The sequence below is a fragment of the Triplophysa rosa genome, linkage group LG17, assembly GCF_024868665.1.
Source record: "Triplophysa rosa linkage group LG17, Trosa_1v2, whole genome shotgun sequence".
Classification (NCBI taxonomy): domain Eukaryota; kingdom Metazoa; phylum Chordata; class Actinopteri; order Cypriniformes; family Nemacheilidae; genus Triplophysa; species Triplophysa rosa.
Window position 1 is genome coordinate 9,627,037 of NC_079906.1, and position 288,358 is coordinate 9,915,394.

Here is a 288,358-nt window from a genome sequence, read left to right on the forward strand (position 1 = left end):
GTTAAAGCGAGGGTTTACGGAGAAATTATTTCAGAAATGACGCGGAGAAATTATTCTCCCTAATGTGAATTCGAACCCACGATACACTTTTCCCGAACAGAATGCAGCAGAATGTTTGGAAAACAGCAGCCAAAACAATGTAGGAGGACGGAGAACAGCGACAGTCATGAACACAATTCACTTTCATGGTATAAAAATAAGGAAGTTTGGTAGCCTGATAACTCCTCTTTCTTTGCAGGAAAGAAAGTCCTAAAAAAATTTTAAGGAGGGGTAACTTAAACCGGTTGTTAAGTTAGTTATATAACATATAAAAAACCTGTTTACAACGTTCAAATGCCAGGAACAGGCAATTTGATTTAATATTTTTATGTAAATATGTCGTCATATAAAAAGACATATCTTTAAATAACATTTTTGTGAAATATTTAACTGTACCTGTCAAAACGATTTACCATCCGGGTTAGGGCTGTCGCGATAAACCGACGATAAATATCACGTGATTTATGCACAGCTTTTGAGTGAAGTACGGGAAAATGCTGCTGCATCCGAAAGCCAGAGGGCGCTCTCGTGCGGAAACTCCAAATACGCACTGCAGAAGAAGACCATAACCAGTAGGGGTGGGCGATACTGTAAAATGATACTGTAAAATTTAGTATCGATCCGATACCAAGTAAATGCAGGGCCAGTATTGCCGATTTCGATACCGATACTTTTTACTTTTAAAAAGCATTCACTTGAACTTACATTTACTTTCCTGTAAATGAAATGTCATGATTTATCAGATGAATGCATCATTAATATGCTAAATCTGAATACATTTTCATGACCACTAAAATATTTTGTGATTTGTGCTCTTAATGTGCCTGTAAGCTAATTAATCATGTAGATGTTAAAACACTGGACATCATTTAAACCAAATAAATCTATTTATTTAGTTATTTATTCCTGTAATCGAATTTGCAAACATGAACTTTGCACCAAACTATTACTGGAAAATAGTAACAATAACAGATTAACAGAACAGAAAAACGATATATAACAAAACAATTTCTCGTTATCCCAGTACTACTTCTCTAGCTTTAAAAAAAACCAAAGTGCACAAAATTATTACTCAAGAACAAAGATTTTAAAACTGCTTTTCCATATTTGTTCAGTGTTATGTTTAGACAAAATAATAGAACAAATTAACATGTTTCCCTTTCATTACACTTTTTTAAGTGAATTTATAAACAAAGTGCACACTATTATTTAAGCACTTTATTTACTTTGTGTCTCAAACAATAAAGTACTTTCAATCTTTGGCTTTTTACCCCCAAAGGCCCACTGCCATACATCGCAGTTCGCAGTGTTTTTATTCACCGAGGTGAAAAAACTCCACACGATGCTCCTCTTCTTTTCGCTGGCTGCAGACGCAGCTGCATCTGCGCGCTTGGCGCTGCTGAGTCACGTGATAGCGGACTACAAAACACAGCAGGGCAGGGAGGAGCAACGTGTGCAAAACTAGGTGTATGGGAAATAGTTTTTCTTCATTATACAATTATTAGCTACATTAGTAAATAAATAAAATCAGTAGTAAAAACTAAAAACACATTAGTATTGATATTTTTATGTTAGGATCGATCCTTTTCGATACAACCTCAGTATCGAAAGTATCAATACTTCAGGATCGATCCGCCCACCACTATAACGCAGTCTAGAATCTAGAAAATGCCTATGGACATCTTTTTATCACTGTTACTCAAGCCTCATCAGGTATATTTATGATAATAAAGTATATTTATAATGATCATGTTTGACGGGTGTTGCTTTTTTAAATGCACGTTATAAGAGACTCAAACTCATACTGCTTTTAGATCGAGCAGCATTTCCTACTGATCCCAGAGCTGTGCTTCACGGACAAGCTACGCATTAAAAAAATATCGACACATTGCATATCGCAGCCAGCTCGATTACAATAGGATTTAGTGGTATCGCGATAAATTATAGTGCAGCCCTAACCGGGTTACCATGGGTTATTAATTTTGAGAGGTTGTTTGAGCAGTATGGGAGTATCAGACCTTGGAATGTAAGGAATGGCCAATCAGAATCAAGTATTCCAGAGCACCATGGGGTGGAACGGTTCACAAAATCCACGGTTCGGTTCGTATTATGGTTCTGTGATCACGGTTTTTGGTTTGATTCGGTGTACATAGTTAATGTTTCTTCTCTTTTAACACTCCAGAAATACCACACACAAAATATATGGCATTATAATCCATCATTTACAGTTTAAAAAAAATGTATTTAAAAAGTTATCATGTCATGTAATCAAAAAACTGAAAGAATGAGGAATGATTTTAGCCATAGACACATTGTGACACTGACAATCACAAATTAAACCTATAGGTGAGATTCTGACACAGCAAGAGGGGAGATGTTGTTAATTTCAACAAGCTTTTCATTTTTTTGTAAAAAAAAGGTTTACAACTGTTGTCCTTAAATTCTATCTTAGAACAAAAACACTTATTTCTCCAAGAATAGGCTTTATTGTCACAACAGTTAATTTAACAGTTGTTTAAATGCTGAGGGGAGTAGAAGATGCTCTTTCCTACCGCACAGATCTGAACGTTAGACTGTAAGCAACACTTTTCATTCATTTTCACATTTCATTCTAATCGTGGCAGACGTAAAACAATTAGGGCCAGACTTACTAAACAGGGCAAAATAGCGCGATTGCGCAATTTAAAAAAGCACAGATGGGAGTGTAAATTTCTGTGGGTGATTTACTAACAAAGCGCACATTAAAAAACACAGGCGCAATATCTCATTCCCATAATGACCAACACAATCTACTAAACGTTGCACAATCTAGCGCAGGGTAGTGATGCTGATAATCCGCGGGTCGGGCGGATCAATTGATATAAAGGAACATTCTGATTAATTGTGGGTGGTAATAAATGATTAAAAGATAAATGATTAATGATGATAATATCAACACTATCTAAAATGTAAACGTGTTTAAAACCTAATTTTCACCAGGCACTGTACAGTCTCTCGTCAAACTGTGAATTTGTGAGGGGAATGGCATCACGCTTTCACTCTCCCCTGCACTGAATGAATGAATCCTCTTTTCAGGGTAAATAAAGCGCAATGGCTGTTCATCTGTTTTTGTAACGCACAATACAAACTGTCCAAAAAGCAACAAAAAACAATGTGTAAGTTGTATGCTCAAAAGCAAAATAAGCTTCTTGGAGAGGTTTTGCTCATTAATCTACTAATAACGGAATGCAAACTGACACGCGCCGCAGATCCCCATCTTTCCATCTCAGCAGCTCAGATGGAGAGATGGGTGATTTATTTTTAAAAGCGGATTTAGGTGACGTCAGAGCTCATCCGCGCATCACTAGCGCAGGGTTTAAGATGTGCTTTTTGGGGATTTAAATAAAGCTGCAAATTCCAGTACAATGACAAGGGCAAACCTTAGTAAATCGCCTTGTGTTATTCATTTAAATACTCTCCTCCCATAAAGTTTGCGTCTGAAGAGGAAACTCCTACAAATGCCTATGCCACAGAGCCTGTCTGGTCACCCCTCGGAGAAAAAAAAACAAGACCCGCAAATCCGTGGTCACAGTTTTGTAATTCGTTCCCACAGTTTAAAAATCCGTACTCACAGATTCTAAAACTGTTCCCACAGTTTACAAAACCGTGCTCTCGGATTAATAAACTGTACCCACGAGTTTACAATCCGTGCTCTCGGTTTTGTAAACCGTCCCCTCAGTTTTTGAAATCTGTACCCACAAATGCATAATCTGTGCCCACGCTTTCGCAATCCGTTCGCACAGTTTTGCAAACTGTAGCCTACTCGCGGAATTGAAGCCTCTGTCTGTCAACAGAACAAGCTCCATCCTACAGGAACATTAACGAATATTGTATACTGTTTATTTTAGATTATATTATAAATTGTCTTAATGTGTTTACACACGAGCGCGTGGCGCATATAAAGCACGCGTTCATTGCCGCATTTCACTGGCATAAAGTTGGTTTGACATTAAACTTTCGATATTGGTGAATTTAGGGACCATCTCTAAAGTTACATACACATTAAAATACCTTTTTTCAACTTCAAAAGCATTTAAAGGGAATGATTTATACCCACAATAACTGTACAGTGTTCATGTGTGTCAGATATAATGCACACTTTTTAAATTATTTATATTTATTATAATAAACCGTTAAATCAAAGATTTATCTGAAATAATCAGATAAACTTAGTGAATTCGGACGGTAATTGTTTCTCATAGGGGAGGTTTCCCAGACAAGGATTATATTATGCTAGGACTAGGCATTAGTTAAATTAGGATAATTAAGTTGTTTTAAAAAACATACTTTACAAAAAAAATATTACTGTGTGCATCTTGAGACAAAACAATCACAGTGATATATTTTAAGATATGTCAGTGCAAGTTGTTTTCGATCAAGGCATCTCTCACATTTAAATTAGTCTGAGACTAGGCTTAAACCATGTCTGGGAAACCGCCCCATAGGGACGTAAGATATTACGGGGGGTAAATGGTGATTTTATTTTCGTCTGAATCCAAAATGTCTGTTTTTCTCCCACCGGCCGAATTACCTACTGTTTTTTGACAATCGTCATGTGTTAATTTAATTGCCGTCCGAATCCACATCTCTGAGTTTAAAACAGGTGTTAAATCCCAAATACGTTCTGACCACTTAAAAGCATCGTAGAGTGTTGCTCATTAGGAGGTTCAGGGATTATAGTGTCTAATGCATTGAAAATACCGTAAATGGCACCGTAAAAAGCACAACATGACTCACATAATGTCACATCACACGTGCACATGAAGCGCTTCTGTGAACGGAGAAAAGCAGTTCACAGGTGGCAGAAACTGCATTTTTTTTCGCATTCTACAAAAGCACAATGTTTTGTGGTTAACGTGGATCCATGCAAATAAATGTAAAACCTTTACAGCTTCGAATGATATCATGTGTCTGTATGATGACCATATGAGATGATTCAGAGTGTAATAAGTTTCTGCTGTTAACATGATCACATAGATGCATCACGCGAGCACACAACACATACGCACACACAACATCTACCCACACATAAGAGTTCACATAAATTCTAGACCGATTGACCGATAGATCAGGATCGCTGCTTCACTACACAGAGAGGGAGATGATAAGAACAGAAAGAAGACAAGAAAAAACATGAAACTAGGGCTGAAACGATTCCTCGAGTAATTCGAATACAAAAAATCATTGAGGCAAATTTTGTTGCCTCGAAGCCTCGCTTAATCCATCTAACTACAGTACACACGGAGCGCTGTGTTTCCCCACGGCCCGTTATTACTGACGCACAGCCCGCTAAACTCTGTTCATGTTACAGGGCTCTCAAGTCTCACGCATTCACCGTGAGAAACACGCACTTTTGTCTGTTCACACACTCACACATATTTCTCTGGCTGATAAATGAGTGATAGCTTATTGAAATGGTGAACTGCTATTTTACTTAGTTTTATTCTATTTTGCGAGTGAAACTTGTTTTCCGGCTGCATTGAGTCCATCAAACTAGATGCGCACTAGTGGATGCCGAATCCTGTTATTTACACATGTCATCTGGCTGTTCTGCGTGTCTGAGTGAATGAACTGCGCAGTTTAACGTGCTACACGCGTGATGCTCATGAATTTGTCTGCGCTGAATGAGGACATGAACTTCACCTCCAGAGTTGCTCTGAGAGTTTATTTCACGAACATGTTATTGTTTGAGTGAAGAAACAGACATACTAAAAAACAAGCGTCTTCCGACAACATGCCAAAATAAAAGTCATAGGCTATATATTACTAGTAAAAAAAAAGAAAATAAAACTAATTTATATAAACTGAATGCATCATGCAAAAGCTGAAGTTAGTTGTTTACCTTTGAATTTATTCTTTCTATTTTTATTAATGTTTCTTATTTATATATTTCTATTATATTGCATTTTGAATTTAATATGGCAATGGAATGTACTAAATGGGTTTAGTTTTCACAAATATTAATGTATGCAATTTCAGCAATAAAAACTTTAATTGTTCTAAAAAGGAAACAAATTAGTTGTTTTACTCATTTTAAGAGACCTGTCTTATTTTCTCTTGTATATTTAGTATTGCTTTTTAATACAGAAAAAGTACTTATTATCCAAATACCCGATTAATCGATGGAAAAATCAGTAGAATACTCGATTAGTAAAAGAATCAATAGCTGCAGCCCTACATGAAACATTCGATATTGGCATTTTAAAATATCAATTTTATTCCATTATAATTATTAAATTATTAAAAAAAGAGTGCATTGTCATGTGAATGAGCACGAGTGCATTTTTAGGGTTCGTAGGATAACAAACTCACGCCTACACCGTGAATTTGCATGAGTTTTATCACCAAGGAGCCATGAAGATTTATTTTTACAGACACTATAAGCGCTATACACGTGCTTGCGCTTGAAGTTTGACCTCTTGCTGCGCCACGCAGACCACATGACAGTGCCGCGAGAGTGATTCGTGATATTGTGATGTTGCGGGCCGATCGGTCGGCGCAGCGCCAGATTAAGTCCAAAAACTGTGAGCATAGAGTGTTAGTCAAGTTAGACCACATTTTATTTTTAATAAGCCCCACAAGCTGTGACTCATGATTTTTGCAACTATGCTGCTACCATTTGCCTCTGTCTGTGCCAAATGGGAAAAAAAGCATGTCGCGCTGCGCATGACAGGACCGAACAATACACGCACGTCTCGAACCGTGACAAGTGAATTGAAACAATATAGCAATATACAAAATAAACTCATAAAATGACACTAACACATAACAAAATAGCTCAAATTGAAATTTACATGAAATCTAAAAACAAAAAATTCAAGCCAATTCAAAATATTAATAAAAAATAAAAAATAAAAAAAAATAACTCATTCCAACACAAGTCATATCTTTATGTGCCACAATATCAAAGACAACACAAGGTAGAAACTTTTGGGCAGTAAGTAAGGTTTAACCACCAGGAAACCCTTTGAATTGTATTGTATTTAGGGCTGCAACTAATGATTATTTTAATTGTCGACTAATCTAACGATTATTTTTTTTATCTAATAAAGATTTTTTGGATTAATCCTTTGGCAAACTTTGCAAATAAACAATAAGTTTTTTTATTAAGTCGATTTTCTTACATTATAAAGCAAATCATACTTTTTACTCCACTACATTTTATAAATAAATGTTGTTTTAACATTTTAATCCGTGTTTACATTAAAATCACCATCTTCTTTTAATTAAGTAGTTTTAATTTTAAAAGTTAAAAAATACTGATTTTTTATGTACTTAAGTACTGTATTAAAGGTAAAAAAAATGTTTTATTGCACTTACGCTTTTTGTTGTCCTTATGTTGTTCCAATTGCTTCCATTGTTTCCCTCATCTGTAGGTCGCTTTGGATAAAAGCGTCTGCTAAATGACTAAATGTAAAAACATTAAAAAATGTGTATATGAAATACTAGAGCATGATATATGCTCTGTTTTTTTTTCCTCCAAGTAATATCCGACTCTATTTTCAGTCTCATAATATAATTGAGTAAAAGTAAAATACTACTATCTGTCTCTGTTTATTGTACAAAACTATCACCGAATAAAAGACTCTAATGCAGAGTGGCGTTAAAGCGAGCCAGCACACCCGGAACTCAGAATGATGCGCTTAATGCATTCGCTTCGTTATTTACAGTTATGCGCATCCCGGACGCACAATGATGCGCTTAAAGCACCTACTCCTTCTGAAGTCCAGGGGATCATTTTGCTCCTCAAAGTAAATAATAGTTAGAACACAACGAGAAGAGATGATATGTTACATGTTTAACACAGTGCGTTGCATCAATCCAACAGTTTACAGTTAAATCAGAGGTTTAAAAAGAGTTATTTCGTATGAAGACGCAACACATTCAGACCACTCAGCGAGTAACGTTAACTCACAGTCTCTAGCAAAATAAATTTTAAACAAAACCATAGACTATCATCTTGTCATTCTGAAGAATAATGAAAACATTGAAACATGATGGAAAGAGTAGCGTCCTGACCGTCACCGTACACACGCATGCTGACAGTGGAGATTGACAGACAGCACCAGCGGAGGTCAGAGTTTCTTAATTATGCTATATTGGTTTATTCCTCGCATAAAGCTATCGAATGACATAAAAAGTGCATTGGTGGTTTCATGATAGTCAGTCCTTTTTGAAGCTTAAGAGTAATTTATGCAGGGTCACAATCTGCAAAGGTTCACATACACTAACTTACACTAGTACAATAGCGTTAATGTAAATCATTAATGTAAAGCGTAGTTTTACATTACAAAAAAGTAAATTACAAAAAAGTAATTTATTATGTAAGTCTACATCTACGTTCCCCTCTCCGTCCGTTTGTGATCGCGTGTCCATGCTGTGATTGATGGCATTCCGGGGGTAACGTTAGGGGGAATTCCTCCGTCCATTCACTAACTTACTGCGTCCGAGGCTCTCGATCACTTTTTGTCGGGTGAATTATACTTTCTCTTGTTCTGCTGATTAATTTACACACGCCCGGGAACAGAAACTGCTATTACAGCAGATAAACGTGAATAATACGAAGCGTCGACGCATTTCACGCACGTCGTTGCAGCACTAATTGTATTACACATTTTTTTCGTTTCTGACTAAGTGCAATCCCCTGGGATCGAACCCATGACCTTGGCATTGCTAGTGCCATGCTCTAACCACTGAGCCACAGGAAAGCTAGAGCAAAGAAATTTATACAGGTTTGGACCAACTTGAGGGTGAGTCAATGATGACAGAATTTTCATTTTAGGGTGAACTATCCCTTTAGCAAAGTAAAGCAATGCTCTGGAAACCACTTTTGACACCTGAGCATTTGGTGAAGTGTTTTGTGCAGGCAAAAGCAAAAGCAAATGTCAAAATTCTAATTTAACTCAGTTACAGTAAATGTCGATTTTACAGTTAACAGAACATAAGGGTGTTTTCACTTCTCCTCTTCATTAACCAAAACGGTTTTCTTTTTCCTGCACCAGACTATAAGAGGAAGGCCACTTCTACTTTGATTGATACATTTTTGGCAATTACTAATAATGTAATATTATTAATATTACTATACTAGACTTCTGTTTATTACTTCATCACAGAGGAAGTTTAAATCTACAAATTTTGACAATTTGATCCATCAGGTGGAGCTAGATTTTTCACTTCATTTTTTATTTGCATTACGAGTTTAATCTGGATATTTAAAATGGTTGTCACATATGAACCAACCGTCCCATATTCATGCAGTGAAAAGTTTGAATCCAGGACCCTATAAAAAAGCAACAGGTACTTTACATCTGACTGTCTCTTTAATATGACCTAGGCACACTCAAATCCAACATGTTATAACACTGGCAATTACGTATTTTTCACTTCCCTATTGTCGATTCGCACTTCCTCTGTCTTTACCATGTGACTCTCTGGAAGACTCTTCTGAAAAACATTTCACGGCAATCTAACAGTTTAAACCACACACAAAACATACTACAAACAAGCTGCTTGGTTACATCTGTGTGACGGAGCATCATGTGACTGCAATGTAATTGTTGATTAGACAGGCCAGAAGTCGTGCTTTTGGATTAGTCACCGTGAAACAATTTTGAGGGGATTTAAGGCGGTGGCACATCCGTTCTGACACACTTACCTAGCATGGCATACATGCATACAAGCACGCACACACAAAAACAAATAAACAGCGACTTCAGATGAGAAAGCGGCCACAGGGTGCTAATCTGTGATTAGTGTGGTTTTGGTTTTGAAGTTAATACCCTGGTTTCAAAGGATTTCTCTAGCTGCTGTGTGCCAGAGTACCCAGAGTGTCCGAACAGATTCACTGTCCACAAACATCACACGCACCTGCAATAACCTCAGGCATCTGTTCCACATTTAAACAGAATAAGACACTTATTTAAAGGTGCTATATTCTATCATTTTGAACACATAGCTCAGACTTTCTTTAATCTAAAACAAGCATAATTTCGTTTAGAATTTAATTTAACTAGTTTTTTTTATGTAAGCAAACATCTTAAAACTCAGTTTTCCCTTCTTTATAAGTTCCACAGAAGAAACAGTGTCATGAGATTTTGTTATTTTTGGGTGAACTGTCCCTTTAAAAAACTACTGCATTAAGAGGAATCTGAACAGACACATCAGTGACAGAAAAACGACTGGGAAAACTAATGAGAAAAGTGACCAGAGCGAATGGCAGCAAAGGAGGCCAAACCCATTAATAATTGAAATCCTCACTAACAAAGCAATTATATTATTCTTTCGGGCTAATCTGGAAAGGATCTGAAAGAACTGGCACAGAGATGGCTCTGCTCTTACCGGGTGATAGTCTGAGGAGTTGGGATACGCTCCAGGAATCCTCAAATGGAGGCTCTGGAGATAATAAGTGGTCTGCATCTGCAAGCAAAGAGAATAGCGCACATAAACACGCTGGCTATGTTCACGTCTCATTCAGCGGTAATGAACAGACTGCTATGATCCATTTAGCACTTGTAAAGGCACTGTACAGAATATTGCTATTGATTACAACTTGAAACAAGTCAGCAGGAGAAAGCGGTATCAATATTTAAAACCCTAAACAACGACTTTGCGGGAATGTTCTCCAATATCTCTTCATGCAGAAAGTCACTATGCATTTTTCCTCCAAGTCAGAGATGACGTCTTTAAATTAAACCTTCAGTCAGGCCCTTAGGACTAAAAAATCCCAGTAACCTTTTTAATGGCAGCAAGAGTCTCGGCAGACAAAACACACAGGATGACAGGGTCCTGAGAAAACGTGACCTTTCCACATAATTAGAAGAAGAGGATCTTGTTTCTGCATGTGATGGGCAAGACAACGATTCTTATAGACCCAAACCAATTTAATATTCATACAAAAGCAGCTTTCAGTGAGAGAAATTACAGTGAAATTTAAACTTTAACATAAGATGAGTGTTTATTAACATTACAAATCGCAGATCACAGCCTGGATGCCATGGCTTTGAAACTTGAAAGCTTTAATGCAAGTTCAATCAGAGGCTTACAACAATCTTTAGATGAAAAACTAAATGTGTGCTAGAATGACAGAAATAACAGAAAAAATAGTTTCTTCATTGTTGTAAAATGCTAAAAAATAAAACCTTAAAAATGATGGTGTTGCAAAGTGGAATTAAACTGCATTGCAACGGCATCTAACTCAATGTTACGGCCAAAACTGCATGTTTGACACATCTTACATACAGTACACCAACAATTTAACACCTACACAGGAAAACAGTGAGAAAAAGAACCCATCTTGAAAACCAAACTGGTTTGACACCTAAACTTTGTGTTTCCGTTTTAGTACAACAATAATTCTGCGGTTAAGAGGCCCATGCTGGTGATCAGAAGGCTGTCATTATGTGCCGCAGAGGTTTCCCAATTTTTATTGCTTGTCCTTTCTCTACTTATTCCCGGGAGCAATGCACACATAACGTTCTTCAAGGTAGTTCCTGTCTGCTTCAAGGACTTAAAATCCACCCTGTCCTTTAAAAGGCTCCAAATGGCACAAGCCCTTCATAAGTCACAGACAGAATCTTCGCCTCTAAGCATCAATCACTTCCATTTGTCATCCCAACAGCTCTGTTCATCCCACCACGCATCAAACAACATCTCTCCTTCGGTCACCTTGAGACTTTGAAATACATTGACTATATAATCCTCCACAATTTTGCAGGGAGAACATCTGACATGACAGATCTGACAGTCGTGCGAGGAAATCCAAAACATACCTGGAAGTAAACGGTCCAGTATGGAATAAGGGCCAGAAAAACAGGAAGTATCTTAACCAGAGATTTCACTTCCTCCACCTTCTCTTCTGGAAATCGCCCACCGTAAGTCACTTTGGCACCGTCCAGTAGAGTTGGCTTTGGCCTAGAGTTGAAGGTGTGAAAACACAATAGGTTTGAATGCATTTCTGTCTTCACTGGATCATTAAAGGCATGCGTTCCAAGTTTAATAAAACTTTATCAATCAGCTTATAAGTAGAAATGTGCTTCTTTGTTAAAGTTTTAAACAGACACTTTCTAGAACCCTAGTGTGCAGAAAAAATACAGGGTCTATCGGCTTTAAAAGTCTGTGAGAGAAGTTGAAATATTGGATAAAACATTGTTATCACACCAGTCTCATGTTAACACAATGTCAAAATAGAATCAATAATGTTAATAAAACGTCAATATTATTAAAAGTGCATTTTTAACATTTATTCTGGTGCACAGCCTTGCCCCCAGCCGTTCAATGTAAGTGTAAAGACATACAAAAATCTCTGCTGCATAAGCAATTCTGAATAATCTCCAGGATTTGGCCAAGTTAGAAATGTCAAGTCTTTTTTTGTGAAGCTTTGATTAAGAGAGCGAACGCCACTTGACATAAAATGATGCCGTGGAGAGACAAGTCACATAAGAGACATGCAGGAGTGGAGCTTCAAAGAAAAAGATGTAAAATAAGGGATAACATCACAGACTAATAGAGTCATCTGCAGGAGTAGAGTTCACACTGAGCTGTATTCCTATAACCATCTGTACCAATTCTGTTATTATTTACTTACCCTCATGTCGTTTAAAACTGGTTCTTCTGTGAAACACAAAAGAAGAACTTTTGAGAAATGTCTCGGTGGTTTTGTGTCCAAACAAAGTAAGTCAATAGGGGCCAATGTGGTTTGGTTAACAATGTTCTTCAAAATATCTTCTGTTTCACAGAAGAAATAAAGTCATATAAGTTTAATATGACATGGGGGTTAATAAATGATGACATTTTTAATATTTGGTAAAAAAATTTAAACTTTTATATTGGGTTAAACTTTTTTTTGAAAAGTTTGTTTTTTGCATGCATACCAAGGGCATCAAACACATCAAGAGAAAAGGGAAAAAAGATCAAAATCATGCTTAAAAACAGAAGCATTAATTTATTACTGTATAATTTTAGCGGCATCTAGTGGTGAGGTGGCAAATTGCAACCAACGGCTCACTCCACCCCTCCGTTTCGAAGCACTACTGTGGCTGACACTAAGATGTTGTCACATCTTCTCTTCTTTGCCGAAGGAGATAACGTATTTACAAAACATTCTCTGTAGAGCAGTTTGTCCATTTAGGGCTACTGTAGAAACAACATGACGAATTCCATGTAAGGGGAACCACGGTGTATGTAGATAAAAATAGCTTATTCTAAGATAATAAAGACATAACACTTCATTATGTATATTATATTGCATTTCTGTCAATAGATCCTCCAAATAATTACACACTGGACCTTTAAGCAACACACTGGACCTTTAAGTAGTAGATAAACATTAATTTGCTTGTTACAGTCTAAAGTGAGCTTCCTTTATCAACTGTAGTGTTTCTCAGTAAAGTGAATCTAGCCCTCACCTGAGCAGACTAGGCTCTTTCGGGCCACGTCCACAGAGGGCCGAGCCAAGGATCCTGAACATGCCGCTGAAGGCACTGCCATCTGCAGGCTTGGTGATGAAAACCGTGCAGCCCAGAACGAATACAATGAGGGAGACCCCGAGACAAACTGCCGGAATGGTGTAGCCGATTGTAAAACTAATGTTCTGCTGAATGTAGGCTATTCCACCCAGTGATAAGATCGCTCCCAGATTAATGCACCAGTAAAACCAGTTAAAGAACCGCCGTGTTGCCTCTGGACCTCGGTCTTTCACCTGTAAGGGTACACACACATCAAAAATATACATTTAGTGTTATTAACAAGACAATCATTATTTTTGTTTAAAGGAGTTGTGCCACGGTGTTTCATGCATTCTGACCTCTTTACAATGTTAAATGTGCTGGCTTCTCATGCTTGACATGCTTAACTTGTCAAAAAACGAGTTGGACGTATAACGTAGCATTTCTGTGCTCGATACACTCCCCCAAGGTTCGTATAGGTTAAGGAAAGTTTTTTTCGAACATGAAATTCCCTTACGTAACTACTTTTCTTAGTCCCTTATTGGACAATTCTCCAGGAAAAGCACGCCGACGCCTCAACCAGGGAGAGCGGGAGAAAGAGCACACCCACGCATCAACTAGGGAGAGCGGGAGAAAGAGCATGCGCACGCGCTAAAAGATACATGAACTGCACCGCGGTAAGTAAACCTGAGTCAAATGTCTGTGTTTTGTTGGCAATTGGCGCTTACGTCCATAAGGAAAACTACACGAACTTATAGTGAATCAAGAGATATGCAGGGATAATGCAATGATGTATTGTGTGCTCGTGCATTAGTTCCGCACGCCTTCAGGAGGGTGCTTGTTTTTGGAAATAATTGTACAGCTGTATTTGTCTTTTATAAATGCGATCACACTAAAGACTCTTCGAAGAAACTCTATACGTACTCAAGATTAATATGAGATTGGCAGAAACTCTGTGTTTTACATCCACTTGTTTTTATTATCTTAGAATGGGCTATTTCTATCTACATACACTGCGGGTCCCCTTACATGGAATTCACCATGTTGTTTCTACAGTAGCCCTAAACAGACAAACTGCTCTACAGAACACGTTTAGTAAAAACATTCTAGTAAAAAGAATCTCTTTCGGGAAAGAAGCGAAAACGTGACGACACTCAATCAACTCTCAACCTACGTTGTGCTTCGAAAGGGAGGGGTGGAGTGAGTGGTTGGCTGCAATTTACAACCTCACCACTAGATGCCGCCAAAACATTATACACAGCACCTTTAAATTCATATTGACCAGGCCTTAAACCGAATCATACAAGTGCAGCAGCAAAGTCAACATCACTGCCATAGAGAACACATGTCATATATTTGATTTGTTTGTGGTTCTTCATTTAATTAAAGTGTGGTGGTGCAATGTACTAAATGCAATAATTCCTAGGGGAATTGCATTCTATTCCGTAGAACAGAATGCGATTCCCCCCGCCCGAAAAATTCGTATAATTATGTTATAGACTAACCAACTTGTCAATATGACAATCTATATTGTAATTAAAAAAATTCACCTTCCCCTTAAAGGTCCAGTGTATGAAATTGAGCAGCATCTAGCAGTCAGGTTGGCAAATTGCAACCAACGGCTCACTTCACCCCTCCCCTTTGAAGCATGTCGTCACGTTTTTGTTTCTTTGCCGCGGGAGATAATGTATTTGTGAAACGCGTTCTGTAGAGCAGTCTGTCCGTTAAGGGAAAAATTTGTCCGTTTAGGGTGAATTCCATGCAAGGGACCCGCAGTGTAAAATAGAAATAGCTCATTCTAAGATAATAAAAACACAACGCTTCATTATGCAAGATCTTTATACACCTCTGAAGACCTTGTTATGTATATTATTTTGCATTTCTGTCAATAGATCCTGCCAGCAATTACACATTGGACCTTTAAATACATTAAAAAATGCCCAAACAGTACAGATGTTTCAATAACAACAATTCATTTAGTCAGCAAAGCGTTAAATAATCTAGCAGTTCCAAGTAACTTGCAACAGAAATAGACATGAATGAAGACAGATGCCAGTTTTGCTTCCTTAGTTTTGAGGTTAAGGTTAATTGTATAATTTTGTTACATTCATCTCAACTGCCACAGAGAAAAGAATATTGCTCATTATCATGTGGGTTGTAGCAAATGTGTTAATATCAGTTCAGCTGTTTAGTTATTTATTGCATGTTTTATTTTTAACAGGGATATCCCCATTAGACAAACTTGTGACTGCACTGTATTGGGCTACTGTAAAGTTTTTATATCACAGAGAAGCCTCGAACTGAAGTGAAAGTGGTAGATGTTTAACCTGGAAGGGCACTTCCCAGCATTTCAATGGAAGGATTTGTTAAAATGTTATGAAATACAACCACTCCATAAAAAATGTTTGGTTGTCCCTGATGTGACTGAATCGGCTGTGCATAACTGCATTTCTTTCTCCACACTACACAAATTGCTGATACAATCAATTTGATTGTAACCTAAATACTTCAGCTACTTTGCTGTAATTACAACAAAATCTGAGAAATGGACTTTGCCAGTAAATTTTAAATTGGAAGCCACTCACATCAAAATATGCCAAAAATGTAAATCTTGTGACAAAGTAACTCAGAAATGTGGTATGTGCGCATTGTCATTTAATAAGTGAAGTGAAAGTATCAAGAGGTGTATGCAAAAGGGCTCACAAGAATTCATGCAAAAAACTCCTTACAGGCAGGAGAATGTTGAAATCTTGAAGTACTGTACTGTAAAAATGTAAAATATTTGTTTTTCCTAAACCCTAAACATTACAATTTTCTTGATCAAGGGTTTGCATGTTATGCAAACTGTTGCTAAAAATATATATACTTTCTTATTGGCCATTGATTATATATGCAAGTAAAAATCATCAAAAAATGACGTGATCTGCAAATCAAATTTTACAGATTGAGAAAGCAACTCAAATCCAAGATATTGACTCATTCTGAATGGTTCCGAGTGACTAGTTGATTCATGCACACACTTGCTTTTACTAAGGTACAATATTGTGAAAACGGAAACCACAAATATAGAAGTCTGTCTTGCACAAGTTTAAAATCTGAGTATTACTGGTATAACAATACAAGATCTTAAATTACACTAGAAAACTAGTGATATCTAGAAGAAAGGACCTGCCAGGGTTCAGCTGAAAGATGTGAATCAATGTTATTGAGGCAACATGCTGCCATGTTAAAGGTTAGTTTCATAAGAGCCACGCAGACAATAGAGAAAAAATATTGCTTCGAGAACCATGTTGGGCCCCCCTGAGATTTGACTCTTCCAAAGTTGTGGTGAGTTTTATTATTACCTGATCTGCCCCGAAAGGAGTGATGTTTGATTTCACAGCTCCCACGCCAAGCGCCACCAGCACGAGGCCGCTGTACACTGCTGGCCCACAATACGGCTTCCGATTGATGCAGGTGACGTTGGCAGGCACCGTCCCGTTAACAGGAAAACACTCAGCCGGCTGCACTGGGAACGCCATCTCTTCTCCACAGAGGTAATTCCTGGTGTTCTCACTTGCCACAAATGGGAAAAGCACCATTCCTATCAGGTACAGGACTAAACTCAAAGCTATGGTTAAAAACTTGCCAAGGCACGCATCCGCCAGCCATCCACCAAAGGGTGAAATCAAATAAGTGACCCCCATAAAGATCAAGGGGGCTTGGCTGGCCAAAGTGCCATCCCAATAGAAGGGGCTACTGTTGAGGAAGAGTACCAGGTTTGAGGTGATGCCGTAAAAGGCCATTCTCTCTAAAGACTCTGCCAGGAGCACGGCGGCACATGCCAGTCTCCTGCCTTGAAACACTGAATCTGATCTGGGTGAAGAAGTGTCCAAAAGAGGAGTGCTCTCATTTATATCCCTGCCCGCCATGGCTTGTTATATTTGTTTCATTCAAGGTGGTCAAATGACCAAAATCCAACCCTAAAGGAAATAAAAAAACAACGTGGCATTAATCTTTTTAATCAGTTGTTAATAACACGTGATCCCAAAACACTACATGTGGCGTAATACTAAATGGTCAAAACAGATGTACAAATGTATTGCTCTGTTTTTGTGTTTTTGTAACTATTTCTGTCATGCAAAACCTGTTTTGACACTTTAAACAGCCATAACCAAACACGACCTGACATCTAAACCACTGAAGTACTTCAATTATTAAACAAGCTAACAACATATTCGTATAAACGAGGGTAAACATACCTTTTCTTCACAGTTAACAGTACTCCACATTTAGCTGTTTAGACTGTGACGTTTATACCTGTCCCCGGTTTACATTTTGTTTAGAAGTTTACATTAAAAAACGCGAAAACATGAAGTTTAGCCACCGAGTGAGTAAGCCGAGTAAAAAAACAGCCAGTCACAATACCACCGCGTGACAGCGCGCGTACACTCATCAGCGTCACGGTGACGCACATGCAGCGCAGCAATAGGATCTGTACAAAATCTGGATGTATTTATCATGAATTCTGTGAGCTCTATGCTAATCTTTCTTATTTTCAAATCATATATTTAAACTCCGGGTTAGCAACCAATAGAGATAAAAGGAAGAGATAAGGTTTATTCTACAGGCTTGCATATTTTTTGTGCAGATAAATATACTGGGTGGTGCCTATTGCATGTTATTTGCATCGGAAATGTTTTATAAATACATAGTTATACCTAATTTGGTAATATAACATCTAGTCCCATTAAGCGAATCTGAATATGATCATGTGATTTTCCCTAAAATACAATATTTAACAAAACATATCTAATTAACACTTACAGTATTGTTAAAGCATGTACAGCAGAAAATAAATGGGGCAGTGGGGAAACAAAGAATTAGGGAAATAAATTAAAGTTTATTGTTTATTGTAATTTTTTATTTGTAAGTTAAATTGAAAAATATTAAAATAAAATACAGGACATAGTGGAAATCGATTTATAATCTTTGATGTACTCTGTTTCTAAATAATTTATGTATTTCATATATACCAAATTATTATATTATTACAGTATTTTGGAATGTTATAACAAATACATTTTATTAAAAAATGTAATGAATCTGTGTCATCATACGGACTGATTAATCAGATTCAGATCTATGACTCAGTGTAGGAGACAGAGATCATATTGATGACGAAGAGGTGAAAACTTTGCCAACATAAGTCATTACCTCATTCAGGTCTATTAAAATGTATGAAATTCATGAACTCAAATTTAAACGGTCTGTACTAAGGAAGATTGGCAATTTGCTGTGGCATGATAACACCATGGACGTTCTTTATTCACAGCTCCTCACTTTTATGTGCACTATTTTATGTCCTCTCCTCTATGTGCACTAGACACACATACACATGTACACACGCACGCACACGCACGCACACACACGCACACACACACTGCAGTGAGTATACATAATCTCACAAAAAGACTCAATAACATGTACTATGTTTACATGCTTGCACTACAAATTCTCTTGCACTGTTCCCCAGCTATCTGCCTGACTTACAATGTTTACAATGTTCTCCTTGCACATGTACAGTATTTATTTGTAGCATTTGCATATAGACTGTAGTATGTTTATAGTCACTCTCTCAGTAAACTAGTAGGTTACTTTGTGTAGGTTAGTTTGTGTATTTGTTTATTCTTGTTTTACTCCACTGTTGTATTGTCTGTTTTCAGGTAGCTTTGTGGTCCTGTGAGGCACGACATTTCGTTCCACTGTGTGTCGCAACATGTAGCGTATTGACAATAAAGCTCAACTTGAACTTGAACTCAAACAGAGGTTGGTTAAGTAAATAGTGGGTCAGTGTAGTGGACTTAAATTATTTATTATTATTTATTTTATCCTTAATTATCTCATTTCTATTTTTGTTATCATTTTAGGAAATGTATGATGTTCTTTGTAATTATTGTTTATTTTATAATTAGATAATGCTATGTACAGTTTTAGCAAAGTCTTGTTGAAGGTGCAGTTTTAGGTCGGTAAACCTAATTTGTGTGTGCATTTTTTTTCATAACGTAATGTGTTTGTCGAGTATCTTGAATATATTTTAGTGTTACATTTTGCAGTTTTAAATTGCGCACGCATTATAGTTCCGTGTGTTTCCAGGGGGTCTTAATTCTACGCGGACCTGTGTTTAAACAAACTGCACGCGTGTCGGTCAGGGAGGCTGGTGCTCTGACGTGACAGTATGAGCTCATTACACTGTCAGGTTAAGAAAGTAAAACACTGTCCGTCATCTCTCACCTCATACTATTCTTACTATTACACCAGATGCCGTCATGCGCGTGCTCTTCCTAGCCTGCTTAAGTCCAAAAACAGGGAACTGTACCACTGCCGAAAGAATAAGGTACAGTATCGCTGTTTTCATTCTGAAACCAGGAAGTATCATAGACCTCCGTTTATTTTTAGATGTCACAAAACAGTCTTACTTTAGTGGTATGCGTCTTGTAAGACGATCACGGGATATGTCGATCAGCTTGCCTTGTAGCACATTACACATTCATACAGTAACGTTATGCCACGTATTGCACGTGAATGAAATGCATTCTGATGTTGTTTTATAATGCATTATGACTATACATCGCATATCTCGTTTATTGGTTTATTGTATTACAGAGCATTTTGTTTTTAATAAGGCGTGTGCGTTTGTTTGGTTTGCAGGGATCACATTATTTCTGCAGGACACAGTTGTGTTCTTCGTGATACAAGGGAATTGGGCTCTGCCTCCGATGTGACGTCCCTGATGACGAAAGCGCCAGGGTTCGAGGCTGCGCTGGCCATTCATCTTTTTAAAGGAGGCAGGTTTCTTTTAGGTGACACATCCTAAAGTCTCGCGCGCACACACACACACACACACACACAAATGTTGCAGCTATCTATCATTTTGGGATGTCCTCATAATTATGGGGTAGCAGCTGTTTACTAGACCACTTCGTAAGTCTTGAAGAACGGTCTAGAAGCACTTCTGGTTTCATATTTTTATTTTATGTTTTTATAACCCTGGTGTAGAAAAAAAAAACACTGAATGAAAGGCAGAATGTCTTGTTTAGATTAAAGGCCACTGCATGCATTTTTTAACAACCTGAAGAGTGGCCAATTTTATGAATCGTTGCATGAAGTGAGCACGATAAGGATGACTGCTTTCTCCCATCCGGCAAGATAAACACACTGTTTCAAGCCTCAAAGGGTTTTCGTCACTGTACGGATTTAAAAGTTGAACTTCTGTGGATGTAAATAAGCAAAACAGGGGATTTTCCTCTCTTTCGTGGTTTTGCATTCCTCTGCAGATACCGGAGTGCCGTTCGGTGTGGTGTTTGGAGGGACAGACGTCAATGAGGATGTGAAGGATGAGCACAAGCGAGCCGTGATGGAGGAAGTTTTGCACAAAGCCAGGTCAGATTAACTCTAATGTTCCAGTGGGTCATAATAAAACATCTGGTTTTATGAATGAACTTTAGGAAACTAGTTTATTGTAAAATATATTGTTATTTGTTCCACAGGCTGTGTGTTTGATATTCCTGGTTAACGGAATAGTTAACGGGAATTGTTGTTGTTTGATCTTAAACTAATTTTAGCAAAAAACTTAGTAATATAAGTCAGCAACAGTCTTAATATTTACCCAAAGCGTGCCGGCAATGGTTTCTCTTTATTGGCCGGGTGTAGATTTATATAATCTTTATGATTAGCACAGGCAGATTCACTCCCTTGTTGCAGTTTTAATGAAATGATAGTCACCGGCGAACATGAGCCCCTCCATTTCAAACACATCTTCTAAAGCAGACCCCCTAGTGCTGTCGTTGCCAACTCAACCTTCACATCCCCTGAAAGAGAGAGATGAAGGACAGCGATTAAAGAATAGAAAGCAAGATGTAGGAAACCCGTGGGGTTTATCTGCAATCATTTGGAAAATTAACACACTTTTTATTCGCAGCAGTGCGACTGAAGTTTACCCGCACACCGCAAAAAATCAAAGTGTGATGAAGGAGACCTGATGTATGTGCATGTGTGTATTTGTGTGTGTTTGTTTTGAGTTTGAATAAAGAGAGCTGTAGGATGAGACAGAAAGACAAGGCGAAGCTTCAACTTTTTTTTCTTTAAAAATATACAACTCACAGTCAAAATATCTAGGACCACATAAAAAAAAGGGAAACTCAGAAATAAACAGAAAGTTTATGGTTTTGTTAAGTATGAGAACAGATTCTGCACTATTTATAGTGGAATTGCATCCACAATACATTTTTGTTTACATAATATATGTCTGTGTATTGTGCATATTAATTTTGTATTTATAAAAACATACACATACCTGCATTTATTTAAGAAAATTATAAAAATGACTAAACATTTCTATTTAATTAAAATTATTGGGAAATATAAAAAATACATGAAAATGTTTCCTAAATATGTATACATGTATGTGTATGTGTTTATAAATAAAAAAATGACCACGCACAGTACACAGACATGAATTATGTATACATAAACTTTTATTCTGGATGCGATTAATCGTTTGACAGCCCTAGTTTGTAAAGAAGTTTGAGTCAATTTTACTCAAGTTCACTGCTAAGTTGCAATGAAAAACAAACTACAGTATATTCACCTGCAGACAGAGGACAGAGTAGTATTTTAACTAGTTGCCTCATACTTTCGGAGCTCTCTGTAGCCTCTCATCGTAACCTCACCTGTCTCTACTCATCTTTACTATAAGAGGTACCCAGCGATCGCATTGCCACGCTTTTATTTGCATGGCTTGACTTGTGTGATTGCAGATTTTTGGCAGGCACTGACAGCTTTGATGTCTTTTGATGGGAAAGTGTAGCGGAATTGCCGGCGAGATGAAAGCGGTTGCATGAGGACCTTTCTCGCCGTCAGAACCCAAAGCGCAAATCTGACTTTTCATGTTATTTTACATGTTATCATGTCAACCTTCCCTCTTTTTCTCCCTTTCACGTGCAGGTTTGCTGTGGCATTCACTGACAGATTGAAAGAACAGGCTGAAACGCTTTTGGTAAGAGACGTTGTGTTTATAACTCTTATTGTTAGCATGTATTCAAGCCAGAACCTCTGAGACCTTCTTATCTACATATGAACTTCTGTGCAGCGAACAAGGCTTGACAACTTGCCTAAAGTTAACATGAGACAAGTCAAAATTGACCTTGTTTTCTTTTTGCACGTTCCTGGTGTTATTGCGCATGGCACAGTAGTACTTGTTGATAATGTTTGTCATTTTTTATTAAAATGAAATAATCTGTTTTATCACCTGAAATGACATAATCAAGGTATTATCAAGGTACCATGTCTAATTTAAAGAAAGGGTCATGGAGTCGTATTTTGGATAATTTGTTGTAATAAATAACATATAAATGGCCCAGTTACACTGAAGGCTGATTGAAAGGTTATTGAGTGTAAATAAGTAACTAAAAGTGTCATCGCTCAATGAGAGCGAGAAGCCAAAGAGACATGTCGGTTCTAACCGATGCTATAAATACAACAGAGGAAGGATTAAACCGCCAAAACTGCAATATCCTGCCCCTGTATCCTATTATAGCATAGCATTAAAATCTATATTTCCCTGTTTTATCCTCAAATAAAGCCCCAGACAGACATTACACAGATGTACAAGCCAAGGCAAGCTGGATGTCTGTGCGTCTGTTATTCAGTTCATGCAGAATTCAGTTCAGTGGTATAGAAACACACCAGGGGTCTCCCTCCCACAGGACTGATAACATCCAGCCAATTTCCCCTCCGTCTGTGTGAAATTATCCGCTTTATCTCAGCCCGCAATTTACATATTATCCTTTTATTACCTTCCAGCTGCTATATTGTTTTTTCTGTGTTGGTATTGAATTACGCGAATCCCAGATGTGTTAATTCGGCAGATTCAATGGAGATTTTCACACTGAGATTTTCTGTTATTACAGTACATTAGCCAAGAACATGCATAAATCACCATAAAAAAGGGGAATTCTAATGGCTGACATTTAGTTTTTATTTCTTGATCTTTGATAAGGTTTCAATTACCATTAGGAATAAAGAGAATTGTAATTTATATGGTTTAAAAAAATCTGTAGTGATTTTTTTACCTATTTTATACTGTATATAATTCGCAGGTGTGTTCCTGCATTTCATAAAGATTCCTACAGAATTTGTTAATACATTAGCCAAGGACTTGTTTTCTAAATGCATATGTATAATTTATAAATCATAAAAGGCACCATTCTAATGGCTGACATTTAGTTTTATTGAACAATCTGCAGAGTCGTGGTCAGAGAACCTTATAAATCTGTGGTTTCAGGCCTGGAAATGTCATGGATAGTTCTATTGTGAATTTATATTTTTCTTGTTACGCTCGGCTTTAAAGGGACAGTTCATCCAAAAATGAAAATTCTCTCATCATTTACTCAACCTCACATTGTTCCAAACCTGTATACATTTCTGTGTTCTGCTGAACACAAAGGAAGATATTTGGAAAAATGTCAGTAACCGAACAGATCTCATCCCCCATTGACTCCCATAGTATTTATTTTTTCTACTATGGCATGAATGGAGGATGAGATCTGCTTGCTTACCAACATTCTTTCAAATATCTTCCTTTGTGTTCAGTAGAACACAGAAATGTATACAGATTTGGAACAACCTGAGGGTGAGTAAATGATGACAGAATTTTCATTTTTGGGAGAACTATCCCTTTAAAATATTGAATCTGCTACAAATCATTCTTTTTAAGTAAGTGCCTTTTCTATGAAATGATTTTCGTCTGAAAAACTCTCAGAAAAGTGTGTGAACTCTAATCTAACATCCATTTCATTTCTGTTTTCACCAGGTATGTGAAAGCAAGAAGATCCATGTCCAGCCTCAAGGTCATTTTTAAAAGCACAACAGTCTCTCTAATGGCACTACATTAGAGCATGAGGGCGACAAAACTATGTTTTTGAAATGCCTCCCTTTGCTTGCGTTTTTAGGGATAGAGACCAGAGTGGCATCACATTTCAGCTGGAGAGACTTTTTACACAGTACAGGTACAACACTTTCACCAACTTTCAATGTATCTTGCTTTTTTGTGATGGTAAGACTGAATGAGATCCAGTTTTTCCGAGATCTTCAGTACCAGTCAAAGTTTATACACACACTTGACCAAATATACATGTATGTTTTATGATCTCCCTTACTTCCGTTATTATTTCATTGCATTTAAATTACTATTACTAATTATTCCAAAATGTGGATATAGTGATAAAGAATAAGCAGATGCCCAAACGTTTGACTGGCACAGTATGTGACATCTAAAGCTCTATTATATGATTGATGAGTTCTCGAAAATTGATTTGTTCTTTATCTTTTTGACACACTTTAAAACCTTTCTTTGGGTGAATTTGTCATTCTAAAGTGCTGATTCTTTGTTCCTCAAACACTCTATCTTGGTATATATGACACAAGTCCATCATTTACTATCGGGAGTGTCTATAATGGATCTCTCCAGCTTGTCTTAATGTTCTCTGTTGAGTCAAATGAGAGACATACATCAATCTGACAATACAGATAAAACTTGATACAAGTTTTCTACGCTCAATTGTTCAGCTAAATTATTAAGCTCTCATTTTTCTTCGCCCCACCCTCGCCTTGGACTACATCATCACATAGACGTATATATATATATATTACTGCAGGTGGATTTCCATACATGCACATGGGGAAAGCAGTTCGGAGAAGTTTGATTAATAACTAAACATGTGCATTCATTATCATCCTTCTCGAACATGCTGTGATGATTTTGAATCTAGACACCCTATTAAACATACATGTGAGCACTGCACTCAGTGCTCTTGAACTCAAGCTTATAAACAACTCGACTCAACCCTGATTAGAGGAAACCTGACAGCGGTGAAGAGTTGATGTGAGTTTACATTTTCTAACTTGAACGAAATGAAAGAAAACATGCATATAAAAGAACAGATTTATTTGCAACTATCGACAGAGTGGCATGGTTTAAAACCACCTTCTTTGGTGATTCTAGTTTTAATAACACAATCTGCAATTTTAGTTTTGTCATTTATATTTAAGAGATTTAAGTAACACTTTACAATAAGGTTATATTTGTTAAAATTAGTTAATGCATTGGCTAACATGAACTGACAATACACAACACTACAACAGAATGTATTAATGTTATTTCATGATTATTTCTAGGCATGCACCGAGACTGACACCAGTATCGGTATCGGGCCCAATACTACGTTCATGTACTTTTACTTGTAAAAATGCACCGATACAGAACTTACAGTACTGACAGAAATTTGTTGTGAAATTTTCTTTGAAAGTTTGTGAAAAGCACATAAAATTATTCATTTTTTTCATTTAAGTTGGAGTTGTTTGTAATTATGAAGCTATTCAATGTTTATTAGTCTCACTGTGTTGTGAATAGGTACAGGCATCGGTAACAGCGAGTAGGAATAAATATCGGTACTCGTACTCTGTCTTTAAAAAATGGTATCGGTGCATCCCTGATTATTTCATTATTAACTAATATATTTAAAATCAAATGTTAACATTAGTTTATGCTCAGTGAACTAACATGAACAGTTGTATTGGCATTAAATTAATGATGAAAAACAACATTGTTTATTGTTAGTTCATGTTAGCTAATGTTAACAAATACAACCTTGTATGTCGTTATGTAAAGTGTTTTGTCCTAACCAGCAGTTTTTTGTTTCCTGCAAACTTCAGCAACATGAATCGTCACATTTATTTCCAGATCATGAAATTTCTGGAAACTTTCTTAAATTAATAATTTACACAACTAAATCAAATTTCATCTTACTCAAACTACTGATAGACATGAGCATATGAGGACAATTATTGTGAATAAAAACATTTAAAATTGTACTAAAAATAAAGCAGAAATGTGTCAAAATGGGCTTTTTTATTTTAATTTTGTAATATTTTGGTTAAGGCACCTTTTTGAGTGGGATTTTGACGTCCAGTTATTTATAGTCGTGCCGGCACCAGAGCCCATTTTTTACTTTTAAAAACGGCTATTACAAGCAAATTAAATGAAATGCAGAGACATTCAAAGTTGAGTTATATTTAAAGACATCTTAAAAATGCAATGTTGGTTCTGAAACGCAAAAAGAACAGCATAGCATGACGCAACAATATGATAAGATATCCTCGCTTGATTTTTTTGTCAAGTAGTCAAAATGACCAGAATTCTCATCCCTGATGAAAAGACACACCATATATAAAACCAAATGCAAAGAGAGCGATTCAATCTCTCGGCCCAGAATATCTAATCCATTCTCCTGGGCATATACGGGCCACAGTGTCGGAGTAATCTACTCCAGCCAGCGTGCCTGCTGCTCTTCATTCAAGATTGATCTCTCTGCATAAGCCTGTGCTTGTTTGTGGATTCCCCTGGGGCTTCAGACACTGCTCTGAGATCAGTCAGCCCAAGCCTCGGCAGCTCTATCAAAGCAGGTAGTCTGACCTCCTGCCATGTCGAGTGTATGCTGTGGTGGATGATGGGATAGCTGAGATGTCAGCTCTGGATCACAGCGGGGTTTGGGGGGAACACAGGTGGGAGGTCTGCAGTTGTGTAGAAGTTGGGCCGTATAAGTTTTTAGCTGGAGCAAGTTGGCACATGACAGAGAAGATCTGGGTGGTCCTGTGGGATTGTGCTTTGTAGACCCTCTCCTATCACTCGATGATTAGAGTCACGCCTGCAGGGCGTCGTGGGAAATAGGGTCCTGATGCAGAGATGATTTTGTGTGAGTGGTAAGACTGAAGTTTCATTTCTTTTATTCTCTTGGAGGCTTTGAGCCGTCTGGAGGTGTAAGTGTAGCTACAGGGGTTGACAGTTGTTGGAAAACTTGGAACTATGAGGAGTGTGTTTTGACTAGGCCGTTGAGCTCCTCATGAGTCAGATATGTAGGGCTGAGCGTTTTTAAAGCGATGATTCTTTTGCGTTATGAAACAGTTCAGACCCTGAATTCTGATTGGGCGAGCTGCTTTCCATTGAACATGCCTGCGACAAGATTTTCATGACACAATTATCTTGGCCGAAACAATGATGCTATCAGTCAAAATCATCATTAATTTTGTTTGTTTTGTGCATTCTCATTTTTTGCAAATGAATCACACTCAGATTAACTAAAATCTAATTAAAAGAGTGCCCTTTTAGAACAAGACACACTACAATAAAATGTGCCACCAACATGCCACAGTCTTTACCACCTAGTAAACATGTACACGCAAACATAAGTCCCTCCTTATGATCAAAGGCTTTGTAACTAAAAAACAGACAAATGAAATCTCTTACAGGGTACAGGGATGAGATATAAAGGTGAGAGAAAAACACAGCGAGCACAACAAATGGTTCGTCCAAATAAGTTCCTGTGGCACACAGGAATAAATAATGTAATAAATAACCTCCTCCCATAAGCGAGAGTGCTGCGCTTCTTTTATTTACTGTACCTTATTCCCTTCCTTCTGTGACAGGTCTGTTTGTTACCATCCTACCCTTTTACTTTCATGTGAACGCTTAGATCTAACTGAACGACACTTGTTTACCGCTGCATTTGCACATAAGGGCGAACACGTAATGCTGTCTTTCCCCGACCCTTTGAGGTGTAATTCACACCGCTAAAATTATATTTCCCTCTCGGTTGTATCAGAGAGTTGTCAGGGCATTTTTAACCATGTCTGTCTTAAGTGCAGTCAATGCTTGAAGATGAAGGGAAGATAAAAGAATAGATGCAATTGACAGGCTCATCAGAAGTGTGAAGACACCCATCCATCCATAATCCAGCCCTTGCGAGTATGAAGCGATGCACGGCAGACATAAAGGACGTGACGCATGAATGAAGGAATGAAGGAAACAACAGTGTTGCTACTACGGTAAAGTGAAGAACACATTCTCTCTGCTGTATGGTCTGAGGATGGCTGTAATCCACCGTAAACTCCTTGACACACAAATCCTCTAACACTAGATTATGGGACGGGACTAAAGGCATGTTTGGCCTTCTTTCAAAGCTAAGATTGGTGTGAGAGAGAGAGCTTGCACGTTTACATTTAAGGCGACCACATTGAAAGAAACATCATTTTAGTGTACTACGTTTAAATATGTTACCAGTGTATTAAAGTGATAGTTCACCCAAGAAAGAGAAAGAAAATTCTGTCATCATTTACTCACCCTCTTGTCATTTCAAACGTAAAGGACTTTCTTCCGCAGAACACAAAAGAAAATATTATGAAGAATGTTGGTAAATGGCACCCATTCACTTGCATTGGTTTTGTGTTCATGCAATAGAAGCGAATGGGTGCCAGCGCTTTTCAGGTATCAACTTTCTTCAAAATACCTTCTTTTGTGTTCTGCGAAAGAAAGAAAGTCATACAGATTTGAAATGACAAGAGGGTGAGTAAATGATGAGAATTTTTATTTTGGGGTGAACTATCCCTTTAACAGTACCAGTTTCACTACATACTTCAAACCTGTATGACTTTCTTGCTTAGGCTATATCTCTGCTTTTATAGTTTTATATGATTTGGGCCATATTTACAAACAGGGCAAAATAGCGCGATAGCGCAATTTCAAAAAAGCGTAAATTTCTGTGGTGATTTACTAACAAAGCGCACATTCAAAAACACAGGCCCAATATCTCATTCCCATAATGACCAACGCAATCTACTAAACATTGCGCAAATTAGCGCGGGGAAGTGATGCTGATAATCCGCGGGTCGGGCGGATCAATATAAATATAACATTGTGATATAAATGAACATTGAGATTAATTGTGGGTGGGTCGCGGGCGGATAAAATAATCTATTAATGATGATAATATCAACACTATCTAAAATGTAAACGCGTTTAAAACCTAATTTTCACCAGGCACTGTACAGTCTCTGGTCAAACTGTGTGTTGTGAGGGGAATGGCATCACGCTTTCACTCTCCCCTGTACTGAATAAATGAATCCTTTCAGGTTAAATAAAGCGCAATGGCTGTTTATCTGTTTTTAACCACACATGTCAACATTTGGTTTACAGAATCTGGGAGACCTAGCGTCCCTTGCGCCCATTTGCAGTCGCCTTCCGAGGGAGTCCCCGTCTGTTCGTTCACAAACGCGTTTGTTTGCTTGCGATCGCTCGGTCTCCGGGTGGGAGAGCCCCAGAGAGCGTCTGTCCATGCGCGCCCGCGTTGTCGTTTACTGGGAGAAATGACGGGGAAAACGATAATGTTGACAGGTGTGTCTGTAACGCACAATATAAACTGTCCAAAAAGCAACCAAAAACAATGTGCAAGTTGTATGCTCAAAATCAAAATGAGCTTCTTGAAGAGGTTTTGCTCATTAATCTACTAATAACGGAATGCAAACTGACACGCGCCGCAGATCGAGGAGAGATGGGTGATTTAGGCTATTTTTAGCGGATTCAGGTGACGTCGAGCTCATACGCGCATCACTAGCTCATGGTTTAAGACGTGCTTTTTGGGGGGGCATTAAATAAAGTACAATGACAAGCACTTGTGTGATTCATTTAAATACTCTCCTCCCATAAAGCTTGCGTCGAAACTCCTATAAATGCATATGCAGTAAGGTTTGTCACAAAAACATCTGTGTCCACGTCCTTTCAGCGCTAATTTTCACTGCGTGTCTTTAGTAAACACCGACAGTAAATAAAGGCGTTTGCGCTGCCGCAAGATATTCTGGCCCTTTATATTTTTTTGGCGGGGTCCATATTTGGGCCGTTATTGTTGAGCCTGACTGCCCCAGTGCTCATTCACTATTATGGTATGCAAAAGAGAGGCAAAGTATTTTCTAGAAAAGCATTTTTTTTGTGTGTATAGAATCTACAAAATCAAAATGTGTAAAAAATCATAAGAGAGTAAATTATGACAATTGAATGTGGGGGTTAAATATTTCCAAAATATATAACGGTAATATATCCAAATACCTATATTATTGATTTTATTATTATTTTCTATGCAAGTCAGAAGAAAAACCAAATTACAAACCTAATATAAATATCATAAACTTTTTAATTTAGGTCTTAATCCAATATATTTTATTACTTCTTTATTTAGTGACACACAAACATATGTAAGGCTATGTAAATAATATGTATTAAATGTATTATTATGTATTGATAATATGTCTTATTTAATGCATTGTCCTTAAAATTCAGCCTCTCTCAAACAATGTAAAACACATTTTCCCATTTGTCCACTGGGTGGAGTGTTGTATTAGTCTGTGGTGGCGAAGGCTTATTTCTGCTAAACCACTTTCATCGTGATCATTAGACCTGCTGTTGCTTTCTTTAGGTTTAGACTTCATCCCAGTGTAGCAATTTGAAATCAAAGTCAGTCATCAGCTTGAGTTACTGCTGTTTGATCATCTGTTCACACTATTGTAGTGACAGTAGTGCTCTGGTTCAGACTGATATACTGTGTGCTGCTTTATATGCATAATAAAGCCTGTTTGTGCCTCAAAACATTTATGTTGCCTCACAAATGAATACATTTCAAAGCAAAACAAATAAATAAATAATCACACAAAACTAGATTTCAGTCACTCAAAAGCCCTGACATGCTCTGCTTTTTGCCTCTTAAATGTCTTTAGAGGGTTGCTGGTAAGATGAGCGTGTTGCACGCAACACTAACATGGTAGGTTAGATTCCAGGGGAGTGTTTGTATTGATACAATCTTAAATGCACAAAGACACAAAAAATAAATGTGTAAAAAATGTGCCGGTCTCTCCTGGTTCCCGATATGGTACAGTATGCCAACTGGATGGATGTTGGACCTTTATCTCAATTCTCAGATGACATGAGATTATTTTATGTAATCAAGCACTGACCAAAGTAAAAAAAACAGATATATAAACAGAGATAAATGTTTTTTAATAATAATTTTCTCCTTTATTTGATTTGTTTGGTTTGTTTTGCTGCACTACTGTATGTTTGTGGTATACAGAAAAAGGGATTTCTTGTCTCCTTTATATTATTTACTGTAAAATGTATTGTTTATTATCTTAGTAGATATGTTAGTAGAGCGATTAAACCCCATTGTCAAGAGCAGAAAATAAAGTTGGGTTTCTTGGATAGGTTTTATGGAACTCATTGACAAAATGGTAAATGCTCTCTCATTTGTAAGTCACGTTGGTGTAAAGTATCTGCTAAACAAAAAAAAAGTAAATGTTTCAAAACAGAAACACAGAAACAATGACTTGTCAACATTTTTCTTTGAAGCAAGGTTATTTTAGTTTACTAAAATGAAAACTTTGAAAACATTTCTGTTCATTGAAATCAAATAAAATATGATCCTAAAATTTTGGGGAAAAACTTAAACTAAACGAAAAATGTACATTTTGCCTCAGAAATAAACTGAAATGAGTTTAAAGCAGTAAAATTATAAAATTCGCTTAATAGGACTGGTGTTATAATCCCAGTATTTCAGCACAGTTTAACTGCCCAATAGGACATTTCCCAAGCCTTATGCATGACGGGGAAGCAGTCAAGAATATGAATAGAGGAAAGGAGGTCTGAGGTTTCACTGGTTCGTCGGGTAGGCATCCTCTGTGTTTGGGCGATAAATGATTATAGAAATACATAGCATACTTACCTTTCCTTGCCATTATCAGAGAGACATCTCATGAGTTGTGTGTCCCACTTTCATCACATCCATTATCCTGAGTGAAAGATGCCTTTTAGTGAGGTGCTGCTAATAATGCCCTTTGTATGGTTCCCATCAATGCGACACGTCCTGAGTTGTGCACCTCAGCTTCATTGGGTGTTTCGGCCCTTTATCACAAGACACCCTCAGTCAAGGGAGGTCCACCGCAGGTTGATCAGACCTGGGTGTGTGTCGCATTGCTACAAGGTCATCTGGCAGCCCATGCTGTGTCCATCCGACTAAACCACAGCCATTGGCTTCTTCTTTCTGCACCACTGGCCAGTTCTTGATTATCCTCCACTGGACCTGTCCTCTTAGAGTGACCTATTTGTCGGCTATGGCGACCTCTGCATTTAACCCGTCCGGTGAGTAGTGAACTCACGCACTGCAAGTCGTGAACACATATACACCAGAAGCAGTGGGCAGCTATCACTGCAGCTCAAAGGCACCTCAGTCGTTACCCGCCGGCCCTGAGAATCGAACTAGCAACCTTCTGGTCATGAGTCCGACTCTCTAACGACTGCCCCCACTGTTAATGCGTGCTCAGTGCCCCTGGTCCCGTATAGCATACCATTACAACACATTACCAAAATCAATGCAACCATACGCGCCAACCTGTTGGCTAAGATTGTTATAGCCCCACTGGCTCCGTTAATGCGTTAAATAATAATAAACAAAAACTGAACATTTAATAATCTTAACATAAAAATAAACAGATAAATAATAAAATGACAAAGGCATAAAACAAAAATTACATAAAAACTAAAAATCTAAAAGTAAAAGCTGATTTAAAATGATCATAAAACTAATTAAAACTAAAAACAAAACTATAATTAACTTTAAACAAGGTGATTTTTTTTGCATTTGTCAGATTTTTTATCCAAAACGACAAAGTACATTAAATGTATACATTTTTTAGCGCTATGTGTGCTCCCCGAGATTCTAACCCGTGATCTTTGCACTGCTAATCCAGGTCTCTACCAACTGAGCTTCAGGAACATTTCTATCAAAAAAGAAGGGAATGAGAAGTCCCTTCTTTTTCGATCCCTATAGATTTTTTTTCATAAAACCATTCCTTATGGAAACAGCTGTATCTATAGGTCTATATAAATGTTAGGTTAATCCTTCTGTGGGCAGAAAGTTAAGAGCAACAATGCGTTTTACTTTCCATGTGATAGAATGAACTGTTGTGAAGCTGTTGTGTGACAGTTAAACCGTTGTAAACACTGCAGCCCTAGATCAACTGTCTAATCCATCAGCTTTACCTCACATCACATATCTCGCTGTGACCTCTCCCGCTGTTTCTAAGAATGGATTCTGACCTCATACTGACCTCTAACCAGACTCAACCTTGACAAAACTATCATTGTTGATGAGCAAAACTGATTCCAGATCAGACGGGAGCAATTTTGGCTAAAAGCGGCAGTGCACAATATTAAGCGGCTTGTGTGGATTGTATATAGCCAAAAAAAGTAGCTCTTATCTGCAAGGGTTTACAGTTCATTTCATTTATGACTTTTGCCAAAACAGAAATGGAAAGCCACTGGTGAAGCGCCACGCAGTGTTACCCCAGGTGCCACATTGATCATTATAATGCGGCTCGCAAAGTTTGAACAATTTCAACTTCGACCCTGTTGGTCTTGATATCAACGGCACATGGAAGGCATAAATTGCCATACTTATACATCTTAAAGAGTTTATGATTGGTAAAATCATCCTCAGTGATGCTGTGCGTAATATTTTTAATGTAGTGGTTAAAATGGCACACTTGTATTGAGATTTGTTTGAAGGCCTGATGTAAGTAATGTGAAAGGTTCTTAAAGCTCTTTGTAAATTGAAATACTTTCTTATATCCCAGATTAACGTACAAAGAGAACTACTGTATAAACCGTTTGTAGTCAGATTTTCCTAGAAAGCATAAACACTATGGTTCTGTAGTGCTGTCAAATAATGTTGCTTATTTGAACATCCTGACCAGCCAAACATGGTCATCCTGACCTTTCAGGAAATCTCAATTTCTATTTGGTCACATTAGTTCTGCACAATTGACTTAATTTTTGTTACTCATTCGATGTCTAGTGGACCCAAAGCATTGACCTGTTTTTAAATCAATACAGGTGTAAAAGTTAAAGCGGCCCTAACACATGTCCGGCATCTTTTAGCGCTGGGACGGCTCCATATATCAGTTTCAAATGATCTCGTTATAGCCACCATTTATATAACATTCATCACCCAAATGCAGTGAACAAACAAACACCTGAACTTCGTGAACGTATGCTCGCTCTCTCTCTCTCTCTCTCTCTCTCTCTCTCCTGCACACAAGTGACAGTGACGTCTGCACATGCACCTTCTGCTCTCCTTGCTGCCGCGTGGGCGTGCCATGTGCTTTTCCAGGAGAATTGTCCAATAAGGGACTAAGAAAAATTGTTACGAAACAGTTTTATATGTTCGAAAAAAACTTTCCGCAACCTGTACAATCGCTGGGGGAGTATATCGAGCACAGAAATACTACGTAATACGCCCAACTCTATTTGACAAGTTGACCATATTAAGCATGAGAAGACAGCACGTTTAACATTGTAAAAAGTCAGAATGCATGACACACCGTTGCACCAAACCTTTAATGTAAAAATACTTTACAGATGTCGGCTCCAGTTTACTGTGTGCCGACATGTTGTGCAGCAGCATCAAGTCCTGGCTTATGGTCCTTTCCCTCAACTTCTTGCCTCTCTCTCCACAGTCCTATCAAAATAAAGCCATAAGGCCAAAAAATAACTACAAAATTTTAAGAAAAATATGAAATAAACATTTATATATAATTTAAATTATTGGTAAATATTTCCTAAATATGTATACATGTATGTGTATGTGTTTATAAATACAAAACTAATATGGGCAGTACACAGACATATATTATGTATAAACAAACTTTTATTCTGGATGCGATTAATCGAGATGAATCGTTTGACAGCCCTATAAAAATACTTTACATATGTTTACTTGATCATTATTAGAGGCACCAGACATTATATATGAGACATATTTGTCATTTACATATTTTAATATGTATTTTATACATTATTGATGGATTTCTGCAAAAATCATTGAAGTAGACAATTTATGACAAGGAATATATTTTAGTCAACACTGTTCATAGCCTGAGCTGACACTGACCAAATGCAGCATATGACGCACATTCACACACATATATATACACAGCACTGGTATTTTTTGGATAATCTGGAATAGGTGGGATTTAAAGAGGGATGATCTGGGGTAAAGCAGAGATTTGGGTGGAACAGATATCAGATACTGACAAAAAAAGGCAAGTGAGGACTGGGGTTATGATGACATCATCATTATGCTTATATGCAGCTCTGCATCCTGTTTGGTTTTTCTAGCCATTCTCACCAATGCTTCCCAAAGATCCGGATTAAACCAATAAACATATTGTCTCATAAAGATTTTGTTTTTTTGTGCATGCTGTGATGCACCCTATATAAACTGACATAAATAAATTATATATATATATATATATATATATACAACCCGATTCCAAAAAAGTTGGGACACTGTACAAATTGTGAATAAAAACAGAATGCAATGATGTGGAAGTTTCAAATTTCAATATTTTATTCAGAATACAACATAGATGACATATCAAATGTTTAAACTGAGAGAATGTATCAATTTAAGGGAAAAATAAGTTGATTTTAAATTTCATGGCATCAACACATCTCAAAAAAGTTGGGACAAGGCCATGTTTACCACTGTGTGGCATCCCCTCTTCTTTTTATAACAGTCTGTAAACGTCTGGGGACTGAGGAGACAAGTTGCTCAAGTTTAGGAATAGGAATGTTGTCCCATTCTTGTCTAATACAGGCTTCTAGTTGCTCGACTGTCTTAGGTCTTCTTTGTCGCATCTTCCTCTTTATGATGCGCCAAATGTTTTCTATGGGTGAAAGATCTGGACTGCAGGCTGGCCATTTCAGTACCCGGATCCTTCTTCTACGCAGCCATGATGTTGTAATTGATGCAGTATGTGGTCTGGCATTGTCATGTTGGAAAATGCAAGGTCTTCCCTGAAAGAGACGACGTCTGGATGGGAGCATATGTTGTTCTAGAACTTGGATATACCTTTCAGCATTGATGGTGCCTTTCCAGATGTGTAAGCTGCCCATGCCACACGCACTCATGCAACCCCATACCATCAGAGATGCAGGCTTCTGAACTGAGCGCTGATAACAACTTGGGTTGTCCTTGTCCTCTTTAGTCCGGCTGACATGGCGTCCCAGTTTTCCAAAAAGAACTTCAAATTTTGATTCGTCTGACCACAGAACAGTTTTCCACTTTGCCACAGTCCATTTTAAATGAGCCTTGGCCCAGAGAAAACGCCTGCGCTTCTGGATCATGTTTAGATATGGCTTCTTTTTTGACCTATAGAGTTTTAGCCGGCAACGGTGGCACGGTGGATTGTGTTCACCGACAATGTTTTCTGGAAGTATTCCTGAGCCCATGTTGTGATTTCCATTACAGTAGCATTCCTGTATGTGATGCAGTGCCGTCTAAGGGCCTGAAGATCACGGGCATCCAGTATGGTTTTCCGGCCTTGACCCTTACGCACAGAGATTGTTCCAGATTCTCTGAATCTTTGGATGATATTATGCACTGTAGATGATGATAACTTCAAACTCTTTGCAATTTTTCTCTGAGAAACTCCTTTCTGATATTGCTCCACTATTTTTCGCCGCAGCATTGGGGGAATTGGTGATCCTCTGCCCATCTTGACTTCTGAGAGACACTGCCACTCTGAGAGGCTCTTTTTATACCCAATCATGTTGCCAATTGACCTAATAAGTTGCAAATTGGTCCTCCAGCTGTTCCTTATATGTACATTTAACTTTTCCGGCCTCTTATTGCTACCTGTCCCAACTTTTTTGGAATGTGTAGCTCTCATGAAATCCAAAATGAGCCAATATTTGGCATGACATTTCAAAATGTCTCACTTTCAACATTTGATATGTTATCTATATTCTATTGTGAATAAAATATAAGTTTATGAGATTCGTAAATTATTGCATTCCTTTTTTATTCACAATTTGTACAGTGTCCCAAATTTTTTGGAATCGGGTTTGTATATATACACTCTAATATTGAGGAAGTACTGATGCATGTGTCTCTGTTTAATGCCTGTTGCATCCGTCACATCCATATGACCTTGTTTGATGGATTAGCCGCATTGCATGATGAGGTTCAGCATGTATGTATGCATTGATTTATGTCACTTTACATTTCCATGCTCGCAGTCCTGATGTATAAATATCCAATTTAGGATCAACAGTTTCTCGCCATAAAGATTTATTTTAGGATTTGTTTTGTTTCAGGTGTGTGTACTGAGAAGGTGGAAGATCTACGTGTGTTCCTGTTGGTTTGTGGACTCAGGCGAGTTAAGGATCCTCTATATCTACTTGAAGCTTTTTCAGGTATGTCACTGGTATTCTGTAAAATAAAGAAATGCAGTTCAGCTTGAATCACCTATTCATCATGAAAAATAACACCATGACAGGTTTCTCATGAGATGTTTCCTGTGGGAGGATTCTTCATGTTTTGAACAGTTAGAACACTGTGACTGTATTACAAAAAAATACCGTCTTAAGTATATACTGTATCTGACAAATTCTGTTTTAAAAATGATCCTGACTAAAATCCTTATGATTTCTAGAGTCAAGATGTCTCTGTCCAAACAGCATATGATGTCTGACCTATAGGTACATTAAGTGGTGCATGTGTGGTGTGTCTAATCATATTTGTTATTCTTACAGAATGGCACATACAAAACCCTCTGGTGATCCTTATCATCATCGGTCCAAAGGTGAGTGAGAAATGAAAATGCTAGAAAGATTGAGTTGCCAAATCTGGCCTATCATTAATTGGCAGATTCTCTTTCATTGATTTCATTGATTTTTTCTATTTAGTTAGCTAACCTCAGTCCATATCCAGTCTATCTTACATCTGGATTACCACACTACATATGCAAAGACAAGAAGAAACATTATCAACTAGAAAACAAACATGCATATATTTAAGACAAAAATAAACATAATTTTTTACATTTATATACAATTTACATTATCAGTAAATATAAATAAATACATGTAAATATATCTTAAGTGTGTATGCATGTATGTGTATCAAGGTTATTTTTGTTTAGTTTCTGTTTATTGAAATCAAATCAAATATTGGGCCAAAAATAATTGGGAAAAAATAAACTAGCAAATAAATTGAAATGTTGCCTCAGAAATAAACTGAAATAAGTTTAAAGCACTAACATTATAATAATAAACAAAACTGAAACCAATTAATCTTATATAGCAACATAAAAAATAAACAAAATAAATGATAAAATTACAAAAGCAAATAACAACGTTGCTAAATATTTAACTAAAATTAAACTAAAAAATCTAAAAATTAATGCTAATTTAAAATATTAATAAAACTGAAACAAAACTCAAATCAAAACTATAATAACCGATGTGTATGTGTTCATAAATACAAAATTAATATGCATGTCACGGTCTTGTCTGTTCCCCTCCGTTTCCCGTGCTTCCCCATGGACTTCACTTCCCAGCATCCTCCACACTCCCTCACTGGTCCCTCTTCAGTAATCACCGCACCTGTCAGCAATCCCCTCATCATCTATGGACTATAAGAACTCACTCTGTTTGCCCTATTGTTGTCTGGTCTTGTCTTAGCTATTGTGTGTATATGTAACTCCAGTTTATAGCACTTGTTTGTGCTATTAAAGTATCGTATTTGGGAAACTCTCTGTATCTTTGGTCTGTGGGCAGTGGGCACCATTACTGTGACAATGCACAGTACACAGACATATATTATGTATACACAATCTTTTATTCTGGATGCGATTAATCGTTTGACAGCCCTAGTGGCGATTAAAAAAAGCACATAAATTCAGATGAATGATTTTGGGTAGGAAAAATCTTACATTAAATGATTAAATTCTTTGCAACACCTCAAAATTTCACCTGTCTCTGAAAAGTTTTAAAGCTGGACTCTCTGGATAATCTATCCCTCAAAATAAAGTAGTTTGAGCGCCCTAAACTAATCACTCCATTTAACAGAGTCCCAAAACACTTCCTTTGTAAAGCAGAGTGTCAGTGTTGGCACACTTAAGGCAACATGCTTCTGCAGACTCCAAGGGAGCGCTAATTGGATGTAGCAATGATAACAACATTAGCCTCCTTTAAGCTTTAGCAAAGGTATTTAGAGGCTCAACAGAGCTAGAGCAAAGGAATCATGGGAGGATTGGGGCTGGGAGGAGTTGTGACGGAGGTTTGGGATAAGCTCAGCTGCTGCGTGCGGGCCTGCGGTGATTTACAGTGCTAGGGGACGGCGTTAGCTATAGGAGCTAATGGCTAGCCCGTGGCAGACCATCTGCCAGTCCAGATTATGTGCCAAGCCTGGGTGCTGCCATTCTGCCAACCCTGCAGTGAGGTCACCCTCCCTCTTTCACTAGACTAGTCACAGACATGCTCAAATATATTTTAGAGAAAAGAGATTTCAGAAGATGGGAAAATAAAGAACCATTCCAAAAAGATAAAAAAGTTTCCGTGTCTGGGGAATGAGTCAGAAGAGTAGCAGAGCATATTTAAGACCTCGAGCCGATATTGTTTCCTCATCTCTAAACGCTTTTCAGTTTAAATTGTTTTAATACACTTGGGGCATCATAGGCGAGTTAAATTTTTTCTTCTGACTGAAAGTCTGTGGCAGCTTTTTTAACCACAAAGTTGTGAAAGTTGTTGTTGGAACACAGTTGGGTCTGAATGGTCATCTGAACTGTTTCTTTTATAACATCTGTACCATCAACTTTAGAAGTTACCATAACTTCCCCTAAACTTTAATTCTGCTCATTAAAGGGATAGTTCACTCAAAAATGAAAATTCTGTCATCATTTACTGCACCCTCAAATTGTTTCAAACCTGTATACATTTCTTTGTTTTGCTTAACACAAAGGAAAATATTTGGAAGAATGTCAGTAGCCAAACGGTTATCATCCCCCATTGACCCCCGTAGTATTTATTTTCCCTACTATGCAGTGTTAATTTCGTTAACGAAAACTATGACGAAAAGTATTCGTTAACGACATGTTTTCACTGACGAAAACGAGACGATAACTAAATAAAAATGAATGCATTATAACGAAAACTGTAATAAAAATATACTGACATTTTCGTCAACTAATAAAAACGAGACGAAAATATTCTTGTCCCACCTGGCGGACATCAGATTGCGCGCATGTGCTGCTCATCTCATATAAACGGTAGAGAGAAGTCTCTGGGAGAAGGGGAAGCACACACATGTATTCTGTGTCTCCACGCGGGTTACAAAGCGTCTTATTTTCTTCACGATCGCCGGTAAAACGCCGCAAACTTGAAGCGCGACTGCAGGCGAGTCACCCCGAAACACATTACGAAGGCAAGCTCAAAGGTTTTATATGCCAATGTTAACTTAACACGAGCTGCTGCATAACGTGAAATGCAACAGAGTCAGCCAAAAGAAACCAGCGCTGTCCTCTACTGATTATAGAAGTGATGAAGTGAGTCAAACTGTACATTCCAACCAAATATGTAACATGTTTGCATGACTAAAGAAATGTAATACAATTTATATAATATGTCTTTTTGAAAGCTATTCTCATTCATTGCTGTCTCAAGCAAAGACAGTGCGCTCTTTCTTCAAATAGGCATGCCATGAGCCAATAGCCTTTGAGTGTGAGCCCTGTCAGAGCGTTTCATTGGTTGAATGAACTGAATGAATACGCCCTACTTAACGAGTCAATTGAGTCAAATGGAATTGAACGAACTGGAACATGTCGTTCATGGTCGTTCATGGCGTTCCAACAATGCATATCTAGTTACTGGAATTTTCTGAAAAATAAAGGTAATGACCTGGTTTAATTTCATTCTAAGGTGAAGTAAATTATGTCAAAACAGTTGAATCTTTGTATGGAACATTTAATTACACCAAGTAAATGATTTAAACCATTTAGATTTTAGTAGACTAAATATAATGTATATTTATTCGACTAAAATGTTTTTCATATTTCGTCGACTAAAACTAGACTAAAACTAAAATGATGGGGTTGACTAAAATGTGACTAAAACTAAATTGCATTTTCGTCAAAAGACTATGACTAAAACTAAATCAAAATTTGCTGTCAAAATTAACACTGCTACTATGGCAGTAAATGGGATCTGTTTGGTTACTGACATTCTTCCAAATATCTTAATTTGTGTTTAACAGAACAAAGACATTTATACAGGTTTGAAACAAGCTGAAGGTGAGTAAACGAAGAGAGAATTTTCATCTCCCTTTCAGTCGGTCTCTCGACGTTGTGTTGATAGACAGACTGGGGTTTGATCTTGAGAACCTATCATCTCCGAGAGGAATTTAAAAACGCCAATGAACTTGGCAAATGGCACGCACACGCCAGTCTCCGCCCCGTGCATACGGGTATAAAAGGAGATGGTGGCGCCCATTCATTCATCTTCTTTTTGTTCTTCGGAACCTAGTGTGACACTTGGATGTCAAGCACTTTATTCTCTCTGAGAATCTCTTCCTGCTGGATTTAGGACGCATGCAGCGGAGTTTCCTCTTTTCACAAGCGGACGTCCGCAGGGCGTTTCGGCAGCGAGCTGCAGATATTTCTAAAAGAGCAAATTTCCTCTCACAGTCTGCACTGTCTTCGGGCATATCTCGCTGCTGTGTTCTTGGGTATGACAGACTCATCCCCGAGTCTGACGGGCACGACACCTGTATTGCATGTTGGGGTTCCAGCATGCAGAGGCAGGGCTCGTCGATTAAGGTGTTGCGGTCACGGTTGGCTACGTTCTCCGGAATGTTGCCACAACCCCGTCTGCTTCCCAAGCGTTGACTGCCGCTTCGGCGAGGTCGACTGCTTCTGCGAGCAGCGGGGATGATTGGGGATACCCATGGATGTCACTCCGCCAGTTTCGGCTCGCTTACCATCCGTGCCCCGGCACTCACACCTGGCTCATCCCCGATGGGCGGAGGTGTGCCGTCCCATAGCAGGCAGACTCGACAACGGGATGAGGACGAACTTTCTGTCATATCGTCTGACAGCTACCTCCTGGCATCGGATGCGGAGACCCCTTGGAGCTCCTGCCCCTGGGCGGTCGAGCCCAAGACAAGGCAACGCAGAGATGACGGCCGTGCTTGCCAATGTTGCAGTGGCCTCGCCCTTCCCGGAATGCTCGCGGACCTGGAGGTGCATGAGGAGCTCACAAAGATGAGGAATATGCCGTTCGTGGCGCATTCCCGTCTGACGGGCTCAGGAGCTGTTACTTCCCTGGACGGTGGGGCAGCTAAGGGATATGTCGACGTCCCGCAGGTGGAATGTGCAGTCACGGTGCACCGCAGACGCTGCCTCTTGGAGGGGTCGACCACGGCTCCCTTCCAAGGCATGTAAGCTCTTTGACACTCGTGTCGAAAACTTACGATGCTGTGGGTTAAGCTGCCTCCGCCCTCCACGCTATGGCGGTCCATCAGGGTCATAATGCTATGGCGACCCATTGGGACATAAGTCAAAGCGTTAAGATCTGGTTGATAGGAAGACCGACCCGGCTGTGCTCCGCCACCGACCTCGCGCCCCGTGCGAAGAAGGTCATGGCGGGTGCTCTGGGTCGGACGACGTCCACGTTAGTGGTCCAAGGGAGACATCTGTGGCTCAACCTTGCGTAGTGATGCTCAGAAGGCTCGCTTTCTAGATGTGCCCATCTCGTAAACTGGGCTGTGTGGTGACACCGTGGAGGTTCTCCGTGGTGAAGAAGCAGACTGCTCCGCCGCGACCCGGCTGCCTATCGGTCGTCGAGGTCCCAAGCGCAGCCTGCCCCCCAGCAGCCCCGCCCCCCGTGGTGGCCCCTCTGGTACTGGGGCCCTCCCAGCGACGGCCGCCAGAGATGCAGAGCCGCAGAAGAGGGCTTCTACCCCGTTGGGAACCCGCCTAGGAGACAGAGCGGCCCTGACGGGATTAGCCAGGGAGATTGAGAGTAACAGCAGGCCCGACCCCCCCGGCCAGGTCATCGCCGGCGGGTCGAAGCGGGCGACTCTCTCTCAAAAGAGCTTCTCTCTCTCCGGGCTTCCCCACAGCACTCTCGATACGACGGTGCGCCGGGTGACACAACTTCTCGCTGCCTTCAGCAGTCTCCACTCAACGTTGCGTTGGCCGGCGGTAACGTCAGGCAGGTAAATCAGCAGAGCACTCAAACTTCCCAAGGTTCCCCCTAGGAGAGGTGACCGCTCTGTTAGCTACCAAACCTTCCCCCCTCGGAAGGTGAAGCAGACCGTCCTAGTCCGTCGGGGTGCCTGGGCACACTAGCCCACCACGTTGACTAGAGAAAACGATCCGGTTCGGCACCCCACCTGGGTTGTGTGCCCCCTACTCGGGCTGGAACATAATATCACATGTAGTTCTCCCCACCAGTGAGACCATGTTGGTGTCTCCACATGTAACCTCCCCTTGTGGTAGGATGTGGCCTCCGTAGCACACTCTTTCAGTAGAGAGAGCAGTGCTTCCCAGTGTTCCCTTATAGTACCGGGCGGCATCTCGCTAATAGAGAACAACGCCACTGTCCGTGACGGCCGTCAGTACGAGCCTCTCAGGGTTATGCTACTAGTTACCGATCCCACTGGAAGATGACGTCTCGCGGTAGTGCTCACTTGTGACTCGCTAGTCCAGTCAGTGTCGCTCCGCTTGAGTTCGTGATACAGCTCAGCGCCGTGGCGTGTCATATAGGACCCGCAGTCTGTCTCTCAACCTAACGTCGAGAGACCTACTGAAAGGGAATGTCTCGGTTACTCGGCACGGGGCGGAGACTGGCATGCGCGTGCCATTCGCCAAGTTCATTGGCGTTTTTAAATTCCTCTCGGAGATGATAGGTTCTCAAGATCAAACCCCAATCTATCTCTCAACACAACGTCTCGTTCCCTCTATCAGGGAACAAAGGTTACAGTCGTAACCGAGACGTTTTCTGAGATTAAACTTTTCCTTTAATCTCAGCACCTTTACAACAGATCAGGTCTGCTGATATAGTGGCTTCACTGGTTCTTCAGTTTCTCTTAAACATACCTTTAGTGTTTTGTTGCATCTTATTTTTGCAGCCTCGCTCCCATCTGTGACTTTACAACAGACATGCAGTGATTCCTCCTGCCACAAAGTGATGTTTCTGTGATGTTTCTTTGAGTTCGGCACATCAGATGGAGGCACATTTTCCTTTTCCTGTCTTTTTGTGTCTCCAGTGAAGTTCAAAGGTTTTCCCGTATGAGTGTGGTTGGCTTGGGGCAAACCGACAATACTACCATCACCTTGTGTGCTGTTGTAAGATATGGTGTGTTTTTGTTTGATAACAATATCTGGAGAGTGCTGTAAGAATCATTGTTTTGCTGGGGGAGGAGCTTATGTTGATGGCATCAAATTGATTCCTGATGTCTTTAGTTTTTTTCTTTCTTGCTCCGTTTTTGATTTGATTTGAAAAAAAATATTCAGAGCTGCATTCCACTGAAGTAAAGCATCTACCTGCCTTCCTTAGATGCTTTTAATTGATCTTATATATAAATACAATATTTTAATAACTTGTGAGTTTTGGTTTCAAAGGGGGGGATGTTAACTTGTTTGGGACATAAGTTTGCTAACAAATTGTTCATCTTTTTTTTTTTAAGTTGACCGTATTAAAATGTTATAAAAATATGGACATTCATATTTTTGCTTGTATTTTTCTCTATTTTACTATTTTTTTGACCTTACACGATGTAGGCTTTTCCTATTGAATTGCAATTAAACAGCAGTTCCCGTGGCAAGATCTGCTCATTGAGTTTTCTCTTATAGCCAGTAGCTTTAGTTTAACCAGCAATCCCATATTTCTTCTCTTGTATTGAATTCAAATGTGCATCAAATATCGCATTTCACTCAGGAAAAATGAATAGGCAGATAGCGGAATAAAAACAAACCGTGCTCATGCTCTCATATCATCTTTGACCTAAATTGCATGTGCTGCAGCCGCCGCGGCCAGCCAATACACGCAAAGCCCTCATCGTAATGAATCAGATTGAGCAACAACCCCGTCCTGACCCTAATCTCAGCAAAATCTATGGGATTTCAAATGCCGTTTTTTTCCCCCTAGGACAAACTGGACATGTAGGAAATTATGATCAGTATGAAACGTTGTCTTGTCCACGCGCCATGATTTGGTATTATTGACAATATTTCACAAAGTAGATGAGAGGCTAGAATAAAACAAGCAAGAGAAAAAATAGCAACTTGGGATTTGTGTTCTTTACTGCTTATAAGCAAAGAAAAGCCATAGGAACTTCTGCATAATAACACAAATTCTCATTTCTCATCATGGCGTGACCTGATGTTACTTTTCTGATTCAATGGCATATTTCTGATTCAATTTTTCATATTTCTTTAACAGCACGTGCGAGTCCCGTGTGAAAACATGTGAGCTGAAACTTGGTTGCATTGACTCTGTTGTGTTTGACTGAATGAGATTAAAAGGTTTAGCTGCAATATTGGCCAGATTTCATACACATGATTATCAAATTGAGTAGTTTCATAATTAAAGACAAATGTTCAAAGAACTGTCATGCTCGACTGGCGTGGCTGAAGAACCCAAATGCAGGCAGGCGTGAAGGGGTTAACAAAAGAGTTTATTTAACTCAAAACACAAAACAAAAACCCACGCAGGGGTAAAATAACAAAGACAAGGGAATAAGAATAGCGGACTAAACAAGAACAATAACTAGACTAACAGAACACTTAAACTAAACTGACAACATCTAAATAAACATTTACTCACAAACAGGCTTGGAGAAAACACTACGGTGGCACACTGGAAACACAGGAACATGGAAAGTAATCCAACAGCACAAGACAATGAGACATGAAGGCATTTATAGGGGAAGACAAACGAGGGATAACCACACAGGGCAGGTGGAAGACATTAGACACGGCCGGGAAACAATACAGGAAACGAGAGGGGCGGGGCTAATGACGAGACACTGGAGAGAATGCATATTATTGTCTAAAGGACAATAATATGTTTCTCTCCACACATAACCAAAGGCTTTGTCATGACTCTGCCACAGGACCAAGAAAAACATGACTAAGTGAGGCAGAGCCATGACAGAATCCCCCCCCTTTAATGAGCACCTCCAGGTGCTCACCAAGGGGTAGACGGACGAGACAAGACAGACTGGGTGACAGACAGGACAAGGCAAAACAAAGAAAACAAAATCAAGGGCAGACATGACAAGACAACAACAGGACTAGGGTGGGACATCAAAAATAATAAACATGGGAGGGGGGGTGGGGACAGACAAGGGTTCATGGGAGGAACAGTCTTTGGGGGAATAGTTCTTGTCCCCGGCTGCGCTCGAGGGCGCGGAGTCCTGGGGGACTTTGTTGGGGAAGTCCTGGGGGGAACCGCCGATTGAGCGTCGGCGGGACAAGGCTGGGACCCGGCTGGAGGCCGGCTGGACAGGGCTTGACGTCAGCTGGAAGGCCGGCTGGACAGGGCTTGACGTCGGCTGGAAGGCCGGCTGGACAGGGCTTGACGCAGGCTGGAAGGCCGGCTGGACAGGGCTTGACGCCGGCTGGCACAGGGCTTGACTCGCCGGTGGAAGCCGGCTGGAAGGCCGGCTGGACAGGGTTTGACGCCGGCTGGAAGGCCGGCTGGACAGGGCTTGACGCCGGCTGGAAGGCCGGCTGGATGGCCGGCTGGACAGGGCTTGACGCTGGCTGCACCGGGCTGGGACGCCGGCTGGATCACCGGACGGGATGCCGGCTGGATCACCGGACGGGACGCCGGCTGGATCACCGGACGGGACTCTGGACTGGGCACTGGACTGGGCACCGGCTGGGATGGAGTCCGCGCTGCCCGCCGCTGCCTCTTTTTCTTCAGCCGAGCCACCCGCCTGGAGGTCGGCTGTAGAAAAGAGGCAAAAGGCACGGCTGGCTCTGGCTGGGACTCCTCTGACGTGGACCCCCAGGACTCACGTCTTCCCCGCTTGCCACCAAGGCTCGCTGGTGGTGGAGAGGACGGTGTGGCGACGCCCACAACCCCGATCCTCAGGGGACGACCCTCAGGGATCGCGACCAGCGGAGATGAGTAGGTGGGTTGAACTGAGACCCTGGACTCCGATCGATCCCCAGCATACAGCCATATCGCATCAACGTCCAGCGGTCTCAGCGACCTCATCTCAGCACGCGAGAGTGGCTCCCTGAGACCGGGGTTGAACAGCGTCACCAACTCCTCCTCCCCGAACACCGTCTCCTCTGCGACTTCGAGGAACCGGCCCGCGTAGTCATCTACGTCTCCGGTTCCCTGGCGAATGCCGCAGAGGAGACGAGCCTGGTCGGAGCGAACAGTGTCCATACTGCTTGCTGGGTTCATTAGTGGCTTGTGTATTCTGTCACGGAATGCGTGGAGAAGAACCCAATTGCAGGCAGGCAGTGAAGGGGTTAACAAGCAAGACTTTAATTTACACAAAAACAGAAACCAAAACACCCACAATGGGGAAACAACTAAACTGAGGCTAATACAATAAAACAAAAACTTCCCACGAGGGGGCAAGACAAAACAAGGTCCAAATAATAAGAATAATATAATAACGAATACAAACACTAGACGGGGAGCAGGAACAGGAGCAAGGCACGAGACTGGGTAAGAACAGCACGTACAAGCCACATAGCACACATCGAACGAACTACACGAGCAACAAGACAATGAAACTAGAGGGCATTTTAAAGGAGAGACAAACGAAGGATAATGACACAGGGCAGGTGAGGGTAATCAGACACGGCAGGGAAACAATACAGGAAACGAGAGGGGCGGGGCCAATGACGAGACACTGGAAAGAACGCATATTATTGTCAAAAGGACAATAATATGTTTCTCTCCACACATAACCAAAGGGCTCCGTCCCGATCCTGCCACATGACTAGAAATTCATAAACAAGAAGGTAGGACCGTGACAAGAACACTGTAAAAAATAATTAGTAAGATTTACTATTTTTTGTGTAAATTTGCGCAAAATTTGCAGTTATTTTAAGTCCATTTTACAAAAAAAAACTTGACACAAAAAATTTAGTAAAATTAACTTTTTAAAAAATGTGTAAAAAAATGACAAAAAAAATTTCAGTAAAATTTAGTGCAAAACTTTACCCCCCCAAAAAGTAAATACTAAAGTAGTTTTTTACAGTGAAGTTTTTAAAATAAAATACAGTAAAAAAGCAAAAAGAAGTATTTTATTTAATCTTGCTTGACCAATTTGCGTTGGCATTTTGTTGGTCATTACATGAAAAACATACTGTCCCAAAACATTTGAAGTGCATTAAACGCAAACCTCTGCATGCTTTACATTAATTTAACATTTATTATAAACTTTTGTGTAAAAAACACATTTGAAATGTGTGTTAGAAATGTAAAATAATATATTTTATTTTATTTATGTTCAAGATGGCACAATGCCATTTGTTACCTTTGGTGTTTGCTTTTTAATTTTTAAGCTTTTTTTTTTTTTTTTTCGTTTTTCTACCATTGAAACTATTAATCGTTTGTGATTTTTTTTCCTCTTTGTAAATGTTTTTTGTTAAATGGTTGATTTTTTTCATTTCAGATAGATCCGGTGTTTACCGCAGAGGTTGAGGAACGTGTTAAGAGGTAAACATCTTCATCTTCTTTACATCTGATCTGTTTCTGCTTTGAGCTCCATCTTTCACTCTCAGGAACTCTAATCTTCAAATCTCAGTTCTTTATTACTGCCACTACAGACTCGCACATGCTCACGTTTCTCTGGTTTTATGTAATTTGTGTATTTGTGTATGTGTGTAGATCTGCAGGAGTGTTTCTAGCAGATGAATTGAGTAAGGAGGAGCTGCATGCTGCTATGCAGAAATCATTTACTCTGGTAAACTCCTCTCTCTCAGAGGGAATGTCTGCTGCTATCTTAGAGGTTTGTAACATTATAAACTTTTTACTTATAATACTATCAATTTATGTGCTTGGTTCCAGCTATTAAGCAGTTATATATTTTTAAAACAGTGTGGTCTAAAAGTCAGTAACAATTCATGTAAATGCATTTTTTTCTATTTGTTTTCAATTTAATATTTTTTTCCCATTTATTTTGTTTTAGCATAGTAAACTGAGCAAATAGTTGACAAAAAATGTAACATTTCTTTGTTCTGCTGAACACAAAAGAAGATATTTAGAAGAATGTCAGTAACCAAAGAGATCTCATGCCCCATTTACCCATAGTAGGGAAAATCAATTCTGTGGGAGTCAATGGGGGATGAGATCTGTTTGGTTACTTTCTTTTGTGTTCAGCAGAACAGAAATGTACACAGGTTTGGAACAATTTGAGGGTGAGTAAATGATGACAGAATTTTCACTTTTGGGTGAAATATCCCTTTAATCTCTTTGTGCAGTGCCCATTACTGGATATCATATCATGGTCACAATATTATTGTTGGACAGAATGCAGATCTAGTTAATCTGTCCTCACACTGACCAGATTAGTTCAACCCACAGTGGGATTAAAGTGCTAAATGGCTGTTATCATAATTTCATTGATAAATTCACATATTTTCTTTTTCCCACGTATATTTATTTCTTTATTTAGAACAAAATATATATATAAAACAGACACACACAGAGTCTATGTTGGCGTGTAACAAAAACAAAATACATAAAACATTAAATCACAAGAATCTGCAACAAAATTGAAGTAAATCCGAAACGGAGCAGGATGAAGCAAAAGATTATTAATTTCCTGCCCCATTTTACACATCCACATAGTTCCAATACCTATCCAAAAATTATATATACTGTATATTGACTTATTATTCAATATATGTCTTGACCTATATAATATTGCTATAATCTTTGCCAATTTTGCTTTAACGTGTTTTATTTGAGGTTTCCAGTTCATTTTGTGGTCTAAGATCACACCCAAAAACTTATATTCATATACTCTTTCAATACTTATGTTATTAATTTTCAATTCTAATTTTGAACTTGTTTTAGGAATTCCAAATAACATGATCTTTGTTTTACTTATATTTAACGACAATTTATCTACATCAAACCATTTCTTTAATTTATTCAATTCCGTTGTGACCACCTCTAAAATCTCTTGTACATCATCCCCAACACAAAAAATGTTTGTATCATCAGCAAATAAAATAAATTTTAATATATTTGATACACATGTCATTAATATAAATTATAAACAATTTTGGACCTAAGACCGATCCCTGCGGAACACCACATGTTATTTTCATATATGAAGATTTAAATTCACCAATCTGTACAAATTGCTGCCTCTCTTTTAGATAACTACTCACCCAGTCCAAACCCACCCCTCTAATACCATACCTCTCTAGTTTATACAAAAGAATATCATGATTTTTAGTGTTGAAAGCTTTCTTTTCTTTCATTTGTAATTTCTTCAATAAATTCCATCAATGCCTGAGATGTTGATCTATTAGTACAAAAACCATATTGACTGTCATCTAAAAGATTGTTTCTTTCAATGAAATTGTCCAGTCTTTCTGTAAATAATTTTTCTAGGATTTTTTAAAACTGGGGAAGTATAGAAACAGGTGTATAGTTTGTGAATTGATGTTCACAAGCCTAGACCAAGCCTAGATTACACTTGTATCGAGAAACAATAAAAAATAATAAAATCAATCCAAAGTAAAAGCACTGTGAGCTACTGTTGTTTTCAACATTTCAACAATTTTACTTTTCAGTAAACGGGTGTACACGCAATGCTAAATTCATAGGTTTAAACTCAGGGAACACACATACTGATTAAATACCTTGAATGCACTTTAGCTTTGAATGAAGCATTTGTCAAATGAGTACATGTAAATACAATGTCCACAAGACCAAATAATGTTAATGTATTTGAATCTGTCGTCTTTAGGCAATGGATTTAGGTTTGCCTGTTTTAGCGAGGGATATTCCAGGAAACGCTGCAATAATCAAGCATGAGGTCACAGGTCTGCTGTACACCACCCCTCAGGTAATATTTTTAATTGTTTGGATTATTGAACACAGCTTAATTCTTTATATTGAAATCATATCACAGCACTTTTCATAAAACATTTGTATAAAGATGTCTCCAAGAGAAAATAACATTGCATTGAAAATACAGCTCCTGAGGTTAATTTGAAGGTTTCCGTTAAAGGACCAGTCTGTGAAATTTAGAGGCATCTAGCAGTGAGGTTGCAAATGCCTTTGGAAGCACTGACACAGAACTAAGATGTCACTTTTTCGCTTCCTTGCCGAAGGAGATAACTTATTTACAAAATGTGCTCTGAACAGTTTGTCCGTTTAGGGCTACTGTAGAAACAACATGGTGAATTCCATGTAAGGTGTATGTAGATCGAAATAGCTCATTCTAAAGTAAAAACATAACGCTTCATTATGTAAGGTCTTTATTCACCTCTGAATGCATATTTATGTATGTTATATGGCATTTCTGTCAATAGATCCTCCTTAATCTTACACACTGGTCCTTGAACATAAAAATCGACTACATATTTCAATAAAGTATACCAGTATAAGTATACATTAAATACATTAAGTATTTAATGTATACTTATACTGGTATACTTTATTGAAATATGTAGTCGATTATGTAGTCGATGACAGAGCAACCTCTTGCAGATATTATAGATTTTCTTGGTTCCCTTATAGACAGATCTGCTATTGCTTTTGAGCAATAGCAGCCTATGAGATAAGCATATTAAATAGATGGTTGAAATTGTTCAGAAGAGCAGATTGGATTGCTCTATATAAAGAGCAGGGATAGAAGTTCTGTAGTTGCATAGTTCGCGCGTAATTGGATGCTTGAACATTTGGAGTTTACTCGCTTCATTCGCGCGTGAAATTCACTTCACAACAGACGCGAATTCTCCTGTCTCGTGTGTGTATATATATATATATATATATATATATATATAGCTCAAATTGAGTAAAGATCATTTTTTTACAATTTACCAGATTGTCCGACCTCCTCACTCACTTTCTTCCAAGCAAGATCCTTTTTATTCCTGTTTCGATAAAAGTAAGATGTATCGTACAGCTCCGGGTATCCACATACAGCGACAATGATTTTGTCCTTCATTGTTGTTTCGGATTTCTGCCTCCGCTCGCTACGTCATAATAACGTCACTACTAGAGCAAGATCCTGATTGGTTAACGCGGCGTAAATTTTCGCCAAAGTTCAGATTTTTCAACTCGCGTGATTCGAGTCAAACGCCCGAAACGCTCAATTTGCGCCACGTCATTCGCGCGAATCGCACCGCAGGATGTCCTATCGCGTCTTTGCATTAACTTCACATGTAAATCACTCGCGCTTAATGCTTCATTCGCGTTTGGTGGGAACGCAGCATTAGAGTCACCTACACTGACCTTTGACCAATAACCAAAACACCTGTTGCATAACAAACCACAATCTCTGCGTAGGTTACTGTGCTACTTTTGAGATTTAATTGTAGCTGTTAAATGCACATCTATGCTATTGCTTTCCTCAGTCAATGAACATTAGGCTAAGTGTGAAAGTGATCCACAAATAAACATTCTGTCATCATTTACTCAGCCTCTTGTCATTTCAAACCTGTATGACTTTCTTTCTAATGCAGAACACAAAAGAAGATATTCTAAAGAAAATTGGTCACCGAACAGCACTGGTCACCATTCACTTCTATTGTATGGACACAAAACCAATGTAATTCAATGGGGGCCAGTTACCAACATTCTTCAAAATATCTTCTTTTGTGTTCTGTGGAAGAAAGAAAGTCATATAGGTTTAAAATGACAAGAGGGTGAGTAAATGATGATATTTTGGGTGAACTATCACTTTAACATTAAAGAGTCAGATAATCAGTATATTAACTGTCAACATTCATGTGGATCATGTCGATCCGCTAAGCCACTTATCAGTCTAATAACTGTTAAACTTTTGTTTGTGACTAAATCAAATCAGCATAGAGGGATTTTTCCCGACAAAGATTTATCTGATGACTTTGAACCCTGTACAGCATCTGTGTGCTGTTCTAAGCCCTGACCTCTGACTTTATAAGTGGCTAAGTTAGAGCTTTAGAGCTCTTCCACCATATAACATCCAAAAAAAACATGATGATTAGTTATGTGGTTGATTCAACTAAAGCAGGAAAAGTCTTATTCGCTGTTTTTCATTTAAAATATTACATGATTATATATATTTAGGTGATAATGTATAACCAGACTGACACTATAGGACCCTGAAGAGCTTTATTTTGCAGTTAATGACCAACTACATTGCATTAACCCCTTTTACATTTACATTCCAATCCAAAGTGACTTACAAGTAGGAGAGCATATAAACATTTTGTCAACACGCTAAACAGTACCGTTAGTTTACAAGGCCATGCTAGGAGGATTAAAGCTGGAGTAAGCAAGGGAGAGAATGAACAATATCTTTTTTTAGACACAAGACATAGACAGTTACTTGTTAGTCAGTTAAATCCGGAACATGTATGTTTTGAGCTGGGGTTTTTTTTTAAGTACTACACAGCTACTTATAAAATGTGCAAAGAGATGAAGATACATGGAACTATAGTTAAAATAATAAAAACGAAAAAACACGGTGTGATATGACATGAAACTTATTTTTATTGTAAAAAATAGCAGCAGTTAACGAATCAGAATCAAGTATTTCCGAGAGTCATGTTTGAGCATGTCCATAAATGATCAGTGTTCCAAACATTATCCCCACTTTACCTTGATTTGCAATGGTAATATTATTATTTGTTATTTAAGTCACTGGGTTGGATTTCATGTGAAATGTCAGTTTCACGTCATTTGACTTAAAAAGAAAATGTACTGTAAAGGTATAGAAATAGATAGTTTTATGTTTTAAACATTAATGGCAATAGAGAGCCAATGGATTGCAGCTATAGTGTAGGAATCTGCTTTAGGAAGGCACACACCTACCCACCAGGCCACATCGCCACATGTCATTTACACTCTGGTTTCATCATATTATTGGATCGAGGTCAGAGGCTCCATGTTGTGGACGACACCTTTATATGACACACGAGCTGCATCACTTGATTTTTTTCCTTCTGGTTTCTGTTCCCCTGCTGAGTTGAAAGCAAACCTGATACCCTGTCTATCACATCAGAGGGAAACCTGGCAGCTGATGGTGTTTTAAATCAGATTAAAAGGAGAAAAATCACACATGCTTTTAAAATGGCTATTGAGATTCATGGTGTTTGCATCTCATCGATGTTAGAAATGTATTTAAAACTAAATATTAGTTTGGAAAAAAATAATCGGGGGAAAGATATATTTTTATAGATATTTATTGATTCGTCAACTAACTTTCTTCTGAAGAACACAAAAGAAGATATTTTGAAAAATGTTGGTAATCAAACAACAGCGAGACCCATTGACTTCGAATGTATGGACACAAAACCACTGCAAGTGAATTGGTGCCACAGTTGTTCGGTTAACAACATTCTTTAAAATATCTTCTTTTGTGTTCTGCAGAAGAAAGAAAGTCATACCGGTTTGAAATGACAAGAGGGTGAGTAAATGATGACAGAATTTTCATTTGTAGGTAAACAAATGAATGAAATGGTTATCGCCCTTAAAACACAGTTCTTGTTCTTACTTTCACAGGAATTTGTAAGCATGTCCAAAAAGCTTTTGGAGGATCTTGAGCTCCAGGAACGAGTGGTGAGAAATGAAAAGAATTACATTAAAACATGTCACAACCTGATGGAGGAGAGAACAACCTATCAGCACCTGGTGGAGTCTCTTCATTGACGACACGATGGGATCAATGTTTGTCTCAGGTCTTTTGCAACTTTGAGAACTCTTCATTTAGAGATCATGAATGGACAAATGCGTTCTTGTAGTTGAAATGCAAACCTTAAGACCACTAGGACATCAGTGGTCTTTATCTCTGGAATAAGATAAACAGAGGGAAAAAATGTGGTTTATAGGAATGATTGCATAGGTTTTTATTATTTATGCTGCATCAGAAATGACAAAACTGTTATTGTACATTTACTGTAGTAAAATTGGATATTTAGGAATAGGATATTGTCAGTGGCATTTATAAGGTCAGACCAGAGAAACAAAGGGAAGCATTGCTGGTATTTTATGTCAGTTGATTCAGTTGCCAAAACCTGGTACTTTCGGTACTATTTTAATCTTCTTATATAAATACAGTACATGTTATGGTTATCATTATTGACCCTTTCTTAAGTACAGACTGAACCTCTGATTCTGTGAAAACAGATTATTATTATGTGCTAATTTTGTTTGCTTTAAATAAAGACATATGATTACTTTGCTGAACACATTTAACCATTTTACTTTATATGAAAATGTTTATGTTTAGGGATTGAGGTCAAAAGATAAGTTTGTGTTTAAAGTATTTATTCTGTTAATTGCATGTAGCTAAGAATTTATGTCTTTATCTTAAGCAAGAATGTTTCATCCTTGCTGTATCTCTGTTTTATTTCTTATACTGCACAATGCAGTATAAGAATAAACTTTTGTATAAGAATGTGCCAAGTGTTGCTATTGTTATTGCCCATACCGAGCGTTAAAGAGTATCTATTACAATGTCCTCGAAATTGCAATTCATGCAGTGTGTAATGTTGCTGTGTGTGAATGTAAGTAGCCTGCAAAGTTGTAAAGCTGAAAGTGAATGAATAACAAAGTTATTGGCTTGGGAAAAAAAGGAGTCGACTCTGAATGATTTGCGTCACTCTGTGCAACGCCCGCCTACATTTCGTTTGCAACACTGCGAAGCTGTGTGCGGTAGACCAATCACAGCAGACTAGACCATCTGATCATAGTAGGCTGACAGAAAGGAGGGGATTAGACAGATGAATCGCCGAACGAATCATTTGAGAGTCAGTCAGAATCAGAAGGAGCTTTATTGTGTTGTTTACACACACAAGGAATTTGACTTGGCGACAAGAGCTTAGTGCAGAGGAAAGTGAACACATGGTGCAAACAGTGAAAATATACATTAAGATATTTTAAAGAGAAATTAAATAGAAAAAAATAATGCACTGAAAAAATATAGACAAAAAACAACATATCATTTTTTAAAAGAATGTACAGATGTGTTATTTACAGGTTTAACCTATTGTTTCTTACAATGTACAGTTTCCAGATGCTATGTGCAAGTGTGCAATGTGATGGACAGTGGGGTAGTAAGAGCTTTTAATTGTTCAGGCTGAGTATAGCCTGCGGGAAAAACTGTTCTTGTGTCTGGCTGTTCTGGTGGTCAGTGCTCTGTAGCGCCGGCCAGGTGGCAACAGTTCGAAGAGGGGGTGAGTGGGGTCCAAAATGATTTTCTTAGCCATTTTTCTCTTTCTGGAAGTGTAAAGATCTTGGAGGTTGGGCAGGGGGGCACCAATAATCCTCTCAGCAGTTCTGACTGTTCGTTGTAGTCTCTTAATATCTGATTTAGTAGCTGAACCAAACCAGACAGTTATGGATGAGCACAGAACAGACTCGATGATGGCCGAGTAGAACTGTGTGAGCAGCTCCTGTGGCATGTTGAATTTCCTCAGCTGGCGAAGGAAGAACAACCTCTGCTGGGCTTTTTTAGCGATAGAGTCTATGTGAGTGTCCCACTTGAGGTCCTGAGAGATGGTAGTGCCCAGGAACCTGAATGACTCTACTGCAGCCACAGTGTTGTTCATGATGGTGAGTCATGAACATGACTCACCATCATGCTGGGAGTGCAGGGGGGTTCTCCTGAAGTCCACGATCATCTCTACTGTTCTGAGCTTGTTGAGCTCCAGGTTGTTGTGATTGCACCAGACAGCCAGCTCTGCAACTTTCTGTCTGTAGGCAGACTCGTCTCTATTGTGGATTAGGCCGATGATGGTAGTGTCATCTGCAAATTTCAGGAGCTTGACAGAGGAGTCTTTTGCAGTGCAATCGTTTGTATACAGGGAGAAGAGCAGTGGGGAGAGCACGCATCCCTGAGGGGCACCAGTGCTGATTGTGAGAGTCGCGGATGTGAGTTTACCACTAGTTGCTGCCTGTCTGTTAGGAAGTTAGTGATCCATTGACAGATTGGGGTGGGCACGGAGAGCTGGGTCAGTTTGTCTGAGAGAAGGTCAGGCATGATGGAATTAAAGGCCGAACTGAAGTCCACAAATTAGATCCTTGCGTAATTCCCAGGTCTGTCAAGGTGTTGTAGAACATAATGCAGCCCCATGTTGACTGCATCATCAACAGACCTGTTTGCTCTGTAGGCAAACTGAAGAGGATCCAGCAAGGGTCCAGTGATGTCCTTCAGGTAGGACCAGTCTCTCAAACGACTTCATAACCACAAACGTGAGAGCGACAGGTCTGTAGTCGTTAAGTCCAGTGATTTTGGATTTTTTGGGGACTGGAAGGATAGTGGAGGGTTTGAAGCAGTGGGGAACTTCACACAGCTCCAGAGATCTGTTGAAGATCTGTGTGAAGATGGGGGCCAGTTGGTTAGCGCAGACTTTTAAACAGGCAAGTGAAACACCGTCTGGGCCTGGAGCTTTCTTGGTCTTCTGCTTCTTGAAGACCCGGTTCACATCCTCTACAGGTAGAATGGTGGGGGAGGCAGGAGGGGGGGGGGTTGCATGTGTGAAGTGCAGATCAGAGCAGGTGTGCAGTGTGAGTCTGGTCTTTTCAAATCGGCAGTAAAACACATTCAGATCGTCAGCCAGTTATTGATTCTCCACAGACTGTGGGGGTGGTGTCTTGTACTTGGTGATGTTCTTCAGACCAGTCCATACTGACGCCGGGTCGTTGACCGAAAACAGTTTTTAGTCTTTTTAGCCACTCTGATTTCCTTTGTTAGTCTGTTCCTGGCCTGGTTGTACAAGATTTTATCCCCACTTTTGTAAGCATCCTCTTTGGTGTGACGAAGCTGTATAGTTTTCCAGTAAACCATGGTTTATCATTATTAAATTACAAGAATGTCCTGATAGGAATGCACATATCCTCACAGAAACTGATATATGAAGTCACAGTCCCTGTGAGCTCGTCCAGATCGGTGGCTGCAGCTTCAAAGACACTCCAATCAGTGCAGTCGAAACAGGGTTGTAAATCCTGCTCTGCTTCATTAGTCCATCTTTTTACAGTCTTTGTTACAGGTTTAGCTGTTTTCAGTTTCCCCAAAGCTGCTCGTGGGACACAGTGATATGCATCCTTAATAGTAGTGTAACAGTGATCCAATATATTCCTGTCTCTGGTGGGACATGTAATGTGCTGTTTGTATTTTGGCATTTCACAAGAGAGATTTGCTTTGTTAAAATCGCAGAGGATGATTAAAACAGAGTCTGGATACTTTTGCTCAATTTCTGTTATTTGTTCGGCCAGTCAAGAAGTAAGCTAATAATAACTTCTATTATTAGAAAATGAATGTGTTTTTACAACTTGTTGTTGGACACTCCATAAACCAAAGCAGAACCTTAAAAATCACAAAATATTTACTCTTTAAGGATACAGTGAACTGTGATAAAAGTGTGAACTGCAACTCATCCTGCATTTTTTTTTTACTATAGATGCAATGCATTATACAGATGTGCATTCATATTTTGTTGTTTTTGTAAATGAAAATTGTCAACACTTGCACTAACAAGTGTGTTAAAACTGACTCTGGGCTCTTTTGACCTTAGCTGTATAGACAATTTCAGCGGCAACAACATTAACAAATGTTATGTGGCCCGAACTTAACTTCCGGTAGACCTCCACAAAGAATCAATAACTGTTGAGTAGTTTGAATTTAATTTAATACAATGAATATACAATGAAATATTAATACAAATAAATAATAAATCAAATTATAACCAAACACAGACCGAAGTTAACTTAGGGCCAGGCACGTACATCCATACAGTAGGCACAGTTTATACTGTGATCAATAATTGATCTAACAGCACAAACAACGTGGCCTTATAATGTTTTGTGGCTTTTTAATGGAAAACTAAATTCTAGTTTATGCATACAAATGCGGGCAAAAAATATGGCAAAATATCATACAAAGTGAACTTTAATCTGTACATCCCATGTGTTTTTGTATAAAAAAATGGAAGGATTATGTAATAAACTGTAGATTATGACTGTTATTACAGTGGATTATAGTTTGTGTCATCCAATTGTCAAACTGACGATTTATTCTTTAAGTCTTTCAATATAACCTGTTGAGGAAGACAAAACTTGGCCAGTCACCTCAAGATGACTGTGTTTCCCCCTTTTGCAATACAGAATACATCACCTTATAGGCCTGATCATAAATAAAACATCACACCCTTTGCAACTTCATCCCAGAAGGCATTGAGGTGAACATAGAGACACCATGGGTACAAATATCAAGTTGCGTGTGAGTCAACAATCACAACTGTTCAAAGGACTCAACAGCTGGCATCTAAGGTGGGCTACAATGCTCCTCTTTGCCCACCCAGTTAATGCCATGTCCATTCTCTAGTGGTGATGTCTCGGGTGAATTCTGTGTTTCTAGGGATGTAAAGGTGGTAAACTGGACCCTCTTCCTCTTGCTAGTGGGTGAGTGTAGGGACTCTCTTCTTATTGGTTTTGCTCTAAGCGATCCAACGCTCCCAACACCAGAGTCATTGGACACTGAAGAAACCTGACAGGAGGTCCTTCGTGTAAGAGTGCCCACCGGTTCAGTGCTCGGTGCGATGTCGATCACAGCTGTATCGTGAGTGTCCTGCTGCAATGGGCTTCCAGTGACATTCATAACCAGCTCGGCATCTGTTCCCAACCATATCCAGTCATGCCGATGGCCAGGGTGCTCGGAAACCTGAGGGGGTGTGTGCTTGTGCTGAAACTTGACCAGATATGACACACAGTTTATCAGGAATACTACGATGGCCAGGCAGAAGACACCAAGTAGAGCGTACATCCCGATCTCAAGGTCTGTAAGAGGACGGTTTAAGAATGGTCCATCAATACCGTCATCCTCATCGTCTCCATAGTCATTGTTTGGGGGTTTCTGATTGGGTGTTTCCTCCTTTGGAGGGAAATTCACCAAGTTCCCAGAAGCTTTTCCAGTGCTTACCATTGAGATCTCCGGAACTTCATTACTATTCCAAGAAGTTCTTGCACCGCCATCAGCGTCTGCTTTTCCCGTACTCGAGAGATCGCCGCTGTTCACAATATTCCCAGGTTTGCTCACTCCGGCCGAGGCGTCATCAGCTCGCCCCATTCCCAGATCATTTCCAGTACTCCCAGCAGTCGAGTCTTGCGCTGTGGTCAAAGTGCTTTCCTCTCGCTCAGACTCTGAATTTCTGCTTGAAACTTGTTCAGGCTGCTCTTTCTTCTTCTCGGTGTCCACCCCCTCTCCTTTTCCACTTTCACTGCTGTTCACAATCCCACCAGGAGATGGTCCTACGCTGCCTTCCGTGGCGTTTGTAACATTGCTTATGACGTTATTGTTAATGCTGCCGTTTTCAGGACGTTCGCTGTTCCTCTGGAACTTTACGGTAACACTGCCGGTGCCCACAGCTAGAGTGCTTTTGCGTTTGGATTTTTGACACACCTCACAAATGGTCATCTCGACTCTCACCAGCGTTCCTTGACCTTCACCTTCTGCCACAACAGTCAAGGGTGAGTCCTTGACAGAGATCATGCCCTCATCCAGTGATGTCACGGTCAGGCGGAAGTGAGTAGGATCATAAATATCCAGAGGGGTGAGGGAGCCATCGCTAAACTGAAGCCAGGAGCTCAGTACTGCATCCTGTAACAAAAAAGTCAATGTTTAATAAAGCTGGAGTTTGTTTTGCACTTATCTTAGCACACTTACACAGTGGTATCTGTATCATTATACATCCCACTATTTTCATATGAGGTACCTGTTTGGGATTGCTGAGCACTTCCCGTGTGGTCGCGGTGGCGCTGATGGCTCTGTTACTTCTTGTGCTGAACTGCAGACTGAGCGTGAGACCGCTGACCAACTATAGGCCCAGTTCAGTGATGGTCACTCGATCATCCACAACCCTCACTGTCTTTTCTGCCAGTATAGAGTCAGACAGCGGAGACAGAACCTAAACGAACAATCACATGGTTAATAGGAATCAGTGTACAAGATCAGCATTGATGATGTAACATCCTGTTGACCTTTCACCTTTAAAGAAGTGGTGCCCACATCTTGTCCAGACAGAACCCTGCCCGCCTGCAGATGGGCAATTTTAGGGTCCTCCACCTTTAAAAAGTACCGCACCAGCTTGGTCACATCCACCTGCCAGTCATAGCCAAGGAAGAAGGCTTGGGGCTCCCGAGGGTCCGACTGCTTCGCCACAAAGTGAGTGAAGACTCGAACCAGAGCATGCTGGAACTGCAGCATACATCCTCTGCCCTTACGCTCCTCCTCACTGCTCCAGCCTGCTTTACTGTCAGGCACATACAGTATAAATGTAAATGATAACTAGTTATATAATTTTATCCTTTTACTGTCTTCATACTAGTATATATGAGAGTGATGCCATGTGCATGCACAGTATAGTAATATTTAAAGGAACAGTTCACCCAAAAATGAAAATTCTGTCATGAATTACTCATCCTCAAGTTGTTCCAAATCAGTATACGTTTCTTTGTTCTGTTGAACACAAAGGAAGATATATGGAAGAATGTTAGCAACTGACATTTCTGGGGCACCAATGACTACTAATAAAATGGTTGTCAAAGGACAAAACTGTTTGTTCTTCAAAATATTTTATTTTGTGTTCAACAGAACACAAAAAATATAGCAACAATAATTCCTTCTACTATAGTAATCAATGGTGCCCCAGAAATTTCAGTCGCTGACATTCTTCCAAATATATTTCTTTGTGTACAACAGAACAACGAAATTTAAAAGGTTTTGGAACACCTTGAGGGTGAGAAATTCAGGACAGAAATTTCTATTTTCATTTCATTGTTTGTGTTCAACAGAACAAAAAATACAACAATTCTTTCTCGCAGTTGCTAACATTCTTTCAAATATCTTTCTTTGTGTTCAACAGAACAAATAATTTTATACAGGGTTTGGAACAACTTAAGGATGAGTCATTGGACACAGTTCATATAGCTTTAAAGGAAAGTCCATAAACACACAAATCACTAAAGCGCTTGATTGGATCAGAGTGTAAAATAATGAGAGGATGTTTTTGTCTCATGTAATCCACTACGCAATCGTATTTAACCACGTATTTAACCCATAACCATCTCATAACCTTGCACAATCTTGCAAAATGTTTTTCATAATACATAATCCACTTGACCCTGTCTGAAAGTAGACCTACAATAGGCAGTGTCATCAGGTCATGATGTGCAAACCATGCCAACGCTAAAAAATATTTTTCACCAAAGAAAGTTTAGATTCTGTGAAGAGTCTTATGCAATGCACACTTTTTGACACATAATATGGCATTTAGAGACACATTTACTCTCATTCTTTACCTCATGAAAATGGCAGGCAGATGTTAGTCCGAGTGTGTAGTACTCGAGACCGGTCTCAAGACCATTTTTTGATGATCTTGGTCTTGTCTCGGTCTCGACTGTCTTTGGTCTCGGTCTTGTCTTGGTCTCAGACTTAGTGGTCTCAGGATTTTATTTCAAGACTGGTCAAGACCACAACTGTGGGAATTACACTAAATTGCTGATGCATTGTCTGATTTATGTTAACATCATTCATGTGATTGGATGTAAAACTTCTGAGATTAAAAGCATTCAGCACTTGTTCCTTATTTGATTCTTCTGTTACTTTTGTTACTCTTACTGCTGGTAAGAGAAGAATGGGGGATTGTCTTGAATGAATACACACAAAGGCCCACAATATCCGAGATGTGATTGCAAACAAGGTACTTGTATGAGATCTTGTTTTTTTATTTTATAACATCTGATGTGATATTGATTTTGTATAATTATTCAATAAATCTTGAGTTGATAGGTGACTTAGACACAATTAAACACGTTTTAAACACAAGTCTTTGTTCTTTTGGCTAGTCCCAAACAAATATAGAACAAATCTGAACTTTTGTGCATTTCTGAGCAACACACAGCTATTTTGCTATTGATTAGATAATGTCTTTAATTAGTGTCCGATTTACGAATTACGCTTGTTTAGACAAAGTTGGGCCGAGTACCAAAACAACCTTGTAACCAATCAGCAGTAAGGTGTACGTGTACAGTGCACAGGACGGACATTAGTTGAGCCGAGCACTGACGAAAGCAAAAGATGGGGGTAGGGGTGTGTTTGTTTTGGTGATTTGAACATCAACAACGGCTAAGAGAAATCGGACACCCCGGCTTTAAGTCACTGAATGTTTTGTTGAAGGTCACAGACTTAAATTTATCTTGGGTAAATACAGTTTTTTTTATGTGTAGTTGTTGGAATTTTTACCTGCACAAAAATTGTAATATGTTACAGTAGGTGGGTGACAAAATATGGAACATAAAACATCCTACACATATACTGGGTCTCGGCCTGCCTTGGTCTTGTCTTGGTCTCAGCCCCTCAAAGTCTTGGTCTTGTCTTGGTATCGACACCCTCTGGTCTCGGTCTTGTCTTGGTCTCGGTTTTGGTGGTCTCGACTACAACACTAGTTAGTCCACACTTTTGGTTAAACTGTGTGTATGTACCTCTTGCTAGAGATGATAGGGATTCTCCAGCTCTTGATCTGACTGAGCTCTGTATCAGACACTTCTATATCCAGCGGAAGACGTGGAAACCAAACCTTCATCTCCAGCTGAGCGCTCAGGTAACTGTAGGTGTAGTTCACCAACGCCCTCAGTCGCCCCTGGGTTTCTTCTCCATTCACATAGACAAAGTCACATCTGTTGGACACCTGAGGACATCAAAAACGTACACGCTGTTATCCTCGTCACCAAGTGAGCTGGTTTTCATGTTGTGCTGGATTTGTATAGAATTTTGTTTAAGAGGATTTGTTGGTGCTTAGCATCAGTGCAAACACGCATTTTGGGACCAAGAATAATTTTAGTTCAAATCAGCATTTACAAGTGGCACAACTACAGATTTAAGCATTTTAGCGTAATTTCATGTATGTATTAAAGGAACAGTTACCCCAAAAGAGCTGTGATTTCACCTTTTTAACTTTAGTTAGTGTGTAATGTAACTGTTTAAGCATAAACAACATCTGCAATGTTACAACGCTCAAAATTTACAGCAAAGAACGACAATGAACGGCTTGTTGGGACTACAACAAACTTCCTCTCGTGTTAGTGACATCCCAAACCCCAACAATGACATTAACCCTGCCCCCTGGAACACAGACAGGGTAATGGGCGGGACATCTCAACACGCTCTAAGCGGTAGACCAATCACAACAGACTGGGTCAGCTTGACAAATGCGAGCACTTCGGAGGGAGGGACTTCACACAGAGCCATTGAGAGAGGCAGTCGCTACGGAAGTTTGCAATTTTCGCGTGTCACATGATTCATGGAGCCTTCAGATAGTCTTTTTTTTATTCATTAAATGACTTGCGTCTTGATATGGGTTAGAGTTTGTCACAATCGGTCTGTTTTGCTGCAGCTCCATGCGTTACTAGTAACTTCCGGGAACTATTGAGAGCCTCCATGAACCACCATTGCTGTGAAAAAAACTGTTCCATTTGAGTTGACGCAACTCTCTCTCTCTCAATGGCTCTGACTTCATAGAACCAGGAACTCAACAGCCTGTTTTCTGAGAATCCAGATGAGGGTGTAAAACACAGATGAAATATGTAATATATAAAGCACTTTTGGAAAATCGAAACATGAACACCGATTGTTTAGCACATCATAAATATAATAAAGACTTATAGGCAAAATAGGACCCCTTTAACACTGAATCATCAAAAAATTATCAATTGACAGAAAAGGTGTAAAATGTTTGGTGTGTTTAAGCGCTGAATCTGAAAAGGCCTGAAGACTTACGGATTCTGTACAGTCTTAGCATGAAAATTGGCAAGAAATTTTTTGTCTTACCTGATTTGCATAGTTTATTGCATTGGGTGTTAAAACATGTGAACAAAGAAAGTTCATGGCGGTTGTGACTTCCCTCATGTCAATAACTAGGAGTAAAATAGCACTGCTTTAGAGAGAGTATTAAAGCGCATTCCCACATCAAAGAGAGAAAAACTAAGACATAAAGTCTTAGATAGTTCAGATAAACAGGCTTGCAGATATATGCTCGGGAACGTCTGAAAACACATTATAGACTTTGGGGCTTGACTCTGTGAGAATATCACAGCCTGATAAAGATGACAAATAAATGAAGATTGTAACTTCATTGAGCTTGTACTCCATACAATACTCATCCATACACAGTTATTCAATCTTCCTCTCACTGCCCTTCAGTCTCAAACACGCACAGAGTTTGACATAGAAATGACTTTATGAAGCAAAATTGTGTTATTGCTATTTATGAAAGCCTATGCATAACATTGCCCCCATATACTTCTATTGTAAGTGCATTTCTATCAATACATTGTTTTTTAACCTCATAACTGTCATGGTTCTGCCCCACCTTGTCTTGCTTCTCTTGACCTAGTGGCAGAACCATGATAGAACCTCTTGTTTTATGTGGAGAGTGACGTTTTGTCCCTCATGGTCTTCCACTCTCCGGTGTGGCGTCTCTGTTCCCGCCCTTTCGTCTCGTTATTGTTTGTTAATTAGTTCATGTCCTGCACCTGTCCCCTCTTGATTTTTCCCCTTTATTATGCCCTTGTGTCTTCTGTCTCGTGCTGGTTCATTGTTCTGTTGTGTTCTGTTTGTGTCATGTGGGTGAGTTACTGTTCTGTAGTTAGTTTAGTTTATTGTGGTTATGTCAAGTGTTGTTATTATTTCTAGTCTAGTTAGTCCCTGTCCTTGTTGCTATGTTTTGTTATGTTCCCCCACGTGGGTCTTTGTTTTGTATTTTTTAGTTATAATTAAAGTCTGTCTTGTTAACCCCTTACCCGCTGTCTGCACTTGGGTCCTCTGTCCTTGTCTCCGTGTCTCTCACCACCCATCATTCATGACAGAATGATCCAGCCATTCTGGACCCAGCAGACAAAGGGATCTCAGCGGGAGGGGTCGATGCCGCCGGACTCCCTTCCAGGGTTGAATCCGCCGGACTCCCTTGGAGGGTAGAGGCCGCTGGGCTCCATTCCAGAGTCGGGACCGCAGGACTCCCTTCCGGGGTCGAGACTGCCGGAACTCCGTCCAGGATCGAGACCTCCGGGCTCCCTTCCAGGGTTGAGGTCGTCGGATTCCCCTCCAGGGTTGAGGCCGCCGGTGTCCTGTTCCAGCTGAAGATCACTGCCGGTCTCCCAGCTGGTGCCCAGGCCTGTCGAGTCGACTGTTTGTGTGTGTTTGTCCTTGTTTGCTGCCCAGCTGCCAGAGAGCGCTGCCCAGCCGTCGGAGATGCTGCCCAGCTGCCGGAGAGCGCTGCCCAGCCACCAACATCCTGTCCTGTCATTTCGACATCCAGGCCTGCCCAGCCGGTGATAGCCGGTCTCCCAGCCGGCCATCCAGCCGGCGCCATGTCCTGTCCAGCCGGCCATCCAGCCGGCGCCATGTCCTGTCCAGCCGGCCATCCAGCCGGCGCCATGTCCTGTCCAGCCGGCCTTCCAGCCGGCGCCATGTACTGTCCAGCCGGCCTTCCAGCCGGCACCATGTACTGTCCAGCCGGCCTTCCAGCCGGCGCCATGTACTGTCCAGCCGGCCTTCCAGCCGGCGCCATGTACTGTCCAGCCGGCCTTCCAGCCGGCACCATGTACTGTCCAGCCGGCCTTCCAGCCGGCACCATGTGCTGTCCAGCCGGCCTTCGTGCCGGCACCATGTCTTTGTTTGGACTTTTTTCCCCATGTATCACGTTTTTGGTCGTGTTTTGTATAATGTTTTTTTTGTCACAGTCTGTCTAGTCTTGTTTGTTCCTTGAGGAGCATCAGGATGCTGCTCCTTAAGGAGGGGCTTCTGTCATGGTTCTGCCCCACCTTGTCTTGCTTCTCTTGACCTAGTGGCAGAACCATGATAGAACCTCTTGTTTTATGTGGAGATGACTGTTTTGTCCCTCATGGTCTTCCACTCTCCGGTGTGGCGTCTCTGTTCCCGCCCTTTCGTCTCGTTATTGTTTGTTAATTAGTTCATGTCCTGCACCTGTCCCCTCTTGATTTTATCCCCTTTATTATGCCCTTGTGTCTTCTGTCTCGTGCTGGTTCATTGTTCTGTTGTGTTCTGTTTGTGTCATGTGGGTGAGTTACTGTTCTGTAGTTAGTTTAGTTTATTGTGGTTATGTCAAGTGTTGTTATTATTTCTAGTCTAGTTAGTCCCTGTCCTTGTTGCTATGTTTTGTTATGTTCCCCCACGTGGGTCTTTGTTTTGTATTTTTTAGTTATATTAAAGTCTGTCTTGTTAACCCCTTACCCGCTGTCTGCACTTGGGTCCTCTGTCCTTGTCCTCACCACCCACGCTCATGACACATAACTACAACATGCTAATAATCTGTTCAAGAACAAACTTTTTACAATCTTCAATTTAAAAGTGAAATACATATGTCCTGTTTGTTGATTGGGAATGTCTTCTAAATAGAGTTGCACCGACACTACATTTCTCCACCGATACCAATAGCCAGTTAGCCAGAGTGATGTCTGCCGATGATTTAATTAATATTTCTTAATTTTCTGATTGTTATTCATTTATGTAATGACTTTTAATTAGGGATTTAACAATTCACCGTGAGCCGGTTAAAAATCGTTTACAAAATGTGACGATTCAAGTCGGTTGAGATGCTAAAGGAATCGCAAAACATGTTTTGAACAGCAGGGGCCGCTGTGTTTACTGCAAACTTGGTAAACATGAATATGCTGATATTTCTTAAATGTAAAAAACCCAAGAAAAGCACAGACAAAGACTTAGTTTGTTTATATTATAGAGACTTGTATTGTATTATTTTTTATTTGATTTGGAAATTGTTTTAAAATTGTAGTTTTGATATTTGACATAAAAAAAATATTATACAAAGAAATGTGCAGCATTTGAGAATAAAAGGGTAGTTGTTCATTTCTAATTTGTGTCAACTCATTTTGTGAAAATAAACCGTGAATAAATCGTATCGTGAGCTGAGTGAATTGTTACATCCCTACTATTAATATTGAACATCAAACTGGTGATGTTTATTAACATTTTCTATATACAGAGCACAAATTCATTGCATTTTCGTGTCCTCTTTTGATTGACAGGATATAACGGCCCTGATCATTGACTGGTTTTAAACTATCGACGAAAAATTGCTTTTATTAACCAATACCGATTATTGTCCGATATATTGGTGCATCTCTACTTCTAAAAAAAATATTTGTTTTTTGCTTTTATACCCACTTGCATTGTTAATGAAACACGGACATGCACACACACACCTTCAGTACATCTTCATCTGTGGAGCTGCAGTCAGTAATGTCAGAGACATCCATCACAGAACCATCCTGTTCCACAGCAACGGTTCTCACTCCCACCATAACTCTCTTACCGGTCAGCACAGCAGTGTTCAACAGCTCTGTGTCCTACACAGAAACAGAGATTAAAGTAAAAGGTTGGGTCATAAAACTGTGCTAATCTTAAACTTCAATAGCTCCAAAAATAGAGGGCAAGTTATGAAAACATGTAATGAATTTAGTCCCAATATCTGTGCCTTTTTCAGCACGATTGGCATGAAATAATATAACACGTAATATAAAGTACAGATTTTTAGACCAGATTATCTTTAGACTTTAGATAATCTGGGCTACAGGCTCATAATGTGGTAACGGCACTGATAGACATTTATGTAATCAAAAGTAATTTGTGAGGAGAACAAATGGAAAGGAAAAAAGGATTATCTAGTGGGTGAAAACAGAAAACCTTATTTTCCAATATTGCCTACAGTGAAATGAGGATCCAAAATAATGGTGACACCCTTTGATCTTTAAAGCGCTTGACAGATGCACAATGGCAGTTGACATAATTGAAACTGGTTTTCAGGATTAAATATCACTAAATTTAACATCAGGCAATACATTAAAGTAATAAGCATACTGTAAAATATATCTATTTTGTTTATTAAAATAAGAAGACATTTACCATTAATGTTGGTTGGATCAAACTGTAATGTTTTGTTCACTGATAAAAACTTTTAGATGAATCTGTATTTTTCTTTCATTATGAAGTACAGTACCACTTTCAATAATAGTATGTGATGGCAGACACCAAAAAGCACATACAATCTAAATTAAGATGAAGGATCCAAAACATATTATGGGTTGTATACAATAAAATGCTCTCTGGATTAACATGGCCCGCTGTATTCCTCTTCTCTGGGATGGAGTCCAGCTGTATATTAGAGCTGGTTTACAACACATCTGATTAATAGAGCCTAAATCTGCTCATGTTTGGACACAAACCAAAGGTCAAAGTTACAGGTCCTGCAGAAGAAGTTTGTCACATTTACAAGCTCAGTCTCAGAGCCTGAAGGAAGGAATTTGTAGTGCTAAACAGTTGTGTCTTTTCACAGTGTAAACTAAACCAGTACATGGCCAAACCAGCTACCATCTTACCTTACAAGAAAAGATGTTTGTTTAAAGAACCAGTGAAATTCCTATTTTCCATGAAATATTACAGTGTTTACTGTAAATAGCTTATCAGTGTGGGTCGTTCTCTTTTTAAAATTCACGTGCCCTCATAATCTTCAATCAAAATCTGAAAATGCACTTCCACTCTATAGTGGTTATCCATCTCAAATGACGTAAATTAGACGGCTTGGGCAGAGCATCCATAACCAACTCTCCTTCAACTATCAGTCTGCTCTAGGGCTGGGTATCAATTCTGATGTTCCGATTCGATTCGATTACGATTCACAAGCTCTCGTTTCGATTCTCGATTCAGGTCAATGAATTCATTTAATACAAATCCTAGATATTTCTAAAAAAGATCAGTAAACATCAGAATACAATGGTGAATTAAAAAATGAAATGAAGAGCCACAAACCTGTATATTAAACTTTAAACACACTTGGGTATATTAAAACAGAACTGTTGCATACCTTGATCAAACAGGATCAGGTTATTTTACATTTAAGATACAGTATAACAAACAACATTTCACAAAATTTGCTGTAAAGAGAGGCTGCAATCATATGAATCGCTGCCTTTTATGTGAAGGTGATGTTAAATTTGATGACACACCCGCATCCGCCACGTTAATTAAAGGGGATGTGCAATGTTGAACGTACTGTCTTCTCATGCTTAACATGGTCAACTTGTCAAAGAACGAGTTGGACATACGACATAATATTTCTGTGCTCGATACACTCCCGTTGGGGGAACGCTGGGTTCGTATAGGTTTCGGAAAGTTTTTTTCGAACATGAAAATCCGTTTTGTAACAACTTTTCTAGTCCCTTATTGGGCAATTCTCGGCAAGGCGAAAGAAATAGCCCGCCCACACATCAACCGACGAGCGAGACCCACTTACCATCAAGATTGTGTCAGGACTCGGGTTTGACATTCCTCTCTCTCTCTTTTTGTTGGCGGTCTCCGCACAGCTGTTTTCACTCACGCTTTCTCACCCTCGCGCACCTGTTCCTTGTTTCCTCATTATCTCCCTTCACTTTATATTCACCTTCAGCTTTCCTTTCCGTTGCCAGTGTGTTAGTTTCCTTAACGTTTACCACTAGCTTCTTGTCTTGTCTTGCCATTAACCTTTTTCCCAGTCTTGTACTGGCGGTTGCTCTTCCGCTGGATTGCCGTCTCGCCGCTGTTTTCCCCGACTGCCTTCCGCGTTGGATTTCCCTTTCCGCCTGCCCGACGACGACTTCTCAGTATTCCCCTGGATGACATTCGCACCTCGCCTGATCCCGCCTGCCTGACCACGAGCTCTCTTCACTCCCACGGACCCAGTTTGCACCTCGACTGACCCACGCCTGTTCGATGCTGATTCTCGCCTCCTCCCTTGCCTTCTTGGCCTATTATGGCAGTATTCTGTTTCACGTTTGTGTTTATTAAAGACAATATACTTATCTGCTTTTGGGTCTGTCCTCTGTACCTGACAGATTGGCTGCGCTATGGGCCTGCAACTGCAGCTTGTTACTCTTGCAATAGTGAGAGGTGTGTGTTTGTTTGTTCATGGCATTTTAGTGATGGATGTTATATAAACGGTGGATATGATGCTGGATTTGGAGATCGTTTGAAACTGATAGATGGCGCTGGACATGAACCGCACGCGGTAAGTGAAACTGAGTCATATGTCTGTGTTTTGTTGGCAATGGGTGCGCACGTGCTTTAGTTCTGCCCCCCCATCCCCCCTGCACGCGTTGTATGTTTTCGGAAACAATCGTACAGCTGTATCTGTCTTTTATAAATGTATAAATGTGATCAAACTAAAAGATCTACGGATATTTGAAGGGTGCGATGCTATTCTGTAAGGACTCAAGATTAATATGAGATATGCAGAAACTGTCTGTTATGGCCACTTTAAGCAATGAATGAACAATATGGTTCCTGTTGTAACATCCACCCATTGTAAAACGAAAAGTGACATTTAGTGGATAGTAGTACCAATAACATTCATGTTAATGAATGTTCAGTGCTTGCGGAAATACGAAAGAAAAAAAATCGATTCATGGCTTTTGAGAATCGATATCGAATTCACCTCATTTAAAAAAAAAAACCGTTTAATAGATTTTTTTGCTGAGCCCTATAGTCTGCTCCCAGTTCAATTTCAATATGCAACATCCAATCAATTCACAGTGAAAAACGCAAGGCACGCCCACTATTTTTCTCATTCGAAATTCTGTTTCACTGGGACATGCGTCGGAATACGGAAGTAAAAACGATCGCAACATCAAGTTCACAGGGACTTTAAGTATGCTGCTTCTTAAAAAATAAAATAAATAAAAATATGACAGTATACTTACAGTCTACTTTTTATGTACTTTAAAAAATGTACAGAACTTCATTTACTTCTCAGTAAAACCTTACTCTAGTATACATTCATAAACTAAAAAGTGGGCCTATTTAGTCCCAAGTAGTACTGAAATGGTACAGTTACTGTATAAGTATACTAGTACACTGTACAATGTTTCACTGTGTTTTGTGTGATATAAATGTAGGCTATTTGTGATGATCTACACATTGGCACTATAACTAATTCTATATTTCTGAGTTTCAGATTACTTTCCCTGCTATATTCAAAGAATTACATACCATAACTAGAGGAGCCAAGCCTACGAAGTCCCTCTGAGTGCTGTAGATCTGCATGATGCCATCTGACAAGCCCATCTTTTTGACATCATCGGGAAGCGTCAACTCCCACTTAATCACCTGAATCTCAGACTGACTGCTGACGTCCTCCACTTCAAAATCCATCTGTAGAATTGCTTGTAGTTTTCCTAATCTGTGAGAGAACGTGCCAATAAAACTCTCACAGGTGTTCCTGTAGTTTAACACATTCTTTCAAATAATCTTCACTATTGAACAGTTCAGATTAAGACTAGTAGTGTGCATTACAAGAAAATAAACAGATCTGAGCTTGTGTGATATCAGAAATCCATATCGACATATACAACACGACATATACAACACGCAATCCCATTAAAGGATTCCACTATATGACATTTAACAGAACAAATGACCCCCATTAATCTGAAGCATCTGTCTCAAATTTTACAGCTTTAAAATCCACAGCTTTTGGATGAAACTAAAAAGGAGGCTAAATGTGTATTTTGCACGTCCAGCATATTTTCTGCAATGATATATTTGTGTAGCCAAAAGACAATTATTTTATAAACTGCACAATGCTGGGTTATTTTCAACCCAGGGCTGGGTCAAATATAAAACATTTGCTGACAACAGGCATAGCAAGATCTGTGTCATTCTCAGATCCAGTTTATCAAATAAATAGTGCATTTCTGTAGGTCTAGGCAACAAATGATTGACCGCATTTTTATGCAAAACCTCAGATCAAGATTTAATGAACACAAATGCACAGCACAAGGTTATTTTAGCTTACTAAATCTTAAACTTGAAATCAAATAAAATATTGACAAAATTATTGGAAAACTTCAACTAAACGAAAAATGTTAATGTTATGAAATGCCTTAGAACAGTGGTTCCCAAACTGGGGTACACGCGCGTACCCCCGGGGGTACGCCAGGTGACGGAGGGGGAACGTGAACAAAACCCTGAAATCTACTGTTTACTTAATTATAACGCACCTGTCAATCAACCAGTCATGTTTTTCGCACAAGCTAAATATAAAGACGTGCTCCCTCTAGTGTACACACAGCAAAATAGTAGTCACATAGTGCCATAAAAGGTCAAATTCATGACATCCAATCAAAAAATATGCGTCCACTCATGCGTATGCACACGTCTTTACGTACCGCATGTAATTCGACTTATCGCGGCTTGGAACGAAGCAACAACTGCTTGTTAAATTAAAATGGATAAGTGGTTGCAAAGATTTAGGCCCGCAGCCACAGAAAGAAAATCGACTCCCAGCAGCTCGGATGATCCACAGTCCTCTGACCACACCCCGGGTCCCTCCAACAGCACTTCGGCTGCAGGTGTAAATCAACCACCCATTTACATTTCATATGGATTTACTTACATTGGCAGTGACGAAAATCCCAAACCACAGTGCGTTATATGTGCAAAAGTACTCTCTCATAACTGCATGAAGCCAGCGTTTTTGCGCAAGCATTTAGAAACAAAGCATGCGACTTTGAAAAATAAAACCGCGAGAGTTTTTCGAAAGACAGTTAAGACAACTCGGGAGTAGTAAGGCCCTTATAACAGCGTCAGAAAACCTTAATAAGAAAGGAAGTATCCTACATGGTGAGTTACAGAGTGGCTAAAACGGGCAAATCCCATACTATTGTGGAGAACTTAATTCTTCCTGCTGCAGCTGATATTGCGGGTATTATGCTTGGGGAAAAAGCCCAAAAAACAATACAGAAGATGCCGTCATCAGACAACACAGTTTCACGTCGCATCGCTGATATGGCAGAAGACGTTTTAAAACAGCTATTGCTGTTTAAAAGTTTAAAAGTTTAAACTTTTTACAATGGTGTACCCCCCAGGGATTTAACATCATTCTGCGTACCCCCTTTCTTACAGTCACAATTGTGGTCTCAAACATTTTTTTATTTGCATTCTAAATACATGTAATTTTCTATTATCAAACAATAAAGGATATACAGACTCATATATAAATAAATGACTCACTGTTTAATGAGATGGATGTGCTTGAAATGACTTGCATAACTCTGTGATGTTTGGTTGTATCGGAGAAAGTCTGAGTCTCAAATCATTCTCTATGCAGAGTCTGTGTCGATATTTGTTCTTTATGTGGGCAAGTGCTGAAAACCCACTATCGCAAAGATACGTTGTGGAGAAGGGCAGTAATGTTTTCAAAGAGCGATCGGCTAAGGCAGGATACTCTGCATGCAAAGCTATCCAGAAGTCTGTCAGTCATTTTTGTGCGAAGTCAATTCTCAAAGCGCCACTCGTAGAGATTTCAATGAGACTCTCTCGCTCAGAAACAGGAAGGTGCGCTGTGCTGTTTGCAGAGAATGGATTGCGAATCCAGGACAGGTGTTTGAATTGTCTGTCTCGGGAAAGTACTTGCGCAACTGCGAAGACAGCTCAGAAAGGTGTTTCATTATGTCACGCTTAACGCTGTTAGTAAGGCCGAGTTCGTTTGCTAGCAAAAAAACATGCAATGATGAAAAGGCTTCGGTGTTGTTCTCGTTAATGCAATTAGTCCAGAGAGCAAACTTTCTGATCATGGCCTCAGTTTTGTCCTGTACATTAAATATGGTTGTGGCAACTCCCTGCAATCCGATGTTCAGCTCATTCAGACGGGAACAAACATCACCAAGATAGGCCAATATTGTAAGCCACTCTTCGTCATGTAAGCGGTTACTCAATTCAAAGGGATGGTCGATAAAAAAAGCTTTAAGTTCATCCCTCAATTCAAACAATCGTGTGAGAACCTTTCCCCTGGACAGCCATCGTACATCAGTATGTAGTAACAATGTGACGTGGTCGCTGCCCATTTCATTGCACAATGCAGAAAACAAACGAGAATTCAAAGGCCTTGCTTTAATAAAGTTTACAATTTTTACAGCATCTTGCAAAACTTCCTTAAGACGTTCAGGCATTCCTTTGGTGGCCAGCGCTTCTCTGTGGATGCTGCAATGTACCCAAACCGCGCAGGGCGCAACGGCTTGCACACGTGTTACCAGTCCACTCAGCCTGCCTGTCATGGCTTTCGCTCCATCAGTACAAATGCCCACACAATTTGTCCACTGAAGTCCATGTGATGTTACAAAGCCATCTAAAACTTTGAAAATCTTTTGCAAAAAAGTATATCTTCCATAACTGAACCATCATAAATAAAAGGGACCCGGGGTGTGGTCAGAGGACTGTGGATCATCCGAGCTGCTGGGAGTCGATTTTCTTTCTGTGGCTGCGGGCCTAAATCTTTGCAACCACTTATCCATTTTAATTTAACAAGCAGTTGTTGCTTCGTTCCAAGCCGCGTGCAGTCGAATTACATGCGGTACGTAAAGACGTGTGCATACGCATGAGTGGACGCATATTTTTTGATTGGATGTCATGAATTTGACCTTTTATGGCACTACGTGACTACTATTTTGCTGTGTGTACACTAGAGGGAGCACGTCTTTATATTTAGCTTGTGCGAAAAACATGACTGGTTGATTGTCAGGTGCGTTATAATTAAGTAAACAGTAGATTTCAGGGTTTTGTTCACGTACCCCCTCCGTCACCTGGCGTACCCCCGGGGGTACGCGTACCCCAGTTTGGGAACCACTGGTCTAGTCTAGTTAGTCCTTGTTCCCGTTTCCATGTTTTGTTATGTTATCCCCAACGTGGGTTTTTGTTTTGTTAATTATTTATTAAAAGTCTGTTAAGCCTCAACTGACACATGACACATGAACACCTGTATGACCCCGGCACGCACATACATGCAGAGCTCAATCCCATACATACGTACACATAAACATTTGTGAGGTTAGGTCATAAAAACTCTTTGAATAAACATTCAACATGCTAACAGATATACGATCTGTTATATACGTTCATGTATTTGGTCTTCGCTGACTAGAGGTGTTTGTACTGTAAACAACACACAGACTGTATTCTCATTGGCTGACAGATTACATGTCAAGAGCCTATCAACTCATAAGTAGAGGACAAATCAGTGGCTGATATCAATTGATCAGCAGATTACAGGACTAATAAACTGACTAAAAACATGTATGAACATAACAGGACACATAACATTTAAAGAGATGGTTGACCCAAAACTGAAAATTTTGTCATAATTTGCTCACCCTCTTGTCATTTCAAACCTGTATGACTTTCTTCTGCAGAACACAAAAGAAGATATTTTGTAGAATGTTGGTAAACTGAACAAAGGCATTTCCCATTCACTTCTGTTGTATGGACATAAAAGCAATGCAAGTGAATGGCTACCGCCGTTGTTCAGTTACCAACATTCTTCACAATATCTTCTTTTGTGGTGAGTAGATGATGACAAAATTTTAATTTTTAAGTGTGCTATCCCTTTAAGACCACTGTTTGCATGCATGGACACTAAGGGGCGGTTTCCCGGACAGGGCTAAACTTAGTCCCGGTCTAATTTAAATGTTAGAGGTGTCTTGACTGAAAACAACTTACACTGACATATCTTAAAATCTTTCAGTGTGATTGTGTTATCTCAAGATGCACACCAGTAATGTTTTTCTGTAAAGTTTTTTTAATTAACTTAAATATCGTAATTTAACTAAGGCATAGTCCTGGTTTAAGATAATCCTTGTCCGGGAAACCGCCCCTAAATCTTTGCTGATAATGTTTATTCAGAGACACCAGCGAGTACTAAAGCAAACTCTGCAGTCTAATCGTCTGATTTAAAGTAATTCACCAAACATACTCAAAACACTCACCGTTTTCCAGTTGCATTTGACTTTCTCTGACAGATTACTCCAACGCTTCCATCCGGGCCTGTATCCAGAGTGACTTCCCACAGCAAGATGTTGCTAGGTGTAGCTTTGCGAAAAGACACACCCTTTTTTACCATGGCCCTGTTAGGAAAAATGAAATGTAAGCATCACAGCCCCAAGGATTGAGTGGTAGGTTCTAAAAGTTCTAAAGAAGAATATTTTGAAACTGATCTGAAAGATCAAAATGGTCAAATAAGGCCCGATTCACACGTCTTTTCCGCGCACATATTAGTTATTTTAAATGTAGGCGCGTGCGATAGGAGTGACGCGCATGCGGTGTGCACATTTTTCCGCATGTCATTTGAGGAGAGAAAGTGGCGCAGGTTTTCCGCGTGGTTTTAGACGTGAAAAGTGAATCGCTCCTAACAATCCTCTCCAAGTGAAATTCTCAAAACACAAAATAAAAACAGAGAAGCTATAACAAGCTATACAGATATACAGATATCCACACAGCTATAACAGACATACTTGTGAGCTAGTTGACTGACATTAAACTTGAGTAAGTGGATATTTTTGAATATTACTGAGTGGGTGTGTGGCAGGGTGAGATAAGGTAAGGATAGTCTGTTCAAAGAGTGTAAAGTTGAGCCCGACAGTGCGGTTTTAACGCAAGGCTAATGAAAGGCATGTTTGTCTCTGTTTCCTTTCAGCGGACAGAAAATCAATGGCCTCCACATCAAACTCAGCTGTCCAAATCTGAACAGTCACATCAACCCCATCTACAGAACTATAAAACTATATTCTCAATTTCACCATGCTTGAATCTATAAAAAAGCCTATACCTACTGCTTACATCCCATGTCAATCAAATGTCCAACATCAGTGTTCATCTCACTGATGAACTTAAATCTGAAGGGCTTTACCAGAAGAGTGCAAGCTTATAGGAGCAAAAGTTGAACTAACTTCCTTTTAATGCTTTGGAATGAAATGCTCAATCAGCACATACGGCTGTGATGTTAGAACCTCATGTGTCTTGGAAGGTTGTCTGAGGACATTCAAGTCAAATTATTAGTCTCAACTTTTATAAACTTTCACACTGGCCCCATATTAAAGCATAATCATAGTACAGTATCAATATAATATTGTAATATTGATCATAAAACAGCACCATTATGTGCCCAAAGCTCAATATACAGTATAGTGCCACAAAAGTGTTTAGCCAAAGGGACCTTTAGAGATGAGGGACTACATTCTAAAAGCCAAACCAGTACAGACACCCAGTGTGCCATAGAGACTAACAGAGAGTCAAAATAAGTGTAATGATAAAATGCAGTTAGTGTACACCTACGGTCGCTGAAAAATAATTAGAAGACCATCTCAGAGATCATTTTTCTGATTTTAAAATGTACTATTTATAGGTACGTGTTTGGGTAAATTATCTTTTTTGTTTCATTCTGTGAACAAAATTGATCCCAAATATCAAATATTAATAATATTTTAATATTTCTATTTGCATTTATTTGCAGAAAATGAAAACTGGAGAAACAGGTCAAAATAACAAATGCTCTGTATTTTTTCAGACCTCAAATACTGCAAAAGAAACAAGTTCATATTTACTTTTAAGCTTTTAAGTTAAAAAAATTGTTTTGTTATAATCTGGATTTTTATAACAGTTTTAATGTGTCTTGTCCTGCTGTCAGTCTTTCACATTGCTGTTGGGTGACTTTAAGTCACTCCTGAGGTTTGATTTTATTGAAATACAACAAACACTGGACTGGAATGGCCACAATTCATCTAAATATGCTGATTGAAATGAAAATTTGGAATGGTCTCTTAATTTTTTCCGTGTCTGTATATGTATAAATACGTTTATTCATATATGCCATATACATATAAATTGCCATAGGGTTAGATATTATTAGGCTGACAGTCTGCTTGACTGCTTTGTAATGGGCCTTGAGATTGAGATGAAACACAGGGAACATTTTAAATTCATCAATGAAAACAAAAAATGTGCATGTTTTGTACATATATTACAGGGTTTATGTTATGTATTTGTTGTTTCAGAAAATGTGATTTTTGAGCATCAAATTGTGTATGTGTGTGTGCTCGTGCATGTGCGTGTAAGACCGTACTGCTTTGTAAAATGTAATCTGTTTCTAGTAAAGAGCTCAAGGGAGCTCTAATCTTAGCATTGACACAGAGGATTCTGGTCTTGCTGTGTCATAAGATGGTTCGACTCTTTGGTCTTTCCTTTTCTTGCACAAAAGTCTGTGCATCTTTCTTATGATCCCTCTCGTTTATCGGGTGACTGAGTGCATTTTCACTCTAAGAGAGCATGTGAAACTATCAAAATAATTATGAAAAAATGTATTGACTATTTACATGCATGTTTGTAAATAAAAAAGGGGTTTGTCCAAATGACCCATTAAATTTCCACTGCTTGAAATGCATCTAAATAAACTGATTAAATTATTTAAATTAAAAATAAAAATCAAGAAATACTTATTGTTTGGGCTGAATCAACTTGAAGGTTACTCGGCTTGTTCTACTGGGATTGTCGCACAGCGTCGCATCCAGTGTGGACAAAATGTAAAATTATAATGGGTTCTAATGCATTCCATTGTCTTTTGTCCGGTATAGACACGATGTAACAAACGTCATTTTAAGGGCAGAATCGCACAGGAAAAAGACCTGTAACAACAACAACTGCATATTACAATACAATTGTATGTATTTTCAGTGCTGTAAATCTAGTCAAAACTGCACCTACTTTCTCACTCTCAGGCTGATTTAGGGTTGTGCAAGAAAGACATAAACACACACACACACACACACATATATACTTATCCCGCTCTGACACTAGCATCTCCACAATCCCCGGAATCATCTGTCCAACACCAACATTTAACATCGTCTTTGCTTTTGACCTATTGAGACCTACAACTTTCAGAACATCCTTTCTAAATCATCTCCCGTCTGTCACTGTAGAGAGAGTATCAGAGCGAGCTCAGCAGCTGATATCACGAGTCCGCTCACGAGCCTGTTTTTCAATTATCCATCAAAAAACGCTGACATTTCATATAATGAACCGAACGTGGGCTTTGAAATGTCATGCACATACGCACACGCAAACAAACAAAATGGCAGAGTTTATATTGAGAATATGAAATGGCCAAGTAGGCTATTGGAGATACGCTTGTAAGGAGAAACAGACATAAATAGTCCATGGGCCAAATACAAAGTTAAAAAGACTCAGATTACAGTTCATATGCCTTTTTGAAGAATGTATCCATTCTGTCACATATCCCCCCATAAAATAATGGTTCTGCCCTCTGACCACTCAAATGTCATTCCAAAACAGTTCTTAAAGTGATAGTTCACCCAAAAACGAAAATTCTGTCATCATTTACTCACCCTCTTGTCATTTCAAACCTTTATAACTTTATTTCCTCCGCAAAACACAAAAGAAGATATTTTGAAGAAAGTTGGTAACCAAATAGCACTGGCCCCTATTCACTTCTATTGTATGGACAACCAATGCAAGTGAATGGGGGCCTGTTAACAATATTCTTCAAAATATCTTCCATTGTGTTCTGCAGAAGAAAGAAAGTCGTACAGGTTGACAAGAGGCTGAGTAAATGATAACAGAATGTTTATTTTTGGGTGAACTGTCACTTTAAAAGGTACCTTTTTCTATCAGTAAACCCTGAAAATAACAAGACCACCTTAACATCAGGCAGAGATACTCAAATAAATCAATTCTTTTACTTCATAAAGTGTAAATTATGAAGAGATCAGAGATTTAAATGATGAACATTCAATCATCTGACCAAAACAATTGCTGAGCAGCAGTTCATTTTTCTGTCCTCATAATTTATGACCAGTTGTTATGCAACTCTGATACGAGTCACTTCCTGTGTGATAAAATATGACCTTGATTCCAGGTGAAATTTATCACGGCGATTCCTAACTGACAGATTTGCATCTGCAGAGATTTAGATGAGCAGTAGTTGTCCTTTTTACAAAGCATGACTGGGTTGAGCGTTTACTATGATCCACCCATGTGTGATTTAATAAGCAAAACAGCAGCTGAGAGGCCTTGATGGTGAGTTTAAAACTTTAAAAGTGGTGGTTTCTCATCGAATAAATGAAGCCATTTTTCTTTTTTCCTGTATTATGAACACAAAAACTAATTAGAACATTTAGAGCCACCGTAGGAAGAAAAACACAAGAGAAGTGAGGTGAGAAGAGGTCTGTGACAGTTGTCTTTTGTAGGTTTGCAGTGACTGATGTGTGCAGCTTAAAGGAGATCTGGTGTGGATGGCCAGAGAAAGATTTAAGGCGACAGTGATAAACAGACCCATAAAAGGCTGAGAAAAAGAAATCTGAAAGACTGAAGTAGCAGACACTGCAACAAAGAACTGACCTATATCATCAGTTTTGGCAATCAAACGAAATTATTGAAATAGTTTAATCCAATGGTTTACTTTGTTTGAGTGTATAGTAAATGATGACAAAGTAAACATTTTAAACAAAAGAAATGGTGTATCACAAAAAGAGATAATCAAACCTAAAAAGTTTATTCTGTTGACATCACTATTACTTGATTGTTTATGGTCACACCATCTGACATTTGAGTCATTAGCTGCTTTTACACATATACAATCTTAAAAAAGTGCTTCACGATGCCATAGAATGGCTCCATTAAGAACCATTAACATCCAAAGAAACTTTCTGTCTCACAAAAGGTTCTTTGTGGTGAAAAAAGGTTCTTCGGGTTATAAAAAGATAAGAAAGAGATTGTTCTTTTGACTGAATGGTTCTTTGTGGAACCAAAAATAATATGGCATCGATGTGAAGAACCTTTTACGCACCTTTATTTTGAGAGCTTTATTAAAGGGATACTGTAGTTTACCCAAAAATGAAAATTCTGGCAATTTACCAGTAAAAGAAGTTGTAACATTACCAGTAAATTGTCATTATGAAGCGATGTGTGAACAAGGAGTGAGGATTACTAGTAAGAGCATTTATGATACAGGACACGCTGACTGCTTTAAGCCAATCTTATCATGGCGCACTTACTCTGTGTTATTTACAAAAGCATCCCTTCACATCTCTGCGTCAAAAGTGTTCAAAACACTATCCCAACGCACTTTCTCATGTATTTGCTGACTTGTCGACATCCTTTTGCATACCGTCTTTGTATAAATATGTATTTTTAAAGGGGCGATGAATTAAGACCTCAATTTTAACCCGAGCCTTTGTTATATAAGAGGTAATCGTATTCAAGCGAACATCCTGTAAGTGTCAGACCTGAAAATGCCCTTGTTACTGAAATTACAACTGTTATTGACACCAGGCTCAGCGAACGCCAGGTTCTGGAATGCAGGTTGAACACCGCCTCCACAGAAAAATATCAACGACTACTTCTCTAGCCCAGCCCACTGGTTCGCGCATGACAGTACTGCAGTAACACAAGTTGCGCGGAACCAGATAGAGCGAGCAAGCAATAAACATGCCGTTAAAGATCACAAAATATTGTGGAATCAGTGCCTGGTTGTGGAAGAACACAGTCGCTGCATAACATTCCTTCGGATTCCCACATTAGTAATGCGTGGTTGAAGTTTATTTTTAAAGAGGTTCCAGCTCACGTGGGTAAAACATTACCGTGGATTCCTTTGTGAACAAAGCAGAGGTCGACGATGGATTTCAGGTGAGACTAAAATTAAAAAGCAGTGCAGAGCAATCTTATGTGAGTACAACATATTTGTACTATGCGTCACTATAGCTTTGTTCGAGATCACAACATTACGTCTCTAACCAAATTCACAGAAGGCTCCAACTAAGTTTAATACGCAAACTGCTATCCAATCATAGCAGTGGGCGTTTACTTCCTAGTCTTCATGGTGGAACGCCCATTAAAACCGATCGTTTGTCAAGCCGGCCTCAAAACCCGGGTAGAAAATAGCCTATTACTTATTGATTTTGATGTTTTTGAATGTAAAAACCACGCGAACATCAAAAGTAGACCTCATACAACAGTATAAAACAATAAACAAGCCCAGTTCATCACACCTTTAATATAACTTTTTAAGCTGCAGGTAGCATGCATTTTTCTTTTTACAGTTTAGGGGTTCACACTCTGACACGTTGGTGTACAACCTCTCCCTCAATGTCAGCAAGACAAAGTTGCTTGTGGTAGACTTCAGGGGGAAAGACAAAGAACATAACCCTATCCCCATCAATTAGGCATTTCAAGTAAGCATTAACATCACAGAGGAGCTCACACGGTTAGTCTACACTGAGGACGTTGTGAAAAAGGCTCACTATAATACCTATTCTTTCTGAGACACCTCAGAAAGTTTGGAATGAGCCAAAAAACCCTCAAACAGTTCCACACCAGCTCTATGGAGAGCATCTTAACTGTCTGCATCGTGGCCTGGTATGGCAACAGCACTACCCTCAATGGCAAAGCCCTGCAGAGAGTTGTGAAAAATGCCAAACACATCATCAGAGGTGAACCCACCCCCTTCAAGATACAGTACATATATCACTCAGTGTGTGAAGAAAGCTTGCAGGATAAACAGAGACTCCAGCTACCATCGCAGCATCAGGACCATAATTATGTATATAGATATGTAAATTGTGTTGTGTAAATCGGTTGTATTTTACGCAATTATGTGTATAGTGACATGTACATATTGACATATTGTGGCGATGATGATTGTGTCATTTAGAACCAGAGTCTGCGCAGTAGTGAACACGAGGTGGAGCCGTGGTATCAAGGTCCACCCATGTTCCCCGATGACTCAATCGTAAACAAAGAAATCATGGTGCTTATGATGGTTTTTATAACATCTTGTAACTAACTAAAACCAAATTAACACTTGAACATACATCAGCAAGATAGAAACTAACTAAAACGACAGAAACCATCTTTGGCAAAAAAACATATTTGAAGCATTGAAGCAAAGCACTCACAAAGATCATAGCATGTCTCTCCAGGTAAGACTCACCTGAGGGAGAAGGTATCCAAGTTGGCAGAGCTCCTCATATAAACACTAAAAGACGCAATATCGTTTCTCTTTAGCGGTTTGGAGGAGGTCTGGATAACCACGGTCTCCTCTAGTCTGAGCACAGACATTGGTGTGGCTCCTGGTTTGACCTGCAAGAGGCGCACACTCCCGATTCTCTGCATGGGGGTCACAGGTATGTACTCAGCTTGGGGCTGCCTGGAATTATCAAAGTCCCACCTCTTCTCCTCTTCCCCACTCCCGAGACATGGCCCGTAGGCGCTGGGTCGGGCCTGGTAGTAAAGCTCCACAGGGTTCCCCTGGGTCGGCCCAAGTCTTTCCCGAATGGATCTGCCCTCAGCTCGGCTGAACCAGCCCACAGGAAGGTCAACCTCGGCCATACAGGTCCCGAGCTTGTTCCCAATGATGCAGGAACCGCGGACTTCCTGTGTCTGCCAGAAGGAGTAAACAGTCACACACGGCAGCTCATCTTTACACCCTTTCACCTTCTCCTGCCTGTCCCAGTCTCTCCCAGCCACATAGAAGAGAACTCGCAATTTTGGAGAAGACGAATAGACCCAGCGGGTCAACACAAAAGACTGTACTCTCCAGTTGAGGGTGAAAACTGGCGGTGAAGGTCGAAATATCTCCACTGACTGCAGTAAGTCTAAGGGGATCTCCTGTTTGGCGGAGAAGGGACCGTAGCTGGCATTGATCACCGGGAGACGCTCCGGCCGGAGAACGACAATGGACTGTGTGTTACTCCGCATGCTGGAATTCCTCATGATGTCCTGTCCTGCCTCTTTTAACAGGAAGTATTCAGCGTCCAACACCTGGTAACTTACAGGAAGGAATGTGGGATACGGCATGGAGGATTTGGTGGCGTCAGAGATCTCCTGGCTGTCCAGATCTGCTGATGAACAAAAACACAGATGGAATAAAAATAAAAAAAACGCACTGTAATCCATTTCTTTTGGGATGTTTTATGATGTGGTACAACAAAGATAACAAATATTAAAGGGAAAGTGCACCCAAAAAAGAAAATTTTAATTGTTCTAAACCTGTATAAATTTCTTTGTTCTGCTGAACACAAAGCGAGATATTTGGAAGAATGTCAGTAACCAAACAGATCTCACCCCCTATTTACTGCCATAGTACGGAAAATAGATGCTATGGGAGTCAATGGGGGATGAGATCTGTTTGGTGAAAGTTTAAGGAACAGTTCATCTAAAATCAAAATTGTTTGATTCTTTCACACTTACTACAAATCTATATGTTTTAATTATTTTTAGTTTATTGTGACTAAAAAGCTCCAAAACATCCATTAAAATCTATTAAAGAAGAACATTTCCACGAGTAATACAAGCATGCATGTTAAGTTCAATATCGCCAAAACACCAATCGAATGCTATTCACACAATATTGTTAATATTGTTTTATGTCGTGTTAAATTGTACATTCTTCAAACATGTGATAACATCTGAGCATAACAGAGGCTTTATGAAGTCCATTGAGGCATGGTTAAAAATAACTAGTCTACTAAGAGACATTAGACATGGTGCTTCATAAAAACCATAACTAGCACAACATTGTAAAACTATACACTGTAAAAACTAAAATAGGCTGTGCTGAAATGTAATTTTAGGCCAGGGCAGGGCATTCCAAAATAGGAAGGGAGTAATGTCATTGTTTTTTTTCTGAATCATTGTAATAAATTACATTGGTAACATTTACCAATTACATCTGGTAAATAACATATTTGTTATTTAATATTAACTTCCTGTTTATCAAACATTGCATAAGAGAAATATGACATGCATATATGCTGTTCTGAATATCAGCAGCACCTTTGATTACCTGCAAAAACACCGTTGCAGTATTCAGTATAACGGCACAGCTGCTTCTTGCTTAATTATACACCTTGTGCAACAAATGATCTTAAATGTTCTTGAAACACCATTAAAAACAGACGCACTAAACATTAGCGATCCAACCGAATGTGTGAGTAAAACTGTACTGCAGGAACACTTTTGTAGGGCAGAATGAACGTTAATCCTATTTAGACCATGCCTCAATCTTCAGAAAGGATTGAGACAGGCCAGAGAAACAGAAAGTATTGAACAAATCATTTTTAACCTATATTTGCTTCAAAAACAGTTTTATATTTAAGGAATTTAATGCTTTTAAATGGGACGTTTCTACATGGTTTTTATTGTGATATTTAAATTAAAGTCATTAAAATGATCATGAAAGTGATAAAGAAATAGTTCACCCTCTATGAAACACGACCTTAGAATGGGTAAACTTTGCCTTTACAATAAGTCTAGGTTACCATTTTCAAATGCGACAGTGCAGATATCTTTTTACTGTAAGGGAACACATGTGTTAGATATCTAAGCTGCTCTTCTCCATACACTTGCACAGCTGCACAATGATAGCTGTCCAGTACATGTGCATTTTTGTCCTGTTTGTATGATAATATTACATTATATTGTATATTGCACTGTTCACCATTTTAAAAGTTTTAATTAACAACGAACCTGTAAACTAGCACATCTTACATGAAATGCATTAATTTTTCATTTCACCTTTTACTGTATCTGACCAATGGCACCAAGTGAACCAGAACTTTCAATGAGTCCCCAAAACAGGTGAATGAAGACACAAATAAAATGGACATGAGAAAGAAATAAGATTCAACTGCAGTTAAATCACAATTCATGTTTGATGGTATTATGCTAAATCCATACAGAATACATAATCTTAATGTGTCATCTTTTACTTCAAAATGAGAAGCTATTTGACTTCATTCAGGAGAACAAATTCTGCATTACAGTTTAACTAAATATAAAATTCAAGCTAAATCATTTTTGTGTCTTCACTGCTGAATACAGGCTGTAACAGTCGACCTTCCTGTAACATTTCACATTCTCAACATAAACAGAAGCTGACATTTAAATTGCTTTAAAGACTAATATTATCTTTATTGGCTTGTTCAGGTAATTTGCATACTTTTTGACCTCAGCACTGTCAACCTGTACACAGCTGATCATACGTCAATTCAAGTAATGAAAGTCTACATACCTTGCGTGACTACAGTCGTGATTACAGTTGCCAAGAATATCCGCAAAATCCGCCATTTGTGAGAATAGACGCTCATTTTGGCAACAGGGTTTGTCTCTGGTGTCCCATTAACCTTGCTTCCAGTCCAACGTTTATGAATCCTAAACAGTAGGCTAGATACTAAACGCACGTTTCCAGTAAAGCGCATCAACGATGCTGTTCCACCTGTGAACGCGCAGCGTCTCACTGAAACTGTCGAGAGCAATAGCCGCTGAGATAAACAAAATGACATGATAAAACAGCGTCTAGACAGAAGGTCTTTTCATTATTAAATTAGTTACTCCGACACGTTTTGTCGATTTTGTTTTGAAACTGTCGTCCATGTGCTGTCTGTCACTATCAGTGCTGAAGATCCCCAGAGCGCGAGCGACTTTACTGCAAGTGATTTAAGCACGAGACCAGTCTCCACGAGACAGACAGTGAGAGTCATGCGATTAACTGCTCAACGAACAACTGACATACAGACAGTCAGATAGATAGAAATGCTGATCAGTCGATTGATACATAACTAAATATTAAATATGCACAAATAAATATGCACAATTATATAAATATACAGAGCAGTTTAATGCTTGTGTGGTGTTTATTTGTAATTATTTGTAACTATCAGTGGCATTTCATAAAGTTGTAGAGTGTATAGTGCAAATACAAATCGAGTAAAAGAAACGATAAAACGCCACTAAGAAAATCCTTCTTTAAAATTGCGTGCAGATTACGGATTGAATTGTGTACATCTGGTATTTACAGTATGGTATGACACTGGCCCCTAGTGGCCTTGTTTGTTATTCAACAATTCAAACAGTATTTGTAAAGAGCTTTCGTGCACACACACAACAATTTGCGTCGGAAATTAGTTATGAACCCCACTCATATTTATGAACTATGTCCTGGGGATTTAATTTACTTGTCATATAAAAGGTCTGAGCTAGGTTTGTGACATTAAAATCTCTGAATGCATGTCATTGTTCTCTTTCGAGTTACCAAGAGTCTGAGATGATACAAATCAATTGTCATTTTACATACTGCATTGCCATTTTGCGTATTGCATTTCAAATTGAAAATAGCAACCAATATGCTTCCATAGAAGACACACCCTGATCTGTCATTTTTCTGTAAAGTTAGGCAGAAGAAAATACAAGGAATAGTTTAATATGACGGTGTCATTTAATATGAGACGATTGAATAGCAAATTTATCAGAGCAAGCGCTAGCTACCTTTTGTGAAATAAGAATGGCTATACCTAAATCAGAAACACTGATCCATTACGAATTGTTTTTTTATAAGAGTAAAACCATGTTTTGTAGCACTATTGGAAAAACCATGGTTTTACTACACCAATTGGTTTAACTATGGTTTTTGAAAATCAGTTATTTTGTGGTAACCACGGTTTTACTCTAGTAACCATATTTTCTTGTTTTAACTGTAAAAAACTGTTTTTTGTTTGTTTAACTGTAGTAAAACCATGTTTAATTTCCGTAAGGGATTGTCAATGTAGCTCACCAGCATACGTATTTAAACTAAACCAATGACGATTAGTGATTTCAGAAAAAAAGCAGCTCGGGATGATCCTCGCGGACTTTTCCATCACTTGGGCGTTAGGGCGCCACCTGCTGGGCGTCAAAACTAGCTGGTTTGGCCTCTGCAAGTGCACAAATCACTTTTGCTCCATACCAGGGCTTGACATTAAGCATTGTCATGTGGTTGTCCTTGGGACAAGTAAATTTGACACTCACTTGTCCGACTACAAAAATTACTTGTCCAAAGATAAAAAAATGATATTTCATTTGAATTATAATATAATATAATCAATATATTTTTTCGGATTTAGATTGGTCAAGTTTGCTTCTAAGCATTATAACTAGTGTCCGCTTTGGCCGCCTGAATTTGGTTATAGGCCGTTACTCTCCGTGACTGCTATAAAACAAAAGCAAGCAGTAATTATTATTAGTGTTAAGGCTGTAAATTAACTTTTTTTGCACATAGCACTGGTGCTAGAGAGGTTTAAAGTTTGGTAGCACAGGCAGAAATGTGCAAGTGTAGTTCATAATGAATAGGCAGATAACTGACAAAAGACATTACATACAGATGGATAAATTATGGCCATATCATTTTTAGATTACCTAAATTTGTTTTAATATTTCGAAGTTCTGTGTTTTTCCTTTTTTACTATACAATAGTGGTATATTTGTCCACATAAATTACTATAGTATACTATAGTGTTTACTATAGTAAACTGCAGTAAAATTCCTACTATATTGTTTTTGAACTTTACTATAGTATACAGTGTTTATCAATTTACTACAAGGGCACTTCAATTTTTAATAGCAAATACTATAGTACACTACAGTATTTTTTGTCTGAATGTTCAATTGAACGGGACTTTTATTTTGACGGGTCTTCGGTAAGACGCTTGTTTGCAGATAGCTTCACTCAAACAGTAAAACGCTCAAATGAACTCTCAGAGCAACTCTGGAGATGAAGTTCATGTCCTCATACAGAGCAGATAAATCCTCGACCATCACTCGTGTTGTATGTTAAACTGTGCAAATAATTCACGCAGAACAGCCAGATGACATTTAAATAACAGGATTCCGCGTCAGCGTGGACTCAGTGCGGTGCGCCATTGATTATTGTCACACAAACAAGCACAAACACGCAGCTCTGTCTAATGCACATATTCTTATTATCCTACATATGTCGCACTGTTTTTTTTTTCAAGTTACTTGTCCGGTCGGGCAAGTAAAATGCTCTCTCACTTGCCCATACAAAACATTCACTTGTCCCGGACAAGCGTTAATGTCGAGCCCTGCATACATCACACAAATATGTGGTGCAAAATGAGAGAGTGTGCGAACTTGTGTCAGAGACTCGCAGCAGCAGATTCAAGCAGTTGTAGTTATGTTCTTGTGTTTGTGTTAGAAAGATGTCCACGAATAAAACCTTTAATTTGTGAGAAAATATTTGAAAAGCATTCCGCTCTCACTGCATGAATTCACATAAACTCGCCTATGAACGCTTGCTTTTGGTGCAGGTGTGTCAATGTGTTTTGCACCATATTTACTGCAGCAATCGTAGCAAAAGATGTGAGTGCACAAGTATCTTAGTTTATGATTTGTAGAACTGGATTTGTGCACTTGCACTGAAGGATTCAAGAAGGCGTAACTGTTGTGTTGTGTTTGCGGGAGAGGGAAGAAATCTACAAGTTTGCAACTTCAAATTGTGTGGCCGACCTCTACAACTACAAGTTCCACCCTCACAGGCGCTCAGTTGTTTTGCACCAAAAAATACCTTCATAGAAAATTACAGAAATAAAGAAACTGACAAATAAAGTGTTTGCGTATCAGAATTGAACGTTAAATAAGTTTTTTGGTTTATTTTTATTGACCTACCACAACCTATAAACAGACGTTGCAAACCACACAGTTTAACCACGAATGATTGAATTCATCATTTTCTTAGACAAGTGAATTGACTCGGTCACCATTCAATTCATTCACAATATGCACACGTTTGTGCCTAATCTTATCCTTGATACAACGCCAAAAACGGCTCCGTTACTGTCTCGTCGTCACACTGCTAACGTAATTGCGAACTACATCACAAGTGTAATCGGTTTTACTTACGCCCACACTGAGCCTCGAACTGGCCATCGGTCCGGCATGGTGGAGACGAGCTCGCGGCCTTTACCTGCACACACAGCTCTCACTAACCGATGGCCTCCGTTACACGTGAATCACGTAATGACATATTTTTCATCTAAAACGGGGTTTTGTAGTTTGCATCGGTGGATCCTGTCGCTCAACGCGTCCATCGTTAAATGTTAATGTTTAGCCATTTCTACGTCGTGCGTTGCACTCTGAACTCCGACTGTTTTCTTTGATTTGATTGGTCACGCTCGGCTCTTTAACTCCCGCTTACATTTGATTGGTCACCTTATTTTGACATGGCTGTCAAACACGACACAAACGACAATATATCCTTATTATGACATGGCTGAGATGTAAAAAAGTTTGCGGCACCTAAATACAGATAGGGTGTTGCTAAAAGGGATACAGCTACGACCGGAAGTGGTGCAAAATCTCGCCATATAATTCCAATAAATTACATTAGATAACGCCTACACTTACCGCAACCCTAAACCTAACCTTACAATAATAAAAAATCTAAATCAACTGTTTTTAGCGTGACAAAAAATATACGGTATTGAAGTGCGCATGCCCAGCGGAGGTAGCCGTATCCCTTCTAGTCAAAACCACACAGATAGGGTTTGGGGCATTACTTCACACATTTTATTACACGCCACAGAAAAACAGGAGAGAGAAGAGAGTCAATTGAGTGGGTCTCAAGGCGAATGCACATGCAAAAGCATATTATGTAGAGAAACAAATATGTAAAGTTACACATTTACACGATAACGTTATTTTTTAACATTTGACAATACGATCTGAACAAATAAACCCATATGACTGCTTCCATTGTGTTACGTCTAATCTTTAGCATTACCACGTTCAGTAGGTGACGTCACGTGCTTCGGCTCGATCACACCTACACTCTTGAAGCGACGGCAACATGCTGAAGTATCAGAGTCGGCATTAAAAGCCTTACCCGTGAATCCATTTGTGTGTGAGGGCTTCCAACAATGTAAAGTGGTTCTTAATCAAACACAATGATGTATATAATACAAACAATCTAAAAATAATTAAAATATTGCTTGGACTGCAGTTGGAGCATTGCCATTGGCTGTTGTTTTTGAATAATTAATGAGTAAGGTCTGTCACAGTAGTTCTTGGCGATGTTCATGCTAGTCATTTATAAATATCATTGTGTTTCGAGTTCCGTTTTGAACAAAAGTGTGTATAATAAGTTCTCTGTCTGACACATGTTCTCAACGTTAAATGTTAATGTAATGTAAATTTGCCACCTACCGTCGTCGAAAGTAACGGCGCTGATGTGCAGTATAAATAGCAGTCGCGAGACCAGCTTCTTCGGTCGGGCCGGAGAGCGCCGCTTTGGCCAAGCAAACACGCCAGTAGTGTGGAGCTAGTCGAGGCGCGTCGTATACTCTCTGTGCCGGCCAGAGAGCGCCGCTTTGGCCAAGCGAAATGCTGCTGGTGTGTAGCTAGTCAAGGCGCGTCGTATACTCTCTGTGCCCGACTACTGATGCGTGCCGGCGCGCATCAGTTTTTGCTTATTGTATTAAAGACATAAATGAATGTGTAATCTATACTTTCGTAAACATCCATAAACGCCACACCAACGGCAAGAAGCGAAGCCATCCCACCGTAAGTGCTAGAATCCCCGGCAGAAATATTACTTTTTTTTATTACGGTTTACTTAATGTAAAAATATTACGGTTTACTTAATGAGCATCGAGGAGGAGAACCCTACTTATAAAATGTCTTATTTATATCGTGTTTTTATTAGACTATCGTGTTTTTGGTGTGTTTTATCGTGTTAGCTGCATTTTTAGAGTTACTATGGCTTAAATCAAAACAAACCAACGGTGTCAGGGCCCGGTCTCGAACTCGGGTCTCCGGTGTGAGAAACAGTATTTCCCGACTAAGTAACAGGGAATGTTTTGAACACCGAATATGAGGCACACACGACAATGCTTGAATAGGGGTTTTAATTAACCAAAAGGGAGGAAAGTTCTCCAAGCAGAAAAATATAACTCCACAAATAAACAAGGTAAATTCAAAACAGGTAATCCACAAACGGGAGATAAACAGATATCACAGCGCCACTAGAATAGGGCTATAACGTGCACATTTAGAGCGAGGCACTGAGGGAAAACTAGTGGTATAAATATGCTCGTTGAAGCGAGGCACAGGTGCAAACAATGATAGAGTCCAGAGATAGAATAAAGTCCAATGGGGGCCTCTAGTGGCCAGGAGCCGGCCAACTGATGACAAACTGCAGTTTGATTGACGATGGAAACAGCAACTGTAATAAGCAATCGTTGTCATTGTATAGCACCATCATTAATACACCATATAACTGTCTGATCAGCTCACTTCAGCACCTCTGTTTGGCAGCAGCACGTTGAGATCACTAATAATAAACATGGCAAATGCGGAATTATGATCTCTATCAAATCCATCCCTGGAAATCATTTATTAATACTTTTGTTCACAGAGTGTGGTTAATGTAAGCAGAATTAGAAATGAGTACAATTGTTTCACTTCTGTACATCACACCTAAAATTGGATTTGTAAATAATTGCATTTATATCCACTGATAAGGTCTATTAAATCAGTTTAAGGGAAATATTTTCCAATATCCAATACCATGAAACAAAGATTTTCATCTATCCTAAGGCGTGCATTAAAGCAACGGTTGCACAATTAGAATGGTGGTAAAATTATCGATGTTGCTTTGGCAGAAAAATTGTGACGGTTTAATAAACATCATCGCTGTCTTCTTGGTTTTTATCCAGTTTTTGAGAATGACGGAATGCCCGTCACTCCTACATCAGTAACCTGCGGTGAGAATAAAGGATATTATGTGTCAGTTATGATGTCACCCCGTGATGTCACCTTATGTGTTATGTCATCTTAAATATGCAGCCAGCCACAGGCTGTTTGGCCAGTGAATCTTCATCCATGTCTCTATACGCTGTGGTGGTGACGTGCAGATCAGCGTGATCCTTCCCACCTAAACAACGTGAGGCGGTCTTCTCCTGGCAGTTTCACTGACTGCAGTCGGGTGCCTGAAAGAAGTCTGTTAACTTTAAGTGTTGGCCAAAAGTCATTCAGATAAAGATGGCCGTTTTAAAGCCTTTATTCCAATAAATGGTCTCAAAATGTAATTTTAGTGTGGTTCATTTTTCTCCAGCGACACAAACACACATGACAAAGGCTTTTACAATCTCATACACCTGTTTGTGGGTGAATGCGCAAATGTCTTCTTCCATTGTAGCAGGCGACCCACGGATGTCCTCCGGGTCTATGCACATGCCGTCTGGTACATCTTCATCGGGCTCTACCCAGTAAACCCCTCTGCAGTCAGCTTAATTACACACACACACACACACACAGAAAAATAAATACAGTATGGACAGCCGGTCTGGATGTGGTAGTCATGTACGGCAGGGTGTTGATGTGGAAAAAAGATGCGGTGATCCAGTGACCAGTCCAAACTGTCGGAGATGTCCACCTGGTCTGAATGATGAACGGTCAGGATACAGAGACCCCTGTTTCCTCTCCACCACGGCCGGCGGCAGGTCTATTCCCATGGTACAAAGCAAACCCTTATGCACTGTATTATTGTAAAGCCACCCAAATATACTGTATTTTCTGAGTATATACCTGCAAAGAACCTCCCAGCTGTTTTACTTTTCCATCACTGAAGCGAGCGTTGGCCTTTTCCTTGTCCAGCTGAGCAGCTGTTGTAATGGAGTGCATGACCCGGTCAACAAACGCAAAGCACATCCCCTCCTCGATGACGTAACCGTCTGCCTTTCGCACCACAGATCCTACAGGTTTCTCCGTGAAAGTAAAAACACACAATGCTATTCTCGCAGGAGCTTTTATCTCACAAAACACTGACAAACTTTCTGATGCCTCACCTGTAGTGATACTCTCCTCATGACCAGTGAGAGAACTCCACCAGCTGACCCACCAAAGACAGAGTCTTTTTCATCCCAGACGGGACTCTTGCCAAATTCATTCTTTTCTGTGATCACACACTCCACTTTAATGGACGACTTGACCTGAGAAACACAGTTCAAATTCATGTGATTTTACTGCACCCTGAAACAACGTGTGCTTGCATAAACTGCTTAAGTTTATGGACAAGAGTCCAAAAGTCGCTGCTGATCGTTCAGATGGATTTAATGGTTATAATGGGAACTATATTAGCTTTCGCATTTGGGGTGAGTCTTTACTGGTGTTGTGTTGGATTCTATTGGTGACATCACATCACATCACATCACAAGTGTAATCGGTTTTACTTACGCCCACACTGAGTCTCGAATCGGCCATCGGTACGGCACCGTAGAGAAGCGCTCGCGGCCTTTACCTGCACACACAGCTCTCACTAACCGATGGCCTCCGTTACACGTGAATCACGCAATGAGATCTTTTCATCTAAAACGGGGTTTTGTAGTTTGCATCGGTGGATCCTGTCGCTCAACGCGTCCATCCTTAACATTTTAATGTTGTTTAGACATTTCAACGTCGTGCGTTGCACTCTGAACCCGAGTGTCTTTGATTTGATTGGTCACGCTCGGCTCTGTAACTCCCGCTTACATTTGATTGGTCACCTTATTTTGACATGGCAGTCAAACACGACACACACGACAATATATCCTTATTTTGAGATGGCTGAGATGTAAAACTGTTTGCGGCACCTAAATACAGATAGGGTGTTGCTAAAAGGGATACAGCTACGGCCGGAAGTGGTGCAAAATCTCGCCATATAATTCCAATAAATTACATTAGCTAACGCCTACACCAACCCCAACCCTAAACCTAACCTTACAATAATAAAAAATCTAAATCAACTGTTTTTAGCGTGACAAAAAATATACGGTATTGAAGTGCGCATGCCCAGCGGAGGTAGCCGTATCCCTTCTAGTCAAAACCATACAGATAGGGTTTGGGGCATTACTTCACACATTTTATTACACGCCACAGAAAAACAGAAGAGAGAAGAGAGTCAATTGAGTGGGTCTCAAGGCGAATGCACATGCAAAAGCATATTATGTAGAGAAACAAATATGTAAAGTTACACATTTACACGATAACGTTATTTTTTAACATTTGACAATACGATCTGTACAAATAAACCCATATGACTGCTTCCATTGTGTTACGTCTAATCTTTAGCATTACCACGTTCAGTAGGTGACGTCACGTGCTTCGGCTCGATCACACCTGCACTCTTGAAGCGACGGCAACATGCTGAAGTATCAGAGTCGGCATTAAAAGCCTTACCCGTGAATCCATTTGTGTGTGAGGGCTTCCAACAATGTAAAGTGGTTCTTAATCAAACACAATGATGTATATAATACAAACAATCTATAAATAATTAAAATATTGCTTGGACTGCAGTTGGAGCATTGCCATTGGCTGTTGTTTTTGAATAATTAATGAGTAAGGTCTGTCACAGTAGATCTTGGCGATGTTCATGCTAGTCATTTATAAATATCATTGTGTTTCGAGTTCCGTTTTGAACAAAAGTGTGTATAATAAGTTTTCTGTCTGACTCACGTTCTCAACGTTAAACGTTAATGTAAATTTGCCACCTACCGTCACCGAAAGTAGCGGCGCTGATGTGCAGTATAAATAGCAGTCGCGCAAGTAGTTGTTTTTGTCAGGCCAGAGAGCGTCGCCTTGACCAAGCCACTCTCTGCGCCTGGCTAGCTGATGTCGTCGGTGCATCAGTTTCTTGCAAGTGTGTAAAAGACAAAAACGAATGTGTCATCTATACTGATTATCTATATAAAAAACCTCCTCATCTATACTGATATGTGGTGATATTTATATAAATCTTAGTGAGTCGTTCCGAATATCTTTTGGTATATATATATATATATATTCTACTATTATATGCTCATTCAATGACAAAACAGATTGTCCCAAACATAACTCAGCTGCGCCTTCGTTTTTACTCATGCTATATGTGTTTTGTGAGCCGCATGCACGTGCATGACCTTGAACCTGATCATTGTTCTTTCGAATAAGTTATTGACAAATAATCGATTAATCATTAACATCTCTACCTCTCAGTAAACCTGTACTTCTGTCATGACAACTCTTGGAGGGTTTAGCATGGTAGTGGCATTTATTAAGGGTGCTCCAATTGATCGGTCGCCGATCATTATCAGCCGATAATCACTTTAAATAGCTTGATCGGCGATCTCTATAATGGCCGATCAAAAGAGCCGATCAAATGACACAAAACGTGTAGACCACAGGTGTTTTCAACTGCCGCGCTGTGCTGTGCAGACCGAGCACTCAGCTGTGGATTACCTGTCATTCCTTTTTGTTACAGTCTGAAATAAACTGATACCCGTACACACTGCAGATAAATTTGGTTTACTAGACTGATAATGTTGTAGAAAAATATCAGTCTTGTAGTTCAAAAAATCTCTCAGACAAGGAAGGTCCGGGTGTCACGGAGTTAACTTTATTTGCTCGAGTCAAACAAAGTGAGATGTTCCAAGTCATCTAAAAACCAAGTGATTTCAGTCTACAGTTATAGTGAAACTTCTGAAAGGTGGACCTTTCTAAAACCAATCAGGTAGATTCCCGTTATCTCTTATTTTTATTAACCAATTGTTGATTTTCTGCCACCAATATATCCCAGGCAACAAGGTGCGTATTTATTCATGGTAGGCTGGCTATTACCTCATTTTTTAAATATATTTTATATATCCTCGCCCACCACAATTATGTCATGGTCATCATGACCTGTTTCCTTTTCTTCACCTCCTTCTCTTGTCTTTATCTGTGGCAAAACTGTGGCCTTGCTCAATGTAGATTGTAGTCATAGTAACGGGACGGAACATGCCCAGATTTGGTCATACTGTAGGGTTGGGGCCGGAAAAAGTCCCCAGATTTCATAAACACTGCCAGACATCAAAAACACAGCTGTGCAGGGTGCTTTTCAGAATCTCATACAAATGTGTTTAAAACGAAGAGCAATACATAGTGAATAATGATCAAAAACATAAAGACATATCATGAAATTCCTCCATAATAACTACATTCTACTTTCAAATTAACCCCTGAAAAATTACAGCGACTCAAAACGAAAAATGCCGCGTTCGTCACCGGAAATTACGAAAGCAAGCATCAGTGTGCACGGAATCTAGACATTAACGTTAATAGCGCTGTCAATATGGATATTTCCTTTCAACAAACATTGTTTCGCTTTATAAGACCTTTGTTAAGACCACAGACAAGCAGTTCTATGATCGATGGAGGCACTTTTTGGACCTTCAAAAAGTCAATACCATCCACTCCCATTCTACCGCTTGGAAGTAAAATGATACTTGGGATTATAACAACGACTGGATTGTTCTTCCAGAAGAAAATCATATTTGTTTAGGATGCCTTGAGGGTGAGTAAAACACGGGGAAATTTTGATTCAGGGGTGAAATATGCTTTTAACCTAATATGTAAAGATCCTGAAATCCAAGAACCTGAAAAGTTATTTTCCATATTTTAAGTTAGTTCACTGTGTGCTGCTTGAGCTCATATGTAACACATCCTGTTTAGTGTTGTTTCTGCCCACGCATCAACCAGGGGGAGCGGAAGAAGGAGCATGCCCACATGTCAAAACGTCAAAGAGCACTACGTTCGCGAAGTTCAGCTGTGTTTATTTGTTCACTGCATTTCGGTGAGGAATTTTACATACACGGTGGATAAAACACTGGATTTGGAGATTGTTTAAAACTGATAGATGGTTCGCCAACAATCCCAAAGTGCAGGAGGTCGTCTGTTTTCTGAAATAATCATATAGCTTATCTGTCTTTTATAAACGTGATCAAACTAAAGTCTATTCGAAGATACAAAGTATGCAATACTACTCTATAGGTACTCAAGATTAATATGAGATTGGCAGAAACAGCGTGTGTTACGTCCTCTTTAAAGCCCAGCTAGGTCACCAACTTTGCCAACACATCCATCCATAGGCGCTGATTTATGTTTATGCTCAAAAGCCACCCCTACACCCAACCTCCCTTCAACCTATCCCCACCCCCCTCTGCAATGCCACGCATCCCCTTTTTCTTTTTTCACTCACATAATACAGCAAAAACCTATAGCAATGATTTACGATACTGTATAAAGCTATTGTAAAGCTGTAGAGAAAGATTGTCCTCCATCAGAACATTAATGCAAGTCTGCTAAACTAATACTAATAAATACACAGACATGAACTTCAATCAACTGTTAATGAAATGAAACAACATTGTCAAATGACAGCAAACATATGTTCAACCTGTCCATCATCAACATAATAACAGAATAACAAGATCTGATATGATTTGATGTCATACACCAACAGATATGTGCAGCACCGCACAAGGTTGGACACACCAAATACACTGACGTAGAGTTTTATATGAAATTCTATGGGTGCTCGAGCCCCCAAACACCCACGGGATAGGCACCGAGTATGCACAGTAGCTGAAGCGATCTTAAAAAAAAAGTTTTACAGCAATTTAGGTTATGAGATGTCAGGTTGAATTGTTGGTCGGAAATATGCTATTTTATTGAAATTTGCGCCAGCGATTTCAGAAATATCCACCTCCCCCATTCAAGCAGATAGTACTGTGGTCTTGCTAAGGCTACCAGGAGGCGTTGGAAACATGGCCGCAGAGTGGTATGACTTCTGACAGGACATTTTGCTTTTATTGACCAAAACAAATTAAATTTAGATTTGGCTATTAAGAATGCCCGTCTTTTCACAGGATTGCTGAGGATTTGTTTTTAAGAATTTAAAGTTCATTCAAAAATGAAAATTCTGTCATCATTTACTCACCCTCAGGTTGTTTAAAACCTATATAAATTTCTATGTTCTGTTAAACACAAAGAAAGATATTTTTAAGAATGTTAGTAATTTCTAGTTCTGTGACATCCTACAATATTTTTTTCCTACTATGGTAGCTGATATTTTTTAGTTCTGTTGAACCCAAAGTGAGATATTTTGAAGAATTTAGGAACCCAAACAGTACTGGGGCACATTTGACTACCATTTACTATTCCATTTTTACTACTATTGCAGTCAATGATGTCACAGAATTGAACATTTATACAGGTATGAAATGACATGAGGGTGAGCAAATGACGACAGAATTTCAATTTTTGGGTGAACTATCACTTTAAATACAGTTGTGCACTTCACTCAATATCCATCAGGTGGCGCAGAACCTACTGGAACAATATACTGTAGTGTAGTGTATCACAAAACAAAGCCACAAACAGCCTAGGCCAGAATGTTCTGTAACACTTAAAAGTTAAGTAATTATTCTTTAATCGATTTTTAAATATGTTCACAGATTATTACGTCACATATTTAACGTAGCATCTACATTAGTCTCAGCTTCAGATGTCACACCCACGGACCGTTGGCTAACATTTTGAAGTTACCTTCCTGTTTAATTGTATCATAAATCAGTATTTGTACTTCTCCAGTATGTGGTTATCCTGACAGTAGGATTTATAAAAGTTATGCCAATGCTTTATCCAGTTGTTTAAGATAGGGCTATTTTATAAAATGAACAACGTGTCTAACTAGTGCATTACAACTTTAGATGCTTGTACATGCAAGTGCAACAGAGATAAATAAATAAATGTAAATCACTGATAATGTGATTATCATTATCAAAAATACTGTCTTAAACAGCCTGGCCAAATGACAGAAAAAAATATTATCCACGGTTACTAAATGTGTGGATATTATAGCCACTATCCAAAACGTAAATGCAAAAAAATAGTTTTTCTGAACTTCCAAATAATTTAATAATTCAGATTTGATCATTTTATTTTAAATAGCCAACAAGATGACGGAGACTCAAAAATATTAGAGGCTTCTGATTTGTCTTAAACGTTCATTCGTTGTATAAATGGCTAGGCTACGCGAGATATGTGGCTACGCGAGACTACGCACATACTGACTAGCCACATCTGTAGATGTGGGAATTCAGGACTGGACATCTGTGTGAGGAGGGAACACTGGAAGGTTCTCTGGGTCAAGATGGAAAGGTTGTCAAACTAAAAATATGGAGGGAACCCTAGAAACACATGTAAACCAATCTTTGTAAACCAACACAGCTCACTAACAATTCTATATCTGATCAGCATGTCTTACTGTAGGCTTAGTAAAATGTTACTGCAATGAAACAGTTGAAGACTTAGAAGTTCACAGCCTCCTAGAGATCACATTATCATCAATAAAGTATTATAAGACAGTTGCACATTCAGGCTGGTATCGAAATGTTTTCTTTTTACTTCTGTGATGTTACCAACACTCTAGACTCTCTAGACAGAACATTTAACGCTGACACAATCTGACAGAACCTCACCTGATGTGCACGGGCTGGTTTAGGTCTGATGTTTACTGAGGTGGTAGATGAGAGGAAAACAAAATGGACCCTCTGGCTTGAAAGTTATTCATAGAGGATTGTAAACTGAAAATGTTGAATCTGCAAACATTTAAGCACAAGGAAATTGTATATAAAACATATTTTACTCTACCAACGACCAAAGCTAAACCTAATACTATAAATGTTAAAACTAACCTATTGCAGTGTGCCAAATGACAAACATTACTGACAGGTGCTGCAGCAGATGTGTAAATCATTACCATCCACCGGCTTTACATAACCAATCCAAGAACTCTAGTTACTGCTCATAAGATGTTGAACTGATGAATTTAAGACATATTGTGTTTCCCAACTTGTATGTATAAGGGTGGAACGCAGTATGGAGGGTTCTTAGGGTCGAGAGTTCTCCATATAGGATGGAAGGGTTGTAAGACAAAAAATATGGTCGGAAACCTAGAAACACAAGAAAATTTTGTTAATGCTCATTTTGCAAACATTTAAACATCAGGAAATTGCTGTCTATAAAAAAGGATATTTTACTGTACCAACGACCACAGCTAAACCTAATACTATAAATGTTAAACTAACCTATTAATTAACATTCATTTCGAGAATACATTTCCCCTAAACAGACTATTAATAGCACTGTTATCTTTACATGTTGCCTTAATATGAACATTTCAATTGTACATACGAATTAATGTACTGATCCACTACTGTTATCACCAGTGTGCCAAATGACAAACATTACTGACAGGTGCTGCAGCAGACGTGTAAATCATTACCATCCACCGGCTTTACATAACCAATCCAAGAACTCTAGTTACTCATTAGATGTGAACTGATGAATTTAAGACATATTGTGTCATGTTTCCCGTACCTCTCGGTGAACCTGTAGACGTCGATCAACTTTTTCTCCCAACGTTTACTGTTGTGCATCCGGATCATCTCTTTAATCATCGTCACCCTCACGTCTCTACGTGCCTCCTCTGAAGATTCGGCAAGCTTGATGAGCTTCATCTCTGCCTCGTCTCTGTAAGGGAGGAACAACATCTTTGTAAACCAACTCAGCTCTCTAACAATGATGTATATGATCAGCATGTCATACTCACTAGAAGATTAAAGAGTAAAATGTTACTGCAATGAAGCAATTAATGATTTGGAAGTTTCTACCTGCACCATTTAGACAAGGTGGGCCAGAAAGACGAATTATCTGGTGAACCAAAGCCTTCACTCTATTCTGAAGACCATTCTCCATCACAGCCTCCTAGAGATCACATTATCATCAATAAATGCACACATGTATTAAGACGGTTGCACTATTAAGACTGTTTTCTTCTGACTTTTGTAATAATACAAACACTCTAAACTCTGTAGAAAGCATATTTAAAGCTGACACAAGCTGACAGAGCCTCACCTGGTGTGCACGGGCTGGTTCTGCCATGTCGTCTGTAAATAAAAAGGTCAGAATAGAGTGAAGGATCGTCTTTGTTCATTTGAGATTCAGTGACAGGGGTGGTAAACACGTCAATAACAGTAAAACTTACTTTTCACTCACCAGCTAATCTAATGCACCACTGTCCATGCAACTTAATCCTGAAATGTGCATATACTAAGCATTACATGTTTTTAAACTAACGTTACGTTTATGCATATTTGGTTCACACGAGCTTCCCAATGTATATTTTAAAGGCTGCAGCCAAAGGTTACAAAGTCACACAATGGTTTTTGCCAAAAACGTTCATAATGGTCTATTTTAATCCTTCACATTTGTTTTAGTTTAAACCACATCAGCACACGTTAAGTTAGTTGAAAAGCACTCTGTTCAGTCAGTGTTTTTATACAAATACTCTCGGATTGGCTGCTGTTAACGTCAACGAAAAACATGGCAACGATGCTTCAACGATATAAATAAGGATTTAAGAGCATCGACAGTACCACTCTGAAATTAAAAGGAGTAAAATAAAATGTATTAACTTACAAATTTCGCTGGTCAGTTTGGGTCCGGTAGACAGAGCTCTGGCGTTCATTACACGGACTGGATAACTGCCAGCGTAAGACACTGAGTGTGTACACACGACAACGGAATTCATGACTAAAAATATGTCTAAATCTCGCGAAGAAAAAGCCGTGAAAGATGCACTGACCACCATGAACTCTCACAAAAACGCCGCTACAACCGCCGAGTCGTAAACTGACTAACGCCCGTTTGGAACTCGATGACGTAATAAGGCAACACGTCACAGTTATTCGTAAGAACTCATGTTAAGCCGTTTGTAAACGGGGGTGTAAAGAATACTGACAATTATACTCAAGTAAACATAGTTATTGCCAAGAAATCTGTAAGAAATCTGAGGTTGAGAAAACTTTTAATGAAACAAAGTTTATTGCAACAAAACTTACTAAACTTCTGGGCCAAATGTAAAAAAAACGCATAATAATGTGCATCATATCACTGTCCTGTCACCCTCTCTCCATAAAGGGATAGGCCTACTTCACCGAAAAAGGAAATTTCTGTCACCTTCAAGTTGTTCCAAATGTGTATAAATATATTTGTTATCAACACAGAGAATAATATTTGGAATACGGCTTATAACCAAACAGATCTCAACTCCCATTGACTCCCATCGTAGGAAAAACTACTTTATCATTTTTTTCTTCTGTTGAACACAAAAGACATTTTGAAGAATGTACGACAGCAAACAGTTCTGGGGCACTTTTGAGTACCATTGTATTGTTTTTTTTCCTACTATGGTAGTCAATGGGTGTTGAGATCTGTTTGGTTATGAGCATTATTCGAACATTTCTATCTGTGGTCATCAGAACAAAGAAATTTATACATATTTGGAACAACTCTAAGGTGAGTAAATGATGACCAAATTTTCATCTTTGGGTGAAGTATCCCTTTAAAGCAGAGAGAACTGGAAAAATGAAAAAAATAGTGGCGTTCTACCGTATTTAAATGTTATAACGAATTGTTAACTTATGAAAGTATAATTTCAAATACAGTAGAATAACATTTCTATATACCACTGCTGTGGTGCCGCAGTGTACAGCATCTGCTAAATTGAACTATTCTCATTTTTCCATTTCTCTCTGCTTAGAGTTCTTCCTGTGAAACGTGAAAGTCACGCATACATATAGCCCCTTCAGTTGGTGGCAGACTTGCTTTCATTGCGAGTTTCAATGTGCGAATAGTGGTATTGAAAGACAAAACATCTGTAATAGCATAGCATTTAAAGATAAAATATTTATTTTGTAAATAATATTGAAAGTTACACATACATTTCAAGTCTAAAAGTGGTTTCAAGTGCTTTAAAATGTCTGGTTATGTTTAGCAAGCAATCTCATAGAAACAGCTAATAGGGCGATCTTCAAATGAACTAAATGAAGAAAATAACGCTTTTGTATAAGCCGTTTTAAAAAAGCAAAATCTGAATTCATACAGACAGAAGGAGTGTTTTGCATACAATGACTATATTAGTCAGTTCTAAATGCACATTTGTTCTTCTGCGTTTTGCTATACAGTAGCGTTCTCATTTCGGCTTTCTTATTTGGGAAGCAACTTGTTTCTTGCAAGAAAATGATCAATATAATATTCTGTTGAAGTTCCTCATGCCTCTTGCTTTATTTTGATGTGTACGCATGCTGATTGGCATTTAGTTAATTCCCCAAGGCCACAAGCCATAAAAAGCTTTATCCTTATCTTGTTGACATTACAAATATTTCACTTAAAACAAAAACAAACTTCTGAGAGTTGTGTAACCTGAATGTCACAGTTAAGTTGTATAACTTGTTGATGGCTGTTAGTGTATGCTCACTGATGAGAATTCTCTTATTTTTTTTTCAAAATCACTTGCAGCTACACACTTTTCATCCATATACTGTGTGTTTTAAGTGTTATGATTTTTAAGATAATCTTAAAAATGTGTTTCAGTGTATTTTCAATGGCATAGCAACAGTGCATAGATGTCAAATACTGTACATTATTTTTATAGTTTAATACAATTTTTATTATAGATATTTTAATATACAGTATGTTATACTGTCATACATACATACATACATAGTGTTTTAAGCATGTGTGTCATATGTGCAAAGTCATTGGGAAGGACAAAGGATGTTTGGAATTTGAGTGCAAGCATGTGCAAAGTCTCTAAAACACAGTAGTGTCCACTTATTTTACAGGTTATGTACAAAAGAAGAGTTTTACATTATCTGGTACCTTGACATTGTTTTTAAAATCTCTGAAGACCTTGGTTTAATGTCTCTTGCGATACACTACTGCTCCTCAGTGTCAAACAGCATCTGGAGAGGCTGAGAAGATCTGGAGTCCTGACCTACAGCTGCTGTAATGTGTGAGTAAAGAAAAGGACAGTAACTGTCTGTCATCAAGATTATATGAATATCTACATTTAAACTGATTTATGTATTTATTTTATAACAGCAGGTAACAGGTACACAACTTCATGTCAAGCGATACTGACAATAACCATTAGGACCAATCCATGCAATCCAGTTGTTTTAAATGTGTAAAATCATGTTTATTTCCTGACATGAAAGCCTGTGGATGGATGAATGGATGAAGAGTTAAAATTTCAGTCGTTTTCACAAGTTTGATAGCTAACCTGTGCATTTTCTTTTATAGATCAGTCCTCCAATTGCCATAATGATCCCCAAAACAAACCCCGCAGCCCCAGTAATGATCTTATTCCTTTCGGACTCAGGCAGAGAGGAATCTGTAAAATCCGAATAAGATTATACCCCTAATATTCTTTGTTTGGTTGACAGTCACAGGCCATTTCTTCTATAGGCGAGGCATTGCTCAGTACTACTTAGGTTCTTCCTTCAAGACAAATACGTCATTTTTTCTTTTTTCCTGTTTGTCATCCATCAGCCAAACCTATTCTGATCATTTAGTAAAGTAAGTTTTAGTATTGCTGCCCTGTATAAAGAATAATGATAAATATAAACTGCTGTGTGACTGCTCTGAAACTCGGTCAATCAAAATTGTTTGGGCAATATCACTAAGGAAGTACTTTCACCACTATTTTAGTCCCTAAATACAGTCTTAGTACCTGTATGTGCAAAACAGTCTCTATTGTAAATCACAGACTGCTATAAAATAAATTTCCAGAAGCAACCTATAGCGTATATAGAAGCTATATCCTTTTTTTCAGTTTTTGCAATCTTTCTAAAGGTACAAAGATTTTAAGAGCTTACTCCAGTGATAGATCATGGGTTTATTGGAGCTGGCATGCTCCACCACACAGGTGATCTTCTCTCCAGGTTTGGGGAAGTATTCCAGGTGTGAGTGGATCTGATAGTACCAGTCTCCATCAGCCATCTCTTCAGTCGAGGTCACGTCAGAATTCATCACCTCATCATCTCTCAGGGAATGTCTTAAATAACAAAAATCTTGCATTAGAAGTGCTTTTGTCAAACCGTTACATAAGATTTATATTAGATGAACTGTCCCTTCACATTTTGAGCACAGACCAGACATGGACTTCTTAAGGTTGTAAACACTTGGGGGATCTTGTCAAAAAGAGAAAATTAAAGGAATAAAGAAACAGACAAAAAAAGTGTTTGTGTATCAGAATTGATCGTTAAATAAGTTTTTTGTTTTATTTTTATTGACCTACCACAACCTATAAACAGACGTTGAAAGCCACACAAGCTTAACCATGAATGATTGAATTCATCATTTTCATCATGACTCGGTCACCATTCAACTCACTCGCAATATGCACACATTTGTGCCTAATCTTACCCTTAATACAACCCCCAAAACGGCTCCGTTACTGTCTCGTCGTCACACTGCTAACGTAATTGCGAACTACATCACAAGTGTAATCGGTTTTACTTACGCCCACACTGAGCCTCGAACAGGCCATCGGTCCGGCATGGTGGAGACGAGCTCGCGGCCTTTACCTGCACACACAGCTCTCACTAACCGATGGCCTCCGTTACACGTGAATCACGTAATGACATATTTTTCATCTAAAACGGGGTTTTGTAGTTTGCATCGGTGGTCCATCGTTAAATGTTAATGTTTAGCCATTTCTACGCCGTGCGTTGCACTCTGAACCCCGACTGTCTTCTTTGATTTGATTGGTCACGCTCGGCTCTGTAACTCCCGCTTACATTTGATTGGTCACCTTATTTTGACATGGCTGTCAAACACGACACACATGGAAACATATCTTTATATTGACACGGCTGAGATGTAAAAAAGTTTGCGGCACCTGAATACAGATAGGTTGTTGTTAGAAGGGATACAGCTACGGCCGGAAGTGGTGCAAAATCTCGCCACATAATTCCAATAAATTACATTAGCTAACGGCTACACCAACCCCAACCCTAAACCTAACCTTACAATAATAAAAAATATAAATCAACTGTTTTTAGCGTGACGAAAATTATACGGTTTTGAAGTGCGCATGCCCAGTGGAGGTAGCCGTATCCCTTCTAGTCAAAACCATACAGATAGGGTTTGGGGCATTTACTTCACACATTTTATTACAGGCCACAGAAAAACAGAAGAGAGAAGAGAGTCAATTGAGTGGGTCTCAAGGCGAATGCACATGCAAAAGCATATTATGTAGAGAAACAAATATGTAAAGTTACACATTTACACGATAACGTTATTTTTTTTAACATTTGACAATACGATCTGTACAAATAAACCCAGATGACTGCTTCCATTGTGTTACGTCTAATCTTTAGCATTACCACGTTCAGTAGGTGACGTCACGTGCTTCGGCTCGATCACACCTACACTCTTGAAGCGACGGCAACATGCTGAAGTATCAGAGTCGGCATTAAAAGCCTTACCCGTGAATCCATTTGTGTGTGAGGGCTTCCAACAATGTAAAGTGGTTCTTAATCAAATACAATGATGTATATAGTACAAACAATCTATAAATTATTAAAGTATTGCTTGGTCTGCAGTTGGAGCATTGCCATTGGCTGTTGTTTTTGAATAATTAATGAGTAAGATCTGTCACAGTAGTTCTTGGCGATGTTCATGCTAGTCATTTATAAATATCATTGTGTTTCGAATTCCGTTTTGAACAAAAGTGTGTATAATAAGTTCTCTGTCTGACTCACGTTCTCAACGTTAAACGTTAATGTAAATTTGCCACCTACCGTTGTCGAAAGTAGCGGCGCTGATGTGCAGTATAAATAGCAGTCGTGCAAGCAACCATTTTTGTCGGGCCAGAGAGCGTCGCCTTGGCCAAGCCACTCTCTGCGCCTGGCTAGCTGATGTCGTCGGTTCGCCGGCGCATCAGGTTATGTTTCTTGCAAGTGTGTAAAAGTCAAAAACGAATGTGTAATCTATACTTTTGTAAACATCCATTTAGATCAAAAGTGTTACCGCTTTTGCCACACCAACGGCAAGAAGCGAAGCCATCCCACCGGAAGTGCTAGAATCCCCGGCAGAAATATTACTTCAAGAAATAAGAGATTCTGGTTTACTTAATGAGCATCGAGGAGGAGAACCCTACTTATAAAATGTCTTTCTCATTTTTTTTAATGATGTTTTTTATTATATTATCATGTTTTTGGTGTTTTATTGTGTTAGCTAGCTGTATTTTTGGAGTTACTATGGCTTAAATCAAAACAAACCAACTGCAGTTTGATTGATATGAATCGGAATGCACAATAAAAAAACACGATTTGTTATCTCATTTTGGAACCAATCTCTTCATATGTACAGTTTGTTCAATATGTTCAAAAAATATAGGCTATATGTATTAGTTCAATAAAGTTACTTCAAGAGTTAAATGACAAAGTGAGTTTGCAAAATAAACCTTTTTTTAAGGCACTACCTAAGAAAATGTGGTCTGAGATCAGCCTATGTGCTTGAACCTAAAGAAAACCTTCATTCAGCAGATAAAACACAATAGAAATCTTTACAACTGTACACAATTATCAAACAGCGCCCTCTACTGGTGAAGGGTGTCAACAGTAAATTAAAATGAAGCGACATCAGATTATCAGTTAATTTACGGAAAAGTAAAAACCGGTATAAAAAGAGTTTAAAAGTACTTATGGAATTGTTAAATAACACATTGTTAAAAGTGCTAAAGAAACAAATATAACCGAATGTTGTTTGGCGTTGTATAAACAGATTGTAAAAATATTATTATTACATTATTAGAATGATTGACGTGATGACGACCTCCAATGGTAGAGGTCACCTAGTGGTAAAAGCCATCCGTTTATTAAAATAAAAACTTGAGACAATTGAAGAAAGTGAGTATTTTTTAAACAATTTCACATAACCCCCAAGTGTTGCATTTGTGAAAGAGCATAAATGAGTATGCTGTAGCTTCTAAACATGATTTGTAATATACTAGGCAACGTTATTTCCATTACACTAGATGTCCATAAAGCCAAGTTTCACATTGAACAGAGAGTTTGCTTTTTCAAATGTGTACATCAAGTGCTGTTGATTTCATTGGTTAGGTGGTGAAAAGAATAACAACACACTCTTATAAAACAAAATATCTTTATTTGAAGGCGTATGGTTTTGTTATTAAAGTGCTATGGCCTGTGAAAACATCAATATGATTCAAACTCATGAAATATTGCAGAATACCAAAAAAGTCAATTCAGCATTTTCTTCCCTTTCTCGGGTAATATTGAAGATTCACACAAAAATAAAGTCCACCTTTCCCCCAAACCTGGTTGCACAGAGCATCTTTAAAATCATAGATATGTTTTCAAATCAACATGGATCCCCATTTTAATGCACATTCCTGGTATGATTGTGCACTGTTCCTGTTATTTCAAATGAGCATCTGTTTTATATAATATTACCTTCTCTTTTAGATTTCACAAAGCCATCTGTCATGTCTTTTAACCCTTTATGCCTCAATCCTGGGATGTGACACCCACTTTTTCTAATCCAAAAAGCTGATGGAAAGTCTCACCCTACATTTACAAGATGATGTTTTACTTGAAAATATGTCTGATTTTGATTTTAACAAGACATTAACGATGGAAAACAGCAACTGTAATAAGCAATCGTTGTCATTGTATAGCACCATCATTAATACACCATATAACTGTCTGATCAGCTCACTTCAGCACCTCTGTTTGGCAGCAGCACGTTGAGATCACTAATAATAAACATGGCAAATGTGGAATTATGATCTCTATCAAATCCATCCCTGGAAATCATTTATTAATACTTTTGTTCACAGAGTGTGGTTAATGTAAGCAGAATTAGAAATGAGTACAATTGTTTCACTTCTGTACATCACACCTAAAATTGGATTTGTAAATAATTGCATTTATATCCACTGATAAGGTCTATTAAATCAGTTTAAGGGAAATATTTTCCAATATCCAATACCATGAAACAAAGATTTTCATCTATCCTAAGGCGTGCATTAAAGCAACGGTTGCACAATTAGAATGGTGGTAAAATTATCGATGTTGCTTTGGCAGAAAAATTGTGACGGTTTAATAAACATCATCGCTGTCTTCTTGGTTTTTATCCAGTTTTTGAGAATGACGGAATGCCCGTCACTCCTACATCAGTAACCTGCGGTGAGAATAAAGGATATTATGTGTCAGTTATGATGTCACCCCGTGATGTCACCTTATGTGTTATGTCATCTTAAATATGCAGCCAGCCACAGGCTGTTTGGCCAGTGAATCTTCATCCATGTCTCTATACGCTGTGGTGGTGACGTGCAGATCAGCGTGATCCTTCCCACCTAAACAACGTGAGGCGGTCTTCTCCTGGCAGTTTCACTGACTGCAGTCGGGTGCCTGAAAGAAGTCTGTTAACTTTAAGTGTTGGCCAAAAGTCATTCAGATAAAGATGGCCGTTTTAAAGCCTTTATTCCAATAAATGGTCTCAAAATGTAATTTTAGTGTGGTTCATTTTTCTCCAGCGACACAAACACACATGACAAAGGCTTTTACAATCTCATACACCTGTTTGTGGGTGAATGCGCAAATGTCTTCTTCCATTGTAGCAGGCGACCCACGGATGTCCTCCGGGTCTATGCACATGCCGTCTGGTACATCTTCATCGGGCTCTACCCAGTAAACCCCTCTGCAGTCAGCTTAATTACACACACACACACACACACAGAAAAATAAATACAGTATGGACAGCCGGTCTGGATGTGGTAGTCATGTACGGCAGGGTGTTGATGTGGAAAAAAGATGCGGTGATCCAGTGACCAGTCCAAACTGTCGGAGATGTCCACCTGGTCTGAATGATGAACGGTCAGGATACAGAGACCCCTGTTTCCTCTCCACCACGGCCGGCGGCAGGTCTATTCCCATGGTACAAAGCAAACCCTTATGCACTGTATTATTGTAAAGCCACCCAAATATACTGTATTTTCTGAGTATATACCTGCAAAGAACCTCCCAGCTGTTTTACTTTTCCATCACTGAAGCGAGCGTTGGCCTTTTCCTTGTCCAGCTGAGCAGCTGTTGTAATGGAGTGCATGACCCGGTCAACAAACGCAAAGCACATCCCCTCCTCGAAGACGTAACCGTCTGCCTTTCGCACCACAGATCCTACAGGTTTCTCCGTGAAAGTAAAAACACACAATGCTATTCTCGCAGGAGCTTTTATCTCACAAAACACTGACAAACTTTCTGATGCCTCACCTGTAGTGATACTCTCCTCAAGACCAGTGAGAGAACTCCACCAGCTGACCCACCAAAGACGAGTCTTTTTCCTCCCAGACGGGACTCTTGCCAAATTCATTCTTTTCTGTGATCACACACTCCACTTTAATGGACGACTTGACCTGAGAAACACAGTTCAAATTCATGTGATTTTACTGCACCCTGAAACAACGTGTGCTTGCATACACTGCTTAAGTTTATGGACAAGAGTCCAAAAGTCGCTGCTGATCGTTCAGATGGATTTAATGGTTATAATGGGAACTATATTAGCTTTCGCATTTGGGGTGAGTCTTTACTGGTGTTGTGTTGGATTCTATTGGTGACATCACATCACATCACATCACAAGTGTAATCGGTTTTACTTACGCCCACACTGAGTCTCGAATCGGCCATCGGTACGGCACCGTAGAGAAGCGCTCGCGGCCTTTACCTGCACACACAGCTCTCACTAACCGATGGCCTCCGTTACACGTGAATCACGCAATGAGATCTTTTCATCTAAAACGGGGTTTTGTAGTTTGCATCAGTGGATCCTGTCGCTCAACGCGTCCATCCTTAACATTTTAATGTTGTTTAGCCATTTCAACGTCGTGCGTTGCACTCTGAACCCGAGTGTCTTTGATTTGATTGGTCACGCTCGGCTCTGTAACTCCCGCTTACATTTGATTGGTCACCTTATTTTGACATGGCGGTCAAACACGACACACACGACAATATATCCTTATTTTGAGATGGCTGAGATGTAAAACTGTTTGCGGCACCTAAATACAGATAGGGTGTTGCTAAAAGGGATACAGCTACGGCCGGAAGTGGTGCAAAATCTCGCCATATAATTCCAATAAATTACATTAGCTAACGCCTACACCAACCCCAACCCTAAACCTAACCTTACAATAATAAAAAATCTAAATCAACTGTTTTTAGCGTGACAAAAAATATACGGTATTGAAGTGCGCATGCCCAGCGGAGGTAGCCGTATCCCTTCTAGTCAAAACCACACAGATAGGGTTTGGGGCATTTATTTCACACATTTTATTACACGCCACAGAAAAACAGGAGAGAGAAGAGAGTCAATTGAGTGGGTCTCAAGGCGAATGCACATGCAAAAGCATATTATGTAGAGAAACAAATATGTAAAGTTACACATTTACACGATAACGTTATTTTTTTAACATTTGACACTACGATCTGTACAAATAAACCCAGATGACTGCTTCCATTGTTACGTCTCATCTTCAGCATTACCACGTTCAGTAGGTGACGTCACGTGCTTCGGCTCGATCACACCTGCACGCTTGAAGCGACGGCAACATGCTGTAGTATCAGAGTCGGCATTAAAAGCCTTACCCGTGAATCCATTTGTGTGTGAGGGCTTCCAACAATGTAAAGTGGTTCTTAATCAAACACAATGATGTATATACTACAAACAATCTATACATTATTAAAATATTGCTTGGTCTGCAGTTGGAGCATTGCCATTGGCTGTTGGCTGTTGTTTTTGAATAATTAATGAGTAAGGTCTGTCACAGTAGTTCTTGGCGATGTTCATGCTAGTCATTTATAAATATCATTGTGTTTCGAGTTCCGTTTTGAGCAAAAGTGTGTATAATAAGTTCTCTGTCTGACACATGTTCTCAACGTTAAACGTTAATGTAAATTTCTCACCTACCGTCGTCGAAAGTAGCGGCGCTGATGTGCAGTATAAATAGCAGTCGCGAGACCAGCTTCTTCGGTCGGGCCGGAGAGCGCCGCTTTGGCCAAGCAAACACGCCAGTAGTGTGGAGCTAGTCGAGGCGCGTCGTATACTCTCTGTGCCGGCCAGAGAGCGCCGCTTTGGCCAAGCGAAATGCTGCTGGTGTGTAGCTAGTCAAGGCGCGTCGTATACTCTCTGTGCCCGACTACTGATGCGTGCCGGCGCGCATCAGTTTTTGCATCTTGTATTAAAGACATAAATGAATGTGTAATCTATACTTTAGTAAACATCCATAAACGCCACACCAACGGCAAGAAGCGAAGCCATCCCACCGGAAGAGCTGGGATGAAATATTACTTTTTTTATTACGGTTTACTTAATGAGCATCGAGGAGGAGAACCCTACTTATAAAATGTCTTTCTCATTTATTTTTTTATTTAAATCGTGTTTTTTTATTATATTATCATGTTTTGGTGTGTTTTATTGTGTTAGCTATAGCTGCATTTTTGGAGTTACTATGGCTTAAATCAAAACAAACCAACGGTGTCAGGACCCGGTCTCGAACTCGGGTCTCCGGTGTGAGAAACAGTAATTTTTCCCGACTAAATCACAGGGAATGTTTTGAACATCGAATATGAGGCACACACGACAATGCTTGAATAGGGGTTTTAATTAACCAAAAGGGAGGAAAGTTCTCCAAGCAGAAAAATAGAACTCCACAAAGAAACAAGGTAAATTCAAAAAAGGTAATCCACAAACGGGAGATAAACAGATATCACAGAGTCACTAGAATAGGGCTATAACGTGCACATTTAGAGCAAGGCACTGAGGGAAAACTAGTGGTATAAATATGCTCGTTGAAGCGAGGCACAGGTGCAAACAATGATAGAGTCCAGAGATAGAATAAAGTCCAATGGGGGCCTCTAGTGGCCAGGAGCCGGCCAACTGATGACAAACTGTAGTTTGATTGACGATGGAAAACAGCAACTGTAATAATCAATCGTTGTCATTGTATAGCACCATCATTAATACACCATATAACTGTCTGATCAGCTCACTTCAGCACCTCTGTTTGGCAGCAGCACGTTGAGATCACTAATAATAAACATGGCAAATGCGGAATTATGATCTCTATCAAATCCATCCCTGGAAATCATTTATTAATACTTTTGTTCACAGAGTGTGGTTAATGTAAGCAGAATTAGAAATGAGTACAATTGTTTCACTTCTGTACATCACACCTAAAATTGGATTTGTAAATAATTGCATTTATATCCACTGATAAGGTCTATTAAATCAGTTTAAGGGAAATATTTTCCAATATCCAATACCATGAAACAAAGATTTTCATCTATCCTAAGGCGTGCATTAAAGCAACGGTTGCACAATTAGAATGGTGGTAAAATTATCGATGTTGCTTTGGCAGAAAAATTGTGACGGTTTAATAAACATCATCGCTGTCTTCTTGGTTTTTATCCAGTTTTTGAGAATGACGGAATGCCCATCACTCCTACATCAGTAACCTGCGGTGAGAATAAAGGATATTATGTGTCAGTTATGATGTCACCCCGTGATGTCACCTTATGTGTTATGTCATCTTAAATATGCAGCCAGCCACAGGCTGTTTGGCCAGTGAATCTTCATCCATGTCTCTATACGCTGTGGTGGTGACGTGCAGATCAGCGTGATCCTTCCCACCTAAACAACGCGAGGCGGTCTTCTCCTGGCAGTTTCACTGACTGCAGTCGGGTGCCTGAAAGAAGTCTGTTAACTTTAAGTGTTGGCCAAAAGTCATTCAGATAAAGATGGCCGTTTTAAAGCCTTTATTCCAATAAATGGTCTCAAAATGTAATTTTAGTGTGGTTCATTTTTCTCCAGCGACACAAACACACATGGCAAAGGCTTTTACAAACTCACACACCTGTTTGTGGGTGAATGCGCAAATGTCTTCTTTCATTGTAGCAGGCGACCCACGGATGCCCTCCAGGTCTATGCACCCAGTAAACCCCTCTGCGGTCAGCTTAATTACACACACACACACACACACACACAATCCCTGTTTTCACTGTACAGGGCAGATGGCAGACAGCGTATATGGCATTGTGTGGGTGAGCGGTTTGCAGATGTCAAAGTTGTGGATCGAGTGGCCCATGGTGGTGGTGGGGTTATGGTATGGGCAGGCATATGTTAGGAATCACGAAGACAGGTGCATTTTATTGATGGCATTTTGAATGCACAGAGATACCGGGACGAGATCCTGAGGCCCATTGTTGTGCCATGCATCCACGACCATCACCTCATGTTGCAGCATGATAATGCACGGCCCCATGTTGCAAGGATCTGTACACAATTCCTGGAAGCTGAAAACATCACAGTTATTGCATGGCCAGCATTCTCACCGGACATGTCACCCATTGAGCATGTTTGGGATGCTCTGGATCAACGTATACGACAGCGTGTTCCAGTTCCTGCCAATATCCAGAAACTTCGCACAGACATTGAAGAGGAGTGGACCAACATTCCTATGCGAAGGAGATGTGTTGCACTGCGTGAGGCAAATGGTGGTCACACCAGATACTGACTGGTTTGCGACCCCCAATACAGTAAAACTGCACATTTTAGAGTGACCTTTTATTGTGGCCAGCTGTGCAATAATCATGCTGTCTTATCAGCATCTTGATATGCCACACCTGTGGATTTTTGGTTTAAATCCTTTTTAACAAATAGATGTTTCTCTGTCAAGATGGGCCGGTTCTCCCCCCCAAAATCTAACATGGGGTGTGCCCCAGGGCTCTGTTCTAGCTCCTGTTCTTTTCTCTCTTTATCTTCTCCCTCTGGGTTCCATTTTCAGGAAACATAATATCTCATTTCACTGTTATGCTGACGACATGCAGATTTATATGCCTCTGTCTAGAAAAAAAGATTGTCAAGTTCTTGAAAATCTGACTGCTTGTGTTGAGGAGGTAAAAGTTTGGCTTGCCAAGAACTTCCTATTTTTTAACTCGGACAAAACGGAGGTTATTGTTTTCGACACCTCAGAAACTAGACCAAAACATGATATCGACCTTGGTCACTTAAATCAATTTAACTCCCCCCAAGTACGGAACCTAGGTATGCTGTTAGACAACTCTCTTAAATTTGATAAGCAAATTAGCGCAGTCGTCCCTATCTTCCAAAGCGCTGCTTGGAAACAGCTATCCATGCTTTCATTACATCGCACCTGGATTATTGCAATTCGATTCATTTTGGTATATCTAAGTCCCAAATTGAGAGGTGGGTAGAGTAGCCAAAATCTTTACTCAAGTAAAAGTACAAGTAAGAAATTGTTACTCAAGTAAAAGTAAAAGTCACTAGTTTAAAAATTACTTGAGTAAAAGTAAAAACGTATGCAATGAAAAAACTACTCAAGTAGTTAGTTACTTAGTTAATTTGTATCTGATTATATAGGCCTACTACATAAAATTTATATTAACGCCAATATTTTAATATTACATTTTAATCAACATTTGAATTATCTTAAGCAGATATCTTTGCAATATACTAGAGAGACTAAAGAATAGACAAACACAGAAGAGACAAGCATTTCTGTAAATTTCATCTAGTCCTGATGTCAATGTGTCAACTTATTTAGAATAATAGACCATGTCAAACTAAAGTGAACCTGCAGAGTTTTGCATTTAAAATGCATGAACTAAACTCAGAGCATTTCCTAAGATGATCTAGAACATCTGCAGTGCTCTCTTAAATGAAATACACATTTTTGAACAAAGCTCATGTTTTCTCGTGTTGTGTCACGTGTGTGTTGTGAAACGCTCTTACTTGTAAACAAACAGTAAACAGTGAACCACACGCCCATCAACAAGTTTTCTTCCTTCTGTTCTTCAAATGTATATTTCTGCAAGCCCACGTCTCTGTGTCTGACAGGTAACGCGCATGTTGCTGTGTCTGACGAACAGGTCGCGCGGGTGCATGCAAATGTCGGGTATTTATCTTCGCTGGCAAACAATATGACACATTTGCAGTTTTAATTGTATAGATATAGATTAATATCCACTTCATCCAACTCTCTTTGTGTTCTGCGTGTTCTTAAGTTTCGCGCTACGAGGAGCAGAGGTGGATGAAATACACAACTTCCTTACTTGAGTGAAAGTACAGATACTACTGGTCAAATATTACTCCACTACAAGTAAAAGTAGTAAAGACAGATTCTTTCTTAAGTAAAAGTACAGAAGTACATGCTTTTAAAAGTACTCAAGTATTAAAAGTAAATTTCCTTTATGTCAGTTGTGCATTGTTTTATTGTCGTATACCTTATGCCTTTGAAGCAACCTACTGAATACACAGAGTAGCTCACAGTATCAGATGTATTAAAGGAGTAGTTCACTTCAAAATTTGCCCCCATTGTCTTTCCATAGTCATTTTTATTCCTACTATGGAAAGTCAATGGGGGCAAATTTTGCAGTGAGCAACTCCTTTAAGAGCTTTATATGTTTAGCACATATATGTTTAGTTTAGATATACAGTAATCCTGCATGATCATTTAGCCTATTTATGCTCATTAGCACCCTAGGCCTATATGTATTTATGAACAGTGTTCTTTTATTTTAGCAGCAATTTACCAGTAAGTAGTAAGGTTTTTTTTGTAAATAGTAAAGTGTAGAAGCCATGTGTTTGTTGGATTTATTACCATTTGTATTACCATAATTTAACTACAAACATAAACTATAGCTAGTATAATGAAATTATGGTATTTTTAGTTGCTGTGGTTTTACTAAAGATTATTAATTGGAGTATGGTTCCTATATATAGAAAATGGTAAATTTGTGAATACTGTGGTTTTACTGCAAATACCAACACTGCTAAAAAAAACAATGAATTTTTGAATTAGAATGAGATTTTTAAATTAAATTCCTCTTTGTAGTGTGTTTTGGGTTTTATTCCAATAGGATTTACCATCCCACCAATAGAATCCATGACATACAAGTAGACAACAAGTATCCGTAGTACAATTCCCATTATAACCATTAAATCCATTACATTTTATGTTGTATTTTGGGCAGGGTTCTATTGTTTTTAAACAGATATACAGGAATACTTCAACTATAGTTACTTCAGTAAAAACATCATTCATTTTCCAAATCGCTTTAAATGATATAGCAGCAGATCAGAAGTTAACACGCACGCGTAGCTCAAGGTGTATGTGATGCTTATTTACCGTTTAGCCGTTATGCCGAAAATTTTCATGACAATGGTACTGTTTATCAACAGTAAAAGGTCCTGGCAAATCGCAAGCCAGATAAATTGCGCACACAGGAAACCCCGCTGCATAGAAACCATTTTCTACTTTTGGACCTTTTTATAAATGTAGTGGAGTAAAAAGTATGATATTTGTCTTTCAAATGTAGTGAAGTTAAAGTACAAGTACTCAGAAAAAATAATACTCAAGTAAAGTACAGATACTCAAAAAGTGTACTTAAGTACAGTACTCAGGTATATTTACTTTGTTACTGTCCACCTCTGATGAGGAGTGAGTAATCCTGCTTCAGATGAGTCAGATCATGCTGCGAACTGAACAAATCATTTGAACTGATTCATTAGCCTATTCAAATTGTTTTGCCCATTGTTCAATTAATGCTTTCAAAAGAATCGACTCAAAAGAATCGATCACTCGGGAATGCCCGTAAAAAGAGACGACAACCTTGAAATAAACAACACGTTTTAAAAAGCATGTTTTAAAATGAAGGAATTTACTCAAGTAAGAATAAAAGTACACACTTTTAATTTTACTTAAAAAGTACATATTTTCCAAAATGTTACTCAAGTAAATGTAACGAAGTAAATGTAGCTCGTTACTACCCACCTCTGCCCAAATTGCACACTTACAGATTGTTCAAAATGCGGCAGGTAGATTTCTGACAGGAAAGAGGAAGTTCGATCGTGCCACCCCTATACTGAGATAAGTATAGTATAAGTATAATTCCCTTAAGTGTGTCCTTAAGTATACCTCAAGTTTTACTTAAGTTATTCTCCTATTGTCTTTGGTAAAGGAAAATCACCTCTTAAGTGTCATACTTAAGGGAAAAACTTAAGGTACGTTATGCAACCGGGCCCTGAGCATTACTAATGTGGGAATCCGAAGGAAGGTTATACAGCGACTGTGTTCTTCCACAACCAGGTACTGATTCCACAATATTTTGCAATCTTTAACAGCATGATTATTGCTTGCTATCTAGTTTCCGTGCCACTTGTGTTACTTCAGTACTGTCATGTGCGAACCAGTGGGCGGGGCTAGAGAAGTAGTCGTTGATATTCTCCTGTGGAGGAGGTGTTCAACCTATCAATGACGTCATAGACCGTGTCAATAACAGTTGTAATCTCAGTAACAAGGGCGTTTTCAGTTTTGACACTTACATGATGTTCGTGTGAATCTTATATAACAAAAGCTTGGGTTAAAATTGTGGTTTTAATTCATGGCACCTTTAATGTAAATAAACAGACGAGCACACACTTTTAGTTTCAACTCCTCGTCTCTCACTTTAATGAACATTTCACTGTTGTGCTTTCTTTACAGGTAACTGGCGCCTTCGAACAACATAAATGCATGACATACATGACACATGCAATGACGCCTTGACTCGGGGTGGCAAAGTACCGGTGTTATGAATTTTGACCCCCGCCAGATTACGGTTTCTCTCATTGATACTGCTGCTGGAGCTAATCCTAACCCGTTCTTCATACCTAATCCTTACCCTAACGTTAGTGGCAAACGGAGGGAGTCATAATTTGGCAGGAGTCATTTTTCGGCACCACACCTGTACTGTGTACCAGTCCACTTCAAGCACTGGAAATGTTATATATGTAAAGTGAGGCAAAAAACACGCAAAAATACAAATGACTGAAAATGAATTAAATTTACTGTACTTTGCTACCACCACCTCGTGGCCATAAATGCCAGTGAAACAGACAATTGAATCAGAAATGTTAAGCACATTTTTAGCAAAACAAGATCTTTTTCTCTATTTAAGCATAAATATCCACAAATATAATAATAAAAAAATCTTCAGGAAAAAAATTATGGGCTAGCAAATGACTTGATTATGATAATAATAATATATTATGAGAAATACGTGAGAATCTCTGAACTCAATGTTTAACCGTTAACTATCTAAAAAGTATTTTGCAGAAATATTTTGATCATGTTTTTGGTGAATATCTGCTACACTTGGGCCCAGTCAGATGAGTATTGCAAGAGGCGCTGTAGGTAAAATAGAGAATGCCTCTCCTCAATTTACAGCTGTGTGAGTGAGTCCCACGTTCAGGGCTGACCACACACTTCCCCACCATGTCATTATAAAATACATCACTGTCCCACACCTCAAATATGAGTTCATGACCAAACTCAATTGATCCAAAATCATAGCTGGCATTCCATTCTGGGTCATTATTATCCATAATCAGCTCAGTTTCTTCATACATAAAATTGTACCAAACTTTCACAAAACCATCAGTGCGTGTGAAGAGGTCTGCCTTCAAGCCGGCAGCTCTCTGCACCAACACCGTTAACGTGCCACGGCCGGCTCGCATAGGGCAGCAGTTGTGGTCCAGATTTGGTGCTTGAGAACATTCTCGATTTTCTTCGTGATCTACAGAAAGCATGTTCTCTTCAATGTACTCTGTTACTGCTTTTCTCAGATTGGCACTGACATCAGGATCAGCCACCAGATGATGAAGAGGGAAAATCGAATATGATATAACATCTGGGTTGTCATGCAAACTCATCATCCAACTCGAGTAGGTTTCAGCTGGGCTTTGGTTTAGATCTGGAAAGTATGTCTCACCTCCCAACACCTCTATCTTATGCGTCATGAAACCCTGGTAGAAGCCCATGCTCATGTTATCTTTAAGAATTTGAGAACATTTGTTGGAAAAGGAGGCATTAGAAGGCAAAAATCCCAAAGCTATCTTTAACTCAATGTTTAGGCAGTTTTTGATGTCAGTCTCAGAGAAGCCTTTCAGGGTTGCAAGGCAAGTTCGAAAAGCGGTGACCCGTCTCACTCGACCTCCAAGGTGGACTTGACGTATATAGTGAGTGCCATATGTATCTATAGTCCTTCTGTACAGGGGTTTTGCTTTGTCGTCATATTGTGACGGAAGTTGCTGCAAATGTTTTGAGAATTCAGCGCTGAGTTCTGGGTGGTCTGTAAGTCTGTAACTGTAAATAGACAAAAAATGTCAGCATACACAGAATGTGGGTTCAAAATAAAGTACTGTTTGCTTTACGTTTTGTTTTCTGACTGGCAGACTGGTCAAAGGAAGAAAAAAAGTACTTATCAAAGCATTTCTAGATTTGTTTTTTAACAATGGCAATGATTTGGCTGTCTTGTTTGAGATAATCCCACTTGAGACTTGTTCTAAATGAAAAAAAACATGAAATAAAAAACATTTATTTTAACAGCAGCTTACTTTTAAAGTTGACTCCAAACCGCAAATGTTAAATACATTTTATTGTGTATAGTTTGCTTGGAAAATTGCATTCCCAGACCACTTCCACAAAGTAAATCAATAAAAAACTATTAAAACATTTTGGAAACTTTCTGGCTGTACAGTAGGTTAATGTGATAATGTAACAATACCAGGTTTACTTTCTGTAAGCTTTTTGTTTTCTATTATGAATATCTGTTAGGGGCAGTCGTGACCTAATGGTTAGAGAGTCGGACTTGTGACCAGAAGGTTGCCGGTTCGATTCTCAGGGCCGGTGGGTAGTCCCTACTTGCTCCCCGGGCGCTGCAGTGATAGCTGCCCACTGCTCCAGGTGTACGTGTGTTCATGGCATGCTGTGCGTGTGTACTACTCTCTGGATGGGTTAAATGCAGAGGTCACATTTCAGGTATGGGTCACCATACCTGACAAATAGGTCACTTTCATATACGTACATATAAAACTAAATAGGTCCTGATATTCAGTTTGTATTTGTGCCAAATCATTTTTTCCAATAAATACCTTGGAAGGTTATTCTTTTTATTTTGTGCATAGTCCTCTTCTACAGTATAGTATAGTACAGTATACAAAATAAACTATATAATATAGGATGCATGTATAAGTATATATACTGTATGCTTATTTAACCGGTGCTACCATTTTTTCCAGCCCTGTCATTCTATAAGCGCCAGTGACGAATCATGCCCCACACAGAAATCTGATATATATGGCCATATAAAAACAATTGTGTTTAATACTGTATATTCTGTATGAACTCATAAACTTGACTTACCTGTAATATGTGCAGCTGATCTCATGAAGAGCAAAAGTGGCTTTATCCACTGAATTCTGAGATTTGGCAAATTTAGCGATATCTGACCGGCTCCCTCCTAAAATGGCTTTTCCCACATCCTCCAGGCTGAGATCCATTCCCCAGTTGTTATTAATGAGAGAAGTCGAGGTTTTCATCAGAGAGTTAACAGAATGATGAAGTGCACTAGAGAGCTGTTTACTGCAACGGCTAAAGGGACGCCAGTCCAGCACGGCCGACGGCAGTTTCTGCATCTGCCCACCCTGAAAACGGTTCCTGCAGACCATACAAGTCCTGTTGTCCATCAAGTGTGACTTGATATTGATCAAAAATGCACCTTTACGGCGCATCTGGACCACATCAAAACCTTCTCCTGCCAGATTGTAGCCAGGCACAAAAGGAGCTTTCTCACATTCTGTCTGAGAGCCTGTGTGGCAAGCTGAGCTCATGTCCCAGTGTATTAGGATGGACAAAGAGATACAGAAAAACAAGTGGATAACAGTGCAGTTATTCGTCTCCATAATGAAACCTATAGGGAAATTACAGGTTGACATGTAATATTTCACCTATAAGGTAAAATGTTTTCATTTTTTGCAGCCAGAAACATATTTTGATATAATCTTAGGTAAACATTGATGTTCGTGCAGCTTTTAGAATATTACAGTAATTTACATGCTGCAGGACTGAATTTATTGTTTAGATATACTGACCCTGCTATATTGCTTTTTGTGATTGAAGATGCATTATACTAAAAATAACACCATTCCACGTTCAGTTTTACCCACCCAGTAGCTTTCTCACAACAGTCGGTTCCCTCCGAGTCGATATGTGTTAAACCCCCAGAGCGACCTACTTTAGAAAAGTCTGTCTTCGTTGTAAAATACGGTTTCTCATGAAAACTTTCTCAAATGCTAGAGAGTTGAAAAGGCTGTGTGGAAAAATGTAGCCTTTGGCATTTGCAACAGGGAGTGTCTTCCTTTTCTGCACCGGACAGATTTCATCCGCTGACTGGTTTTGTTTTGATGTTTTAGTGAATCCCAGCTGGGCAGTGGGGGAGGGTTTCATGAGACTTTCTTGCATGTGAGAATGAGCATGAAGGTCAAGATTAATCATGATGAATGCAGGACATGTGGATGACAAAATGTGGATGACAAAATGTATTTATTTCCATTTCCCTCCAGTTGTTTGGGAGACAGATATGGGCCATAAAACAAATCAGAAAATATAACCATAAAACGAATGCATTTCTTTTAATGTGTTTTAATCCCTGCTTTTTATGGAACACTAAATTATGGTACATTTATGCATTTGACACATGTTTTTGTCCAAAGAGACTTACATTTTTTTATTTCATTTTTGAATTTTCAACCCATAATCTTTTGCAATGCTAAGACAATGCTCTCCTAAATGAGCTACAAGAATGCAATAATATAATAGCTTATTAGAACTCATGGGTCTAACTTGAACAGACTTGCTCAACGTGTACAATATTGCGCATATACATAGATATGACCATGAGTGTGCACAATCTTATAACCGTGCTGTTTCATTGATATTTTTGACTATTATTAACCCCTTTACTGTTACATTTGTTAGTTCTCTATGAAAGATTTATTTTTAGTTTCTCTCCGAAATTATTAATGAGTATATGTATTGTTTATTGTTGTTAACTTAAATACAGTTAAATACACTCAGTTCTTTTTCGAGAATTTATTCATCATAAAATGAAAAATAATATGGAGACAGAGATATACAGATAAACACACAAAGCATCCTGCATCCCATATTTTTCTTCCTGCCCCGCTATTTATATTAATCATAATCATAATTATTTCACAATGGTCCCATAATTAAAAATAACTTTTTGTACATTTGACACATATTACTTAAAATGTTTTGCTGTTCCCTATCTCATTTATTATTTAAATGAATCGTTTTAGATTATTTATATTAATTCTGTATAGTGGTCTGTCAGTTGTACAATTTAATTTTCACAATTTTGAATTGTTGCAGCTAGCTCTTTACAGTACATATTACTACAGATAGAAGAGACAGAAGATGTACATTGAAGAAAATAATTGTCTAAAGGTTTTAACGGTGTATTTGACCAATACTGATTGTACAATAACTGTCTGTTAGATTGTATTTAGTTTTTAAATAGAAGGATTACAAGAAATGAGATGAGTGGTCTTTGTAGAACGATTAATGCTAATAAAGTTATATTGAATTTTAACTGTAAATCACCAAGCAGCAATTTTAAAGAGATCATGGTGCTAATAGAGGCTGAATGGGATTTTCATTGGCAGTCTCCATCTGTTGTTCTCTCTGGTTCTCTACACCACTCTCACTGTGACTCTCACTATGAAGCTCTTCATACCCTCTCCTTACAACAAGACCAGAAAATCTCCTCCTTCTTTTCACTAGAAACACTGTTCCTGCCACCACAAGAGCGATTAAAACAATCACACCAACAGCTACACCTGCCTTCCCTCCTCCAGACATCTGAGAAGATGCGTCAAACATCGATGCCATTTGGTTTATTTCACCAGGCTTTGCCAGTCGCCACATCTTAGTATTTTCAACTCGTACCCAGGACCGATCGCCTTCTGTCATTACAGCAACAGTGTTTGTTGCCATCATGCTTACCAGTGGTGGTCTCGAGAATGGTGGGAGACGGACAGGTTTTAACTGACCACCGGTAAAAACACCTGACTGGACGCAGAACAATACCTGACAGCCATCACTAATAGCAGCTAAATGTTGACTAAACTGAGGAGGACAGCGAGATTGACCCTTAGCAAGAGGGTTGCCGGACTGACAGCTAAAGAAACCACCGAAAGGAACAGAGAATCTAGTTCCTGTCTCATAATCATTGCTCAGACAAACCATCATGCCATTTGACAAAAATCTCTGGGTGAAGAAATTTGGAGGACAGCCATGGGATTTGGTAATTGGGTTTTGCAAAGATGGTCCATACAGACCTCCAAAAAGATATCCAGACTTCTCAGGGGTCTTCTGAGTTGTGGAACACCAGTGTGTTTCCATTTTTGCACTACGGACACGGTAAGCATCACCACATATTTGGTCACAACAAGTTGACAACCATAAGAAACCACATGAATGACAGTGTCTGTGGCACTCATAATGATTGTAACCTCTTTCTACCGTCTCCGAGCGTAACAGAGTGGAAGTGTACACTTGGGGGCATGAAAAATCACCCGTGGCTGGATTCTTCTGCGCTAGCTCATCACAGATGACATTTCCATCTGATGTCAATGGAGAACATGTTTGGTAAACACCACCAAAGGTAAGATTAGTGACAGGGCCCTCACAAGATGCATCATCCACATTTGCCTGAAAGTTAAAATTTTTAGAATCAGGATTTACACACCCGGGAATGGTGTTAACTTTGTAATAACGCTGGATAGCTTGTTTGACTGATAAAGCAACTTTGTTCACCGTCGGGACAGGAAGATCTGGAAAAGTCGTTGGATTAAGAAAATAGTGCAGGGGCAGACCAGAGCGGTCAATAGCCACCAGATTATTAAGCGTGCTCTGCTGCCACTTCTGCAGAGTGATGCCAGGATAAAACAAAGCCCCTCCATGACTCTGAACTATAGAATATGTGATGTTACCCTGATAACCGCTTGTTTCAGAACTTCCTTGAGAATCCTTGCCACCAATATCGAATTTTACTTTGTCAAAAAAGTTAAAGCCAGCTGATGCAGTGATGGAAGACATGTCTGACCGACTGTTAGAGACATAAGACATTTTTAGATAGTCCTCCTGCACCAAAGTGGCACCGGCATCAACACTTGTGATAACATGAGTACCATAATCAAGAATAAGTTTCTCTGACAGATAAGTTGCTTGACGGGTTTGATTGTTCTCAACAGCGTCTGCAATTTCCTCCGCCTGGTGAGCAAAGCGAAAGTCCAGAGTGAAATCGGGATACGCCTTTACTGTGTACAGATGATTACGTACCTGAAAAAAGATAATGTGGGATGTTGAACCACGGGTTAAAATAACAGAATTGTACAATGTTGCTTTTCTCCAATTAGAGAAAAGAGAAAAGAGAAAAGTAGTATTTAGAAAAAGTGTATTGAAAGTGTATTGATTTCTTGATCAATGCCGAGGCTTAGTGTATTTACAGTCTAATAACAATAAAGATCACAACATTTTGTGATTCCACAAAATCTCCTTTTTTACTTACTGTAAAAAAGCATTTTTTTAAAAAAAATTCACTTACTTGAACCCGAGCTGTTACAGAGGTATCTTTCACTTGGTGGGTTTTCATACGTTGGTTTTCTGTTGAAAATTTTGCATTAACCACCGAGAGGAAAGAAACATCCGCATTTATAGAGCTTGAAGTGGAACTTTTCTGCTCCAGCCACGACATGATCATCTCAGAGTTTGTTTCCACTCCACTTATTTTCTGTGGAATGACAAAGACTTCATCTGGAATGAGATAAATCCCATCTTCTGTGGTCTGGCACTGGGAATAGCTCAGGTTCATCACCCGTCCCATGTCTATATTGCGCAGGTTATCCCATCCTCCACCTGGAAGAACCTCCATTGCTGTCAACGTTGAGTTTTTGCGACACTCGCGAAGTCCATTTCTGGGACGGATGAGAGGATGGAAATCACAGACGTTGATAAAACAGTAGAGCACCAGCAGACATAAAACTCTTGACTTCATGTTTGACAGCAGCGTCTGTCTTTGCTTCTTTCACGGAAGTCTGTAAAATATATCTGGAAACTTTCTGCTATTTTACTTTTTGTTTTGGTTCCTCATCAAGATAACTTTTTAGTTTCACATCCATCAGCCAACAATCACAAGACCATAAACTTCCTCTTTATGGTCTGAGTACATTAGAAATACAATTTATTACCTTTACCTTTTAAAAGATAATGGATTTTTAGGATTTTTTCATTGTGACTTGTTCCTTGTTGAGTATGTGTGGTTCCTCTCATTTGTGTGAGTCTTCATAAATTTTTACTTTTTGGTGAAGCACAGAACAATAGGTGTGTTTTCCCTTTCTTTTGTAAAAAGAGGAACAAAGATTTGTGGTTGCTTCTGTTTTAGAAGTGTCTGGTGTCTTATTTGATTTTCTCAAATCCTCTTTGAGACCAAAAGCTCACGAGAACTGCACTGAGAATACGTCAGGGGTGCAGAACATACAGTAGAATTAGAACTTCAGTTTGACGTTATGAAATGAACGATCTGCTCTTACAATGTTCACCATGTTGTTTTTAGCCTTTTATGGCTATATTAAAATATAAAAAAGTCAAAGTGGTAATTAAAGTTAAATTTAGGTTTAGAATGTATAGTTAAAAATTAAATGATGTTCAATTTGAACTGTTTTGATTCGGCCAGCTTCAAGTGATATTCTTGTGGCCCACGCCCACCCCAGGTATAGATCAGGGAAGTCCATAACCTAACCATATAGTTCCTTTTAGGTTGTTTCTTTTTTATACCACACGGTGGCAAACTTTCACATCTTTGAGTTTATAAAATACAAAGCAGCTTTATATGTTTGTTACCTGTAGACACCAACGTCCAGTGGAATTTGCAGTTTAATTCGATAATCTTTAATCAAACAAAACCGGGACATGTTCTCACACTGCCCTTACGAAAATTAACCATGGTTTAAAACAAAAAAAACATGGTTACTTTAGTAAAAATGTACATTTAAATTTAAACATTTTCTATTACTTAAATTACATGTTTTTGAAAACCATAGTTAAAACATGGTTACTAAAGTAAAACCATGGTTTTTCCCATTAGTTATCAATGCACCAAAAAAACATGGTTAATTTTCGTAAGAGTGGGGTCACAACAATGTAACCCGCTATTACTTTCAAATGTGCTTTCAGCTCAATTTCAAGGGTAGGATTATGAAACCCAAGTCAATTCACGAACAAAAAATGTCAAAGATAACGTAGAAAATATTAAATAATTGTTTAGCCAAAATATTCCAATAACCTTTCACAAAACCTTACTGTTGGACCTTCGTGACAACTGTCTCCGTGTGCCCTGGCCACTGGTTGAGTGCAAAAAAACACTAGTACGCGTTACCACCAGGTGGTGTTTTTGAGAAGCATGAGCTTCTCCGTTGTTTCAAACTTGCTGTGCTGTAGCTAATTATAAAAAGTATTTTCACAGCCCAGACATGAATGGTAATCATAATTTGGTTTGCTTAAAAATAAAATGTTATGAAATAGCCTATATACAGCCTATAAATATTATAATGTATGGGTGCTTTGCGGTCCCTTTGGTTAAAAGGGCTAGCGGCTACAGTAAGCATGTCACACATTTCATCATCATACATTAGGCCGATACACAAAAAAATAAAAACACCGAAACCGACACAACAAAAGAGAACAGACATTTTCAATCATTTAACGTATTTATTTTAACAAAATAAAGGGACGAAAGAATCCGATTAGAGTACGACTGACAGATATTTCCTCAATTATTTCTTCGCATTTATGGCTTTGGCTGTTTTTGAAGCTCTTCGTTTGACTCTCTTTGGTCTTTTGGTCTTGACCGCAGCTGTCTCATTTGCTTTTCAGGGACTCTTTAAACTCATTCTTCTGCCCTTCTTTGGCGTTTTCTTTGCTCCAGCAGGTTTCTTAGCCTTCTTTCTCGTCGCTCTCTTTGCCTTTTGTCGTTTTGTTACAATCTTCGTGCCGATCTTAAATGATCCTGATGCGCCAGTCCCTTTAGTCTGAGTCAGTTTACCCGTGACCACAAGGCGCTTAACTGCCAGGTTGATGCGAAAGTTATTTCTTGCAACATCGTAACCATTGGCAGCCAGTGCTTTCTTCAAAGCAACCAGAGAGACACCGGCGCGCTCCTTGGAGGCTGACACGATCTTGATGATCAGGTCAGAGAGAGTGGGTCCTGACTTCTTGACTTTAGACTTTCGCCTTGGCGCTTTATTTGCAGACGATTTAACTGATGTGATGTCTGTAGACATGACTGACAATATTGCCTGAGCTGGTAGATAAGATGAAAGAATATGTCTGGGGGGGGGCGTATGTGCAATTAATATAGTCATAATGAGAGCCGTGAAGACTCTACAGTCCCGAATTCAGCGCTTTTTCATCAGCTGACAATAATTTGTGCTTGTTGACCAATAGAAAACCACATTTAGGTTTTTTTAGAATCACTTAAGGACAAATGTTAAAGTTTAAAAAATGCAGAAGGTCTCACAGGGACATTAATCCATTCAATTGACAAACATATTATTTATTGTCTATCAAACAATTGAAGAACTTATGTGCTGTGCTGTTCTACACTTGAGTCATTTTTGGATTTTGCACAATAATATGCTTTTAAAAGAATTGTTTGATTATAACCTGCCATTGCCTAGTGGCAAACGACCATATTTAATAATATCAAGAAGAAAAAACAAGATTATTTAGCACATTTTGAAACAAATAATGGCATTTTAGTCTTCTGAAACACACGTTCTTGGTTTCGTCAAACGATGCCCTTGCAAATATCATTTACACTTGAAATAAATGTCAATATCTATGAAAATTCCAATAACACACACTTTATTTTTAATAATATTCATTTTGTATAATTTAACACTTTCAGAGCTTTCAGGTGGGTTTGTTTGAGGCATCATTGATTACTCATATTGTAATAAAAAAATTAATCAATCAAACAAACAAAAATAGCCTTAAATTACCTTTGTTTAGATCATTAAAACCGGTTTTAACTAAAGAATTAGCTGAATGGTGACTGCCAGTCCACTATCTTTCATGCCACGTCAGTTGGCTGACAAATCCCCTCATATGACCCTTAACTGTTTTGTTAGTTTGCATTTTATTTTGCTTTACTAATATTTGCTGTTGACTATATGGGCACAAAAAAATCTCAATAACCGATCCTAATGTAACTTTAGCCTATATCGTCCAATTTTATAGCACTTATTTTGAGAGTAATTTCAAATAACATTATCTACATTCATTGTTAATAATACATTTATAGTTGAGATTATTATACATTTATATATGAGACAACATATATGTAATCGATTAAACGATACATATGTCGGAAGTAAACACTGTGATAGTCACATGGCTTCTGCCCGCTGAGCATTTATAGACTATAGGCTACAACTAAAAACACGACCTATAGATTCTTATAAAATTCTGGCATACCCAAAATGAAATTACAAAAGCAATCAATTCATTTAATTGAAAATCCATAATTTTTTCCTATGAAATGAATATGTGATATTTAGCGCACCTGGCCAAGAATGTACACATTTTATTTCCTGGATAACACCTGCCAGCTGTTTGATCTAGATGGGTCGGCGTTAGGACCTGGCGGATTAAGCGATATGGGTTCAGTCAGAGCCATTGAGAGAGAGAGTTCTGCCAACGGAAGTCCAAAACGCTGGANGAAAGCTTATTTATTCATCTTTCAGATTATGTAAAAATCTCAATTTTGAAAAATTGACCCATAAGACTGGTTTTGTTGTCCAGGGTCACATATATTCATTTTGTATAATTTAACACTTTCAGAGCTTTCAGGTGGGTTTGTTTGAGGCATCATTGATTACTCATATTGTAATAAAAAAATTAATCAATCAAACAAACAAAAATAGCCTTAAATTACCTTTGTTTAGATCATTAAAACCGGTTTTAACTAAAGAATTAGCTGAATGGTGACTGCCAGTCCACTATCTTTCATGCCACGTCAGTTGGCTGACAAATCCCCTCATATGACCCTTAACTGTTTTGTTAGTTTGCATTTTATTTTGCTTTACTAATATTTGCTGTTGACTATATGGGCACAAAAAAATCTCAATAACCGATCCTAATGTAACTTTAGCCTATATCGTCCAATTTTATAGCACTTATTTTGAGAGTAATTTCAAATAACATTATCTACATTCATTGTTAATAATACATTTATAGTTGAGATTATTATACATTTATATATGAGACAACATATATGTAATCGATTAAACGATACATATGTCGGAAGTAAACACTGTGATAGTCACATGGCTTCTGCCCGCTGAGCATTTATAGACTATAGGCTACAACTAAAAACACGACCTATAGATTCTTATAAAATTCTGGCATACCCAAAATGAAATTACAAAAGCAATCAATTCATTTAATTGAAAATCCATAATTTTTTCCTATGAAATGAATATGTGATATTTAGCGCACCTGGCCAAGAATGTACACATTTTATTTCCTGGATACACCTGCCAGCTGTTTGATCTAGATGGGTCGGCGTTAGGACCTGGCGGATTAAGCGATATGGGTTCAGTCAGAGCCATTGAGAGAGAGAGTTCTGCCAACGGAAGTCCAAAACGCTGGAGCGACACGTGATTCATGGCGCCTTCAGATTTTATCAAGTTATGTTTTCTCTTTAATGAATAAAAAATGAAAGAAATAAAGCATTCAAATGGCTTTCGTCTTTAAATGGGTTAAACACGTTTACCTCAGTTGGTCTATTTAGTCGCAGCTCCATGCGTTACTAGTAACTTCAGGGAACTATTGATAGCCTCCAATGCTGTGAAAAATCTGTTCCATTGGCGTCACCGGAGTTGACGCGACTCTCTCTCTCAGCAGCTCTGGGTTCAGCTATTGATGCGAGCATGTGACCGTCTGATGATCTGATTCAATTGAACAAACACAGGAAACAAAGCGTCACACTCACAAAGTGCTAGAAACATTCAAAGCTGAACTCTCATCACTTCACGCCGCAGACATGGATTGTGGAATTATAACGTCTAAAACCGTCCTTTTACTTCTCAGTTTAATATTTTGGGTGAGTTTTTTTTATAACGTAACTCTAAATACATTCGCTAGTTTCTGACGTTGTGTATCATACGTAACGTTAGACGTTTGCAATCACAGTAATTGACATGAAAGTAATTTGACATTAACTAATCTCATGAAGCTTACTAACCTATCCTGTTATAAGTCTTCAATGCGTGTGTTGAAGCGGTAAAATAACTGTATTTGCAGAAAGAAGGTCACTCGACAGCTACAGTTTGTAAATTGCTCGCCCCAGTTTTTTCTTCTCACTCCAGAATTCATTTTGACAGCGGAACGTAATTGAATTGAATTTGGCATGAATCATTTGTTACGCTTAAGAAAAACAAACGAAATACCTCTAGTGTATTACCACCCATGCCACATGCCCAGTAGCAAGATATTCAAAACGTTTTATTCACACATAAGTAATATTAGGTTTGATGCAATTGTCAAACCAAAACTCATATTATTGAAAATAAGTATTGTTGATTGATGCTCACATTGTCTGTGTCGTCATACATCAGGCATAGTCATCATCAGCACCTGACCTGGCTTACTGCCTCCATTCATTATGGCTTCAGTGGGCTCAAAGCATGTGTGAACATGTGACGCACACCTGTGGGGGTTTTAACGGGGATGAAGATTTTTTTCCTTGTGTTGTGAAACATTACAAAACAGTTAAACTAGGAAAACTTAAATATAATAGTATTTTAAGCTTGGGAAAAGAATGCTCTTATAACTCTTGAGAATGACTTAGGAGTTATCATGTGGACTTTCATCCCTTCAGGGTTTCCCTTGTGCTTTAATGCATTTGTTCAAGCTGTGGCACAAGACCAGAGTTCCAGGAAGGATTAGGGGGCAGGAGAAGTTTACTCATGGTCTCGAATCGTGACTGCTGAGGAGTCTGATCATGTGCTATTAGCGAGAAATAACTATAACTTCAGTGCATACTTATGAAATTCCATCTTATGTCATCATGTGTCAGATTGTGAAACTTGATTGAGAAACAGGGAAATCTAATCATATCTCAGTTTAACAGTTAAACAAAAAATACGTTTCCATTTTACGTTTTATTTTTCCAGGCTGCTGGAGTGGCCCTTGCCTATGTTGGCTCTTATGTGATAAAAAGCTACAACAACTTTGAAGATTTTGTGGCTGATAAATACAGTCTCATCCCTGCTGCCATTATCATCGGAGTGGCCGTGGTCATGTTTGTCATCGGAATCATTGGCTGCTGTGCAACTTTGAAGGAGTCCAAAGTTGGTTTAGGCTTTGTAAGTGTGGATCTTTTATGAAGGAGCCTTTAAATAGTCTTGTCTGGTTATAAGTTGCTGTAACTTATCAGAACACGTTCAAACTTATTTTGATGAGCTGATGTAAAGACATTTTGCAACATTTAAAATAGTGAGTTGAAATGACTTTTTAAAACCAATTACTTTCCATTGCATTATTCTGTCGTTTTGGAGGGTTTTTTCATTTGTGGTATTTTGAAGACTTGCTATATTCATCATATGCTCTGAATGTGCATTCAGTTCCTCCTTATCATCTTGGTAATCTTCGCTGCAGAAGTAACCGCTTTTGTGTTTGGCTTCATCTACAGAGGCAGAGTAAGTTCCTATTTTGGTTCGCCTACATTTATTCAAATAATAGCATTACGAAAGTGTCATTTACATATTATTATCTTTTTTGTTTACAGATTAAAGGCGATTTAGAAAAGTCGATGAGTGATGTCTTCCAAAAGTACGATGGTCTGAACGGTGAAACTCATGCAGTGGATTACTTGCAGACTCAGGTGAGTTGCATTACATAACTTCAATTACTGTTTGTCTTCTAAGGAAATGACGGATTGTGACAAAGTACTAACTAATATTGTTTTACATTTGCAGCTGGAGTGCTGTGGAGTGCAGAACTACACAGATTGGACGGCAACACCGTGGTATGGCCAACATAACAACTCTGTACCACAATCCTGCTGTAAAGCCAATGCTACACAATGTAGTGGACTACTCAGTCAGCCAGAACTTTTGAACACACAGGTATGAGCATTAGTATTGTTTTTGTGCATTAACACTCAGATGAGCATCATTACAAGCAGTTATATTGTAGTTTGTTGTGCTGTGGGTTCTGCTTTTTTAAACTTTTCCTATACTCTGTTTTTCTGACAGGGATGTGAGTCTAAACTGGAGCAGATGCTTCAGGGTGTTCTTAGTTATGCAATGCTGGTCATCCTGGGATTTGCTATCATAAAGGTACATCAGATCTAGGTTTAACCTCGTCATTGTTTTCTTGTTTTTTTCTCTCATCAGACACGGAATTAAAAAAAATCTTCATGTTTTCTCTCTTTCTCAGCTGTTTGGGATGTTCAGCATCTGTGTCATCACCTGTAGAAGCAGGAAGCATGACTACCAGCCTTTGTATGCGTGACCGTAAAATGAAGACTCCTCAATCCCTCACTGGGACTGTCTGTACACTTTCTATACTGTGCAGCTAAACGCAACCTCATCAGCACCATAAAGAACCGAGATTTGAAGATGTGACAAAACTTAAAATATTCCACATTTAGGAAAGTAACATTTTTAATGCATTCGGTCTGCGTGCAAGTGCATCTTGAATGCATAAAGAAATGGGATAGGAATCAACAGAGGCAGGAAATAACATTGAACATTTTGAGGGTTCTAAAAATTCTTAAGTGCCTCTTGTATTTCAACTACTGTATAGGTTGATAATAGACGTTACCAAATTCTGTTTCTCTACAGCTCCACATGTTTTACAAAGACATCTACAACAGAGCTTTGCCAAGTGTGTTGTGTGTTATAGAATCTGCTTTAGTTCAAAATGTAGAGATGCACTTTTAAGGATTTTATGTTGTTTCTTTGTGTAGTATACACACCATGTACAGATCAGTATTAAAAAAAAATTCTGCTGTCTAACTGACATTTGTCTTTATAGTAATTTACTGTGAATGTTGACTTGTCATATAATATGCGTGATATAGTCATGTATGTTTGTTATGCCCATTACAATGGTTCAGTTCAACAGGGAAAATAAATTGTGGAAATTAATTTTGAGTGAATGATTTTCTTTTTTTTAAGATTTCTAAAATGCATGTTGGTAATTATCCTCAAGTGACCTTTTTATCAACACCAATTTTGTATATTGCTTTCTGAGAAAATACACATGGAAATTTAGATAAATCGAAGGCGTTGACTTTTATCTGTCTTTTGCTGACACATTTGTGAAGATATCGCTTGTGAAAGTATGCTGTGTCATTACCAGAAATGCCCTGTTGACTCGCATCTAAATGCAAACAACACGTAAAATGCTCTTGCAGATGTTTCCAAAAAGCAGCTGATGAACACCTTTTATAGTGAATAAAAAAACGAATCTTACCTTATAGTTCTCACTAAAGATATCTATTAATTGCAACACTACGCAATTATATACTTGTTTTGTATACAAAACATTTATATAAAGTTAAAAGTTGGATTAATATGACTGTTGATTACTAGTTTTACTTCCTGCTAATTTTTTTGTATTCATTTATAGACCATGTGCAATTTTATCCGCTAGATGGCGCTAAAAGTCCCTTAAAGTTTTACCGGCGTATTGTAACTATGATAAATGAGTGAGTGAGTGCTGTATATCTCTCTCAGTTCAGAAATAACCTGATTTCGCCCAAGCAATACCCTAAGTATTTGAGCTGTGAGCAGAAAGGACCCTATATTAAAGTCCGTATTTCAAACATCTGATATTTCCAATTCTATTCTATTCCACCTTGGAATTATAAGGATCTGCATTCTGAGCAGTTTTGAGATATTGAGTTTTCAAGTTTTTGCATTCTATTTGACTTTCTAAATTAAACCTAAAAAAAAAACCCATAAACATCACATAATGTAAATAATATGTCACAGAATAAGAATATGTGAATAACTCAATTGTGACAAAAATGTAGGTATACCTTCCAAGGTGACGAATTCTTGGGGTTTTGTGTCGAATCTAAAAGTGGCCATGCAAACATTCTTCCTTGGTCATTGGTTTTAGAAATGGGCATCATATCAGAAAATGTATACACTAACATAAATAACTTGTGGTAAAGAATACAATAACATAGATCTGGTCAGCACTTTCCACATTTTTAACAATAAAACTCTCTATGTCTATGTACACACTCTTAAAAATAAAGGTGCTTAAAAGGTTCTTCAGCGATGCCATAGAAGAACCATTTTTGGTTCCACAAAGCACCATTCAGACAGGTTCTTTAAAAGGACCATCTCTTTCTTCCTTCTTTCTTCCTTCTTCCTGAAGAACCCTTTTTCGCCTTTTGTAAAACAGAAATGTTCTTCAGATGTTAAAGGTTCTTTATGGTTCTTTATTCTCTATGGCATCGAAGAAACTTTTGAAGCACCTTTTTTTTAAGAGTGTAGGTCACTCCAACTGAGAGCTGACTCGAGTGTTTGGACAGAGGAAATTCAGACCAGCACATCTTTTATCTCATTTTCTGCTTTTGCCGTGGATTCCACAGAGCAGTAACCTGACCCTAGTGTGCATGAAGCATTTGGAGGGCAGCCAAACACGCCGCCTCTCCTGCTGAGGAATCCAAAGATACTGCATCTCAGCACTGTCAAAACCACGGTGCTCATATTATTTCCAGGAACTGCTGTACATTCTGTTTGTGTTGGTTTAGTTTTTGGGCATTTATCACCTAAGAGATGAAGCATATTAACAGAATGAGGATGAGAGGATTGAGAGGGTGTTCGAGCACAGGAGAGAAACAAAACTGGGACACATACTGTCATTTTATTATTACTTCATACAAAATTAGATTAAATTAGACCACCAGCAATCAGACTGAATGGACAAATGCTCTGATATACATCATCATTTCTTGCATGTGTCCAATCGTTAATCGTGTCGGTTAGAAATAAAACAAAGCGTTCATAAAAAAAATTGTTTTCAAAAAGTTTGATTCATTGGTGCTTTGGATTTAAAAAAACGTATTGTTGTATTAGAGAAAATGCAAAGTTTCTATTTGTCCGTAGCTTCTGTTAAATCTTGTTGTGACATTTGCGTTTTATTAGTTTTCCATTATGTTAGCACATATTGGCATTTTTATTTGTCACTTAATTTTTCACATCTTCTCGAATATTGGGGAATTTAATGGTGGTTAAAATGAGTATTCCATTGATTAACTGTATTGATAATGTATGGATTTAGAAACGTATTTTCAACAAAAACTTTGTAATAGACCTCTTTGGAGGATGTTAACAACGCTGGTCCAGAAGACCTTCCCGTTTCAGTTCTTCAACACTACACAAACGCTTGAACAAAATATAACCAACAAAATATTTATAACAGATTTAAAATGTTAAACAAATATCTTGAAGATTTAATTATATACAGTACGTAAGATTAAAAAAAAGTACTAAAAATAAATAAAGGAAAGTGCAAGTGCTTCTGGACCAGTGTTAACAAGGTAAAGTGGTTAACCTTGTTTTACAACTAATGACATTAGTGTTTACTAATCAACTTTATGACAGTCAAGATAACACAGATTTCACAAGACTGTCAGTTGTTCTGTGTTTATGTCCTAAACCCACTTTACTAATGTCCGTCTGCGGAGTAAAGCACTTCACATGTCAAACACAGATGACCAGCACACGAGGGTCCACTCCTCCGTGTTCCGCAGGAGCGCGCAGGTGTCCGGATCACCGTTCCGTTGACTGGTGCGCGCGTGACGTCACGAAGGGGGCACCGGCGAGTTTTGCCAAAGAAAAGCTTGTAGATCCATATAGTGGAAGAGGGACATGCAAAGCAAATGCAGTGTAAAACGTCAGATCCGCGTGGTTCCCGGTGACACTATCGCGGGTAAGATAATGTTTTTCTATATGATAAGAGATCCGGATCATTCTTAACGGCAGTGAACTGATACAATACAACCTATGGCTACCGGACTGCACCAGTGGCAAGATTGAGCAACAAACTCCCAACTACGAAAGCATCACTTCCCCATAGGAAAACTCCGCTCGTCGCTCTTTTTCCTAAACAAAGAGAGGAGCCGCTGACAAAGGCAGGCGACGGGAAGAGATCCGGGAGCATCGCTGCTGCCTTTGTAGTTTCTCCGTGGATGGGCCGGAAGATAAGATGATACTGTTGTCTAAATCTAATTTAACACTGCATTCCATACCTTTTTTAAGACTCTTGGGTCACTTCTGAATAGACTTGCGAGTAAAAAAGCTCATTGCTCACGGGAGTGTATCCGTCAATTTCAGGATCAAATACAGGCGTTACTGTGTTGCCGCAAAAAGGCGAATGAATGCAGCGCTGCCTATTGTGTGTTCATGTGGACCAACAGTCTTATTTGTGCTTTCTTGCTTTAATTTGCGTGCTTAACAAGCGATATTTGTCATTATTTTATGTAACCAAATAACGTACTGGGTTTTGTATTTATATAAGGTATTAAGACTGTAATCTACAGTAGCCTACCTGTAAGTCAGTGTATTTCGATGCAACGTTCAACAACAAATAGCATCAGCTTGCACGGTCAGCGCCATAGTCATATGCATTATTTATAAAGTTTGGCTCACCCAACAGTCTGATCGAGAGTAGATTCTCTTGCTTGATGGAGATCCATTTAAATGGGAAAAAAAACTGGATGAAGTGGAGACTAATGCATAGCCTATACCTGGGCTGGACAACAAAGCAGTTTGAGATAAATAAGGCTGTTTACTTTAATGCCTAAGGATCTCTATAAATCTATGTAAAAAAAATACATTTTTAGTTAAAGGGATAGTTCATCCCAAAATGAAAATTCTGTCATCATTTACACGCCCTCTTGTCATTTGTATGACTTTCTTCTGCAGAACACGTAAGACAATATTTTGAAGAATGTTGGTAACCAGTGGTACCCATTAACTTGCATTGGTTTTGTGTCTATATACAATCGAAGTCAAAGGGTAACGCAGTTGTTTGGTTACCAACATTCTTCAAAATAGCTTCTTTTGTGTTCAAGCTGATTTCACATGACAAGAGGGTGAGTAAATTACAGAATTTTCATTTTTGAGTGAACTATTCCTTTAAGGCTGTGTTTTTTTTTTTTGCGTTCAGACTGTATTAAATCTTAAATTAAAACACTTGGGTGCTCTTTTGCATATTTACAAAAACCTTAAAGTATTCTAAAAACTGATTTGAAGGCAGTTTTGCTTGTATTCATCATGTAACATTTCTGTTATTATGCTTGTTCTCAGTATATCTAATTTTCTCCCTCTCTCTAATTGTTTTCCTCAGCTTCAGGGAATGTATGAGAAGCATGACAGATAACTACATGAGGAGCATGGAGGGTTCAGGACATCCTGAAGCCAGAGAAGGCAAGTGAAGGCTCGTAGATTCCACACGTCAAAGTGCTAATGTTAAAATCACAGAGCATATCCAGGTCCAACCTGACCTAATGGGAATCTGGGTTTTTTGGGGGTAGAGATACAAGCTGGGTGACTGTTTCAGCGCGTTTACTATATACAGTATCAGTGCAGCAGGCACTGGCTGACTGTGGGATGTTGCCATGGAAACACTTGCCCTGTACTATGGTGTTGAGTATTCCACCCAGTGTTGTGCCCCCATTGCTTTGACAGGCTGTTCGCAATAGCAAATTAAGTTCACACCTCAGATAATGCATAGCGTCTGCTGGTGTAATGCTTATAAAACAAGTAGTTCCAGTTCTAGTTGCTGACTGGTTAATAGTTATGATTTAATTGCAATAAACAAGAACCACTGTACAACCTTTTCGCTGAGCTGCTATTTGTATCACTGCACATTGTATGCTTGTCAGAGATGGTCTTCTAGTTAATAGATGATGACGGTTTATTTGCGTAACAGCACCTTTCAGCCATGACTATATCCACAATAAAGCACAGCCTTCCGCACCTTATTAATTAAAGGAAGAGTTCAATCTCATCTCATTCTAGACCTGTATGACTTTCTTTCTTCTTGAGAAAACAAAAGAAGATATTTTGAAGAATGCTGGCAATCAAACCACATTGAGCATTGGAAACCACAGAGACATTTTTCATAATATCCTCTTTTGTGTTACACAAAAGAAAGTCATATATGTATTTTGAACCGCATGAGGAAGAATAGACAATGACAGAATTTCTATTTTTGGGTGACCCGACCCTTTAAGAGGTCACTGTGTGTGGTCTATCAGAACATTTAAATAAGGAATTATGTCATTGTTCCACATCCTATTGTTTACATAACTCTAATTGAATATAACATTACAGTGGTCACTGCATTAAGTCACTTGTCACTTTCCACACTCTTTGCAGCCTCTCACAGGCAATGCCCAACCGCCCCTCTTTAAGCAATGGCCTGGCAGAGCACTTCACCATTCAGATATGGCTTTGACCTGGGAGGACATTACCAGGATCTGCGTCCTCTGGGCACTGGAGCATCAGGTCTCGTCCTCTCTGCTCTGGACAGGCGCAGCGGCTTGCGCGTGGCGGTGAAGAAGCTGGTAATGCGAGATGCAATTAGCGTAAAGCACGCTCTTAGGGAGGTGAAGATCACCCGGCACCTTCAGCATGAGAACGTGGTCAGGGTATACGATGTTTTGGGGCCGTCCGGGAATCCCTTGCAAAGCGACCTGTCCCGTGTGCAAGCGATATACATCGTGCAAGAGTGTATGGAAACCGATCTGGCACGGTTACTAGAGTTAGGGCCGTTGCCAGCAGAACACGCCACCCTGCTTTTTTATCAGCTTCTTCGAGGGCTCAAGTTCATCCACTCGGCCAACGTGCTGCACCGAGACCTGAAGCCAGCGAACATCTTTATCAACACTGAACAACTGCTGCTTAAGATCGGTGACTTCGGCCTGGCTCGCATTGTCGACCCACATTACTCACACAAGGTAGGAGGCACTATAGTAGGCAGCGCTTAACTACTTTTTTTGCAAGCTTAATACAGTTTTTCTTAAAGTCCTTAAAATTACATTTCATGCAGTGTGTAATGTTGCTGTGTGTGAATGTAAGCAGTCTGTAAGCAAGTCCGAAAGTGAACGAATAACAACGTTTTCAGCTTGAGGAAAAAGGAGTCGACTCTGAATCACGCGAACAAGTCGTCTGTCGTTCTAATTTCAGTTCCGGGTCAGATTTGTGTCACTCTGTGTAATGCCCGCCTACGTTCCATTTGCGACGCTGCTGTAGGCGGTAGACTAATCACAGCAGACTAGACCATCTGACCAATCAGATCAGAGTAGGCTGACAGAAAGGAGGGGATTAGACAGATCGAATCATTTGAGAGTCAGTCAATAAGTAAGATAATAACTGCCTATTATTAGAAAATGAAAGTGTTTTACACCTTGTATGTATGTAAACTTGTTGTTGGACACTCCATAAACCAAAGTAGGACCTTAAAAATCACAAAATATTTACTCTTTAACAAAGCCCCAGATGCAGACTGTGTCTTTTTGAAGATTTGGTGTAATGTACTGTCATGGTATTTACGAGTATATAAAATATAAATAGTACATTATAAAATATATGTGACTCGGTTTGCGAAAACCCAACTTTAACTTTTTCTACATAAAATTATCCTACATAATGCAAAGAACATTCTGCGAAAATATAACTTTGATATCTTTAATACTAACTAAATTAATGGTTAAAATCATTTCTAAATGGTTAGAAATTTGAGACTTTATCCTGGTTTTCACGTTTTAAAAGCATTTTTGTAACTGTGATTCACACAGAATAGATCTGAAAAACAGGTCATACAATTTTGTTCATTTTTGGAAACTTTAAAATATTAAAATATTAGTTTAAGCTGCATTGCTGTAACTACAAGCTTTCATTGTGGTTCACTCTGCAGTTCCAGTCTGGCCTTTATTAATAGAAAAGAATGATCAGTTATCATGTGCTGCAGGCTGTTAAATTAAAGGGATAGTTCACCCAAAAATGAAAATCCTTTCATTATTAACTCACCATATTGTCATTTCAATCCTGTTTGACTTTCTTTCTTCCGCAGAACACAAAAGAGGATATTTTGAAGAATGTTGGTAACCAAACAACGGCAGTTCCCATTCTCTTCTATTGTATGGACACAAAACCAGTGCAAGTTAATGGATACCGCCATTGTTTGGAGTAAATAATGACATTTTTGGGTGAACTATCCCTTTAATGACATTCCTATATTTATTAGTGTACTGCTCCATCATAAACACAACCTTTTTAAAACAAGTATTTTATATTTTATACTTTCATACTTTCAGTGGATCTTTTTCACTTAAATAGTCCTCATTGTCATTAGCTTCGGTAGCTTTAGTTTAAAATTGTTTTGTCAACGTTTTTATGTTATTGCACATTCAGGGATAGACATTTTAGGGCAGCTTATACATAAGATTTTAATACGTTGTTGGCTGGCTTTTTAATGTTGTTTTTGTTTTTAGCTATTCTGCACTTTCGGCACAAAAATTATCTATGCTTGCAATTCTTATTTGCACGTTTTGTTTTTCCATCAAATGCTGCACTTAAAACCTATTAGGCCTATATAAATATCATATACTGTAAATAGTATGGGGTCAATAAAGTTTATCTAGTGTTTTGTTTATATAATTATTCCTTACAGTTTGATCTAGGTTACCCTACTAATACATTAATAACTAATCTATGCAGTCTTTGTCTATAGTTACTTTTTCCCCATGTAGAAGTTTTATACTTTTGACATTATACCCTATAGAGTTACACAGTAATTATGAACAATTACCTCGATGTTATGGGATCTGAAAGATTAATGTGGCACTTTGATGCGTCTTTTGTGCTTCTGTATTATTTAGCAGAGCACAGAGTGTAACACAAGCAGAATGGGAGGACAACCTGAATGGGGAGCATTGTGTGAGATAGGACAAGGTGGAGTGGATAATCAGAGAAGAAGGGTAGACAGAAAATTCGGTGGGAGACGCTCAAAAAATACCTTACCCAAATAATTTTTTAGCTTAATTGGTAGAACACCGCTTTATGAGTTTTAAAAGCCACAAACTTATTAAATTTGACAGTCTTAAAGGGATAGTTCCGCAAAAATAAAATTCTGTCATTAGAAGATATTTTGAGAAATGTCTCATTGGTTTTCTGTCAAGTGTAAGTCAATGGGGGACGATGTTGTTCGATTACCAACATTTTTCAAAATATTTTTTGTGTTCTAAAGAACAAAGTCATACAGGTTTGGAATAACATGAGGGTGAGTAAATGATGACAGAATTTACATTTTTGGGTGAACTATCCCTTTAAGAGTCATTTGAGTGTATCTCTATGTATGTCAGTCCATTTGCTTGAATGAATTGGAGCAGTAGTTCATTTCACCCATTAACTTAGTGGCCGCGACTCTGACTAGCAGTGAGAGCGTCTGTTCCCCTCTCAGCATGGAAGGAACATTCAGTTCCCAAACATAGAGGAACGCAGATAAGTGGACTGTGGATTCACAGCAGCATCTGGATCCACATATGCTAACTACAGGCAGGAAGATGAGAGGATATATATTGTGACTCTTCACTAGTAATGGACATTAAACTTCATGTATAATTTAAATAAGGAGGCTGTGTGCCCATTCACTTGTACTATAGCAAAGTTTAGGACAGCTGAATTTGATACTCTCTGTTAGTTTGTGTGTGTGTGTGTGTGTGTGTGTGTGTGTGTGTGTGTGTGTGTGTGCGTGTGCGTGTGTGTGTGTGAGTGTGCGTGCATCACAAAAGAAAGTCATACAGGTTGGAATGAAATGAAGGTGAGAACATGATGGCAGAACACAATTTTAGGGTGAACTATTTCTGGAAAGGATCCGTTTGTTTCAGTGTGCCTTTGCACTTGTACAGTATCATCACAAACATCATCTGTCAACAAACCTGATGGTTTTACTCAAAGAGCTTGTGAAGCACATTAAAGGTGTGAGTGAATCAACTCCAGCGGGAACATAAAGGCTGCGTCCAAGCAGGACACTGCATAAATAACATTTTTGTTTGTGTCACCATCACTCTTCAGATCCACCTCCTGAGGCAGCCTGCTTAAATCTCACCAAATAATTCAGTAGCTGACCTCAGGGGGAAAGTGGGAGGTGAGAAAGAAGGGAGAGATGGCAGGAAGGATGAACTGAAGGAGATTGCAGGAAGGGGGTATCATGGGAAATCATGGGGTTAAGTCAGCTGTTTATCATCAAACATCATACTTATTATAGAGTCATTTCTTTTTAGAGGAAAATTGGTGGTTATATTGTTATTTGCTGTTTATTTGTGTATTTGGTACAATATATTCAACGATATAGTAGTGTATATGTAGTAATAGTTTTCATATGGAAATCATTTTGTCAGGAGTATATCTGTTTGCTAAGGGGGGTCTATAACAATGATCTGAATTAAAGGAATAGTTTACCCGAAATTAGTTCTGTTGAACACAAAAGAAGATATTTTGAAGAATGTACAGCAGTTCTGAGGCACCATAGTAGTTTGGTAGTCAATGGTTCCCCAGAACTGTTTGGTTACAAACATTCTTCCAAAATGCATTCAGCAGAACAACAAAATTTGTACAGGTCTGAAACAACGTAAGGGTCAGTAAATGATGACAACTTTTTATTTTTGGGTGAACTATCACTTTAAATCATTCTAGTGAAATATATATTGATTATCTGGGCCAAAACAGACCCTTTAGATCTCTAGAAACTCTAGATCATCTATATTAAGATATATTATATATTGCGTTACAGTTGCTGTCAACCTCACAGCCATTACAAATCCCATATGGTCGTTGTCAGTGACGGTGTAAAGCATCTGTTAACTTTGAATCAACAATCTAAAAACAGATTTAATCAACAGAAAAAGAAACATCAAAATATTAGTCAGACGAAGGAAGGATTTTCATCATCCAAAAAATAATTTTCTCAGTTGATTTTTTTTGTTACCCAAGTGACTTCTCATTCTTCACAGGGAGAGATAATTTACTGAACATCAACCCTCTCTAATTGTGTTTTAATAGTATCATATACAAACTGTTATGTTTCTGCACGCAGGGATACCTCTCAGAGGGAATGGTAACGAAATGGTATCGTTCACCACGACTGCTGCTCTCTCCAAACAACTACACAAAAGCAATAGATATGTGGGCCGCAGGCTGCATTCTAGCTGAGATGCTAACAGGACAAATGCTGTTCGCAGGTAAGTCTCACAGTAAACTCACTGACCTCTCTATGAATCTTCCTGTTGCTCTTTTGGTTTCTATAGATCTCACAGTTCAGACACAAGAATGCTGTGTTATAGCGCCCTCTTGTGGCTGTGTTTAGCACCACAGTAAGTGAGGTTCAGACCAAACGAACCAATCAAAGCTCACATTAGGGCTGATTACATATAGTGACTATTTACAACTGGACAGTCTAGTAGAGCCAGGCAGAGCTGATGAAAAAGTGATGCATGCTGGGCTTTCATTTCTCAATTCACTTTTTCACTTAAGTCATTATGCTGATCATTTAATTTAGTAATAATATAAAAATGCTCTTTATGCCTCTGTTAGTGTTTGTCTGGAAGGGGCTCATGAGCTGGAGCAGATGCAGCTGATTTTGGACACTGTGCCTGTGATCAGGGAGGAGGACAGACAGGAACTGCTCAAAGTCATGCCTTCTTTGGTCAGTAAAGGATGGAAGGTCAGGAGGTCACTGCGGGACCTGCTGCCAGAGTTGGAGGTGACAGGTGAGGAGACAGTTTAAACCGACTATGGACTAGTCTTTTTGTAGTGAGATACTGGTATAACCACATCAAAATAGTTTTTAGCTTAGTTTAGACAATTTAAATCATTTTCATCATATTTGTCACATACCGCTATAGTATCTTGCAACTTGGAGTGAAACGTAAACTTTCTTAGGAATGTGCTGGTATTCAAAAATACAATATATTGGGCTAATAAACATGTATTATAGTCAATTTAATGACAAAATTTTACTTCAAATACTTAAAAATATATTTTTTACCAGGCCAGAAAATGTTAAATGAAAATATTCTGATTATTTTTTTTCCTGTTGTTTCTATTATTTTGATTTTTATTGTTCTTTACAATTGTGTTCTTTTGCATTTGAATCAGTTTGAAACAATTAGTTAGTATACATTTGTATGTATTTATAATTTCTTTATACAAGTTTTTTATTATCATTATTAAGAGGACATCACTGAAGTTTTTCAACCTCTTTCTGTAACAAAATACAATACCACAGTAATACCGTACACCAAGATAAACGTTTTTGCCTAAAACCTTAGATAGGGTGACCCTATGTGCTTTTTCCAGGGACACGTCCTGCCCAGGATTTCGGCTGCATCCTACGGAGGACGCGTTTGTCGATCACATAGATCATCGAGGTTTATTATTTCAGGTTTTATTTCAGGAAAGCAACCATTACATTTCAAGGTAAGAACGAAACTAAAAGGTTACGTATTAAGAGAAATAAATGTTGATTTTATTATATTTTTTAACTGAAATGAGACAACCTCGATGACGCAAGCGGTCGACAAATGCGACCTCCGGAGGATGAAGCCGAAATCCTGGGAAGGACGCGTCCTGGAAAAATGGCACGTACGGTCACCCTATTCTTAGACTGTGCACTGAAATAAATTATGCAGTACAAACAGAATTAGTAAGGTAAAAATAAGAATAAAAATAAAATGTGTAACAGATGTGTTAAACATCATTGTGCATTTCAGCCATTGATTTCCTGGAACGCATCCTCACCTTTAATCCCATGGACCGGCTAACAGCAGAAGCAGCTCTGTCTCATCCATACCTGCAGAAATACTCCTGTCCTCAAGACGAGCCCATATCCCTGCAGCCTTTCCACATAGAGGACGAGTTAGAGGACAGTACAGTCACAGAACACGGCCATGCGCTCAGCTCCCACTGGGACAGGTACTGCACAACACATCGGACACTGAGCACTCCGGACTCTCTCACCCTTACAGTGGAATGCTTTTCTATCTGGATGACTGAAACGTGTGACAGTTCTGGGTCTCAGAGCAACAACAATATTAAACCTTGTTAGTATTGAACCTAATACTATAGGTTCTTGGCCAAGAAGACTTTTTAGTTAATAAATTAAAGGTTAAATAAACTGCTACCACATTCCTTCACTGGCATACTAAAATGCCAGAAAGATAATAAATTTTACTAAAAAATGTTGAAATAAAAGGTGGTTTATAATGACATTTGCGAACCCATTGAAGTGCTTTATTTATCATTTACTAGAGCAGTGATTCTTAACTGCTTTAGGACCACGATCTGACATTGGATATCAAATGTTCAATGTAATCCGTTCATACATATGTATATATACTTGCTGTCCTAGCTACACATGATTTTTCCAATAGCTGCATTTTATTATATGCATTTTCTTCTTTTAAATTTGTTAATATATGACAGACTTGTTGCAACTCATTTTGGATAGACAATTGAAATGACACAGCAGGCAATCAGCATACAAAATAAACGTGGAAAAGGAAAATAACAATTTCAAGACATCAAAGTTACAATTGCTGTGTTTTTGTTTTGTTTTTTTGAGTCACGGTAAAAGCAATTTCCACAGACTGGGACTGAAATGCCCAGAGGGCTCTGCTGGTGACGTAGAAGGCTGTTTAAATATAGAAACATATCAGATCTCTACATAATTAAATCTCACAGCTGACTCTGTGACAACTTAATAAGAATGTCATTGTAGTCCTCTGTTGGGCCATATGGGCAGAATATCTTCCATGACAGATCACAGCAACCAGTGTGAGGTGAAAAACCTGTTAGCTTGAACAAAGGTCACGAGAACGATTTACTGCCCTTATGAGAAGGCAATACAAGACGCCGCTGGTTTGCTGAATGCCGGGTTCTTGATGGGGTGTAGGAGGGTGTGAAAGTATGCCGGTGCAGATCCAGTGATAGTCCTGTAGGCAAGCATTAGTGACTTGAATCTGATACAAGCTTCAACCGGTAGCCAGTGGAGAGAGATGAAAAGGGGTGTCACATGAGCCAGTTTGGGCTGTTGGAAGACGAGACGTGCTCCTGAGTTCTGAACCAGCTGGAGTGGTTTGATAGCCTTTGCAGGAAGACCAGCAAGGAGAGCATTGCAGTAGTCCAACCTTGAGATTACCAGGGCCTGGATAAGGAGTTGTGCCGCATGCTCAGTGATATAAGGTCTAACCTTTCTAATGTTGAAAAAGGCATATCGGCATGACCGTCGATGTCTTTGCAATGAGATCATTGAAGGACAGCTGTTCATCAAATATGACTCCGAGGTTCCTGGCTGTTTTGGAAGGAGTGATTGTGGTATTTCCAAGTTGGATGGTGAGATCGTGTTGCACCGTGGGGTGTGCCGGAAAAACAAGTAGTTCTGTCTTGGCAGGTTTCAGCTGGAGGTGATGCTCTTTCATCCAAGCTGAGATGTCTTCTAGTAAGGCTGTAATGCGAGCTGCTACAGTGGTATCGTCTGGGTGAAACGAGATGTAGATCTGGGTGTAGTCAGCATAACAGTGATACGAGAAGCCATGTGCCCATATGATGGGCCCAAGGATGTCGTGTAGATGGAAAAAAGCAGCAGTCCAAGCACCGATCCCTGAGGGACCCCAGTGATCATTTGGTGAGCAGTATACAGCAAGCCCCTCTATGACAGCCTGAAGGATATGCAGGAGAGGTAGGATTTGAGCCAGCGGAGAGGAGTGCCTGAGATTCCTAGAGATGACAGGGTTGCTAGCAGTATCTGGTGATTGACAGTGTCAAACGCTGCAGATAGGTCTAGCAGAATCAGGACCGAGGATTTAGATTCCGCCTTGGCTAGCTGCAGTGCTTCTGTGACCGATAGCAGCGCAGTCTCAGTGGAGTGGTTTGTTTTGAAGCCAGACTGCTTGTCATCCAGTAGTTTATTCTGGGATAGGTAGGAAGACACCTGGTTGAAAACTGCCCTTTCAAGTGTTTTTGCAATAAATGGGAGGAGAGAGACAGGTCTGTAACTGTCGGTAGTAGAGGGGTCCAGTGTGGGTTTCTTAAGTAGGGGCGTGACCTGGGCCTGTTTGAATGTGGATGGAAGCAGGGAGCAAGTGCCGGTGAGCAGGGAGGTGTTGATGATGTGTGTGAGTGCAGGTCTGAGTGTGCTGGATATGGCCTGAAGGAGATGGGAGGGGATTGAGTCAAGGGGACAGCTGGTGGGGTGGCTGGAGAGAAATCTGGTGACTTCAGTGTCAGTCAGTGGGGCGAAAGAGGAGAGGACAAAGGTTATCTAGACAGGATGTAAGTGTTAAGCATAAGGTGTCGGTGGCAGTGTCAGCATCTAGAGATGCAAAGTTGGAGGGAAGAGAGGATGTCACTTTAGCAGAGAGGGTGCTAGGGGAGAGAGAGCGAAGGTTCCGTCTAAAATAAAAGGGTGATGGTGTAGGTGTAGTGCATGTAGGAAGGAGCATGTTGAAAGTGACGAAGAAGTGGTCAGAAATGTGAAGAGGTGTGACTTTAATGTTATCTGTGGTGAAGTTATGGGTGTAGATGAGATCAAGCTGGTTTCCTGATCTGTGAGTACCGGCTGTGGCGAGGCGCGTGAGGTCGAACGAGGCGGCGGAAGTCAGAATCATAGGGTTTCTCCAGGTGGATGTAAAAGTCCCCAAAGACTACAAGAGGGCCGCCATCCTCCGGGAATGATGAGAGCAGCACATCTAACTCTTCAATGAAGTTGTGAAGAGGACCTGGGGGGCGGTAAACTACAGCAACACTGAGCTGAGTGGGAGAAATGATATTAACAGCGGGGTATTCAAATGAATAATTGTTGAATAGAGAAGATAGTGTGGAATATTTCCAATTATTGTTGATAAGCAAACCTGTGCCTCCTCCTCTTCCAGTATGGCGGGGAGAGTGAGAGAAGGAGTAGTTTGTGGAGAGAGCAGCAGGTGTGGCTGAGTCTTCAGGACGAATCCATGTCTCAATAAGACATAGAATGTGAATGTCAGACTGGCTGGCAAACGCATGGAGGGAGGAGTCAGTCTTGTTCACAGCTGACTGGCAGTTCCAGAGACCCACAGAGAGACAGAGGTGTAGAAGTGGAGGTGTAAATGGGACGGGCGTGAGAGTGAGCGCGTTGTGCCTTGCGTATTGGGTGAGAACACTGTCTGCGGTGGAGTACAGGAATAAACTGGAAACACATGATGTTAGTATACAATTTAATAAAAGCAAAGGTATGTTAAATATACTGATGTGCCTTTGCTCGGAGGAGTCGCGCAGGTAGAGTCGCAGGTCTTTACACTCGTCGGTCTTTACACTCATCGGTCTTTACACTCGTCGGTCTTCACACGAGGACGGCTGCACATGAGGGCTGTCGCTACAGAGGCACTGCTTAAGTATGTGTTGAGATTAGTGCGAACAGAATACAGCTGAACACGCCTTCTCGATTAGCAAAACAAAGCGTGAACGACTTGAATGGGCCACGGATCAAACAGCGATCAACTAGCTCCGTGCTTTTTAAGTGTAAAACTACTTGTATAATGTCTAGCCATAACGAGTGGCTAACGGCAACTTAATGTGACTTCAGTAACACAGTACCCAATGGAAGAAAAACACTAACAGCTTAGCACTCAGTCAAAGAGTAATTAAATAAACAAGCTCAAATAATCTTAACTAACAACAGGCAACGGTCCAGTCAACAGTTAAAACAAGGCAATATATATTATTAAAGGGGTCATATGGCGCGAATACGTGTTTTTCTGTGTCTTTGGTGTGTTATAAGTTGCCCATGCATGTATTAGACACGTAAAATTGCAAAAATTAAAGTGTCGGAACAAAAGATGCATTCTATCTAAAAGCGAATGCTCACCCAGACCTGCCTGAAAAGCCTTGTGTACATGATTTGACTAAGACCCCCCAAATCTAAATGCAAGTAAGGTGGGCGTACTTGTAAATCTCATTGCATCGTCACCGCCGCAGCCATGTCGCGGAGACACTGTGTGTTTCGTTGCGAAAAGAAAGACTCTTTGTTTGCCCTGCCAAAAGATGAGACAACTAAAAACGAATGGTTACATTTTATTTACAACACTGTTCCAGAAAAGTACAATCCGAAAGTTCAAGTTTGTGCAGCGCATTTCACTGACGATTGCTTCACTTTGCTTTGGTTAAAAAGTGGGGCCATTCCAACCATTAAAACTTCGCAAGGACAGTCTGGTGCTTCAGATTCGCAGCCTGCAAGTATATTTTCATTGTAAAAGACTTTGTTACGGACTAACGCGAGTTGAGTTTGTCGTGTGTTTGTGAGCTCCAAATGCAGACACGTGCGCAACATGAAAAAAAAGTCCTAATAATCAGTAATAATGTTCCAACTAGAGGCAAAAAATGTTGTGTTTATAATGGGGTTTATTGTCTTTGAGTCGCAACGAGACGTGGCGTAACACTGGTTGATCAAGAAGGGACCAAAGTGCTCGTGTTAATTATTATGTTACCATTCCCTGCTGTAATGTGATCTTGTTTCTCTCTCACACAAACTCTGTATGATGTATATGGTTGTTTTTTATAATCTTTATAACGTCGTATATAAAAGGTAAAACAGTTAGCTATAGTTTTTAACTATTTAACATAATTTTTTTTATAAAACCTTACCAATCCTTTACATCCTGCTCAAGTCGTGCTGGCAAAGTTGATGTATCGGCTTGATCATCTTCATTTTCCGTATCAGATTCAGGTTCGAATTGATATTAGGAAGTACCGATGACATTTTATCACCTGTCAGTACAATTGCTTTGGAACCTGATGTTCCATATATGGTAAGAGGCGTTACATTTCCGTCTTACGCTTGCAGTATTCGACCAATCACTACGCACTGGTAAACTGGCCAATCATAGCACACCTCGCTTTTCAGAGCCATGAGCTTTGTAAAAAATCTGCACGTTTCAGAAAGGCGGAGCAAAGAGGAGATACAAACATGCACGGTATGTGGAAAATACAGCGCTTTTGAACATTAAATCGTGTATACACATTACATTACATCTAAAACAAACAATAATATTCGTTTTAGCCGTGTCATTTGACCCCTTTAATTATTTTGCTAGAAATTAGTTTAAATACCTGGTATGACATGAGAGTAAATTATGAGATTTTCGGTAAACTATCCCTTTAAAACTTTACAAATTACATTTTAGAACTAAACTAAATGTACTTGAAACGTATATTAATGGGAGCATTCCAGAGGGATTAAAGGAGAAACGCAAAGCACCCATTATAAATTTTCTTCTGTACAAAAATGCATTATTTAAGCTGTCTAAGGCCTTTATATTGGTGGGAATGTTTTTTTAGGAGGATGAGCTTTATGGTTATACATTACCAACATAAATCCTGTGGATGGATTTTTCTCTGTGCAAACCGGTTGCACATGTTTGGTTTTAGTAAATACACACAGGTTTAAACCTCGACTGTAAGTTCATGGGCATGTCTCTACACTTCTTACAGGTACGATGGAAGTCTCTCATCAGAGATTTGCTGGCAGCGGCAGGAGCAGTGTGGATGCATGCAGAGCGACTCCGAGCTCGGTGAGGCGAATGAAGAAGTTCAAAGAGATCCACGAGCAAGTTCCGCAGCCGTCCCGGAGGAGGCTCAGGTAGATCCTCGCAAATACTCCCACAGCAGCTCGGCAGAGCGCTTCCTGGAACAGTCCCACTCGTCTCTGGACCGTGTCTGCGGTCAATTCATGGAGCTGGACTGCGGTCACTCCTGCGACTACAAGGTGGGCTCTCCCTCCTACCTGGATAAGATAGCGTGGCGTGAGGGGAAACCACAGCATTACTCTGAACCTAGATTAATACTTGACTTGTCGAACTGGAGACATAACAGAGGGGGCAGTATGGAAAAGCTCGTCCCTGAACCAGGAGATTTATTTCAGGAGATCTCACGTTGGGTGGAGAGCACACAGTCAGGCCTCTACTCGCCCGGTTCTCCTCAAGAGCCGCTCGCCTCCCCATGTTCCCCTCCACAACCCCTCTCCCCTACAATGCTGCCTCATTTTCAAATGCAAATCCGAACACCTTTACAACTACAGGAGGAGAGCAGGAGGAGCCCTAACCCGTTCTTCTCCTCTCCACCATCTCTGCTGCCTTCCTCCCCTTCCTCTCCTCATCTCGGTTCAGCTGATTATCTATCTTCCTCTGTTTGTTGTCAAAATAACGAAGAGCCCTCACAGATGCGGCCTTCGAAAGAGGAACAGGAACATTTTGACCTGGATGTGTTTATATCTCAAGCTCTAAGGCTGTGTGGTCAGACTGATGTTCTGGCGGAGAACTCAGAAGCTCCTAAAGAGGACAATAATAGCTGTGTTCTTGACATCACAGACCACAGGCCGTCCAGAACACAAACTCCAACTCCTGAGATGGTCAACCCTCCAGGATGTCATGAAGAGCACTGGTAGAACAATGCAGAGACCTTTGACTTTTTTTGAATGATTCTGTATCTTTAAATTAGTTTTAAGGTGGTATAAATTATTGAATGTGACCGTAACAATTTACAATATAGTTGTATGTTAACATTATTTAATGCAGGGTTTTTTAACTTTTTCATGCCAAGGACCCCCAAATATGAAGAACCTTCTGAGAGGGACCCCCTTTCTAAAATACCTATCCATTTTTTGTATAAAGAAGCATTTAAACTGTTAATAATAAGGGTGATATTATAAAGACAACATATTGTTTGTAGAAATTAAACTGTCATAATCTTTAGTAGAATTTCACATTTTTTGCAGTCTTTTCTGGGGACCCCTTAAAACATTCTGGTAAATAAATCTCCCATGGGGCTCTCCGGACCCCATTTTGAAAACCGCTGATTTAATGCATTAACTAACAGCATTAACTAACAAACTAACACGAACATCTCATCTACAGCATTTATTACTCTTCATGTTCATTTCAGCATTTACTAATACATCTTCAAAATCAAATGTTATTACTGTTAACATTAGTTAATGCACCATGAACTAACATGAAAAACTGTATTTGGCATTAACTAACATTGTTACATGCTGAAAAACTATATTGCTTATTGTTCGTTCATGTTAGTTAATGCATTTACTAATGTTAACAAATACGATAGAGAACCTGATCTTTTGTTTTGAGGATGCTTTCTTTCGATGGCACTGAGGTTCTGTATTATGTAAATCTTTATTTCTGAGGTACCATATTTCCGTATGAGGATCCACGGCACTGTAAAAAATGTTTTGTTGGTTCAACTAAAAAAAAGTTACCTGGTTGCCTTAAAATTTTTAGTTCATTTAACTTAAAAATACTAGTTAACTCAATGAATTTGATGCAAACTCATGTTGGCTAATATTTTTAAGTTACATTTTAAGATAACCAGGTAACTTTTTTTTAAGTTGAACCACCAACATCTGAAATTTCTGATAGAATTTGGGAAAAACAATGTATTTGCTACTAAAAGCCTTTTATGAAATTATTATTCTTTGTGCAACACCAGAGAGAAAGCTTTGATTTTTCTGTGGTCATTTTGAATGTTTACATTCAACGTTTTGTAAGACATAAATACTATCTAAATTCAGATGTTTGTGTCTTTTCAATTAACACTATACACTATCCATTGAAAAGTGTGAAGAGTAAATGTTGTATTTTTTTCCACCAAGCTCTACATATAAAAAGAAAAGGTTTCTTGTGTTGAATAGGTGTAAAATGTCACTCACATTCAATTTTTTCAAATGATTAATTCCGATAATTTTAATAATTGTTTTAGTTTCCTTGGAAAACCTAGAAAACCCCCAAATACTAAGTGCATATTTAAAGCTAAAGTGTCTAATTTTACGATGAGTCCCACCCTAAACTCACAACACTGTGGCCATTTTGGACTGACTGAGATAAACAAGTAGTTCGTTTTGTGATAATGCTCTAAAAACGTGGGGTTATTTATTTTTAAGCAGCGTTGGGTCAAAAAGTGACAAATCGAACAATTGTGTTGTAATTCAACCTATGCTGGGTTATTTCAACCTAAAATGAAGGGGTGTTTTAACCCATCATTGGGTCAAACATAAACATTTCCTGAGGTAATTTAACCCAGCCACTAGGTTTGTTCCTTTTCGACCCAACGCTGGGTTTAAAATAACCCAGCATTTTTATAGAGTGAATCAACCTTGCTCAGAGGAACATCACACACACTTCACTCTCATCAAACAAAAAATAAGAACAGGAGATAGGCAGGTTGTTATTCTTTGTCATTTTAATTCCCATAATTGAATTAGTTATAATGCAGACAACTTCCACAACAAAAGTGCCAAAAAGAAAGAAAACAGCAATACAGTACATATGCAGATAAGGGGGAGGGGTTTGTTAAGTCTAAAGCCCTGTCTTTAGATGGTTCAAGACAGTTGACAGCATAGTATTCACATCATGGCAACAGAGACAGCACGCAGCAGGCAATCAGCGGGCCAGCAGAGGATTGGGCTACATCCTATTTTTAACAACGTGGAAACTAAGAAATTCTACTAGCACACTTAGGGAGAATGTAGCTAGGCTGCCAATAACAGTTATGAAACCTCCTAACAACACAACTATGGATGCTTTCATGAAGTCAAATCTTGCGTACTGATGTATTTTCTTTTTGACGTTTTGGTAAAGGAGCCACAATGTTTTGATGTAGCACATCATTGTTCAACATGCCCTTCTTCAAATGTGATTTTTTTCTACTAGCTTAATGCTTACTCAGTAGCCAAACTACCGCAGCTGTTAAACTGCCATGTGAAGGATTTTGCTACATACACTGCGTTATGAGCCATTTTAAAACAAACCATCATAGCAGGAAGGCAGATTATATTGCCAGCTTGATGCAGAATATTAGATGCATGTTAGTGAGAGATCCTTTGGTGGATCTTGCTGTGCCCCTTCCTATCGTAACACTGGTAATCGCCACTGCTGGTGTCGGGCCGATTGACCACGGTCTGTCAGCTCAATATTGCATTTCAGGGAAACAAAATTACAAAGTTATTCAGCCTTTTCAAAAATAATCATGAAAAATTGTTGAATTTGTACAACTCGCAACCACGCTCTCTCACACACGGGCGAGACTTCCCTGGGCAAGAAAAACAAATGGATATGGAACCCATCCACAAGAATTATCAAACCCCTGCACGAACTGCTCTTGTACGATTAAATCCGCATCTTTGAGAAACGTTCAGTGGTATTCAGCGCTGAACGTTCCCGTAATCGGCGTTACCAAACGAACACCACTAATGACCTTTCTAAGCCCAATTCACCCAACGCAAGTCACCACCCAGTTTGAACTCATATATGTAGAAAAATATAGCTTAATGAAATTTATATATCTATTCATTTTCTTTTTTATTAATATTTTAATCATATCCACCATGTACAGTTGTGACTACACGTAGCGGCGTAAAGTAACATGGGTTTCATGATTCGCGCCGCCAAAACACAAAATGACATGAAACACCTTGCACAACGCCTGGTTATGTCATATTTAATCCGTGATTAATAGTTAGTCTTAGATTGGCATTTTTAGGCAACTGCAATGAGTTATACTACAATATGATTACAATGTAAACACCACAGTACTGAAGTTACTGTATCCAACAAACAGTAAAGCACAACATTACAAGGCAAATGGCCATTTAATCATAGATTTGTTCTTGATGAAAAATATTATGATACACACAAAAAAACAGCAACACTTTGCATTGGTTCAAAGCCACACATTTGTACACTTTCCAAATCTGGTGACTATTTTGAGGCAGATTACAGTGGGATGTCAAAGAGTTTTCATTACATCGACATTTAAGACCACATGATAGCATGGTCAAATGCAAATTCCACATTCTGGACTCATGTTGTTTTTGGCCTCATTGTGGTGTCGCTCATATCAATCTATATATCTTATCTCAGCTGAATCATTTGTTGACCTGATATACAAATTCCTCTTCTGATAAACCTGTGGATTCATCAGTGAGGTTGAATCAAGTAGCTGGATACTGATATGATTCACCAATAGCCAGACTCCAAACACTGCCTCTCCAAAAATCATGTATGTGAACGCAATTGGTAAGTTTGTGTATATGTATGCACGTGTGTGTGCTGGATTTATGGGTTCACCCTAAATTCCATTTAGGGTATTTTGGCTGTTCCGGCACGTATAGTATACTGTACAGTACAGTATGTAATATATTGGCATTATCTGTAGGGCTTTATTAATGTTCTACTATGACTAGACTGAACACTCTGGCAACCTTTTATATAATGTACTTAATGTGGTTCACTTATTTGTTTGGATATGGTTTGTAATAATCGAACGCTGTCAAAGATCATGGCAATTCAACATGAAGATCTTCTGAATCTTTGGCTATGATGTCTCCATTAGGGGAACAAAATAAAAGCGTTCAAATTCGCCTTTCGATATGTACCGATACAAAGAGCTCAATTAATAAAAGTGGGCTGAAAATCGAAAAATACGGCTGATATGACCATTTAGGATAATAATACATGTAATTGGCATTATCTCATTTGTTTGTCAGATATATTTCTTTAAGATTTTGGAAAATGGCTCGTCTTTTTTGTGATTATATTTGATATGAGAGGACAGGATATTAGTTGTACTGAAATCATTTTCAAATTTTTGATCGTTTCTACCAAATCTGGTCTAAAATCTTCTCAAATGTAACAATACAAGACAACCCAAAACTCTAAAATCCAAAGCTGAATATAATATACACACAGTAGAAATGATAGCGTACATAAATATAAATATGATTCTGCTTTTCTTCAAACCTGTCGTTTTAAGGCTTAGAATATATTTGTATTTATCATGAGCACAGTTTGGTTTTGTTACTGAGCTAGTCTTTCAGTGTTGGCTGAGGTATGTTACCAGCTGCACAGAGTTTAGAAAAGCAGTGCTCACATATGTTTTGGACAGCAGGAGGTCTTTCAGCGTCACTGCTAACATCAAATTTACTTACAAGTTTTCCAAATAGGACGTGCAGCTATAGTTCACACCACATTTGGCATATTTCAAAACAACATTGCATGTGACAAAACACTTTGTGCCGATATCAATTGTGCCATAAAACGAATTCTCTAATCCCATTCTTTACGTAGTTGTTTTTAGTGTGAGATTGGCAAATATAACAGTTAAAACCACAATGTACGTTTAATGTATTTGTATGTGCACATCAGTTCTTTACCTGCAACCACAGATACATGAGAACCATTTTTGGAACTTTGAAAAGTATCACTTCATAGCGACTGATCTCGATGTCATGATAACGTTTCAACAAAACAATAAAAACAAATAAAACGGAAATAAATACTCTTGACAAGATTAAGGATTTTTAAATCAACGGATTCTGGATGCTTTTCCAGGCAGCATTTGAAGACTCTCCCCACCCTCTGGCTGTCCCCTTATATCTTGATATTTAATATTCTCTCTTTACATTCCTAAAACCTCCCTCACCGATCTGCATCTCAGACGTAAGGCAGTATGCCGTAGACGAACAGGGCCATGACAGCAGCGCTGAAGAGGCCGGCTATGGGGACAGTGACGAACCAGGCCAGAAAGATGTTCCGGAAGAGCCGCCAGTCCACAGCCTTCCTGGAGCGGATCCAGCCCACCGCCACCACTGAGCCCACCTGCAATCATCACAAAGCGTACAATCAGCAGTAGCATGATACACAACTACCATAACATAGCACGACATGGATTTCAGGAATCTGTTGTTATTGGATCATATTTTGTTATTCTCTGTGCTTCAGTGAACAGGCGTTTTAAAGTCCTTGTGAAATGGATAACAGAGTGCAACTTTATTTCCTGTAATTTGGACACGCCCATCGGTACAAGATGAGTCATCAAGGTTTCTAACCCATTTCCTGAAAAAGATGACCAAAGAGGAAAGTTCATCCAAAATGAAAATTGTGTCATCAATTCTTGTCATTTCAAACCTGTGTGACTTTGTTTCTTCTGCAGAACGCAAAAGATATTTTGAAGAATGTTGGTAACAACGGCTGTACCTAATCACTTGCATTGCTCCATACAATCGAAGTCAATGGGTACCGCTGTTGTTCGGTTAGCAACATTCTTCAAAATATCTTCTTTTGTGTTCTGCGGAAGAAAGTAAGTCATACAGGTTTGAAATGATGAGAGGGTGAGTAAATGATGACAGATTTTTCACTTTTTGGGTGAACTACACCTTTAAAGTTTAGTCAAAGTTTTAACAATAACCTAGCATAGCGTTCCCTAAACCTCTTCAAAGAAGACCTAAGATTTTGGATGTTTTTCTTTTTTGACACCCATTTTTGATCTTAAAGCTCTCTAACTAATGATCTAAATCAGGTTTGTCAGATTCAGGAGACATCCAAAAAATGCGCCGTTGGGAGACTGCCAGGAACAGGGCTGGAAAATGTCATCGACATGGACTCAAGGTGCCACGGACACAAACACTTCCAACTCAAATTTATGGGACCTTATGGGATGTATCTGTTCTGAACACTTTGGAATAACAAAATACATTGATTTGATTAGTCGGACCAATTCCTGGGTAATGGCTAGTCAATAAAAGTACCACAAGGTAAGAAATCAGAAAGAGGAAAGGCGTTTCTCTATACAAGAAATGAGCAGGTCATCGTGGTTTTCCAAGAATTGAGACCTAGTGTCCAGTGCTTTAACAAAGCCATTATCATCCACTGCATTCATCATGTTCTCTTTCTGCTTGAAGGCAAAGTCACATCGTGCCTAACAGGGCAGCGGGTGGAGTAACATTTCCATACATGCTGTGTGACTCAGGGGTGCTGGTGACAGGTGTTGTGCTAGATACAAGAGCAATCTGGCTGTTCTTATGCCGTCAGTGTAACCGAAGACCCCGTCACGGGGGGGCTAAATCTGGAGCGAAAGTCAGCCCAAAGTCAACAGACACTAGATTTCATTATCTTCTTTAAGATTTAAAGCCCTATACAGATTTCGCATTGATCTGTAGGACACACACCCAGTTCTACGACTTTTATTAGTATCAGTTGGCAAACATAGTGATCAATACGAACATGGTGGAAATGTGACTCCACTGCTGAAATGACTTTGTTCCAGTTTAATATTAACGCAATACAGGCGGCGTATCTGGATGATGCTAATCTACACGTTAGCGATCCGTCAATGACACTTAAATTGGTGTTTTGGATGCTTTTTTGGGAGCAAAGACGCACGCTGGCGATAGTAATCCTAATAATTCAAATACCCAAACTGAACCTCATTTTTAATCTCAATCCAGGCTTCCAAAGATGCAAGATGGTGTTAAAAACATAATGAAGCCCTCTTAAATTTAGGAATAGAATGAGGTTTAGTTTGACACACTTGAATGCCCTTTAAGCACAAAGCGACCTGATCTCTATACAAACCATCACAAAACTAAAACGGAGGACAGCTCATCTCCACTACAGGGATTTGTGGTGACAAAAAATAAGTGTTTGTACTGATTGTGTGTGTAGTTGTTATTGCCGGGATTCTTTTTTTAAGATCTGTTCATAATAGTTGAGTAATGTGGTATGTTTTTAGCAACATGTACTGTATGTTTGGCAACTAATCAGAATTAGCAACTTGTATGATAAATGTGCATTAAAAGTTAAAACAAACAATGGTAAGCGAAATAGAAACTAAGGGATCTAAAAATGTCCTGATGCTTGTTGTTTGTTACGTGGTATGGTTAACACGTTCAGAATGTGTGCACTATGTCGTACCTTCTAAAGGTTCAGACTTTGCTTCAGGCTTTTTTAAAACTACCAACCACAAAAACGATGAATGAAACAAATTATGAAGCGAATCAAAGCTGCAATCATGGAGTTACATGTTTGCAGAAATGAACACTGATTGGTTGTTCTGTGATTATTCTAATAAAGCCATGGGGGCGGAGCTTAGCACTACCAAAAGACTATACCAATATACCTTGCAGTGGGTGGAGCTTATAGGAATGCCCACATTTGAGGCAATAAGCACCGAAAGAGCGCTCATTACTTCAATGCAAAATCCACTGTGGAAAGACGACAGATGACAAGACAGAGACACAGATAAACATGTCAGACACACGTAGCAAGACACCAGTGACCCGAACCGATGCAATGACAAATACACAGCAACGTGACATGAGAGGAGGAGTCAAAGAGATGAGGTAATGAAGCACCACTTATACACAAATCTGTGGAGAGAAGACTGTGTTTATTTATTCTGTATGCACCCAGTCTTGGAGAAGAGGAGGGAACACTTGTCTTCATTTCTAAAGGGGTTTGAGAGCGCCGTTTGCCTTAATGAGGGGTTTCATTGTCCCGCCATTGACATCAGCGTGCAATGAGGTGTATTTATTATCAGCCGAAACAGTGTCTAAGCCAATGACATCAGTAACTGAGATCAGAGAATCAAGAGTGCCTGCCAGAGTAATCTTCGGTATAAAAACATGTTTTAACAGCGCCTTCATTTAACAACTTATCAGAAATACAGGGACTAAAATGTGGCACTTTCCACAAATCAAAAAGAATGATCATTTAAAAGTAAAACGTGTGAGTTTTTTCTTTAAAATAATCATCAAGTAGCAACTCAGAGGTCAAACCAAATGTTACAGTTTTTTACTCTTTTTAAATTTTACAGCAATTTCTTATTTAAAATATTTTATTTCCATTAATAAATATATTTATTATATTTATCGTAGTAACAGGGCTAAATGTTGAACTTAATGTGACTAGTTCCTTTTTAAACTTTTTTAAATTGTATAATATACGGTATAGCATTCTCAAGGTTGTGGTGCACAGATGTGCAAGTTGTGACATCACAAAATGTTAAAAGCTTAGCTTAACTTGATAATAATAATTAGACATAAAATTATTTAAAACATTTATATAATATGTAAATAATATATTAGAAATTTTAAAAAATCACAGAAAAGTGGAAGAGCATGTGATCTGTATGCTGCTTATCACTGCTGTTGATTTCCATGACTGATAAACACAGCAACCACTTTGCAAAATATATACAAATTTCAGATTTGTATACTGCCACTTATTATAAAGCACACAAAATGCAGCTTTTTTTCAGTTTCAAAAAGCAAAAATATGCCTACGGAGACAACAAACCTGTACAATATTTGTGGAAAGTGCCAATCTGAATTTGTGTCGTTTCTTGTCAATAGCAATTACATTTTACAGCAAGACCCCATAAAACCAGACGGCTCCCTCTTCTCCCCCGTCGTGCATACAGTAACCTGAGGGGGGTCGGCTGATGTCTGACCCCAGCTTTACCTTGCAGTGTGTGGTACTGATTGGAAGTCCAATATTAGATGCCAAAACAACAGTGACCGCTGAGGCCAACTCGATAGTGAATCCACTGCGGGGAGGGCAACAGAACACAACTTTATACAATCACACCTGCGAATACACCTGTAATGACAATGCATGCCACGGAGAGAGGCTGCCAGACACGCACAGCATGCGGGCGGTGAGGAGGCGACGCTTTAACAGGAGCATGCATGCGAAAACATGCAAAAGAGGTGGAAAACTCCATGAGGAGATTAAGGTGATGCAATAACAGGAAAAGGGGGGTTGACAAGATTAATTTTGTGAATTCTTCCCTATGAAGCATGCAAGAGTGCACGTGTGAGAACGTGACAAAGAATCACAGAGCAGAAACGTGTGCATGCACGCAGATGGAAAGAACAGCAGGTGATTATAGTTGTGATGACATCATACGTCTCATACTGATAAACTCTCATGTGGCGTCAACACAAACACACACATACACGTTTCCCTAGTTACTGAAATAAGAACATACTGTAGTAAATTACATTTAATCCCATATATTATATTAAATTATAACACAGATAGTTGTAATTTAATTTCCCTAACATATAAGTGAAAAACTTAACACCATTAGTGGAAAAACTTACTTTGAGTCAATTTAACTTCTGACATCCCCACAGAAGGTTTTCACATTTAAAAGTATAATTCACCAAAAAATAAAATATCTGTCATAATTTATTAACCCTCACGTCGTTCACAACCTGACTCTTCCTTCTGAGGAACACTAAAGAAGATACTTTGAAAAATGTCTTGGTGGTTTCGTGTCCATACAATAAAAGGGGGCCAACGTTGTTTGGTTACAAACATTTTTCAAAATATCTTCTTTTGTGTTCTGCAGAAGAAAGAAAGTCATACAGGTTTGAAACGAAATGAGGTTGAGTAAATTAATTCCATCTAGTTTGCTAGCCGGTTTCTTAGCTGGTTCATGGTGGTCTCCCAGCATGGCCAAGCTGGTGCTCAGGCGGTTTAGCTGGTCAGCAACCAGGTCTACAAGCCTAACCGGCTAAAAAGAGCTCAAGACCCCTCTCAAACTACCAAGCCGTCCAGAGACCAACTAAAGCTAGTTTAAGATGTTTTTTGTCCAGCAGACTACGCAAACCCACAAACACACACAGCAGAAGCAAAAACATGTGGGAAAGACGCGCACAATGCACAAACAAGCAAAGACAGATCACTCGCACATACAACACCCATCTGATGTGTCATCGCTAAACAACAGTCTTGAAATAAGGCAAAAGCATGGAGGTTACTATTCCTGGGTTTAAAAACTCCTTCCTGTCAGCAAACATCAAACCCAACGACCAACCTGACATGCTGAGGTCATGCTGATTGTTATTTTTGTGTGGTATGCGAGTTCACCATGAAGCTGGGAACATTGCCACCTGATCCACACTTCACACCCGGGGTTTGGAGTGCAGGATTGTGGAGTGACCTCTTAATGGTAAACCAAAGTCTTTCACACACGTTGAGAAACTGGGAAATGTGATTTGAATACACCAAGATTTGATTATTTTCTAATGAAAATGACCATGCACATCGCTAGGATATTCTGGGTGGTTGCTAAGGTGTTGTTACATGGTTGCAACGATGTTCGGAGAAATTGCTAGTTCGTTGCTAACCAGGTGTTACAGCATTGTTAGTCTCTGAGGCGTCTGTTCAAAGGCCAAACGAAAAGCGCTTGTTCTTATTATTATCTCAAGCTCATTTGTTTTTGACAGTTTGTCCCGTTACTAAGAGAACGCAAGTTACAGAGGCCATGTGCACAAGTGTCTTGCTAAATTTAGCAAACCCAGGCAGTTCTAGGTAGAGGGTGAAAATAGTGACCGCTGCCTTTATTTTAAAGCGACTTAAAAGTTGAAATTACGGTCATTTTGCTGTGATGTTTAACCTGATTTGCGGTGCCAACACAGAGAGGGATTGAGGGCAAGTACCCAAAAGAAAAAAGCCGATTCGAAACAGAACTAATCTAGCAAGATTTCTATATCAGATAAACTGTTTTAACCCTGCTGGCAAAGCACATGCTCCAATTCTGTAGGCTACTATTACACCTCAAGGGCAGACTGGTTTAGGACCAAGTATAATAATTTCAGTTTTGTCAAAATCTAATTTAACCCTAAAAATAAAAGGTTTAAGATTTTAACACAAATATCTTGTGTATGTAATATATAAATGCACTCTTTATAGGTCAAAATTAAAATAATCAAAATGGTGGTGACATAGACCAAATTAAATTAATCAAAAATGTCAAATTTTTTCCTCAAAGTCATTAAAGCACAATAACACAAAATACTAATACTAATTCATTCTTTTCCTTGTCTTTACTGGACTTTTAGACCAGTGCCTACAATAAATGACCACAACCCAAGTTTCTTCTCCATTTGTTTGCTAATGTAAAAAGGCTTTCATAGTGTAAATAATAAAACCTGGTAAATGGTACGTGTTTTGGACATGGGTTTACCATAGGGAGCCACTCATGTCAGAATCATAACAGTGCTCGATTAATGAGCACATCTGCATGCAACAGCAGCACAAAACAACTTCCACATGCACAGATGACTCATGCTTTCCGCCCGAAAGCCGATCTCACCTGGAGGGAGTGATGGGCGTGAGGTCCTTGCCCATCGTTTGAATGACACGTCGTCCCCAAACCCACAATCCAGTGCAGATACCTACGCCACCGTAGAACAGCAGCCAGATGGGTGTGGCTGCGTCCTGCATCACCCCACCCTGAGAGTAAATCATCCACAGGGCCACCAAAGGACCGATGGCATTACTGGAGAACAGATGAATCAAATACATCACACATTATGCAAAAGAAGAGATCAGAATTTACATACGCCTTAAGTCACAGGTTAGACAAAAAAAATCACTATTATGGCTTTATGTCGTGACTGATTTAAAGAAACAGTACACCCAAAAATGAAAATAATTTTATTCAAATGTCAACAGTAACAAGCATTTCAAAGGCTATTTGAACTATTTAGAGTTGCACTTTACATGTCTTAATGTGAATGTGCTAAATCATGTGCGGAGTACTGAACTAGATCCGTGGCACAGAACAAAAGTGAGGGCTTGTTCTCAAAAGACATTAATGCTGTGGAATGTGAGGGAAATTCTTTGCTCCTATTTTAGGTCTTATTCTGAACTAATCACAAAGTTGTTTCTGACACATACCATGACCTTAGATTCAGTAAAGAATCTAATCAAGAAGAATCTGTTTGATTCAAAAAGAATCTGTTGATTCAAGAATCTGTTTGATTTAAAAAGAATCAGTTGATTCAAGAATTTGTTTGATTAGAAACAAATCTGTTCAAGCTGCTAAATTAGAAAAAGGATTTGTTCAAGAAAAAGAAGCAAATAGTTGTTTTTATCATCCGTTTGAATGTGTTCTGAACAATCTTTGACAAAACACAATTTTTTTGGACCAAAAACAGATTTTTCTGCAAAATGCATAAGTGATAAAAACAAATGAAGACAGAAAACATTTTTATGTTTAAAAGCCGTGGTTCTTTTTTTTATTTGATACAGTATATTGTATTTCTCAGGCATGTGATCAGCCAAGGACAAAAAAGAAGAAAGACTGCACGCGCCCTCGCCCTCGCCCAACCCCAACTCCCCCCAAAAATAGTTTTTAATATTACTAATTAAATGTTACATGATTAAAAACAGGCAACTGTTTGCCAAAAATATATATTTTCACTTAGCAAAACAAAAACAAACTTTTATAATTACCCAATTCTGACTGGCAATTTTGGAAATATCAGTTCAAATGTTTATTAGTTTAACAGTCACCTAAACAATATTTGAGATGGCATTAACAAATGGCACTCCTTGAGTAGCTTACATTAGGCCTACTTTAATTTTATTGTAATAAAGCCATTGTTTCAAGCCATTAAATCGAGGTATGGCCTATAGAGAATGGGAACGTGACATCAGCAGCGCAATGCATCCTGTGACTTTGGGACACAGACACGGAGACTTGGAAATAGTAGAGGTAGATGTTTAAATTTATATTATCCAGTTAAAAACACATTAGAATGTAGTACACTTACTGTGTTATGAACTGCCATATCTGCTCTCATGACTGGAGGGGAAAACTGATCTGAAAAGAATCACAATTTTCCGCTTTGTAGCTTAGAAACAACACCATGGTGAAAGTGCAACTTAATGAAAATAAATAACTTGGTTAAATGTGGCTTTGTCATTTGTATTTATTATTACGGATTCCTAATTTCGGATCCGCTTGAATATATAAGTGCTCACACCATGAGAAATGTGCAAAATACGTTTAAAAATGTCATTTGTGATATAGTTCTGTGCGATCACTCTGTGTCCATAAGGGAGCGCTCCTTTGAATGAACAAGGGAATCAAATATAAGTCCATTTATTCTAAGCTAGTGCAAGCAGCTCTTAAAATGTTTAATGTAAATACAATTGTTTTTAACTATGGTGATTTCTATTTGCGTTCATTGTACGCTGCTGAGCGTGTCCTAAAACATGGCGGTGACTGCCCAGAATGCAATGCACAATTACGTAGATTCCCAAGATCTATTTTAGTCTGTGTACAGTATATACTGTAGATAATGTTATAATGTTAAAGGATGTCATATGGACGTCTCAACTTCCAGACTCTGGACTTTCTGTATACGTTACAAAATGCTGTTCAGTTCCCCACTTAAAGCGGCCCTAACACACGCGGTTTCTGCCAATCTCATATTAATCTTGAGTACCTATAGAGTAGTATTGCATACTTCGTATCTTCGAAGAGTATTTAGTTTGATCACATTTATACAAGATAGGTACAGCTGTACGATTATTTCCAAAAGCATACGGCGCGTGCAGGGGGGAGGGGCAGGCTGAACTAAAGCACGTGTGCACCCATTGCCAACAAAACACTGACATCAGTTTCACTCACCGCATGCGGTTCATGTCCGGCATCTTTTAGCGCTGGGACGGCTCCATATATCAGTTTCAAACGATCTCCAAATCCAGCGTTATATCCACTGTTTATATAACATTCATCACCCAAATGCAGCGAACAAACAAACACCTGAACTTTGCAAACGTATGCTCTCTCTCGCTCCTGCACACAAGTGAAAGTGACGTCTGCGCATGCTCCTTCTCCTGCTCTCCTTGCTGCCACGTGCTTTTCCAGGAGAATTGTCCAATAAGGGACTAAGAAAAAATGTTACGAAACTTTCCGAAATCTGTACGATCGCTGGGGGAGTGTATCGAGCACAGAAATATTATGTAATACACCTAACTCGTTTTGACAAGTTGACCATGTTAATGCATGTCAGAATGCATGACACACCGTTGCACCACCCTTTTAATTAAAAATGAATAAAAGTTTGTCGTCTATTTTTCACGGACTCTCTGGATACATAAAGAAAACTTGCAAAATTATGTTCTGAATGAAGCGGTCGCTCTGCATTTATAACAAGTGTGTGCATGACGTAGAGAGCGTAGAAAGGATCCTGTTGGCCGGCTGTATGATGACTATGCGCACATCCCCAAACCCCCACCCCCCAGTATCCCGTCACGAATTAAAAGAAATCAAATTTATGCAATTTACGCGGGTGATCCCAGCAGGTCAAAAATACGGAAATCCGTATTCATAAGGAAAAATAACATCCCTGATGTCTATATTAGCACCTATTGTATTATTGCTCCTGTATGACATATCGCTTATTGCACCCTGAACGCTCTATAAGTCACTTTGGATAAAAGCGTCTGCTAAATGTCTAAATGTATACTGTATATTCACAGAAGAAAATATCCCAGGGGCCATCAATGTTTTGTTAAATTGATCACAATGCTGGCACTCGTTGACTACTTTCTTTAAAACACTTACAGGACTTAACAGGTTTTAAAAGGTTAAAAGAAATGATCTAATTTTCTAACCCTAAATCAATATTAGAGAATATTACGTCAAGTGCCATACCTGACATCATTCCCACCATGCGCAAAGGATCCAAAACAGGCAGTGAGGATCTGCAGAAAGTGGAAGAGCAGGAAGACCTGATGCTTGTCCTTCTCCTCTTTATCCTCATCAACGCAATCCTCCAATGGGCCTTCAGCAGGGACCCGGAGCTCCCTTTTATCTGCTGCGATATTCACATCCACATCGCCCTCCTCCGCCTCAATCTCTGCCTCGGCAACTGCGTTACAGTAGCTGGAGTAGCTATCGTAACGCAGCCTCTTCTTTGAATAGAACACTGTGTCGCCCACTAGCTTCTCACTGTCCTCTGGTGGAGGGGCGCTGGACTCTGACCGCATCAGAGGCTGCACCGGCATCCCACAGATGGCGGCCGTGTAGCACGTGTAGCTGTTGTTGCGGCGGAGGTGCCGGTAGCTATTGTCGGGACGTGAACTGCTGCGTTCGTCCTCTAGGCGGCCCAAGTGGATCTTGTGTAGGAGGTCCTTGTAGAGACCAGAGTCTTTGTGGACGGTGTGGTAGACCTGGCCATCACTGCGCATGTGGCCGTCAAAACTGAAGCCCCCATTGGACACAGGTGACTTGAGACAGCCGTTGGTCATGGAGTTGGTCCGACCTAGCCGGAAAAATTGGTCCATGTTAACTTATGAGAAGTGATGACTCCTAGAAAAGTAGCAAAAACATTTTTTTGCGTACCATACACCCTGCCATTGGGCAGAACAGTTCCTCCATTAGCCAGACTGTTGAGCTCCCCTGTGGACTCTTCGGTCAGGGGTATAACAGCATCATTGTTGCTTTTGGCACCTGGAAGCTCTTTAAAAACTGGAGCCTCTTCTTCCTCCTCTGGGATTTTATCTAAACTCTCATCAGAGATGCGGGACAAAGCATGCTCTTTCTTCAGACGACCTGTTTGGGCGAAGAGAAAGATCAATATCGAAAATAAAACTAGTGGACTTTATATTCAGTTATCTATATTCAGTTTGCTGAGCAGATGCGGAAGAGAAGGATTTACCATATCAAAAACACAAAATCAAGCATATACAGCCACGGAAAAAATGAAGAAACCGTTCCAAATTTTCAATTAATCAGCATTTCTAGATTTATTGTGGTCATTCCAGTCCAGTGTCTGTTGGATTTCAACAAAATCAAACCTCAAGAGTGACAAAGTCATCCAACAGCAATGTGAAAGACTGACAGCATGACAAGACACATGATAACGGTCATAGAAATCAAGGTTATCACATATTTTCTACTTTTCCTAAACACTACAGATATTACTGTTGTATTGCTTAAAAGTGAATATGAACCTGGTTTCTTTGCAGTATTTGAGGTCTGAAAATACAGAGCATCTTTACTGTTATTTTCACCTGTTTCTCCAGTTTTCATTTTCTGCAAATAAATTGAAGTAGAAACAATATTTGTATTTGAAATTTGGTAGAAATATTGTTAGTAGTTCACAGAATTAACCAGAAAGAATCATTTTACTCAAACACATAGCCATAAATAGTTAATTCCGAAAAACTGAAACTAGTCTTTGAAATGATCTCCTATTTTTTTTCAGCAGCTGTATAACAAATATAATAAAGCCATTATTAATGCAACAATAATCTAATATGACAGTTCATGAATGTAAAGCAGAGTGTAAACATCTCGGCGATTCATTTAATTTATATCTCCCTGCTAAATCAAAACACCTGTGCAACCATAATAAATATAAAAACTGTTCACAGTCCGTGTTTTAACCGTGATGTTCTCAAATAAACAGCTACGGTTTATTTGCTTTTCATTACTCTCAACGTGAGCCCACAAACCAACGCCAGCAAAAGATTGTCTTTACGTCACAGAACACCCCAGCAGAGCAGCAGATGTTAGGCAAATCCTTCCCCTTCTGAGCTGATGCCGATACCTCATACAGAGACGCATCTTTGCCTTTTCCAAAGCCAGATTAGAAATAATATCTAACTTAAAGGGATAGTTCACCGAAAAATAAAAAGTCTGCAATAACTCATTCACCCTGTATGAGACTTTTGTCTGTGAAACAAAAAAGATGATATTTTGTGTGAAATGGTTCACACAATATCAGTCAATGGGAGCCAATGTTGTTCGGTTACCAACGGTCTTTAAAATAATTTCCTTTGCGTTTGCTGAATAAAGTCAGTCATGATTTTAATTTATAGGTAGTGTGCTAAATTGTCTGGCTTTAATGGCCAGATGTCACATGACCAAAAACACATGAATAACACAACCAGGTGGTATAAATGTTACAATGGATTTGTAATTGTGCAGAATTTAGGAAAAGCCAGGAGCAGGAATTAAAAACAAAAAGTCTAACACGAGCATCAAAACCACCTCAAGCCACGAGTCTGCAGGAGGGACAGGGCAGTACGTACTTGCTATTTTCCTTCTCATCCAGGGGCAAACAAAAATCCAGACCACACCGGCACATACCAGCGCTCCAGCCAACGTAATGAGGGCAATAGACCAGACGGGGAGCATCTCCAAGCCCAGTACTGCACAAAACATAAATAAATAAAAAGCATGTGAGACGATCAAAGACATAAACGCACATCCTAGTGAGAGTTAAAAGCAATCATGTGGATTTATCTCGAAAAAAATGTTATTTGATGTGCTGGCAAGCATCTCCAAAACAATGTTCCGGATGAGGTCTGCTTATGCTTAGATTCAATGCCACTTATTCAGTAACAACAAGCGAACTCTTCTAAGATCAAAGATGTCCTTACAGTGGACGCGCTATCACTTTAAGACAGAAGTGGCTTACGGGGAGCTCCAGTGTACATGATGGAGAAGGTGTTGATCCCGATGGTTGAGGCATAGAAGAGGGGCAAAGCACGAAGACCATTGGGAACAGGGTCATCCTGTAACAGACAGAGTAAAGAGATATGTTTAAACAATATTTGAGATATAAATGCCAGATTCAGATGTGATTAGTATTTCTGTTTATACGTTTTTATTCAAATGAGAGACCTCTGGCTAGAGCTGTAATCGGGCCTTAAAAGTTAGGCCCGACAGGGCCCGAGCCCGACAAGTACATTTTGATTGACAGCTTTTTAAAAGCCCGAATTAGGCTATTCAAATGTGCACATGCACACAGCTTTTGTCAAGAATGAGTCATTTATACATGTTTTAACATAATTTATTAATGACTAACGTAGGCTACAGGCCACTTGGAAGTTGGAACAAAGAAATAAAATAAGTCCCCTAACATCTCACATATCCCACTGGCTCATTATTCTCATTATGCACATGGTCAAAACTTTTCCACACCTCAGACTTTGCTTTAGTTGCTGGTGCAACCAAAACGTAATCGCCAGAGGCAAGCCTCAGTTTCACCTCCTCGGCATCCATTTTCGCATCTTTCTCGCGCTAATCGGAACACATCACATGACCGCTCATTTACCGCGCAAGGCCGAGCCCGTGTAAAATGATAGAAATTAAGCCCGAACCCGACGCACCTGACGGGTTCGATCTTCAGCTCTACCTCTGGCCTCCTCAGGAAAACTCGTAGCAATACTCTGCCTTAGTTTAGATAAGGATGAAAAATTGCAAATTTATTTAGTGCGCCGACATAAATGCCAGTGCGTATGCGGCCCGACCCAAGTTCGATTCTCGTGCATCCTTTGCCAGTCCCACTCACCTGTCTCTATCCAATGCTTTCCTGTCTGTTCTCCACTGTCCTATGACATTAAAGGCAAAAGGCCCCTCAAATATAACTTGGAAAAAATATTTTGTGTATGTTGTGCTGACCAGTTTGACAGTGGTCTTAAAGGGATAGTTCAACCAAAAAAGAACATATGCACGCATTGACCTCCGTAGTGTAGACACAAAACCACTGAGAGATTTCTCAAAATATCTTATTTTGTGTAGCACATAAGAAATATTAATACACACGTAAACGACATGACTGTAAATAAATAACGATAAAAACATTTTTGGGTGAACTGTCCCTTTAAGCTTCATACCAACATTGTCCTCCAATGAGTTGCTCCACATCATGTTTTAAGAGTGCTTACACCTTTTAAGGGTGCTCACATAACTGCATCCTTCATCTCACGTGAGTGTACTCTTCGTTTGTTTATGTGTACAACTTTATTAAGATATAAATACTGTACACAGTGCCCTTTTAATGTCACTCTTGAAGTAATCCCGTAGTAAAATACAGGCTACAGCTAAAAGAAAAGTTCATTGGTTTGTTACCATTTCTACATGCTGTGCATTTTAACATTCCCTTAACCTCAGTATTGCTGTGGCCACAGGCATTTCCCAGCTCTAAAAGGCTCAAGAGTTAAGTGTTTACAGCAGGAGCGTTTCCACCAGACAGACGTTTGAAAGGTCGACTGTATAGCAGTCACAGATGCTACATTTGAGCTATTGTCTATCCAATCCAAACAGCCACATGCACAGTTATGTGGAAACGGCTTAATGCACGTTAAATGTTAAATATAATTAAAAACGTGAGGTCTTAAATGCACCGGTGATGGACCACTCTATACCACTACAGACCATCTAAATGCCTCTAATGCACTTTTAAAAGGTTTCTATCGGGGTCTGAAGCAAGGAGCAAAGTGCTTAGACCTGTCTGAGCACTTCGATCAATTTTTTCTGTCTTAAATTCGAAATCTGTTTAAAAAAATGCATGAGATTACAAATCATTAAAGTGAAGTGATTTAAGACAGGTGCAACAGTCGACCTATTAAGTTAAACTCACCTTGCTGAGAATGAAATATCTGATGAGGAAGAAGAGCAGGCCAGACATAAGACCAGACAGCAGAGGGGAGATGAACCACGACGCAACTGCATCAAATAAACAGCAATTACTCATTCAACAAGGGTGCCAACGTAATGACGCATTATGCGGCTAGAGAGAAAAAGGCCAATACGTGACATTAAACAAATTACACATCTCGGTTGCAAGACAATTTACAAAAATTAGGTCATGTTATTTCATGGAAACAATATGTAATCGTACGGAACTAACAAATTATGAATAATGCATCAAATATATACCAAACCACAAAAATACAGCCAATACAAGGATGAGCTTAACATAGCTTCACACAAAGTTTACGCATGCTCCAATGTGCAAATAAACAGTGCATTATGATAGAAAAATAGAACAAAAATTACCAATTTTAACCAGCTGCATCCACTGTACTCCCCTAGTGCCAATAGCAACCATTGAGAAGCCAATCGTAGATCCCACAATGCAATGAGTTCCAGAAATGGGCAACTTCAGAAAGGAGGCAATGAGCTGCCAAACCGCAGACCCTGAAAGAAAAAGGCATTATGAGTGGGAGCTGGAGCAAAAGACAGTCTCAAAACCATATGTTCTCTTTCCATCTGTCCTCATTATATTCTCTAGCCTGGATATTATTCAAACACTGTAACACTGCTGCTTACAAACATTTACTAAATAATATAATGTGAGCGTAATCCTTCAACAAGACCATGACACAAAGTAAATGAGTGTTACATAATAAAAAGAAGGAATGGTTCCCTGATGGTCAACTTGTCATCATGTAATAACTGAGTATCTATCCAGTTGCTGCTTTCACTCACTTCCAAACATGTCTAAAAGTTAGTTGGTTAGTCAAGTAGTAATCCAGGCCACCCACAACCCTAACCTGAAAGGGGTGATTTTGTGATAATGCCCAGCTGACATTATCCCACTTATTACTTGCTGCTTATTCAATTAATAAATAATAGAACCTACAGGCCTAATTGATTCGAGTTGGATGAAATGGATTTATTATGCAAGTAAAAAAGATGAACGTATCACAGCTGTGTAGCAATTCGACTGACAGGAACTGTTTTTTTATCGCAATAAAGTATTTCAGAGGCCTTTGTAATACATAAAATAAACTCAAAGATACCTGTTTGGTCTGATAATGTAACTTATAGTATAAACAATTAGAGGTCGACCGATATTGGATTTTTTCGATAACGATAACTAAGGTGGTCAGTACATACCGATAACAATAAATCACCGATAGTTTTTTTAATGGTTTATTCCAAATAAAAAAACCACACAAAGTAAATTAGCAATGAAGTGTATTACATCAATAAACGCGTTGCTTGAACCACTAAACTGTATTGTACTTTTAAATAAAACACATAAATATTAACTACATTAATAAATATTAAACTCCAGTGTATGATTTAAACAAAATTATAAGTAGGTCATTTCTAAAATTTTAACAATTTAAAACATCCTTTAACTTTACACATTTCTGTGTTTAATTAACACATTTTGTGTTACTTTTACCTCAACCTCGTGTTGTCCCTTTTATTCATTAACACCAAATCAACACAAAATGATCAAATTCACGTATTTTATAACACATATTTTCAACTCACTCCAACATGATTCTCACAATCCGGCAGTGAATCAACAAATGCTTGGGTAAGCTTCCCCATCATTAATCTTCAAAATGATACGTTGAGGTATGCCTTAAACGATCCATTACTCACCAACCATGGCGCTGACCTCTCCCGCCATCAGAACTGGCACGGTGTCGTTGTACAAACTGACATCTATAATTCCCTTCCGTATGGTTTCCCCGACCTTGGCACCGAGGAGAATGGAGCCCAGCGTCTCGAATATGGAAGCCAGGATGCAGGCCTGACGCAACGTCACCACCCCTGAGCCCACGGCCGTGCCAAACGAGTTCGCCACGTCATTGGCCCCCACCGAAAAGGCCAGGATGAAAGCGATAATGAAACCAATCACGACCATCCACAGGTACGATTCCAGTTCCATCTTGGCTTTATTTCCGAGCACAAACAAATCCAAAAGAAACGGCTAGAAAAAACTGGAGTAAGGTGCTTCTGGAGTAATTCTCCTTCTTTCGCTTTTCTTTCTCCCGACTTCCCCAGGCAGAAAGAGTTCTTGGGGGAGAGGCACACTGCTAACTAAGCCGTTTAACCTCAGTTTGTGGAGTGCTGAGCAGTGTAGGCAGGAGAGAGCATTCCATTGTTTGGCCCTCTTAGTGTCCTGTCCAGCGAGAAGCCTTCAGCTGTCAAAACAAGAGAGAGAAGGAAATTATTACGAAGCGTTCCCATTTTCCCTTATAGACACTGACTATTGGAAACAAAAAGTCGACACTAGACAGGTGGTGAGAGGACAACGGAAAACTAAAGACATAAAAGAATAAACTATTGATTACTCAAAAACAAGATTTCAAACAGCACAAACATCATTACATAAACCACACAGAACGCCTCTCAACCTTGTGCAGAAACAGACCACCCCACGACTACAATGACACAGCGTGTTCAGGTGCGAAGAGGACACAATGTGACTAACAGAGCGAGTACATCAACGATCACTCCTGCTTCACACCTCGTCTCGGCTTCTTGGCTGCGTTTCAAGTTCGAGTCTCCCACCGAGTCGTGCTCTAGACTAACCGCGCCACACCGCGAAGCCGCAGTCTCTAATACCTTCCTGCTTTCCCCAGCCTAAGATTCTTAGTGGGTCAAAAACGGCACTTGAAAACGGCAGGTCTGTAAATGGGCCACTAAGTGCTTGCTGAAATCTGATCAGTGCTGTTTATCGAAAGACTGTCCCTGCACCGCGGGGAGGACGGTTCGGTATTTAGAGCATCAGTGCACCGCTGAGGACTGCATGGATTTTAACACGTTACGGAGATACGGGAAACGTTTATACGGCCATGTCAAAAAAAATGTCATGCATCAAAGAGCGCGAAAATAGCTGATACCGATGTCAACTCAAGAAAACGGCACATTGTTCAACTTCACTAAGCCTTTTGTTTAAAGGGAATTAAATGTAAACAGTGGGAAAGCCAGACTAATACATTCTCAAGGTATTTGTTGACTGTGTGCAGGAATCACGTGAGGAGCAACACCTCGCGTATCAACATCACATGGTTGTTGACTTTGTCACAAAAGATGGCTTGTACTGTATGTCTCATTTACCCATGAGGGTGTCAACACAGAAATGTGGTTTGTTTTGAGGTAAAATACTTGCTTATATTCCAAGAATGACAACTAGAAGTAAACCATATGTAGGTTGGCTCTGTGGTGTTATCAAGACACTGAAAGCATTGTTTGAAAGCAACCAGTTTTTATTTTGGTCCAGAAATTACACACTTTAATAAAAACTAAATAAAATGTACCTCAGTGTCAAGGACATGGTACATTAAAGACCTCAGTACAAACCCAAAAGCACCAGAACAGCCCGTGCACTCACATAATGAAAACTGCACCGGCACACATATAGTAAGATTTTTTTGTATGCATACAAAAATGAGAGAGAGAGGACAAAGGAAACATCACAGCAACAATCCAAGCAATAGTTGTTGGTTAATTTAAGAGGCAAAGATACAAATGTCTTGCGCATACTAAACAACCGGTCTGCATTCTCAAAAGATCCTGTTCTTATGAAATGCCCTGACCGATATAACCGTTGCAACACATTTCCAAAAACTCACGCAAAGCCAAAACACTGATACCGCCATGTGACTTCAGGACAAGGTGATAAGCTGGCACAATTTGGATGAAATAAGACGCTTCTGCTGCTCTCGGAAATTTGAGGTCTATCGGTTTTTGGCCTTTAGCCTTTTGCAATCTGCGTAACGGAGTCGGCGAACGATTTGCTGACAGCTCCTGTCAAAGCCTATTTCTCATACTACTCTCAAAATGACATACAAAGATTGAAAGAGCATAGGAACCGACATAAAACATGATTATTTACAGATTTTTATATAGGTCGTGTGGTCAGGTGCTAAAAGGAACAGTTCACCCAAAAATGAAAATTCACCATTTACTCACCCTCATGTTGTTCGCAATCTGTATCAATTTCTTTGTTCTGGTGAACACAGAGAAAGATATTTGTAAGAATGCTTGTCACCAAACAGTTCTTGGCCAAAATTGTTATATTTCCTACTATGGTAGTCAATGGTGACCGTGAACTGTTTGGTTACAAGCATTCTTACAAATATCTTTATATCGGTTCATCAGAAAAAATACATTTATACAGATTTGAAACAACTCGAAGGTGAGTAAATGATGACCGGATTACCGGTTTTTAAAGGGTGAACTGTCCCTTTAAAACAGATAAGCAATTCATCTGGTTTAAAAATCATGGCATACTTGCATTTCATTACATATTTATAGGCTCATACGTCAAAAGCAACAACTAATTATTTTCAATATGTACCAAATAAGCTTACAAATGAAAAAGTACACAGTTACACAACATTTACCCAAACAGGTGTCTAAATTTGTACAAATAGGAGTGCAAACCCTTTAAACACCCTCTTGGCAGATGATGGTGCATTGCATTCCAAAGCTTTATATAAAAAACACCATCAAACTCAGTTTACGAGACTGTGGGATATTTAATACCAAACCCCATGGGGGAACGTCAAGCAGAGAAAAGAGAATTTATAAGAGAGAAAAAGACCATAATAATAACAACTAACTGGGAAATTACAAGCATTCAGCTAGCCCTTTTGTCTGTGAGGAGAGGTGTGTCGTTTATTACAGACGTAATAAATATCGACGTAAAAAAGTACAACGTACCACCTTGACACTGACATGCCCCAGTCAAACATATGAGGCACATGCAACCTGTTGCATTGGAGACACGAAGCAAAAAAAGCTCAGCGTGCCAATAAACTGCAACAGTGCTGAGTCTGACTGCAGCACTGTAAACACTAATCGAGTGTACTCACCTTCAGGCTACGCAGGGCTCAGATTTGTCCTTTTTTTTTGAATTAAAAATGGTTTGAAAAATGAGAAATGACGGATTAAACGTAAGGGATCATGAACAAAATAATGGAGAAATGCAGTGATGTGGATTTATGACAGTGAGAAACCATGAAACTGGATTTAGAGAGAACAAATGATTAAACCATGGTTGAAAACAAAATAAGATTCAAAATTGTGAGATGGAGAGTCAAACGTGTTGCAGGACAACAACGGAGCAATTCCCATTGAAAAAGCTGTCACTGCAGTCTAGACTGCTTCTTAAGCAGAGCCAGCAGCATCACGGCAGAGCCGGCCAATCCTGGAAGCTCTGAAAGGGAGCAGTAGCTCTGATTGGCCGATGCTGCATGGGGAGGAAGAGAATGAGGCGGATGAGCCAATGAGAGGGAAGAACATGAACAAGGGAGGGTGAATCCATTCTAACAGTCAGGAAAAGGCATCGAGTCAGACCAAGGACATTCAACGGTTTATACACTATGTCCTGGCACCATTATATCTGCATTATGTCTCACTAAAGGCATGCAGTGAAAGATGAAAGCAAAAACAACAAACGGAATATCATTTGTAACGTAGGAACACATCAGAAGGAAACAATGATATCTGATGTATGTAGAAGAGGAAAATACAATGATTCATCAAATACTGTAGTTTTATAAGATATGCAAAGTCCCATGACACAGACAAGTTGGGATGCAAAATGAACTTTTTGTCCCATTTCAAGCACTGAAAATAAAAATATATATATTTCTTTATCTAGGTAAATTTTAGTCTCTCTTTCTCATTTAACCCATTTTTTCCTTGTGACAACTGCAAACAAAATAAATAACAACAAACAAATGAAAGTGGGATATCAATATTGACAAATGAATGTTTGATATAAATCTGCTACAAAGAGAGCAATAGAATTGCATCTGATTTCATAATCTAATACCAGTAATAAACGTTTTCTTTCTTTCTTTTTTATTCTTTGGAACAATCGCTGCTTTCATCGTGATGATATCATTATCATGTGCCCCTGCTTCACAACCCACCTCTCCTTCCAAACAAAACAACAGCCAGAACACGAAGAGCGCCGAAGCCCTTCCAGCACATCGCAGACCGCCCCACACACCACTGACTCTTGAGAGACGACTGCAGTCCCCAAACCGATCAAAGCACCCTCAGGTCATGCATCACTACAGCACAAAATAGCCAGACCTCCAGAAACGAATCCTTCATCCGCTGCTGAAGCTGTAGCTAAAGGCGATAGATGCAGTTATTGGAACTCCCTCTCAAACAAGAGCCGTCAGACGGGGTTGACAGTCTGTCAGACACTGTCAAACGCAATTCAGACTCATTTCTCTCACATGTACGCAGCATTGACTCACAGACCGAGCGCACTACCGGCATAATGTCATGCACTCAGTTTTATCAACTTGTCCTGTGGCACCAAGGTAGCAAAAACAAGTCTGTTCGGTCACGGGCATCATGGGAGATAATATAAGGGTGGTTTGCGAATGTAAATCTGCAAACAAACAAAGGATGCCCACAGCATGCAATTTAACTTCTTTTAGTCTTTTGTTGTGACCGTGTAGAAAACAAACTGAAAAACCGCAAAATAAATCTCAACGTAGGGAATGTTTGTACAATGTTTACAGTATCCATTGTTTGTCTGTTTACAACTTCTCAGATGACATAACAAATGAGGAGCCTGATATTTTCTATGAATGCAACGATTTGTTGTCTTGATGTATTGATTTAAAACGACTGCAAGTCATGACTTACAGTTGCGTTGGTCAATAGTCAAAGGTCAAAATTTGACAAACAGCAACAAACACAGAACTCGTTTATCCTAAATACTTCATCCAACTTGCACAAAAAAATCTGTCAAAAATATGGCACAATAATGAGCTTTTTTTAATTAAAGCCGTTTCACCTGTATTTTAAATCTTGCACTGCATTGTGATGTTTTAGGGTCAACAAAAATGTCAGCAGAATTCATGTATAATGCCCTAGCAAAAATGATTAGTACATTTTTCAACAGTGTAGAATGTCACGGTTTGTTGCTGTTTTTCGGATCAGTGGGAATTATCTTTAAGACACTAGGGTATCTAGAAATACAAAAATATGTACATTAGTTACATGTGCTGCATTTCAGAGATGGGAAGTAACGAAGTACAAATACTTCGTTAATGTACTTAAGTAGATTTTTCTGGTATCAGTACTTTACTCCACTATTTATTTTTCTGACAACTTTTTACTTTCACTTCTTACATTTTTACGCAAATACCTGTACTTTCTACTTCTTACATTTTCAAACCAGGCTCGTTACTTTAGTTTTAATCTGCATTTGATGCACAATAAATATAATTATTCTTGTCATTGCGTGACTTTTTCAACCTAATGATAGGTCTGCCTAAAAGCCGAAGCGCTGTGTGAGGTGGCCACTAGCCAATCAAATATAAGAAGGCGGGAGTTACTGTTTACAGAGCAAAGCGGTGACCAATCAAATCAAAAAAGACGGAGTAACTGTTCTCAGATCTCGAGCGTGATATTCTGCATCATGTGGTGACTCGTGAATGGTAGGGTTTTTTAGCGCGAAAGGACCAGATTTTAAATATGTAATTTAGCTATTTAGCTATTCGCATGTTCTACAAACATATACTTCACGAAAGATGTACTGTAGTTCTTTCAGAAGTTAAGGCAACTCGTTAAGTTAAGCGCATTATTGTTGCTGTTGTTCATTAGTATGTATGAATTGCATATTTTTTGCTATCGTGTGTGCGTTAAGTTCATGAACGAGTGAAAAATACCTGCTCATTGCGTTGCTAATTATAGTGGGCACTTTTGCACAAAAATGCGCTAATTTCCTGATTGCCATTTGAAGTGGTTTCTGGACATATCCTATTAGTCTTATTTTCTGATTTTCTTAATGCATTTGCCTTGTTTGATCTGTTTGATCTATTTTCCTGATTTTTATTATATTTTTTCATCTTGTCATGATTAAAATGATAAGGAAATAAAAACGATCCTTATCAACGTTGATTGACATTGCAATAAAATACTATCACATTATTTTGGAAGCTAAAATTTTGGGGTGGTTTTTGTTGGAGTGAGTAGGTTTTAGTGAGCCTTTGGGCTGGAAATCATCCACCTAATCTAGCAACACTGACATCAGTTTTAATGTTGAACGAGTGTAACGTACAATGTAAGAGGCTAAACATTTAATATTTTAAAGCAAGGCATAATTTCAAGAAATGTGTTTAACCAATCGAGAAAAACAGTAATGGTTACCAAGTAAATTGACTTGCCTAATTAATTATCTCTTTATTTCTCAGTTTTCTCTTTTTGACAAGATCTCCCAAGTGTCTACAACCTTTGTATAATGATATGTCCATGAATGGTCTGTGCTTAAAATTTAAAGGGACAGTTTAAAATCTAAAATTGAAAGCAGTGAAATTCTGTTATAAAATGTTTTGACAATCACAGTACCAAACAGTCATTTCCTGGCTATTAGCATCGCAGACATAGGCTAGTAGTCTAAGAAGCTGCCACGGACCAAGGCTGAAGGCAACACAAAGAATAGCTAATATTATGGTTGAGAACTTGAGACAAAGGGAATTCTGTCACAATTATTATCAATACGCTTGTCCTTTACACTCTTATCTTACATCATAATTGTATTATAAATTTGTGATTTTTTCCACTACCTAGGTAGTGGCAAATAGATTTATTCCATCAGTCTTTTTTATGCTTGTGTTCTACATAATGGTAGTTCAGTTGTGAGGTACGAGCGTGACTCTAAAACAGGTAGTAGTATTGGCTACTTTTTACTTAAGTACATTTTAGAGCCCATACTTTATACTTTTACTTGAGTAAACAAGTTTAGTCAGTACTTCAACTTTTACTTGAGTACTTTTAAACATGAGTATCTGTACTTCTACTTAAGTAAAGGATGTGTGTACTTTTGCCATCTCTGCTGCATTTAGACAGGCCATTTCTCAAACATTCATCCTTCCTAAGGCTTCTCAACATCTCATGTCTGGTTTTGCCTCAGGACCACCGATTACCATAACATGTGCAAATGACAGCTCTCCTTCAACATCGCTCTAGTCTCAGGTTAAACTTGCCTTAAGACATTGGCATGTAGTTGACATTACTTATTCTTTCTTTTCAAAAGTAACTTGCAGTGGTCAGACTAAATGCATTTAATCCCTCATCACACTCATATGAACAAATTAGCACTTTGTTATTCCTATTAAAAAGATACTCAATCAAATCCACTGTACAATGTATCAAAACAAAATGCTTTGAATTTGCATAAATCATCACTTTTGAGTCAAACTGAAAACCAATGAACCTAAAGAAACTATTTCCACCTTACCTTTTCGGTTTGCGAATACAAAGTTAATCACATGCATTCTGCGTCAATGAACAGCCCAAAATAGCTCACAATGAAGCATATAATACTTCTCTTTTACACCCCCCCCCCAACAGAGACATTGACGGTTTCAAATGTCTGCCAATAGCTGCTCTCGCCCTGATAGCAGGGTGCTCACTTCCTAAGTGATAGCCTGACCCTAGGGTGCTGGAAATAGTCGTGACACATGAGGCCGTAGAGAAAAAGAGAGCAACCAGCTGTCCGCATATATATTCTATCATTAACTGTTATACACACAAAACAGGCTCGCAGGAATACGAACAAGGAGGAACGGCAGACAGACACCCTCTTGTGTGTTAAGTATCACTCCTGCGTTAGTGCCAAGCAGTAATTTGATATTTTTAGATGGGCCCTTTGCTGTCTCTATGGTGTTAGTATGAGTAATGAGCGCTTTTGGTGGACCATTGAGGAAAATATTATTTTTAAGCCTCTCGTCCACGTTTCCCAGCTTGAATGCGTTGGAACGTTAAGGTGTTACGCTGTTAAATGACATTCTACCACGCAACTCTCAATGGGATAAATGTCCTAATAAGACCTGGAAATGGTTGAGAAATGCCAATGAAGGAACTTTGTGCTATTGATTTACCTAATCTGTCATTACAAACCCAGTGAAATCACTTGAAGGCAACAGTATTCTTTCATAAGGTAATGCATTTCTTTTTAAAGGGGAGGTCTAATGGAATTTCACTTTAAATTTAGTTAAAGCTCAGCTGTTTGAGCTTAAACAACATCATCCAAGTCAAACCAAGTCGCAAAGCTCAAAGTTCACAGAAAAGGAAGATATTTTCTTTAACAGAAATCACTCGAGTCCCAGTGAAATAAAAAATTATAATGCCTATTTTTTCATGGAATATTGCACTGTTTGTCATTCTCATTTTAAAATCTGTGTGCCCTCATAATCTTTGGTTAAAATCTGAAAATGCCCTTCCTTCCTATAATGACTATCCATCTTAAATTATGTATGTTATGGCCTCTCCAGATTACATGATTTTTTTAATTTGTTACGATGTCACTGTGTCAGATTTTGCGATTTTGACTTTGCAAATCTTGACATGTCGTTCACAAGAAACAATGGCAGACTATGTGTGTAGTGGCAGACCTCCTCCCGACGAGAACGGGTTTTCGTCTTTTACGTCTTTTACGACTTTTACGTCTTTTTTAATTTTTAAAAATGAAACATGCTAGTCTTTCTGTAGTGATGTCGTGCGACCTCGCAGGAGCAGTTTTGGTTGTCATATACTATGGCGAACTATACGAGATGACACGACTGAAACTTGCGTCTCGACGCCCCATGTCATTTACGAATTACTACGATGTCCTACGACATGCAAATCGGACCAAAATCGGGCTAAAATCGTGTAATCTGGAGAGGCCATTAGGCATGATTCACATTTTGCGTCTTTTACGCACGCATATTCGTTATTTTAAATGTAGACGCACAGCAGGCGTGCGGAAATAGGGGGCAACGCAGTCGCGACGCGCATGAGGCGCTCTTTTTTTCAGATGAAAAAAAAAAAATTTTAAAAAAAACAAAAGTGCACAGCAGGTCATGTGACAAGAACCAACCAGCCAATATAGACAAGCTCAGTGAAGATGGAGACACAGATGATCACAGCATAACTAAATCTAGTAGCAGAGTTATTGCAAGGTATTTTCGGCGCATATAATGCATATATCCTTTGTTTATACCTCCTCGTCTCAACGGCTATCGTGGTCCATGGTTGCTTAGCGACAACAGATGCCAGGAGAGCGCAAAGTCCAGGCGCTTTGTAAAAAAAAGGAGAACGCAGTGCAACTCGCGTTTTCCGCACGGTTTTAGACGCGAAATGTGAATCGGGCCTTAGAAGGTTTGGGCGGAGCATTCGTTAACTCCTCCCCTTCAACTGTCAGTCTGCTGCCAGATCCATATCAAAATGCAACGGCTGTTTTTATACATCCAATCAAATCGCAGAGAAAGACAAAAGCATATAAAACCTAAAGCCACTATATTTCTCATTAGCAATTCAATTTCACTCGGAAATGCGTCAAAATACGGAAGTAAAAACTATCGCAACTTCCAGTTCACGGGGACTTTAAAGACTACAAGGAACGCCTCGTTGGGACTACCAAAACTTTTTCCTGGGTTAGTGACAACATGAACCCCAAAATTTACATTGACCCTGCCCCCTGGAACATGGATAGGTAAATGGGTGGGACATCTCAACACACACTCCAAGCGGTAGACCATTCACAAAAGACTGTCTCAGCTTAACCAATCAGAGCATTTTGGAAGGAGGGACTTGATAGAACCAGGAACTATGAAGTGAAATATAATCATGAACATGAACACCTATTGTTCAGAACATCATAAACATAATAAAGACTAGCGATATAGGACCCCTTTAAAGGAGAAATGTGGATTTTAAAGAGGATCTATTGACAGAAATGCAATATAATATACAAAACTATTTCTTCAGAGGTGTATAAAGACCTTACGTAATGAACAGTTACGTTTGTATTACCTTAGAATGAGCTTTTTCTATCTACATACAGAGCAGGCCTACATGCATTGAATTCGCCATGTTGCGCTGCAGTGGCGGATCTAGGAATTCTTAAAAGCAGGGGCCATATTGGGGCCACAATTTACAGAGGGGGGAAAGTATAGTGTGCAATTCTTTTTCATTTTTCAATTGCGGCTGGCACTACCAGATTTCTGAACAAAACACTGGAGATGAGTTAGAGAATGATGCAGGTTTATTAATGATAAACAGAGATGAGTACAGGTCAGTAAGTAAGCCAACTAGGGCTGGACCAGAATATTTGATTATTCGAATATTCGTTCGGTGGGTTGGCATTGGATTTTCAATTTTGAGATTCGAATATTCTTTTTTTTCTATCACATGGCATCCCCCGTGAAGCGATTCTCATTTGCGCTAGAATATGAATCGCCCATGAACGTCATGATTTAGTTAATCTGGAAGAGAAGACAAAAATGCAGAAGACCTCAGGTGTGTGGGAACACTTTAAATTCCGTGAGGACAAGACAAAGGCAGTGTGCCAAATATGCGATTTGATGGCCTACCACAACAGCACATCAAGTTTGAAAAATCACACGAGTTCTGTAAGTAGTACGCCTATAAAAATGCGAGTTTGTGATTTATTACGTGTTCAACTTTATTTGATCTGCTTATGTTATCAAAACAACACAAGAGCAATTAATGAAAGATGCTTTGCGCTGTTCGGTCTGCGCAGCGCTGCATGATGTCCGACAAAACCTAATATTTGGAGCAGTTTGGGACCCGGTAAGTACACATGTTGCATGTCACTATGTCGCACGTATCCTAAGTTTTTTTCTTACGGTGACAGCTGAATGAGGAATTTAAACAGACTCATGGCCGTCATGCGTTTAAATCCGCGTCTCTGGTGCGGTTGACAATCAAACTGGATTCTGTGCCTGAGCAACAAACAAGAAATACTCAAAACATTTATTTAAACTAATGTAATAAAGAAAGGAAACGAAATATATCTAATTTACCATTGAAAACAAAACTAAACTATTTTAATGGCTGCAACAGCTTAAACAGTCTCCTTCATATTATGCATTTAAATCCGCACTCCAGTGTAGTTGGCAATAAAACTATGCTAGCACCTGAACAAACAAAAAATACTCATTTTCTAAACATTTTTCTAAATGAACTTAATACAGAAACTAAACGAAATATAATTTGCCATTAAAAACAAAACCGAACTATTTTAATGTGAGGCGCGCCGCTTCCGGCTCGCGCTGTTCTGTAGTTTATTAATTCTGAACGTGTAGCTTGTCCAAATTGCACCAAAATGCGACACTGCACTCCCTTGGGTCCACAGCAACACACCCGCCACACATGAAGTCGATTGGATGAACGGTTCTCGCCATAATAAAAATGCAAACAAACAGACAGACACAGATATTCCTGCCTTTATTAGAGAGAAGAATATGTTCACCCCCTCCCTTCGCAGCTTTGAATATTCGGTGTTGATTACTTCGAAGCTCCAAAAGTGGTATTCGGACCAGCCCTAAAGCCAACACAACACCACACAAAAGTTTAATATACTTATAAACATACTTTTGGTATGACCAAATACTATAGGGTTTTAAGTGTCAAACACTATTATCCTTCCCTGTTTTACTTCTCTGAACTGTTAACTAATATGTGAATCCTATATTTAATCTAGCTGCTAAACAAATAAGGTAAACTTGCTAATAAACTAGTGTAGGCCTATTGTTGTAGCTGCAGGGCTAAACGCTAAGGATTTTTCGACTGGCCCAGGCAGTGATTCAAATGTTTACTTGCTCTGCCAACATTTTCACTGGCCCTGCCACAAAAAAATAAAATAGTTTTTGTTATCTTTGTTTTTGACCCATCATGTTATCTTCTATTCTAATTAGTAAACTTATCCGACACCAAAATTCAGTGGCGTAACTTTGTTTTGAAAAGTGGTGGGGACAGAGATGACAAAAACAATACTTCAATAAAATGTTTCTGTAATAACTCGTTGAGAATATTTATCATTTATAGTGGGCGGTAGAGATGCGTGGATCAGCTCAAATGTCACCCGAATCCGCTGCTTCAAACAAATCATCCACCCGCACCTATAATTTTCTCTGATCTAGATATCCGCACCCGCACCCAATCATCACATTATTCATTCCAATTCTAATTCTTTGTTTTTAAGCCTGAACCGCAAATGAAAATTTGCTAAAAACGCGAGTTTCACGAGGTGGCAAAATAATGATAAATGGCTCCCCTAACCCCGCCCCTATACCTAACGTCACAGGGTAAAAGTCAAAACATACCATTGAGATAGTAGGAAATAGGAATTCACACGAATAAGACACCTTGTGAAATAGGTATGAATTCCCAACAGATTGCGTTGATATATTATACATATGAAAGATACCGCATTTTAAAATACATTAGATTGAAAGTTGTGCTGGGTGACACGAAAAAAGTCATGCTGACTGACATGAAAAAAGGGGGAAATTCATGTCAGTAAACACAAATTAATAGATTACAGTTCGTGACAATGTCACGTATTCATGTGAGACTGTGTTGAATGTTCAGACCAAGCAATGACTGGATAAACTAATAAACATCGGACCCAAGTACGGTGCGGTTGACGCTGATTTGATTTCATTCTCCTTTTTTATCGCAAATAATAATTCAAATGAATAAAAGAAGCGAAGATGACACGAGTATATACAAACAGCACACTGGTTCCAGATAAACAATGACGCTCAAAACTGCTCCGTTACACAGCTAATATTACTACAACAACAACATCATATCTTGGTTCTAACAGAAAAACCAATGTTACTCATATACTGACCCGAATCAAAGCAACTTCCTCGGGGAAGATTTTTATACAATCTTTCTCCCCAATGTCTCGCTGCTGGAAAGTATCTCCATAGATATCTATGAGTATCTCCGCAAAAAACCTTAGTACAGCAGGTCTTAACGCGTCTCTGCTGGAAAGTCTTTATAATATTAACGCAAGTCCTGACTTTTATCCTTCTACTTAAAATCCACAGACCCATTATTTTATGTAATAAATAAGACATCGCTCTTGCTACAGTCTTTCTAATGCCCGCATGATCTCTTCCCTGCGTCAACATGAGAAGACACGCTGTCTCAGCCTACGACATCTATTTGTACTGTGGTGGCCACCGTCGTGTTTCGAAAGGGAGGGGTGAGCGGAGGACGGAGAGATTGGTTGCAATTCTCAAACTCACCACTAGTATAAACCCCTCTAGACCTTTAAAACAGGAAGGACATATCAAAGGGTTTAGCAAATAACTAACAACCTTAGATAGGGCTGGGCGATATATATCGCGATTCATGCTAATTATACATGTCTAAATCGATTCTGTTTTATGCACAGCTCTTCCGCGAACCGAAATCAAATAAAAACATACCGTTGCATATGTACAAATTAAATAAAGATGAATCATAATTTAAATTACAGAAGCTATTGAGTCACAAGCAGTGAGTAATTTCCTTGACCTTTAAGACAGCAGGAATATGCTGCTGTTGCTTTAAGAGGAATGAAACTGATCCAGTACACTGATACTGTACACATGCATTGTTTTTCATCTGTTTCGTCCGTTCACTTAAGACATAACCTACTATGTTTGTTAAGATACTCGACAAGAGGGGCATGTTGACCTACTTCGTGTATGAATCTGTCCGTTTAAGCGCTCAATATTTGCACCATGTTTGAGACTTTCCTTGTGCGCGCTTCGGATCTTCTCAAAGCTCGCAAGCGAGTTTTCTTCTGCGTCATCTTTCACTTAAATGTTTAAATTGGCAAGGTTTGAATGAGTGTAGTTTAAACAGCAACATGTGCTGTTCAGGTCTTTGATCAGGAAGTACTGCTCGATCTAAGATCACTACGAGATTGAGTCTTTTATAACGTGCATTTGAAAAAGCAACATTCGTCAAACATCATCACTATAAATATACTTCATTATCATGAAAATCCCTGAAAAGGTTTGAAGAACAGCGATAGACTATCACCATTGGCATTTCCTGGAACTAATCGTTCTCCTTCTGTTTCCCATAATCGGAGTGATTATGCGCCCTCTGGCTTTCAGATGTGGTGGCATTTAACCAATATTAATTGAGAAACTGAGAGCATAAGAATCACGCGATATATCTCCCAGCCCTAACCTTAGATTTACATTACAACCACGAACTGTGATTTTCAATGATCAATTAAATAAATTCTCAAACTTCTCTTCTTTAATCTCGTTCTGGTCTGAGCTTTATTTCCTATGTTAGAGTTTTAGACATAAAATAAAGCTCAAGTCTGATAATTTTTATGATATTTTGTAGGGGTGTAAGTTAACGGTTCAAATTACTCACGGTTTGGTTTGTGTCACGGTTTTAGGGTCATGGTTTCGGTTCGGTTTGTGCTATGTTCAGGGAAAAGGGACTACTGACAAATAAAAATAAGAACAAATAATCAAGCTACAAGTAACAGCACCAATAAAACAACAGAGCAAAGCAGAAAATAAAATAAGATACTGTATATATACCTTTTAAGGTAGAAATGGATTAAAGTAATCAAATAAAACATACCATTGCATATGTACAAATTAAATAAAGATGAATCATAATTTAAATTACAGAAGCTATTGAGTCACAAGCAGTGAGTAATTTCCTTGACCTTTAAGACAGCAGGAATATGCTGCTGTTGCTTTAAGAGGAATGAAACTGATCCAGTACACTGATACTGTACACATGCGTTGTTTTTCATCTGTTTCGTCCGTTCACTTAAGACATAACCTACTATGTTTGTTAAGATACTCGACAAGAGGGGCATGTTGACCTACTTCGTGTATGAATCTGTCCGTTTAAGCGCTCAATATTTGCACCATGTTTGAGACTTTCCTTGTGCGCGCTTCGGATCTTCTCAAAGCTCGCAAGCGAGTTTTCTTCTGCGTCATCTTTCACTTAAATGTTTAAATTGGCAAGGTTTGAATGAGTGTAGTTTAAACAGCAACATGTGCTGTTCAGGTCTTTGATCAGGAAGTACTGCTCGATCTAAGATCACTACGAGATTGAGTCTTTTATAACGTGCATTTGAAAAAGCAACATTCGTCAAACATCATCACTATAAATATACTTCATTATCATGAAAATCCCTGAAAAGGTTTGAAGAACAGCGATAGACTATCACCATTGGCATTTCCTGGAACTAATCGTTCTCCTTCTGTTTCCCATAATCGGAGTGATTATGCGCCCTCTGGCTTTCAGATGTGGCGGCATTTAACCAATATTAATTGAGAAACTGAGAGCATAAGAATCACACGATATATCTCCNGTGTATCCATCGACAAACATACATTAGCTGAACTTTGTCAGTCTGTTTTACGCATTATAATTTCTAACAAACCATATTATAAATGCGTCGTCAGATTTAAGATGAGCGCGTGCCGAACCTTTGGTGGAGAACCGTGCGGTTCAATTTTTTACCGAGAACCGTTACACCCCTAATATTTTGACATTTACAGCAAACTGTGTTCTACCAGCTTCATTCCAGTGCTCTTCTAGTGCACTAGAGCAGCCTGTGGCTACTGCCGACCTGTCTTTATACATTGTCCTACATGCCAACAGAAAAGAGAACTACAATCATCATGATAACTCTGGATACGGACCAACATTTTATCCAAGCAGCAAAACAGACAAGCTTACGTGGATGAAAGATTCAGTGACGACAGACGTGTGATAGATCTGTAGACTATGAACTGACAGGACAGAGATTTTTGTCCAGGGTCCGAGTGTGTGAGCAGTGTCAGCATGTCATCTGGGACTGGTGCCAGTCACAGAGGAGTGACAGTCAGACAACAGACAGACAAAAACGACCCTGACAAACAAACCCTCTCAAGCTCAAAACATTGTGGTACACACTGGGAAAGACTTTGTTTCATGTCTAGAAGGACATGTGAGTAGAAGTGCTGTCAAATTGATTAATCGTGATTAATCGATTCTAAAAGAAATGTCTGTGTTTATAAAATATTTGTGTGGCGTGTATAATGCGCACTCATACATGTGTGTATATAACAAATTAGGGCTGTCGCGATAAACCGACGATAAATATCAGGTGATTTATGCACAGCTTTTGAGTGAAGTAAGGGAAAATGCTGCTGCATCCGAAAGCCAGAGGGCGCTCTCGTGCGGAAACTCCAAATACGCACTGCAGAAGAAGATCATAACGCAGTCTAGAATCTAGGAAATGCCTATGGACATCTTTTTATCACTGTTACTCAAGCCTCATCAGGTATTTTTATGATAATAAAGTATATTTATAATGATCATGTTTGACGGATGTTGCTTTTTCAAATGCACATTATAAGTGACTCAAACTCGCACTGCTTTAGATCGAGCAGCATTTCCTACTGATCCCAGAGCTGTGCTTCACGGACAAGCTACGCATTAAAAAAATATCGACACATTGCATATCGCAGCCATCTCGATTACAATAGGATTTAGTGGTATCGCGATAAATTACCGTGCAGCCTAAATATTATTTACACCGTGTATAAATAAATATAAATCATTCATATTTCTTAAATATATACTGTACATGCATGTTTGTGCATTTACATATACATAAAAATATAAACGCCACACAAATATTTTTAATCGGTTAATCACTTTAATCGGTTAACCGTGATAAACAGTGTTTGTCCTTTGTTAGGAAAACACATGTTTAGGTGAAGACTCACTGTGGATTGATATTGGAATGAATCAAAGTCTAAACATGAGGCGCCGTGTAAAACCATACACATTTCAGGCATTTCATTTTACACTGCTGTAACAACAATCTAACCCTTAACGCCACTTAACCTGGTCGTAAATCTAACATGCCACTAATGCATTTATTTAAAAACGCATTCATCTTCATGACGGCTAAATGGAGACGCAGCCTGTTCTAGTACATAAGCCATAACATCGTTATAACTCATTTAGCAACATTTGTAAAATTTTGCAATTTCATAATAAATAAAAAAGTAATATGGTCACCTCTCGTCCTCCTGGTTATGTCACCCTTCTATTAAAATAAATGATTCCTTTGAGGTGAGCCGCAAGGACTGCCGTTTGTTTTCCTGCACCTTCTGTTACAAGCGGTGCCATAACCTGTTTATACATCTTCACAACACCGTCATGTCCCCTTACAAAGAAGAATTACTCATTGTGTTTAAAAGAGCACCTCCCAAACAGTTCCTCACACATATCAATGACTTATTGTTACTTTAGTGCTGCCATGGGCCTGGCAAACGGGCATCTTGCCTTCCATTGAGAATACCGACCGGACAGCCAAATGTTGTCGGGGATACACACAAGGCTGTGTTGTGAGTACTGGCATTCAAAGCTCAGAGGGAGCGTATGGAAAGTATTGTGAGAATACCAACAGGGTGCATGGAAGATGGGTAAGTCACTCCCTGGAAAACTCGGCTACATCTCTTAATTAAAGGTATAACTCACCACTGTGCCGTCCCGACCCTGGACCCCTTAGATAAAAAAGAGTGATGTGTCCGTCCGTCACATAATGAAAAGATACTCATTTATCATCAAAAGCTTTATTTCATTTGCACGAGTTCAGGTTAAATGAAGTATTTATTAATAAACTGAATACATTTTGAAGAAATTGCTGAGACTAAATACGGGCAAATTCATCAGAACCTGACCACATCTTTTAGGAAACACTCAGCAAACACTTATCTGATCTAGGCCCTGATGCATAAACACTGAGTGGCTTTTGCTGTCTGATTCTATCAAGACATGTACAAAGAGCACATGCGGCGGCTTCTTGTTGAAATACCTTTCGCATGTAGAGAGGGTATGTGATACCTTATATGCATGATCTTTTGGTATTCAGTAGAAGTATTCAGTCCATTCATATCTGCAAGAAAATGTGTGAACTCAACAGAAGGTGCCATGTGCTTGACCAATATAGCGTATTTAGGTAAAAGGACAAATATCTGACATGCCACCGAATCCTATATTAGCCCAAACTATGTAAAGGGAGCATACAGGCTTAATATTTGAATTCTTGTTATGCTCGTACCAAGAGCAGGTTGTGTCAACTGCACTATGACTTTATGCAAAGTCAATATACAATGTGGGGACGCATTGATTTTACACGCGCTTTTGCCATCAACCCTATTAAACGTCTTTTGGTGACTTAACCGCTACATTTTGTTGTGGCTCTCGAAACGAGATTTGTGATTGTTTACATCACAAATGTTACAACAAAACAATCACGTGTCTAACCGCAGCATGTCCTCGGTCTTACCTGACCTCATCAAAAACATATGATTCCGAACGAAACAAATCCAGAAAAGAGTTGTCACAACCATAAAACCAACACGCCGCGTATCGCAAAGCAACTAATAACGTAAAATACCTTTACAGTAGTAGCACCAATCCCATCCCTCAAATCTCCTAACACACAACCACTTTATTTAGACAATAACCTCACGTCTCAATTGCATGCAGCCACGCTCATGACAGTAAAGACCGGGCCTTTTTCATTCCTGAGCGCGTGCTTCATATAGAAATATTCCCCACAGCGCGGAGCTGATCCAATGACGAATTATTGACTGCTTGACAGTGGTGAATGACGCGGCTTTTACTCACCGAGATGAGAAATCAGTCCTCCGGAGAGGCTTTTCGTACCCCGGGCGATCAATCCGATAGCCCCGCTAATAAAAGCGAATGCTCAGCGCTGAGATTCCTAAACGCTGCCTGTAGCTCCGGCGACCATGTTTGTCCTGACTGACTGAGTGACTGTTGCTGCTGTATGTGCATCCGGGCGCTTGTGGGATCAGGGGAAAAACGATAAAGAGTCAGTGGAAGACAAGCCCGGTGTAATATATTCACTTTACCCATGTGTCAATTAAATGGCAACATTTTTCGTCCGAAATGGCATTTTATTAGCCTTATTTGGTGTTATTTCGTGTGGTGAAACTGTGTTATTCATCTGGGAGAAGGAGGTCGAGATGCAGAGAGGTTTAATGTGATGTTGTGTGCACAACATCGATTCGATATTTGGGCACAATTATGATACAAACAAGGTGGATATGAGTATGTTTTTCAGAATATGGACGTTTTCTTCGTCTCGATGTGGGCTGGTATTGGCGAAATACGTTACGTAACATCCTTCGCGAGTTCTCGCCACATGCGCGCGCCACGAGACACGTTGAGAAGAGAAACAAAGCAAAGCTGAGCTCATTGACATTGTTTCACAGCATCGAGATAATAATAACAAGTGATTTATTTGATATTTTCTCGATGTCTCAATCCGAATGACGAATTTTGTGCCATCCGTTTTAATAGATGAACTGGGTGCAAGAAAGGCATGCTTAAAACAATGCCGCAAAAATAATATTTTTACATAAAATTCACCACAAAAACGAACAATTAATTGTTCCAACAATTTTAACAATTTGCCAGTCCACAAAAGTAGCATGCACCATTCGTAAGGTAAGATTAAAAAAGACGCATTTACAAAGCACCCAAAATGCCAACGTTGGTGAACAGCGACCTCTGTCGTTTCATCACAATTCATGAATTCTTGGCAAACGCTGGACAAAAAAATATCGGCGAATATTTAATATAAACTCCAACTCGCACAAAACATCTCATTTTGGGTCTTTATAACAAGCCGGTTGCCGAGGACTGTGTAATGAGGCAGAAAATATTTAATACACCCAATTCAGTTTAAGCTATTTCTGAGGGGGCAGTCAAACAAGGCCTTTTTGTGAGACTGCTGGAACGACAACACTATTCTGCAGTAAATACGGCAAAGTGCTTCGCTTTTGAACTAAATCAGATATCTGTCCTGCATTTTATAAAGGTGCTATAACGTTTTCTTCGCAGTGGTGTCATAAAAGAGCCATTTTTGCTACCCCAAAAAACCTGTCTGACAAAAATTCTTTAAACAACCATTTGTTGAACCTTTTTCCACAGAGAACCTTTTATGCAACAGAAAGGTTCTGTGGATGTTAAAGGTTCATGGTGAAATCATGCAGCCAGACACAGAATCGTTATTTTTAAGAGTCATTTTTTTCTTTTTTTCAAAAAACTTGTAATGATCATTTTATGTTTGCTTAGGGAGCCGGATGGTATTAATGGCTGACCATTTGCTTTGTTTATGACCGAAAATGTCTCCAAAAAATTACTATTTATGGCAAATGAATAGCGATAAGAAACCAAAAGGTGAAGTTTCTATAATTAAAGACCTAATAAAATCTATGGGTTCATTTTTAAGTTCATAATATGGTAGCATACTTGTTGACAATGTTGACAGGTTTCACCGTTACCAGATATAAACACTGCAGTATATACAATATAATATAAACATCATACAGTATACAATATGCATGTATTATATTAAATAGCCTATGTATTGTATTTTAAATATTATATTCCTGAGAAACAGAGCAACTGATGTTGTATTCCACTTTGTACAATTTTTGTCCATTCGGATGCTCCGTATATGAATGTCTCTCTCTCTCTCTCTCTCTCTCTCTCTCTCTGTAATATCACTACTAATCCAATTCCATAGTCCAGTATGAGTCAACACCCCTGTGGCCACATTCTTAACTCCATGTCTCTTAAATGGACTGAAATTTGGACAGCAATTTACATAAGCTATCTCTTCCAAAATCACACAACACAAAAAATCAGGAATGTGAATAATGTCCTGGTTAAAAAGGGCAGAGAAGATTCTGATTGGCTGAAGGGGCTGTCAGCACCGGGTTTTGAAGCTTGTGGTCAGATTAAATGAGAGAATAGGAGAACCGTGGCAGTCAAAAGAGGGACTGAGCAAGCAAGAAGGACCAACTTGAAGCTTTGAGATAAGCCCCTAGATCGCCATGACACCCACCGAGATTATCTTCATGTTGGCTGGAACTTGCACCGTCATGTTTTTTGGAGTGAAACTACTAGGTCTTGTCATGATGCTTGCCCCGAAGCTCTGCTATCCTCTTCCTGTGTCTTTTTTCACCTCTCTTGGGAAATGGGCAGGTGAGATATAAAACATTTGTTTATTATTTTGTTTGCCACAACATTAATCAGACAACGATGAACCACAACAAAGATTTGGTCTGTTTGTATTTTCATTTTAATCCTTTTTCCTATAATATGTCCCTGCATGCATTTTTCTCGAAACTTTTATTCTTTTATTATACTTTTTTTGGTAAAGCAGTCGTGTATACAAAAAAAAAAGGCAATTGGGTAAAAGATAAGGTATACACAAAGCACATGCAAACATTACAAAGGAGTCCTTAATGACGCACTATTTTATTTAGCAAAGATTGATATATTGATACTATTTTATATTTCTAAAAACAATTACTTCATTTTTTAATTTAACAGATGGTTATAGCTAAAGTGTTCAAAATCTACATTTTATCAGTAAATATATTTCCTGGCAATCGGCCTTTGACCTTGGGTTGGCATTGGGCTCCGCTCTGCCAGTCAAGATAAAAATCAGGCATTTTAAAGCATAAAAGTAAAGAAATGAATACCTCATGTACAAAACTAATGTCACTCTCATACAAGCAACAGACCTCGGCCTGTGGCCCAGGAGCAAGTTTCTCTTCTCACTTTTTATCCTCACAAAAGATCTTGCTTCCATAAATTACACTTTTATTGTCTGCTAAAGAGAGAACGTCTGCCTATGTCGTACTTAAAATTACGCTGTGTGTACCCCATCAGCAACAAAAACAATTCCAGACGCTTTTCCCAAGCTTCCTTTCCATTGCATTCCGGCACAGAGAGTGGCAGAGAACAAAAGGCAATTAGAACAGTATGTTCCAGCACATATTATTACTCCATTCATTTCTTTTAAGTTTGAATGGTGGTTCCTGTTCATTTGAAATCAAATTAACATGACTTTTTCTCTCGTTCTGCAAGTGGTCTTTTAAGAAAAGCTCTTCCTGGTGTGTGTGTGTGTATCACAGTATGGTGTTTCTCTTCGGGGGTGTTTTTAGCATGTTTAGACAAAGTCCATCTGCTTTTCATTTTATTTCAAACAAATCATAAAAAAAAGTTTGGTATAAAGATCTGCACATTACACAACAGCAGGTTCAGTCTATTAGATTGAATGTCACGTTTGTCAAATTATAAAAAAAAGTCAATCAAGCTAACTGAAGATGGAGTTGTTCACAAGCTTTGCACATTCAAAATCTATAGCTCACCCTGAGATTTCCCTGAGGTTTCATTGTAAACCAGGGCACTACTTGTACTTTCTTCCATAAAGAACATTGACGCTGAGAAAGAACGAAAGCATGGGAAACAAGTAAGAACGACACACTCACACAAAAAAACAACATCTTGTCACAAATAAGAGACCGTACAGACGTTAGCCCAAAAGTTTGGCCTTTGGAGTCTGTCAAAGCAATGAAAGCACGACGGCAGTAATTACATTTGACATCATTTCCTCTAAATTATTCTGGCCGACCCATGCCCGCCCCCATCCCCCCTTTTTCTCCCGGTCTCTTTTACCACCTACGATGTGAACTTCTCGGACAGAGTAAAAGTTCTTGTAGTGGCAGCTCATAACAGATGACCCTCACGCTTGCTGTTTATTGAATTGCAGGGTACACACAGTCTGTTTAAGAACATGTTGTTATAACAAACCAAACAGTGTGAGATTTTCAGAGGGAGAGCTGATAGCAGATAGATCTTGTTCTGAATACTATTGATTTGGGCATATGTTTTGTAATGCAAGAGGTAAGTGTATAATTTTACAGGTGAAATGGAATCATTTATGAAAAACGAATTACACTGTAAAACTGTCATTTTACTATTTATTTTAGTTAAACTATAAAAACAAACTGCAAATTTACAAGTTGGGTGTAAAACACAAATTTGACTTTACAAAAAATATTTCTTAACCCCCAGCTGCCGAAATATTATGTTTTTTTAACGGTATTGTTCAAGTATTATCTAAAATTAGCATTTTTATGTCCAGTATGACAATGAAATTGCACTTGTTTCTCAGATTTAACATAATTAAAGCATTAACAAGGGAGAACATCTCACAAAGAAATCTTTATTACACTTATTCATGACCATGCAACAATCTAATAATTAGATTATTATAATATTTAATAAAATAATGAATATTTCTTCTGTTTCAGTGGTCACTGGAGGATCAGATGGAATTGGAAGAGCTTATGCACAAGAGGTAACAAAGCTACCACAAGTGTCAGCATTTTAACCTCTTGTTGGCTCTGTTCTGCCTCCAATTTAAAGATTACAAGCAATAAAGCCATAGTAAATTTGCAGGCTGTGACCCACCTAGTATCAGTGGCATTATGTGAGGACCTATGAATTGAAGTAATGGCATTGTCTGTAATAATGATCCTTGTATGTCTTGCCATTCTGCAGCTTTCAAAACATGGAATGAATGTGATCATCATCAGCAGAAATCAAGAGAAGCTTGACAGAGCAGCCAGGAATATAGGTTAAGCCTTTTCTGCTTGAATATCAGTCTGAATAAAGTGTTTGGTGTCAGTTAAAGCCACAATATGTACGATATTTGCATTAAAATATTCAAAACCCATTGGCACAGTGTTAAATATTCGGTTCACCTGTAGCCTATACTGACATTATCCCAAAAGTTTCAACAATGTACGAATTGAGAGAAATTCGCTATTTTAAGCAGTGTAACATCCCTTCTCATTGCATAGAGAGGAACGCCTGTTAATGCTTCCATGTACACATCATCCTCGATTTCTGCATTTACTGCAAAAAATAATATAAGTGTGTTTGATTTCATGTGGTGCTTTGCAGACCGATCGGTGTATGACATCAAAGAGTCGTGAGAGCGATTCGAAAGCAGTATCTTGCGATACTTTGATTTCATACGCCATTCTGTTATCAGGCTCCTTGGCCGGCTTATATTATAACAAAATGGCTAAACAAACCTTATAAAACTTTGTCATCCTCATCCATGAACACGATTTAGCAAACTCCCGTTGGATTTATTTTCATCAGCAGTGGATATTAACTCCCATCATTCCACTCTCATTCACACTGTCATCAAACTATGCCTTTGTTGTTTTTTTGTTAGGGTTATGTGACCTCGAGCAGCAAAGATTACATATTGTGTCTTTAAAAAGTCTTCTTTTTTCTGGTCAAGCAGAGCTTTCTACAGGAACACAGGTCAAAGTAATAACTGCTGACTTTACCAAAGATGATATGTATGGACACATTATGAAAAGCTTAGAGGACTTGGATATTGGTATATTAGGTCAGTGGTTTCGTTTCTCTAGATGTGTCAAATTATGAGAAGTAATGCTTACTAGAGATTCTTGAAATTCTAACACAGTAAACAATGTCGGGATACTGCCCAGCCATGTACCCTGCAGGCTTCTTGAAACTGCAGATTTGGAAAAGGTGAGACAGGTCATGATAAAATGAATTTACTGCTAAAATATGAAATGTAGCTACCAGCTTTCATGGAAGTGTTTATTAGATATTCTCATTTATATGTTTCATGTGGTGGCCTTTCATATAGAAAATATATGATGTTATAAACTGCAATGTAAAAGCCATGGTTAAGGTAAGTAAAGCATTCATTCATTTAAACAGAATTGCATGTTCAAGCTTGACTGTTTCATGGTAGTGCTTTGAACAACATATTTTCTTTTTAGATGTGCAGAATTGTGCTGCCAGGAATGCAGGAAAGGTTTGACTTTCTCTGTTAAATAATCTTCTCATAATGTTCTCTCATAATTCATTTCCGTACACACACTGACTGTATGTGTTTCCTTAGAGGAAGGGGAGTCATTTTAAATGTGTCCTCCGGCATAGCCAAAATACCCTGCCCCATGTACACCTTGTATGCAGCATCTAAGGTAAATTTAGTTAAGACATTTAAACCGAACTGAAAATTGGTGTCTGTGTTTTTCTTTTGCACTGAAGTGATTTAACTATATGTTCATGCAATTTCAATGCTGATGGTGTTTGTATCAGCTATTATCAAAAGTGGACAGTGTGTGTGTTTACATTCAGAATTTTGTGTAGGCCTGAAAACCAAAGGATTGTCTAAAATCACTATGAAGATCTTACAATGTTTTAGTTTGTCTGTTGTCATTTTGTCAGAGCATCATCTCTTTCTCTTCAGAGATAACATTTGAAACCAACATTTATTTCAAGAACCAGCAGTGCTTTTTGTGCTTAAATGTTTCAGAATAGATTTTCTACATTTCATTAGAAAAGGTTACTTTCTAGAAATCACGTGTTCCCACCTCAAGCTTAAAGTGCCAGAGCCGTAGGCATCGTAGACAGTGGAGGACATATTTAGATCAGAGGGGTCATCCAATAAGCCTATTATACATGGTCTATTTAAACTATTTCACCCCATCCTAATTATGTGGTTACAACCTTGCAGACTACCTATAAACCCTAACAAAGTGCATTATTTAATTATAACTGTTGATAAGTTGACATTACATTTAGAAGACCCTTCTATCCAAGGCGATTTACAAATTATAGAGCATTTATCATGTTGTCTAAAGTTAGCATGTTGTATAAAAATGTGTATAATATCAAAAAAATAAATGGAGAAATGTGATAGGGAAGAACAGAAAGATTTTTTTTGACAAAAGTTTATTTATTATATGTTTGATTAGTTTTAATCATTTGTTTATTTGTTTAGAGGAATCTAAAATGCATGTTAAAATGTGCTTACAGCGGCCCAACACAGTCTTAAACAAGAAATGCATGATCAAAATTTTACTTGCAAAATATAGAGGAAAATGTTACGTGACTCTTGCCCTATAATGTTGTTTTTGCAAGCAATAATAAATTATTAAAAACATTTGTTTGATCTTACAGGTTTTCGTTGAAAGATTTTCAAAGGGTCTTCAAGCGGAATATAAATCCAAAGGAATTATCATTCAGGTGAAACAAAATAGCATATACCTGTCATGCTGTTCTTATTGAAGAATCCTTATATTGTATTCACGTTGTATGCATGTACTCAGTCTCTGTTGTTTTTTTAAGACAGTGGCTCCATTCGGGGTTTCAACATCAATGACAAGATATCAGAAGCCAGACATGGTCACATTCACAGCTGAGGAGTTTGTAAAGAGCTCACTAAAGTATCTGAAGGCTGGTGACCAGACATACGGAAGCATCACTCATGCCATACTGGTAATGACCTCACTGTTATGTTTAATTTGATAAATAATTTTATGTAATCAGGTACGTTAGGCTGACACATTAGTGCATTCATCAATGTCACTGCATCTGATTTCATTTACTTCTATAGGGCTGGATTGTGCAGGCTATTCCCACATGGGTTTTACAGAGTGAGGTGTTTCAATATCACTTCAAGAAATACGTGAAGGAGAGAATGGAAAAATGAAAGTTTATATTCTCTGTGTATATACTGTAGATGAACATCTGCTGTACCACATTATGTTTGTTTGCACTAACTGTGACAGAAGCTGCTTACTTTTCAACTGTTAAAAAAGGTTTAGGTTTGCAAGTGTGTATTGTGAATACATTACTGTACATTGTTTGACATATACTATCAACAACTTTTTACTTTTACAATCTGAATCTCTTTGTGACAAAATAAGACTGGGACAGACAGGGAAAGAATGCGGAATCAAGATGCTTCTGTTTATAAGTCTTCAAATTATCAGTGTTGCTAATGGAACACAATCCTTTAAATTATCTCATATGACATTAATAGAGAGACAACAAAACAACACAACACAACACAACACAACTTGATAACATATTAGACAGACTGTCTCCAAAAGGCCAAATGACAGGGATAAGTACAGAAAATAAGAGAGAAGATGTGACCTTGTTATTTATCTATTTTAAAAGGTCTTGTCCTGCGTTTTAAAGGGACAGTTTATCCAAAAAAGAAATTTCTGTCTTCATTTACTCACCCTCAGGTTGTTCCAAACCTGTATACATTTCTTTGTTTTTGCTTAACACAAAGGAAAATATTTGGAAGAATGTCAGTAACCAAACAGATCTCATCCCAATTTACTGCCGTACTCTCTAAAAAAATCTGTAAAAATAGGGCACAATATATATATTTTTGTTTTTACCGTATTCATTTTTTACTGTTGTTTTACATGTATTTTACATTTTGCACTGCATTAAACTACATTTTAACATTAACGGAAATGTCCGTAAAATAAAGGAAAATGTACTGGCAATTTTCTGCCAGTACTTTATCCGTTTTTTTAAGGGATTTTTTTACAATGTAGTAGGAAAACGAAATACTATGGTAGTCAGTGGGGGTTAAGATCTGTTTGGTTACTGACATTCTTCTAAATATCTTCCTTTGTGTTTAGCAGAACAAAGAAATTTATACAGGTTTGGAACAACCTGAGGGTGAGTAAATGATGACAGAATTTTCAATTTTGGGTGAACTATCCCTTCAAAACCGCATCTTTGGTATCTAAAAATACTGTTATTTGGCGCCACATAGTGGTTAAAAATGACTATGACACAAACGAAAGCTCTAGTTTCCTTGTGCTCTTTTAAGACATTTTTGAAGAATCTCAACTTATTAGTAATAAAGAAATAACATATAACGCTTATGACTCGCGTTCTGTATTCTGCGTCTTTTAATGTGAAGAACTGACTCTGATGTTGTCCATTAACAACTTTTTTTTAATGTGAAAATAGGCATATATTTGTGTATACTCCATGTCCCGAAGTAAATAATTAAATCATATATAATATAGGCCTACCTTAAATAAATAAAAATGACTGCTGAGTTGTATGCAAATGTCAACCTTAAGATGAAATGGTTTTTTTTGTCAATATTTGGTGGTTTAAATACCCATGTGAAGGTATTATTTTGTGTGTGTGGTCACATAACGGTCCATATTCCTCTTAAATGGGCACATGAAAATTAAAATATAGTAGCTATTTTGTGTTTCATAAAGAGCCATCCCCTATCCACTTGTTGGTGCTGCTGGTTTTAATAGAAATTCTACAAAGTATGTTGTCTCTTAAACACCGTCCTTGTTTCCTTATTTTAAAAGAACTTTTAAAACTTTTAAAATAAGACAACTTGTGCAAAGGCTGATATTTGTCTGATGTCTCTGTCATCAGAGGTTTAGTCAAATACAAACAGATGGTTCAATATATTGGTAATAAATACATTTTCTGAGAAATTATATTTCAAGTCTTGACTGAAAATGTCACATCCATAACGCTGGAATTGCCCTCCTAAGGATGTCATTGTAACTGGTTTGTCCATGTTTGATTTTCTGCAAGCAACAAAAACTGTCATTCTACTGGGAAAAAATGCAAACTTCCCATGTAATAGTTTGCCAGCAGAGGGCAGACGTGTGATACCACAACAACTAAAAATTGTGAACTGTAGACAGAAAAGACTTAACCAGTAGTGAATCTCTATGTGTAGTCTTACTTCAAAGATAAGATACACAATGCAAACAAGTGCTTTCTGATGGGGGACTTCCCATGCACACTGAGTTTTTAATAACGTTTTTCACCCTTAAGCAATTTGCTCTAATTGAAAGTGAACAGGATAACCATCAGTTTGTGTTTGTATTAAAGAGGTTTGTGTTTTATACAGGGAACTTCCACTGGCAATTTATAATGCTACTGCAGGTACTGGTTATCAGACAGTGTGTGATTAAAACAAACTCCAGGAAATGTCTCCTTTTCATGTGTGTTTATCACATCACTATTCAAATGGATCAGTTACTTGAACTTGTGCCTTGTACTTCAGTGCCTTTGTCTTAAAACCTCCGACACAGTTTAAACAACTAACCAATACAAATAAAAGAAAGACAAATCCTCACTATTACACAATAATGTTTTCAATTTGTGATCAATTCATTATTTAATACATACTGTACTGTAAATAAATACGATAATACGAGTCAGATCTGAACATGAGGATAGAGAGAGAACTGCTTTGTCATCAGACTGCATACAATCTCAATAAGCTTTGCTTGTGTGGTCCAGCTTCAAGGGGTTTGAGTCCTTCCACACATAAACAGCAGGCAGATGTTGAGGAATAGATTGTTTACCAAGCTCTCAATTCTCTAAACAATGGATCAAATGACACTGAACTTTGGCAATCAAACAAAAGAATCCGCCTCGCTTCCCCACGAGTAAATATTTACCCTTCTATATCAAAAAGTCCCCCTCATCACAGCCTGGGACACAGACACAGTACGGACACTTTGGAATTAAATAGAGCTTTTTGCCATCTATTTGCTTCATTTGTACCTTTTCATGATCTTTTTCAAAGCGGTCAAATGTGTGATTTTTGCAAACTGTTTACCATGCAAAACAGAAAAATACACATTCAGAGAGGTGAAAACTATTAAAGAGTCACTGATGGAAAACATCCAGTAAACAGATTCTGGGAAGAGGGATTAGTTGTCTTTTTACATAATTTACATCAGAACACACCGAAACGCTTTCATTTAGGTCAAGGCAGGAGCGTGTGGGAACTTTTTTAGGGTCAAACTTCTCAGAAAGTGAGTGAAATGTTTTTGTGAGGTGTGATACTAAATAGGTTACTCATGTTAAACCTAGTGGGAGAGAAATTGGTTTAGGTAAGCCTAAGGGTTCACATTAATGATGGCCAACTCGTCACCTTGGTAACCGCAGATGTAATTTCCTAATAAAATTAAGCGGAGGGGTTATGTAGACCACTAAAAGTGCAAAATCTGAACGTGAAATGATTTCCCAGCACTCTCTCTGAAGAAACAAGACCATGTGTTAAATCAACGCGTTTCCTCAAAATCTTATATCTCGGCAGGATAACGTGTGAACAAAAGCTGCGCTTTTCTGCCGTGCTACACACTCCAGAAGTTGGGGTCATGTGCTCCCTCTCAGAAATCAAATCACATGAACTGTCGCTGAATGACATTGGAAAATAAGCAAAGCAAGTCAGAGTCAGCAGGACATTCTCTGTATGCGACTGCAATCTCGGTTATTATAGGCAAAGCAAACAACTTGCGCGACCTGACCCAGACACAACTGCAGTGCTGAAGTGTTACTAAAATAAGCAAATCTGCGTTTATTTGCGAATACCAAGTTATGTGCATACAGCTTAAAGGCATAGTTCACCCAAAAAGACAAATTCTGTCATTATGTATTCCTCATTATGTCGTTCAAAATCTGTATGTGACTCCACCTCCTGTCGAACACAAAAGAAGATATTTCGAGAAATGTCTCAGTGGTTTTGTGTCCATATGTACAATGGAAGTCAATGGGGAAAATATCTTTTGTGTTCTATAGAGTGCAAGTAAATCACAAAAACTAAACAAGCAGCTGCCCGTAAAGTAACAATCGCCTTAAACTTCCTGCGAGACAGACCGATGCCACTTCGCCAAAGCAATTACTTCGCTTCAGAACTATTTGAGGTCTCAAGACCACCAACTATTGAAGTCATTTTTCTAGCTTGAAACCAAATGTGAGACACAATGTTTTTGTGCATACGGTGCTGTTTCAAATTTGAACGGATCCTACGAAACATCGCCAGTTCACGTTTAACGTCATACTGCGTTGCTGTTCAGTGTTCAGCTATCCCACATGGCTTAATAGAAAATGATATTCCACTATGTCATACATGATTAAATACATCTGTGCTGTACTCAAAATCTGTGCCGATGAATGAACCGAATGAATGCAGAGGGAATGCTTTGATTTTTTCTTTTAATGATATATTTTGAAGAACGATGGTAACCCAACCATGGCGGTACCCATTGACTTGCATTGGTTTTGTATCCATACAATAGAAGTGAACGGGTACCCGCCGTTGTTCAGTTACCAACATTCTTCAAAATATCTTCTTTTGTGTTTTGCGGAAGAAAGTCACGCAGGTTTAAAATGACAAAAAATGGGCGAGTACATGATGACAGAATTTTCATATTTGGGTGAACCATCACTTTAAATTGTTAGAACTTTCAGATGTGTAAATGATACAAAATAAAATAAATAAAAGCAAATGCACTTAAATAAAAATGATATTTGTGTTATAATTCTAAAACAGCTTATCTTCTGCTCACATTTTTTGAAAAGTAGAAACAAAACCCCCCAAAACTTCACAGTTTCTGCCCAATTCACTCAATTTTCCAGAGAAATTTTTCATTTTTTTTCCAAAGTTGAGAGCTTTGGCTTTCATCATTACTCTTTGACTTTGCAGAGACGCTAACAGTATTACAGATCTTCTCCACCTCAGACAGATCTGTAAGTTTATTAATGCTCTCTTCATTTCCCTCATTTAAAATGTCCCAGAAGTCCTTTCCTCTACTCTTTGCCTTTTCCGCATGAGTAAGAACTGTTGCCTCCCTAGGCCGCTCTAAAGGTTTCTTTTTGGATTTGAACAAATCATTGAGGATGGATGTATCACCTATAAGGTCTGTGATGAGGGAGCTTTTGGTCTGGGTTGAACTGGATGCCTCGCCATCACGTGTAGAAACCGAACATGAAGAATGTTCCTTGTCTTTGAAAGATCTTCTACCATTGGTTCTCCTTTCCTCCACTGGTGCGCAGCTCCTCTGAAGATGTCCAAAACTTGTTGACGTGAACGAAGAGAATCTGTGCATGCTCTGGTCTGAGTCATCGGCAAAGGTCTTAATTATGTTGTTTGTGAGGTCTGTACTGTGACGATGGTGAACCTCGGAGGTTTCTGTAACACTAATTCTCTTTTTCTTTGATGTTTCTCTTTGATCCTCGACTGCAGGGGCTGGTACCTCAACTTGAGGCACGTTTGGGAGGGCTCTTTTTGAGGTAGGTCTTTGTCTGGCCGTACCGGACGTTGAGGGTGGTGTTGATGTGGGTGGCTTTGGCTCAGCGTTAGGTTTTGGAAAGGTCTTTTTGATGATGTCCTTAAGTTCAGGGCTCTTCTGGCTGTAGAAGCTCCGTAATCGGCTTAGCCTCTGTGCCGAATCACTCTTCAGAATCTCTTCTGCAAAGTCCTGAACGGAGACGGCTCCAAAGATCCGAGCCATGTCTTCCAGCTGGTTTCTGCCAGACCAGAAAAATATCTAATGAATATGATCGTTTTACAGAACATGACACAAACAACAAAACATTTTGGAATTGTGACTCAATGCTTAGTAATAAGGTTAAACCATCATGTCATTCTAAACCCATGTGACTTACTTTCTTCTGCAGAACCCAAAAGAAGATATTTTGAACGACACTGAAAACCAAACAACATTTGACTTCTTTGACTTTCATTATATGGACACAAAACCACGGAGACATTTTTTCAAAATATCTTTTGTGTTCCACAGAAAAAAAGAGTCGTATACAGATTATGAATGACATGAGGGTGAATAAATGATGACAGAATTAAAACTTCTGGCTAAACTATCCCTTTAATTTCAATATAATACATGTAGATATTCATTGAGTGTATAATACTGTTCTTTAAGACCATTTTAAACTAACAGTTCACCCAAAAATAAAAATTCGGTCATCATTTCTCATTGGTCACTCACCCTCGAGTTGTTCCAAATCTGTGTCAATTTCTTTTTTCTGATGAACACAGAGAAAGATATTTGAAAGAATACTTTTAACCAAACAGTTCTTGCCCACCATTAACTATCATAGTAGGAAAAATGACAATGGCAGTCAAAAGTGCCTCAGAACTGTTTGCTTTCAAACATTCTTCAAAATATCTTCTTTTGTGTTCATCAGAACAAAGAAATGTATACAGATTTGGAACAACTTTAAAGTGAGTGAATGAAGATTTTTGTGTGAACTGTTCCTTAAACTTGTTTTGTGAAATAAAGACACAGTTTATCACAGTCTATGTATTATATCATAAGCCTACAGCTTGTGAGTCAAAAAGTAATAGGAACCAGAAGCTTTCCTTGCTATTGAAAGCTATTTCATGAGCTAAATCAAATGATTAAAACCGCAAATTCCACATATTAGAAGCCCCATTTCATAACGTCAAACAACAACCCGGAAAATTCAGCGGCCAGGGTCTTAAATGAAAACCAGTTAGTCATTCGAAACCAAAAGACCTCTGAAGTTGCTTGTGGTGTAACTTCTAAAAGCGCTTGCCACTCTTTGTGGTTTCAAAGCAAAAACAAAGTATAAAGCAAGACCCTTAAATACGTGTTTGCGTGGAGTTCAATCATGTTTCACCCGTGATAATCAAAAGGAAAGAGAATATAAATATGTGTGCTTGTGTGTTTTCGCCATTACGCGAGCAAACAGTACAATTTGGGAGACTGAAAGGGAAAAACAGGATAAAGAGGGGGTGCTGCTAATGGTTTTGGCCGGGTTTGGGAAATGGGTGGGTGAGAGAACTCAAGGGTGGTCTTTTCTCTTCCCTCACTCCTGCAGCCCCAGGGGCCAGGCGGGGGCAGCACACCATAGCTGTGGGGAGAACTGGCACACGGCCCCACGCTACCAGGAATTTCCTCTCACTGGCTCGCTGTTCTTGTGTTTTCGGCCCAATTGACACGATTACAGTATTTGCTAAGCTGATGACTGCTGGGGGAGAAAAGCAGAGAAAGTCAAAACGTTTAGTATAATAGTTTACCTGCAGATGCTACTGGGTGTTTCGCCCACGATAAAAGTGATATTTTTGTGGCGGTGAGAGGTCTTGATGAAGTGTGTGACCGGATACTCCTTGTGAGGTCTGTCACATGCTGGCAGTGTCTGTCTTCCTGTGCTGTGATCAGTGAGTACAGACTCACATGACTGGCTGGGAGTCTAGAACACAAACACACGGTCTAGAATTTCACTTACAACCACCAACTATTGTACTGTTGGACAAAAATATTTTTGTCCAACAGTATGCTGTCATAAAAGCTTTTTATGACAGCATACAACTATACCCATAGCGGAATCTTATTCATTTTTTTTAGGCAAGATAGGACGTTGCTAAGTGTTCTACTTGGTTTTTAAGTGGGATATTTTAGTTGCTACATGCTTAAATGCAAGCCCTTTTTTTTACTGTCCACCATGAGAAAATAATAAACCATTTTCTTCTGCCAGTTTTGCTATTAACGGAGTATTGATATTCAAACATACACCCTGCACCAAAATAACCTACTTCCATACTATATAGTAGGCCAAAATCAGTGTGCAAAATGAATACTTTGTCCAAAACCTCAGTGTGCGAAAAACAGTAGGCGAGAAATAACCGAAATACGAGAAATACCTCTTCTGTTGAGATTTCTCAGTTTGCATTGGACTGACACCATTCTATCGCATAAATCCATGAGAACTGTCAGGTGACCAGCTCTTTTCAAATGCAAGTGATTTAAGTTCAACGATTAATCGCATCTAGAATTAATGTTTGTGTTTACATAATACATGTCTGTGTACTATGCCTTTTAATTTTGTGTTTATAAACACATATTTTTAAGAAAAACATCAAATATAAAAATGAATAAATGTTTATATATAATTTAAAATATATATAAACATTAATATATACATGCAAATAAACCCAATATTACGTGTATGTGTTTATAAATACAAAATAAAGTTTTTTTGTTTGTTTTTTTAAAGATGTTTTTGGCGGGGGGTTTTTTGCTTTTAATTGTACAGCTATTGTTTTAGAGAGGACAGGAAGCGAAGTGGGAGAGAGAAGGGGGTGGGTTCGGGAAAGGACCACGAGACGGGAATCGAACCCAGGTCGCCCGATGCGCAACCGCGCCACATGTCGGAGCACTGCCCACTAGGCTATCGGCTCCGACAAAATAAAGTTATTTTTAATATAAATACAATATAATTAATATATACCGATTTATTTTTATTATTAATAAAGTTTAATACCAAAAAAATATTCTGTATGTCCTGTCACAATGTCGACTGCAGGGACAATGTGCAAGAAATGTAAAAGGTGTAGGAAGAAACCTATAAGAAATCCAGGAGCTGGTTTGCAGGAAGTTGCGAGTGCTTGTTGAGTTCAAACACATCTCGCACGGCAGCACGACTCAGGCGGTCTTCTGCTCTACTTGAGCCCACTACCTTCTGATTCGAGTGAGTGTAGCTCACATGCTGAAGACCACCTGTCAGGGAAAGACTATTTAAAACCACTAGGACATGATCATAATTCATATTTCACATTCCAGTAATTAGTATTTTGAATGCTATCGAAACTTCTCTTCACTAAGATAATATGTCATACCTAATAATGAGTCTACTGTTCCAGTGTTGCCTTCATCTCTGCAGTAGGTCTTGTCCGATTCAGGTGTTTTAGCTGCGTTTTGGTTCTTTAAGCCCGTGAACCTAACAGATCTTTGTTTAGTGTTTTGCCTCTGAAGAGATGAACCATTCCTACATTTAACTCTTTCCTCATCTTCCGATGATGAAAAACGTTCACTATCATCTTCAGACCGTTTTTCTGTAAACTTGACTCGCTTTCGAAGGCAACTCTTGCCAGCGCTCATGCCATCATTGCGTTTATGAAATTTTGGCGGAAGACCCTCCAGATCTGCCGACTCCACGTGCATTTTTTGAACAACATGAGAAGTGTGCTCTGATTTTCTCAGTCCTCGAGATCCATGATGTTTTCCAGCAGGAACTTCCTTCATCTCCTCAGAATGACTGGGCTTTTCCTGGTTCTCCTCATCTTCAGTTGGGTTACTAGAATCTTCTTCACTGCTGTCTGTTTGCTGTTGTTCTCTCTGAGCTATATGTTGTTGGAGCAGTCTATAAAGGCCTATGTTGCCGATAGAAGAATCACCAGGTCCCATATCCTCTCCTGTGTGGGGATTTGAGGCCTTCTGCCTGGAGCAGCAGGGATCTTCATCCTCACTTGCACTGCTGAAGTCTAACACCTCAGCTGGTTTGAAACTGGTGACTGTTGACCCAGCTGCTTGCTCAGTTGAAGCGTCTGCTGACTTAGGATCCTGAGGTAAACCAAGATGGTCCATTAGTTTTTTTATAGTTCAAAATACAAGTTCATCATTTACTCGTCCTCATGTCGTTTTCAAACCTGTATGACTTCCTTCTGCAGAAGATATTTTCCCATTCTCCCATTGACTTCCACTGTATGGACACAAAACCACTTTTCTCAAAATATCTTCTTGTATGTTCCACAGAAGAAAGAGTCATAAACAGGTTTTGAAAAACATGAGGGTGAATAAATGTTGACATATTTTTAATTACGAATTCGTTATTGAAAATGATTCGCTCCCTTTCCTAAAAAACAAATAGACATTTCAAATATAATGTATGGCGAAACACTACAGTCAGCACCCGTCCTCTCCGAAAACAAATGTGTGAGGCTCGTTCCAGAAGAACACTTAGATAAGGCCTCTCCTGAATAAATAAATGCGGTATAGACAGTACGTTCCTGTGTGGTCTCCACCATTGGCTTTGAGAGGGGGTTGATTATGACCATGTGTTCGCCATAATACCGTGGGAACAGATGGATGATGGGAGAGTCGGGTGGGAAAGAGAAGCGTTTTAGACACGGGTCTGTGAAAGGGTGGATACTCACAGCCTCCTGCATCCTCTCGCCCAGAGCTTGCGTTTTGGCCGTCATCATCCCCACCTCCACTCTGCCCTCCCTCTGTGGGCGAAACACGCCATTCCCATCATGTCAATGAGAAGGAATTCGATTTGTGTAAACAGATCATTAAAGGCATGTCATTAGGGACACGCAGGGTCTGGTCTCACAGGCATTTAGGCATATGTGCAGTCTTTGGAATCTCCAAATGACAATTTATATTTCTATAATCAAACCGGTTGTCAATTGGAAAAAGTGTTAACTGAAATTTTTAGGTTTCTGACCTCCAGAATGCGGTGGGTTAGGCAGGTGCCATCAGTCTGTAGGCGGAACAGGTTGCAGATGCCGAACAACTCTCCAGCTTGGCCATCTGTACCCTGAACAGCTTCGAAGTAGCGTCGCGCGTTCTCACAGCCTATCACTGATGTCTGAAGTTGCTGTAACAAACAATTAGAGACCTTTGTTGAAAATAACTGTATTAAGTTGTATAAACTAGTGTATTTATTACATTGTTAAGGTAGATTTATATGCAAACAGTTTGACTGTTGAAAAATGCACCTGTTTGTATATCTGGCGCAGGTATATGATCTCCTCCACTGTTCCCAAAGAGATGAGTCTAAAAACCGTCACATCCCTGCACTGGCCTATGCGATACGCCCTGTGAATTAAAACAGAAAAATATAAAGCAACAGTAAAACAAGTACATATACAGGCCTTAATGGGAGCGTGTGTGTGTTTATTACAAACAAGTGGCACAACATTTTGAGAATACTTGACTGACAAAAAGTACATCGACTCTTTACAATCCCAAAAGTCCATATGTACTTTCCTCTCTTAAAGGAACAGTTCACCCAAAAATATTCTGTCTGAAAGGTATTTGGAAGAATGCTTGTAACAGTTCTTGGCCACCATTGACTACCAAAGTAGGAAATTTTCTTTGTTTTGTTGAACACGAAAGATGTACAAGACTGTAGGAAAGCAAACAGTTCATATTTTCTACTACGGTAGTCAATGGTGGCCAAGAACTGTTACAAGCATTCTTCCAAATATCCTTCTCTGTGTTCATCAGAACAAATACATTTATACAGATTTGGAACAACTCGAGGGTGAGTAAATGATGACAGAACTTGTATTTTTGGTTGAACTGTCCGTTTAACTTCGTATGTTCACCTGTCAATAGCCTGAAGATCATTAGCAGGATTCCACGTTGGATCAAACAGCACAACAACATTCGCTCCGACGAAGTTGAGACCAAGCCCACCAGCCCTTAGAGCAAACCACCGAAGATCAAGATCATAGTGAATCAGGAAAAATGTATTCATGAATTTGTAAATCACAGACGTAATGAACACTCACAGAGTAGACACCAAACACAGGTTGATATCCCGAGAGCTGTTGAATTCTCTCACTATCTTCACTCTGTCCTTAGACTTGGTGTTTCCATCCAACCTGCGGTACTCCAGACCCTCAGCCATACAGTAGCTCTCCAGAACATCTAGCAGCTGTGAAAAACAAATAGATGTCCATCTCACGTTTCATACTCATCATGAAAAACTAAAATAAAAATTGCTTTTTCGTTTGGCTTTAAGTCTGATTCCACAAATCTGCATGAAGGTTTCCAGTCGTTGAAATGAACTACACAGTGTTTACACTTGGCATGCTGTACGCATCAGCACCTCACCTTGGTGGAGAGAGAGAAGAGTAGAACATTGTCTTTTTTCACGATAAAGTGATTGAGCAGCTTTTGCAGAACCTGAAAGAAAGAAATCAGCACTTGATATCAGGTGCGAAGACAATCATGCATAACATAACATGTGGAAAACCAAGTGTTCGGTTAAGTCGGAATCAGAAAACGAAAAAACAACTGTGTGTCGGTCCATATGCGCTAGGCATAACAGAGCGGGCTGTGTCTTTTCAATCTATTGCTGATGTTTCAGAAACCAAACGTCCATTCTTGTGAGAACGCCAGTAACTCAGCATCTGCCAATAACAGCACCCTCAAGATGCTCCAGTTAAAGGGAGGGGGAACCTTTGAAAGGAAAGCCTGAGGAAACGTTAAATACTGTCCTTGTTATTACCCAAGGAAGTGTATCCACAGCATGTGAGGCACGACAGCTCAGGGCCAGTGCTTGACCACAAGAGGGTTTATTAATACGGCCATGGAAAAACTGAAAGGTATCTTGGGTTCTATGGTGCAAAATGTTTTTTAATGATGTGGACATGCCTATTTCAACAGCCGTAATGCGCCAGTAATATATGATTATCTGATTTTTGATAAGACGAAATAATGACTCGCCTTCATTTTTCCACTGTACATGGGATCTGACATCGCCTCAAATGCAGCCTGTTTGCACCTCTCTGTGAAATCTGGAAATTTCCTAAAAACTCGCTCGCAAATGGCTGTCACATATTTCTCCTGTGGGAAGAGAAATATTTACAAAAACAACAAATCTTTGATTTGGTGAAAATGTTCCGTTTTTTATTATTTACCTGTTTTTTGCTGGTTCCTTCTCTGGACTGCAGTAGTGCGACATGATTGGCCACCTTCCTAAGTATGGCGAGATAACTAAAGTAAAGGTAACGGACAGGCACGCCGTCTGCGTTTAATTTGTAGCAGCATTGCTTTCGTGGACGCCCACTGCCACACGGACACTTGCCTGAGCTTTGCAACAACAGGGTCACATCATCAGTGTCCAGCACAGCTTGGTACACTGTCTGCTGAAAATCCGTGAGAGAGCAATACACCACCTGAATGGGAACAAGATCAAGAGAGCATCATGAAACATCAGCTGAAATCTCTAGGTTTCAATGAATAGAGCTACTTGAAACTTACTCTATCGTCTTTCTTAGGTAGCTGGTCACTGATGAGGGTTTTTGTTCTTCTGAGGAACCAACGGGAGAGCATTTTGGCCAGATCCTTAACTGCTTTGCGACCTTCTGCCAGAGCTCTTTTTGTCACGGTGTGCTTCTGCCCCTGCTCAATGGGGTCCGAAAATCTGTTTTTAAAGCCCACCAGTGAGCCTAGGCATCCAGGGAAGGCCCTATGAAACAAGCGTTGAAAATGAAAATTCTTTCATCATTCACTCAGTCTCATGTCATATGCAACCTGTACAACTTCCTTTCTTCTGCAGAACACGAAAGGAGATATTTGAAAGAATGTTGGTAACCAAACAACATTGAACCCCATTGACTTCCATTGTATAGACACAAAACCACTGAGACATTTCACAAAATATCTTAATTTGCGTTCTACAGAAGAAAGACATGTTTTGGACAAGTCTTCGGACCACTGCTGTACTAGTAGGTTAAAGTGTAGGATCCATGTAAAGTCTCACCAGTCCATAACACACCACATCTCCTCTAGGTTGTTTTGAAGAATAGTTCCTGTCAACCCAACCCTCACTTCACATCTCATCTCCTTCATGGCCTGAGTGATTTGGGACTTGTGGTTCTTTATTTTGTGAGCTTCATCCACAATGACAGCAGCCCAATCAATACTGTACAGAATTACACAAGAATACAGAATTAAAAAGAACGAAAGAAGAAAACATGAAATGTTCAAAGTATTGCATGACTTTATTGTATAATAGTTCACCAAAAAATGAAAATTCTGTCATCAGACGAAAGAAAGTCATACAGGTTTGAAATAACATGAGGGTGAGTAAACCATGACAGAATTTTCATTTTTCGGTGGACTATCCCTTTAAGGGATATGGACTGGAATATAATGGGAGTCAAATGAAGTACTTTTATTATGTAAATACATTTGTTAGTATCTCAGTTTATGATCCACAGGTTTCAAATGCTGTTTGAAAGTGAATGCCAGGATTTTAATTTTTCAGTGCATGTATAATTACAAATAATGCTAATAACTTTTGGCAATAACATACAGTATAAACCTGAATACATTTTCAATAAAAATGCAAGTGATCACAGTAGATGAGTTCAATATTTTCTTTTCTCTTACATATTGGCAAACTGCCATTCGTTTCTGTCAGACACAACGACTCTGTAGAAATGTACCTGTTAAACTGGTCCAGACAGAGTCTGAAGGTCTCATAAGTAGTAAGAGCAACCTCACATCTTCCTCTCTGTACACGCACCAGCTCCTCTTCCTTCCTCACACCGTGAACAATTGCAACTCTGAAGTGACCCCAAGTGTCTAATTCATCTATCCAGTTATATAGAAGAGAGAGCGGAGCCACAATGAGGAACACCTACACAGAAAATACAACATTACTGTATAACAAATATTACATATAAAATATTACAGAAATAAAACAGCTGATACTTGACACCTTTTGAACTTTGGGCTGTACTGGTGATTTTTGTGACCGCAAAAATTGAGGCCTGTTGTTTTCAACATCTTCCCATATACCTGTTTTCCGCAGAACTGCAGCTAGGAAGCCGATAACCTAACAGAGCAAAGGTCGAATCAGAAATGTCAAATTGTAAGTGGTTTTATTCCAAACAAAGTACATCTGCATCCACGTACCTGAACGGTCTTTCCAAGGCCCATGTCATCACCCAAAATGCATCCTCTGGATTTGGCGTAGTTATAATAGATGAATTTAATGCCATCTCGCTGGTAGTCTCGTAAATATCGATTGATGGTGTACGGAACTTTCACATCACTTCCTGACACCAGAAATGGCTCGGAGGGACCCGGTGGTCTCTGATTACTGTGAAACAGAGGCCTCTCATTCTCAATCTGGGGAACAGAGGCACTGGTATACTGGAGCTTTGAGGCTCCAGAGTCTTCCTCCTCCATCTCCACTGAGAGATACAACAGGTGCTATCTAGAAAATGCTTTGTTTACTTGTGACAGGCTTCTTTTTTGGAGCCGCAGAAAAAGTCATTTTTGTTTCAAGACTGGGAGAGGCTTTACGTCTGACCTGCAAAATAGGTGAAAGCAAAACGATTTCATAATGTAAATCTAAATACAGTTTTTGGTTTTTGGTATTCTTCATCTGATCAATAAATAAATAGTGAACGAAGTCCTAAATACAATAAAAAATGGCAAGACTAAAGTGAAACTTAACCTAAAAACTTGGCTTTTAAGAGCAGTAGTGAATGTAGTTAGTCCAATCAGAGCAAAGGTACTTCAAGCTAGACTCAAAACTCCTAAACAGACGAGTATAACAGATATGTACATTCTAATGTATGTGTTACGATTACATTAAACAGATATTCTAACGTTTATTCGTTACACAGTCAAATCAGCTGGTTTAGTCTTACCATGATTCAGATCCGTTACGCTGATGTTTCTAAGCGCATCACGGATGTCTTTTGGCTGTAATGCAAACTATAAAGTTACCGGTTGGAGTGTATTATAATAAGAAGATGTGTTTTATCATCTGCATGTCCATTTTACGTGTCTATATTCTCATCAACATAGCAACAACTGCACACACGCGTCCCGCACGGAAGCGGATGCGTTTATTTACTCATCTGTGTTATCGGAACAGCACTTTCCACACAAGCGCTGAGAGGAGTAACGTTAAATACAGCCGCGGAAAGAGTTGAGTATATATCATACCAAAACTGTTAACGATTTCCCTGTACTTTTTTATTTTATTATTATTTTAATTTACAGTACCTGTACTGTAAATTAACAGTACCTGTACTTGTGTACCATATAGATTATATGGTACACAAAATATTACTGTATAACTACAAAGCGGTACTTTACTGTATTTTAACTATATTTTTGTATTTTGGTCTATTTGTACTGCATTTTTATAATACTGTAATTTACTGTAATACCTATATTGACACATTACTACTAATTATTACTTATTGCAATAATTACAAATAATATTATATATTATGAGTAGTTAAGTATATAAATCTATAGTTATTAATATTGTAAAACTACTATACTTCAGAATTACATTATGAATCAAAAGGCAATCCAAGCAATGTTTGTATCAAAATATTTTTATTAAATAATTTCATTGAAATGTAGTCGAGACTTGCAGTCGTAGCTGGACATCCTTAACCTGGGATGACTTGCCTGGGAACATAACAGATGACCCAATCCAGCTAAACAAGCAATGGTCAGACTGTAACACAAAAAGACACATATAACAAAATATGTGCAGGAAATGGTGAAAGAAAATTCAGTAACACTTTACTAGAAGGTTTTATTTAACATTTGTTAATGCTTTAGCTACTATGAACTAACAAAGAACAATATTTTTTAGCTTTAATAATATTTGTTAATGTTAGTTAATACATATTCATTCTGCATAAACTAATGTGAACAGAGACAAATTGGTTTAAAAATGTATTAGCAAATGCTGAAATGTATTAAGATGAATACTGTTAACAAATGGAACCTTATTGTAAGTGTTACTGAAAATATATGTACATATATCCAAACAGCATTTTTTTAAAAAGGAGCAGGCATTTAACCAATAACAAATACTGCCATTTTACCTTACTTACCTTTGTAAACACACTCCAAAGAATTCGACAGAAAATAAACTTACCAAAACCCTCATTTGGTTAAAATAAACCTATATCCATTGATTAAAATGTGAAAAGCAGCAGATATACACCTAACACTATAGGTTTCATTTCTGAGGGAGATTGCAACTTTCATTGGTAAACTTTACTGTCTCAGTCCACGTTTAAAACAATCCACGTGACAAACTATTGTGCAAAATACTAAAACTAAATGATATGTTTTCATGAAAAACATAAAATAAACCAAACTTACCGAACTACCAGAAATCTAACGTCCTCCTTCAGCTGCAGCCAGGAGTTGTGCTCTGTGTGACTTGACGATGGGTGGGGCACTTTCGCGGTTTACAGCAATCCTGTATTATTGCCATGCATATTACAGCAAGGTTACAGCAAGATCAAAATTTACCGTAAAAATTTACCGCTCAATCAAAATGACCCAAAATGCATTATGAACTGCAGTATTTTACTGTAATGTAGAAATGCGGTATTGTACAGCTAAATATGTAAGCTTCAGCGCAAGTTCTGCGGGAAGACTCAATATCAGGTCACCTATACGTATAGACCTATACAATTAATATCTAACCAATCATCATCCAACACTTGTAGTATATAAGAACGCAACTTACTCTCTGTTTGCGTTCGCAGTTGAAGCCTCTGGATTTTACATCCATCCTCCCCACCACCACCAGGTTGGCCCCTGTCTATTAACAGAGGGGGTTGTATAAGCCTCTTTCTACGGAGCCATCAAATCTGCTATGGTCAAGGAAAAGTGGTTAATGGCTGCACGCAAGGGTGGTCCATATCTCTATAACGCATTCGTTCTGACTGACCTCACTATCACCACCCATCCTGAGCAGCTCTTTTTTCATAGGGGGATAATGGACCCCTGTGGTTTAGTAGAGGGGCAAGTGTTATGTGCTATGCGCTATATGCCTAGTGCTATGTAAACTGTCTGTCATGACTGTTTGGGCTTCTTTATAAGAACATCTGCAGCAGCTGCCCTATAAATTCCTAGTGTTGAGAGAGCAAGAACATAAAGTTCTATATTTGTTTTGCAGTGTCACCTGCTCCCACCTGATGATGGGAGACTTTAAAACTCCTGAAATGACAACAGTATATCTCATCTTTAGGTGGGATAAAAACTGTACTTTTGTCATTCATTTATTTAGACCTTCTTAATGCTTTGTATCACAGACATTTAAAATATCTTCATCCTCACGAGGTTGAACTTTTCCTGCCACAAAATGTTCAAATGGAGACAGATGCGAAAAGACTTTGTCTGAGCAATAAATGGCAAACAATACATCATAGTGTTGCAATTTTGAGCTTCGGGCACATTATGCAGTCCCATATGATAGTGTAAAAGGCATTTTTCTTTAGCAGAGTGAGATCTCAGGCAGCAGAGACCGCTGAAGTTCCCCCTCACTGCAGATGTTGAATGGGAGATTTGTCTGCTTCTCCGTGTGCTTAGGAAGTGTAATCTGTAATTCACTGACTTTCTCCCATGAGTCACTCAAGGTTAGAAAGCCAAAACAAATTACAGTCATGCCAAAACTGACAGTTTTAACTTAAATTGCGTTGATTACTAAACTAAGAAAGATTTTTTTGTTTTACTTTTGGGGTTTTGTATGAATATTTAAGCTTACAAGCATTTATGTTGAGATAAAGTATCCAGATTCTTTTGTGTGCGCAGACCTGGAGACATATTGCAGAATTCTGTTATGTTTCATTTGCACTGTTTCAGATGTTTTCCATAAAACCACTAAGGACACATTAAAATGATTTTTTTATCAAACATTTGACTTCACATTGAAATCTTATTCAATTTGATTGCAGACTTTGCAAATGTATCTGACTTTCCCTTTCTGTCGGTCTCTCGACGTTGTGTCGAACCGACAGATGGGGTTCGTCCCTGAGAACCAATCGCTTCCGACTTCTTAGAAAAGGCCAATGAAAATTGGCGAATGAAATTTGCATGCCGGACTCCGCCCCCGGATATCCGGGTATAAAAGGGAGACGGCGTGCCTCATTCATTCACCTTTTGTTCTTCGGAGCCTTCGCTCATGATCAACAGACTTCGCTACAAGACTGCCGGCTCTATGATGTGGTGCAGCGGACTGTCCCTTCCTGCAGCGACTTCCCCTGGACATCTCGGCGGTTCCAGAAGTGTTCGAGTTTTTTCTCTAAAAGAGCAAATTTCTCCAGCGTGGCATGTCCCGCTGTTCTCGTGGGTGCAACACACTCATCGAGGAGGGGGACGGACACGGTGTCTGCTTCCAGTACGCTGGGGCAGATGTTGTGGATACGTCCTGCCCGCACTGCGGGCGGTTGACGATTCAGATGTTGCGTCACGGGTGGCTGTGTTCCCACGGGACTCAGCCACCACCTCGTCTGCTTCCCGTTCCGTGACGGCAGGACTACGGCCCTGCCACCCGCTACGGCGAGCAGCGAGGGTGATATGAGGATTACTGTGAGCGCTAATCCGTCAGCCACTGGCTCGCGGACCGTTCGCACCTCGTCTTGCTCGTCTGACCGTTCCCCATGAGACGGTCCGCCGTCTTATTCCTCAATCACGTATCGGACACGGTACGTGATGATGAGATGTCTGTTGCAGCATCGGAGGGTGACTTACTGGCATCAGACTCCGACGATTCCTTGAAGCTCCCTCCCTCGGGGGGTCGAGATCAGGAAGAAGCGGATGTCGAAATGTCAGCCATGCTTTCCCGGGCCGCCGGCATTGGGTTGCGGTGCACCGCACTGCCTCTCCCAACGCTCGCGGCTGGATACACGGTACATCGGGCTTGAGAGCGGCTCCAAGCCGCACTCGCCCTCAGTGCCGTGTTCCCCCGGAAGTGCATGAGGAACCTAGTACGACCTGGAACGCCCCCTTCGGCGCGTACACGTCAACTAGTTCCATCACCCTTTCTTCCCTCGATGGTGGGGCAGCTAGAGGATACGTCGATGTCCCCCAGGGGCTCGACCTAGACTCCCGTCCAAAGCACGTAGGCTTTTCGGCATCTGAGGTGTCGAGAGCTTACTCTGCTGCGGGCCAAGCTGTCCCCTCTCTCCATGCTATGGCCTTCCTGCAGGCCAATGCGCGGAGAGAGCTCCACGAGGGTAAGACCGACCCAGCGCTTATGCAGGAACTCCGCGGCTTCACCGACCTCGCTCTCGGGCGAACAAGGTGATCGCGCGGGCCCTGGGTCGGGCGATGTCCACACTTGTGGTCCAGGAGAGACACCTCTGGCTGAACCTTGCACAGGTGAGTAACCTGAGAAAGTCCGCTTTCTCGATGCACCCATCTCGCAAGGGGGGGCTGTTTGGTGATACTGTCGAGTTCGACAGTTAGGGAGCAGACAGAGGATATCAAGTATGTCCTCCCCAGCCGCGACTCGACCGCCCTCTGGCCGCCGAGATCCCGTGCACCGTCTGCTTCCCAGCAGCCCTGGTCCTCGCTTACGGCAGCTAACACGACTCGCCCGACGCCTCCTCCTGTGGAGTCCGCAGGTGAGCAGATCCCTGCGAGCCACACATATCCCAGGCGACCTGAACCAGACAGCCGATGTGCTCTCTCGTCAGTTGACGCCTCGCGGAGAGTGGCGACTCCACCCCCGCGAGCCAGCTCATTGGGACAGTCGGGCGGGCTCAGGTAGACCCCTTCGCCTCCCTGGACACCACCCATTGCCGCTAAGGTACTCCCTGCCTCGGCACGGAGCTCTAGCGCACAGCTGGCCGTGGGACAAGCGGAAGTACGTCTTTCCCCCAGTGAGCCTCATTGCACAGACCCTGTGCAAGGTCAGGGAAGAGGAGCATCAAGTGTACTAGTTGCGCCATACTGGCCCAACCGGACTTGGTTCTCGGAGCTAATGCTCTTGACGACAGCTCCCCCCTGGCCGATTCCCCTGACGAAGGACCTGCTTTCCCAGGGGAAGGGCACGTTATGGCATCACGGGCTAGACCTCTGGAACCTCCATGTCTGGCCCCTGGACGGAACGAGGAGATCCTGAGTGGCCTAACCCCTGCGGCGGTTAAGACCACTACTCAGGCTAGGGCCCTGGCCACTAGGTGACTGATACGCCTTAGTGGTGCCTCTTCTCATCCTGGTGCTCTTCTCGAAGAGAAGACCCGCGGAGTTGCTTGATCAAGTGGGTGCGGTCCTTCCAGAGACTCGAGAATAATCTCTCCCCTTCCACACTGAACGTGTATGTAGCCGCTGTTGCCGCTCATCACGACCCAGTTGCTGGTAGTCTCTAGGACAGCACAACCTGATCATTTGGTTCCTAAGGGGCGCGGGAAGGCTACCACCTCACCCACGCTCCGTACCCTCTTACGACCTTGATGCGGTCCTGGAGCCCCTCGGAGATGCCGCTCTTTCTCACTTCACGATGAAGACGGCTCTCGGGAGGACGCTCAAGAGGGTAGCGGACCTACAAGCATTCTCCGTGTCCACAGATTGCCTAGAACTCGGGCCCGGTTATTCTCACGCTATCCTGAGACCCCGGCCCGGCTACGTGCCCAAAGTTCCCACCACTCCCCCGAGACACCAGGTGGTGAACTTACAGGCGCTCCCCACCGGGGAGGAAGACCCAACCCATCCGTGTTGTGTCCAGTACGCGCATTGCGCCTCTGCTTGGACCGCACGCAGAGCCGCAGAAGCTCTGAGCAGCTCTTTGTCTGTTTTGGAGATCAGCAGGGAGGGCTGTCTCAAACAGAGATTGGCGCACTGGATCATGGACGCCGTCACTATGGCGTACCTGTCCTAAGATCGCCTACGCCCACTGGGTGAGAGCTCTCTCCACACGGAGTACAGCCTCCTCGTGGGCACTGGCTCGAGGCGCCTCTCTGGCAGACATCTGCAGAGCTGCGGGTTGGGCTACACCCATCACCTTCGCGAGGTCCTACAGCCTCCGCGTAAAACCGGTATCGGCTCGAGTCTTGCAGGCATCAGGCAAGACTGGCGGCCGGTAGGGTGTACGCCTATGACACTTCCCCCCCTTTCTCCTAAGGGGGTCAGCGTACTACTAGCCTCCCTTCTTCCCCCACTGGGTGAAGAACAGGCACTCCATCCATCACTAGCAAGCACCTCCTGCTGGGCGGGCTGGGCAGAGCAGCCCTGCCCCTTAGGCCGGGTATCTCCGGAGTTATTCGCAACATAGCTCTAACCGGACCTAGTGCTACCAGACGTTGCAACCCCCCAGTAGGGCGGTTCCGTCTGATGTATCCTCATGCTGGTTCCCACCTTGGTAACCCATGACCTCCTTAGGTGGACCTCCACCTCGCGGTTAACTCCTTCAGCCGCACTTTCTTCCCATGAGTTCTCCCCCATCGGTGAGACCATGTTGGTATCTCCACTAGACTCCTCCCTGTGGTAGGAAGTGGTCTCTGTAGCGCATCCCCCACTTGAGGAAGTAGCACTTACCCAGTGGCCTTACGGTTCCGGGCGGCTTCTCGCTGTTAGAGAAACAAGGCCGCCGCCTGTGAGGCCGAAGGTAGGGGCCTTCCCACCTTTCAAGAAAGCTCTGGGACCCCCTACCTACCCACTGGTAGGTTACAATTTACAAAAGCGGTAGCGCTCAAGGCTGACACGCCCAGGCCAGTCACCGTCGCTTCGTTTAGATTGTGACAGGGCACAGTGTTATGGCGTTTTCCATTGGAACCCCATCTGTCGGTTCGACACAACGTCGAGAGACCGACAGAAAGGGAACGTCTCGGTTACGGTTGTAACCTCGGTTCCCTGATGGAGGGAACGAGACGTTGTGTCCTCCTTGCCACAACATGTGCTGCCCACTGCAGCAGTTGTGAGAGGTCTCAGGCTCCTCAGAACTAAGGTGAATGAATGAGGCACGCTGTCTCCCTTTTATACCCGGATATCCGGGGGCGGAGTCCAGCATGCAAATTTCATTCGCCAATTTTCATTGGCCTTTTCTAAGAAGTCGGAAGCGATTGGTTCTCAGGGACGAACCCCATCTGTCGGTTCGACACAACGTCTCATTCCCTCCATCAGGGAACCGAGGTTACAACCGTAACCGAGACGTTTACTTTAGAGACTTTATTGTCATTGTATACACATTTTTTTAAGTAACAGCTAGCCATCAAAAAGCAATAAATAACACTTAAGACCTAAAACTAAGAAAGTTAGAAATAAAGCAGAAAAAAATGTATATACAATATTGCAAAAGAAAGATCAAATATATTGCTCATAAATCTTTATATGTGTAATGTATATGTGTATGTATATCTTACCCAATGTAATGTATTATTAAACATAAATCAATTCAAAATGATACATTACACATTGATATGAAGCCATAGAAGGGTGAGCAAATGTGAGCAAAGTTCAAGACATTGTTTAGATCTCTTCCGAAACTCTAGAGGAGACACAAGATTTATGTGATCTATTCTTATGAGAATATTCTCAGAGAAACAGTACACTTAAGCAAACATGTCCAGTTGATCTCCATTAAATTTCACTGCTAGAAGAAACAACAACAGAGATATTAACGGGATTTTAAATTCCTTCTTTGAAAGTTATCTTTGTTATTGCAAAACTTCATTATCTCCAGTGATTTTTTTTTCTTCAAAAATTCTTTATAACAAAGGAGCTCTAAGATTTGGCGTAAGGTACTCAAAATAAACAGCATGTTGATCTGTGGGCTCAGTTATGCAGTCTCGACATTTTCCCCATGCATATCAACAGTAAAGATGTACAAAATATCATTTCTGTTGAGCTGGAAATTTCGGCTGCGTGTGAGGTCTGTTTCTCGTGAATACCAGAAGTTTTGCGTCATTTCCCCACATGTCTCTGTTTGTGTGGTCAACATCACAGACACACCACTGAATCTTTCAAACTGACCGAATGAGGTGTCTGATAGAACCGTAATATTTTTCTCCATCCCTCATCCAGAAGGCATTAGTCATTTGTGAGGATCTGCGGCTGTCTTAGACGAATTACTGTTAAAACACAGAGGACGCACACAATAAAAAAATTACGTAAACGTTTTCAGTGCCTCAGTTTGATGTAAACTGCTGATTTGTGGTAATATTCGCCAACCCAGAATGCTTTCAAAATAATTTTTGGATGGAGTACATAGAATTTTTATTGTTTCTTTGGAGCCAACTTTGGCAACATGTGCTGCATTCTGTCAGCTATTTACTCTTTCTGATAACTTGTCACATGGCCCAGCCTTCGAGGAAGCCTCTTCTTTTTTAATCCTCATCATCATTCGTATCTAAATGTAGTATAAAATTGTCAGCGTGTCAACAATAGTCATAGAGAAATCATTTCCTAATGCTCTCTGTCGAAAACGTCTCCTGCATCCAAGACAGGGACAAATAGAGTGCCGTCATGCTTTTCAATGTAGTTGTACAATACTTGAACATTCTCCAAGCTACTTGAACAAAATCCATCCCCTTTATGCCTCTGTCTTTGTTTCTCTCCCAGGCAATTATACAACCCCAAGCACACACTTGAAAAGCACTCGCTGATCGTCTTGAAGTGGGGTCTATTATAGAAAGACACAGAGCTCGAAGCTGTATACAGACGCAGTACAAATATGTATAAGCGAAAATGAGAAAGATTTACTTCACAAACTATGCATAAATATTTATAAATATCCACATTTTAGGTTGGCATCCTATTGAGAAAGCAACTGTGACGGCAATGATTTAGCTCAGTGAGCTACATCGCCAAATTCAAGTGTGACCTGAATTGGACGGGCTGGTCTCTTTTGTCCTGCATTGAGATGGAAAGACTAGACGGAGGAAAAAAACATATTTACAACTGAACCAGTGCTCATTATGCCGGGACCCCATAGAGGGTCCTTTTGTTTGTTGACTTGGGCTACAATAAACACATCAAGCATCCACTACAATCTCTCTGTTTCTATCCTCCATCATCAAAAGCCTCAATGGGCTTCAGCCTGATTTGATAAGCAAACAAAACGCAAAGACCTCAGTGAAAAACCTGCTGGTGTTGGCATTTTGGGGTATTACGATACACTTGGAGTTGCCTATTCGTGTTTGCAGCTAGACTTTTTCCCTTCACTACTGGGCACAGGCACAGCAACATGGGTTGGGGATGGTTTTGTGTACCATTACGGACCAACAGCGATGCATAACTGGACACAACAACAAAGCTCTCTCACAAAGTACCAGCTCAGCAGAACCCAATTTCCACTTATCTGGCACGCACCGCAGTGGATAGTTACATGAATCTTTTGACTTTGAGAAGTACACGATTCTCTCTATAACATTTAAACTTGGTTCAAATGTTTCATTTAAATACGTTGACTTTGTTTATTCAACCTCGTGCTGTTTTACACACAAATGATTTTGTTCAACAATAATCCAAATATGTTAAAGGGATTTTTCACCCAAATATAAAAACCCTGTCACCATTTAATCACTTTTCTGGTTCAAAATATCTTTAAGACTCTTTTCTTTTCTGTGGAAGTTGCCTATTCATGTTTGCAGCCAGACTTTTTTTCTTCACTGGGCACTGGCACAGCGACATGGGTTGGGGATGGTTTTGCGTGCCATTACGAACCAACAGTGATGCATAACTGAACACAACAACAAAGCTCTCTGACATAAAATATGATATTTTGTAAAATGTTTTAGTGGTTTTGTGTCCACACAATGGAAGTCAATGGGGGCCGATGTTGTTTAGTTACCAATATTCTTCAAAATATCTTCTTTTGTGTTCTGCTGAAGGAAGAAAGTCATACAGGGTTGGTACGACATGAGAGTGGGTAAATGATAAAAGATTTTTCATTTTTGGGTGAATTATTCTATTAAGCAGGATGCTTGGTGGTGGTGTTTTTTATACAATGAAAGTGAACATAAAAGTTTTCGTGAATAGTTGTGAATACACTTCAGACTGTTTATTCCAAGTGTTCTGAAGCCATACAATTGTTTTTGTGAGTCAATATTCACTGAAAATCTTTCACTTTTCTTGCGTGTATTGTGTATAACAATATTGTCAACATTATTTTACATTTCTACAGAAGAAAGAAAATCATACAGATTTGCAATGACACAGGGATAGGTAAATGATAGTGAAAAAAATATTTTCAAACATACTCTCACCCTTTAAGTAAATTAGAGCATAGATACGTTGTCATTCATAAAGAAAGAATCAGAATGATGTCGATGTTCAGTGATGTTGTAGATGTTAAACGTGTTAGTGTGCTTATTAAAGGTCCAGTGTATGAAATTTAGCAGCATCTAGTGGTGGGGTTGCAAACTGTAGTCACGAAACGCGTTCTGTAGAGCAGTTTGTCCGTTAAGGGCTACTGTAGAAACAACATGGTGAATTCCATGCAAGGGGACCTGCGGTGTATGTAGATAGAAATAGCTCATTCTAAGGTAATAAAAACATAACACTTCATTATGTAAAGTCTTTATACACCTCTGAAGACATAGTTGTGTGTATTATATTAAATTTCTGTCAATAGATCCTCCAAAACACACTGCACCTTTTCACAGCTCTGATTCTCACATTATTACCACATAAGGGAACTGTTTGGGAACTCAAGGTATGATCCTCTCTCTCTCTCCTTCTTTGTGTGTGGCCATTCTAATTAAATCATTTCCCCAACCTATTGCCATCATACAAGACATGCATGGATTTTGAATTATTGTTGAATTGATCATGATTTTAGGAACACTTTTTAAAGCTTTTCATAAAAATAAAAGATTTTTAAAAGTATCACATGTAGTATCTTAAATTAAAACTGTAAGCATAAATTGTTTAAAGCAGATTTACATAAATAGCCCACCACTGTCTTGACTTAGCATCATTTTATCCAATAAGCTACTGTATTTACTAATAATAAATGTTGTGATCCGTCCACAGAAAGAAAATAAACAGCACAGCAAAACCTCCAAATAACCCAACACAGCAATATTTGATTGCTGACTCCAAAAGAAATGGAGCCATGAAGCAGAACTTACAACAGTTGATAACGCAAAAATATTAGTCACACTGACTTGCATCACATTAAACACATGTCAGTGACTTGGGACTGCAAAAATATACTTATGTGGGTGGCCATAAGACAACAAATATTATACTTTCTTACCGACTCTCAGAAGTTCATTTCAGCACGTTTTGGGTCAAGTTAGAACACTGATACCAGATAGCAAGCTGAGCATATGAGGCCCAAGAGCCATGTTAACTAAATAGGGCTTGGTGTGTGGTCTCCTACCTCCACAAACTTGTTCCCGGGAGCTTGCTCTCTTTCCTGGGCTCCAAAGGGGAAAGACTGACACAATAACTGGAATGTTCCTCTTCAGTTTACCAGTGAAACCATGTGTGTCTATTATGTTAAACAAGGTTGCAAACACAAACATGTCAAGCTTTGAACGTTTAATGATTAAATATGTGCTTGTATTGTAGATTAATTTCTTATATGGACAGCTTCAAGTGTATTTTAAACCCTTGAAGCAGTTTTACAACTGTAAACACCACGTTTTTATAATCAAATTATGTCTGTGTTTTTCACTGAATGCTTATCAGGCCCATTTGACCACTAATTTAAGAGATCCTTGCTGCAAAAAAGTTGCATTTTAAACGGATATGAAGTCACAAACATACACAAGATGATGTCTGCCTTAATCAAGAGAGTATAATTCTGAGCTGTGTTTGTATAAACTGCCTGTCAGTAATAATACTCATAACTTCAGTAAAGACCTGCTTTCAACTGGCGTGAAAAAAACACACACGAAGAGACTAACAAACTGACCAAGAGGGACTTTTGGTCATTTAAAACTGACTGCATATTTTAACGTTTTACACAGAATGTTCTTTTCATCATGAAAAATGATTTTATGTAGATAACAGTAAATCACAAAATTCCATGTAAGGGGTCCCACGGTGTATGTACTCTATATGTAGATAGAAATAGCTCATTCTAAGGTAAAAAAAAACATAACACTTCATTATGTAAGGTCTTTATACACCTCTGAAGACATGCATTAAATTGCATTTCTGTCAATAAATGTTCCAAAAAAATCTCTTGACCAATTTGTGAGAAAGCTGCTAAATCTGTTTTTCCCCATTATGTCATTGTTTAATAACTTACTTTTCACTTTGAAAATGCACTTACTAATATTAATGCAAATTTCTGGTTTGTTGTCTGAAGAGGTACTTGAGTCAAACCGGTGGGGCTGTGCATGCATGAGACCAAACAGTGTTAAAAACAGATGTATAGCACTCGGGTGGTAGTCGATAAACTTGTTACTTCAGATATTTCCTTCAAAACAGTACAGCTGAATATCAATCGAAAATTTCAGAAGTCTTGAAAGATGACTGAAGAAAGCCAGTATTCTTCTGGTGGGGCCCGTGCAGAATTTCCATTGTGCTTAGAGAATGAAAAAAGACAGGCATCTGCTTAACAAATACAAATGTAAGAAGTGTTTATTTTCCCAAGATTTTCCTCTCAGTTGCTGCACACGTGCAAAGACCACGGCAGCACATGTGGCCATAAGTCTTCTCGAATGCTGTGTTTGACAGTCTGGAATAATCACTTTCATAATACAAACAAGTTCTGGCACCAGCCCGCTCAGTATAAGCTTTCTGACCAAAAGACAAAAGGTACTTGCGTGAAGCTGTCCAGGTGCTCCACTGAATCTTGGTCCACCCCATTGTAGAGAAACTTGACCTAAGACACATGAGTGCATACTTTCTCATAATCAGTGGCGGTTCTACATTGAATTACTCTCCGGGCGAGACCCCCTCTGGGTGCCACCCCCCACCCCACCCATTCGAGAAAAAAAACACAAAATTTTGCACAAACAGCCATGTTTTACTACAACAATATAAGTGTAAGACAAGCTTATATTTCTCAATTGCACAAATCCTTCAACAGAACATTTGAAAAACACAATTCTGCACAAAACAGTATAAGTTATCAGAACTTAAATAAATATACTCTAAAAACATAAAAGTAGCAAAATATGTACAATCATGATGTAACATGAGCAGAGAACAACAATAATATAAAAATATTAAGAATAATATACAAATAAAATATAGAATAAATATTCTAAATAGCACAAATCACACAAATCACGCTAAAGCAAATCTAATTATTACACTATTGCACTAAGAACAGAAAACACAAACTAAAACCTGACCTTTCTGGCCTTCCTTGATGCAAAATCATCAATAATGTCATCATACGAAATCTGCTCCCCTATTGAGTGATTGATACTGATGATAGCAAGGCCAGTGAGCCGTTCCTGAGACATGGTTGACCTCAGGTACGACTTGATCAACTTTCGTGAACTTTAGCAAGCATCATAGCAAGAAGGCTAACAAACGTAAGAGTTAACGTTATACCACCAATTAACATTAGCCCTTCATTGATGACATGGATAACGTTACCGTAATCATACAGAGAGAACGTAGTTGCATACCTTTATCTCTTGCTCTTTTTTCCTCTTCTTCTTTTCTTTTTTTCCTAAATTGGGCACCTGACAGCTTTAACCCTTTTCTCTCCATCGCTGTCACTGTGTTTATCTGGCACCAGTGTTGCCAACTACTGTACTTTCAATGGAAGTAGCTAAAGCCTGCCCGAAAAGTCGCTAAATGTCGCCAGATGACGTCACGTGCTAATTTGCATATCAGTGATGTCATCACGTAGTATCAGGCAAGCTAAGCGCTTCAGGTCTGCTTCATATCTCTACTCTCTGAGCTGTCGTATACAGTATTATATTAAACAATACACAATAAATAGTAGGGCTGCACGATTAATCGTATTTCGATCGTGATAACGATAAGTGGGACACATGATTAATTAATTGAAATCGTCGCGATATTAATGTGTAAGGACCAAGCACAAATCAAACAGTCTAAAATCAGCAAACTGTTTGTTATTCTCATTGGCGGAGTAACGGATGATAGACTGCGTCACACCTGACGTGACAGCGTTTAGTTTGCGAGCGCGCTCTCTCATATTTGTAGAAGCTGGCTTCGCGGGATTTACAGATACGTTAGACAGCTTGAATGAACATAATGGCGGAGCAACAAAAGAAAGGTGCAGAAGGACGTTCGTTAGTTCCCAAAAAGGCGTCATACTCCGCTGTTTGGAACTATTTCGGCTTCGACGAATGTGATGTTGATCAGGTACGAGTCTTGTGCAAACTGTGCTCCTGTGCCGTCAAAACGTCCCAAGGTAACACAACAAACCTCGTTAACCACCTTAAAAGCCACCACAGAGTACAATATCAAGAATTTCAAAGGCTGAAGTCAAAAAGAGGAACAGTTTTATTTTTACCAGAGTTAAAAAATCTCTGTTAGAAGCCTCAATATTATGTTCTGACATCTCTGTTTATAGCCTAATGTTTTATGGCTGTAAAATGCAATAAAAAAAGTTCTTAACTAAAAGAATAATCGTTATTATTAATCGAGATTAATTTTTTGAGCAAAATAATAGTGATTAACATTTTTTCTGTTATCATGCAGCCCTAATAAATAGGTTCTTAATTACTTATTTTTCTGTTTCTGTTGGCAGTGAACTCGACCACTTAAAACTACACTACACACCAGCAGTCACTTTCGTTGAGAAGCTAAAATCCGTCTGTGCTCATGTTTATGCGTCCATACAGTTATCACATTTTAAATCATATATGCTCAAACAATGTCAATAAGTGATTAGTTCTTGGAAACGCTGTTTGTACATGCGTATCTCATTCACGCTTCAGGGTGGTCTGAACTGAATAATGTGCTGCTTCTTCCTGCCGAGGCAAAAACTCGCTCTCGCAGGGCAGTAGAAGTGAAGCAGAATGTTTAGCTAAGTCGCCAAGGCTTATTCAGAAAGTAGCTAGATTTGTCGCTAGTCGCTTTTTGACAAATAAGTCGCTAAAGGGGTTTGAAAAGTCGCCAAGTTGACAACAATGTCTGGCGCTCGACAATCAACAGATTTCCCATCCCCCAACACTGTCAATCACGATCAGAAGTCAAGACTAAACCAATTCACCTCCACATAATCGTTTTGTAATACCTATTTTTATTAGCCATTTCACACAATTCAGAAAAAAACAAAACGTGCAAATTATAGGCCTGTGTTTTAATATTATGAATGAAATGTGCGTTATTTGGAAGAAAGTCAAGGTGTGACTGACTTTAGCCCACTAAGTGGATCCCCCTCCTTGTCCGCTCCATTTGGGAGAGGTGAACTGTCCACCGCGGGCGCGGTCCCTCCCCTTTCCACACAGCTTCTGCGCTTCTCAGCAAGCAGGGGCGCCAATTTGCCAATTCCCCACACAGACAGTTATATGAAAGATAATAGAAAACCGCTTAGCAGCGCAGATTATTTTTTCTTTTTCAAGTGCTTGTGCCGCCCCCCACGGGTCATGAAAACATGCAGCCCCGGGCGCCTGCCCGGTTCGCCCGTGCCTAAAACCGCCACTGCTCATAATGATCAATCCGATTTTAAATGATTAATACCTGCTTTTAAAGGAAGCTCAAATGTCATAGTATCTCTTCGTGTCATCTTGCTTTTATAACTATAGATTCATGTGGATATCAGTCCATCGGATTACTAGCTCATGTTAGATGTTAGGTACATCAAAACACACAAATATACTAAATGCACCTAATGTCTGTGAACTGTCAAGTCAAGTGAACTGACTCATAGTACACGGTACATGGTATAAATGATGATACAAAATGATGCAATCTGACATCAGTCATAACCCAACGAGGAACACAATAAAAATGACCTGCAATACATGATTTACAACTCAATAGGAACAATGATATTTTCCTTGTTTTTGCAGTACAGTGTCACAAGTAATATGCAATAACTAAAGTTTTCTTTCATTGGCAAATGATTTAATGTAAGCCAGACATGTCCAGGGGTGCATCTAAAGGTTTGGTGTTTCTCACTGATGTTTTAGACTACATTAAAAGAGACACTTGCAAGGCAAAGATCGTATATCTCTTTGGCTTGTTATGATAGTGTTGTTTGACAAGCTGCGAATGACTTTACTTGGACATACCACACAGATCTCGCTGTTATCCGAGAACAATTTCATGTAATAAAAGATGGAAAGAGGAAAGTGATGGAATTTTAGTCGCACCACACATGCTTTAAACATTTAAAGGAATAGTTCTTTTAAAATAAAAATTTCATGATAATTCACTCCGTCCGTGTGTTATTTCTTGTGTCAAAAACAAATTGAGGCGCATGAGGAAAACTTTCCAAGGTTCTTATCCATATAATGGACCTCAACGGGGTGCTGTTGGTTAAAAGGTCCAAATTTCAGTTTCAATACCGATGAATAAGGGTGTTGTCTAGCAAAACTATTAGTCATTTTCCAAGAAAACTATAAAATTATATACTTTTTAAACATAAATAATATATGGCTTGCACTCCCTCTGCGATTTGTGGAATGTGGAAATACTTTACACATTTGTATCCCAATTATAGGCAACAGAGACAGAATATAAGGTTAACATAATTAAAAGAAAAATCTTTGGGTGAAAAAATTAATGTCTGATGTTGAAAAATCAACGAATCACTTTTTTTGTAACATTTCCCACATACCCAAATACCACACAAAGGGTTAAAAGGACACAAAGGACATTAAAAGGATGAAGCGATGCTGTGTGGCATCCTTATTTCTATGGCTTTCATTTTGTTTCATTCTCAGACAATGTCATCAAAATATCACGTTGCAGCTCCTGGTCCCCTCAGACTTCAGACTGGACCTCAACATCTGCACCACACCTTTTCTTTTTTCTCACCCAATCTCACGATCGATAAATGATGTCTGTTTCTCCTAAATTATTTCATAAGTGCTAACAGGCTCTGGGAGTCACCAACTATTGTGTTCTGAGGAAAGATTGAGAAGGCCATAAATCTTAAAGGCAGGGCGATTTCACAAAGCTTTGCGTTTTCAGTTTTGTGTATAAACACCACACGTTTTGAAAGCCGGTGGGTGAGAAGGATTTGATTGTTTGTTTGACGTTATACAAAATGGCGTGATGAAGGAACAGGAATAAAGTTGACATAGCAAAGAAATCTAAATAACTAATGGAGTGCATTTTTTTTGTGCCTGCTTCAAGTGTATAATCCAAGCATTGCCTGTGGTAAATGACTACAGATGTCTCTCAGTCATATGTCAAAAGAAATGGTAAACACAATGAATAATATGTCAGAGGCCGAAAACATCAGATTTGATTTAACAGGAAGACGTATTCGCATAAGCTCATAAATGCCAATGATGCACATGGTTCTCTTTTAAGTTGGACGTCTTAAATTTTTGGTGCTGGCGTGCATATTAAGCGCATAACCATAAATGATGTCATTTTAGTGACAGTTCACATCGATTATGTGTAGAACAGATGCCATATAATTTTGGCAAGGTCTGTATATTAAGACTTAAGAATGATATAATAATAATACAAGATTTACAATAAAAACCTTATAACACAGCTTGTACATTCAATGAAAATAAAGGTTTAACGTTTTAAATAAAGGTTTCTTTATAGAGACAATATGCCAGTCATCTCAATCAAAAGCAGGACTTTGTATATGAAACATTTTTTTGGCTGTCAAGTGAACTAAAAGCAATAATCATGATGCAGCCAATGAATGCACTTATATTACAGCCAGCTGTGTTTATTTTATAATTGCCAATCTGAAAATGTGAAGCTTTTCCAGGAACAGAAGGTTCTTTAGGGCTTGGAGTCAGAGAGCTGTGCGCTAGCTTTAGGTATTTTGCATATGGAGCCACGTTGTCACTCGAAAAAACCTTTGCTTTTGAAAAGAAATGCAGCGTTTCATTTAAAAACGAATGACAATGAACTTTAATATGGTTTTTGTGAGATTTTAAAAGTATCAGGTCCTCTTTGTAGTGGTTGGTGGATTGCGCTTAATTTGCTGAATGCTTAATATTATGCAAATGAGACAGAGGAAAATACGTTTTAGAAAAGTAAAGCAAATCTGTTTTAGTGCATTTTGTTCCCCAACAACGTTTCAAACGCAAGACTGTGGTTTGCATCATGAGCCTTATGGGACACTCACAGCTGTGACGCAACATAATTTCCAAGAACCTCTCATTAGGTATAGAAATGATTCTGTGATTTTGTAAATAGTTAATAAATGCATGACTTTCTGTGTTCGGGGATGCTGGGGAGCTACTCACAGTTGTCTTCTTAACGCACAACACGCTAATGAGAATGGAGCGATTTAAGATTTGTGTGGATACTACAACAACTGGAGACTGGATTTCTATGGTGATGAAAACAAAACACAAAGATCATAGCATACTTAGAAATGTTTGAGAACATGGGTTTGAAAATAAATATTCCTAAGGCAAAACACAAAAGGAATTTCAGGAAGTTTTAAAGTTATGGTTAAGTTTACACTTTTTTGTACAATTTTCATTGCTATGAATATATATTACTGTATAATTCATTCTGTAAACCTAACGAGCACAGAAATACTGTCATACGTCCAACTCGTTTTTTGACAAGTTGACCATGAAGACAGCCCGTTTAACATTGTATAGAAGTCAGAATGCATGAAACACCGTTGCACAACCCCTTCTGCTAAATCATGTTGCACATTCTGAATTTTTATTTCTCATTAGAGGGGGGAAACTGCCTATAAAACTTGTGGTATTGGCACCAAGAAGATATACATACTATACAAAACAGACAAACTTTTTGACAAACATTTACTCACCCTCTTGTCATTTCAAACCTGTATGATCTTCTTTCTATTGTACAACACAAAATAAGATATTTTGAAGAATGTCGGTAACCAAACAATGGTGATACCCATTCATTTCTATATGGACACAAAACCAGGGTAATGCGTACCAACGTTATTCGGTTACCAACATTCTTCAAAATATCTTCTTTTGTGTTCTGCCGAAGAAAGAAAGACATACAGGTTTGAAATGACAAGAGGGTGAGTAAATGAGAATTTTCATTTCTGGATGAACTCCCTCTTTAAGATCCCTGAACACCCAACAGTATCCAACTGCATTCAAACAGAATACGGAAAATATCAATCTAAAAAACCCCAAAAGAATTCCCTCAATTCTGGATTTCACCTTTAATTCACAAAAGCAGAGAGCAAAACACTTCCACCCCTGAAAACATCCAGCAGCCTCCACACAAAGGTAAATAGCCGTTTTTTATGAATTGCTCTCCTTTCTCCAGTGTCACACTGATTATACAAGAACCACACAATCGCAGAGGAAATTGGAGAGTGTAAACACTGACAGAGAAGTGCTCAGAACTGTCAAACACATCTGTGTGATTGAGCACAACCTTGTGCTACAGAGTAAACAAGGAAAAAGTCATGGGTACATCATAGTAGTGGGAACCATGGCAAACGAAAAGACTGCTGGGACGGACTGAGCTCAAGACAGATCGTATAGCTTCGAATCCAGCAGAGGAAGTTAATGACTAGTGGTCCATTTTTTTCTGAAGGAAAATAATATGGCTGTAATAATTTCCTGATGGCGGGGTGGGATAGGAAATGGATTCTTCATAACGTTGTATCTTATTTTCTTACTAATGTCAGAGCTTTCCTCCGGAGCCCCCTACACTGATGATATCACCACTCCAGTGATTGTTCAGTGTTTACATAGAGCACCGTAAAGCTGCTTATATTTGCAATACTCTGTGATGAATAACATATTTCGCGTTTACAAAGGAGATTCAAGAATGCGGTATAAAGCTAATTAGGACTATCAGCTTCGCATGGTACAGGACAAATTTCCCATTCTCAAAAGTTATTAAATGGTTTTATGAGTGTTTTGCATAGCATAAAAGTGATGTCATGTTTACACAACATACCTAATGAAAAAGGGCAGCAAGACAAGGAATTCCCATGTATTGGCACAGAGTTGTTTAAAACTGTAACCCACCTGTGCTCTATAAAAAACAACTCTCATTAATTGCATTTTTCCTTTGCCCTGTAGCCAGGAGCCAGTACTCTCAGTATGGCCAATATCCAAGCTGCCCAGCTGGTGCTGTGAAAAGGGAAGTAGATGCAACAAGTAGACAATTACAAATCATTCTGTGCTGTCTTTAGTGCAGGACCTGAATAAATAATTGTTAATTGGCATTGTTTATGTCCAATCATTGTTATTCTACATGTTACAAACATCTACATCTACAAGCAGATAAAACTATTTATGCATACTCGTAATCATAATTTGCGCGCGCTTGTTGCCTATACTCACTGATCTAGGTGGCGCTGGCGCTCTATTGACGTTTATGAAAGTATACTCGCTTGTACTTTGGTTGTCACCAATTTGTACAGCGTATAGAAAAAAGAAAGAAAGAAAGAAAGAAAGAAAGAAAGAAAGCGCAACTCCGTTGCGTGTGCAAACCTCTCCTGCGTGTATTTCTTCTCTTAAACCTTTCTTAAAGTTCTTCGAAAAACTTCGAGTTTGACCCAGTGCACCGGACCCTGCAAAAAGTGTGTCTTGCTTCTTTAAGACTTCCCTGAAGTTTGAGATGCGCACACACACGAGGGCTCTCGGCTTGGGTGGTCTCTCTACTTTGGTGAGCTGTTGCTAAGCAGCTAATAATAGTCGTGTTTGCTGAGTAATTTTTGCCCTTCTGGAACCAATCAGATCCCAGGAACTCCGGCCATCTGACAGCCCCGGAGGCGGGATTTCGAGTAGTTCTTTGCCACGCCCCTCCCTCCTCTGTCTCCGAATGGAGAGTGATCTTTTTTCACATCTATTGAATCTCTCAGAGATCGCCTTGTTGCGCGGCCTGAAGAGGGACCACATAGATCACAGAATGCTTCAACCACCGAGAGATCGACGTTTCCATAGCATCCACTTCACCTTCTGAGATCACAAACTTTCAAGAAGACGGCGTGAAAGTGGGGAATTGTTGGAGACCTCCAGATTCGCGAAATGTTGGAATGGAAGGCGCAGACTCTGACTCGCCGTCTCAAACAGGAGTATGAAGTGCTTCGCGGATCTGGGATCAACGAGAGAGAAACTTGGATTTCTTCGGATATCACGAAACGCTCACGGGGAAGTACACTAGCGCGGATAACGAGAAGTTCGGCGCAGACTTTGCAACATGGCCTCGGCTGTTAATGTCTCCTCCGAGCAGGAAAACAGAGACCCCGATCGGCCGAGGATAACGCGGAGAAATAGGGGGAACTATCGGACCGCCGCAGCGGATTTGGAGTATTTGCAGCGGCCGAGTTATTGCGATGCCGCCTTTGCATTGGAGCAGATATCAGAGGTGCTTTACATTCGTCCCGTTTGCATTTGGAATTTGGTGGGAATAGTCTGACAAAGTGGCCAAGTTTATTGAAGTCGCTAGGTAACGGGATAGCAACGATGGGGGTGTCCTGGAGAAGAGAGCATGAAGCAACCTGTAACTTCTCACGAGAATCCCTAGCATGTGTTCTCCGTTATGTTCTTATGCCGGTTTTCAATATTTAGCATTAATTGATTTCTCAAAGACGAAACATAACAGTCAGTCATAATAAACCATAAAGCTCCACCTAGCTTCTTTCAGTAGCGGAAATTTGTGAATGGTCTGTGGTTTAGTAGTTTGTGATGTAGCCCACTATGCCCCAACATACTGATTGAACCTACATAGGATCTACATGGGAAGTAGTTTTCGTCCAGTATTGCTCATGCACGATCCATGTGGCTGCCCTCTTCCGTTCGCAAATATTGTCGTAACTCCCTCTGTGATGGCTGCAGCGCTTTACAAATCGCATCACGTATCGTCCCTTCAGCCATGGCACCCACGTGCATCGTCGACATTATATTACTTGAAATAATATAATCCATTTCTCTAATAAAATGTCTAAAATATTCAGTCTGTCACATTGCAGGCATGTGTAGTTTGTCTTGTCTATGCATTGATCTCCTATTTAAAAGCCGAAAGAATAGTGCAAGTCGTTTTAAAAGTATCTAGAAGGTACTTTGAAGACCTCGTGAGTGGTTTTGTCACATAAACCCAGTATTTAATTTGTGTTTACATTTCTTTTAAGAACGAATGTGGGATATTCCTAGTCACAGTTATATCGGTGAAAACCTATATAGCATAATATATTGATCAAATTGAGTTTTCCCAAAACAGTCTTATTTATTAAATAAGCAGTTATGTCACTTAGAGCTAATATTTCGTTTTTCTTGTCTTGTCGTAGGGGAAGGCGACTGGGAGGAAAGCACCGCTGTGGCTGAGAGCAAAGTTTCAAAGACTTTTGTTTAATCTTGGCTGTTACATACAAAAGAACTGTGGAAAGTTTTTAGTTGTGGGCCTTTTAATATTCGGAGCTTTTGCTGTTGGTTTAAGGGCAGCTAATCTGGAGACGGACGTGGAGAAACTCTGGGTAGAAGGTAAGAAAACATTTAATTTCATTATTTAAGATGCTGCTCGTACATTTTCCCGCAAGTGTAAGTGACCTGAAGCGGTGGGTGGGGCGGGGGTCTGTCATGTAAATTAGTGGTGTTGTTTATTGTATAGAGGTCTGGCAGGAATCCAGATTAAACGTGAAATGTGTGTAATTCGGTTCGAATTCGAACCGAATTAAGCGCTCACGAATGCGTTTTGTTTATGGAAAACATGGAAGCGCGCGACAGTCCGCAGCGCGCGCGGATTGTTTGTAAATTGGATACATCGCAGCGGTTTACTTTAGAGTACCGTGAGTGTATTTAACGGGAAAAGATTTAGTCAAAGCCGCCATTTTGTGTGTGTGTGTGTGTGTGTGTGTCAGTATGTGTGTGTCTGCCTCCAGCAGTTGAATCTGATCCGCGCTGCTCACAGAGCCTGTGTGTGGTCCTGTTTTGGACAGTTTTCAACTTTCCTAAAAGATTTGTCTCAGAGTTTCGCGAGGAAGCGAGCGTACTACATGCGGGAACGCGCACCAAATCCAAACACTATCCACAGTGCATAGGTAGTTGCAGTAAATTTCGAAGAAAGTTGTTTATTTTATGAATAAGTCAATTGTGAGATGTTGGGGCCGTAATGTGGGTGGTGATTTTTAGGGGGGAGGGGCAATACTCCTTTCTGCTTTGATCTACATTCCTGCAGTGTAAGAACCTTTGATATGATGGTGGAGGATATGTGGGCATTCCTTATAAATGATCTTACAGGGATTATTTTTATATTAATTGACATTACTAGGACAAGTTGGCTTTCAGGGTGTTTTTGGTTTGTAAATAAACCATGTTATTATACAGCAGTGGAGTTATATTAAAATGTTTTTATGTTATTCTTTATGAAAGATGCATGTTGAATTACATATAAGTCCAGAGTTTGTGTAAAATGGTCTTTTTCGTCACCATAGTCCAAAAATCATTTATGACAATACTTTTGCTTGTACTTTTTGCTTGTTTAAAAAAAACATCTTAAATACACTTCTAGTATTTAATAACATTGATATGTAATAAACATGATATAAAGTATTTTACGTTGGTTGCGTAATATATCCATATGCAACAAGGTGTAATGTTTCTGTAATCACAGCCACTTATTTAAATCACATTTCTGGGCATTTTGCATCCTTCTATATATTAGTTGTGGCCCATTTTGATGGCTCTTCTATGCTCTGTGTATTCAAACAGTCGTATTTGTTCATTCTTGTCACAAACACTTTGTTCAATCACCTCTTTATCCTTTTTACAGTTTTATCTTTGGTGCTTCCTTCCACGTTTCCTTTTCAAGAAGCGCAGGGGGTTTGCAGATGAAGTATGACAGTCAGTTGCCGGACATACACTCACTCGCACCTCAGTTGTTCCCATGCCGAGGCGCATGACAGCTTCCAGATGCAGTAACATTGAGATCTGTTTGTTTAGATTAAACTCCACAGCTGAGGGATAAATTAGTTCTGGCTGGCCAGGTTCAGCACTGGGAGATGTCGGCCCAACGTCCATTAGGATGCGTGTTTATGTTTCGTTTGGAACAGTCTTTTGCTAGCGACCTCTAAATGACCCTTCGGTGAATCTGTTTCTCTTACTCTCCCTTAAGTTCAGCTTGAATGGGATTCAGCGTGATCTCATGTAGTCTTTCATCACTTGCCATTGAGGACTGTGCGGTCCAACCCCTATAATTTGTTTGGTTGCTCTACAGATTCTTAGCGTTGCATGATTGATGTAGAAAATGTTGTCAGTTGTTCGAGTCACTGGCTGTATCCTCTCACCGATCCGATATGAATGTAGGAAAATGAATGTTTTAGGCTGTGCAAACTTTTTGCAGAACATGAGGTTCCATTGAAGATCTGAAAAAAATATATACAGTTACAGTATACGCATGCACATACTGTATAACCCAGCGCAAAAGTGAGAAAACTTAGAGACCCCCCATTTAACGCATTGGCAGCCAAAGTTCAATGAAACTGTTTTGCATAGTATATACAAAATATTTTTTTCAAAAAGTTCAAGGTGTTATGACAGACCATCTACATAGGCTCAACGTTTTTAAAGAAAGCACCAGCACAGCCTGAATTTAATTAAAACATTTTCACGTAAACATTTGCCTTGTACTGGTTCCCCTCCTGGTTGCTTTCGAGAGGAACTGCTCTTGAAGTGAAATCATTGAGATATCAGGATTCGGGCTGTCCCATTCTCTTCTGCAGGGTAGGAGGGGTAGCGTGAGGCTCGGGGCCACAAGGCTGTGTCCCTTAGGACCTGAGGTCATGGTGTGGAGACTTCGCTATTTAAAAGCTCATCTGATACCGGCAACATGACCTGAGTGCAGAGTGAGGGGTTCCAGCTAAGAGCCACAGATGATGAGAGAGGGTCTGCTAGATGGCACAAACGTGGACAATAGCTTGATCAGTTTCATGCCACTTTAGGATTCATTTCACCAGCAAAATGTTTTATGTTCCCAGCAGGGGGCAGTGTGAATTTATTAGAGATTAGTGATCAATATGCAGTACGACTCTCATTACTGGGTACTATGGATAAACATAACTTAAAACAGTTTTTGTTCTGTTATGTCTTTTTAGTGCAAGTTTCAGTTGTATGAATAGTTTCTAGTATGCTACTGCTGTCTGTGTGTGAATAGAGCCACTATGGAAAAAACAGCCTTTTCAGAAACACCCTTCTTCTGCTGAAGTGCTTTTCATCGCGGTTTGGCTCTCAGCAAGTGAAATGAACACGAAATGTAAGCTGAAGTGTCATGACATTCAACAGGTGAGGACATTGACAAACGTCCTCTGCTTCCACCATGAAACATGAGGACGCTTAAGAGTTAACATTTTATATAATATGGAGGAATTCTTAACCAGCAGTGCGTATTGGGAAGTAGTCCCTTTTTTAATATAGAGGAAGTGGCTTAAGAATGTGGCCTCCCTGCTCTGTGGTGAGGAGAGCGGGATCTAGTGGAATTCGCCTTGTTTTGATGTGCTTGAGAAGGCTTGGACACACATGGCTGAACTGTATGAAATGTATGTGGAGCCCTAGGGGCTTTAGGCTGCTGGTTTGAAGTTTGGCTAACCCAAGCTGCTGAGAATGTGTGCTGCGTGCCCGCCCTCAGAATTTACCTTAATCCTCAACTCTCGAGTAGTGCTTCATGTTTAACCAACATATTCAAACTAAAGAGACTGAAGTATGGTCACAATTAGATTTTTATGTTTGTAGTAAATGTGAGGAGTGCTTAAATTGCAAAACTACAGTGCTTGAGTGTTCGTATGCGGTTGCTTAGGTGTTCTAGGTGGTTGTTTATTGGCCCAGATATGGCTTGTTGGGACTGACGTTTATCTCAAGTTAACAGGATATTTGTCCTTTTTTTCACGTGCCAGGCAAAAGTTATACATTAGTAGTAGGGCTGTTGAATGATTAATCGTGATTAATCGCATCCAGAATATAAGTTTGTGTTTACATAATATATGTCTGTGTACTGTGCATATTCATTTTGTATTTATAAACACATACATGTATATATTTAAGAAGAATATAAAAATGAATACATTTTATGTATAATTTAGATTATGTAAAAATATGAATACCGTATATACATGCAAATACTTCCTAAATAAATACATTTATGTGTACATGTACAAATACATATGCACAGATATATATATTATTATGTAAACACAAACTTTTATTCTGGATGCGATTAATCACGATTAATCGTTGAACAGCCCTAAGTAGTAGTACACCTTTTCCCAACAACCTATGCCTTACAGTATTTAAAATTTTTGTGGCACAAAAATACAAGGCGAGCGGCTTACGTTCGATTTTTGTGTTGAAATATTGATAAATAGAACGTAATCTGAAGTTGTAAAACTGACCCACATGTGTGGAAGACACAACCGAATGGAGCAACTCCCATCCACAGCCAACATCCAGACAGCAATTCCTCTGTTTATATTCTGCATACCTCGACTTCGTGTTATTCAAAAAACAGAGACACCTAAATGACGGAAAAGACTCTCTCGCTTTTCTCACTTTTCTTCCGAAAGGTTATTACTGCACTTCAGCCACCCCCCCCAATCTCCTCTCCTCACCCTGACACACACACACTTACACACACTCACACACCCCCCTTTCACTTGGGAGTCCAGCCCTGGGATGCCAGATGTATTACAGAGTGAAGCGCAGCAATGTAAACACTGAGTCCTGCCATGGATGCCGGGTGGTCCGGCCCTCCTCCTCCTTTCGCCCTCCCTCTCTCTGCGGCCGAGGGGCGGAGGACTTGGCGAGAGGGGGAAGGGAAAAGAAGGAAGGAGCGTAGTAGCTTAAGTGTTATTTGTGTTTTGGCTAAAACAACAGTTTTTGTGCAGTCAGTTCCTTTGTGACATACATCATTCTATGCATCTGAAGTATAAACAAAGTTGAATACTTTTCAAAAGTCCTTATGCATGTGTGATTGAAACTTTAAAACACGCATGTTTTAAGTTGTTTGCTGTTTGCTTTTATAATTTCTTTTATCAGCCTGAAAGATGGAAATTGATCGTTCTTATAAAGTCTTTTTCACATCAGTAGTGTTTTTGCATTTGTTGAAATTGACATTGCAAATTATGTAATCATTATTACTTAAATATTTGGATATGAAATGTTGATTAATTTCAGATATGTAGTATTCCCATGTACCTTGATTTCCATTTCTAGCCGTTACACAGTTTAATTTTCATTCTGCAGTCCAATTTTTGCAAAATGTCAGAATCAAGTATTCCTGAGAATGGTGAAATAACAAGTGACTTTATTTTAGAGAACCCTTTCTAACTGGAAATCAGGAAAATGTCCCAGTGATATCTTATTTTGCTGGAACTCGCTGAGTGTTTGGGTAGGTGCACACACAGAACCACCCCCCAACCTCGAGGGCGCATGAACACACACACACTTTTCGCCGTGCTTTTTGTCGCCGTGCGATCCAGTTCATTTGAATAGTTTTTTCTTAAGAGGAAGGGACCTGAATGAAGCCAGCAACGTGGAAAAATCTACCCATTCAGGCCCCTCTGAATGTACATCTCTGGATTGCAGTAAGCTGTATTTGTAGGCAGCGGACTGCTAAATACATCCATTTTTCGTGGTGCAGATCTGGACAGGTGATTAGCATAATTAGAGGAGAGCAGTCCATACATATGGTAATGTGGTGTGGAGTAAATGGCAGCTGCGGTGTAAAATTTGTGTCAGGGGTCGAGCTGGCTGCTTGGGGGCATTGTGCTACAGCTGCGGGTCAGGGACTTTCTCTCTCTCCCTCGCTTTTCTCTCTCTAACTTTCACTTTCCTTCGCTCTCACTCTTCGTATCCCCTCCGTGAATGGAAAAGTGCTTGGTGGAGGTCAGCACATGGACAGCCGTTACAGGACCTAGCATGTGTGCAGGACCTTTACAGGAGGTGCTTTGTTTACGGAAATGCTTGTTTGAAAGTACAATATCGCTTTAAAAATTGTATCGCCATTTGTGCCACCAAGCCCTAGAATTTCGGTAATCGAAGGTAAGCGGTGGGTTTAGATGCAGGTTTGGGGTCAGCGGTACGTTGAAACCAAGGAGTCATGGTCAGGGCTATGGTTTGTGCCTGGATTTGTGTCCGAAGGAGAGAATTCATGCCGCTTTGACCCCATGCAGAAACTTCCTTGCGACCACAGGGGGTCTCTCTGAGTTGGAGTCTAATCCAGCTAATCCTGCCCACAACACAGTCATAAAAACTGCCTCCCTGTGCCGGCATTGCCACACACAGCCCCTTCCTCCAGCCCCCACCCAAAAAAGTCCTTCACAAGCCACCATAACTCACACCATCACAGAGCAGCCCCAGCGACTCTTCTAGCCGCGTGATTGGTGTACTCGGTGGGATGAAGTATAGTGGGCGGTAGTGGAGCTAGCAGTAGCGTGGAGTTATGTCAGGCTCTTGAAGGGCTTGAGTGCAGTGGTTGTGGTGGGGGGAGTGGGTGGGACGTTTCTTTTATACGGAACCCCACACACCCCTCTGAAACAAGCCACTCAAAAGCCACTCTGCGGCTGAATGGTGAGAATAGCAATGCGCTGCTTGAAAACTCGGGGCAATGGAGGAGTCCTTCCAATGGCAGCTCCCCCTGTTTGTGAAAGGGAGGTTCAAGGGTTAATGTTATGCAACAAACTGAATGGACCCAGTGGAGGCACCAACACATTGACATGTACACCAGATTCACGGCCGCCCTGTTGCTCTTCTCACTGAGAGAAATTGTTCATCGACACTTTAGCACAGACCTCTGTGGGATAAAGGCAAATGTGATGCGATCTGGGAAAACCCAACATATGGTGAAATTGTACATATTCTAATACCATATATTTTAATACCATATGGTTCAAGCCCTTTCCAAATCAGTTTTTATTTCGTTCATACCTTGTATGTAACAGAAGTTATGGCTATCTGAAGTCGGCTGAGCGCTATCATTTTCAGGAACGGAATTTGAAGAAAATAAAAGCACAACAGTCAAGTATCACAAGTAAAAGTCACTTTACTGTGGTAAAAGACTTACTCTATTAACAATATAATAACCAAAATATTTCCTAGTGTTGAAATCTATAAAGATACTGTATAAAACCGAAAGTAGTGAAGAGGGTGCTGGGCACACTTAAGAACGAGAGCTCTGTCAGGAGCGCTAAGAGCACTGCATCACTACACAAGGAGACTAGCAAATGTTTCCCTGAAAAGAGGACACCAACTAGTTAGTAGTGAAGTAAGTTTTCTGTTGTTTTTTTATGGGCATATAGTGTTTGAACTTTTGATCACTTCTAGCATGTTTCGCGATCGCGTTCTGGAGATGTATTGAGCAACATCCGACGGATTTTCCCAGACCGCATCACAAATATGTTTTGGTTTTACAATTAAGGACGTATGCTGTCTAATGTAACTATCGTCACTGTCCTTCTGAAACCTCGGATGTCCAAATTTGCTGTTTTTCAGCAACAAAAAAAACCACTGTACTTTTTAAATGATTAAATACTGTGTTGTCAAAGTTGACAAGCAGTTTTTAATACTTTGTATTGGTTAGATATTTTCAAAACCCAGCGACGAACAAAGGGTGACTAATAATAATGATTTATGGCAAAAATCACAAAACATGGTGATACAAGGTTTCAGAAGGACAACAGCGTTATGCTGATTTGTTTATAGGCATCCCAGCTGTTACACCAAGGTGATTTCAGTTTGTTTGTCATCAAAGTTGTGACGTCACCTCTGCGTTTTTTTTGTTATAACATGTATATGTTTAGAACAAGTTGCTTTATTGTAACTTAAGGTCATTCAAACCAAGGATGATAACTATCAAGATAAAGTTTGAAAGAGTTCACACCACAACTTGGCCTATAACAATACCAATATATTTTTGCATACAATGAACACAGCCAAAATCTGTCAAATTCAAAATCTTTACATTTTCAGGGCTTTTACATTTAATATGCGAAACAGCAGCACACGAGTTTAGAAAAAAAACAATGTTTATGTCCTTTTGTGTGGATGCTAATATACTTATTGTTATCATTATAGTTATTGTTGTGAATAGGGAATTAGAAATATTTTAGAAAAATGAATGGTAACCGAATAAGAAACATTTTCAATTGTCCACATATTGTAAGCTACAGGAAAGCTAAGCTCTCTCTCTCTGTCTCTCTCTCACACATACCTACACGGACGGACATTTTCTTTTGGAGCAGGGGTGTTCATTTCACACCTGAGGCAAAGCCATTTGTGACCTGTAAGTCTCTAAAGAGGTGTACTCCAGGGTTCAGGACATAATATGACATTTCATGGTGTATGGGACTCTTTGTCTGTAAAGTGAGTGACACGCATTGTTGTGGCTCCTTCCTGTTTCCTCCGTAAGTCTTGGCGTACATCAGAGGATCCATTCATGACGTGAAGGTGACTCGGTTCACGTTAATCCAGAGGAAAAACCTTGATTGAAAAGCTGACATCCGAGGTAGTTTCATCCCTGAAACACGTCGGTGTTCCCAGGGCTTCGAAATCAGTAACATGTTAAGCTTGTTTGGGATGTAATCAACCTGGTGCCAATAATCATGTTGAGGTAAAGCTCAGACTCGCTTAAAGCTGCAATTAATGAAGGATATTATAAACATGGCCTAAAACAAGATCAGATGTACATTTTGGGCCAGGAAAAAAGAAATCCATTGCATTCGTATAATGCTTCTAGACGTTTCCCTCCGTCTTGAATCTTTTTCTCAGGCTGGGTGGTCTGCCCTGAGAAAAAAGCATGGTTATTTTCAACTTTAATACAATTACAGTGGTTTGAAAATATCCAACCTATGTCTGTCTGGTGAATTGAAAACCGTTGTTAAATTGGATTATGGCTTATAAATTCTTACAGATTGTTTTACACAGCCCTTCCCCTAGAGTTGAAATAGGTTAATGAGAAAAAGACATTGTCTTGCTTTAGTTACATGGCATGATGAATGTTTCATTGTTTGACGTTCAGGACATTTTGTGGCTTTGAAAAAACTGTCAGGAAGATGAAATGACTGTAAAAAAATGTTTTGCCGTTTTACATTTTCTTTTCTTTAAAATTGTGACCTAACATATGTGCATGTGTCGGAAAAATGTAAACAAACAAGGTATAGTTGGTATAGTTCTTTTATCCAACAAGGTGCAAAATATGTTGGGCTTTAAACTTGCTGGTGTAACTTCTTAGAAAACTAGAAATAATCACAAACACATGTTTCTTATGTCATTTTTCATTGTGCATGTGACTGGAAGTGAGGGCAAGTTCAAAGCGAACTCTGAAAGTGACCTTATTGTAGTTTACGGTCAAATGACATTGGGATACTAGATACCTTTAAGCACTGGTGTTAAAGGGATACTTCACCCAAAAATGTAAACATCATTTACTCACCTTCGAGTTGTTCCAAATCTGTATGAAATTCTTTGTTCTGATGAACACAGAGAAAGATATTTGGAAGAATGCTTACAACCAGACAGATTTTGACTCCCATAGTAGGAAAAAATACAATGGTAGTCAAAAGTGCCCCAGAACTGTTGCTGTCCTACATTCTTCAAAATCTCTTCTTTTGTGTTCAACAGAACAAAAAAATTATAAAGTCTTTTTTCCTACTATGGGAGTCAATGGGGGGCAAGATCTGTTTGGTTATAAGCATTCTTCAAAATAACTTTCTCTGTGTTCATCAGAACAAAGAAATTGATACAGATTTGGAAAAACTCGAAGGTGAGTAAATGATGACAGAATTTTCATTTTTGGGTGAAGTATCCCTTTAACAACACAATTCATTATATGGATACATTCACCCCAAAATAAGAATTCTGTCATCATTTATTCACCATGATCTCGTTCAAAACCTGTATATATTTTTTTCTTCTTCTGTGGAACACAAAAGAAGATATTTTGAGAAATGGTTTTGTGTCCACACAATGGAAGTCAATGGAGGCCCGTGTTGTTTGGTTACCAGCGTTCTTCAAAATATCATCTTCTGTGTGATTTATGTCATCCAAGTTTGGAAGGACATGAGGGTGAGTAAATGTTTCAAGAATTTTTGACTGTACTATCCCTTTAAGCATGTAAACGCATTGAAAATATATTACATTTACCTTCAACAAGTTGTGATAGGTGGCCATAAATGAACCCTTCTCCGTTTCAACACAGCCCACCGAAGAAATACAGTAGGTGATTTAGTATTGCTAGGTTGATTGTGAGGAATGAGCAGATTGCCTGTACGAGACCGTATTATTTATTACCTGCGTTACGTGGTGGCACTGAGTAACTGTGAAGCCTTTGTGAACCGTGTGGCCTGCTTCTCATGGGTGCTTGATCCTGGAAACGGAGAAGTCTTCTATTCTCAGAAGTCAGGTAAAGAGCGCGTGAAGAACCCACAGCTTTGAGAGGCAGACTTGGACGCCGTTCAGCGCAATTCTGTAAAAGGCCGCTTTTGTAGCCGGTTCTACTCAGATGTGCCACACAAGGACTCCGCTGGCCGAATGCAATAAAGCAAACAGTGCACGCTCACAAACGCTTTTTCACACACGCTCGTAACTCATAAGCCATGGGTTTGAGAGCTGTGAAGAAGACTGCAGGTGTTAAAGGGTGCAATGAAAGGCATTTTGAAGTGAAGTTAACAGGACAGGTGGGAGCCGGTACATGTGTTAGCACAGATTCCTTTTCATCGAGGCTGAACGATATAATTGATTACCGTGAGACTTTTGCTTGACCCTGTGCGATAAAGCTGAGAGTTATGATTGGTTGTCACTGCGCTGAGCTAAGTGAATTATTTGTGACACGATTATGTGATCCTTTTCTACACGCCAATATACAATATAAAATAACAAACATGTTTTCTTTTGCCCATAACACATTCAGCAACATTTAAATGTCACTTCCTTTTACAGTGGGCGGCAGGGTAAATCAAGAACTCAAGTACACGCGGCAGAAGATCGGAGAGGAGGCCATGTTTAGTCCTCAGCTCATGATTCAGACGCCGAGACAGGAAGGTGCTAACATTCTGACCGTGGAGGCGCTAACGCAACACCTCGACTCTGCCATTAAAGCCAGCAGAGTGCACGTTTACATGTATAACAGGTAACGGCACAACGATTTACATGTTAATGATGAATTGTATTGGTTATCATTGTTTAATACACCTACCGTTGTGTTTTCAGGCAATGGAAATTGGAACATTTATGTTACAAATCAGGAGAACTCGTCACAGAAACCAATTTTGTTGACCAGGTAAGGCAGTATAGTGATTTTTAGTTCACTATTCTTTTTAATACTGATTTAGTAGAAATGTATAAAATGGTTAGTTCCAGTACTTGATTCTGCTTACTAGGTTAAATTTAGTCTCAACTTTGTGTAGCACTGTGTGCATCACGTTTAGCAACGTAAATGAAACATTCTGTTGCTGTTCACTGTCGACCAGTGTTGGGTGTAACTAGTTACTAAGTAATTAGTTACTGTAATTTAATTACTTTTCCCTTGAAAAAGTAAAGTAACAGAATACTGTTATTTTTTGTGTAATTTATTTAAAGTTACTTCTGATGTAATTAAACTAAATACTTTGTGTAATATGTGTGTGCAATAGTGGAATAGACATCAAAATTCAAAGTCTAACTTTAAAATCCATGCTTTAATGTATAATTCTCACATTTGTAATACTTTGGTCAGTTAATAAGAGTACTTTATGTAGTTTAATATTATTTATTTGAATGAATTAAAAGAGTTTCATGTCTATCCTTCAATCACTTAACTAATCAAGGTTGATATAGGATATAGAAAGTAATTAGTAATAAGTAACTAAATTTTTTTGGAGAGAGTAATTTGTACAGTAATCTAATTACACTGTTGAATATGTAATTATTAACTAGTAATTAATTACTTTTTCAGAGTAACTTACCCAACACTGCTGTCCACTAGAGATTTTTTCTAGCGGAAGGAAGGTTTTAAGTGATTTTACTTCCTGAAAGTTGCATTGATACATACTTTTTGGCTTTAATGTTTGTATTGTGTGAGGTGTACATTGACAAAACTTAACTGAAGTTGTCTGTAATCTGACTGTTCTATAGACCACTTTCGGATGTACCAGATTTAAACACTGGTACAGCAGCACTTCTGGTTTCATTTTTTTTTATCTTGCATATGTACCAAAAATGAAAATTCTGTCATCATTTATAACCGAACCGTGGCGGCACCCATTTGCAAGTGAATGGGGTCCAGTTAGCAACATTCTACAAAATATCTTCTTTTGTGTTCCGCAGAAGGGAGAAAGTCATACAGGTTTGAAATGACAAGAAGGTGAATAAATGATGACAGAACTTTCATTTTTGGGTGAACTATCCCTTTAAATCTGACACAGGAAGTTCTGGACCAGCGTTGTTTGTATCTTTCAAAGTGGTCTGTTCATAGTGCATAGCGTGTGTGTCAAATTTTTGATGGTATGCATATATTAGTAATACTAACTGTAAAAATATCTATAATTGTCTGTCTGTCTTGTAATTAGTTTCTAAGTAGAAAGAATTTGATGTAATTGATGACAAATACTTGTGAAGGCACATTATCAAAGATCTGTGATAGTAACACTGCATCTATCTTTTAGATTATAGAGAAACTGCATCCATGTCTGATCATCACTCCTCTGGACTGCTTCTGGGAAGGGGCTAAACTGCATGCAGGATCAGTCTACCTCCCGTAAGTTACACCCTATTTGTTTGGAGCCTGTAATATTTTATCCTTTGATCACTTTAAATCAGCTTGACACGCCAGAAACGCACATTGTTGAAACAAACACGAGTAGAGAACATTTCCTATCAAATGAAAACCCAGCAAACATTGCAACATATTTTTTCTTTAAGCACTGCAACAAAATATTTTAGAGAGTGGTGAAAGGGAATGTCAGCATGTTTGTTTGATATACTGGTGCTTGTACAGTCTCCAGTGGTGTTCTCGGTCTGAAGGCTGTCATTGAACTTCACACACTTGAGGCCTCACACAATTAACTGCTGCAAATGGCTTCTTGCAGCTCGGTAGACAACCACCAAGCCTGCAAAAAAATTCTGCCCTCCTCCCATCCTCTCTCTCTCATCATGGATGGTAAATAAGGACTTTACTGTGTTCTGGTTGGAGGACTTGGAATAATGACTCAAGCCTGGTTAGGCACATACAATGTGGTCTAAACCGCTGCAGGCCTGCCAGAAGAGGAAGAGAGTGAAGCGTACAGAGGAAAAGCTTACAGAAAGAACGAAAACATGAGGGAAAATGAGAAAAGATGGCCGACAAAACGGTGGCAGAAAACTAAGTCCAGCACTAGACGTAGATGAATGATGGATCGTGCTAGAAGACATAAGCGAGGTAGAATTCAGAGCGAGAAAGGGCATCCGAGGATAGAGGCGAATGAAAGGGCGGGGCAGGAAAGCGAGTGAGGAGCGGGCGGAGAATAGGGTGTTGAAAGAACTGACTTAGACAAGATGGCACGGAAATCACCGGAGGTTTGTGAAAATGTGCGCCAGGCTGTCATCTGTGGGGAGATGCCGGGTCCAGAGCGGGATCGCCCTGCGCTGTGGTATAATTAGAGGGGATAAAGATCAGATGAGCGGATTGATTCCATTTTCTCAAAGCTGTTATTATGGAGGTAGGCTGAAATCCAATCCCAGCTGCATTTGTGTTGTGGAGCGCCCGTCTATCCATAAGCCTGCTGAATTCCATCAGACTTTATCCGCTGTATGCAGTTACAGTACCACTTCAGACACGCACATGAGTGAGAAAGTCCATCTACAGACTTACAAACTTGTCCTTGACAGTTTACCGGACTCTATACCAGATCTTTGGAAGTCCATTGTTGTCAATAAGAGAGTTATTTTGACCAGTATTGAGATCATGATTGTTTAACACAATTCCTCATTGACTTTAGAAACAACATGTATTTAATAAATTAACAAATAAAAAACTAAAGATAAAAAATAGATAAAATAAAGCATAGGTGGCAGGTGCATACATTTCAGTAATAATAATAATAAATAATTAATAAAAATCCATATTGCTACTGTCTTTCTGAAACCTTGTATCTCCATATTGCATGATTTATTTTCGCCATAAACTAATAAAAATTATAAAAAAGTGCAGTTTTTATTCATTTAAAAAAGCAAATCTCCCTAAAAACAGCAAATTTGGACATCCAAGGTTTCAGCGATGACATGCAAAATTAACTATTTTTATTGTCCTTGAACCCGGGACAACATGATGGCTGATGGGACGAAGTGTATAATATTAGATCTACATGATGTAAATATTTCGTGTTTTTTCTACCTTAGTGGCAAACCTTCCGTGCAGTGGACCAACTTTGATCCTATGGGATTTATTGCTGAGCTGAAGAAGATGAAGATTTCAGTGGACATATGGGAGGAGATGCTGATCAAAGCAGAGGTGGGTCATGGCTACATGGAGCGCCCCTGCCTGAACCCTTCAGACCCCGACTGTCCATCCTCAGCTCCCAACAAGAACACAACAGGGGTGAGTCCTGGAACAATGATCAGATAACACGCATACTTGTTCAAATGTATACATGTAAACATTTGCTATTGAGCGGAGTTGAAAATGCTTGTTTTCAATGTTAGATGTCTGTTTACTCAGCTTTAGGTTGGTTAAACCAACGTTGTCTAAGGCTCTAATTTAAGTTATGATATTCTTCTCAAGCATTTTGACGTGGCTCGTGTTCTGACTGGCGGCTGCCATGGGCTCTCCAAAAAGTACATGCACTGGCAGGAGGAGCTTATCGTAGGCGGGACCAAAAAGAATGACAGCGGCAAACTTCTGAGGTAAGAGACCACTTGGAGATTTAAATGCTGATGACATCCCAGGAAATGGATTTACCTTAAAGCAACCGATTACTAAAATATTCTGTCATCATATACTCATCCTCATGTTGCTCCGAACCCGTGTGGCTTTCTTTCTTTTTCTGTGGAACACAAAAGGGTTGTTAGTGGCCGACAGCCTCAGTCACCATTCACTTTCATTGGATCTTGTTTCATTGAAAGTAAATGGTGACTGGGACTGTCAGTCACTACCATTCCGCCTAACATCTTTTGAAAGTCATGCAGGTTTAAAGCAACACAATGTGGAAAACCATAGAGAAGTGAAAAAGTATGTCTTCGTTAGAATTCAGAGTCATTTTTAAACAGTACACACAAACATATAAAACAGACAGACTCTGTCTCTTACTCACTCACTCACTCACTCACTCACTCACACATACAGTAAGAGGTTTGTTTTTTTCTTCTCCCTGGCTGAGTGTAATCATTAGTAAACTGCATATTAGTATGCATTCCCACAGACTGAAGAAAAACTACGCCTCTTACCCCAAGAACGGACCGTTGTTCCCCGAAGCCCTTTAGGCATGAGTACAGACAGAATTTTTGACGTCTTCATTATGAAGGAACGTTGTCATAAGTACCAAGAATGATAAAGTAGAGCGGTGGTGGAAAAGATCCTTAAGTAGCTTAGGAATTGTCCGCCAAGATTTCTAGGAATTCTTTTCTAGAAACCACATTCCTCTCCGTTCAGAGAGTGTGTTTAACAATAGCAGCCTGGGATTCCACTTGAGTGAGTCTGAACTCTACAGTTGGGAAAGTCTGTGAGCATGTGATTGTCCACTGTATTCCATTGTCTTAATATTTGTATTTGCCAAAATATAATAAAAGTATTTATGTTTGCTAATAAATATGTTAAAATATCACTTCTTGTCAGAGCATTTGATACCTTTAGCTCTAATTTAATCTTTCTTGTCCTCTTTTCTCTAACCCACAGCGCACAGGCCCTTCAGACCATGTTCCAACTCATGACCCCGAAGCAGATGTACGAGCACTTGAAGGGCTATGAAGAGGTCTCTCACATCAACTGGAACGAGGACAAAGCAGCTGCCATACTGGAGGCCTGGCAGAGGAAATACTCTGAGGTAAATGTGCTTCTCTTACTTCACATCATCTCATTGGCTGAAAGGAGCCCAGTCAGAGGATGTAAAAATGCCCTCGGGATGTCCAGACTGCAGACTACTGACAGATAACTGTTTCAGCTGTTGTCCTTAATAGATCACGTTTTTACAATATTAAAGGACACATTGAACATTTTGGGCCTGGAAATTGGGCGTGGGAATCTAGGTGCACTTCTGATTCTGTAAGCCACTTATCGATTCCAATATGATTCTTGACCTTTTTTCTAATCATTATGCTGTCTTAACACATTTACTTGTATTTGAACAAGAATTGGAGTTTATATACTTTTGGTTGTGTATAGTTACTATCTCTGTATGGTAGGATTGTCCTCTTAAAAAGGATAAACACTTGACAAGTTCTTTCATTTTATAAAGAGGACCTTTATGTTTAGGATAAACAAGAAAAAAAAAACAATAAAGAGTTCTCAATCTAGAAGTAGAAACTTTTTTTAAGTCAAGAGCAATATTTTCTCTTTAAAGGGGTCATATAGCGCGAATACGTGTTTTTCTGTCTTTGATGTGTTATAAGTTGCCCATGCATGTATTAGACAAGTAAAATTGCAAAAATTAAAGTGTCGGAACAAAAGATGCATTCTATCTAAAAGCGAATAAGAAACGCCTCATGTAACCACACCCCCACAAATCTACATCAGTCCGTGGTATGATTTGACTAAGACCGCCCAAATGTATACGCAAGTAAGGTGGGCGTACCTGTCAGTACAATTGCTTTGGAACCTGATGTTCCAAATATGGTAAGAGGCGTTACATTTCCATCACACGCTTGCAGTGTTCGACCAATCACTACGCACTGGTTAACTGGCCAATCATAGCACACCTCGCTTTTCAGAGCGATGAGCTTTGTAAAAAATCTGCGAGTTTCAGAGAGGCGGAGCAAAGAGGAGATACAAACATCCACGGTATGTGGAAAATACAGCGTTTTTGAACCTTAAATCGTGTAAACACATTGCATTACATCTAAAACAACGATAATATTCGTTTTAGCCGTGTCATATGACCCCTTTAACATTAAAGGGACAGTTCACCCCAAAATAAAAACCATCTTCATTTACTCACACACGAGTTGTTCCAAATCTCTATGAATTTGTATTTGGAATGAAAATATTTGGAAGAATGCTTATAATCAAACAGTTCTTGGCCACCATTGACCACCATAGTATGAAAATGACAATGGTAGTCAAAAGTGCCTCAGAACTGTTTGCTTTCTTACATTCTTCAAAAAAAGCAATTTTTCCTACTATGGTAGTCTATGATGGCCCAGAACTGTTTGGTTACAAGCATTCACACACTGCATGATAGCCGGATTTCTGTGCAACACGCTTTTCGTATATGTCCTCAGATGTCAAAAGAACAGAGTGAAAGTAAAATCGCTTGAAAGTTTAAATTTTCAGGATCTTAAAACAACATGCAAACAATAAACACTGACTGTACCTTGGCTTAAGCGCCTGGGTTTTTGGGCACATTACACTAAAATTCATAAACCAGGAGGTGTTGTAAATACAACAATGCTTTTAATCTGGTTCTACCTTACCTAAAATTTGAAATAGTTAGTGACCGTTTTGGGGGGTCAGTTCTTCTAGTCCAGCATTTCCTTGAATGTATACACACACACTCATGCTGTGTAAATGCATTCCATCTCGAGTCATAAGTACTGCATACATTCCAAAAGCGTTGTGTCTCTTGAGGTTAGGACCCAGCTGTTTAAGTGCAGTCCTTCAAAGGGATCCACTTCCCTTTTCCTTCTCCATACTTGAAATGCTCAGGTTAAGTGTGAACTTGGAAAGATAGGGCACATCTGTAAGGGCTGGAAAGGTCGCAATGGGAGATTGTATAGTTGTGTGTTCTAAACCCTTCTTATGGATTTTAGATGTATAGATGCCATACGCTGTGAGAGGCCATGCGTTGTAGTCAAAACTTATCCTCTAAGCCAGTGGTTCTCAACCAGGGGGGCGTGCAGAGGTACTGCAGGTGGGGCGTGACGGTTCCCCGAAACCCCAACCTTTGGAACTCGATCGCGAATGCACGGAGGAACGCGATTGCAAATTGACGGAGGGCAATGTTCCATCTGAAGCTGCACGCGTGAGCGGCCGCGCAGACTCATTGTAGGTCCTGCACAGTGCAATTTTAGGATGCGCACAAAAGCTTAATATCTACAAAGTAGGCAAACATCCAATCAGGAAGCAGCAGCAATTACCTCTACATCATCTTAAGAAACAGGTAGATCGTATAAGTATGTTTGTCTTTCAGACTGTCATTTTAGAATAAGCGCAAGTCTCTCTCTCTCCCGATGAGTTCAGAGTGCGCGTGAAGGGAGTGGCACGTAAATAAAGTGGCTTTTCGTGTATTTCTGAACTTGGACGGCTGTTTAAAGCTGTTGACAGTTATTAAAGATGTAAAACGCTATTTTCGAAACAGGCAAATGCCACCACACTATTATAAACTGCTAATAAACTCTCGCTCGTGTTAAAATCATGAAACGTGCACCGTTCTCGTGATCTGGCAGATGAATCCTTTTGGAATAATGCCCAAAACACTACAATTTTGTAATGGTGTTAATGCAATAAGCTAATGGTTCACAATGGTATTTTAATGGAAACCGTTCATTTCTGTGATGGTTTCTTTTGTTTTTATCAGCAGGGTCGTTACATTTATAATCTGATCTCATGAGATCAATCTGTCATATAAAGGTATTTTTGCTTCTTTATATATAGTTTGTATATCTAACATATTTTATACATTATCTTATCTATCCTCAATGTACAGTATGGGGGGGCGCCAGTTCTTAAAATGGGTTTACAGTGGGGTGCGACCATGAAAAGGTTGAGAACCACTGCTGTAAGCGATGGTATCTTCAATAGTCTTCCATTTGTACTCAATTTAATGTACATGGATAAATCGTTATAAAATAATATTAACAACAGATCTCGAAAATCTGAATTACAGCACACCCAAAGGGTCTGTTTTTGCTAGAGTGGGTGTCCATTGCAGAATAAACCCCTTTTTTTCTGTGGTGGCCCCAGCAGTTGTGAGTCTGCGTGTGTGTGGTATCCGTGTGTGTGTGTGTTTGACAGCACCGTCTGGAACACATTAACCCGCTCAGCGCTCAATCTCTTTCACAGCTGCTGTCCCATTGGTGGCTTGTGTGTGACATCATCTGGTCTCTGTTTTGTCAGCCCTGACCTCTGCTTGGCATAGGGTTTCCTTTTGGTGCCTGTGCGTGCACTGGGCTGAACATGTGTGCGTTTGTGGATATGAGTGTGTGTGGTTTTAGGGGGTGGGGCTGCGATATTCATTTCTGGGATAATTGCTCTGCAGAAACATTTGTGGAGTCGAAGACTGCAATTTTCGGTGTTGCTTAATTCGTTTAATTCACCGGAGGGGCAGAAAAACTTAATGACATATAGAGAAAAGATCAATCTGAAACAACAACGTCTGTAAAATAATCGTTTTTTTCTCTTCGCCCTCAGGCGGTCCAGCAGAGTGTGTCTGTCAATTCTTCGCAGAAGGTTCTCACGTTCACCACCACCACCTTGGAAGACATCCTCAAGTCCTTCTCTGATGTCAGTGTGATTCGTATCGCCAGTGGCTACCTCCTCATGGTAAACCCAATCCCACATCTCCAGCGTGACGAGCTTTTGTCTTTTTATCTAGACTTCCTCTCGCGTTTGTTCAGGTTGAAGCACGTCCAGCTTTTTCACTCTGCTTTTCTCATGTTAACCTGATAAGAACTCACCAGAGTATTTATTTACAACAGGGATATAACGTTTTGATGTCCACACCCCAATCGAATGCAGCTAAACAAGAATAAAATCTTAAATATTTGCAAAAGCATTTCATGATCCCTTTGTGCCATCATTTCCCACCAATTGCCCTAGCTATACAACTATAAATGACTTATCGTTTTATTATCATTGCATTTATAGAGCTGCATTCCCTGCTGAAAATACAATAGAAACATCACAGAAATTCTAATGGTTTCCATTAAAATACACTTATAAACCATTAGCCTTTTCCATTAAAACCATCACAAAATTCCTTTTTGTAGTGTGTTTTGGGCATTATTGCAATTGGATTTATTTGCCAGATAACACCATACCAGTTGAATTCTTCACATATCCAGTAGACACCATTACAGTTCCATTAAAACCATTCCAATTCCCATATAACCATTAAATCCATTACAGTACATTTTCTATTGTGTTCATTCAGACTTGGTGTGAACGCTAAATCCTGTAGCTCAATTGTTAAAGCATTACATTAGCCGTGCAGAGGTTGTGGGACCACTCATACTGATAACAAATGTATATTTTGGATATACTGTCTCTTTGGATAGAAGTGTCTGCCGAATACATAAATGAACGCACCTTTATCATTACGAGTCTCTCTCATGCACCGGGTAACATTATAATGCCAGATTAACGTTACACTTGTGTTATCTGTGTGCAGCTCGCCTATGCATGTCTGACCATGCTGCGATGGGACTGTGCAAAGTCCCAGGGGGCCGTGGGGCTGGCCGGAGTATTACTGGTTACTCTGTCTGTCGCTGCTGGACTGGGGCTTTGCTCTCTCTTGGGTATCTCTTTTAATGCCGCTACCACCCAGGTATGACACGCATACACTAACACAGTGGTTCTCAAACTTTTTCGTTGTAAGGCCCCCTATGTGTAGAGTGCATCGCTTTGCGGCCCCCCAAATAAAGACTTATAATCTTAAATTTAACATTTTTATTTAAACAAAAACATATTCGGTTATACAATGCTGAAACATCAATTCTTTTGTCTGGTGGTCTTATTTTTCTGATGTTTGATTGCATAAAATCTATGATCAATTTCTATATTTCATAAAATGCCACAAAATCTGTGGACCCCTGGATCCATCTCGGGGCCCCCCCAGGGGCCACGGCCCCCAGTTTGAGAACTACTGCACTAACATACACTTTAGCACTGCTGGACTAGTAATGAGTGATGCTATTAATATCTACATTATTTTTGTATATATTTTCAAGTTTTTTTATTGTAATATAGCGTAAATGTATATGTGTACATTTGATGATGCCCTAAATTGCAATGTGTGGCGTAGTAAATTTATTCAAAAATGTTTTGTTTTTGTGTGAAATAAATTTGGCCATGAATGAATAATAAATTAGAATATGTAATATTAAATTTGTTTTGCATTCCGAAACGATTGCTTCCTTGAATAGCTTCAGTGTAGTTACTTACATACTTTTTCAAAGGAATAGTTTAACTGAAGCTTCTCAAACATTTTTCTACAAATATGTTGTTATGTTTGCATTCACGTACAGTATGTGTGTGTGTTTTTTTCGTGTTTACGTGAAGGTGTTGCCATTCCTGGCCCTCGGCGTAGGGGTGGATGATGTCTTCCTATTGGCTCACGCTTTCAGCGAGACCGGCCAGAACAAGAGAATTCCATTCGAGGTGCGTTATCTCCCAGACACGTCCAGAAAACAGGGCACACATGTAAACAACGACAGAGCCGCTGCCATCTCAGAAACGCAGAAGTGACTGCACATTCAGAGATAGTGTCGAGACAAGACAGTCCGTGAGGGAGCTAGCGTGTTATGAGGGGGAAGGGGGTATATCGGAGCGTACCCTCATGTTATCACTTACCTAAAGGAATGTGTGTGTACCTGCCCGTCCTGTGATGTTACTTCAAAAACACTAGCACTAGCTTTGATCTGAGGCGGTGATGGTGAGGGCCACTGAATAATGTGTGGCTGAAGTTTCTCCAACACAACGACAACAAAATCATTTGTTTGGTGATGCTGTGTTTTTATTACGATATGTTTTCTGAGGTACCTGAAATACCTAGCCATTTAACACGTCATTTCATTCACAAAGAACCTTGTCGGGTTTCATCATTTGAAACACTAGAAATGTTGTTCAGACATGTAGTTGTGCTTGTTAAACTGAGTGGTCAAACGTGATAAATTATGTGATGTGGTTACTCTATTTGTCACCTGTTCGAGTTTGAGGAGAATTGACCTCATTAATTCACTAAAAAATAACCTTGATTTTACTTAAGGGACGTGGTAGTATCTGAGTTTTTGTCATAAGGAAACAAACTTTTATCGAGTCCCTGTAGAGCTCCTTGAAATAGCTTAAGGAATCTAAAGATTTATTTTTGCAAATAAGATTAGATTAGGCGAAAGACAATCGTGCTTGTAATCAATGTGTTTATATTCGGCTGTATTGCCGTATCTGTCAGGGCTATCTGTGTTTAGAATTCGTGTGTGGGGTGATTTAGAGCACGTTCATGCGACCGAGGTGAGTTCAGGCTTGTATTTGCTTGTGTTTATGTGAGATTGCACAGCGTGCGGCGACACTTTTGTGTAGAAAGTAAACAGTTCCCCTGCGGGAGGAGAGAGAGAGCGAGTAGAGCTGAACGTCTTGGAGCTCTACGTGTGTGGTCCTGCACGTCCTCTCGCTCTCCTCATCTCTACCTCCGTGTACAGAGGTGGGGATTGGAACTGTTTCTCATCCGTCTCTCACCCTGAATGGCTTTGAAGAGAGAGAGCTTATCCTAACAAGACAGCGAGCCAATCGTGTTTCTGGGCCCCGGGCTGCTTTGTTTAAAAGGATATGTCCTGCCTTTGATGGAAAATATTTCTGTGCGAGCGAGGGATAAGGGGAGGGAAACAAACCGCTTTTCGCGCTTTCCCTCTCTGAAAATTCACATAATAGCGGGAGTAGAAAGGAAAGCTTGAAGTGCAGCTCATTAAGTTGTCACGGCAGGTTGTGTGATTATTAGTCCTTTCTGATGGAAACATCAGAGCAAAGTTACACCTTCATCAGAAGCTATAATGAGTCTGTCAGGGATGAATTAAAAGCGAATTACCGTTGAGTAAATTTCTGTTTTTCTGACTACAGACAAAGTCTGGAAAGTAATTCATTAGTACACTTTTCAAGTGGCGCCTTTGAATGTTTTTGTAAATTTGTGTGGTGAATTTATAATTTCCTGTCAGGGAATGCTGCAAAAATGGCTTGTATATAAATCGTCACCGTATTGATCTAAAGAAGGTTTGATTTTAAGTACGTTATGAAGTTACCTAGTAGTTTAGATTATGTGCTATTTTATATTTATATGATGTCATTTATATTACTACAGTATATATATTTAGTGATTTATTCAACTAGTGGCAACTTGTTTATTCTGAGGAAATGGATTTTAGGGAAAAAATAATAAACAAACAAACTTGTTTGCTGTGGATTGAAAATTCACTATTGTTTACTATAGTAATAGTGAGGCAACAATGTTTTTTTTGTCAGATTGGCTACTGTATTTAAACCGGGGTAACTAACTTGTGGGATGCGGTGAATGACACAAAAAGTTATTTAGTCCAATTAAAGACATAATGACAATAGTTTTGTTATTTCACAGTAAGATATTTTGATATTGCAATTCAACTTATATTTTCTTCATACAAGGAAAAATACAAAGTACACTTTACTAAAGGAGAATGAATGTGTTTTGTTTCCCTCATTACCATTAAAACATATTTTGGTGGGTTTTAAGAGTTTATGCCTGCCTAGAATTATACATTTTTGTAAATTTAGTGTAACCCTTCTTTTATTGTATGTACTCTCTCACTCTCTTTCAGGACCGCACCGGTGAGTGTCTGAAGAGGACTGGAGCAAGTGTGGCCTTGACCTCCATCAGTAACGTGACCGCTTTTTTCATGGCCGCCCTCATTCCAATCCCTGCACTGCGAGCCTTCTCCTTACAGGTATGTGTGTTTCTTCAACAGGAATGTACTTCATCTGGCATGTGTGTAGCAATTGCGTGTTTGTTTATATCCCCAACGTACTGTATGCTTGGAAAAAATGTCCAGTACCTGCCCCTGTGTATGCGAGTGCATGCGTGTGTTCCTGACTTTCATTGGCTCCAGATTTCTCCAGGAGACTTTTATTGATTTCATTCATCAAACAGAGCGTGTGACGGGTTGAGGGCCGGCGTGGCCCGTGACCCCCCCTACCGCGCGTGATTAGTGGTACGGCCCCATAAGTGTGCAGATTGTGGGCGCGTAACTCGATCTGGGAGTGGGGGTAGGTCGCACGGTTTGTTGTTCCACACATCTGCGGTTTATTTATGACCGCCGTGCTGTGGAAGTGACATTGCAAAGAGGCTAGGCGGGGAGATCTGCCCACAACCTGTACTTGACTTAACCTCAGCTTAAATAAATAGTTCACGTTGGTTTCATCTACACAGCGAATGTGTACATTCGCACCACGTTGATCAGTCTGCTTCTACACTACATGGAAGCATTACGTGAAACGCACATGCGCAGGCTGCTTAACCCTTGAACTTTAGGTGAAGTAACCCTACCTCCATCCCCCAGCCTACACAGCTGCAAAGAGACACATGCCGAGATTTACACACTGATGCCTTGTTCTGTTCAACAAACATGCTCGCACAAATCTCACGTTAAACCCTACGGACAGCTTCCCTTCTGCGCCAATCTTTGATCTTTAAAACAGATACCCAACATTTCTTTATATAACTGGGAGTTGAGGGCTCGGGATCGAGGTATTTGTGTCAGTTTGCGTCTGCGTGATGATTGTATATTGTCATGAAAATTATGTGCGGGATTAAGCTGGCCGACCACACGCAAGATGTGGCTCACGCCCAAACACGCGAGCTCGCACGCTCGTACAATGCTTTAGATCTAGTATTAAGATGTGTGGATTGATGTCTTGCACACGTCTGTCACACACACACACACAGTTTTTTACTCAAAGCACTCCAACTGGCACCTGTTCAGCAGTGCCTGAAAACACTCATCTTCAAAACCTCTGAGAACACACACACACACACACACACACACACACACATAATGTGAAGACACTGCTTTTTTAGACGTGGCTTTTGTTTTTAGCTATGGTGTCCAAATGTGGTTACTTGAGCTTTTGTGTCCAAACATTTGCTTAAAATTCTATATGTTTGCTTAAGCTTTTGTGTCCAGTTTTGCTGTCTATTGGAAAATACTGTCATGTTGTTTTAACCCTAAATCTGGAACATTTTCTGCAACACTGCTCCGGGTGTACGTGTGTTCACCACTTGCTGTGCGTGTGTTCACTACTCTCTGGATGGGTTAAATGCAGAGGTCACATTTCGGGTATGGGTCACCATACATGACAAATACTTCACTTCACTAAATCTGGAACATTTTCAAACCTTGAAGTCAACATGAAATCAAAAAGAAACCTTCAATCTTTTGATGTTTTATTCGTAGGTGCTTATTATGCTTATGCAATTCATGTTTGTCTTTGTAATCAAACTGTCATTAAATGCTCCAAAATGACTTTACTTCTTGGCTGATGTCACCCAGAGCCGTAGAGAGAGAGAGTCGCGACAACGGAAGTTCAAAATTTTCGCGTGTCACGTGATTCATGGAGCCTTCAGCTAGTTCCAGGAAGTTATGTTTTCTCTTTAAATGCTTTATTTCTTTCATTTTTTATTTATTTAATGACTCACGTCTTTAAATAGGTTAAATGTTGACCTCAATTGGCCTGTTTAGCCGCAGCTCCATGCATTACTAGTAACTTCCTGGAACTATTGAGAAGTTCCACGAACCGCCATTGCTGTGAAAAAACTGTTCCATTGGAGTCAACCGACGCAACTCTCTCTCTCAATGGCTCTGATGTCACCAAAGTCCCTCAAATTTTTAACCCCTCCCCTCTAATCACCTGTGATATAGACATTTTCGCACCGACATGTATACAAATGATTGAAGCGAAATGGGTTTTAAATGCCGTTTTATGCAGACCAGGTTTTTTAACAGCCTATAATGCTTCAAAATGCACAGTAGTGACCAAAAGTGATTTCTAGAGGGGCATATTTGTACAATATTTGACTTTAATGTGCCCCGGATTACATTGAAGCATCAAATTAGGAGGTGTATGGCACAAAATGGATAAAACCCTAAACTTTTAAAGTATTGATTGGACAAAATTATTTGGCAAAAATGCTGACTACAGCACATCAGGGAATGTGTATTTTATACGAATATACAAAAAAAGGATCGAAAAAAACTCATACGTTTAAAGTCATACAAAAAGCATACATTGACTGCAATTGTATCAGTTATTAATATTTGTTGATCCTCTCTTGTAGTAATATTTTGTAGCCATTCTTCTGGGTCTTGACTCGATAAGCTTTGTGCTGTGTGTCTTTTTTTGCCAAGCCTACTTAAACTTTTCCCAAAGTTTAGCTTTGGTTTACACTCATGCGCATTTTTAATACATCTTTAACATTATATTTGAATAAAAAGCCAAAACGTCACATTTCCAGAGTTAGATGTCACTTTTGGCCATTGCTATATGTAGCAGTTTCTTTAAAGATCTCCATCTCACTTTCCGTGACTGACAGAAGGAGCTAAAGCTAGTCAAGAACTGCACTTAGTTTGTCGAAATGCAGTGATTTTAGTGGTTTGATTTGCATGCACATTGCTGTCTTTCATTGTGTCTTGGCTCTGTCAGGCCAAGCTGCTCCCTGGGTGGTCTGGCAGTCTGAAACGGCTCCAACCTCCACCCATAAAAAATACACCCTAACTAGGGCAGGCATGCTTCAATCTGCCCTCTCTGTCTCGTATTGTGATTTTTTACTTTCTTTCATCTAGTTGCTCCCCCTTTCATTCTGTGAGTTTCAGTGGAATAAATAAGGATTAAGTGTTTCCAATCATTTGTTCATTTCCATACGCTGTTGAGGAGTTCTTGGCTTGGTTTAGTCTTTTTAGTGAGTGTGTGATGCATTGGCTCTCAAGGTGGCTGCTTCCCAAGATCAGGAGCGCCTTATCAAGCCAAACTCTGAGAAAGTCTTTTTACAGGGTTCATGGTCAGCTCTGATGTCTGTTTTACTGTGTGAATGGAGATCCGTCCCATATGGAAATGCGTGGATTGAATTATTTGATAGCAATCGGGGCTTACAGTGAGAATAGATCCATGGCTCAGGGCCAGTTTATAAAACTAGTGGTTTACTAGTGGTGCCAGAGTTTTGTCCAACTTTACATATTTTCTGATCAACTACATACAGTATGTCACAAAGTTAATGTTATCTAAATGTTATCTAAACGTAGATGTTTTGTTGTAAATAGATGTTTTGTTGTAATTCAGTCAAAAATGATTTGTTAGTTTTCGAAGTTAGTTTTAATAATTATTAAAAGTTAAAGTTGTCATGAATTTACAGTACATAAAAAAAAACATATATTATTTGTTGTAATTTACTGGCATTTAAAAATAGCTAAATAAAGACGTTGGTTCGAGAAAATATATTTCTGTGTGCTGGCAATGTGATTAATGCTTATAAAGGCTGGTAATATAATAGTTATTTTTTTCTAAAATGAGCTTAAGTTAAATTCAGGTGTGTATACTATAAAGGTCTTTGCACGTACAGTCCGAAATTTTCGTATGCATTTTTTCGTATTTGGCTCTCGTTTGTACGGTGTCTCTGAATTGTTAAAAAAGGCCACTCAAAATGCTTGACGGATGCGAAAAACGCAGAAAATCGAACCCGGTCTGAATTTTTTTATGACGGACGAAAATATCGGAGGCAGTGTGTAAATGTGATTGACACAACGTGAGGTCGTATTTATTTTTTAACGTGCGGAAATTTCGGACGCAAATTTCAGACTCAATGTGCAATGGGCTTAAGGGTTGTGATTTGCTCTTGTATGATATTTGAATATGTACTTAAGTTGCTCATTGTTTCTCTCTTTAGGCGGCAGTGGTCGTGGTATTTAACTTTGCTATGGTGCTGCTCATCTTTCCTGCCATCCTCAGCATGGATCTGTACCGCAGAGAGGACCGCCGCTTTGACATCTTTTGCTGCTTTGTCAGGTATGCTTTGTCCATGCAAACACATTTACATAGGACATTTAGACACACACACACAAAAACTTCTATTGTTTTTCAATAAACCTTTAAGGGATTGTTTCTAGTGTTCAACCAAAAATAAAAATTCTGTCATCATTTACTCACCCTCTTGTCCTTTCAAACCTGTATGACACAAAAGTTAATGGGTACCGCCGTTGTTTGGTTACCTGCATTTTTCAAAACATCTTTTTTGTGTTCTGCAGAAGAAAGAAAGTCATACAGATTTGAAATGACAAGAGGATGAATAAATGATGACAGAAGTTTTATTTTTTTACCCTTTAAATAATTACTAAAGCCAAAACCCAACCCTGGCTGAGAACGTTTCCACAAACATAACTGGCAAAATTTTGAACATTTGGGGACATTCACAGTTGGGAAGATTTAGCAAATTATTTAAACAGATTACATTACACTATTTGGCCTGTATGAGCCATACCACTAGTAGGCACTTTAAATATCATTTTGTGAAGATGTTTTCACAAATTTGGCTATTTACGTATACACACACATTTACGTTTATTGTTAGATTACAGTGTAATGTAATCTAATTATTTCAACATTGTTGTTTCTCTGATTAAAAAAATATTTTAGGAAATATTACACAATAGCGTTTTTATGACATTGAATGCAATTTATACACAATTAAGTGTCAACCTGCCTTGACAAGTATACTGTGTGTGTTGATGTTTATCTTTGTCTGTGGCCCCGGGCCCTCAAATAAGACATGCTGTTGCCTCTCCTGCTTGCTGCAACATTCTTGGTGTCTGATGAGAAAGAAAGAGAGAGAGAGAGAGAGAGAGAGAGAGAGAGAGAGTCGGCGCATACCTTCCTAGTCATGCCCCCAAACTCCCACAGGAAATTAAACCTGATGCCTAAACCTTCACCATGGGTGAAACCGTTTCCTTCTAGTCAGTGGCACTCACTCGCCTCTTGACTTTAACCGCTCTCGACTGGAAACCCTATTACATGCATTTACATAAAGGCAAAAAAAACAAATGTTTGGTGGTCATAACAGCTCGTAATGACAACAGTTAGTTCTTCACCAACCAACTAGCTTAGCTAGTTGTTTAGTTTTTATTTATTGTTAATATTTATTGTAAATGATATTATTTATGGTTCTCTCTTTTCCTTAGCCCCTGCGCAAACCGGGTGATTCAGTTGGAGCCGCAGGAAGCGTATGCCGACTCCTCCACTGACTCCAGCTGCTACAGCCCTCCACCCTCCTACAGCAGCCACAGTTTCGCCCAGCACACCCACATCACCATGCAATCCACTGTACAGCTGCGTACCGAGTACGACCCCAGAACGCAGGCTTACTACACCACGGCCGAGCCTCATTCTCACATATCCGTCCAACCCTACCAGCCCAACCCCAACCGCAATAACAACAATAACCACCACGGCAGCGGGGCAGGAGTTAGGGCGAGCCCGCCAGGAAGCAGTTCTACCGCCGGCGGTGTGGTTTCGGACACAGCATCCTGCCAGAGCCCTGACGGGGCGAGCTCCACGCGTGACCTTCTGTCTCAGTTTGGGGAGTCAGGATTGCGGTGTTTGGAGCCTCCGTGTTCACGTTGGACGTTTGCATCGTTTGCTGAGAAGCACTACGCGCCTTTTCTGCTGCAGCCTAAGACGAAGGTGAGGGCACATGGCAAAGTTTGAAAATCAAAGCAGGCTTAGCATTTCACTCCTGACATCACACATAGTTCGATTAGAAGTGGGAATACATTCACCCGCCAGAGATGAGCTAATCGCCTGGGCATATTGTCAGTCAGTTGTTAAAAAAGCCATCTTATTCACTTGAGTAAATATGAGTCAGAGCCTTCTGAAAACAACAGACACTTTAAGTTAAGTCTGTGTGGGGTTTAGTCATAAGACAAAAAGGCTAGTGCAGTAGCTTCAGCTCTAGCCAAACCCTGACTCATTTTCCTCTTTGTGTGTGTGTTTGCTGAGCAGGTGGTGGTCATTTTACTCTTCTTGGCACTGTTGGTGGTCAGTCTTTACGGAACCACGCGGGTCCGGGATGGTTTGGAGCTGACGGACATCGTGCCGCGGGATACGGGTGAATACGACTTCATCCGTGCCCAGTTTCGCTACTTTTCCTTCTATAACATGTACGTGGTGACCCAAAGAGCGGACTACGCTCAGATTCAGCCGCAGCTGTACGAACTGCACCAGCGCTTTGGAAGCGTGAAGTACGTCCTGCGGGAGGAAAACGGACAGCTCCCGTGCATGTGGCTGCATTACTTCAGAGACTGGCTGCTAGGTAATGCATTGCAATTCTTTGGAAAATCTTTCTTTCGGGTACATTTACCGAAAACTCGCTTTACTAAATAGTATTAATGTTTTTTGCATTAAAAAAAAACGTTATTGGAATGATTACTGTCACAGGAATCTGCGTAAACGTAAAAAAAACCCACTGTTTTATGCAGACCAGATTTTGGCGATATCTCTTCGTAAAAAAACACTACGCATTGCAAAGCATACATTTCTTGCTTAAAATTTTTGTCATGTTTTACAATGCAAATTTGCTTGATTTGATTTAAAAAATATATATCAATATCTATTCAGAGAACAGGACTCAAGAAAATGTATCCTGATTAAAGAATTTTTTGATATCTGTACTGTAAAACAAGACAAATAAGTACAAAATTTTCATTTTTTTGCATCAAAATTCCAACAGACTAAACAGTTACAATACATAGGTGCATGATGTTACTATTTTTAAAAAGTTTAATTTTGTAGCTCAAAAAAAAATTTTGAAACCTGTTTGTGTTTTCAGGCCCCCATAACGCTGATGTTTCATAAAGTAATTATTCATTTTTAGTTAAAACATTGTCGTGTAAACGCCTCCTTAGGCCTAAACTTCACAATGTTTTTGTTAAAGTTATGCTTAAAACAAGCATGCAAAAACATTTGGGAAATGGTTTTTTAAAAAATTCTCCTAATCGTAATTCAAGATATATTTTCTGAAAACAGGAACATTCATACATTCAACATTCATATCTTAAGCAGTTTAGTTTAGGTTTATTTTCATATGTAAAGGCCTACACTGGTCTGGTTGCTTGCTAGATACAGTAGTAAAATCTCAAACAGGACTTTGATAACACAAGCCCTGGATGACAGTGGATGGATGAGGTTCAATGAAAATCTATGAACCATCAACCCCTTAGCTTTCATCTCTCACCATCCTATTCGCCAGGGTAATAAACAAGTACATTTAGTCCAAACCCATTTTACAAACTTGCACTGTCTTGATTTTCATACGCCATGTTTGAGAAATCTAACCTCAGTTTTACCAACATCAGATCATCTGTTTCAATACTCGGTTTCATCAATCACACTGCTAAAACTCGCAATCTGTAACACATTTAACGTCTTAAATCGGATTACGATGCAAGAGTGAGAATCAATTGGAGAGATTAAAAACAGAGGCTGAGATGTGAATAAAACGACTGAAAGCCAGAAAGGGTGGAAAAATATGCAGCGAAGGTGAGAGGGTGGAAAACAACAAGATGTGGAGATACAGGGCATGTTCCTGCAACATCCCTCTCCTTGTGGCCTCCTTCACTTCTTTCCACGAAATCCATGCGGCGAACGCTCGGAATGCCGTATTTAATCCCACACGGGCAGGATTCAAAGGCAGACCCTGTTTTTGCTCTCATTCTTTCACGGCTCTACTGTGTAACGGCATATTTGTTTCCAAACTTCTGTCCTGCTAGAGTTTGACTCTTTTTGTGTGGCTTGTATGAAACTTGTTCAGCCAATCAGAACCTTATTACAGCGCATGTTTGATTACATCTGTATATAAGCTGTAGTAAAGGCCGTTCCAGAGATGGGGTGAAGAGAGCTGTCTTTAATATTATGGTTTGAAATGGCTCGACAAATTGGTCACAGACAGTGGGGTGAAGGAGAGAGGAAACAATGCGTCCCAGAGACGGACCACTGGCGTTGAGGGAAGAGATAGGGGAGGGGTGGAGGGATATAAGAGAAGGGAGGTTAAAGGTAAACATGGTTTAGGGATAAACCCATTCAACAAGGTCCTTAAAAAATTTCAAGGCTATTTCCATCAGAAACTAAAGTGGAGTTATGGTAGAAAGTCCCTCTTAAAGGGATAGTTCACCCAACAATGTAAATGTTGTCATCATTTCATTCAAAACTTGAATGTGATGTGTGAAACATGAAAAAAGATATTTTGAGAAATGTCTCTGTGGTTTTGTGTCCATACAATGGAAGTCAGTGGGAGCCATTTGGTTTGGTTAACCTTCTTCAAAATATCTTTGTAACACAGTTCAATGTAGGGAAGGAAGGAGGCGGGAACCGGCATCATTCAAACAATAAACTTTTAATCGTGAAAGTAAATAAACAATAATAAAACAGGCCGGCAGCCCCTCGCGGCCGACTGCCGGCCAAACAAACTGACTCCACTTAACTTCCGGGCCCGGGTCCTCTCTCTCGATGGTCCGGTCGCTCGTCCTCTTATGCTCCCGAGCTCCCCCGTGAGGCATGCGGGGACCGGCGGTCGCACAGCTGACACTCGTTGCCACTTACGCCGCCGGCCCCGCCTTACTCGCCCCACGGCTCTCGCCCCGCCTTCCTCGCTACAATCTTCTTTTCTTACTTATTACAGAAAAATAGTTCTTTCCCTAAATGCAGTGTGCTGCATACCCCCATCACCCCTCACAGGCCGGGGGCAGCCCGAGCCTGTGCTTACTCCCCCCCCCGGGGGGCCTTCTCCCATGAGGGCCCCAGTGACCGGGGCATGCACGGACGAGGCGAGAGAACGGAGCCGGGAGCTTCCCGAGCGACCGGGACGAGAGACACGCTGCCGCTCGGTCCTCAGCCCAGCCGAGAGGCTCTTCCTCGCGGTGCTATGCGGTGGTGCGGGGACGCTCCGGGGCGACCTGATCCGCCTCCTGGCGGCCGGCGATGGCATCGCCCCGAGGGCAGCCGGCAGCGAGCCGTCCGTTCCCTGCTCTTCCCCTTTTCCTTGGTGGACAGTAGCAGGCTCCGGCCCACGGCAAACGGACCGAACTCCTCCGCTCCCTCTTCTACGGCCGCCACCCCACCTCGGCCCAGGAGCCTGGCAGCGAGGTCTTCGTCCCCCGTCGAGCTTTCTCTCTCCGGCACCACCGCTTCGGGCAGCCGCTGGCGGACCTCCTTCGTCCGTGCTGCCCGAACTCCCCAGCACCGCGAGGCCGCTCGGCGGCGAGGGCTCCTCGACAGCATGTCCCTCCTTCCTCCCGGGTTTCGGCACCAATGTAACACGATTCAATAGAAGGAAAGGAAGGAGGCGGGAACCGGCGATCATTCACAAAACTTTAATCAAAATAAATAAACAATAATCCAGCAAATAAAAGGCCGGCAGCCACCTCACGGTCAACTGCCGGCCACACAAACATAAACAAACTTAACAGTTTCCGGGCCCGGGTCCTCTCTCTCGATGGTCCGGTCGCTCGTCCTCTTATGCTCCCGAGCTCCCCCGTGAGGCATGCGGGGACCGGCGATCGCACAGCTGACACTCGTTGCCACTTACGCCGCCGGCCCCGCCTTACCCGCCCCACGGCTCTCGCCCCGCCTTCCTCGCTACAATCTTTCTTTCTTACTTATTACAGAAAAATAGTTCTTTCCCTAAATGCAGTGTGCTGTTTGTATCTCCCTCAGGTTTGCAGGAGGCGTTCGATAAGGACTGGCAGGCGGGTCGCATCACTCAGGGGAACTACAGGAACGGCTCTGATGATGGTGTCCTGGCCTACAAACTCCTGGTGCAGACCGGCCGCAGAGAGAAACCAGTCAACATCAACCTGGTGAGAAAACTGTCAGTCTCCAGCAAACTTTACTTCATGCGTAATCCAAATACATTTCATTCCTTTACTCTAATACTACATTGCCAAGTTGTCCTAAATAGCAGGTAGATACTAAAATAAAATAAAAATGTACCTTCCTCACACCTCTCCGGGGTTCTTCTCTCTCTCTCTCTCTCTCTCTCTCTCTCTCTCTCTCTCTCTCTCTCTCTCTCTCTCTCTCTCCTCTCTCTCTCTCTCTCTCTCTCTCTCTCTCTCTCAAACTCACCCACAGTGCCCTCTGCCTTTTATGTTCCTGTACTATTCTTTTTTCTCCAACACATGCTCCTCCCTCGTTCTTCTGTCCTACATTAGAGTCTCAGACACCTTCCTTTCATTTCTAAACCATTCTTTCCACTTCTGCTGCACCTGAAGCTCAGCCTCAGCCTGTGCAAGCTTTTTCAAGACTGCCTTCAGAGACGTCTTTCAGAAAGAAAACCCCTACACACCACACACCGGCAAAAAATATAACAGGTAACACATTAACTTCCATGCTACCCAGCATGAAATGCTTAGGCAATAGAAAGCATAAAAATATGAAAACAATACACAAAGCATACACATCCAGACAGGCGGAGGGTCTGGAAACAGTAGAGCAGCGCTAGGTGTTCGCTCGTCTTGTGGTTCATTGGCATGCAGAAAAACGACTAGAAATGATTTGCATTTTTGCTGTCTCAATCGGTCATTATCTGCTGCGAGCCATGCCAGCAAACTAGAAACGAAAAGCCAGGCATCTCTTGTGTGGCCGGCCCGTGATGTCATTCCTCTGCAACTGTGAGGAAAGAGAGGCGGCAGTGGCCAGAGGCCGCCAGCTTCCACTGTTGCTTTCCCTGACGCTTGAAACATACAGTTTTGCGCATCCGCGCTGCTTAATGCGATCAGATCTTTGAATCCAAGTCGCTTTTTTCTGCCCAGCCTCTCACTATTCCTTCTCTTGCAACTGTGCCATTCGCTTACAGTGGAACAGAGGCAGAGTCACCGATGTGCCTTCTGCTTCTTGTGCTCAACTTCTAAAAATCATTTTCCTATGAGCTTTTTAATATTTTTCTTAGCGTGTTACTATCAACAAAATTACTGGCGAAACATGGGCTCGAGCAGTTCTATATTAGGCAGTTAATCAAAATTAGTCAAACATACTTATACCACACTCTCATACAACTAAAAAATATGCAAATATGTTTTTTTTTTTTCTCTTTTTTTTTATTTTTTTCTATTTCTTTCTCTTTTTTTTACCTTATAGTAATCTTTCATACAATCAGTAACAATACACTATCATTATAGTTATAGTAGTTATCAATATATATATATATTAATATAATGTATAGATTTTTTTTAATAAAAACTAGCTAAAATGTATACCCAACAGTATTATGTATATTTACTGTTGTATTTTATGTAAATCATTGTTAGGTTTTTTTCCGTTATTTAAATTTTTTGTATCAAGCTTTAGTCGAATTTTAATTTTCTAAATTTTCATCTTTAACACGTTATTGATGAACATTGAGAAAAGTAAAATTTGACTAAAAATATGAAATTAATAATACATTTATCAAAAGACAAAAACTGAAGGTTTTTATCTGAAAAACGTCAGTTACCGTCTGTTTCACCCGGCATTCTGGGTATCCATAGGGGTCAAGAGAAGCAAGTGTTTGCAACATTTGTACAGATGTTGTGTTATTTTTATAGCTCTCCTCCATTTGCTGGGTGGCATTTCCTCCAGCGTTAACAGCAAAGGTTAACTGCACACAGACGCGCTCAGGGACTCCGGCCAATTTTTTTATTGTTACACTAACTCAAGCAATTTTTCTCTCACTCACTTTCATTTCTGCCACACACCCCCCCCAAACACACACATATTCACACTGACCCCCAACTCCTGACTGTAGATTTATTTTCTTGCGAATAGCGTATGGCGTTGAGTGTGATGTCGTAATGGCTTTACCTTCACAGGAGGTAGCTAGCCGAGCATTGAGCAAGAAGCCAAGCGTTTACAGATTGCTGCAATGCCGGTGGCCATTTTAAAACTCAGATTTTCATAGCATATAGAAAAGAACTGGTTGGTGAAATTCAACGTCCAAGTCATTTTTTTTCCTCAAGGACAAAATTGGAAATAACAGTTTGTAATGTTGCCATTTTTTCACCAGTTAACCAGACAGCGGTTGGTGAACTCAGAAGGAATCATCAACCCGAATGCCTTCTACATTTATTTATCTGCCTGGGTGAGCAATGACCCGGTCGCCTACGCTGCGTCACAGGCCAACATCCGCCCGCATCCTCCAGAGTGGCTCCAAGACAGGACCGACTCTAATCCTGTCAGCAGACTTAACAGTAAGTGCTGTTCTCTGCATTTTATGCCCACTGTTCTTGAAAGGTTTCAGATTGCAGTGGGAGGGATAAATGCATAAGGTAGTTGCTAGTTACTTTGTTCAACGATTGCATTGGTAGTTTTGAGGACTGGTAGATTTTTGAGATATTTTTCCAAATGGGAAATAAAGCAATATTGTATCATAATTATTTCTTATTGTTTGATTTACGGTTGTGTTACAAGGCTGTTCATATAATAAATTCGGTTCTTAAAGGGATAGTTCACCCAGTAATGAACATTCTGGCATCATTTGCTCACTCTCTTGTCTATCCAAACATGTGTGACTTTCTTTTTTCAGTACAAAAGAAGATATTTTGAAGAACGTTAGTAACCAAACAACACTGGCATTGACATTTCTAGAAGTATCTTTATTCTTTTGTGTTCCGCAGAAGAAAGAGTCAACTACAAGTTTTGAACTTATTTAGGACGAATAAATGAAGACATCATTTTTATCACATTACAAAACCCCATACTGTACTAGTAGCCGAATAAAGAGTTTTGGACATGTTTTACTTTTAAAAAGCTATTCCCAAACAGACTGACTTGTGGAACTGCGTTATTTACTAAGCTAACACAATTCGATTTAGTAGAAAAGTAAATGAATTGCCTTTTCAAGCCTTGTTTTTAACAAGTACAGTTATACAGGGCCATGCAAGGTTGCGTTCTCTTCTCTACGTGTGTGCTGTACGCTGTGGGCTCGGGGGAAATGTGACTGGATAACAAGCTGAGCCGGTCTCTCCGTGTCCGAGGCCCTCGCAGCAACGGCTGGCAGCCGTCCAACTCCCATCCTGATGGAAATTTATAGTGCAGATTATACCGGGGCAAAAGCATGTTTAGCAAGTGGTCCTGCATGACCCCTTCAGGCACTGGAACACAAACTCCGCTATTCCAACCACACACACACACCTCTGGAGCACTAGTCATTCTGGGTCACATTCTTCTGATTTTATTTGTGGTTTTAAGACTGCCGCTTATCCAAGTCCAGTAGCGGGAGTGATGAGTCATCGCAGGGCCGCTGTTGAAAGGCGTGCAGCACACAGAAGCTTTGATGACAGGTGATAATCGCCAGCACGATATTGGCAGCGTTTCATAGTTGTCTTTGTGTGTGTTCGTTCTTTAGAGGAGTGGTGAGGTATTTCATGCCGATTTTTGACAGCGTAATTACAGCAGATCGCTGTCAGGATTGACGTTCGGCTGCATGTCTAGATTTGATAGCTGGTAATTTCGCCCCTTTTCTTCCCGGGGCGGTAAAGAACCACGGCGTTTAATAGGTGCGGTCTGTCACCTCCAGAACAGCAGACGTCTTTTATGCTACGTGTGACTCGATAAGTGGATGTGAGAGTTAACATCACTTTTACAAGAACAAGCCAGACGATCCCTAACAATTGACCCTTCACTATCCCCGCCACCCTATTCTGGTTTCTGCATGCTTAGACAAGCATTACTGAACATCCCCTCGGAAAACAGATTTTTTTAAGGGCGGAGTCATTTTAAACCTATATGACTTTCTTTCTTCTGCAGAACACAAAAGATGATATTTTCACCGAACAACATTGGTCTCCATTAACTTGCATTGTATGGAAACGAAACCACTGAGACATTTTTCAAAATGTTTTGTTTTGTTTTCCATAAGTCACAAAGGTTTTGAACGACTTGTTTTTGAGTGAACTATCCCTTTAAAACTCTTCCACAGACTGAAGCTTGTCATATACTAGATGGCAACAGCTGCTATGTTGTGATTGGTCAGGAACATCATTAAGGCGGGGCTCAACAAACATTAGTCTTATTAGTAGGGACGGTACAAACAAACCAGTCCAGAATCTAAATGAATTCTGAGTGACACGTAAACAGACCAATACATACATCAATAACGTCTTTGTGTTTTCATCTGCAGTTCCTGCGGCCGAGCCCATCGAATATGCACAGCTTCCCTTCTACCTCAACGGGCTCCGCGAGACGCCACAGTTCGTGGAGGCCATCGAGAGCGTCCGCGCCATCTGCAGCAACTACACTCGCCAGCGTCTGCCCAGCTACCCGAACGGCTACCCGTTCCTGTTCTGGGAGCAGTACGTAGGCCTGCGTCACTGGCTCCTGCTGTCCATAAGCGTCGTGTTGGCCTGCACATTCCTGGTGTGTGCCGTCTTTCTGCTCAACCCTTGGACCGCTGGAATCATAGTGAGTTCCTCTTCAAAGATGTCTGGATGTGTATGTATATTACAGGCCCGTTCATAGAAGTCTGAATGTTAGGACTTTGCCGTTGTATAAACTTTCTCACAACGCAGTTTCCCAGAAAATGATTATGGGTTTGTTAACATGAGATGTCTAACTTGTGATTTAACTGTATTCACTAAACTCCTTCATCCATTCATATCTACTTCCACATCATTTTTCAGTGATGTGCCGTGATGTGAAGAATGTTTGGAAGTGATTCAAGTAAATGTTATACTGTAGGACGAGACAGGAGTGCAGGCAGAAATAGCAGAGGAGAAGCCGTGGTTTTACAACCCTGCGCTTTGTGTTTATCTTAAACTGTCTCAACCAGTTTGTTTAGTCTGTGTGAGGCTTTCTGAGACGTCCCCTAAAATAAATGGCGAAATGAGACGTTACCACAGCAACAACATCCCTCCAGGTATAAAATAGACGCTCTTTCTCTGATAAACGTCCATGCGTGTATCATTTAAATCGGCCTGACTTTCTTTCCCACAGCCCCTTCGCCGCTGTCCGATGGCTTTGGTTTTATTAGGGGCTGTGTTTAAGCCATCTGAATGATCTAACCCTGTCTGACAGGATAGCAGCGTCATCCCTCTGCTTTACTGGACACATGAAAGAGAAAGTTATAGCCCCGCTTTAGCTTTAACCATCTCGCTTTTGTCCCAGACCACCAGCGGCCCCCTTAAACTCCATACGTCCCCACAATCCCCCTCCCCGTTCTCTTTATTCATCTTCAAAGGAAGCAGGGACCCCAGTAACCCAGGACTCATCAGCTGATTATGGCATTTAGTTAACCAGTTCATAGCACGGGTTCTGTACAAAAACACTTTCCCACATTCCACAATTCTTTATCTAACCTAACTTGTACTGTAATCTATGAAGCAATTTTGTTTTTGTAAGAATGCTGGTTTTACGGGTGACGTTTCTTTCCGCAGGTTCTGGTGCTGTCTTTGATGACGGTGGAGCTGTTTGGCATGATGGGATTGATCGGCATCAAGCTCAGCGCCGTGCCTGTCGTCATCCTTATTGCTTCTGTGGGCATCGGAGTGGAATTCACCGTTCACGTGGCACTGGTAAGGTCACGCAGATAGAATCACTCTTCCACTGATCAATAATCTCAGATCATTATGCCTATTTTTGTTTGATGAAGAACATTATTGCTGATCAGAATGATGTTTTGCTCATAGGCATTCCTCACAGCCATTGGGGACAGGAACAAGAGAGCAGTCCTGGCGCTTGAGCACATGTTTGCCCCGGTGTTGGATGGGGCGTTTTCCACCCTGCTGGGCGTCCTGATGCTGGCAGGGTCAGAGTTTGACTTTATAGTCAGGTAAGAACTCGAACCTTTTGTTCAATGCAGAGAGTGTTGTGTATTTAATGTAACTCAAGGTTACGGTGTTGATTCTGAGGTAATCCTTAAATATGCTGTCGTTGTGATGCCTCACAATGTTAGTGCACCCTTACAACCATAATAGCTGAAAAAAAGATATTTTTCCATTTTAAAGGGGTCATATCATGGGAAATAATTTTTTGAAAAAAATGAGTTTACTGTAGTTTACTTTGACAACATATGGAAATTGAACTCAAAATGGCCTCCCTTATCCAAGAAAAGACAAAAGTTTCAAGTAAATCTGTAAAATCATTGTGATATTAATGTTTTCAATGTTGCTGTCGGACGGGAATTTTGTATCTTTAAAACTGCCACTGTACAAGAAAAAAACGCTGCATTTTTACAGCTTTTAGTTTTTTTTACTATTTTATTGGTTAAATATTTGCAAAAACCAAAGAAAAACATGAAGTAATGATTTATGAAACAAAAATCATGAAAAATGGAGATGCAAGGTTTCAGCCTGACAGCGATGGAATGTTCATCTTTGGGCCAGAGTGTTTGGATGATAGCGTGCTTTTAAATACAGTGTTGTCTAAGTTCAATGACTGCAGATTTTAATGTGTATTAACTGGCTGTAAAGTATAATAAACATGCTAAAGTAAAATTAAAAACAAGTCCTAAACTGACAGAATAACCGTGATTATTAATCGTGATTAAACTTTTGAGCAAAACATTTTGATTATCATTTTACCCATGATCGTGCAGCCCTAATAAAAAATATGATATCACCCCTTTAGGTGTTTTGCCAAACAAAGTGTCTTAACCAACACTGTACCTTCCTCACACCTCTCCGGGGTTCTGTACAAGCTTTATCTTTCTACAACACTACAAAAAGTCAATAGGTGGAAATAAGGACAGATACGCATTGCTTAATAAGTTTCTTTATAATGAGTTTTTGTCTTTTGTATACACTGATTATTGTGTGTGAGTACCGACAGATACAGTCTTTTTTTATTTGAGTGGCAAGACTAATAAATGTATGTAATGTAATTGTGGTTGTTTGAGAGAGACGAGTATCACTGCTGTGAGAGGGAAGAAGAAATGATTGCAGTAGCTCATTGTTGTTAGTAAATGAGTGGAAAACCACCACAGCCCTCCACCCTGAAATCATTCTGGATCTAAAGTAGCGTGCCAGTGAAATAATGCATACACAAGTTCAGAGTATTACACACGCACACAGACTGTGTGCAGACCACATCGGGCCCCGGGCCCTCTCAAGGGCTCCCATTGAAACGCATCTACCGTTTTTTCATCAACCAAAAACCCCCGGCCTCTGAAGATATGGAAAAAACAAAAAGCAGGCCTTATTTTTATAGCCTTGCAGGAATAAATGTTTCCCTGACTTTCCCCTGTCAGGTCCGCTAATGTTTTGAATCTAAATAGCTGGGATGTGGTGCTCTGCGAGGTATGCGGTCCCTGGTTGCGCTGAGGAAAAGTGGCTTTCGAGCACGGAGGGAAAAGCTCTCGGTTCAGAGACTCTTCACATAACAACTCTGTTCGACGTTGAGAGTTCAGAGTTGAAAAACATAAAATGTTTTTGTTGCTTCAGTTAGTGTGAGGGAATCGAACTCACCCGTGGAAAAGCACGCTGGTGTAAATCACTCCTCAATACGAACGTTTAGTTTGGAGCCGGCAACCTTCTGAACAGAACTGAAACATTATTCATTTTTTATTCTGCGTTGATTGATTTTTTTGCGATTTCTCCCAAGAAATTCACCCTAGCGGCTAGCGGGAAATTATATTGCTCATTCACTCACAGCCCATGAGACATTTGTGTCAGACATTTTCTTCAGATTCTTAAGGAGAAATAAGACGCACCGCAAACATGTTCACTGGATCGCTCTGTGATCTCATTGTCATTTAGGAAAATCAGAAAATGAAAGATTTCATTTTTCTGTCCTGTGGACCCCCTTTGAGTGGTAGCGTGCCGTGAGAGCCAAGTACAAACCGAGAATCCAAAGAAATGTATTCAAGAGGCCTGATAAAGTGCAGACAACTATAAAGATCCAAACATTTCCAAAACCTAAGCCTAAATAATACAAGGCTGGCTTCTTTCTCCACCGTCTCCCCGAACAAGTGGCGTCTGCTTGGGTAAACACTGTGGTAACTCTCCACATTCACCCCAGACCTATGAAACCTCCCTATCGACATAAATAAAGCGATGTACCGTGAGGGACACCCAGGACTGCGATTCTTCTGAATCCTGAATTGTTTGGTTCTGAGGAGCTACTCGTAAACCCGGGGAGGTCGAGCATAGCAGCGTCAGGTTTTAATGTGTATGTAAGTTCAGTCCGAGACGCAGCTGTGCCGCATGCCAGCTGGAGACGCTTGCTTATATACCCCTCCGTCTTTCTCCCACACATGTATACTTATATTTATCGCTGACCAAAGTGTGTTTTAAATGCACATTTGCTCTTAAGCTGAACCCGTTGACATGGTCACTTTTCAGTGTTTTGAGACCTTGAACAACAATATTATATATGATAATATAGTATATAATTTGGATTTATGCTGGGAAAATGAAGATAATAAACTGAAATAGCTTTTAACCACAAAACGTGTCTTGTAAAGGTAATGTATTATTCGTTTTATTTCTATGTTCTATAATATATTCTTTGTCCCACAGTCCAATCATTTTCTATTTGAGTTTAAAAATACATGTCTTACAATTTGGTGACATGGAAACTTGTGTACAGATCGAGGGCGTTTTGCGTATAATTTTTAGTTTTTTCAAAAACATAAAATTGAAAGCCCAGGTTAATTTATACACGTGTTTCAAAAAAAAATTCAGTGTTTTTTTAGAGATTGCAAAGCTGCAATATGTTGCTTGATATGCTCTGTATCGCCATCTCTGTTTGAAACATAAAATTGCACGTTACTTTTATTTGTCTTACAATGGTTAAATTTAAATACTGTCAAACTTATTTACCTGCAAAATCATACTGACAGCTTAAATTGCAAATCATTATTATATATTATAAACTTATTATATTATTAAAAATGATGTACTCAATAACTGATTTTAGTTTTTAACCAAACAAAAGCGGCATATTTTCTGCTTTAAAAGAGAAGTAAATTATGAACCCCCCAAAAGATTGCATGTGTCTGCTTGTCCCCGCATTTTCTGTGAGGTACTACATGGCAGATGCAATTTGAGCCCCAGCAATTTACACACACGCATTGCCGAAGTAGCGAAGGAAAGAAATCCACTCCGTAATGAAGAAAAGAGAAAGAACGCGGGAATGAAGGAGGAACACGAGGGGAGGGATTTGTCGAGGAGATTGGGGGGTCTTACCTGATGCTCTAGAGATTTAATTAGAGCAGGGGATTGTGAAAGGCAGGGACATTTCACAGGGGCTTAGCATAGAGTGATAGAGAGAGAAAGGAAAAAAGAGAGAGGAAAGTGAATGAGCTTGAGGCCAGGCAAGGGGGCCGGTAGTCGTTCCTCTCCTCTCTTCCTCCTAGACTAAATTGTTTAAATTCTATACCGTTCATTTCATTTGTTTGCTGTGCTTTCTTCTTTTAAAGAGCAGGAGAGAGGCCCCGTCCTTTGTGCTGGGTCTCTCTTCTCCACTCCACATTCCAGCCTGTTCTGCTTTCCCTGTGTTTGCTTGTACTCCAATCGCCCTCAGAAAAAAGCGAATAAAAAAACTCTTTTCCCTTCCCTGTTTTCCATGCCTTTGAATTAACCAACTAATTATGTCCTCTGCCTCTCTGCGCTGCTTTCTTAAAGACCTATTTGGAGACTTTCTCTGGCACATGGTAAATTTAGTTTCGAACCAAACCAGACTGAAGTCTTTTTGTGTTCGAATGTTTGTTATAATGTGCCCGAGTGACTTGTGGTATTACCCTCTTTCAAGTTCATTTAAAGTTCTTTTATTCTGACCATTATAATTTGTTTATTTACAGGTATTTCTTCGCTGTTTTGGCCATCCTTACGGTGTTGGGGGTCCTGAATGGACTGGTGCTTCTCCCAGTCTTATTGTCCTACTTTGGCCCTTATCCTGAGGTAAGAGGATTGCTTCTGATGAATTATCCTCCTAACCATTGGGTTAGCATACAGCCTACAAAAAACATCTTAACTCTATCTACCTGAGACTGGAGGGCAGTTCAGGGACATATGCATGCGCTGATTTTAATTATTTGTTTATAGTCTAGGACAGTAAAGTACGGTATCCCTTATGAATATATAATAATAGTAATAATAGTATAGTGTAGTATCCCTAACGAAAATAACCATTGATTAACTATAGTATAATTTTAATTGTTTTATAGTATAGTACAGTACAATGCAGTATAGTAGGCTATATTGTTCCTTACGAAAAATAAATATTGATTTAAGTATAGTCAAATTTGATTTACAGGACTAGGAGAGGACCGCTTTTGATAAAAGTGGCTGCCAAATGAATAAATGTAAATGTACTAGTATAGTGCCCCTTACGAAAATAAACATGGTTTATTTATAGTATATTTTAAATATTTATTTATAGTATAGTAAAAGTATAGTGTCCCATACAAAAATAAACATGTTTTTATAGTATAATTTGGTTTGTTTGTTTGTTTATTTACTTATAGAATCGTAATAGTATAGCGTCCCTTGCCAAAACAAACATAGTTTAATTATAGTATAATTTTGTTTGTTTGTTTGTTTATAGTATAGTTATAGTATCCCTTATGAAAATACATGTTTTAACTATATTATAATTGTAATTATGTTTTATAGTATGGTATAGTACAATATCCCTCATGAAAATTAATCATGGTATAACTTTAGTAGTATTGTATTTATTTGTTTATAGTATACAGTAGTATCCCTTACGGAAATTAAACAGGGTTTTACTATAGAATTAATCAATAATTTGTTTAGTATTTCATTGTATTGCATGTTTGTTTGTTTCGTTTAGTATAGTATAGTAAAACCATGGTAACCACAAATGAACCATGGTTTTGCTACAGTAACCATAGTTTAACCAAAATGTTTGTTGCAAAATTGTGGTTCTACAAATGGTTATCAATACACCGATACATATACCATGGTTACTACACTTTTATTAAAACCATGGTTAATCGTGATATGGTACCGTACGGTACAGTATAGTATTCATATTGATGAGTATTGTTTTCAAGATAGTAACCTGGTATAATTTTACAACTTTAAAATGTCACAGAACATCCTCCAATCTTCAAGATGATAAAAACTTTTTTTGTCCGAATAAATCCACCCCTCAGGTGTCTCCAGTAGATGGGCGAAGCCGACTACCCACCCCAACTCCAGAGCATCCCCCACCGGTGGTACGCTTCACCATGAGGCCCAATCACACCACCTCTGGAGCAGGCTCAGACTCCTCCGACTCTGAATATGGGTCTAATACTACTGTTTCCGGCATTAGCCAGGAGCTTCAACAGTATGAGCTCCAGTCCAACAGGGGGCGATCCGCTAGGCTTGAAGAGGTGCGGATCGCCACGGGGGGACGACAAGGAAATCGTCAAGTAGAGCTGCCAGCCTTTTCTTCTTACTCAGTAAGTATAGCATTCATTGCCGCCATCTTGGAAACAATGTGAAATGTTCCTCTGGTTATTTTATTCTGTCATGTACACCGTTTTCTACAGGATGACTCCAGACAGCACCAACCACAGCAGCAATACAGATCCACCCATCCGCCCAGTTCTCAGGATGCTGGACTTCAGTCGACAAAGCGATACTGTAGCAGGGACCCTAAGAGGGACTTTGGGAGCGGTCATCCGCCTCCCCCTCACAGGCCGCGCATGGATGCTTTTGAAACTGCTACTGAGCCAGGTGGCCGTACAGGCCCCAACAACCGGGAACGCCCAGGGACCAATCGCCCCCGTTCCCACAACCCCTACACTCACCCATCCCATCCATCCACAGGCCCCGCCTACTGTCAACCCATCACTACGGTGACAGCCTCAGCCTCCGTTACGGTGGCTGTGCATCCAGGGATGCCCGGTCAGAGCCCTACCTACCCGTCCTACCCCTCCAATGACAGCTATCACACTTCAGAAGATGTCTACACTGCCCCTCACTTCTCCGACCCTCACGTGCCCTTTGAGGAGAGCAATGACGGCTCAAAAACAGAGGGCTTGGAGCTGCAGGATCTGGAATATGACACGCTCAATGCTTGCCACACAAGACCCTCCAGCTGAGGTGGGATTTTTATTTGCTGAATTCAAATGTGACGTCGCGTATCTAAGCTTTCGAATCTGTATTGACCGTTTCTTCTGCCCTCCTCTTCTTTTCTTACAGTGGTTAAATGTTGAAACCGCAACAGCCAAAGAACGGGACATCTGTCTGCCGTGTGGCAGAAACACGGTGCCACCTGGCAGGGGCACTTTGACCAGCGGCGCCAATTCGGTGCTTGACTCTGTTACTGTATAACCCTGGTGTATTATTGTTCTATATTTCTATAAGTATTTATGTGTACACGTATGTAAATAATGAATGAGAGTAGATATAATTTGACCGGGGTATTCAGACCGGACGGCGTGCTTGTGTGTTTATTTGTTTCGAGTGCCCATCCGTCATCTGTGTATCTGTGCCATGAGGAAACTTCATGTCTGACAAACATTTCTGCATACAGTTGTTGCTGCTTATTATATTGTTGTAATGTTTATAATGCTATGCAATTATTTTCTCTAATTTTATAGAAGTGTGTGTGTGCGAGTTTGAAGATTTTTTTTGTGCATGTGGACATGTGCACTTCTACAATATTTCGGTTCATGTCAGGTCCCCGAGACTTACACTTAATAAATTACACAAAGACGAAGTAATCTGGAAATGTTAATTTTTCAGCAAATATTTTGATATGATTCTCAAAGCATTTCTATCGCACTTCTGTTAAAAACACAAAAACAAAACCTAACAATACTTAAAATACTGCACAGATTTGTTTTTTTTAATTGTACATACATTTTCAGAGGACATATTCAGGGAAAACTAGATATGTAGAACTTCACAATAATATCCAACTTTTTTGTGCCGACAAGCAAAGTTTTAAGTGTGCGTGCTGACGTTTGTGTTTTGTGTATATTGAAGCGTTGGAATTGATGCTTTTTAATGTTAATGTGCTTATCACAAACCTGTGGTAGTTTAAAAAAAAACAATTACTGTTTAACAATGAAACACGCTATGCGTGAGATTTTAGCTGAGTAGAAATGAAGAAGGAAACATGAGTGAGTGATGTGTGTCTCTGTTCTGAACTTGTCTCCGAGTTATTTTACTGTACGACGGCCAGTCGGTGGCGACCCTAAATTTGCTCATGACTCTTGACTTTACATTACTGACTGCTTATAGTTCTTCATACCTGAAAGGATTTTTAATGGATAATCATTCTACTGTGGAAAATAAGTAGCATAGTTTTTACAGCTGTTTTACCGTATGGCATTATTTTTGAATTCTCAATTCTGGTTTTAAGCTAAACATACTGTTACAACACGTCTTCTTGGTAAGACATCAGTGTCTTACTTCGGTTTAAATAAGCTAATGAGCATTTAAGGGTGAGTCACCGGACGGCCGATCAAGATGATGTTTTTTGTTTATTCGTTGACCTCTTCAATGACAAATCGCAACTACTGGCCCCAATTTAGTCCGAGCAGTTCTGCTCGCTGACCTCACCTCATAAAAATCCACAACATAACGCCATGACACTAATTGGAAGTTCCCCCTCGACTGCCAAATGGTGCATGCGAGTTCTTTAAGGGTCAAGGGTCATGGAGCCCCCACTCCTCCATCACTCGGAGGTTTGCGTGTGTCTGTAAAAACATGTGTTTGGTGTCTACCACAACCTTATCCCCCTCGTCCAGATTGACTTCCTGTCAAACAGATGTCCGCCCTTCTGGAACTTTGTTCTTGACAAAGACCTCAAGAGTTATTCTGTGTTTGTTGTTTTTGTGTTTTTGTTTGTTTGTTTCTCCTAAATGTCACATTGGCAGAAATGGGAGAAAAATCATGGCTGGCAACTATTGTAATTTTTATATATATATATATATATATATATATATATTCTATTATTTTTTTACTTTTGTTTTGCAATATTTATATTTTTGTATTATAAGATGTTGTTTTGTTCAATTATGGTCATAATGCCAGTTCTTAACAATGCAGGGATTTTTACGTCTGTCTGAAAACACTATTACAGTTTATTTTACATTAACGGATTTTGATCTGTATAAAGTGCTTACTAATGTTAAATAGGAAACAAATATATATAACATTTACATTACAGATTCATCATAGCTCTTAGAGGATTTTAAAAGGAAAATAATCAATGGTTTTTACAGACTGCCATTTGTCCTTGTTTGGCGTGGATGTATGTCGTTTTCAGTTACAAAGATAAATGTATGCCATATAATTTATTTATATGAAAATTTATTTTTGTAGTGTACATAGTAGTTGTCAAGTTATTTGACAGAAGTATATTTTTAAAGAGTTTATATGTAATGCTATCATTTTTTCTGAGAACAGAACTGAGAAGACATGCACACTTGCTTACTTGTTCTCAGACAACTAAAGGTCCATGTTACAGTGTTATATAGAGAGTGAGACTGTTTTGGGGTTTTGTGAAAAGCTAGCCATGAACGTAGAAAAAAATGTACTAGCTCTCTGAATAATAATGTTCAAACACTGATAGAATTCTAACAAATAAAAATATTATAACTTATTTGTCTCTGTGCTATACATTTAATAAATGATTCTTAAAACGGTAGCTATCCGTGACTTTCTTTAGTTGACCTTATGATCTGCATCATAAATAACAATTTATGAAAATTTTGTTTAATAACAAACAATAAAAATGCATTTAAGAAAACCAGTTTTGTAGCCACAATGAACCTGTGCCCTTCACTGCTATGATTATCACTGTTGTTATCTAAGGAAAATAAAATAAAATTAGAATACAG

The 288,358-nt window shown here is 39.4% G+C and overlaps 13 protein-coding genes, 2 long non-coding RNA genes and 1 pseudogene across 29 annotated transcripts in view; 5 read left to right on the forward strand and 11 right to left on the reverse strand.

The window, feature by feature from the left end:
* slc15a4 (solute carrier family 15 member 4) overlaps nt 1-17,928 on the reverse strand; it is a 78,944-nt gene extending 61,016 nt beyond the window's left edge. The window contains exons 1-5 of the mRNA XM_057356549.1: nt 17,762-17,928; nt 16,865-17,482; nt 13,482-13,774; nt 11,847-11,988; nt 10,417-10,494 (exon numbers count right to left, since the gene is read on the reverse strand). Coding sequence (XP_057212532.1) covers nt 10,417-10,494; nt 11,847-11,988; nt 13,482-13,774; nt 16,865-17,431 — 1,080 coding nt within the window. The 5' untranslated portion in view covers nt 17,432-17,482; nt 17,762-17,928. The remainder of the gene's footprint in view (nt 1-10,416; nt 10,495-11,846; nt 11,989-13,481; nt 13,775-16,864; nt 17,483-17,761) is intronic.
* Nucleotides 17,929-19,687: 1,759 nt separating this feature from the next.
* Nucleotides 19,688-56,047, forward strand: glt1d1 (glycosyltransferase 1 domain containing 1). 3 transcript variants are annotated; one of them, XM_057357489.1, is made up of 13 exons: nt 19,688-19,896; nt 20,211-20,362; nt 20,837-20,942; nt 22,506-22,557; nt 24,373-24,409; nt 24,512-24,568; nt 37,597-37,695; nt 38,035-38,084; nt 48,929-48,972; nt 49,144-49,264; nt 51,239-51,337; nt 54,853-54,889; nt 54,985-55,097. In XM_057357489.1, exons 1-12 carry the CDS (start codon nt 19,829-19,831, stop codon nt 54,880-54,882), a joined length of 915 nt encoding a protein of 304 aa, XP_057213472.1. In that variant the 5' UTR covers nt 19,688-19,828; the 3' UTR covers nt 54,883-54,889; nt 54,985-55,097. The 3 variants fall into 3 exon arrangements, with proteins under 3 accessions (XP_057213472.1, XP_057213469.1, XP_057213471.1); XM_057357486.1 differs by lacking the exon at nt 54,853-54,889 and having other exon boundaries at nt 54,985-56,047; XM_057357488.1 differs by lacking the exon at nt 54,853-54,889 and having other exon boundaries at nt 20,211-20,347; nt 54,985-56,047.
* Nucleotides 56,048-59,050: 3,003 nt separating this feature from the next.
* Nucleotides 59,051-87,789, reverse strand: LOC130568671 (transmembrane protein 132D). Its single transcript, XM_057357678.1, is given in 9 exon segments — nt 59,051-61,078; nt 61,194-61,385; nt 61,466-61,730; nt 63,961-64,166; nt 68,719-68,862; nt 72,536-72,725; nt 77,305-77,442; nt 84,321-85,227; nt 87,402-87,789. Coding segments are annotated over 9 exon segments (3,678 nt in total). The 5' UTR covers nt 87,673-87,789; the 3' UTR covers nt 59,051-59,713.
* A 6,097-nt stretch (nt 87,790-93,886) lies between these two features.
* Nucleotides 93,887-102,937, reverse strand: LOC130568380 (regucalcin-like). Of its 2 annotated transcripts, XR_008964692.1 has the most exons (8): nt 102,914-102,937; nt 102,670-102,763; nt 102,377-102,529; nt 101,692-101,949; nt 101,476-101,595; nt 95,008-95,151; nt 94,748-94,924; nt 94,454-94,664 (listed from the first exon to the last, which is right to left on the reverse strand). XR_008964692.1 is itself a non-coding variant. In XM_057357206.1 (5 exons), the coding sequence occupies exons 1-4, from the start codon at nt 95,420-95,422 to the stop codon at nt 94,422-94,424; spliced, it is 591 nt and encodes a 196-aa protein (XP_057213189.1). In that variant the 5' UTR covers nt 95,423-95,502; the 3' UTR covers nt 93,887-94,149; nt 94,318-94,421. The 2 variants fall into 2 exon arrangements, 1 of the variants encoding a protein (XP_057213189.1); XM_057357206.1 differs by lacking the exons at nt 101,476-101,595; nt 101,692-101,949; nt 102,377-102,529; nt 102,670-102,763; nt 102,914-102,937 and adding exons at nt 93,887-94,149; nt 95,396-95,502 and having other exon boundaries at nt 94,318-94,664.
* A 3,182-nt stretch (nt 102,938-106,119) lies between these two features.
* On the reverse strand, nt 106,120-107,585 carry LOC130568381 (SMH class II histocompatibility antigen, beta-1 chain). The gene is made up of 3 exons (XM_057357207.1): nt 107,367-107,585; nt 106,720-106,898; nt 106,120-106,235 (listed from the first exon to the last, which is right to left on the reverse strand). The coding sequence occupies exons 1-3, from the start codon at nt 107,402-107,404 to the stop codon at nt 106,120-106,122; spliced, it is 333 nt and encodes a 110-aa protein (XP_057213190.1). The 5' UTR covers nt 107,405-107,585.
* A 4,004-nt stretch (nt 107,586-111,589) lies between these two features.
* Nucleotides 111,590-112,749, reverse strand: LOC130568480 (uncharacterized). 2 transcript variants are annotated; one of them, XR_008964704.1, is made up of 4 exons: nt 112,531-112,749; nt 112,144-112,286; nt 111,884-112,050; nt 111,590-111,800 (listed from the first exon to the last, which is right to left on the reverse strand). It is a non-coding gene; the product is annotated as an uncharacterized LOC130568480 (long non-coding RNA). The 2 variants fall into 2 exon arrangements; XR_008964703.1 differs by having other exon boundaries at nt 111,884-112,060.
* A 6,958-nt stretch (nt 112,750-119,707) lies between these two features.
* Nucleotides 119,708-124,185, reverse strand: prf1.5 (perforin 1.5). 2 transcript variants are annotated; one of them, XM_057357224.1, is made up of 3 exons: nt 123,932-124,185; nt 123,129-123,675; nt 119,708-122,069 (listed from the first exon to the last, which is right to left on the reverse strand). In XM_057357224.1, exons 2-3 carry the CDS (start codon nt 123,665-123,667, stop codon nt 121,052-121,054), a joined length of 1,557 nt encoding a protein of 518 aa, XP_057213207.1. In that variant the 5' UTR covers nt 123,668-123,675; nt 123,932-124,185; the 3' UTR covers nt 119,708-121,051. The 2 variants fall into 2 exon arrangements, with proteins under 2 accessions (XP_057213207.1, XP_057213206.1); XM_057357223.1 differs by having other exon boundaries at nt 123,129-124,185.
* A 105-nt stretch (nt 124,186-124,290) lies between these two features.
* mpeg1.1 (macrophage expressed 1, tandem duplicate 1) lies at nt 124,291-127,905 on the reverse strand. The gene is made up of 2 exons (XM_057357222.1): nt 127,396-127,905; nt 124,291-127,130 (listed from the first exon to the last, which is right to left on the reverse strand). Exons 1-2 carry the CDS (start codon nt 127,843-127,845, stop codon nt 125,412-125,414), a joined length of 2,169 nt encoding a protein of 722 aa, XP_057213205.1. The 5' UTR covers nt 127,846-127,905; the 3' UTR covers nt 124,291-125,411.
* A 1,652-nt stretch (nt 127,906-129,557) lies between these two features.
* LOC130568385 (histone H1-like) lies at nt 129,558-130,166 on the reverse strand (annotated as a pseudogene).
* Nucleotides 130,167-132,766: 2,600 nt separating this feature from the next.
* On the forward strand, nt 132,767-136,006 carry tspan36 (tetraspanin 36). The gene is made up of 7 exons (XM_057356782.1): nt 132,767-132,954; nt 134,027-134,218; nt 134,477-134,551; nt 134,641-134,736; nt 134,831-134,980; nt 135,110-135,193; nt 135,294-136,006. Exons 1-7 carry the CDS (start codon nt 132,895-132,897, stop codon nt 135,366-135,368), a joined length of 732 nt encoding a protein of 243 aa, XP_057212765.1. The 5' UTR covers nt 132,767-132,894; the 3' UTR covers nt 135,369-136,006.
* Nucleotides 136,007-138,560: 2,554 nt separating this feature from the next.
* Nucleotides 138,561-155,507, forward strand: mapk4 (mitogen-activated protein kinase 4). Of its 3 annotated transcripts, none has more exons than XM_057356882.1 (7): nt 138,561-139,093; nt 140,229-140,308; nt 141,263-141,843; nt 145,983-146,127; nt 146,494-146,655; nt 147,658-147,859; nt 153,407-155,507. In XM_057356882.1, exons 3-7 carry the CDS (start codon nt 141,301-141,303, stop codon nt 154,356-154,358), a joined length of 2,004 nt encoding a protein of 667 aa, XP_057212865.1. In that variant the 5' UTR covers nt 138,561-139,093; nt 140,229-140,308; nt 141,263-141,300; the 3' UTR covers nt 154,359-155,507. The 3 variants fall into 3 exon arrangements, with proteins under 3 accessions (XP_057212865.1, XP_057212866.1, XP_057212864.1); XM_057356883.1 differs by having other exon boundaries at nt 138,561-138,809; XM_057356881.1 differs by having other exon boundaries at nt 138,561-140,308.
* A 639-nt stretch (nt 155,508-156,146) lies between these two features.
* On the reverse strand, nt 156,147-194,726 carry slc20a2 (solute carrier family 20 member 2). 7 transcript variants are annotated; one of them, XM_057356268.1, is made up of 11 exons: nt 194,552-194,726; nt 175,709-176,253; nt 174,365-174,505; nt 173,946-174,031; nt 171,999-172,095; nt 171,610-171,729; nt 169,916-170,125; nt 169,226-169,835; nt 165,869-166,054; nt 161,882-161,966; nt 156,147-159,582 (listed from the first exon to the last, which is right to left on the reverse strand). In XM_057356268.1, the coding sequence occupies exons 2-11, from the start codon at nt 175,995-175,997 to the stop codon at nt 159,418-159,420; spliced, it is 1,989 nt and encodes a 662-aa protein (XP_057212251.1). In that variant the 5' UTR covers nt 175,998-176,253; nt 194,552-194,726; the 3' UTR covers nt 156,147-159,417. The 7 variants fall into 7 exon arrangements, with proteins under 7 accessions (XP_057212251.1, XP_057212250.1, XP_057212257.1 ...); XM_057356267.1 differs by lacking the exon at nt 161,882-161,966 and adding an exon at nt 163,225-163,309 and having other exon boundaries at nt 194,552-194,725; XM_057356274.1 differs by lacking the exons at nt 161,882-161,966; nt 194,552-194,726 and adding exons at nt 163,225-163,309; nt 192,935-192,955.
* A 1,981-nt stretch (nt 194,727-196,707) lies between these two features.
* On the forward strand, nt 196,708-202,859 carry hsd17b3 (hydroxysteroid (17-beta) dehydrogenase 3). 2 transcript variants are annotated; one of them, XM_057356904.1, is made up of 11 exons: nt 196,708-196,942; nt 199,063-199,109; nt 199,313-199,388; nt 200,070-200,177; nt 200,256-200,323; nt 200,445-200,489; nt 200,581-200,615; nt 200,703-200,784; nt 201,767-201,832; nt 201,935-202,084; nt 202,203-202,859. In XM_057356904.1, the coding sequence occupies exons 1-11, from the start codon at nt 196,792-196,794 to the stop codon at nt 202,296-202,298; spliced, it is 924 nt and encodes a 307-aa protein (XP_057212887.1). In that variant the 5' UTR covers nt 196,708-196,791; the 3' UTR covers nt 202,299-202,859. The 2 variants fall into 2 exon arrangements, with proteins under 2 accessions (XP_057212887.1, XP_057212888.1); XM_057356905.1 differs by lacking the exon at nt 202,203-202,859 and having other exon boundaries at nt 201,939-202,075.
* Nucleotides 202,860-205,180: 2,321 nt separating this feature from the next.
* Nucleotides 205,181-217,804, reverse strand: ercc6l2 (excision repair cross-complementation group 6-like 2). The gene is given in 18 exon segments (XM_057356903.1): nt 205,181-207,919; nt 209,454-209,626; nt 210,779-210,933; nt 211,053-211,776; nt 212,370-212,441; nt 212,663-212,815; nt 212,937-213,036; nt 213,549-213,644; nt 213,735-213,880; nt 214,060-214,131; nt 214,675-214,794; nt 214,869-215,126; nt 215,212-215,419; nt 215,714-215,875; nt 216,402-216,595; nt 216,677-216,793; nt 216,874-217,273; nt 217,617-217,804. Coding segments are annotated over 17 exon segments (3,933 nt in total). The 5' UTR covers nt 217,150-217,273; nt 217,617-217,804; the 3' UTR covers nt 205,181-207,012.
* A 548-nt stretch (nt 217,805-218,352) lies between these two features.
* LOC130568461 (uncharacterized) lies at nt 218,353-219,582 on the reverse strand. Its single transcript, XR_008964697.1, has 3 exons — nt 219,476-219,582; nt 219,103-219,202; nt 218,353-218,443 (listed from the first exon to the last, which is right to left on the reverse strand). It is a non-coding gene; the product is annotated as an uncharacterized LOC130568461 (long non-coding RNA).
* Nucleotides 219,583-238,548: 18,966 nt separating this feature from the next.
* On the forward strand, nt 238,549-288,159 carry ptch1 (patched 1). Its single transcript, XM_057357016.1, has 24 exons — nt 238,549-239,088; nt 240,008-240,200; nt 250,641-250,830; nt 250,911-250,980; nt 252,344-252,435; nt 254,055-254,253; nt 254,437-254,558; nt 255,547-255,694; nt 259,216-259,347; nt 260,195-260,350; nt 261,085-261,183; nt 263,367-263,492; nt 267,482-267,600; nt 268,770-269,271; nt 269,590-269,899; nt 273,298-273,440; nt 275,621-275,804; nt 277,736-278,016; nt 278,988-279,125; nt 279,240-279,382; nt 283,352-283,451; nt 284,672-284,962; nt 285,053-285,608; nt 285,708-288,159. The coding sequence occupies exons 1-23, from the start codon at nt 238,921-238,923 to the stop codon at nt 285,605-285,607; spliced, it is 4,461 nt and encodes a 1,486-aa protein (XP_057212999.1). The 5' UTR covers nt 238,549-238,920; the 3' UTR covers nt 285,608; nt 285,708-288,159.
* The last annotated feature ends 199 nt before the right edge of the window (nt 288,160-288,358 follow it).

Excerpts from the sequence above, each read along its gene's own strand:
- slc20a2 (XM_057356268.1), bottom strand. The coding sequence starts at position 175,997 with ATGGAACTGGAATCGTACCTGTGGATGGTCGTGATTGGTTTCATTATC. Across the intron at positions 174,506-175,708 it reads AGAGGTCAGCGCCATGGTTG|GGTCTGCGGTTTGGCAGCTC; the intron begins GTGAGTAATGGA and ends TTTTTCTTTCAG. Across the intron at positions 171,730-171,998 it reads CATGTACACTGGAGCTCCCC|TACTGGGCTTGGAGATGCTC; the intron begins GTAAGCCACTTC and ends TGTTTTGTGCAG.
- glt1d1 (XM_057357486.1), top strand. The coding sequence starts at position 19,829 with ATGCGCGTGCTCTTCCTAGCCTGCTTAAGTCCAAAAACAGGGAACTGT. Across the intron at positions 20,363-20,836 it reads AGGAGGCAGGTTTCTTTTAG|ATACCGGAGTGCCGTTCGGT; the intron begins GTGACACATCCT and ends ATTCCTCTGCAG. Across the intron at positions 20,943-22,505 it reads GAAGTTTTGCACAAAGCCAG|GTTTGCTGTGGCATTCACTG; the intron begins GTCAGATTAACT and ends TTTCACGTGCAG.
- mpeg1.1 (XM_057357222.1), bottom strand. The coding sequence starts at position 127,845 with ATGAAGTCAAGAGTTTTATGTCTGCTGGTGCTCTACTGTTTTATCAAC. Across the intron at positions 127,131-127,395 it reads CTGTAACAGCTCGGGTTCAA|GTACGTAATCATCTGTACAC; the intron begins GTAAGTGAATTT and ends ATCTTTTTTCAG.
- tspan36 (XM_057356782.1), top strand. The coding sequence starts at position 132,895 with ATGGATTGTGGAATTATAACGTCTAAAACCGTCCTTTTACTTCTCAGT. Across the intron at positions 134,219-134,476 it reads CCAAAGTTGGTTTAGGCTTT|TTCCTCCTTATCATCTTGGT; the intron begins GTAAGTGTGGAT and ends ATGTGCATTCAG. Across the intron at positions 134,737-134,830 it reads TGGATTACTTGCAGACTCAG|CTGGAGTGCTGTGGAGTGCA; the intron begins GTGAGTTGCATT and ends TTACATTTGCAG.
- ptch1 (XM_057357016.1), top strand. The coding sequence starts at position 238,921 with ATGGCCTCGGCTGTTAATGTCTCCTCCGAGCAGGAAAACAGAGACCCC. Across the intron at positions 239,089-240,007 it reads CATTGGAGCAGATATCAGAG|GGGAAGGCGACTGGGAGGAA; the intron begins GTGCTTTACATT and ends GTCTTGTCGTAG. Across the intron at positions 269,272-269,589 it reads TGCTGCAGCCTAAGACGAAG|GTGGTGGTCATTTTACTCTT; the intron begins GTGAGGGCACAT and ends TTTGCTGAGCAG.
- prf1.5 (XM_057357223.1), bottom strand. The coding sequence starts at position 123,700 with ATGTCAACCTGTAATTTCCCTATAGGTTTCATTATGGAGACGAATAAC. Across the intron at positions 122,070-123,128 it reads ATCAGCTGCACATATTACAG|TTACAGACTTACAGACCACC; the intron begins GTAAGTCAAGTT and ends GTCTATTTACAG.
- mapk4 (XM_057356881.1), top strand. The coding sequence starts at position 141,301 with ATGGCCTGGCAGAGCACTTCACCATTCAGATATGGCTTTGACCTGGGA. Across the intron at positions 141,844-145,982 it reads ACCCACATTACTCACACAAG|GGATACCTCTCAGAGGGAAT; the intron begins GTAGGAGGCACT and ends TTCTGCACGCAG. Across the intron at positions 146,128-146,493 it reads AGGACAAATGCTGTTCGCAG|GGGCTCATGAGCTGGAGCAG; the intron begins GTAAGTCTCACA and ends TTTGTCTGGAAG.
- LOC130568380 (XM_057357206.1), bottom strand. The coding sequence starts at position 95,422 with ATGGCCGATTCGAGACTCAGTGTGGGC. Across the intron at positions 95,152-95,395 it reads ATTCGAGACTCAGTGTGGGC|GTCAAGTCGTCCATTAAAGT; the intron begins GTAAGTAAAACC and ends TGTGTTTCTCAG. Across the intron at positions 94,925-95,007 it reads TGAGGAGAGTATCACTACAG|AAACCTGTAGGATCTGTGGT; the intron begins GTGAGGCATCAG and ends ACTTTCACGGAG.
- hsd17b3 (XM_057356904.1), top strand. The coding sequence starts at position 196,792 with ATGACACCCACCGAGATTATCTTCATGTTGGCTGGAACTTGCACCGTC. Across the intron at positions 200,616-200,702 it reads CTGCCAGGAATGCAGGAAAG|AGGAAGGGGAGTCATTTTAA; the intron begins GTTTGACTTTCT and ends GTGTTTCCTTAG. Across the intron at positions 201,833-201,934 it reads CCAAAGGAATTATCATTCAG|ACAGTGGCTCCATTCGGGGT; the intron begins GTGAAACAAAAT and ends TGTTTTTTTAAG.
- LOC130568381 (XM_057357207.1), bottom strand. The coding sequence starts at position 107,404 with ATGCCGGACCGATGGCCTGTTCGAGGCTCAGTGTGGGC. Across the intron at positions 106,899-107,366 it reads GTTCGAGGCTCAGTGTGGGC|ACATTCCCTGAGAGATGATG; the intron begins GTAAGTAAAACC and ends TTGTTATTTAAG. Across the intron at positions 106,236-106,719 it reads ACCCATGATCTATCACTGGA|ATTCCTCTCTGCCTGAGTCC; the intron begins GTAAGCTCTTAA and ends CGGATTTTACAG.